The sequence below is a fragment of the Ascidiella aspersa genome, chromosome 3 (genome assembly GCF_963924565.1).
Source record: "Ascidiella aspersa chromosome 3, kaAscAspe10.2, whole genome shotgun sequence".
Taxonomy (NCBI): domain Eukaryota; kingdom Metazoa; phylum Chordata; class Ascidiacea; order Phlebobranchia; family Ascidiidae; genus Ascidiella; species Ascidiella aspersa.
In genome coordinates, this window is record NC_139449.1 from 34,170,588 (window position 1) to 34,458,945 (window position 288,358).

Sequence of the window (288,358 nt, forward strand, 5' to 3'; positions counted from 1 at the left end):
CGAGCTGAATGATTGCTCAATTGGTTCATAAGCGAGCGTCGCACGAAATTCTTGACCAGGCCAATTTTTCACTTGCATATGACAGACTGTGGTAAAACACTTGAAGCCGCCTCGGGTCAAATTTGCGCCACTTAACCTCAATAATTCAGCCAATAAAGCGATGGTGCAAACTACGACCTGACTTGGCACGCATTCGGACGCTCCTTAACCTTACACGGGCGAAATGTTTCAACACAGAATGCAAGCTAAACAAACTCAGCTGGGATCAGCGTTCATGCAAAAAATAAACTCAGCGTTCACACGCAATGGTGATGAAAGAACCACAAGAATTTTGTCGACAAATATGGCAGCTCATACCAGCTATAAAAGCACTCCCCATCGCAACACAGACACACAACTTCTGAGGTACACGAGGTAAGATGAGAAACTACAACAACATAAGAATGCTTCAACTTTGCATTGCAGTTCTAGTTTTGTTGCAAGCTTGCAATGCACTTTCTTATCCACCAGTTCAATCTAAAGACTACTTGGTGTGCAAACCAATTGGAAGCTTGTTCGAGATGCAACAATCCAACACCAGAGGGAACTCAACACTCCTGAGGGGAGCTCAAGGACCCCCTGGCCCAAGGGGCTTTCCCGGAGTCCCTGGGCCGGTTGGGCCTAAAGCTATAGTTGATTGGAACAAATTGAGTACAAAATCGGATTGATAATTCAAGGTAAAAATCATAAGATACATTGTCGTATAACTACATTACAGCAAAAATTGATTACAGATGCGTAACATTGTATTGTCTGTAATTTACTTTATCGTTATTTTGTTTTAATTTTAAGAATTGACGCGATGTCCTGGCGTTGTTTACAACGGATCTTGCTTCTGGCTTCCACAAACTGTTTCATCGAAGAATGGACAAGGCAAAGCTGCAGCAGAAAGACTTTGTCGTTTTCACAACGGAACTCTAGTTGATATTAAAAGCGAGGAAATGTACGAGACGCTGTATTCTTACGTCCAGCGTGCCTGGAATATGTACGTGGACGAGCCCACAGCAAACGCCGTAGATGTTTGGTTGGCGTCCAGATATGAGGTGGGTATTTTTTAAATTATTGCTTAATAATTACAGCGATCCATGCTGAAGTATTACATTGAATTCTGAGTAAAATGCTTTTCATTTAGATTTATAACAATGGGTGCTTTATTTCGTTAAATCGAACTGAATTTGTAAAATGGCAACTAAAACAACCAGGCCTTCATGAAATAAATAGCCATTCCCGTTTGGGAAACCCAACATCTTAGAACTTAGAACAGAGCTCGGCAACCTTTTTCTAGTCGCGGGCAAAATCAAACTCAGAAAGGTCTCTGCGGGCCGCACATAATGTTAAATAAGTATTGTGTTATGAAAATGTTAGAACAACTGTGAATCAGGCGGGCCTCGTGCTTTGCACTTAAGACGTGTTTAATTACATTTATGAAGGCATTGGCGCAAAACGCGAAAAAAAGCGTTTGTTTGGTTTAAAGTTCGAGCCCACAAGTACTTACTTCAGAAAAAAAAGAAGAAACTCGATAACAGTATTTATTACCCTTTTTAAGTCAGGACAGACCTGGCGAGCGAACCGAGCGCAATTTTTTTGGGATACCGGTATTTCTTTTAAATTTCTTGCAAGTTTTTGTTACATTGCCGAAAATAATAAATATTAAAAAATATATGTCCAATAATTTCGAATACTTTTTCCTGTTTGTCCGCGATGCCATTAGTCAGCCTTCCACGGCGCAACGGTGAAGAAGCGCGCTAGTTCAAAAGAGAGCATCAAAATGTAAACAAATGGGATGCCTGAAGTTCATTCGAGCGAAGCGCGAAGATTTTATGCACCTACGTAGTTCAAATAGTCAAAAATTATGTGAAATGGAATCGTGTCTATATAGTTTGTCAAATTGGCGGCGGGCCGGATGAATAACATTGGCGGGCCGTAGGTTGCCGACCCCTGTCTAGAATTTACTGGAATTGCATTTTGTCCAACATGGTGGTGCGATTAACAAAAATAGATAAAAATAAACGTTGATTTTTGCAGAACGAAGAACTACAAAGTTCAACTGGTGGAAGTGTTTACGTGCGTTGGCATTCGGGATATCCAAGAGGATCGGGTCGAGCAATTGCTTGGACAATTCCAACAAATCCAACAAGAGTATCGCGCATTGGAATGTTTAACAAAGCGCATTCCTATATTTGGGCCGTTCCATTATGTCGTATTAATACATCAAACTAACGTCATTAACATAATCAAAACCGAGCATTAACCCAATGAAAAAAGTTTTAATCCTCTTTTGGGTGACATAAAATAGAAAATATTTATTTGTTATCGATGGAGTTTTCATATTTTTAACATTTCTCTCATGCTCTAATAGCGGTAAAAACTAAATCTGTAAAATTGGTAAACTGACTTTCACTTTTAAATTAAAAGCGTTGGTCAAATTTAGCTTTTTATTTTACGTCGATTTCATTAGAAATTGCCGAAACGTTTGAAAATAAAGCATGTCGCTTTTAAAGTCTATTTGGGCCGTTATTTTCACCATTAAACTTATGAACAGATCCGTATATAGTGTTCCAAAATTCTTTCTCTTTTTGAAGTTTGTTAGTTTTTATTACGCAGATTTGGTTCGTGTAATAATTTGCAAAAATTTACACCCATATGTTTTTATCACAAAATAATTATTGCCACTTAAAAAAACAGTATGAGTCATCCCCAGCTTTCCGTATTTATTTGATTGGGGAACAAATTATAAAGAATACGTTCACTTAATTTTACCGCGTTTTATAGACTTGCAAAACAAAGTATAAAAAAATGTTTGCCTAATTTTATTGTGTGTCGCGCCATGATAATAAATTCATCAACTTGTCACATATGTAAATATAGTTTCGGTCAAATAAAACTGAATTTGTGTTGTATATTGAAAGGAAGTTGTTTTTTGGAGGAAAAACGATTGATTTGCTCATCGCATGTTGTACCTGAAAGTGCTTTCATCGTTTATGGCAGGGGCAAACATCATATGACCCGCGGGCCGGATCCGGATAGGACTATTATCAAATAGTTGTATAACCATCTAAATCGGAATAAGTCATAAATTACCAGCAGAATCAGGCTTATAAAACATTTTACCTAACCCCAAACCCCATCCCCAAGTACATCACTAATTCCACTCATTACCCACCAGCCACCAATAACCCCAAACAAGGCCAGAAAATCAGGTGCCAAAACAGGGGCTTCAAACCAGGGCGCCCAAAATTTAAAACCAAAGCGGCCAATGCCATGGCCCCCATCATCCCATACCTTCTCCCCACAGTTTCAGGCGTGATTTTGGTCATAGAGACCTTATTCCAACAGATTGGTCTGTCTTATTTAGACGATGTAGTTATTATTCTGTCGTAGATATTACTGCGTGTTTGGCTTTATTATGTCGTTGGTGTTAATAACATGGTATTTTTGATTTTTCTGCTTTAGGTATTGTTGATTTTTAGATCTTATTGTGTTTCAAATTTAGATTTAGAGTTAACATCAATATTATTCTTTTGCCGAGAAACGTAAAGTTTAACAAAGATTGGATGCCGAAGTACTTTTTCAAGTCAGCAATAAAAAAAACTAGTTGTTTACAGGGCAATGGAAGTGTTACCGTGTTTAAAAAGTAGAACATTAGCCGCCATTATGCGACAAAACATGTAGGTCATGGCAATACAATTAATATACCGATCAGGAATCCGGCCCGCCAAGTACTTCAGTTTCCCATATCAGGCCCACCGACTGGATAAGTTGTCCGCCCTGGTTTATAGTATTCGCGTTGTTATGTGGATAATACGATGTAAATAAACACTGATAACATGCGACACCGATAACTTACGCTTTTTGGTTCACGAATCCTAATTTTCACGTTTTAAGAGAATATTTTCAAATTTTAGACGCCGTGTTATTTAACGTTCGATATGTAAATCTGAACTAAGTTTCTAATTTGTCTTGTTCTATTCTGATCAAATCGTTTTTTTTTTTGCGTCTTATTTCACACAATAAATAATATATTTGGCAACTTGAATCAAATAATGATGTTTTTCGCTGTTGACGAATCAATGCCATCTTTTATTATGTATAGCTTTTGTATTGAACGTAACACTTCTCTAACCTAAAAGTTTAACAAAATAAACAAACTGTGTAATATAGAAGGGCGTATCGTTATGGAATCCAAAACCATTGGCAGCAGGTTCCTGTTTGTCAATCATTGTTCCGCTGACGCGTATATAAACAAAAAAACTTAAAGTTTAAAAACCAGAGTAAAATCAGAATAAGACATTTTTTTAAAGGAATATATATTTCGCCTATGCTGGCATCGTCAGTTCCTATAAGTAAAGTAAAATACATAATATAAAAAGCAAAATAATAATAAAATTAATGAAAAGGTCAAAAACATACGGAATCACTATAGGTTTAAGTAAAAAAGTTGTCAGAAGAAAACTATGCAAAGCATAAGATAACGTTTTTACGCAATATGTGCCGTAAGCACTTCTCTTTTTTTTCCTTTTTTCTTTTCATCGCGACTTGTCCTTATCGAGTGTCACGTCATGTTTTGTCTGTGCGGTGCTGCTTTGCATTAGATAGTTTTTTTCTGACAACTTTTTTACTTAAACCTATACTGATTCCTTAATTTTGTGACCTTTTTATTAATTTTATTATTATTTTGTTTTGTATATTATGTATTTTACTTTACTTATAGGAGCTGACGATGCCAGTATAGGCGAAATATATATTCCTTTTAAAAAATGTCTGATTCTGATTTTACTCTGGTTTTAAAACTTTAAGTTTTATTGTTTATACAAACTGCGTAACGTTCTTAAGGTTTCTTCTTTACGACGATACGTTTAGATATAACTTTGTGACGTCATGTTTTGACGTAACTTTGTGACGCCATGTTTTGACGTAACTTTGTAACGCCGTTTTTGAAAAAAAATGCATGGTCTCCCTCAAACATAAATCCTGGATCCGCGCCAAAATTGTATTTATCTTATTTTAAAATTTAGATACGTGTTGCCTACAATATAATGCTCAAGATTCCAATACGTTATAGATTGAAGCAAGCAGCAAAACATTACATCAACTAGTATTTTGGCAGAAAATGCATTTCTAGAGAGTTTGAGTCTGAACATCGCTAGCTATGAACACATATATAATGTTATAATATAACACGGCGCCTTAAACTTGAAAATATTCCCTTGAAAACGTGAAAATAAATATTCGTGAACAAAAAATAGTAAACCATCAGTGTCGTATGTTATCACTGTTTATTTACATCGTATAATACACGCAACAACGCAAATACTATAAATGATAAAACACTTTCAGACACAACATGCGATGAGTAAATCAGTCCTATAAAGGTGAATTTTTTTTGTAGTTTATCACGGCGGGACAAACATTAAATTAAGCATTTTTTTTGTAACACAATAAAATACTGTAAAGTAAGCAAAAATGTTCTTTATAATTTTACCTTTAAATAAATAGGGGAGACCGGGGATGGCTCATACGGTTTTTTTTAGGTGTCTATAACTGTGAAAAGATATATGTCTATAAATAATTTTTCACACGAACAAAATCTAGTCAAATAAAAAATAACAATTCTTTAAAAAAGACGAAAACTTTAAAAAAGATTTGAACAAAACACTCCAATTAGAAGATGAAGTAGGTGAAACAATTTAACAAATTTGTTTTTTACAGGTAGTAAACCTGAAAAAAAACTTCGTTATCTATAAACTAGAAATATTTTACATTTGATATCACCGAAATCGGTTTTATACTTCTTTTGATGGTCATTCGATTACGTTAAAATGTTAGTTTGATGTTCCAATACGACATAATGGTACGGCCCAAATATAGGATTGCGCTTTATTGAAAATGCCAATTCGCGATACTCTAGTTGGATTGGTTGGAATGGCCCAAGCCACTGCTCGTCCCCTTCTTTTTGGATATCCCTGATGCCAACGCACGTAAATATTTCCACCAGATGAACTTCGTAGCTCTCTATTCTGTGAAATTAAGGGTTTATTTATCTTACCACCATTTTGGAAAAAAATTCAAATGCAGTATATTCTAAGATGTTGGGTTTTCCCTAACAGGAATGGCTATTTGTTTCATAAAGTACAAAAACTTGGTTATTTTTCCAAGCAAATTCAGTTTGATTTAACGAAACAAAGTACCTACTGTTGTAATTCTAAAAAAATCACATTTTACTCCAAATGAAAGTACTACTTCAGCATGTATCTCGCTGTAATTAGTAAGCAATAATTTTAAAAGTACCCACCTCATATGTGGACGCCAGCCAAACGTCTACGGCGTTTGCTGTGGGCTCGTCCACGTACATATTCCAGGCACGCTGAACGTAAGAATACAGCGCCTCGTACATTTCCTCACTTTCAATATCAACCAGAGTTCCGTTGTGATAACGGCAAAGTCTTTCTGCTGCAGCTTTGCCTTGTCCATTCTTAGATGCAACAGTTTGTGGAAGCCAGAAGCAAGATCCTTTGAAAAGAACGCCAGGGCATTGCGACATTTCTAAACGATGATAAAAATACAAGATTAATTAAGACAATACAATTAAGACAATACACCTTTCAAATAACGTTAAACCACTAAATATTTTATTGTTTTCAGTATACAGAACTGTAAACTTTGTTTACAGAAATGTAGTTTTTGCTATGTAGCATTATTGTTACCTTTAATTTTGTGCTCAATTTTGTTCCAATCAATCGTAGCATTGGGCCCAATCGGCACAGAAATTCCCGGATATCCCCTCGGGCCCCTCGGGCCAGGGGGTCCGTGAGCTTCCCTCAGTGGTGTTGAGCTCCCTCTGGTGTTGGATTGTTGCATCTCGAACAAGCTACCTATTGGTTTGCACACCAAGTAGTCTTTAGATTGAACTGGTGGATAAGAAAGTGCATTGCAAGCTTGCAACAAAACTAGAACCGCAATGCCAAGTTGAAGCATTGTTATGTTGTCGTAGTTTCTCATCTTACTTTAGAAGATGTGTGTCCGTGTTGCGATAGGGCGCGCTTTTATAGTATTGGGTCGCCTTTTTGGCGAGCCATTTTTTTGTGGTTCTTTCAACACTATTGCGTTTGCAAAACGTGAGTTTGTTTAGCTTGCATTCTGTGTTGAAACAGTTCGGCCTGATTAAGTTACAGATGCGTGTCAAGTCAGGTCGTAATCTTGCGCCATGGCCTTATAGGTCGAATTATTTCCGTTTTCTGGCGTCAAATTCTCCCGAATGGATTTGGCAGTTTCGCCACAAGCCGACATATGCAAGCGAAACGTCGGATTGCACGGAGGATTTTATGCAACGTTCACCTGGGAAACTTTGGTTGTCTGACACAAACTTGCCTAAAGCGTTTTCAGGTGTTTCACCACAAGCTGACATATATAAGTAAATGCCTGTGCAAAGGATTTCATGCACTGTTTCGCCTAATGCAGAATCAATTGAGCAATCCCAGCTGCACACTTAAAGCAATGTGTTTCCGTTGAATGAAATAGCGTCATTAACAGAACGAGGCCGCGCAAAAAAACAAATGGTAATCTTTTTTTTAAAGCAATATTTTTAATCAAAACGCCCATTACAGTGCTACATATACACATAAAGATAAGATAGGCCAAAACAAAACTAATGTACGGTTATTCATGCGATTATGAGCAATTCGTCAAGTTGAAAATAACACAAACGCAGAAGAAAGCTAGCAAATTGTAGTAAGTGCAAAAATGAAACAAAAGTACAATTTTATAAAAAAAAAAAAAAAATTGCTTAATGGAAACACTTCATTTCAACCTAAGTAACTTGTCCCCAAGTCTTAAGACAAGTCTTTTAAAAACAGTAACTTAAGTGCAATTCAATCAATTAAACTCATTGACCCAAGTCATAACAACACTGGTATACTTTATTACAAGTTTTTTTCCATACAGCGCTCAAAACAGTTCAAAGCACTGCGGTAAAGGCCGAGATTTATTGCCACAATAAAAAGCAAGAACGGATCCATAATTTTTGTTTAAAAACCACGTCGCAACGTGACGTTGTAAAACAACTCACCGTCTTGCAACAGAAATGACGCCACAATACCGAAGATGAAAAACAAAGTGTAAACAAACTATAGCCTTCTTTAGAATTGTTGCGTTAGTAAGCTTGTTGATATAATAATTTGCCGGAAAAACAATTCTATAATTGATAATAATTGTTTGTGTAAGATTGGAATTTTCAACCGCGCAGCGCTTGCGGCCGCTTGTACGATTTAGCTAAGTAACCGCACAAGCGGCACGTAAATAAATCTAAACATTTTGCCGCGCTGGCTGTAAACAGTATGCGGCATGTCAAGGTTTTCTTGAAAATAAAAATGCAAGCGGTTTACACTTGGATGTTGCATCCTTAAAAAGTAAGCTGTTGTTTGTACTTTTATGTATCAACTAGCTTTCTTAAAGTGTTGAAATATATTGCTTATATAATGCTCTCGTTTTACTAAAAATGCAGTTTTTAAGCAATAAGCGTAAACTCATAAACCCAAAATTGCAATAGAACACAGATATTACGGTCCATCTAACAGTACCACATAATAATTTTACGGTACAGCGCAGCTTGCGAACAACTTATTAAGGTAGACTATGGTGCGGGCAGCGAACACAAATTTTATATTCACACCATCTCTAATTGGAATGCAGCATATCAAGAAAGGTATTCTAAATCATATGCAGCTGATTTGTGTAATAAAATACCAATAATGGAGCCGCGACCAATTTAAATATTTTGTAGTGTACCGGTGCCAAAATGTTAGAATCTAGTAAGCAAAGTCGTATATTTAAAAACTTAGACGTTATAGTCTATGACAGATTCATTCGAAATATGAAACTGATGATGCCACTCGGCGAAATATATTTTCCTTCTAATCTAAACAAAACGTCTGATCCTGTTTCTACTCATGTTTTTAACTGTGAGTTTTACTTGATACTCTATGACTGTGATCTGTTTATGTTTAAAAGACACGTAACATTCGAGCGTGGGAATTCATCTATATCAGGCAACTGACATGTCATTCGCTTTTAAAAATGTATCATTACGACTACGTATTATGCTTTTTGGCTGAATTGTTTACCTTTATATTTGGATTAACGAAAACACTAGAATATGCATATATTTTGTTTTTAAATTAAATAAAATTTACGTAATATATAGTATAGGGGGAATGGCAACTTACCCCCTCCTTTTTGAAACAACCTCAGTAATGAAACGGAAAATCGTAACAGTGGCCGCGACATCGCGAGGATTTGTCGCGCGACACTTTTAGGCGGCGCGACATCATGCCTTCTGTCAATCAAAAGTAGAGTTCAAGAATGAAAAAATGAAGGAATGCAATTCGTAATTTCTTAAAAGAGGATTGCGCAAGTCGTATTAGTGTAAAATATTAAACGCCATCTCATACATTTTGTTTTGGTAACTTGACACCTGTTGCTTCTGTATCATACAAATTAGATTAAACCCAAAACTACAACAGTTTGCTTTACTTACGCGATAGACTCCCTGTGTTTTGGCAAAGGATGGGCATTTTTCGGCGCTGGTCTAGAATCACAGTCATACTACAGCGTACAAAGAATTGATAAACAACGCACGATATTTGGGAAGGCTGGGCCAAGTATTATTATGTTTAATATTTTAGTTGTGTTAGGACCAGCGCCCATTTTTCCAAGGTTTTTCATTTTCAAACTTAGAGCTGAATACCTAAGAACAACCACCAAATAACTGGCCGTAGAGTCATTCGGAAAAATTGAACTCTAGGTTTTCTGGTTTACAAGTAACTTCCTGCACGTTTTAAGATCGAATATGACTGAATATAAATAATGATATTTTATCAATATTATTTTGGACGGTGGTCTAGAACCCCCCTACATTTTTAAGTACAGTTTTTATGAAACCAGTTGGTAAAATTGAAATTGCAAACTGTTAGAATAAATATAAGGCGCTGGTCTAGAATCCTACCACAGTTATGAAATCAACGCACAAAATTTGAGTAGGGTGAGAGTTAGCGTTTGAGTGTGGTTGGGTCAAGTATTATTATATTCATTATTTAATATTGATACTTGACCCACCCTAACCCAAAACCTAACCCGCATCCTAACCCAAATAATGTTCGTTGTGGTAGGATTCTAGACCAGCGCAAAATATAATAATATTACTTAAACCACTGAAATGCAGATTTTTTTTGAGCTACTTGCCTTCTTTTAATAAATTTTAAAAATATATTCGGCTACTAATCAATTCTAAACAAAGCGTCTATGCCAGTGTAAAACGTTTATATCATGCATTCCATCTAATCCTATAGTTTTAAAAAGGCACATTTCATTTGTACAAAAAAATAATTAAGATTTTTGCCAATATTTACTTTTTCTTAAAAACAAACAAATTTCCTATTTTTTAACCTTTAAATTTGTCAGTTGTTTTCATTTTCATTGCTAATTGATTTAAAATGAGTATTGTTTGTAGTGTTCACTGTTCAGCATCATGCAAAGTTAATATACAAAAAATTAGTTGTATAAATAAATAGTTAGACAAACCTAATATGATTTTAATTTTTCTTTTCAATTATATTCTCTGGTAAAAAAATCGGTTCTGGGAATAAAAAATTGTTGTTCAAAACGTGATTGGTTGATTGTAAGTTTAAAACTGTGGCGAGCTAACTAAATTAAATAGTATATAAATGCCATAACTTCCTACTTAGGTTTGTGAGTTATTACTTCAGATCGTTTGATCAAATGTAATGTCGTTCGGCCTGTCTGACAATGCGCAAGCAGTTTTGCAAGCCGTCAACAAATTGTACCACGACACAAACGCGACAGAGAAGGAAAAGGCATCAAGATGGCTTGGCGAATTTCAAAGATCTGTAAGTAAATAATGCTGTCAAAACAAATGAATAATTAACAATGGTTAAATCCATCTCGAACATTTTTGTGGCCCTTTCAACTAACCCAAATTTGAGCAACGATGATCTTTAAAATTATATTAATGGGTGATTTTTTTATTTGAATGAAGCTGAAATGTAGAACAGGTCATTCTAGCACAGCAAATCTGTTTGTATCTCTGAAAGCAATATGCTATGATAATGAATTTCAAATCAAAAAAGGTTGAGGAGATCGAGATCATCTTAATTTTAATTATAAAGGGTGGCATGCAGTTGTTGGCATTTTGAGTTAATATAGACACCGCTGTACCTGTTCAACACCTCAAGGTTCTAATTAATGCATTGACTATAGAAACTCAGATTAATAACAATTAATGTCTGACATTTTAAAAGTGCATTTTTACATTGCTTTTGTATCGAAATGTCTTAAACAAGATGATCTTGATCTACTCGACCTTTTTGGCTTTGCAATTCATTATTAAGCTACAGCACAGATCCGTGCATAGTTATTCCAAATATTCTTTGTTTTTGTGATTATAAAATGTCCACCCATGTGTTAAGGTTTTTGCCTGGGAAACAGCTGATCAGCTTTTGCGACTTAAAAATGATGTTGAGTCAACCTATTTTGCAGCGCAAACGATGAGAACAAAGGTTTGAACCAAATAGTTTTTTTTGTACTAGTATTTACTGTTTTTTTTTGCTATTTATTTGTAACTTTAAAGTCAGCTCAACAAACCTTTAACTTAATTACCTTAATTATTGTTATCTGTTTTAAGAAATAAAACAGCATTTTGAAAAAAGAAAGAAAAAATCCCAAGATTTCGTGCTAGTTATTTTAGTGGTAATACAAACATGGTACTGAGTTTATTTGTATTTAGCCTAATAACTTTAAACAATCCTTTTTATCAGATATTATATTCTTTCACTGAGCTACCACCGGACACGCACGAATCGCTGAAGGAGTCTCTTCTGACGCACATCGAACAACTTTGCAACCTTTCCCCTATTTTAACAACTCAGGTATATATTAATAATAAGGAGCAATTTACGTAACAAAAAATCCAATTCAAGTCTCATCCAAAAAAGATTATAACTGAATACCAGTGAAGTCATTTTTTTCATGCAATAGGCTGAGAAGCCTTATTCAAAATGTAAACATAATTTATTTTTATTAACATAACCAAAATGCATGAAGTATTACCTTGAGCGAAGTTTGGAAAAGAGGTGGCGGGCCAGAGGGTACCTACCAGCCCCTTGTATACAACATTGGAATGTTAGCAGGGAATACCTCCTAAAATCTGTGTATTTAAATCTCATAAAAAATATCAAATTTCACTTTAATTTTTTTTCTGATTTTAGTATAATCTTCCATTTTAACCGTTACACTATAAAAATAAAAACTCTGATATTAATTTTTACTTTGATTTTTTAAATTCTAATTTGTTTTTTTAGGGGAAAATTCTTATAAAATTCTAAAACAAATTATTTTCAGCTTTCGTTGGCAGTTTGTGACCTTGCCTTACAAATGGGTTCCTGGGGAATGCCGGCAGTTACGTTCATGCAAAAGTAAGTTACATGTAAAGGGACTATTTGTTCTATCTCGTAAAAGAAAAACAATAACACACTTTGGTGTCTATAAGTCTGTAGCTAGTGTTAGTTCAAGTCCAACAATGTTATTAAATTTATCTAAAATAAAGTGTATTTTCTCAATACGTTCATGCAAAAGCAAGCAACCTACGGAAAAGGCTATTTGCCCTGCTATTTACCTACTTGCTTTTTAAGGAAAAAAAACAAACAATAACACACTTAGGTGTCAATAAGTTTGTAGCTAATGTTAGTTGAACTCTAACAAACTGATAACTCCATTTGCATAAAATGATATTTAATTTATCTAAACATAAAGTGTAATTTCTTAATATAGCAGTAGATTAATGTACCCTTTTTCCAATCTAAATAACAATTTAAGAATTAGTTTGAATAGCTTTCTCAAAAAAAAAATATTTTTTTGTCTACAAATAGTTTTTTATTAACAAACTTGTTTTAGTTGCCCCAAATCTTTGATCCCGAATAAACCAGTTCAATATATTTCAAGTAACGTATTTCATTTTTATCCAGGTATGGCAAAGAAAAAGAATCCCTTCCTTATCTTCTTGAGATTCTTACTGTCCTGCCAGAAGAGGTTTCTACAATTGCTTAAAATATAGTTTGTGTTCAGCAGTGTGTAATTTACGTTAAATGCCTAAAGTTTCCACTTTTTGTTATACTTAATAGAGTAGAGTGACCACTAAATATACTTAAGGCTTTCCTTATAAGTAGGGCGATTATTTTTTGGCTTGTCAAAAAAACAATAGGTTATTTAAATCAATGTATTTCTAACAGGTCAAAATTTTGTCAAAATAAATTATTTTTAGGTCAAAATTTGTCAAAATTTGCAATTTTTTTTGGCCAAAAAATAATCGCCCTACTTAAAATCCTTGACATGTTTATTTTTCTTCTGATAGAACCACTTAATAATGTATTTGCGTTTGTACGGGTATCACATTATTAAACATTAGGAAACGTCTCAACCAACTATAGAAATTTTAAGCAGACACAGGCAAAGTCATTGGTTAGCATTAAAAAGGTGCACAAACACAAATTTGCCACATCAATCAAGTCTGGAAATGTTGAAATAAATTAAACATTTTTATTCAGGTTAGCAACCGGGCTCTGAGGTTGGGTGACAATCGACGAACTGAAATAATTGAGGAAATGGAGAATTCGGCTCCCATGGTTGTGGATCTACTGAAGGCTTGTGTTGGTAAGAGCGACTGAAATTTGCTTAAATTTATTTGAGCATGTAAATGTTGTTTCATTTTTTTAATAAGTGCTTATGTCCAAAAAGATAAAAAGGTAAGTGCATTTAGCAGTGTTGTGGAAAAAAAAGTCATTTCAGGTCCCAGTCAAGTCATTTGTAAAATAACTTCAGTCCAAGTCGAGTCATTTTCAACAAATAGTCAAGTCCCAGTCAAAGTCATTAGTTACGCAATATCAAATCACAACATAAGACCTTATTAAAATTTAGCTTTTGAAAAAGTCAAAAATGTTCCATTCTGACCAATTTTCACTCAGCAAACACAAAAACTGAAACGAGTAGCAAGTTGTTGTTTTAAACCGACTCAGCAGCTCCGATAGTTATGACGTCATTCAGTAAAGAATTGCGAAAATTTCTGTCCAAAATATCAGGTACTGGTGTGATTTCATAAAAAAAATGTCAAGTATCGGTCATTGTAAGTGACCAACTTTAAACGAATCTATTTTTGTTTTTTATTTTTAGATAGTTTAAAAGACGAAAAGCTGATGTGCAAAGTCTTCAAGTGCCTCACCAGCTGGTTCAATCTGGGTGTGTTGCCAGGCAACCACGTGGCAAGAAGCAAGCTGCTTGATGTTCCTTTCAACGTTTTGGTGAGTGTTAAATAGAGATAGACCGAAATATCGGTTTACCGATTATATCGGCCAATACTCTACCGATACATCGGTATCGGCAAATGTAGGCCGACACTTTGGCCGCTATTTTAATCCAAAAATATAGTATAATTTTTGCTGTACAAAAATCAACTTGCCTATTTTTGATCAAAAAAATTTGGGTTTTAGCATCACGCCAAGTTAATATGGAAAATAATAGTTTAATACTTAATAAAGGTATATAGGGTAAAACATTTTAACTTATTTAAGTTTTGAACATTTCCCAGGTATATAAAAAAAATCAGTATCAGGTATCGGTTGATAAAATTGTAAAGAATCAGGGATCGGTATCTGTCGATCTCTAGTGTTAAGTCAAGAGATAGACCCATGTATCGGTTTATCGATCACATCTGCCTATATTTTGCTTCTACTGAATATATTGTTATTGCTAAATTTTGCCCTTGACAGTTTACTACAAAATAATTTGTTTAGCATCATGCCAAGTTTACATGCAAAATAAGAGTTTAATAAATATAGGTAGATAAACGAAAATGTTACGTGAATTTTATTTTTAATTAGTTCAAATTATTACCACATTCCAGATATATAAAAAATTGTTATCTGTTTTAGGTCTAGATATACACCAATGTATCGCTTTATCGTTTATATTTGCCGATATTTTGCTTTTACTGATATATTGCTAAATTTTGGCCAACGTTTTGCTATGAAAATGTGATAGTTGTGCCTAGAATGCTAATGAATTTTCCATTTTTTTTTTTTGAAAAAAAGTTATTGTTTAGCATCATGCCAAGTTTTCATACAAAATAAGAGTTGAATATATATAGGTAGATAACTAAATTGTTATATGAATTTTATTTTTAATTAAGGCAATTTTTTACCACATTTCAGGTTTATAAAAAATAATTATATTTATCGCTCCAAAAAGTTATATTGGTCGATCTCTAATTAGGTCGATTTCATTTGGGGAGCTACACATTGAAAATAATGGTAAATGATAATACAGGATCAGAGCTAATACTCAACGCCAAGTGTTGGTATCAGTAGTTGACCGTTTCTAGGATGGTATAGTTGCTGATACCAAGTAGTTTAGGGATTTTTAGTGGCTTTTGATCAAACTAAGCGTTTTTTTAATATTAAAAGAAAGTTAATTATTTTCATAAGATAGCAAATAAACAACAATTATGTGTTAAAAATTCGTAAAGCTATAACTTAAAACACTCTAGAGATAGATAAAACATTCCTAGACGATTGTTCTTTGCCAGAGAATAGAAACGCTTTCTCTAGCTGCTAGTATGACATAGGCAAGCCGTTGAAAAAATCTTGCTGAGAACCAATTTCAATAAATCTAACCTACTTAAGTCGGCAACCTATCCAAATTAAACGTCGACTCAATTTTAGGTCGCGACCCTTAGGTTGAGAAACACAGCGTTAAAAGTTATTTTCCAAGCTCGAAGTCAACAAAGAAGAAATAAGACAATAGCATTAATAAAGTCAATTTTAATAAATATGGGTCCTTATATTCGTATCGCTTCCGCAATCTTTCGTAAACTTTGGAAAAATCTAACCATATACGAAACTCTTTCAGTCGGCAACCTAGCCAAACTAAACGGCGACTCAATTTTGGGCCGCGACCAATAGGGTTGAGAAGCACTTGAGAGTTTTTCTCAAGCTTTTAGTGAACAAAGAAGAAATAACACAATAGAATTATAAAAGACAATTTTAATAAATACGAATTTTAGCATTGTTTCAGCAATTTTCGTAAACTTTGGAAAATCTACAATAAATCTAACCATGTAAAAATACTTCAATCTGCGACCCAACCAAATTAAACGTCTACCCAATTTTGGGTCGCGTGAAGTTGGGAGGTCACACAAAGTGCCTAACCTGCTTAAAACACAGAGATTTTAAGCAAGTTTCCTAAAGTTTATATATTGCTGCTAAAAGGGGATCCAGAAACATAGACAGCGACTATTAATCTAAAAATAATTTTTTTTTCTATTTAAATTAACCGGAATTTGTAATCCCATTTTTTACTTCTGATCAAAATTTGGTTAAGAAACACTGCTTTAAGAGTCTGTTTCCGCTTCGTGCAGCGCGACACTTCTACATCTTCTACGCTGCACGAGGCAGCTTCGAACTGCATTTGTGCAGCGCTGTACGCGGCCGAGGACGTTGCAAGGTACAAGGACCTGGTCCAGCTTCTCTACGAAGGCTCCCATTCGCTGAGAGACGCCTATCACAACGCAGTAGCTCACGAGGATACAGACAAGTAAGCAGTGATTCTAAAACTGTTTTTGCGACCAGGGCTACCGAATAGGACTCTGGACACGACGTATTCTGTTTTAATTGCTGGAGCCGAACTCGGGACTCGAGCAGGACTACGTATGACTACCCGAGTCCGACGTGCGCATGCGCAGTAGAAAATTTAAAAGGATAAGGCTGTAAACTGTATTGTGGGTCGATATGTCATTTGACTACCTTTTTTGAGTGAACATCGGAGGCCGATTCTGGACTCAATAAAATCGGCAATTGGCCAAGCCATACTCTGGACTAGAGTATTTCCAAAAAACGTCTCATCCTGGTTTCACTCTGGTTTTTAAACTTTTGAGTATTGGTGTGAATTGTGGCGTTATTTGCCAGAATTTTTTGAGTGGTTTGCGGAGTCGAAGTCGGGTTCGGGTTGTTTTACCCGACTCCGCAGCCCTGCCTGCGTCACCTTAAAATATACTCAAGAACTTAAAGTTTATTATGACAGGTTAAAGGTCTTTTCCTTCGTAGATATTAGTTGATTACGCCGTTGTTCCTATAGTACTAAATGCTATTATAGATAATTCCGCTTTAGATACTACTGTTGGTTTATAGGTCTTATTTTGTGTGTGTTCTCAACAAAACAGTATATAGGACTTTAGGTATTACACGCCCAGAAAAAAAGTTCGAGACCACTAAACTAAGTAAAGTTAATGATCATAAACGAGCATCCATCGTAAATCGTTGCTGCTTTCTTATACTAGTTGTTAAATTTCGCGGCCTATTTTAAGCCTAGTAGCTCGTTAAAAGCAAAGACTCAAGCAAAAACTAATCCCGAAGTGGACTTCTACTAGACTTCCACTTTGTATTTGTTACATTGTTGCATAAATGTTACGTAATCATAATGCAATAGTTTACCGATCTAATAATAGAAAACTGTAACATTTAGAAATGCTTCGCGACCCACTGGTTGAAAAGCACTCTTCTAAAACCCAATTTTTTGTTAATTACAAGGCTCCTTTTTACCCTCGACCTAAATGCAAGCGTCTAATAGCAAACAATTTAATTGCTAGTTTTCCAGAGATTTTCGTTATTTCATGTAAAACTAAATGGGAGTCGATAGCTACAGAGAGCTAAAACGATGACGTCACATTATTTTAGGTTTTTGTTCCCCAATCAAAGGTCTCGAGGGGTGCAGACTCCTAAACTCTTATGCACACCTAAATACCACTTTACGTCTTGTCTGAAAATTTGAGAATTCTATACTTCTATGAATCTTCGGACAAAAATCGGTCTGAAACATCTAACGGCAAAATCAAGATTTGTCCCAATGCATCCACTCAGCAACAACTTTGATTTTATGGCATCTTCGCAGGTGCTTAAACCTGTGTCGGATTTTCACCGAACTTGCCGAATCGTTGCTCGAAGCCTTGGTCGGCGCCCCGGGTCAGGGACTCGGTAACCTTCTGACCCTTGACCTCTTGTTGCTGTGCAACGGACACTGTCAGTACGAGGTGAGTAATGTGCGACTGCCGCTTGTTGCTTGTAAAAGGAAATGGTTTATTTTGATTTTAAACCTAATCTTGGTTGTGGTGATTAGATGGTTATGACCTATTTTAGGGATGGAATCTTGTTTTTTGTTAAAAATGATTCATTTTTGTGGTGAATTACCTTATTTTTGTGGTAAATGACTTTAAGGGTAAAATTGCTTGATTTTTAGTGGGTTCTATTTTTTTTAATCTAAAAGAAACGACGCTCGCACAAGTTGTCGTGCGTATGTTTGATGATGAACTTATATGATGCTGGATTATAAATAAAATTCTACAGTATTTTATGTGTAGCAATTCTGCATTTTAATTTTTCCCGATTTGCGTTAGCAGATTATATGAATTGAGTCGTTCACACTACTACAGGCATTTTTGGATAAAAATCTGTATTTTATCGATGTCATTGTTACATATACTAACTTTAGTCATTGACATTGGTATAAATTATGCAAAAGTAGATAAATAATTTTTTTTTTCTAATTAGTTCTTTGAATGAACTTTAATCATCTTTAAAAAAATTCTTCTATTTTTAAGATTGTATAAGTTAAGTCATATAGGTGATTAACACTTGTTCCGCTTTGTAAAAAAAAAAAAAATTAAATAAATAAAAAATATTGTTCCGCTTTGAAGAAAAAAAATTATCCGATTTGCATGTCAGGTGGCCGAGGTCACGTTCCACCTGTGGTACAGACTTTCCGAGATGCTTTACTCCAACAACCACCAGGAACTACGAGCAGTGTTCGGGCCTTATGTGGAAAGACTTATCTGCTCGCTGGTCAGACATTGCCAGATGGAACCAGACAACGTGGGTGGTACTTCGTATTTCTAGAATGATATCCCGGGATTATTTTATTTCTATTTTTTTTTCTTATATGAATTCCCGAATATTTTTCGATCTTTTTTTTTTGATATATTCTCGGAATATTTTTTGATTATCTTTTTCGATACAAATTTCCAAAATATATATTTTTTTCGATGTAAATTCCCGAAATATTTTTCCGATCCTTTTTTCGTTATAAATTCCCGAAACATTTTTCGATTTTTTTTTTGTTGGGGAAACCTTAGCATCAATACTATCCGAGTGTCGGACGAACGCCAGCAAAAAATTCACCTAAATTCTTATTTTTCTGTTTCGACCTTTTGTTTGCCCAGCCAAGTGCTATTTTATTTTTTTTTTAATTGTAATTTAAGCCTTTATTATTACAATGATGATTGTATTACTCTACAGAAGATATACATTTTTAGTAGAAAATGACTAAGAAAGAAACGCCTGAAAAAATAACAACAACATGATGGCACAAAATTTTGAACAAAAATCAGTATATTTGTATTTACATTTTATTTACGATTCAAACAAATTCTTCATGTTTTTTGTCCTAAACCCTATTTTATGTTCAATTTAAAGTTGTTTATAGTACATGTTAAAGGCACTCTGCCTAGCAGTGTTTTATTACATATAAAAACTGGTTATAAACATGGTAAAAGTTATTTTTTTTTTGGAATTGATTTATGTTTCATGGCAGGAAGCCTTGTTAGACGAGAGCGACGACTTCAGCGACTTCCGCCACCGTGCGGCTGAACTTGTCCGCGACACCGTGTACCTAGTGGGCGCTACACGCTGCTTCAACCAACTCTTCGCATTACTTGACGCCGAAGGGACTTCCCCTACGTGGGACGTAACCGAAGCCACGTTGTTCGTGATGAGCTCGATCGCCAAACATGTCGACGTGTGAGTCATAGAAGCCCCTTTTGTGACGCCATAGACGCGCAATGCGAGATTTCGAATATTATTATGAGTGTGAAATGTTTTATTACCGTTTTTTTTTTTGATAGCTGAAGGACGTAAAATGAACCCGATTGTTATTTTTTGACTAAAATGTTTTCCTAGGTAATATTTTCTGCCTAAAATGTCCTTTATTGGATTATTTTTACTAAACTGTCCTTTGGTGGAAGTATTTTCTAAATAAATATTCTCTGGTAAGAAGTTTTTTAAATGAATGTTACTCAAGGAAATGTATTTCATCTAAAATTTGTAGCCCTTTTAGTAAGTTCAGAAAAATACAATTTACCTTTTGGCAAAATTTTAATTGTATAGTTATCACTAGATAACAGCTTAAGTTAATGCACAACTTGCATTAACGCCACAATCGAACTTTTACTACGCAGACGACCTTAAAAGGCGCCACAACCCCCCTCCGTCATACCCTGTTACTTTCTGCGCAATTTTTATGTGTGATTTTGGCAAAAATCGCTACTAATTATTCGCCTCCCGTGATATCCAATACCAAATCGTTTATCGTTTTTCATGTAATATGTTCTATATATATGTTTTGCTGTATACGTAATTATACCTCTGTAGCCTAAAGAGTTTAGTCAGGTCTTTTCAGGACTGAAAACAGTTTTATTAAAAAATAAAACGTTTTTGTATTGAATGTATTAGGACTCCATTTCACTTTCACATTTTTGGACACAAACCAGCAGATTTATGAAGTCTATTTATACTGTGACGTAAATTTGTGACGTCACTTTAGATTTTTTTTTGCCTACCGTGGTCCACTCGAACCAAAACAAAATTTTAGGGGTCCGCGGTAAAAAAAGTACAAGAACCCCTGGTTTAACAGGACTGAGAATCTTTGATTCTTATAGTTACAGTTAAACTTCGTGTTTTTGTCGCCGCAAGAAAAGGTTGCGAAACACACTGGCTTGAGCCGCCTAAAGAGGTTAATCCGGTCTTGTCTGGACTAAACAGCTGCTGTTTTACCAGGACTGAGGAGTCTGTCGTCCCACAAGTTCTTCAAGCCATCATCGCCCTGCCTCCCGATAGCCACCTAGCGGTTAGGCACACCAGCGTCCGGCTTGTTGGAGAACTGTCGGCTTGGATTGACAAGCACGCCACATTGCTGGGTAGGATGCGAGCTGTTGTGCGCTTTTTAAGACCGGTTTAAGCCGTTGAACATGTGCGATGACTGATGATGTTTATCGAATTTGATAAGTCTCTGTTGCAAAAAAATGACTGAGTGCGAGTCAAGTAATTTGCAATCTAACTCCACTACAAGTCTAGTCGTTTTTAATTTAAATAACAGTTATGTCGAAGTCCAATCCATTGTCAAATCCATATTATGGAATTTATTAAAACAAGTAACCTTTAGTAAATGAAATTAAGATAAATCCTTGTTCGAGTGATTTAGTTTCCAATTGTTGAAGAGCTGTCGGCTTGAATTGACAAGCACGACACAATGATGGATAGGATGCGTAAGATAAAGTAGGTCTGAACGGCGTAAGTCCAAGCCAAACCTGTATTATAATGGCTGAAAAATAATCAAGTCATATGCTCCATTTTGCATTTTTGCGTCGAAATTTCGCGTTCTCAAGTTTCTCACAGTAGCTTTTTAAGTAAAGGAGCTGTCCTTTTATCTATATAAAAACTAAATAAACGCGTCATAAAATAGCTCCAAGGCCGTATCCCCTCAACGGGATTCGAACCCGGTACCCTCTAAACTCAATTCTGCCTTTTTGCGTCTGCAGATCACGTTCTCCAGTTCCTCACAGGAGCCCTCCAAGTAAAGGAGCTTTCCTCTATCGCCGCTCTATCTCTCCAGTATTTATGCGAGGCCTGTCGTCAGCATATGGTGCAACATTACAACGCGCTTATTCAGCTTATGCAGGTAACTGCTAGTAATGCATAAGAGTAAATTCATTTCAAATCATCCAATTTAAATCACAATTCTGCCGTAACCCTTTTCAGATTCATTGAAATTCACACAGCAGCTTACAAATGACAAAATAACCATAACTTTTTAAATTTTATTTACGTCTGTCGAGTACTTTATGAGATCGCACTTTGAAATTGGCATTATTAGTGCACTAAGTGGCGATATATACATTTTGTGTTTTTGGTAAAATCTTTCCCATTTCTTATTGGACTTCTACAATTTTGGGCTCTTTCGAAGGTAAAGGTGAGGCCTAACTATTTGAGTATACCGGATAACATCAGATCTATGCCGATATACGATTACAGATGTAAAGTGGCAGTATCGGTACTTGTCCATACTCTGGTGGTGTCGATGCTAATCTGATACCAAATTGATTTTTACCGTACATCTAGTTTTGCCATCGAACGTTTAGTTTCTATCATTCCAGGTAAATTTTACCTTGAAATAAATAGACTTTCTAACGCAAAAAAGGAATAGCAGCCTATTTACCCTGAAAACTATTACCATTGGCACTTACTAATATAAATTTTCCTTATTCGGCCATAGTAATTTTATGTTGCTTTTAAAACCACTTAATTCCAGTATTTCTTGAAACAATAATTTTCCACTTATGTAAAACATATAATAAAGGCCTTTAATAAATATTTTTCCAGGTGCGACTTCGTGTACAACAGATTCACCCTTATGAAAAAAGTACTTTGTATTCAAATTGAGTTAACTAGTGGTTTAGAACCTTTTTATTATCATGTTAACCCATCAAAATACCTTTTTGCACTTTTTCAAATTAAATTAACTAGTGATTTTATTAGAGTGTTCATTCTGTCTTAAATTCTAAAAATAAAAATAAAATAGCAAAAAATCGTGTAAGCTACTGAGATAAAAAAGCGCTCTGTAGAGGTTTATATTATTTTAAATATCTCCCTTAAAAAAACTTGTTGCTTGTTAGTTATTTCCTCTAAATTGGCTAGTGATTTTATTAAAGGGTACCTTCTGTCTTAGAAGTAAAAAAAATACCACAAAATCCTGTTTAACTACTGAGATAACGTCAAACGTTTTTAGTCTATCTAACTTCTAAGAAATATATGAATAATATGTTTTTAGGTTGCAGATGAGCTCAACGTTTCTGCGGATGCATCGATCGGTCTTCTTAAAGGTAACTTTAGCACTTATACCGAAAAGTTGTCACCTCACTTCTGTCTTGGTAAAGGCAGTGTTAACTCTAATTTAAAATCGAAAAAAATTGACGATTTAAGGGGTTTGGGTTTTAAACAGGGTATTTTTTTAATTTATTGCGTTCATGTGCTGCCAATAAGGGTTAACTGTAAAGCTTGCATTGAAAGCCTTCATTAATAAGGCGAAAATGAACCTGTATTTTTTATATTTCCTGGCAAGGATTTGCAAATATATTTTATTTCTTAAGCCACGCCATGTGTTGAGTTCGCTGAACATACGTCTGTTTATAAAGGTACTTCATGTAAAACATATTGCATTGCGGAGTTAAAACAACACCGGCAACGATCGCATTTATTTGATCCTAAAAACATATCCTCGCAATTTGATAAAAAATCCCTGTCCTATGATGCTCGCAGCCTAATATGTCTACCACAACGCCTTTGGATCTTTAAATCTCTTTGAATTAATTTGCTTATTAAAAAAGTCTTAAAAAAATTTTTTAAATGGGTTTCAATTTATTTTACGTGTAGCTTAAGTGTTTAGAAAGTACCCTACTAAAACACCTTTTATACTTTTTTTATCGTGTAAGGCAAGGTATTTTTTAACTTATTTAATTATTTTCAAAACAAAGTGATCCAAATTTAGGTCTTTAAAAACCTATTATGTCTTTAAATTTCTTTTATAAAAAGTGTGCCAAACTTGTACTATATTCTCAGCTATTATAGCTTTCTCCATACTGTGCAAGTTACATATTAATTCACATTCATGTTTGACAATGAATAGGCGTGGTTACAATCATCAGCCAACTACCACTGCCCTACCTTCAAGAAGCAGTATCACTTCTCTGCCAAACGCAAGTCAACATGCTGCAGCAGCAACTGCAAGCCGACCCCAAGACAGGTAAAAAATAAATATGGTTTAAATTAGAGATCGACCGACACCGATACCCGATATTTTACAAATTTTCAACCGATACCCGATACCGATGCCGATTTTTTTATATACCTGGGAAATGTTTAAAACTTAAATTAATTGAAAATAAAATCCTAATAACGTTTTAGTTCATATACCTTTATTAATTATTAAACAATTATTTTGCATATTAACTTGACCTGATGCTAAAACCAAAATTTTTTTAATAAAAAAATTGCTAAGTTGTTTGTTGTATAGGAAAAATTATATTATATATTTGTACTAAAATATCGGCAAAAGTATCGGCCTACATTTACCGATACCAATATATCGGTAGAAGCCAAATATCGGCCGATATTATCGGTAAACCGCTTTTTTGTTGGCTGCGAGCTTTTTTTTAATAGTTTTAAGTTTTATCATGTAATTGTGGGCCGAGGGGACTATGGCCCCACAACTCTATGTTTTGCCTATTTTAACATAGTAAATTCAAACATACTTTAATCTATCTACTTAAGCTAAATATGTTTTTTACAATGTCTTAGCCACGTTGACAGGCTCCCCGAAAAATATAATATAACTACATGTTCGTAAAGTTAGACATGTCATCGCCAATATTACGCTTTTAGGAGGTAACTGAAACTAATTTTATAAGTAAATAATGACATCTTGCTTGGCCATCCTTGTTAACATTACAAATGCATTTAACCAGAAGTTTTTTTTTTACTTTTACACTGTTTGGCTAAGCTGGGGTATATTTTAACCGTGTATTAACATTTACGAGGTTAAATCACCGTCGTTATGCGAATTAAAATCGAAGTTTTATTTTTCGAAAACGTCTTACTTTTTTGCATACATGTAAAAAACACAACGAAATGACTGCAATTTAAAAAGAGGTCAGTAAGCGACGATTCAGCAGAAGGGCATTAAAATAGAGCTGGGCATTCGAGACTTTCGCAGACTGGGTTTCACCAGAGCCCTGCCCCTGTCCACTTGCAGAGAATGTCATTCAATTAATATTCTTAGTTGCGTTAAGACGTTTCGATTTCTGGACCAATTTGATCATACTGAGGAACGTGTTTAAATTTGGAACGGATTCGGCGTACTTACAGCGGATCGTCAAGTTTTTTGTTTTTTTTTATTTGTTTTATTTTAATTTGGACACAACAAAACGAGTGCAAACGAAAAAAAAGAGGCGGGATAAAACACATGGCAGAAAGCGACGATTTATGAGTGAGGCATTAAAGTACAGTCGGACATTCTGGGCTTGCCTACTGGGTTTCACTATAGCTCTGTCCACTTGCAAAAAAAGTCATTTAATTAATATTCTCAGTGGCGTTAAGACGAATCATACTGAGGAACATACTTAAATTCGGAACGGATTCGGCGTACTTATAGCGGATCGTCAAAGGTTTTGTCAAACACAAGTTCCAAAATAAATTAAAAGTTTTGAAGAGATCCAAGATGTTATTTCTTTCCAATAACATTCAATATGATGACAATTATAAAATATAAGCGATATAGGTTTAGGGGGATTTCGACAGAAAACACATTGGTCTGAGTCAAAGTGTAAAGCTTAGTTTATTACAATGGCACGTAGGTGAAGTTTTATTTAAGACGAGCTTAGTTTGGTTTTAATTGTGGAACTATAGACATTACAATACAGTTTTTGCCAAGGAGTTGTATTTGAAGAAAGGCCTAAGTCCCTCTCCCAATGCTTTTCCGGGAGAAACGATGAAAACTGCTTCATTTTGTTGCATAGACCTTCGTCTTAAGTTTTATTTGTCTTTTGATTATCCAGCGCACAAGGACCCCACCTTGTGGCTAGACCGTCTCGCCGCCATCTTCCGCAACGTGGAGCTAAAGGGCCGGCTCAACAACGGTGACCCGCATCCTTGCAAAGAGGTCACTGAGGTCGTTTGGCACGTGCTTAAACCTACTCTCGAGCGACACCAGGCGGACAACAAGATCGTCGAGAGATGGTGCAGGTCGGTGTTTTTTTATTTTTGTTTAATTTGTGCAAGATAGGTTTGGGAGAAAGCTGAACAGTGTGCCGCACTGAAGAAGAAAAAAAGTGGAACTCAACATTTTTTTTTACTTTTTAGTAGGTCATTTTCATCCTGAATTTTTTTAAGAAAAAACCCTTGCCGATTTGAACTTTTATAATCCCTTATTTAAAACTTCTTGTTTAAATCAATCTGTTACAGTCCTTTTTAATTTTTCTATTTATGTTCTGTAAGCCAATATATTATACATATTTTTTTCCAACATTTGTATAAAGTTATTTCCACCTGTTTTTTAATTATATTTTTTACTATAATAAACCGATCTATTCCAACTCTTTTCAATTTCATTTTTTCCATTTTTTTAATTCTATTTTTTACTATTTTAAACCAATATGTTCCCACCCTTTTTCAATTTTTTTATTTGTTGTATCGATCTGTTACAGCTCTTTTCAATTTTAATATTTACCCTCTTGTTCAAGCCAATCTGATTTTCAAATTTTAATCTTTCTAACTTCTAGTTTAAAACCAATCTGTTCCAACCCGTCTCAATCTCCAATCAGCCTGCATCATCCAATTATAATTAACATTTATATGAAAGTCAAAAATTTCCCAGATAGGGGTTTGCAGAAATTTTTAGATAGTTAAAAGGTATCGCAGACTTAAAAGTTTCCGAAACCCTGATTTAAATAAATATGTTTAAATCCTTTTCATTTTTTTTTTTTGAATAAAACCCTTGTTCAATTTATATTACTTTCCCAGGTGCGTTCGCTGTGTAACTTGTATAAACCAATCTGTCCCAACCCCTTTCAACTTCAAATGTTCAACTAGTATAAAGCAATTCATTCCAACCCTTTCCAATTCCAACGTTGTTCAACTTGTATAAACCAATCTGTCCCAACTCCTTTCAACTTCAAATGTTCAACTAGTATAAAGCAATTCATTCCAACCCTTTCCAATTCCAACGTTGTTCAACTTGTATAAACCAATCTGTCCCAACTCCTTTCAACTTCAAATGTTCAACTAGTATAAAGCAATTCATTCCAACTCTTTCCAATTCCAACGTTGTTCAACTTGTATAAATCAATCTGTCCCAACCTATTTCAATTTCCAATAAGCCTGTATCAGCCATTCATAATATTAACATCAATATTGAAAAGTTGAAAAATGTCCCAGGTGTGCCCGCTTTGCAATCCGCTGCGCCGGTTCTTCAGTCCAGTCCACCCTCCTTGCTCCAATCGCAGAAACCATCACGTCAGTTTACGCCCAGCAACCGCACAGCTGCTTCTTGTACCTGGGGAGTGTATTGGTGAGTTGTGCGAGAATAGAAACTTTTAGCAGGGCCATTTTAAATCGTCGACATTCTTTTACTGACTTCATCTGTTTCAACTTGTTTAAATGTGTTTTCATATTTCGCAAATTTAAAATCTTTACAGAATGAATTAGGATTTACAAAATTTGGGGGAAAAAAATTTGCCCTAAATAATATTTTTTTAGGCTATTATATAAAGATGTAACGATAGGCGTTGTATGACAAAAATTGCTTTTTTTTTTTAAAAAACAAATTTTGAATAGCGGTTTTAAAACGGAAAAAATTGTTTTATTTTTTTGTTTGTAACTTTTTACCCATTTTTTTTCTTTTTGGACTGCGAAACGCTTATTTGGATTAGACCTTTTGGAAATAAGCAAAACAACTACAATGTCCCCAAAATTATTTCATAGGCCCAGACAACTTTAAATGTTTTTTGGGAATGACGACTTGCGGTTTTAAATTTAAATACCGAATACCGTTCTTATTTATAAAGTTAAAAAATCAAGAAAAATTACCTATATTTGTGTAAAAGAAATTTGGGTTTTTTAATTTTGCGCGTAGAGCAGTGTTTCTCAACCTTTTTAGCATACGGACCGGTCAAATTTCAAAACAAATTTTGCGGACCGGTGGACCTTCAAGAATCAGAATCAGTCCAAAATTTAATTACGCAATAGTATACAACTAAAACACTTTCTTAGGTTTCACAACTGGCCATAAAGTGTATGACTTAAACGAGTTGTTGCCTACTTTTAAACAGTTGCAGCACTGTGACGTACAATGAAGTCCAAAGAATATCATTAACTCTATTTACGTCACAATGCTTCAAATTACAGAGCTGGCGAAGTTCTAAATTTGATGGATAAGATATCAAATTTTAATATATTTGCCGGCCGGCAGGAAAGCTGGCGGTTAAGAACCACTGCCGCAGAGGGTCGCTAAAGTATGTTACCATTATTTCTTTATAAAAGTTACCATTTACCTGCCTAACACCGCGTCAACACTAAACAAATGTCGTGCGTAAAAACAGGCGAGCAAGTGTGTTTTTGTTTTCGTTTAAACTCTTTCCATTGTGACGTAACAAGCCGATCGCGTAGGTGGACGAGTTCGGCAGCGACGCGTCGCTACTCGCCATGCTCAACTCGTTTACTCAACCCACCTTCGCAATACTCGACCAGGAGCGCGGACTCGAAAATCACCCGGACACTGTCGACGACCTGTTCCGTCTCTGCTGCCGGTAAGTTTGCGTTATTTTACACCTGCGCAGCTGCGCTACCGGTAAGTTAACGTAGTTTCTGATTGTTGTCTTTATTTTTTATTTGATTCTTGGTTCAGTTGTCCACAAATTGTGTTTTTGCGTACTCAACAAGATTCAAATGAAATTAAGAATTCAACCACTGTTTCTTGTCAAAGGATTTTTAGAAACTGCTTGGTTCTATTTTTTTGTTTCTGGTACCCAACTAATTTCTACCGAATTAATTTTCCTACTGAAAAATGGTGAAATGCAGTCGACTACTGACGTTTCATTAAACTAGTCAAAAATAAACAAAATACATTTTAAAAGGTTTTCCAAAAACATTTTGTACATTAAAAACGCTTAAAAAAATTGTCCACCCTCTGGCAGCTTTTCATGGTTGTTTATTTTTTAAACGAGTTTTTTTTATTACGAGTAAAAGCACTTCTTGCCGATACCAGCAAAGTTAAAAAACACAAAAAAGGCAAAAAATATAATTATAATAGCTTTTTAAAGTGGTATGTTTTACCCCGTATATACTAGATTATAGAGAACTGTTGTAAAACAAATCAATATTTTGTACTTTTTTTAATTTGTAATCTTTACCCCGTCCACTAGATTCGCGGAGAACTAATGAAGACAAATATATATATATATATATATTTTTTTTAAGTTGTAATTTTTTCCCCCACTACTAGATAGATTCGTGGAGAACTGATGAAAATCATATTTTAATTTTTTTAAATTGCAATTTCATCCCGTGTCCATTAGATTCATGGACTCCTGATAAAGCAAATAACTAATTTTATTTTAAACTTGTAATTTTTCCCCGTCCTTCAGATTTGTGGAGGACTGATAACTTTTTTTTTTCAATTTTTTTAAGTTGTATTTTTTCCTGCCAGATTCGTTGAGAACTGTCCCGGCGAGTTCCTGGCCCACCCGGCCTGTCCGGCCATCTTCCAGTGCGCCCTGGCCGGTCTAAGACACGAGCACCGCGACGCCAACGCTTCTGTGTGCAAGTTTCTCCGTAACGTGGTTGAATGTCGCCTTACCGCGCCACACGACCGACTAGTTGAAGAGGCCTTGACGGCTTATGGGGGTCAAGTGGTCGAACAATCTCTGCAAGCCTGCCTTTTCCACATTCCGTCTTATCTTTACCCCGATGTAGCTGAGCTATGGTGGGCGATGCTGGACAGGGACCGAGCGGTACGTGCAAGTGCTTGGTTTTGAAAAATTTGAATTGATTTGCGTTGTGAACGAGCGGTCTTTGAAAATTGCTACGTTCTTTCAATAGCGTTTATTAAAAAGTCATTTTTCGGTACGTGCAATTGGTTGGTTTGGAAAAATTTGAATTGAATTGTGTTATAAACGAGCGGTCTTTGAAAATTGCTACGTTCTTTCAATAGCGTTTATTAAAAATCATTTTTGGGTTTATTTTTCCCAACTAAAGTTTTGTGTTTTTAAAGTGAGTAAAACTGTTTTTGAACTATTCGTTATTCTGTTCATCATGCCATAAAAAATATTTTGTTTTAAATTATATTCAAAAACAGCGACCGACCCAATTTCAGGTATTTAAAAAGCTATAAAAATTCGTTCAAAAACAATTTGCATGTCTTAAAATCGATTTCATAAAAATGTGTTTGGCCTGGTTTCCTTGCCATAGGTCCGCTTGTGTATAAGTGCATTAGCTACCCGGATTTTTGGAGTCTAAATTGACAGAAAGGTGATTTTCAGGCCTTCTCCAACTGGCTGATGAAGAGTTTAAAGGAACTTCCGACCGAAATAACGTTGGCAACCGCCACTCCCCAACAGACCATGCAATTCCACGCAGAAGTAGTGGCGTAAGTTGTTCTTTCTTCGACTGGTGCTTTTGTAAAAATTTCTCAAGCTGTTGTAATCTTATTTACCTTAATAGTTCGTCCATAGCATATTTGAATCTTCAAAAGTTCTAATCGATTTTCATTTTGAAAAGTCTTTGAAAGAACCCTATGTTTTTCCAAAAGTCTGTGGATTTATTTTATATGCAGCTCGATTTAAGTGGTTTGAAAGTTCCGTGGTGCGAGTCCATTTTTAGTTTTACATTAGTAGCTTTTTGTCAAGTTGGCTTTTAACTGCTCAAATACAATATCCTGACTTGTGTTTTTTTGCAAAATTCAGTATTAAGCATCAGCACTTATGTTAATTAGTTTATTCTAAAAAATTAAAAAAATCATTTTAAATAATTGTTACAGGCGCCTATAAAAAATGTATCTTTTTTTTTTTGGGCCCACGAAAAGGTGAAATTTTGTTGTGAAACTATGAACTTCAGTTTTATAATAATGACTCGCTTCTGCATTAATATTTTTTATCTTCTTTTAAGCACGCATTTCAATTATTTTAATTGGTCACTATATATAGCTGCTATAAGTTTGTGCAATCTGGTAAAGGATAAATACTCGACTGTGATGACGTAACAGGCGACAATTATTAATGTCACGTTTTGTTTTTTTAGCAACCTCAATTTAAGGATAATGACTCGTTTCTGCATTATTTTTTTATCTTATTTTTATCGCGCATTGAACTTTCTATTTATTTGTTAACGATATGCCTGCTTCAAGTTTGTGAAATCTGGTAAATAATAAATTCTCCACTGTGATTACGTAACAATTGATTACGTCACATGTTTTTCTTTTTAATAACGTCACATCTTCTATAAATATTCCTCATTGTTTTGCAGCGCCACCGCGTGGAAGACGGTCAGTTACCTTTTAAGAGATTTTTGCCGACTCTACAGATGACGTCATCAAGCTTTATGACGATCGATTTAGAACGGATGCTTTTATTTCTCGTCCGCGCTGCGTCACAGGCTCGAGGGGGCCCCCTGGCGGACGAATGAGGGCGAAAAATCATGCGTTTTAAATTATTTTTTACCTTGCGCTGTAATATTTCGAAAAGTGTTTTTATAACAACGGAATCGATTCGCCAGAAATCTTGTGGATTTGCTCGTCGCTCGAAGTGTAAGGCTAGGGAAGTCAAACTGCAGAAACAGAGTTTTAACAAAGTCAGTTTTAACAAAAACTCTATTTATTCTTAGTAAAAACAAACCATATTCTGCTCCGGATCCAAAATTTCTAAAGGGGTGATTTGAAAAAAGTTTGAAATCGTTAAGCCATGAATAACAAATTATGAACACATTCGGTTAAAAAAAATCATAGAACTGGCACAAAATTTGAATAACACCTCATGAAGAAAGATGCCGAAAATTTACAACGAAAGAAGAATTTAAAAAAAAGCTGAAAATTTTTGAAGTCTTAAAAAATTTTTTTAATTTAGAAATTATTTTAAATTGGCTCAAAATCGGTTTAGAAGTTCTAAAATATCCTTTAAAAAATCATTCAGCTGAAGAAAATGTATTTTGTGTTAAAAAATGAAACTAGTATTGCAACAAAAAAGACGAGGTTTGCCTTGTTTCAAGCGACAACATATTTGCCTCAAAATGCCTTTTTTTCAAGCTAAAATTACCAACAAATAATTCTTGCTAAATTTACATTTGTTCTAATTTTTTCTTCCCAATTTAAGATAAAAACCTGTTTAAAGTTGGCCTAGCTCCAATTTTTTTGTTTCAAGCTGCTTTACACTTTAAACAACCATATTAAAAAGCAAAAAATTAAATTGGCATTTAAAATTCCTTTTTCAAATCACACTAAGCTTCTTGACAACGAAAGACAAAAACATTGGACAAGCATTTTATTGACAGAAAAAATCCTAAACCGCACATAATATAAATTTATTATCAACAAACTCCTTAAGATTTCTGACGTTAATACCAACGCAATGGTAACAGATCTTATCAACAACACAAGCACAATGCTTTCTAATTGTGTACGAAAAACCGTTTTTCCTTGCCTGAAGAAGTTTAGCATAACCACCGCAACAGTTGAAAATTCCAAAAGTCACCGAAATTGAGAAATGGCATTACCGAAGCGCAAATAACACCGAATTGAACTTTCATCGATTTAAACATGACCCATACTCAAAATTGATTGCGATTTGTTTTGTAGCTGTATCAAAAGGAACAAAACTAGCTATAACGATTGAAGCGTTAGGAAAATGGAACACAGAAAGTTTTAAAGTTTGTTTGAAAGTATAAGAAATCACATTCTTTTCGACGATATAAAAACGGAGAAAAGCATTTTAACAATCTTAGACGTATCAATATCCTGTTCCACGTCAGTATTTCAAAGTAGTTCATATTCTTTTTCTATCAGCAGAAGATTTATACAACGTCGACCGATTTAGCCGCAAGAACTTACACCAGTCTCCAAAACAGCTATAGAAGACTGGTGCTGACGGAATCTAACAAAATTAACAGAAAATAAAAAAACGTTATTTCACAGAGCAAATATTGGAGTTTGGATATTTTACTTTGTTATCGTAAGTCATTATTTCTGTAATATGTAATTTTTGTCAAAATATTTACTAATCGACATTTCCGAATTCTTAAATCTTGCACAAAACTATGGAATTTTGATGTAAGATTAAAACGGAATTAGGCATTTCAAAGTACACCGCTTGTGCGGATGTCCGTTAATTTGGTATTTTACTACAAAGGCAATACACGACATTTTAAGTTTTTGATAAAATTAAAATCGATATTTTGAGCTTTGGTAAAATTTAAAACGTAAAAGGTAATGTTTCCAAGCTGATAAGCCAACAAATTTGTAATAAAAAAAAGTTACTTCGAAAGTTATCGCAAACTCACTGAATCTGTCGATCAATGATGCAAGCAGAGCAGGCTAAAAAACAACTAGCCTGCAGTGAGGTTCGAACTCACGACCTCCGGTCATACCGGGACCGTTTCTCTACCAACTGAGCTACACAGGCTCAGAGAGGAGCGAGTTGAGAAACAATTAAACGCCAATGCATCATTGATCAACAGATTCGGTTAGTCTGCGATTATTCGAAAAGAAATGCCATCTTATATTTATCGTCACAGCAAAATACTCTTAACAAAGCTAACAATTCAGGTCAGACACAATAAACAGATCTTAAAAGATATATATATATATATAATATATATTTCGCCAAGTAAAACATCGTCAGTATATCTTAATTCGAATGAATGAATGAATCTTCATTCGAATTAAGATATACTGACGATGCCTTAGTTGGCGAAATATATATATATATCTTTTAAGATCTGGTTAATGTGTCTGACCTGAATTGCTAGCTTTGCTAGATTATTTTGCTGTTACTGATCAGGAATTAAGGTCGACATTTATCTTGCAAGGGTCAAGGTGATTTCCATTATTCACATATTCAGTGCAACATTATATTTATCGTGAATTAAAATGGTAATAGTACACCGAAAGCCATTAGCAGTGTACAATTGATAGGTAAGTCGTTGTCGTTGATCAAAAAGCAGCTTCAGGAGGGCCAGATTACAGTTGTAAACATACAAGTGTGTGCAATGCGCATGTTTCATCGACTAAAGAGTATTAGCGAAAAAGTCGGTTAATCTCTAGTAAACTTTTACCGAAAGTCGGTCTAGCGATCACTCCTTGTTGTCTTCCGTCTGCACAACTATTTCTTTTTCGTCGATAAGAATTTCAACTGTCACTTCGTCCCAGTCTTCATGGCTGTCCACTTCGTCCGTGTTCACACCTGGAAAAAATATCGCGATTTAAAGTGTCTTTTGATGCAAAATTTTCCTTAAAAAACACGTCGCCGGTTGTTTTTGATTTGTAATTACTGTAGTCAAAGCTAGTTACAAAAGAAAGCTAAACGTTAAAAAAGACTGTGATAGAAAGTTTTCTTTACAAAACCCGTCGCTTGTTGTTTTTGATTACTGTAAGTGCAGTCAAATAGTTACAGACGAAAGCCAAACGTTTATCTGTTGTGGTTATACTACAAATTCACTCGTTTTAACTTTTCTTTCAAATCCGATTTTAGTGTGACGATCTCAGTTCACAAAATTTAAGTTCTTTTGGTATTTTTTGAAGTTTTCGTGACAAACACGCCGCCTGTTGTTTTTGATTTGCAATTACTGTTGTCAAAGTTAGCTACAGAAGAAAACCAAACGTTTCAAAAAGACTCGTGTGGATATACTATAAACACGTTTTTCTTTACTTTTTGTTTCAAATATGACTTAATTTGGAGTGACCATCTCAATTAACAAAATTTAAGATATTTTTTGTATGAAATTAAAACAAAATTTAATTTTCAAGTCAAATGCAAACTAGAAAAAGTAAACCTCCAATTTAAACAGCAAATACCTAAAGATGGATTGTGCATTTTTTATGTTGTACTACAAATACAGTTTGTAAAAAAGTCGTTTAACAAAAATTAGCTAAATTTAAACAAATTTATAAAGTCAAACATACAGCATTTCAAACCTGTATTTTCAAAACGTTCAAAAAATATATGAAATTGGATAACAAATTAAAAACAAAAAATAGGCCGCACTAAAACAAAATTAGTTGTTGGTTCTATATAGTTAAGCAATCCGTTTCGGTATTACTTCTAACCATTATGACGTCGTCTTTATATATCGTTTTATTACAGTGTTTATTAACCTACTCTAAATATCGTCAGCTTATTTACATTACACTACTGAATTCTAGATTTAGAATTACACAAATACAGCTGTAATAGGAGATAATTTAACAGATAAAAAGGTAACTAAAATAATGATTTTTTGCAGACTAGACGTAAAAAACATTCCCAAAAAGCAGGGCCGAAAACAAGTTTATTTTAAATTAAATGCTATCCAACAAAATGAGTTAATTTTTTCACTGTCCAACCCACCATTCCGGAGTTCCCTCCTATAGGGCGTGGTGTCCTGATAGATCTCTCCGCACCGCTGCTGGTAAGCTCTGTAAGCGTCCATTAGCTCCCGTCGCTTGTCGATGATCTCCTTGGAAACGCGGCTCTGCATCAATCGGTCCTTGGCGTCGAAGATCTTGCTGTACTCCTTGTGCTTCTTCTTTACTTTCTGCTCAACGTAAAAAGGTTGGTTAAACAATTTGCAGTTTGTAATGATTTACTTAAATTAATTTCACTTAGTTACCGCTTCCAAATGATTTGTGACTTTTTTCTTAAAAGTCTTTGGGAAAAATTCCTTGACTTGACTTGAGTAATTTGGAACAACTGGCCTGGACTTTTTAGAGTAACTTTAAGTAAGTTGAAGCGAGACGCTTTTTGTATAAATATCAAAAACTGCTATATAGTTATTTTTGAGAGCTTTCCCTGTAAAATATTGCTCGCAATACAACGCAATCACTAATTCTATAAATATAACACAAATTTTAGATTTTTAATGCCAATTGAACAACGTGCAATATCGACGTATATCAGCGGGAGCTCGTAGAAAAAATATTAAAGTGTTTTATAGAGAGAGGTATGGTGGTTTTGTGCTACCATTCTAATTGGATGAAAGACACACACACATGTGTTTAATAACAACTGTGATCTAAGGCTTTTCGATGTACATTCTAATTGGACACGGTACATTATAGCAAATATAGTATCAATAGTTATATGTTGTGGTTATAATTATAAACAATAGAACGTAACTTAAAATTAGGTGTGATGTTTTCAAATTAATTTTTAGAGGTATTGACTAGATTTTTTGTAAATTTCACACAATGTAATTTATCATGAAGAAGGTATACATTTATTCTTAAAGTAGAATTTCATGCTTGATAAAATGGGGTAATACACATTTAATCTTAATTATACATAATTTTTCTAAATTATAACTCATTGTTTTTTTAGTAAACTAAATGGTAATCGGAAATCTAACTTATAAAAAAAGGGAAAAAATCCAAAATACCTTCTAAAACAATGGTGTTGGACTTGATAAAAAATACAGGCAAACCACAAAAAGCCGTAAACCCGCTATGCAAATAATGTCATAAAAAGGTGGGAAAAAAATCTCGCCTTGATTTGATCGTCTGTGAGAAGCGTCTTGGGACGTGGTCGCCATAGCAACTGGCACAACTGGTCGACCGGATATTTCTTGAGCAGGCGACCTTGGAAGGACCAAACCCAGTAAGCGTTGTCGATCTACAAAAAATAAGTTAAAGTTAAGAAAATAAGAAAGAATTGAAAAGCAGTCGAGTAGATCTACGTCATCTTGATAAGGACGTTTCGATACGAACTTATATTATCATCAGTTACGTCTTAATCAAGGTGATGTTGATCTACTCGACCTTTATGGCTTTGCAATTCATTATTATAAAGATAAAGAGCTGCTGAAAACGTTTTATATCAACTAATGGAAACCCGATTATTTTTGTTTTTGTTTTGATAAGTCAATAAAAATAATGTTTCTATAATTTGTGAAGCAATAGCGGATTAAATAAACAGGAATACAACGTTAAATTTATAATCTTTAAAGTTTACACGTTTTTGACAAAAATTCAGCTGCAGGAATTAAAATAGAACTATACAAATTAATTTCATAATTTAAAATTATAATCATGTATTCTGATTATATTGCGGTCAGGGAGCGGCTGACTTTGATGACCTAACGGTCTTTCGCTGCTCCCTGGGAATCTACTTCCCTAACAATAAACATATCTATCTATCTATCTATCTATCTATCTATCTATCTATCTATCTATCTATCTATCTATCATATTAAAAACACAACATGAAGATAGGAAAACAATATTATTCAGTTGTTGTTGTTTTTTGGGCTGAAAGGAAAACATAAAGGGCACTGATTTCAAACATGAGCGGGATTAAACATAAGCGGAAAAAATGTTATTATTGATAAACTTTAGATAAAAAGTAATTACAAAACGCTAATAAAGTTAAGATTTGAAAATAAACTTCAGCGCCTGACAGCAAAATATAAAAAAAATATATAAAAGGAATTAAAAACATACAAACATGCAGGGTTTAATCGTAGAATAATTCAAAACCCACTGCAACCCATTACAAATCAGATGGCCAACCAGTCAAGAGACAAAGAGCCAAGCTCCTTACTTGCTTAACTAATATTTTTACCTTATGAGCCCACCAACTGACAATGGAGACCAGGAATCGACCAGTTGGGTCCCATTCAACGTCGGAAACCATCAAATGCTCGCCAGAATTCATCACTGTCATGTCGTTGGTATCAATAAACTCTAGCTGACTTGTGCTGCAGTTAGACAAAAAAAAATTAAAACATGTGGCTTGTTAATCTTTGGATTACCACCCTAGTCCCTAGTCAACACAATTTTTCTTGCACAGGGCTTTTCAACTGATTCCAGTGTACTTTTGGCCACTGATTCCAAATCTGTCATTAGTGTTTTACCTATGACATCATGTTTTAGAGTTATGGAATTTAAATTAATTTACTTGTGCTGCAGTTTGACAAAAAAATTCTAAATGTGTTGCTTGTCATTTTTGAATTATCAATTGGTTTAATATTTTTTTTTTATTGATATATTTTCAATTTGGGTTTTTTTTTCATAGTTTTTAGCAGTTTTGTGATACTTTGCAAAAAACACAGGGTAGAGATTTTGCACTCCCAGGCTCACCAATAAGAGTGCCATTCGCTAGAGGCTGATTGACACTTACTCGATCAAATAAGCAAAAATGAACGTTGTTCCCAGACCTACTGGACTCGATTCAATTAATTGATATGCGACAAATTATGTCAAACATAAAAGACTGGCGGGTATTTATTGCGTAAAGCACTAATGATCAGACTGCAAAAACGATTTGCAGATGGCAAACACACATTTTTGGCGAGTGTAATTTCGTCCTGGCGTGTGCTAATTAGTAGACACTGAGCATGTCGTAAACTTTTACTGTCACATAATATTAAAAAGTTACAAACATCATGAATTGCCACAATTTATCTTAGAATTCAATAAACTAAATGTTACATTCACCTGTTTAGACCAATCAAGAGAACGAATTGACCAGCTGGCGACCAAAATATGTGGGAAGCTTGTTTCCTTTCAAGTGTTTCTGTGAGAAAGTAAAATTGAAATTATAAACATTTTACTAAAAACGATTGAACCTTAATTTAACATTCTTTTGAATTAACAAAGCATTTAGTGACTTGTTTTAAAAATCCGGCAACATAAATTAAATTTTCCTTTTTTTTTAAATTGTTTAAAATTAATAAACACAAGGAACTTTGGCAAACTGAACGTTTAAAATATGAAGATATCTTCTCGCCCTTATACGTAAATGACGACAATGACTTCAAATGGGAGCAAAAAATTTTTGGACTATACTGTTTTGTTTAAATTCAGTCATTAATAAGTTCTACTCATTTAAAACGGAAGATATTTCGGCACCAAATAAGGCGTCATCAGTCTCTTCATTCGAATGAAACAGCAAGGATTTCAGACGTAAATGCCCAAGTAGGGACAAATTCTTTCATTGTTTCATCATATTTTTATATGCTAGTAGCATCATTTTATGGGCTTGTACTTACCCAAGTGCATCATCAGTCTCTCAATTCGAATGAAATTTTAATTGAAAAAAAAAACAGCCCGAAATTTATTTGTAATTTTTTTACGATATTTTTGCATGTTAGGAGCAACATTTTATTTATGGTAATTTACTTACCCAAGTGTTCCACCTTGCCCCCCTTAATCTCATAAAAGGTCGCGCTGATTCTGGGATTTTCCCCGTGCAAGCAGCAAAACTTGTTTCCTGTCGGTTCCCAAGCAAAGGCGATCACCTTTCAACAAAAAATGATCTGATATCGTATCAAGCTTCAAAGGACATTTAATTCACAACATGTTGTAATATCACAAGGTGTCGCAAACACAGGGTGGATTTTTTTAATTACAGTTATAATTGTAAATATCTACAGAAAGCAGCATACAAACATTGTTCTACCTACTACAAAGTTATACTTTTTTATTAGAGGCACGAAATATCTAAAACGCCTATTTACGGTGCCCCGAAATGTCTCTGTGAAAATTACTAAAGCTATTATTTAATAGATATAAATGTAAAACCAAAGCAGCAAAGTCATAACCTATCGGCAGCAACTATAAGAACTTCAACGTATTAGCTTTTTTCAAACCTGTTCTTTGAGTTCGACGATGTCAACTGGAACTTGCTTTTCTTGGATGTGGAAAATTTCAAAGTTGGAAATCGTGGCCTGAATTGATACACTGGTTAAAATCAAAGCCCATACAGAAGTAGGTATCATTTTGAAAGTGTTGAATAAGTCTTTATTCATTTTTCAACATGGCCAACATGGCCATGGCTATGATGTTCTTATTACGTATTACTACAACCTCCAACCATTATGCTCCTATGGTTAAAATCAGATACTTCAAATAGGCTTGCTAAATGAAATCTTGGTTGTGATTCTCTAATTGTTATATTCTTATCATTACCAACCCAGATATTATTATGCCTAAAAAAGAAAACAAGATTATACTAAAACTAAACAAAGTCCCGTCCAATATTACCAAAACTGGAATTTAATGTATTTTTTTTATTTTGATAGAGTTCTCCTATACGGCTGCAGATTTATGTTACTATTGGTCGAGACCAGTTTCCCAAAAAATGAAACCAAGAAAATCACTGTACACACCCAATTAACTACATCAATGACCCACCTTCTTTGCCTTGTTGTAGCGGTCGACCTTGACGCAGAGGAACTTTCCCTGCTTGTGCCAGTTGAGGCGGATGTCGGAGATTCCGAAGAGGTTCTTCACTCGCACCTCCTTCTTGGAAGGAATCGCAAGGATGGTGACACGAGCAGGGATCTGATCTTGCTCCGGGATCCAGAAGGCCAACATGTTGCCGGCCGGAGACCAGGCAAATTCACTGTGAAGAAGAAATCTTGTAGTTTAAAAACGGGTAAAACAGGCTTATGTAGAGCTATTCCATTGCAAAACTGCAAAAAATGTAAAAAAATATTTGTTTTAAGGAAAGGACAAATTTTTTTTCTAAAATTTTAAATAAAATCTGATTTTTCAAATTGAACCAAACGTGCTCAGATTTTGTTTGTGAGTTTTTTAGAAGTAATTTATCAAATTCCAGGGTTCCCCACTGAAATTCGAGAAAAACTGTTTTTTGAACAACCCTAATGTTGACCCTAAAATTAAGCTAACAATACATTTGATTGGTTTGTTTGCGTAAAGCAGACCATGCTTTAATACAAGGTTTTACAACCTGTGGCCAGTTTTGCAATGACTTGACTAAAAATCATTTAGACAAAATTACTTGGAGGTAACTAACGATAAGTTACTTGAGAAAATTATTAACATTAACCATGAGTATTTGGATTGAAAGCAACTGAAGTAAAATAACCTTTATTTTCGGACAAAAAAATAACTTTGACCATTCAACTTTTACTTTTGATGCCAATGAATGACTTGGAAATAACTTGTTATGGCAAACTTGGGTCTTTGATAACTAATGATTTGGACTAAGACTGAATTGTTGTTTATTGATATAACTTTACTCAGACTTAATTTTGCCTTGCAACACAGCCTGTGACCAGTATGGCAGAAAGCTGGCGACTTGGCGACTATGTCGGCCGAGAATCAGACAGAAAACCTAAGAAATTGGTCAAAAAAAAATTTAAAAAAAAAATAATTTAATTTTAATTTGTGTTGATACATTCCTTTGACGAATAGATCATTCAAGTTTTTGGGCACAACCAAAAAAACGAAGAATTTACGCCAAAAATGCTTGTCACCAGAAGGCTGGCAAGATTCTGCCAGCCTGCCTGTGACAGTTTGATATTTGACAGTTTGGTGGTTTCAAAGTTGTTTTTATTTAAAGATAGAAAAGCACAATGTTTTCCAACTTCTAAAAATGATGAAAATAAGATTGTGCTTTTTTATGATTCAGTATATATGATATTGTTGTTTCACACAAAAAGTTAATTGAAGTATATAATACATGTCAGATAACTTTTTACCAAAAACAACCTGACATGCACTCACTTTTCAACTACATTTAAGAGCAAAATTTACAATTGTTTTGTTATCTAAATAATTACCTGATTCCTTCAGTTGGAATGCTCTTCTTGTCAAGGAGACCCATCGACTGTACAAACAAAATATTTTAATCTTTGTAAATGGCCGTACTCGTCAAATTTCATATAGATGAATCAGGTGGCACTATATTGAGACAAACTGTATTGAAATCTTGACAAGCTTTCACACAACCGTGCTTCATCAGATCATTACTTATGAAGCACGGTTGTCGCGAGTTCAATACAATTTGTCTAAAAATATTTTAGCTACGGACAAACTACAGTTAAAAAGTATCAACATCACCATTGACTTACCGGTGTTTCGTAAACGCTCAAAACTCCATTTGATTTCCTTACAAAGTGTTTCCCATCATGACTCCACCTTGGTAAAGATCAAATTGTAAATCATAACTTATAATTTATTTTAGAGATGTTTTAAGCCAGTACGGTCCAACTGCAGGCACGCGGGCCAAAGTTGGCCGCAAGTTCCACTTTTTTGGCCCGCGAACTGATAGTCAGCTTTGCTGCCATCTAGCAATATCCCTTCAATTTTTGTTTCTTTGTTATTGTAATTGACAAAAAACTTTGTAAATGATCCTTTGTGATTGCATAACTACCGTAGCTGAACAAAGGTGTACATTTCATAAGTCAGTATGGTATATAGGCTAGCGGTTCTTAACCTGGTGGACGCGCCAAGCAATTCTAAGGGGGGCGCGAGCTCCTAGTTAATATTTAAAACAAAATAAGAGACTGTTTAAATCAATGTGTCGAGCACGAGCAATTTGTTGTGCGGCCAATGCGAAAAGCCTCCTGAATTTACAGTTTAGCGCCAATTCAACCACTTAAACTCAATTTTTTTCGCGCCTCGTGCGACCGACAACAAACTTTACTATTTCCAAGTTGTCTTAGTGATATTCAATTGAAAATGCTGTATTGCTTTTCATAGGGGGGCAAAAGGCATAGGAAAATTACCAGAGGGGACGCGACTGAAAAAAGGTTAAGAACCACTGCCATGGGCTATGTATAATTTGCCAGCAATAAGCCTAAGAATCAATTTATAAACATTGGCCCGCAAGGTATCAAAAAAAAATGTTTTGGTCCGCGATGAAAAGAAGTTGGACCACGCTGTTTTAAGCCATGAAACAAAACAAGTTTTTTTTGTTTTAACTGATTCTGTAGCTCCGGGTTAAAAAGTAGGGCGACAGCCTACAACACAGTTTGATGAATAACATTCGAAGACATTTCATAGAAAGTTTACAGATTTTCAAAGACTTCAAATTTGATCTCTGACATTTTTGTTGTAGTTTGAAATAAAAACGGGCCAAATGCCATGGTCAGCACAATACTAAAAACTTCCAAAAAACTTTCTAATACTTTTTAATGTCTTTGAATTTTATTCATCAAACTGTGTTTGTAGGCTGGAGCCCGGTTTTTCTAATACTTTTTAAAACACAAATTAAATCAAAGAAATTGAAATTTTTTTAAACATTTCAAGACCTTGTGGCAGCCCCGAACACTGCTGTCCTAAATGGTACTTTGAAACACTCACTTGAAAATAGGCCACTGCCTGTCGTCAGCACCGGCCATATTGGCAGGAAAAGCTCTCTTTTTCATTCCAGAAAACACCTCCCAGATGATGATGGATTCCGACTCATCGCCACCTTGCTCTTGCATGGGACTGAAGGTAACTAGGTATCTGGAAAAAACACAGGAACAAACTTGAGCAAAGTAGTACGACATGTGTGGTTGAAATAATTTACATGAAAAATGGAATGCCAAGGCAAAGGTACATTTAGTTGTAGAAGTAAGACCAGCGGGTGATCGCTGGGTAGTTAAAAAATCCTTGAAACATGTTGACCCACATATGTTACTATGGGTTTACAACAAAACATTTAGTTAGACAATGTCATGTATGCCATTCATTTGTAGGTTGGATATACAGTGATTATTTGGACGAAAGTCACTAAAGAGATATCTGGAAAAAACACACTAAGGACAGCTGTAACCTTATGCCAATTGGAATGTAACAGGTAAATACGCCAAGTAGATATATTTGCAAGTTCCAATCTATTTGTATTTAGAAGTTTGGTTGTCAAAGTGTTGTACAACGCAAGTCAACCAAAATGGATAACCACTTTCCGAATGGCATGCATCATGTGTGCAAAATTTGTTTGCACAATAGATATATGCTTATTATATACCTTGGATGAAAGCCAATACGAAAGAAAACAATACCAACATAACCTCATTACTTGACCAACATAACATCATTACGGGACTATTACTTGAATGCCATTTGCATAACTGTGGGTCCTAAAATTACCTTAACATGATTTGACATAGTTTTTTGTCCTTAAATATAAAGAAATGACTTTTTGGAAGCACCACCACGCCACTTTTCAAATGTCCATAAATACAAGATTTTTATACATTATACCCTTTTTACTTTACTAACCTTTCACAGGGTGAGAAATCGATAAGCTGAACACCCGGATGAGCAAATCTCTGAATCTGCTTAAATTCTTCGCCTCCCCATAAAGCAATCCCCTTGGCATGGAAAGTGGCGAGGTACGAACCTTGGGGCGACCATCGAGTGTACGTCTCCGTCCAACGCTGAAGCAACACAATAAAATAAGCTTTGTTTTATTTATATTGCCACTGATGACCAAGCAACCACCAAAGCATAAACTGTTCCCTGACCGTCAAACTTAGTCTATGAGATATATCTAAGGAAAACCCTATTTTATTGTTTATGTCACATAAGCTAATTGTTATATATATTTTTTTAATTTGCTTTGAAGTTTTCTATAAGAATGTGCTGTAAGATATTTTAAATTCTTCAGAATTTACTTTTCCGCTTTTTGTGTATCCTTAAAGTCAATAAATTAGTCCCCTGTTGTTTATTTTGGTTTATATTCAATGTACAATTAGTGTTAGAATTATCCTTTTTACATATACCTTTAATTGGCAAATTAATTGTGGTTTTGACAAGTATATTTATTAGACAGAATCAACTTCAGCTAAGAACTCACAGTTACTTCTAACTAAATAATCAGAATTAATTAATAGGTTCGATTAATAATCGCCGTTATGACGTAAAAGGCAGATGTTACCTTCCTCTGCTCTATCATGGCTGGTTCAGCCGATGTGTTGAGATAGATAGCCGTTTTCTCTCCGCCCTCATATATTACGCTGAACTGGTCATTGCAATCTTCATTTTGAAGATAGTAATGAAGGTTGCCCTGTAAAAAAACAAAACTTAAAAAAAATAATTGATACATACAAATATTTATTATCTTCAAACGAGGCTTCGCCGTGGGTTAGTCCCCAACATCTAGGACAACAATGGTTGATGATTTTAAATATGTGACTTTTTATTGGGCATTACAGTTCAACAGATACATATATTCGAGTTTGTTTTTGGGAGCAAGTAGGTGCCACAGTAAAATAAACTGTCCAAGTAAACGAGTCTCGTCAGAAAAGGTTGGTTGTAAATTATATGATATTAGCAGATGATTTAATTTTTATCAAAATTGTAGATTACCACGAGCAGTTTGTGTCCTATTTTAGTGTAAAGGTAATTTAGGTTTTGGTGATGTAGACACACAAGTAATTTTTCATAGGAAGTAAATTAGGTACATTTTTGAGGTAATTTAAAAGAGAAAATTTTAAATGGGCCAAGTACATAAAGTTACAGTACATACAACATACACAAGTTGAAACAAATAAAAAACTTCACTATTTGTAACTTACCTCATCTATATAAAGATGTAAGTTATAAAATAATCATTGGTAACTTCAAAAAAAAAAATTAACTATTAAATTTATGTGTAAAATTTATTAATTTATGCCAATTGGTTTTACATAGATTAAGTAAAATAAGGAAAAAATCTTAACTATTTGTAACTTACCTCATCTATATGAGGATGTAAGTTTTAATATTATCATTGGTAACTTCCAAAAAAAATTAACAATTAAATTTATGTGTAAAATTTATTAATTTATGCCAATCGATTTTACATAGATTAGATAAAATAAGGAAAAATCTTAACTGTTTGTGACTTACCACATCTTTGTAAGGTTTTTTTTCCGGAGCTGTCCACTGTTCTGCAGTGTGTTCGTATCTAAAAAAAATTTAATCTAACATCGGCAAAACCTAAGTTTTGGTTTCTAAGCTTGATGCAAAGTTGCGGTTTGGTTAAGACAAGAAGTTCTGAATGGTGAGAAAACATCAATTAAAAAAATTAAACTGAGCACAAAACTTTAGAAAACTGAAAATCAGTTTGTTTTGATGATTCTCATTAGAATTAAGATACTATAATTTTTAAGTTTTGTACTCAGTGTGATCATGGTCAAGAACAGTTTAGTCTAAAGTTTCAAATTTGAGACATTGTAGAGAGTTTTTGCGAAGAACGAGTAAAACTTGTTATACAAAATCAGTTCATAATTAACTACAGCGATACTTACTTATCAAAGTCGCTGAAGTGGTTTACTCGGAGCGTGTGAGATTTATCCAACTTGCTTCCGTCCATATGCTTCACTGCTTCGCGAGCTGACTGCGCTTTCTCAAACTCCAAAAACATGTAGCTGCAATGTAGAAAAGATTAGAGTGAGGGATGTTATCCACCTTTTGCAGCAATATGATACTGACACTCAGTATTTGGGCCAAAATTGTAGCCGTTATATCCAAAACCACAAAGGTCATTATTATGGTCAAATATTCAAAAAAGTTTGCTTTAAGAGTTCAATCAAACAGGGAGACATAGTTTATTAGAATGTTTAGCCAAATTTTAGCGAAGCAATGTTAAGCTGTGTTACCTTTTTGCTTCCTTAATTTCTTTTCAACAAATTAAATTTATAGTAAGAAAATGCTCATTACTCACAAAATGCAAACTAAAATCAATTTGCTACTAAATGGGAACAATAACACACTTCAAACAATAGTAAAAAATGACTGATATTACTTTTACGAAACTGATTTCTTATTTACATAAAATATGCACATAATTTGAAATACAAATGTTTAAAAATAGAAAGTTAGTTTGATTTTTACGAAAAACTATATGTATCACTTTTTCGGAGTAAAAAATCAACCGAAAGAGCACAAAACTTACCCATACCGTTATAAATGTACAAACAAACTATTGGCTGATATTATCGGTAAATTATTATCGGTCTATCTCTAAAACAATATTGATTATTGATACAAACCACTTGACATTCAATACAATTATATCTTACACCAGAAGACTAAAGACAAACCTAAAAACAAAAAAGTCAAAAAATTACCCCTTGGTCTTGCCATCTGCTTCTGGAATAAAGCAAGAGTGGATTGGGCCGCATTTGGAAAACTTTGAGGAAAGGAAAGTCTTCAATTTGGCGACTTTTTCTGGTCCCACAACAGGAATGTTATCGACGACAATCACAGCATCAATCCCATCAGCCTCCTTTGGCTTTTTTTCCATGAGATCAGACAACAACTCTGACGTTTAAAAAATAACTTATTCAGTACTTACATTTTAATTCATCGCACACATATTTAACAAAGAATTTTATTTTGCCGCGAACAATCTGCATACGCAAGTGTTTTTTTTGTAGTAAGCCTTACAAGACATTGAAGCATACAATACTTTTTAATTATCGCAATAATTGGTCTCCATATTAACGCAAACAGATTCTTCTATAAATAAGAATATAATACTAAATGTAGTTCCTTTATAATGTATACATTTATACAATACCCCCGAACCCTAATCAATAATTTGGTGGAGTGAAAGTTGTACTCGTTAAGGACAAAAATTTTGTCGACCTTAAATTCAGTAATTTGATTTAACTGTAATTTAATTTTGCTCCTGGACCAAGTTAAGTATTGTAATAATTTAAAGAAAAACAATTTTAGAGGTCATTAGGTTTTAATGAATTTTAGGCTTTGATACAAATAAGTAAAAATAAAAACTTCGGTTGGCAATTTGGAATTTAAACAATTCTTTTTAGGAGTGCAAATAGTTCAAGAAAACTAAAAAAAAATCAGGATTAGCTTTTATACAACATTGATATAAACTACTATTACAACAAATCAAGCTGCTGGTCTGCAATTCTAACATATTTTTGACCAAGGTTTATATTGCTAACATTATTTCAGGGGGGGCACTGGTCTAGAATCTCACCACTTTAATTTTTACAGTAAAAAAAAAGTTGTCGCAATTGAAATTGAAAAGAAGTAAACATAATAATATTACTTGAATTATACCCCCAAATAAATGTGGTAGGATTTTAGACCAGCGCCAAATTCGAAGTCGTAGAATTCTAGGTCAGAGCCCAAATAAGATATATACAACCATATGTAGGCTATGTTATTAATCTAATTTTTAACACAGCAAAAACGCAAAAATGGTAAGTTTAGTAAATTAACATGCAACTAGAGAGTTATAAAGCGTTTAAATAACATAAATTATTACCGGAATCCGATATATCGTCTTCATAATCTTCAGGATCGCTAAAATCAGGTTCTTCTTCGTATCCATTGCTTACATCTGGGCGTTTCTTACGGGGTTTAATTTCCTCCCATTGCTCGTCATTGTCCATGGCTGCCACCATTTCAGTAGGGCCGCCTCTGTTCGAAAAGCTTTCGTTTTTGACCAAAAAATCTAAAGTAATTTGCTAAAAGATAATTTCCTGCGACCAACATTTGGCAAACTGAACGTGAGAAGGAAAACGTGTGGCAAATCTTATCCTCAACTACACAGTACAACTTCTTCAATTCGCTCGATTATTGTTTTTAAATTGTGTCTAACAAAACTTTAAAATGACATTTTTTATTGGGCTATTAATCAATTTATTGGCAGATTTAATTTCATTAGCTTTTTTCTACTTTGCGAAAACTATTAGCAGACATCGCTCAAAACAACGTTAAACATATTATGGTACATTTTCACGGTTTAATAATCAACAGTCTAGGAGTGAATGGGGTTTCGACATTTAAAAACTTTCATTAACTACATCCACTGTTAATTGATTACAAAATTAGTAAGTTACTCTTATTTTTTTTAATTTATAGAAAAAAATCATATCAGATTCTGGAAGCATTGAGGCGTAAACGTGTGAACATAGTGCGGAAATCAAATTATCCCGCTTACATTCACTTCCTGGTTATGTTTTTGGACTTTTGGTTCATTATTGCAATGTAACTGTTGCTCATTTTACAGTTTGAAGGCACACATGAACGTACAAGAACTAAAATGGTGTTGTATGTTCTTTATTTTACACTAGAATAATTACTTGCCATATCATCCATCAAAAGACTACGTTAATATGAGAGTGATCGACCCGCTCTCGTCGGCATTAAAATGTGAGCGTTCCTACTTTGAACGCTTTTACAAACCGGAATACATGTGTTCAGCACTTTGCGGCATGATCACGTTTCCAACCACGATAAGCCTATTCCAGCACTTGGTTTGGAAGCCTCTGGGGATAGCAGCTCACAGTCGAATGGCCGGTCTGTGTGGAATTTTTACAGTAGGAACTAGTGCACTTTTGTCCACCATTGCGGTTTCCTCAGTCCACGACGTTATGCTTGGCGTTGATCCGATGACGACTTTGACGAAAGAAGACGCAGCAATATTCACCGCCTTCTCACTGGTGCAGTTTATTGTCCTGGCTCGGCGTTTGTATGTTGTAATGCCCAGTCACATTCTTCACCCCGGCGCCTATGCGAGACAGAGTGTCCCCCTGTACGACTACGACGTCAAGGTTTCGAAGGGCCAAAAACGCGAGATAAACCGCCTGGGGAGAAAGCACGGATGCCACACGTGCGGAAAGAGATATTCCTTGCAGCTTTACAAAATCCTCTCAAAGCTTCCGCTAACAAAAGTAAACCCAAGGGCTCTATATTTTGGCGACCATTCCCCACCGATGGCAATTGCCAATTCAACCGTAAAGGGTTTAAAAAATGGGTCGCTTTATCCACAGTGCCAAAACTGCTCTAATTTTCAATCCTCATGCGTCCGTTTAAAGCTCAATAATCCAACAGGCAGTCTTTCAAAATTTTTTGTAACGCACACCTTTCGCTTAAAAATGTGGAAAGTGTGGCTACCCTGGCCTTTAATTATCTCAAGTGCTTTTTTGGATTACAGCAAAGATACTGTTTATCAAATTATGGAAACTTTTCAGTCTTGAAACTTATGCAACTAAATTTTCTTTTATTTTTTCTCTTTTTTAATAACTGCAAAAATTTTAAACGGTATGTATCTGTGCTATGCTATCATAGTTTATTTCGTTTATCCTCTCTTATAAAAATATAATTGTGATGCATTACTTTATGCTGTGTTGTATTTTATTAACAATACAAAATAAAAATATATATAAAAAGTGTCAATAGTCACAGTGATGCAAAATAACAAAATACAGTTTTGTAAAAGAGTTTGAATTTCCCTTTATAGTCATACAAGGTTGTTGTTTGTATTTTATAAGTTTTTTAATCAATTAGGAATAAAATATGAAAAGGTGCCCTAACAGTTTTGAAACAAATAGTGCTAGAAATGCATGTTGCTTAACTGTGAAGTACTACACTTTCCATATTAAACACAACCTTGCAATATTTAATACAATATCCAAAGACATCAAGTAAAGAAAAATATTTAAATAACTTATGTAATTGCTTAAACAGCAGCAGGTGTTCCAGCTCTTACATTTTCTTTGCTTACGCCATAGATAATTTCCGTCACTTTGGGGTCAACATTGTGTACAAATTGGCTGTAGCATCCGGGCGAACAGGCTTGAAAGACAAAAGGCATCCTTTTGATGCCCCATATTTGAGTACACGGCCGAATGATTCTTAATCCTTGTCCATACATTGCTTCTCCACAGCAGTCACACACAGAAAAACTGAAAGAAGTGATTTTTTATGTTAACAAAACCCTTTAACATTCAAGGTACCAGAACATTTTTACCACCCAAACCTGCAACTAACTATTATGTACTGTTAAAAATATACTTTTCAATTGAAAATACAAGTTCAATAATATATTTTATATGACTTGAACATCCGGCATGGACACTATACATTAACAACATTGAACTCTTTTATTTGATACACAATTCAGAAATGTATTTTTGCCTAGAACTCGTTTAAACTGAATTGAAGACCAAAGTTTAGCAGCATCAGTATTGATCCCATACTAGAATGATATCAGTGCTGATCTGATTTCACAATCAAATAAAATCTGTACAACATCCCTTTTTATAGTCACCTTTGCAAGGAAACTGCTACTTCTTCAGAAAAAAGTGCATAGTTTGCTGGATTGTTTTGAATGCAGTGTCTTTGCAAGGAAAGAAGGCACATGTCCGACAACCTCTGTGGATCATTCTTTGAATTTTCCTTCCAGAATAAGGGACTCATGAGGTTGTTTCGAACTCGAATGCGAAATAGATTCAGTCTCAAAAGACCACAAGGCAAACCAGGAAGTTCATTACCTTCTACATTAAGAAACCTGTAAAAAGTAGCAATATCTTTAAAATATCCTAAAAAAAAAATAACTTGAATCATTTAACACATTCAGCAAAACAGGTAAACCACAAACTAAATTGCAAGTATTAAGCATTTCTAAAATAATTTTAAGAAACACAAGCAAGTATTGGAGATGATAGCAGTACTACTTGGAGATGATAGCAGTGACATCTAAATATTGGGACAGAGTAAACATTATTTTATGTAAAATTCAGTAGATAACTTGTAAAAAAATGTTGAAGCAAACAACAAAGTATGTTGAATTTTTGTCAAGTTTTATTAGTCATAGCTAGGGCGATTATTTTTTAACTTGTCAAAAAAAGTCAAAATTGACACTTTTGGTCAAAATTTGTCAAAATTTTGTTCAAGTCAAAATCAATTAAAAATGCACTTATATTGTTTACAAATTGAAAAAAGTATAGTCAGCTTTTTAAAATTGTCATTCAGTTAAAATTTTATTATAACAATTTAGTTTCCTAAATATATTCAATGACATGTTAACCTAATCATTAGAGCAATATTACGGTCTAAGCGAGCCGGCAGAATTAACCACCCAGGTCTGGTTTATCGCAATAGGTTCAGATCGAACTTTTTTTTGCCTTATATAGTTGTTGTGTATTTCTAATTTGGCAATAGTTTTAAACAGTATTGGCTGTATTTTTTTGCCTGTGATTTGCAATTATCCTTTTTCTTATTTGGATAATATACTCCTAATTGTTAATTTTCTGCAATTACTTTTACCTTGTACTTTAACTGTTTACACAACATTTTTTTTAAATAACCAGTGTCTTGTTTTTTTGCATTTTTATAACTGTTTGTCTTTTTGAAGTGACAAAAATATCAATTAAGCATTTATATGAGTTAAATAACCAATTTGTGTCGACAAACATCAAAATTGTGTGGTTGACAACGCCAAGACACTTAAATCATTGTATTTCTAATAGGTCAAAATTTGTCAAAAAAATAAATTTCAAGGTCAAAATTTCAATTTTTCAATAAATTTTTTTTTTTTTTTCATCAAAACATAATCGCCCTAGTCATAGCCTTCTGGACGTTTTAAAATTAAAAAAAAAATGTTCACAGAGAAAACATCATTCCCATTTACATAAAATACTGTGTTACCTCAAACTTTCCAAAGCTTTAATTTCTCTTGGCAAAAAGGTGAGTTTGTTGTATGAAAGATCAAGAAATTCCAGATTGGTCAAAGTGAAAAGTGATATCGGAAGAGCAGACAAGCAACAAAACGATAAGATAAGTGTCCGCAACTTCTGCAACCTACATAAAAAATAAATTGTTTTCTTTTAAAAAAACAAAAAAAATTCTGACCTAAAATTTTTTTCAATTGAAAAAGAGGCGAAATAAAATTATGATATATATTGTTTTTGTGATTTTTTGCATATTTTATTTACTTTAAAAATTGTGCTTATTAAAGTCTTTAAGCTTGTGGCACACTAAACACCAATAGGACACTTGAATTATTTTTTTTTGTTTCTGTGGCACACTTTAGAGCAGTGATCGAAATCTTTTTTAGACACACACCCCTTCAAAAAAACTAGTTGGCTTACAGATCACCTACACATTAAAAAAAGTTCCCTTAGGCCTACTATTTTTTTGCAAAACAAGGCATTCATTAAAAAATACCAGCCAAGTTAATATGCAGTCAAATTTCATTTTAAAAATAACATGAAACGTTAAGTTAAACTGTTGTCTTAAATTATTATTTTTTGGTTATTTCCATTGCACTCGCACACCACCTGCAACCTTTTTACAAACCTCAGCCGGGGCTGTGGGCCCCTGGTTGGGAACTACTGTTTTGAATAATTACTAACGCAAACAATTTGGAAGAATCAAAATCTTTTCAACCCAATTTCGAACTTTTACCGTCCGATATCCGCTGGTATGTGTCTAAGTGGATTGTCTCGTAATTTCAACACATGCAGCTCCCGGCAAAACAGCACCTCTTGTGGCAGCTCGGTGAACTCGTTGAAGGACAAGTTGAGATAAACGAGGGAGTGGGTGAGAGGGTGAAGGTCAGGGACCGCTGATACAAAATGTGCCTGTGAAAAAAAGTATATATATTGGCTGATACAAAAGTAGACCAAGTTTAAAATCGTTCATTAGGGGTAAAATACATTTATGATTCTTCTGTATTTTTGAAATTTTTGTGTTTTGTCAGTCTGTGAAAAAACTTTTAACATTACAAAAAACATAAAATAAATAAAATTTAAGTTCTAAACCTTTTATAGAGTTGAAAAAAAGATATGCATGTAATGTAAGATTTCAAATATCTAAATTGTGTTTTTTAATTTTTGTAAAATGGTTTGAGGTTTTAGGTCGAAGAAAAACAAAGGCACAGATCGGTAAGGCATTATTTGTTTGCACAAAAAAAATTCAAATTTTATTTGAAACATTTCAAAACACATTTAACATCATGTTAACAAAATTGATCTCTTCTAGAAAAATCTATACCTTGTTTTCAGCTATGTGTAACGTGCTTAAAATTATTTTTTGTTACCTTAAGGCTAAGAACGAAGCCTCCCTCCATAAGGCAGCTAAGTATGGCCAGCTCGGCTGGTGTTATCATTGAATCTAAATGCTCATCCTCAAACGGCGAGCCTGATCTCTTGTCGCCCTGAAAAATTCTTTCTGTTGCTTTTGTGAAAACACACATCTGTGATTTGACTCCAACACCTTCAGTATCTGCAAAAACATGAATTGTGTTAAAAACTGAAAAAATAAAAAAAATAAAATTTTTAAAACTTCAAAAAAAAATTGTTTTTGTAACAGTAGCGTGGTTCCAGCTTTTTAGTGATGTATGTTAGTTGGTGACCTCCCAAAAATTAGAATGAATCAAGCTTTTTATTTCTGCAGACATGTTAGATTTAAAAGTTTACTCAGTTGGGATGTTAGTTGTTTATATCAAAAAATTGACATTAAAAAACTGAAACAAAAAAAAAACACAGTAAAATACAGAGACATCCAAACCAAATTTCTGAAAATTTGGTTAAATTGCAGTGCTTAATTGTCCGATAAAACACTAAACTTATATCATACATCAAATATAAAAGTTAAGTTAGGTGTTTTTGCGGGTACTGGTATCTATTGATCCAGTGACTAGTAGCAGTGTGATGATTGACAGTTTAGAGGTCAAGGACCACCAATCTAAAAAACTTATGCCAAAAAAAAGTCGTTATTTCCCACCTCCCATCGTTTGAATTTCATCCAGGACTTCGACAAGCTTGTCACTTGTACCAAGTCGACTCGGGGATGTTAATCCTAGCTCCTCCAAACGCTCTTGGATTACTTTCTTCATTTCTGTCAAATTACAAGATTTTGAAATATCACACAAAACACAAATTAATTATTAACGATCTACTAAGACAGGTTTATAAATTGGCAACAACTGTCTGAATTAATCCAAAAGAAATGCAATCTTATATTTATCGTGACGTAAAATGGTAATAACACACCGAAAACCATTAGCGGTGTGCAATTGATAGGTAAGTCGCTATCGTTGGTCAATAAGTAGCTTCAGAAGGGTTAGATCACAGTTGTTACCAGGGCTGGGGAGTCGGAGCCGGAGCTGGAGCCCGGAGCCCGGAGCTAAGCATTTTCTCTGGAGCCAGAGCCATTGTTATTATTTTTGTGGAGCTGGAGCCGGAGCCGGAGCCATTTTTCTTATTTTTGTGGAGCTGGAGCCATTTTTCAATTTGTGGTGCTAAAGCTAAGAAATTATATTTTGTTCCATCTCCAACGTTTGTTAGCCAAAAGCAATTTTTAAAACTTGCCATTGAATAAGTGACTGGTGGCCCCGGAGCTGAAGCCGGAGTCATTGGGTGTGTGTTTGATGGCTCCGGAGCTGGAGCCGGAGCCAAAGGATATGAGTTTTACTACTCCGGAGCTGGAGCCGAAGCCAAAGGATTGAGTTTTACGACTCCGGAGCTGGAGCCGGAGCCATTTAATAATTGCCTGATGGCTCCAGAGCTGGAGCCGGAGCTAATGCTATTTTACGGTGGCTCCCCAGCCCTGGTTGTTACCACCAGGGCTGCGGAGTAGTTAAAATAACTTGAGTCTGACTCCTTTTTTTATAAAGTTGTGTTATATATTTTTTTATAAATTTGTGTTATTTATCCCAATCTTTGCGCAAAAAAGAATTTGCTTGTAATATGTTGCTTTTATGTTATTATTTACTTGAGTTGCTCATAATAATCAGAGGAGTTTGTCGGTTTTCATAATTTAAAGTTTTACTTTTTTGGGCTGGACTTGAAGTTTAAGGGCTGGACTTGAAGTTGACTTGCTCTAACTATGACTTGACTGGGACTTAACTTGGGCAACCGGTAACTTGGACTGGGACTTGACTTGTTGTTTATTCAAAAAGACTTGACTTTGACTTAAGTTACTTTACGAATGACTTGACTGGGACTTAGGTCGTTTCAAAACTGGTTACATGTCAATTTTTTCACCATCCAAGGTGATTAAAACTGATTTTACAAGTTTTGTTACATTAATAAAAGCAAAATCAAACCGATTTAAAGTATCAAACTAAAAAACAGTATTTACACCAACCTAAGAGAACTTGTCGCCTTGGAACTCTCTTGCGTTTTGGTTTGATCTCGGATTGTTCTGAAATGTTTATTCTTGATACTTTCAATTTCAGAGATGTCTCATCTTCATTTACTTGAACCGTTTGCAGGAACCTTTTAAAAAGGAAAGATAAGTTTAATCCCTTTTGTAGATATATTCCAGAAATTCATTATACCAAAAAAACCTCTTTGTTGAAACATATTAATACACATCACTTAATTAACACAGTTTAGTCTGTTAAAAAGAAAAGATCAGTTAAGTCTGACTCTTGTGATTTGTAATATATTCCACCAACTCATCATACCAAAAAAAACTCTTCGAATACCACGTTAAAAACTCAAAAATCACTAGTCTTCAAATACAAGAAGATGAAAGGATGTGTTGAAAATTGCTAATACACATCAGTTATTTAACATAGTTAAGCTTCATTATAGGAAAATATTAGTTAAGTATGACTCTTTTGATTTATAATATATTTCAGCAACTCATTATACCAAAAAATTTTTATTACACATCAGTAACATGTTTTTTGGTTTTATAATAGTTGTTTCTAAAACAGTATAAAATTGTCAAGTGAAAAGTTATTTTTATACAGAAGGAATAATTTAGTACTTTTAAAATCGCAAGTACACTCAAATTACTTTGTAAGTTTCTGGTAATTTGCTCTAGATAAAATAGCTTTCTTGATTGTTGGACGCGGAGCAATCGCTGATTTGGTTTCCAGAAGAAAGTCCTCAAGCCTATTAAAACAATTGATAAAAAGTAAAATTCATTGGGTTCTAACTCTGTTCAGCCAAGTCTCATTGTTGGCCTTATATTAAGAATAAATTTATACTACTCTAAAGAGTAAAAAAAGATTTATAATTTGAAAAGAAGTGTTTGTTTACTAAAATTATGCAATCGTCGTGGTAAGAATATCAAAGCTCATACAGAAGTAAGTATATTTGACTGTTCGGAATAACTCTTTCGTCAACATAGTCCTTAAAATTGTTTGTTACTCGCTGTAATTGGTGTCGCGACAAAACGTTTTCTTCAGTCGTAAGACTGCCACCTGATTGTCGTTAAATCAATAAAAAAAAAAAAAAAAAAACATAGTCTGACTATTTCTGTATTGACTTTGATATTCTTACTACATCTTACTACAACCTCCAACCATGATATGGAATGTTGTTATTAAACAATGTGAAATCAAAACGCACCTACAAGTTTTTACCAGGCAGTAAATACATTATGAAGATTCTGTCAAGCCAGTGGCTATTATGCGAAAAGAGAAAGAGCCGCCAAAACAAACCTAAATCCAGGGTCCTGGTTGTAGGCTGAGTCATCGGGAAGGATGTAATCCCGAACTACTTCACTTGGTCGTCTTGGCTCTCTTATTGGAAAAGGGTCCGGTCCCCTTGGTTTGTAGGACAGCACAAGTGTCTTATTACTGGAATTGCTATCTCCTGGAAATAAAATTGTTATAAACTTAATGAAAGAAGAAGTTTCGTTATAGAGCAGTAAATTATGTTATCAGTAATAAAAACTGTCCTTGAGTAAAAATCTAGTTTTAGATAAGTTCGTAGAAAAGTTGATGTTGACCTACATAAAAGATTTACTCTCATTCATACAAGCTAGGTTTTCTTTATAGTTTTGAAGTATCAGAACAAATATACTAATGTATACTTATCAATGTATAATTAAAATGATAAATAAAGTCTCATTATTGACAATTTGGTTTACAACCAGAATTTTGGGAAGTAAACAGCACAAAAGTCAGAAATAACTCTCATTGAAAATGTAGATTTAAATGTTTAATTTTTAATCGCTGTCACAAGTTTAGGTTATATTTGTTTTCTGTCCTAATAAAAGTTAGTATTATTGTTGTTTTGTTTGTATATGTAAGGTAAAACAGTCTCATATTAAACATGCTTATGAAAAAATTGAACTTACAATAGGTTCATCAAAAAAAAACTAGAATATATATGATTGAAAGTGTATCAAATAATTTACTGTTAGTTAAATAAATGACAATTTTACCTGTTGTTATGTCTTCCTTGTCTTGATAAGGAACAATTTGTTTGGTGTGGTACTTGGATTTTGATTTTTGTGGAAATGGCTCAAATTCGGATTGCATTGTTGGCACCGGTGATTGCATTCCATCCTGAATAGCCAAGAACTGCAGTTCTGGAGATGCATCTAAATCATAACACCAGGGTTGTTCAAAGCAGCAAAATTGACCATATGGATTTAAAAACAGGCATTTTTAAATAAGGAAAGCACTGGCCAAAGAACAAAAAAACAAAAAAGATAAAAAAAAACATAGTTTTATTAATAATGTGGTGCGTTTCAACTGAAACATTTGTGGAAGTTTTCTCTTTTACCCATGGTGCATGTGTTGAGTGTTAGGTTAGGCTTTAAACAAATATTGTATGCCCTTTACAAATAGAGAACTGGGGATCAACCACTTCCAATGATATTTGTACATTGATTGTCGGTTTGTGAGTTGTAAATGCATTTAACAATGTACATTCTACATTTGAAATCACTTTGCTTTTGTACATTTGAAATCACTTTGCTTTTGTTATTAACTTACATACATATAACACTGCGTTTCTCAACTGGTGCTCCGCGGCGCACTGGTGCGCCATGGAAGGTTGCCAGGTGCGCCGCGAGCAAAAGGAAAGATATTGTGTTACGTAAAACATGTATTTTGTACTTTCCTATTAGGCTTAGCCCATTGATTCCACAGTACTTTAAATAGAAAACACAATAAGACCTTCAAAGTAACAGCAGCTAATAATAATCTATAATACCATAGTATTAAGACCACCGACATAATAACAACGCCAACTTTGCAGTAATAACCACAACAGAATAAGATATTAAATAGTCTAGATAAGACATAACGAAACATAACGAAATAAGTCCAAAATTAATCGTAATAAGACTTGAATGGACACAATTACGCCCAAGACTGTAGAAAAAGGGTATGGGATGATTGGGGGACACCTGTTTGGCGTTGGCCGTTTGCTGTCGACATTTTGGCGCCGCTGTTTTGGCCCCCAATTTTTTGCCCCTGTTTGGGCTTATGGGCAGGTAGATGGTGATGTTAGTAATTGGATTAGGGTTGAAAATATTCAATTTATGGATGGTGTTTGTGGGGTTAGATTAAAAGTTGTATAGGCCCTATTTCGGCCATTTAGGTCCTGCGATTTCGTCATTATTACGACTATTAGGTTTCATTCCTATTTACGCCTTATTCCTCACTGTCTTTTATTCCGAAGTTTATGTTGTTCTTATTTTGGTCTCAAGGCTGGAGTCTCTTTAAATATATACAACCAAATCCTATGTAATAAAAAATTGCAAGCAATTTAAGAGAAATAGAGGTACACCTCAAAAATTTTGTGCTCGCTTCGCTCGCAAGGTGCACAGCCTCGTCTTGAAATGTCTCTAGGTGCACCACCAAGTAAAAAAGGGTAAGAAACACTGATATAACATAATATTTCATTCTTGAAATATTTAAAGCTCATCTTACGGGCTGATTTGGTCAAATTAATGTAACTTACGAGAGCGTGACGAGCAGTTGCTTGGTATAGGGGGCAATACGGTACGAGCAGTCGACACAGGGGGTCTTGGCCTTCTCAGCAATACACCTTTCGAGGTCATCGCGCTGTCAATCACATTTTACTACCTCAAATCTAAAACGCTAAAGTTTTCGAGATAATTTCTCACTTTAACGCGTTGATGGTTGCTAATGATTATAAGCGTTCGTGGTAATCGCCATTATCCGTAAGTACATTTTATTTTTATTGGGTTGTTTTTACACCTCCTGTTTTAGGCAAGATGAGAGAAACTGTGATTAAAATATTATCACGCCCTCTAAATTAGCTTAATTTTACTATTTAATAAAAAGAAAAGAGTTTCTAAAAAGAGGATTTTTTACAATTTGATCTGTCATGGAAGTAAGCTTTCAATAGTTGGTTAACCCAAAGAGATTATAACTTATAATCTCTTCGGTTAACCTAAACAAAATAAGAGCACTTAAAAGAAAATGTAATTATCAAATGCACAGCACAGACATCTGGTTGCAATCGAATTGCATAAGATTAGGGAAAGGGATTAGGCGACTGGTCTACTTGCGTTTGGATTTTTGTGTATTGAGATTTAGCAGCAAGTTGTCGTATGCTTAGTGCTTACCATTCGAAATGCCAGTTTAAGGTTTAACATTTCTAATTAGAGCTTGGCAAAGAAATACACAGTGTAATGTATTTTGTTCCGCCATATTCAACCCAATACACCTTTGTAGCAATCGCAACAATGTTGTGATTTGTTTGGGAGAACTATATCGATCGGGAATCATGAGCGGGGCAGATGAAGCAACACTTCAGATGTGAATAGTTGTTAAGGGAGATTGTTAGCATGACGTGTTATAAAATTGGGCGCAATCAAGTGACAGGAAATGCGAGGGTCGATTGGGTAGACGAGAAGTAAGCAATGCTGTGTTAGAGAGCAACTATATAATATAATATATTATGTAGACGGCATATACACTACACAGATGGTAACCTTAGTCGATGCGCACTTGGCAACTTCACCCTATCGCAAATGGTAACCTTAGTCTACTCTACATGTTTTAAGTTGTCTGTGGCCAAATGTTTAAATATAGGAAGCTGAGATGTCCGGTGAAAAGTAGCCTATTGTGTGCGAGTGCGACATTTTCAGTTTTTTGTAGGTCAGTGTCAAAGTCTACCACACATATATTTGTTTACAATAGTAAGGTATTTCTTAATTTAGACAAATATATCACGAGTCTAAGATAAACAGGGTGCGAAGTTTTTTCCAGCTATTTCGTAGTTGTGAAAAAAATATCCATTTTCTAGTTACCATATAAAGTCAGAAAAACATTCTCGATACCGGTAGTGCAAGACTTTATAAATACAGTTGACCCTAAGCATGTCCGGGGAATTGGTCCTGATGTCTGCTAGGTTTTATTGTATCGGTGCTCGTAACAGATCTTTGAAATACTCGTATGACAGTGGAATCAGGTGGCACTGTATAAAGACAAATTGTATTTGATTCTCGTCGTGTGATAGTGTTACCTTTAATGCTACTTTCCTTGCGTTCAGCAAATTTGTTTATTTTGCGCTTCTTTATTCTGTGTTTATTTGCAACGAAGACATTTGGTGGCATTTTTTACTACTAGTAGTTAAGATGATCCACCAAAAAAAGTTCCTACTAACGTAAATTGCTTTTGAAATTAAAAAAGAAATAAATAAATAAAACAGGAAAAATCCTTACGGTACATTGACTTCAATAAGCCTCTTGTGTAGGTAATAGCGTTTCTTTCAGTGTTAAATGTGGCAAATAAAATAACTTGATCGCTTACTTCGATTAGCCATAAGATCAGCCCCTGTATACAAAAACACGAGTTACTCTTTAAAGTTAAAGCAAATGAAAAGATGCGAGTTGCGAGGTTGGCCAAGACGGGAATCAACATCTCGCTTTGTGTCCTTCTCTTCCTCGTTATTTATCTTCTTGCTCCAGACGACGACGACAACAAATCGGGAGCACGGGCTTCTGCGGAAGACGATTATGACTTGTACATGGAGGAGAACGGAATAATAGAGGTAAAGCCTGCTTTTGTTGCATCCCGAAAGATGCGATATCTCAGTAACTGATCAAACCAACATCTAATACACAGAGACAGTGATTAAGCGTTTGATTAGATACAAAACAACCAAATCGATTCCGCATAAATATCTTTAATCAGGGACAGGGTAAAGTTTTGTTATGTGGCCATTTGCGTAGACGAGGAGGGCACCAGGACATGTCCGCTAAAAAATAAATATATTGCGCGTTTCGCGCGCTTTCTGTTGTCGAATTAAGAAAGCAATTCAGCCCAAAGGAAGAAAACGAACATATAAAACAAGTGTGTCACGTATCCTTTAAATCAGGGGTGGGCAATTATTTTTAGCCGCGGGCCGCATGAGAAACCTAAAATATTGTGGCGGGCCGGGTCAAATATAGGATTTAAAATGCATCCAATATGACGTCATACTCCGACGGTGTAAAACATATAATTAACCAATTTGTTATTACGTTTAGAGTTGTGCGAAAATGTGCAATTTAAGTCGGATTTAAAGAAGGTCACGAAACGTCGCGCGAAGCGCGACAAATTTGCGAATATGTTTGTTTGAAAATGCAAACTTTAATTTAGATTTAGATGGTACTTGACGCGTTGAGCACCGACTAAAATGTATATTGCTTGATATATTAGCGTTTATTAAGTTGTGGGGCGCGTTGACCCAAAACTTAAGATTAAAATAGGTGAAAATTTCGTACGAAAAACTTACCTATATGTTTTTTCTTCTTGTTTAAAACTTTAAGTTACCGATGTGTTACAAAGTTTAAAAAACTTAGCCTAATATAAATATTATGCTAAGTTTGTTAAACTTTCGTTGGAGAGAGTGCCACTGAGCAGAGGACGCTATTTGTCTGTGAAGTTGCCAAACAATCCCGCAGGAGCAACACAGAAGAGATTCGCGCGATGCGCGAAAAGAATTTCCGTTTTAGCATTTATAATTGAAAAATATGCCGCGGGCCGGATTAAACTGCTTGGCGGGCCATATGCAGGCCATATGTTGCCCAGGTCTGCTTTAAATGGAAAAGTGCCAATCTAAAATAAAATACACAGACGATTTAGTTAATATAGTTGTTTTATGACAAAAGTTGTGAACTAATTTTGTGACGCTATCCCTGTAAATTTTTATGGACTTCCCAAACGAAAATCCTGGATCAGCCCCTGTTGTTTACTTGTGGATTGGCAAAATAGTACGAAAACTGTTTGCATATCAAACTAACTCAGTGTAAATACGTCGTTAATAAACCATTTTAACACGTTTCTACACAAACAGTTGGAAAACCAGTTAATCAAAATGTAAGACATGGAAAAGGAAGATGTTATTTATTCTATGATGAAGTGTTATTTATTTAAGAAAAACTTGACTTTGACTTAAAGTATTTTTGAAAAGACTTGATTGTGACCTAAGCCATTTAAAATGGACCTGTTTGCAAAACTGGTAATCTCTCTTAAAACGTTTCACAACAAACAGTTAGAAAACCAGTCGATCAAAGTGTTACCCACCCTAACCAAATTACTAACCCTTAAAATTGCCCCTCAATAACCCCAAACAGGGGCAAAAAATCCGGCGCCAAAACTGTGGCGCCCCAACAACGCAGGTCAAACGACGCGTCCAAACGTCGACACCAAAACGGCAGATGCCAGACCGACGGCCCCCGAGCGTCCCATAATTATTCTGCTTTAGATATTGTTGCCTTGTAGGTCATATTGTGTGTTTCCTATATATCAACTTAAACTACTGAATTGCTTTTCGAATGAAATACGACCACGTCGTTCCTAATCCATCTTAACACGTTTCAACACAAACAGTTGGAAAACCAGTCGATCAAAGTGGAAGACATGGACGTGGAAGACATCCAAGATGAAGTTCCCTTCCTCAAGAAAGGAGCAGAGGACAGGAGGAAAATGATGGACGAGCTCGTCATCGTCATCGTGACATCAGACGACACGCCTCCCGATGACGTCATTGTCAACGTGGACGAGTCGCTCGAGGCGCCGAGCGAGGTGGCCTCCGATAACGATGACGTCGACGTATTACGCGATAATGACGTCATGATCGAGAATGTGGTGATTGATAGGAGCGAGGATCTGCTGAGTGAGGTTCGGGTTAAAGTTTTTTTGTGGATTTTTAAATTTAGTCGATTTTGGAGATATTTTACAAAGTAAGACGCGTATAAGAATGTGGTATTGTTTGAATACTTTGTATAGAACATTGGTTTTTAACCGGGGTGACCCTGGGGTGCCATTTCTTATGCCCAAGAGTGCCGATCGATATTTGAGACTTTTTAGGAATCTGATTTTTGCTCAATTCTTACAACTTTTAGTGTAGGATTAGAGTGGAATAAATCCAAGTAAAACTTACTACGTTGTGCAGAGCCAATGTGTGTTGTTTCAGTTTTGTTTATTGTGACATTCTATAGTGATTTACCTACGGAAAAATCTTGAAGAAGTGACACAATCTATGTATTATTTTGCGGGTTGCCGCATTCGAGTGACTTCACCTACGGAAATATCATGTATTATTTTTAAGCCATGAAAGGTTGACAACCACTGGATTAGAAAATATATTTGTCCTCAATCGTTTTTATAAATTAGGGCTTGATGCATTTTTCACGAGTTTATATTAAACATTTGTTCTTAACGCTGTGCATTTTCTTGTAAATTGTTAGTTTTTGCTTATTAAAATTATGTTGGTTATGTTCTATTATGTAATACAATTTTGCTAGAAATGATTTATTTATCTAACCTAACGTTTGAAACAATTTGCTTTGTATGTAAGTTTTTATCATGCAAAATATTCTTCGCAACGGACTATGTTTATCAAATTTAATATCTTTAGATGGTATTTTAGTTCCAAAGACTTAGATTTATTTTTGAGATTTAGTTTGGTTGCTATGGTTGTAATTTTATTCTTGATCGCAAAAGGACTTGCTATTTTTGCTGTTTAAAATGACCTTGTGTGGACCTTATAGTTATTTTCAAGACTACGTGAATTGGACCTATTTTACGTAATTTAAAAATAACTCTTTTTGTATTTTCAAACATTTTTTTCTCAAGATCATCGGACCATAATAAGGGCACTAGATTTCTCTGATACCTGAGAAAATTGCAGAAGCAATACGGAGACGTGGCTTGTATTAATTAAGTTTGAACTTATTAATGTTAATGTCATATGTTTTTGTTCGCTTACAAAAAGTTTAGTCAAAAAATTGGGTCGCTATTACTTTACAATTATAGTTGCGCTTAATAATTTGGTCGTCGCTAAAAAAGTTAAGAAACACTGAGCTAGGATATGATTGTTAAACTTTAACTTGATTTGGCTTAAGGTTATTTTGCAAACTACAATATTTGAGCCTAAGTCATTAAAAAAATGACTGCCTTAATCCACTACTAACCCTATTTTTATCAAGTTCTTAAAAATATTTTCTCTCAAGATCAACGGATCGATGACGTCACTCGACGACGGCGCCCTCAGCATCGGGGTATCGGAACTGGTGGATTCCCCGAATTCTCACAACAACCACTCGTCCCCGTTCTACGGCCCCCACGAGTTGCTCCCCTGGCTAAAAAAGCCCCCGACGGACCGGGACGCCCCCGGAGAGTTCGGTCACCCCTTCGAGATCCCCAAAAAGCTGGGGCCTTCCGTGGAGCGTCAGATCGAGGAGGGGTATCGGCGATATTCGTTCAACGTGCTTGCCAGCGACATTGTGTCGCTTCACAGGAACCTGGGCGACAAAAGGGAGGAGGAATGCAAGGTGACGTCATCACTGACTACGTCATATTCCTGGGATTTTTAGAGGGTGTAAAGTTGTGTTGACTTAGCATTTTGGTGGATTGAGCATTTTTTAATACAAGTTCTTTTTGTTAGTATTAATTTAGAATTAGGGTTTACGTTGCACTTTTAAAATGTATTTATTTTTTCGGGAGTTTGAAACTTTGTCAATGTGTTCTGCGTTAAATATTATTTAAATTATTATTTTCTTATTTACTAAATTTAAAGTTACGTTTTGGAACTTTTTGCAAACCACCCAAAATATAAGAGTAAGGCAACGTATCACGATTCTGGTGTTTTTGTAACTATGGTCCCAACACAAAAACGCAATAATTCGCCACAGAGCAACATGAAAAAGTTTTTTGTTCAACTCTATGATTATGATATCTCAGGGGATTAAAAAATATGTCTAATACCTACGTTATAATCCGAAACGATCAATAAATCGCTATCCAATGATTGGAATCAGGATCAGCAAATTTCGTCAAAAGACATTAAGATCTCGTGGGACTCGGATATTTTATCTTCTCTCCAATATTTTGATTATAATATTTTAATTGGCTTATAAAGGATTAAAAATCAACTGGAAACCATACCCTTTGTAGTTCGACATGGACTGTGATCTATAAAATACTTTAGGGGTTTTGGGACTCGAAATAATTTCTTATTTTTCTATTTTTATGAGTTCGAAGAAAATTGTTAAGTTTTTCTAAACTCTAAAGGAACAAAAATGAACTGATAACATACATTTCTGTATTTCTACACTGCAAAGGCTGTAATCTACAAATGGAAACTTTTAATAAAAGGACACGGGACATTTTTTTCTCCAATATTTCGATTGTAATAGTTTAATTGGCGCACAAAGGATTAAAAATCAACTGGACTTTGTCTTTCGACACAGGCTGTAATCTACCAAAGACTTATGAACTTTTGGACATTATTTTTTTTTCAAATATTTTATTTATAATAGTTTAGAGTTTATAAAAAGAGTTTATAAAGGAAACAAAATACTTACTCATAACCATGTCGCATTTTTTTCAACACAGGCTGTAATCTACAAAAGACCTCTACCCACTGTAAGCGTCATATTGTGTTACCGATCCGAAGCCGTTTCAACACTTTTACGTACAATCTATAGCGTGCTCGAAACAGTCCCGGCCGTCCTTCTACAAGAAGTTATCGTAATCGATGACGCAGACAAGGGAGGTATGACGTCACGCAATTCGTAGATATATTTACTGTTTTTGTTTATTACCATATGGTTATTTATGTCAACCATTCAACCCGCTATCGTTACCTGTAGCCTACTCTAAAATATTTTTTTTCCTCCACGTTGGGCAATTCCTTAAATATAGAACACAATGGTAAAAAGAAAAATGTTTCACTCGTTTTTAACACCACTCTTGAAACAACGCAAAATGCTATGACATTTTTATCAAGGGCTTTCCAAACTTAGAACCTATTCTTTAAAAAAAAAAGACGCCCAGATCGATCCCCAGAGATTTTACAATGCATCAAAAATAGATTAAATTAAATTCTGTGTTAAAGAAGGGGTGGAAATTCAATTTTATTTCAGTTGTCAAGTTCGACGGTTTGTTTGCTTAATCCCGCAGACCTAAGTTAAGGAAATAACCACTGCTTAACCTTACCTAATGTGGCCAGTGATTTTTTTGCTTGTCTATGATCAAATAATCTACCGTTACAGAAGTCTTCGACATTCTTAAGGGCGAATTCAAGGACTTGGAGATGGTGAAGCTGTTCAAGCATGACGAACAGCTAGGTGTCACCAAAGCACGCTCGCTAGGTGTCGCAAAGTCAACCGGTGACGTCATTGCATTTCTCGACTCTCACTGTGAGTTGATCTCAAACAATTAATTAACAGTTTGAATTATGGTTAGGTTTGGACGAATTATAAAGAAAAAATCTGATTTTAAGAAACATCGTTCCCGGTATGGCCGGAGGTCGTGAGTTCGAACCTCACTGCAGGATAGTTTTTTTTTTTTTGGCTGCCTTGCTTGCATTATTGATCGACTGATTTGGTGAGTCTGTGATTGCTATCGGTGTTTTAAGAAACATATATCAATTTTAAACCCAAGCGACACAACAGATTGTATTTCAATGAAAGTGTATTATTTTATTACTCCCCTAGTACTCTTTTGTTTGGTAAAACTACATAAAAGAATTCACTGTTGGCAAAGTGAAAAAAATGCAATTCTTTCTTTTTCCTGCGAATTACGACATCGAAATGTTAAAAAAACGTTTAAACGCGTGATGTCTTTGCTAACCACACACGTCATAAAGAGGAAAAGAAAAGCAAATTGACCCATGAATGCTGTGGCAAATTTCCAGACATATTCGGTTTTCTTGCATTTGCTTTTGATTCTTTTGTGTCCTAATAAATGCTAAAACACACCTTGTTTGGTATGTTGATGCCAACCTGATTCAAAGTTTAACATACTTGTCGGCTCAAAAATAAATTTTGCGTGAGTGAAATTGTTTGTTTTTGGTTCAGGTGAATGTTATGAAGGTTGGATGGAGCCTCTACTGCAGCGGATTAAGGAAAACCGAACCGTCGTGGCCTTGCCAATTGTAGAAATCATAAACCCTGACAATTTCAAGTTTTCTGTTACTCCAATGCAAAGGGTAATTGGTGTTAGATACAGGGCAACACGAAACTGACCGTGAAAAAGAGAAGAGTAAATCGGGAACTTGCATAAAAATCGGGAACTTGCATCTTAAAAAAAAATAGTTGAATTAAAAACGGTTTCATTCCAATTAATCGGTTTACAATTGTCATTTTATTGACCTGTTTAAGGTCTAAAGGCGAACACACTCTTCTTTAACATTTATAAAACCTAAAAACAACTCTTTCAATCATTATGATTTATCAACTTCCTCAAGGTACAACGAGGAGGCTTTGACTGGACGCTTGCCTACCGATGGATTGCGCCTCCTAGTGAGCGTTTCCGTAAGCCCAAGATGGACATGACGCAACCAGTGACGTCACCAACCATGTCGGGAGGCGTTTTCGCGATGGACCGGAAGTACTTCGAGGAGCTGGGCGGATATGACGAAGGAATGACGTTGTTTGGGGGCGAAAATCTTGAGATGTCGTTCAGGGTAAAATGTGCAATATTTTTCTTGTGTTTAAATATAAAAAAGCCTTTAGTGTTGTTATTTCGTTAGTTCTCAACATGTCATTTTATATCGACTTAAGTCATATTGGAAAGCTTTGTTTTTTTTTGTTTTTTTTAATTCGAAGCATTATTTCATATAGCAACATCAAAAACAAAAAATAGCAACAGTTTATGCATAAAAATATTTTTTACCTGACTGGACGAAGCTAAACAGATTTGAACAAACACAAACAAGCGTATGGTTGAGACATACCTTCCCACATAGCTTACCTAATCATCTGCAGTTTACAGTTTACACACTGAACCAGTTGCAAATGCAATTATACATTACAACTATAAGCATCACATAGAAAGTCTACAATATGAGTGGAGGTGAAATTTCAGTAAAAGAAGACCAAAGAAAACCATCTAAATTTAAATAGAAAGGCTAATGCATTTAAACTTTACAACGTTAATAAGTAATTTTCATTAAAAATACTTCACTCCTATAAAAGCACGATTTAAAGGGCTATAAATGCAAACTGTATATTTGTTTTTCTTAGATCTGGATGTGTGGAGGACGTATAGAGGTCCTGCCCTGCAGTCACGTGGGCCACGTGTTCAAGTCCACGTCGCCGCATGACGTACCTCATGACGTCATACTACGTAATAAGCGGCGGGTGGCCGAAGTGTGGCTGGACGAGTACAAGGCGTTGTTCTTCAAGAGAACGCCGGATGCGGCTAAAGTGAGTTGCATACCAAGGATTAAACACAGTCATGTCCTATACTTTGTTGTTTATTTCGTGGTTCTATTTCTGTGGAACATCGATATTTCAGCTTGATAATGAATTGCAAAGCCAAAGAGGTCAAGCAGATCGACCTTTTTGACTTTGCAATTGATTATAAAGCTACATTACAGATCCGTGCAAAGTGTACCCAAGAGATATTTCATTTAGGCGAAACAGGCTGTAAAAGCATGTAGGCGAAATATGTGGATGGAATTGTATTCTTCTTATACTTCATCCACGAATGTTCGATAGCATTCTACTTCCGAAACATTATGATTGTCAAACAAATGAAATTCAAATGTGTAATGGAATTGCTTTCGAGTTTTTAGAAGGAAAATTGCTTTAGTGTTGGTCCACGTAGTTACCTTTGGTTGCCAATTTACTATATTTTCTCAGAATTTTACCAGTCAAGGTGAAAAAAGATGGGTATGATTGCAAATGCCATAAAAATACTTTATAAGCTTGGTTTATGGTTTATCAGGTTGTTAAAAACGAGTTTACCTCAATCCTTTGCCATCTTTCTACTAATTTACTTTTAAGGTCAAAAATGTGGGTTGGATTGTAAGTTATAGCCGAAATACACAAATTATTAGATGTCAGATCGGCACCGATACCACCCTAGTATCGGACGAGCACCGACCCTGCCATTTGGCATCGGGTATAACCATTGCCAAATTAACCATTAGGCTACTAGGGCTATTGCCTTAGGTTCTTGAAAAATTCGACCCTTTAAGGCTAATTTTTTTGTACGGCTGGTAGTCATGCAGATCAGTACCAGTGAAGTACAGTTTTTTGCTTAAAAACGAATGACTAAGTTAAGTCAATATGTGCCTTGTGTGTAAGTTTTGTAGCTTGGTTTGCAAAATTAGGCTCTTCTCTACTAAACAGCCTTAGGCCTGCAGTACCCTTAATTCGTCCCTAGGCAACCGATCCAATACTCATGGACACCTTACGCGCAATATAGATAAACTTCCTGACCATACCCAGAACCCTGACGTTTCACATTGTTGCATTTTTGTATTCAGGAAGACGCAGGTGACGTCACAAAGAGGGTATTGTTACGCAAGGAGCTGCAGTGCAAGTCGTTCGCCTGGTTCGTCGAAAACGTTTATCCTGAACTCTACGTTCCCGAGTTGAATCCACGACTGAGCGGATCGGTAAAAAATATAGGAGCCATTGCGCTCAGGATTTTTGCTAAAATTTGTTTTCATTCTTAAGAAAATATTGTAAAAAAAAATTCTGCCCGGTTTTGTAAGGCAGCTTGTCTTATTTATTGGCAGTTTTTTCTCCTTTCTGATTATGAGCAAACGTTTAGAAGCTTGGTTTTCCTAGTATTATTTTTGCATAGCTTAAGGTGAAACTAGGGTATCTCTCTAGCATGCTTAACTTAATTTAATGAAACCGGCTTGTTATTGTGCTGCAGGTTTGCTGTACGTTCGGCTCAGCTGAAGTTTGTCTGGACACTCACTCACATCTCCCCATACCAGGAAAACCGCTAGGTGTCGGCAGATATCACCCAGGACAATCCACTCAGTATTTCGAGTTCACTAAGCAGGTGAGGGAATACGGGGCTCCCATTACAATCCCGCATCCTTTTTAATCCCTGTTGGGTGCTAGCGGTTTACTACAAAAACTATCAGCTTATTTCTTATTTCGCACCTAAATTAGGCCAATGTTGATTTTGTTGGGTCGAACGGTTCGGAGTGGCGTTTTGGCTAAAAATGATCTTCCCAGACCAGTAGCCTTTTTTACCAGACCATCCCGCCATATACTTGAATGTAAGAGTTCAGATGAATACTTGCATTAACGTCGAATGGTAATGTTCGATTTCCTATAAGGTTATTCCTAGAAGAATCTAGACAACCCATTATTGCGACGCCATTTTCGAAAAATTTTAATGGTTCGAAAAAAAAATTTTCAGGTAAAAAAAGTATCTACTTTTAGCACCAAAGTACTAGTTCATATGGGTGAATTTATTGGGTTTCGTACTGGGGAAGATTTCTCACAAATTTTGACAATGGCAGGAAATAGGGAGACATGGATGTGATGAATTAAGTTCAACTTATTTGTGTTTTTCAAACGTTTGGCTTATAGACAATGTTCGTTGAAAAGCAATGGGTCGTCAAAGCTTAGTTGGTAAACTCACGCTTATTATTGGGTGGACGCCTAAAATAACGGGTATATATACGAAATATTCGATATACCTATAGTTGTAACTGTAAGCATACTATTCTTTCTACAACTGTCCCCAGGACGAATTACGTCAGACGAGCGCCCGTGACGTATGCCTTGCTTCGAAGGGCGGCAAACTGGAGGTACAGAAGTGCAAGTTCCCGGTTGAAACCAAAACGACCGCGCCACCGAGCCAGCAGTGGAAAGTTAACCAGGTTGGTTCGCACAAAAACACTGCATGAAGTAGGGGTGCAATTAATAGAGATCAGGTGTAGCCAACTTATGTTTGATTGTGATCGACTAAAATAAATTTCAGAGACTCTCGATCGACTGGTTCAGTAAAAAAGTCACAAGAACGCTTTTGAATCATTTGAGCGTTGATTGCATCTCAAGCCAGCGATAAAGGTTAATTTGTTACGGTAATGAATGCTTAATTGGACTTGTCCAGACAACAATTAGACATTTTGATGTTCCGCTTGTGTTCGACAGCTACTGCAATGACGTAACACATATTCGAAGTGAATTTATTTATCAGTGATTCTCAACCTTTTTAGTGCCAGAGCCGCATTTCAAACCTAACGTTTGCAAGGAGCCGCATAAAAACAACAACAACTATACATAACGCTAGCCTAGGCTAACTAATTAACACTGTTGAAATAGCTAATTTTTTTTGCCATAGCTTGTCGATCAGGACTAAATATATTATGACGTCACGAACCACAAAATTATTTTAAACAGCAGGACGGAAGTAACCTGTTAACATTAGTACTTCGTACTTGGGATCCTTGCTGATACAATGCATTAATTCTTGATTTCGTTTACTTCCCTTGTTGCAAAGCTGCTACTACTAACTAATTTTTCACTCTGTTAGTGAGAGCCGCGGTTGAGAATCACTGGGCCAACTGATAACTATGGCTGCCCTCGTTTTGGAAAGCTCTGCTTTAGCCTTTAAGAGTACATCTACTAATTACTTGACTGAAGTTCCCTTTGTTTCGTTTTTGGTGTTTGCTGTTCGAAACATAGCTTAAATAAAATCAAAAATACTTGCTTGAAGTGGAAGAATCGTGAAAGAACGCAAAAAAATAATTTCTGTCGAAACGGCGTTCCAGTAAAATAATAGGCAGGCATGCCGTAAAGACAATTTTTTTTTCAACAGGCCATGTGCGTTTTTCAACAGGCCAACCCGTCATAACCTTGAATATATCTAAAAAAAAAGATTTTAGTTTGATACTTGTGACTACATCGAACGATAACCTCACGTTCCCTTAGGTTTACTTGGTCTCGTTATGACGTAATTTTGTGACGTCATATCTGAAAACTTTTCATCGTTCCAGTAAAAAATATGTCCTAGTTTCATCGCAGAGTATAAGGAATGCAATTTTTATAGATGAAGCACGTTGTGTGAAATTGTTATGGGGCAACTTATGATCTCTGTAACTATAGTTGCCTCCAGTTTGGGAAGGTCTGCTTTAGCCCTTATGAGTATATCGACCAACTAGAGCGCCAACGACTCGGCTTAAGTGCACTTAAATGCCTTGACTTGACTCAAGTCTTTTAGGCAAATTGACTCAAGTCTTTTAGGCAAATTGACTCAAGTCTTTTAGGCAAATTGACTCAAGTCTTTTAGGCAAATTGACTCAAGTCTTTTAGGCAAATTGACTCAAGTCTTTTAGGCAAATTGACTCAAGTCTTTTAGGCAAATTGACTCAAGTCTTTTAGGCAAATTGACTCAAGTCTTTTAGGCAAATTGACTTAAGTCTTTTAGGCAAATTGACTCGAGTCTTTTAGGCAAACTGACTCAAGTCTTTTAGGCAAATTGACTCAAGTCTTTTAGGCAAATTGACACGAGTCTTTTAGGCAAACTGACTCAAGTCTTTTAGGCAAATTGACTCAAGTCTTTTAGGCAAATTGACACGAGTCTTTTAGGCAAACTGACTCAAGTCTTTTAGGCAAATTGACTCGAGTCTTTTAGGCAAATTTGACTATTTTACTTTTGACATTTCAAAAGCCATTATCTAGGCAGACGTAGCCAACACGTCGATCATAAGCAACCGGTCGATTACCACATTTCACCTGGTGTTCTATTTACTGAACCAGTTGATCGCGAGTCTCTAAAACATATTTCAGTCCAACATAAGTTGGCTACACCTGAGCTAAAATAAAGATACTTTTATCGTATACTAAAAAAAACGATTTAGAACTTTTACTTCCGGTAAAAGTTTCCAACTGAGAAAGTTCTGTATGTTTTATGACTGTGTTCTTTTATCAATTCATTCTTGTACTAATTAGGGCTTTTACGCAAAATTGACTCTTTTCTTATTATTTTTGCAGGACGGAACAATAATGAACCTTGAATCGAAGAAATGCCTCGCCGCTTCGATCGGTGACGTGTGGCTCAGCAATTGTGACGTCACCTCGATACGTCAGAAGTGGAAATGGAAGTGATGATGACGTCACGGAATTAAAAAGCGTAATTTTTTTTGCACAGAACTGTAGAATTTCGCAAACCCCTATACCTATTCGCGCACCTACACTGTACATTTTGTGGCAATTTCTTGTATTTGAAACTTGAAAACGCGAGGCAGACGAAAAATAAAGAACAGAATAAAGCTCTTGAAAGAAATGAAAAAATAAAATAAAGTAGAGAACGAATTGTTGAGGTCTTTTGCGTCAAACGGCGTACTTCTGCGATGAAAAAGAGGAGATTTAAAAGGGGGTTGGTATTTTTCTATTTTTTATTGTGTGCTTTTTTTATATGATAACTCTAAGAGACAGAAATATACTTAGATTTCGGCTGTAAAATTAAACCGTTGTGACTCCAATGCAAACCAGTTTCATTGCACCCAAATTTTCTTTATAAAGCTAAAAACTACAGGTTCTGACAAGCGAAATGTTTTGCAGTGTTGTTGAGTGAAAAACTTAGGCAAAATGTTCCAATTGGAGTCTTGAATAGCGATAACAATTTTGCAAAAATCTTAAAATAACGCTATTGTTTTAAACGTTCAAGTTTGAACTTCAACAACTATCAAGTGAAAAATCAGCCATAATGACAAATTACGACAAAAAATCCTAATGTATCAAATATTGCATGGTATCTAAAAACGTCATATATATATTTTTTTAATTATGTCGGTATACTCAAAGCACGATATTTAAGAAATGAAATATTGATTTCCGATAATTTATTAAAGCAGGGCATATTTAAGTTGTGACAGTTGCGAAAAACGTTCAATTTGAGGTGAAAACAGTGTAAATTAATAAATTGATGAAATAATTGAGCAGTACTAGTTAAACGATCAACTTGGTTGTTATTGGTTCTCAAACTGCTGCCCATGGACCTTTTGGGGGATCTCGAACTAATTTCAGGGGGTCCTAAAGGCCTAAATAAAACATTGGTAAGTTATTTAAAAAGTGATAATTTTGTTAAAAATAAAACGAGTTTGTTTGAAAAAAAAACGCTTTATCACTGAATGTATTTCAACTCCATTTCGTTTTGGACCGCAAACAGAAGGTTTCTCTCAGGTCTACTTGATTTATAACGTCAATTTATGACATCAGCTCTAAACAAATTACGTCAGCTCTAAACAAATACAGACCCTGTTCAACGTACACAGAAAAATATGTGAGAAGTCCGCGTTAAAAAAGCCCATGATTAAGTACAATGTATGGAGATAAGTACTGTACAAGCCCAATTTGTTAATAAAGGCTTAATCAAACTGTCATTAACCATTCAGCCCCCACGTCCGTCAAGCAACGGGCCTCGACAACGACTTGCATCTGCGCCGCGCGCGACAGCTGAAATGTGACTGTGACGTCATAATCATCACCTCCTGTCGCGCGCCAGGTGGTGCCCCCCGACTGGATGTTCACGTGATGTTCGTAAACCCACGTGGGGGCCGTATCTTGTCACGTGTGCACACGTTATTTCCGGGCATTGTTACGTAGAGTTTAAGGACAAAAGTAAGTTTTTGAACAATAACAAAACAGTTTTTATGCCAAGTGCAGAACACGTGAGGCCCGGGGACATTCTTTTGCGATGCGCGAGCTTTATCAGAACTAAATGATTGTTGTGTGAATGGTTGATCAGGTAAAATTAATTTACACGAGCATAACGAATGTTTTTTTTCTATTTACAATAATATATGCGCTAGACCTGGTGTAGTGTTTTAGGTCGAGACTTTACAGTTCTTGAAGTGATCTAGCTTATTCGGTATTTATCTAATGTTGTGTGAATGCAACAAGTAATTTTAAATTGGACAACTACGACCTATTGTACCGTACAAATAATTATACGTACAATAATAATAAATGTGCTTGACTTCACGATTGTTTTTTTTTGGTAAATTTCTGAAAGTATTTTCTATATTAAAGCCCATACAGAAGTAGGTATCACTTTGAACGTTTCGAATAACTCTTTATTCATTTGATGTTGAAAATCCTACCTACTTTTGTATGGGCTTTGATATTCTTATTACGTCTTACTACAACCTCCAACCATTATGCTCCAAAATTTTCTATATTGTTTTGACAATATAAACCCACACGTTGACAAGTATTCGTGAGGTGCCCTTAGGGTTTAAATTAGTTCGACCAAAATAGTTTAAATTAGTTCGACCAAATACGGCTATTTGTCATGTAGACATGATTAAAAAGAAACTCATAAAAAAGGAAATAATTACGAATTTGGCTTGGCGTTAACTAAAGGGTAGAGTTCCGTCTCAGTTTTCAAGAATTTCATATTAACTAATTCATAAACTCCAATTTTATTCTAATGCTAAAAGGGTTTGCGTGTAAGGTGATTATCAACGTTTAACGAAAATATCCAAACAGAACCACAATGGTTATAAAAAAATTAGAATACCATTAAGATGTTAAGCAGATGATGCAATTTGCGTAACTTAGGATTCTGCTTTTTTGAATACAGTTGTTTCAGATCTATCTTTATAACCTTTGTGGTTCTGTTTGGAGCTTATGATAATGATAAAACATCAACAACTAGAAGTGTTGGAACAGGCTTAGATCCCAATACAAACAATAAAAATAATATTAATAATATTATTTTATCAACATTTAACGCAAATATTAGCAAACTGTTTATAAACCGATATCTACGCAAGCTGTAAGTTTAACTTGATTATTAAATTCAAATCAGTTTGGTTACCTTTCTCCTTTTGCTCATGCAGAACGTACAGATCGGGTCGCCATTTTGTTCGTCATGCACCGTCAAGCACGGGTGCTCTTCGAAAACGTCAGAGCTGAGCGTTTGGTCTGCGTAATACGTATTGATTGCGTCACTCTCAAGTCTCAACTAAGGATTTGCGATAATCCAATTTTGAATTTAACGCTTGATATTTACTTTGGGAAAAATCAGACCGCCCAATACGACACGAATTAGGTCATTACTAAGAACATACAAAAACACGGTAAACTTTAGACTTAAAAAGGTTGAAACGGTAGCCAGGTTATTTAGCCACAATTATAAACGACATTACTATAATTAAAAAAATTATAAAAATACATTACACTAAAAACAAAAACCATAAAGAACAATTATAATAGGGAGTGGCTTTTTGCCTGGCTCGCTCGGGTACACATACACCAATTAGTGATTATATGTCGATTTGAAATACTTTGCTGTCCGAGTTAATAGCGCCTTCCAAAATATACTGTGAATGGGGTTGAATGAACATGCTTTAAACTAAATATAATTTTAAAAAATGTTCAAGAACGAGCTACCCTTTACTGACCCCGCATTTAAACCCTGGACTCGAGTCAGTTAATATTTGTGTCCACACTTACCGAGGTGTTGTATGTAGCTGACCGCAAGTCGTAACGTCTCGACTTTACTCAAACGACGGTCGATCGGTTCGGTTGGGATTAATCTTCTCAGATTCTGGTCAAGAAACACGATTTGTGAAAAAGCGAAAAATTAAGGCCCCGAGTGTAAGCGCCGTTTTGTACCTTTTTAGTACACTTGTTTGGTCACAGGACTTTTCAAGACGTTTTGCAACGACAAAAAGAAGCCTTAGAAAATAATTCAAACTAAAAGCAAACTAAAAAAAATTGGAAATAACAAAAATAAAAATACTACAAAACAATTAAAGCTTTTGGGTTTTTATTATTGGAATAAGCGGATTATTAAAAACTAGAAACTTAATCAAACTCAGATGTTTAGAATTACGTTAAGTCAAATTTGCAGTTAGTTTAAATTAATTCGGAATTCATTTTTACATGCTAAACCGAGAATTGCAAGGATTTATGATAATTTTGTTGTGCTTTCCTTCCTCTAACTCATTTCACTCTAACTAGTCTTCTAATTACCTAAAAACGTAGGTCCGGGTGTGATTTTGCTCTGCAACTGGTAAACTTTGATAAATAATTAAAACCGTAATTTACAAACGTTAGAGGTAGACCAAACAAACTCGGACTCTCAATTATTGCTTGAACGCTTTAAAACCTTTTTGTGAACAGGGCGAATTAATGCTGGGCAGTGGGCAAGGCTGTTCCTTGAGGAGAAGGGATTGTATACATGGCCGCTGCAAACTGCATTGTTTGCCTAGTATAACTACGTAAATGCAAAAAAATAAATCGTTTTCGAGCCGTGCATCTCATCGCACCCTCAAATATTAAAGTTCAGCCAACTAGAACCCTAAAGGGCATTTTTTATTTTTTTGTTTTTTTAATATAAAAAATAATCACATTTTTGGGGAAATTGTATGACGTAGCTTTATGACGTCAATCCTGATTTTTTATGACCCCCAAAAATAGATCCTGGATCCGCTTCTGTCAGTAAAGACGCTTACATATTGTCGATTGCAGTTTTAGTACAGAAAAGAAACACAGTCGTACCTGAAAAGCTAGATTCACGTTCGGTGACCTTCTGCTGTCCGCAGCGCTCCGCTTTTTCGGCGCCTTTTCGGCAATTTCGAGTCCGTGTCCGTTCGCGGTCCGGTCCCTGTCCGCAAAACAGGTTGCACTCCCCACGGGTCCGCCACGGTCCGCGACAACCGCTCCGCGGCCCGTTTCCGCAAAGTTGCGCTTCGGGCTGTTCTGCTGATGACGGTAGCAGGTCAGATAGGAAGCGGTGGTGTCGTCCACCGGGGTCGCTTCAGGGAATTTCCCCGGGAAAATAGAAAAAAGCGGGGGCAGGCGGGTCCCCATTCCGCAGTCACTGGGCGTGGGTGCCATCCAAACGGGGAAGTCCCGGTTTTCCAGTGGGGCTTGTTCAGTGGCGACGGCGGCGACCGGGTAAGGTTCTTCGAAATTCATTTCGCTGACGACGTCGCGATTTTTTCCTTTGTGTTTTCGTGTGATTACCAATGGTCAGAATAAAGCAAAAAAACTTCAATAATTTTACAATAACCAATGAGTTTCTATTATTTTTTTAAAACTGCAAGCATTTAATTTATTTTCAAGCTGCAAAGATTAATAGGATTAAAAGGCGTTTTTTATCGTTATCGTGCGTAACTTATAGCATTTATACACAGATATACAAGTTACATATCGATTTGGAAGCCATACTATAACACTATTATTGGACGAGTAACGACGACACTGTTGTCCTCCAGTAACATCGTACATCCAAAATCATAATTTCTGTAAAAATCGCTTGGTAACTAGTATGTTGATACACTAAATAAACTGTCAGTTTATAGGTTACTGTATATGGCTGTATGGCGACTCTAAGCCTCAGCACTTGACAGCATAGGATTAATTTACTATACACTACTGATTTTCTAAGCACTGAAACCTTGCGGTCGTTCACATGTAAATGTGAAACCGCGCTTATTTGGCTTCCGTAAGCAGAAACAGTAGCAGCAGCAGTTATAGCATCATATCATTACAGCCATATGCATTACAGCCTTTCGGTGGCTTACATTTAACTTATTGAACCGCGCTTTCTTGGCGTCCGTAAACAAAAACAGTAGTAGTTATAGCAGGGGTCGGGAACCTATGGCTCGCGAGCCATATATGCCTCTTTTTGTGACGCCATAAGGCTTCTTTCATGAAAGATTATTGCTTGCTGATAAACCTAAGCTATCCCTTGTCAGCATGATCTAAATAAAACTACAAGCGGCTACGACCGCCTTCCTAACTTTATTTCTTCTTTTTATTACAGAAACTAGCAATTTTTTTTTGAATCTCTTTATATCCAAAAGGCCCCGTTCTTTCAACGGAACTCCGTAAGGGTAACACTAATTTACGGAATGATGAATGGTCGGAATGGTCGGAACGCTCACATTATTATTATTAAATATAATAACACTTGACCCACCTTCACCCAAACGCTAACCCCCACCCTAACTCAAATATTGTGCTTTGGTTTAATAATTGTTTTAACAGGGTAACACTTCAATTAGTGAGCGTTCCGACCATTCCGACCATTCATTATTCCGTAAATTAGTATTACCCCTCCGTAATCAAAATTGTGCAAACTTGGCTCGTTCATTTTTGCTGTCCTTTAATTGAGAAAGAAAATAAACGGCCCTGCTCAATTTACCTTATTTCAACCAATAACTAGATGTTAAAAAAGTATTATACGGCTTTCACGAAAACACAACCACGAATATTTGACTTTTATGGCTTCCTTAGCTATAAAGGTTCCCGACCCCTGAGTTACAGCATCATCCACTTCACTTAAACGCTTCTACTTTCTGCTCTAAAGCCTTGCGGTGGCTTATATTTAACTTATGAACCTCGCTTTCTGCAAGGCCAAAACAACACAGTAGTAATAGCAGCAGATGCAGCAGTAATACCAGCAACAGCAATAGTAGCAGCATAGCATCATATCCTCTACACCTAAACGCTTCTACTTTCTGCACTGCTTGCGGTAGCTTATATTTAACTTACTTAAGCGTGCTTTCTGGGAGGCCAAAGCAGCAACAGTAGTGATAACAGCAGATGCAGTAGTAATAGCAGTAACAGCAGCATCAGTGGCAGCAACAACAGCAGTAGTAGCAGCATTAGTAGCAGCAGTCATCACAACCTACGATTGCTCGACAACAACACGCTGCACAGCTGTGACGTGACAGACCACGTGATCCAGCTGTCTTGCGCGCAAAAATAAACCTGAGGTGCTCGCGTCAATCAAAGCGACACTCTCTATCTTACTCCATTGCAAATCTAATATGTCGTCGTTGTGTTAAATAGATAAGCAAACCAATGGGTCAAATCGTTTGCAAAATATTTCCTAATTGCTACAGTATTTGAAAAAAGTCCAAGTTTAAACGATCCTTTTTTTAGAATTGCTGAATCTATGTCAAGAGATTTGCAAATACAACTTACCAGTAATAAAGGTTTTAAAGAGGGGAGAAAGTTGAATAAGTTTTTCCCAAAACGATGCAATTTTTTTATAGATGACGTTTCAAAATTACGTCATAACGGAACGTCTAAAACAAGTAAGGTTAGGAAACTTGAGCTTATCGTTCGATGTCAAACATGCATCTGAAACCCTAGTTTAAATATATTCAAATAGATAGCGGTATGACCTGGCGAAAAAAAAAGCCTTGTAAAAATAACATTTTCATGGCATTTTTATGTCATCTCTAATAACGCATGCTTCCCGGTAGGAAAATTATTTTAACTCCTGGTAGGATGGTAATACCAAGTTCTAAATTCTGTGAGTAACTGTATCTCGATATATTCACAGCACAAATGAACTAACAATAAATCCCCAGAATCCAAGTCTGATTATTCTGCACCAGCTGCTCTATTTGCGGCGCATAATTCGGCCGTTAAAATCCCGTAGAAATATTGAACTGAAAACCCCATTAATAGCATTTTAGAAGTACATTACCACTACCACTATAAGTGTTAGTCGTATCGTTAACACGTTTTCGTTGACACACCGAAATACAACGTGATTATGACATCACGCGGACTAAAGTTGATTTGCACAATTTTACTTTGCAAGGCAAACCTGAGCTCGAATTCATTCGAAAAAGTTTTTCAATTTTGAGAAAAAAAATTGTTTTTGTGTATTTTTTCCTGTTATTTTACCACATACCGGTACGTATTATTGTCCGAAAAGATGTAATAAATTTCCAAACGTACAACTCACCGCTTAAGAATTGTACTAGTCAACTAAATTTTCCTTTTTTTGGAAAATGAAAATATAGTATGCCTAAATTTAAGTGAATTTGAATCGTCGATTGATTACAAATACATTGTTCTTTATTTTACCGATCTAATTTGTATAGCGTTTTTATTTTAACAACAAAACATTGCAAGCGAATCTGTATGGTTCCTCTTTTTTGTTGTTTTAGTACCGCCACCAACGGCGCTGTGTGTATTTCAACAGGAGAAAAATAGACCACCGAAAATTTTGTTGGGGGGGCAAAAAGTTTGAACTTTTTTGTATAGCTTTTGTCGTTGTATTAACTGCTGTAACGAACACAAATAACAATGTTAGCAAACCGTTTCGAGCAGCAACTGACTGAGTGTTAACGCAATATTGAAAAACATTCAAAGAGCAAAGCCTGTCTAAAAGTAGTAAAACTACATTAATGTATAGCAAACGTAATAATAACTACATCGTTTATGACGTAACAATGCATGACAATTGAAGGTGTGTCCTGCCTGTTATAGTCTGTTGTGGTACTGCTCATAAATACTAAAAAAACTATTTAGGAGTAAAATATTTATAAATTTTGGGGGGGGGGGGGGGGCATGGCCCCTAAGGCTACGCCTAGGCGTACTACTCCAATAAAAAAGAAATAAAACATAATGCCATTGCATTATGAAGTGCATGTTGTCAGGTCGCTTATTGTACGTTCAAAAAAGTCAGCATTTCTCCGCTTTCTATAAAACGACTTTAAGACCTTGTGATGTAATTGCATTTGACTCATTTATACAAATTTACCGATTAGCTTTGTTTACAAAGACTAAACACTATACTATTTTAGTGAAGTTCTTAAGCAAAGAGACATGCGTCAATTGTGTCGCTTTAAGGGCATTAGCAGAAATCAACTATTTAAGTGCGAACTTAACTTGACTAAATAATGTGCAATTTTATTTCTTGTTTTGGAGTATAATGCTTGGAAGTTTTAGTAAGACAAAGTAAGAATAACAAACCAAAGAAGATGATAGCATTTCAAACGTTTGGAATATCTCTGAATTAATTTTTAAGATTTATTTCTTGTTTATTTAAAAAAATCAAATCTTTGTCTAAGTTCGACTCTTAACAATCTTGTACGCGGCAGCGGAATGGTCAAGGATGCATTGTTTTTGTTGTATTCACGAATTCGAGAAATGCATGACGAAAGAAAGGAAAGAAACAGAAAACAGTGTCTACGTTGGAATGCGATTGAAACGTAACAAACGGCTTTGTGACGCCACACAACAAGATACACTTGAAACGTTGGTAGCTTTGGGAAATAGAATTTTTCGAGAACAACGAAACGCTGAATAGAACTGGCGCATGCGCGCGCGTGTGTTTGTGTGCGTTTGTTGAAGAGCCATAAGAAAGACCGATTATTATTATTGATACAGCACCTTCAGAAATATATAGGCACACTACCGTATTTGGTGAACTCATGTTATACATGTAATAACCGATAAGGAATACGTTGGGACCATAAGCATTGGAAGATCACAAAAGTCTATCCGCTTGTTAACGTCATATTTTTCAAAAAAAACAGCTTTATTTAATTAATTTGACGAAACGCCTTCCATCGGCCAATAAATACACAATAGTAAGTGAATTAGTTACGAAAATAGAATTAAGAAATTTCGTTCGATTCAAGCGCTAGTTTTAATGTTGTTGCCAAAAGTAAAGCGAAAAAGTTGTTATAGAAGGTCAAATTTAAAAATTTCTGAAATACCATCAGCCAACTTAAACACCTTGACAGAAAACCAAAATTTTAAACACATTTTCAACAACCAAGAGCGCCTTTGGTTGTCCAAATGCTTTTCTAGCCTCTTAAGAAGTCAGTAAACCGACAAAATGACCCCCCTAAGCTTTGACTTGAGAACCAACCTCCCGCCCTCTAGTCAGAGACACCTGCACATGGTCACGTCCATTCGCAGTCAGGTCCTGAACCTGTATTTTTTAAATAAACCACAACGATAATGATGAATCGAAAGCTCAACACTTATTCGTTTAATAGGATCGGCAGCAGTTATGACGTCAACCCGTCACGCTTATTACGTCATCCTCGTCGCGTTGATGACGAAATGGGTTGATGCTGTCGGCAGGCGAAGGCGTGACGTCATCGATTCGTTTTTGCGAAGGAATCACATGATTTCGGTAGGAACTAAAAAAGTCTAAATTAGTCAAAATGAAAAATAAACTTTTAAAATCTACTAATGTGTTATTATTACTTTGTCGAAATTAAAAAGCCACAAACCGCTTTTACCGTCTTTTGAGTGGGGGTAAAATACCAGGAAATCTCCAGAAATTTATTTTTATTTTTTTAGGTTAACATACAACACAGTATATTGCTAAGAACAGGTTACTGAGAACGCTCAATACTATTTGTTGCGTCAAGAGATAAAATTACGTCATACATTTCGGTTTCATGTAATATAGGGCAAATAATTTCAAATTGCACAAGTAACGGTGATTTGCCTCCAACCGATTTTCCTTTTGTAATAGGATCTATTCATTATAAAGATAAGTATGCTTCAAACAGGTTCAAACATATAGCGAGAAAAACGAACTTTAAAATTTAACTACTCCTTTCGTTTTCAATTCAGGACTGTGCCACAAAAGTCAAATGAACTATCAAGTTTCGAAAACTCACCTGAAGCACAAAGAGCCCTGGAAGCGAAGTGACGACTTGCTGGTGGCTTGAGGTGGTGATGACGTCACTCCAATTGCGTCATCTGGAGGAGGCGAGTCGTCTGAGAAGAGATATAATGTTAGACGTTATACGGTTGTAAAACTAACATAACTTAAACCTTCTATTCTGGTCTATCACTGGTATCGGTACTCGTCCGATACTAGGGTGGTATCGGTACTCGTCCGATACTAGGGTGGTATCGGTACTCGTCCGATACTAGGGTGGTATCGGTGCAAATCCACTATGATGTAGCATTCCAACAATTAGTTTATAGTGACGTAACAATTAGTTTATTGTGACGTAACGATTAGTTTATTGTGACGTAACGATTTGATGTATTGTGACGTAGGTACAAGCGCAAGATGTCACGCCCGAGTGGAGCTCAAACAATGAGTAAAGCTGATCGGTTGGCGAAAGAATTGGAACAAGACCAAGAATTTGCTCACGTGAGTTGAACTAGGGATGTCCGATATATTGTGCTTTATTCCGATTAATTTTAGCCATAGTTTGCGATTAAACGCAGTGCATTTTTACAGCCGACTATAAAAAAGTTTGTACAATAAAACCTACATTATGTAGAAGTACCCCCACTATATAGAAAAAGACTGTATTTACGAAACGCGATGGTCGTTATGCACGGACCTCGTATGCTGAGTATTTTAAAACGATGAATCGCAAAAGAGCTACCGTAAGCCAGTGTTTCCAAAACTATTGGTCACGACCCAAAAATTAGGTTACGGTTTGAGTTGGTTTGGTGGACGACTGTGGTAGTTTTACATGGCTAGATTTATTACAAATTTTTTAAAGTTTACGAAAACTGCGGGCGCAATACGTTGACATGGCTCAAATTAATTAAAATTGGCTTTACTATTGCTATTGTCTTTTTCTTCTATGTTCAATGTAAGCTTGGAAAATAACCCTTAACGCAGTGTTTGACAACTTAAAGGGCGCGACCCAAAATTAGATGGCCGTTTAGTTTGGTTGGGCCGCCGACTTCAGTAGTTTTTTTTTGATTAGATTTATTGAGTTTGGTTCTCGGCAAGATTTTTCCGGAATTTACGAAGAGTCTGAAGGCAATACGAACACACGACTTATATTTGTTAAAATTGACTTTATTAATGCCACTATCTTGTTTCTCCTTTGTTCACTTGAAGCTAACAAAACGTGGGTGGCCAAAGCTTAGCTTTTACACTTACGCTTAGTATTTGAGTCCCCGCGAAAAAAAGGATGACAAACACTGGCGTGAGCCTTGAGAGAGGAGAAATGCGTTTTTCGACTTACCCAAGTGTTGGTCGAGGTGCTTTATAAATTCCTCGACGCCGGGAAACTTGTCGCTGGAACATTGAGCGCACTTGAAAGGGGATTTGGGAGTAACGGAAGATCGCTGGTGACTTGTAGACCTCACCCAGTCCTGCACATAACATTAACAGTCAGATGTGAAACGCTCGTTATTGTTCCTGGTTTTAGGCCGTTTTTGTATCATTTTGTGACTAGCCCCGAAAAATCCTGTAAGAAAAATAAGATGGCGAAACATTGAGCTGTAAAACTTCTGCCAGGGGTGTCCAACATGTGGCACGCGACCTAAAAAAAAATGGCACGCAAGCCCCCCCAAATACAGCCAATTGTCAAAAAAGCTAAATTTGTTACACAGCCAATTGTCATTGTTTATTCACAATACAAAACAATCCTAGCAATTACGACAACAAACAATTATATACTTCTGATATTATAATACTACACTGTTTTTTTTTTTGTATAAAAAGTGCTTTTAATATTAGAAAAATAAATAGTCGCTAAACTTTGGCACGGGAAGAAGTTGTAAGATAATAATTGGCACGTCGGCATCTTTCCGTTGGACACCCCTGGTCTATGCAAATATTTCGCAACCGAACCACGTGGTTTTTGTATTATAAACAGACAGATATAAGCAGATGCTTGTACTTGTCTCTGCTTTAAGGTATTTTTTTTTGTTATTAGCTCTAAAATCTAAAAATTAACACGAGAATATAGAGGCGAACATTGAGATATAAAACGTCTATCCAAATATTTACAAACGTACCCAAAAGGAAAACTATAGAGAACTGAAGGTTGGTGACACCTAGTCTAAAAATTTGCAATCTGGTCCAGTTTTTTACGTAACATCAATATAATTTGTAAAATAAGGCTGGAAAACCGGTTTTCGCCAATTAAAACTTTAAAGGGCAGTTAATACAGAAAAAAAATATAAAACTTAAAAAGGGCGTTCAAAAAGCCATTGCTGTTGCAAATCAATCATGTCATATTAAAACAACTTCAGACGGCCTAAAGCCACAGAAGAACCAGGCAATACCGAGCTGTCAAATAATATTGGCGCGCAGAAAATTAATTAAAAAGCGAGCGGCGGCGCGGTCTTACAGCCGACACTCACTCACTCCATCACCCATCAATCAAACGCGAAAAAAGCGACGAGCGGGTCAAAAAAACGCACAGCAAAAACAAGGGGTTCTGAACGCGTGTGTGTGACGAAAAAAAGAGAGGGGGGGGGGAGTTTTTGGGCGGCCCGCCGATAACAAACGGTTTGCGCGACGGGCCGTTTACGATGAGCGATGGTTTCGTAATAAGAACACGGGCTATGAATCAGTCGTTAAGCGGACGCCAATGTTATTGGTTTGATTGATGGGGGGCGATATATTCTGCTGTGGGTCGTTGACTGGGCGAAGGCTGTTTTTTTGCTGAGTCCATGTTGATGGTGTCGGATGATTATGTTGAGAATGAATAAAGAGATTTTGAAACACAATACACGTGTTTTTTAGTAATTTAAATAAAAATAATAAAGCCATAATATTCGATATAATCGACATTTCGCAGTTTACAGACATTTCACTGATGATGGCATGAGGTATTGCTAAAACGTCTGTAAACTGCGAAATGTCGATTTTATCGAATATTATGGCTTTAATATTTTTTTATTGAATAAAGAGATGTTCGAAACTTTCAAACTGATACCTACACTACAGTAAAACCCAAAGTTTAAAAACCCGAGGAAAAAACAGAGTAAAGACATTTTTTAAAGAAATATATGTTTCGCCTTCACTGGCATCGTGTTTTTGACGTTTTGATTAATTTGATTATTACTTTGCTACGTATTTGTATTTTTCTTTACCAATAGAAACTGACGATGCCAGTATCGGTGAAATATCTACTCCTTTAAAAAAAACGACTGATCCTGGTTTTACTCAGGGTTCTAAAACTTGAATTTTATTGTTAATACACGCGTCAGCGGAACAGTGATCGACAAGCAGAAATCTCCTTAGAATGGTTTTAGAATCCATAAAGATACTGCCTTTTATATACCTACTTCTGTATAGGCTGCAGTATTCTTACTATGCCTAACTACAACCCCCAGCCATTAGCTTATTTATTCGAAACGTTCACAAAATGCTAACTACTTCTATTTTTGGGCTTTGGTATTCATTCTACGTCAAAGAACAACCTCCAGCCATTATGCCCTAAAATAAATTCGTTTACAAGAAAACAGCGCTTATGTGTTGTGAAACTTGTGAAACGGTTTGTGCAGCGGCGCATAGGTCAACGACCTGACGGCGTGTTACGCGGAGCTTATTTCTCGACACTTGATTCGATTTCTTATTGATGGGTTTAATTTCCCGTGTTAAGTGTTGAGTGCGCTTTATAATAATCGGCAGCACAGGCAATCGGAAACAAGGAGCAAAATGACTAATTGCTTTTGTCCCTTGTATTTTTTTTAGGCGCTGGTTCTTTTGAGACGTTCTGTTAGACTTAGAGCAGGGGTTCTTAAACTTTTTTCACCGCGGACCCCTAAAACATTTTTTTGCTTCGCATGGACCAGTGTAGGCAAGGAATTTTAAAGATGACGTCATAAATTGATGTCACAATACAAATAAACTTCAGAAAACTGCCGCTTCGGCTAAAAAAATGTGAAACCGCAATGGAGTCTAGAAAAACATTAAGGGCAAAAAAGTTTCCCCGAAGGGGTCTATGGACCCCAGTTTAAGAACCCCTAACTTAGAGGTAAAAGAAAAGCCGCGAAATTCCGACGAAAATTTAATTTTGGTCGCTCAAGTGATAGAAAAACTAAAAGTTATTTTTGGCAGCCTAAGTGATAGACACACAGTTGAGAAATAAAAAAACTGGGGCTTATTTTACAAGTCAATGTTTCAAGAGAAGATTTAATTGTTATTAAGCAGGCATTAGGACTGCTTTTTCGTTCTAACCATGTGGACTACGCTGCAAAAAAATCCAATTATGTTAACTATACGGCAATAACTGTAACCATGTCAACTACGACGACCAAGCCAAATTAAATTTAAATGAAAAATCCAAATCAAATTAAATAAAATCAAACAATTTTAGGTTTTAACCCACTGACGTAATCCATATAAACATTCACCGCTCTTTGCCGCATTTGTGAGTAAACTGTGGAATATGTAATCACCTTGACAACGTTGCTTGGCAACTTGACCAGTCTGGCCATCGCGTCAACTTCTACGTCACCGATCGATGGGCTCTTGAGGTTGTGTGACGTAATAAAAACCGCGTGGTGACGTTGCAAGAGGAGCTCCTGACGTTTGCTAATCGCATCTGTTCAAATAACTGGTTAAAATAGCAAATCATGAAGTAAAACAGCGTGACAATCTTCGTATAGTTTAGACATTTTACTGTTTTTTTTAATGCGTAGGTTTTTCCGTATGCTGCGATATTAACAGTTAATTCGAAAATAAAAACTGTTCCTGTGTACACTATGCATGGATATGTAATATAGCTTTATAATGAACAAAAAGGTCGAGTAGATCGACAGCATCTTGATTAAGACGTTTCGATACGAACTTGCATCATCTTCAGTTAATGTTATTATACAAGTTCGTATCGAAGCGTTTTAATCAAGATGATGTCGATCTACTCAACCTTTATGGCTTTAAGATTAATTATATCAAAAAGTTTTCCATTATTAAAATACAAGTATTGTTTATATGCAGTATTTTAAAAAGCACAGGCTCAGTAAAAATTGAAAAATCCCTATAAAAAGTACAACTTCGTCCTAAATGAATCTTTTGGAAAAGAGAACAACCAAAATTATTTTCTGTTAACATGACATGAATGTGGGTTCTACTTATAATTACACTTTGAGGTGCAAAAATGAGAAATGACATCACCGACCTTTCCAGCTTTCGTCATTCGCCACGTCATTACATTCATTTGATGACGTCACTTGCTTGGCGCCGTCCTTGCGCGACGCGTCGGCGACATCGGCGTCGCCACTAGCGGGCAGCGCGAAACGCGATGAGGACACAAAAGCAGCGAGTGACGTCACGGGGGAGCACGAGGCGTTTGATGACGTCACGGGCGAGGCGGAGAAAATCGGTGACGTCACAAAAGCGGCGCTCGGGATGCTTTTGGCGGGTTGGAGGCTGGTGATTGGTTTGGAGGTGATCCGGCTGTCCACCAAGTCCTGCATCCGCTGAATCGGATTCGAGGAGGAGGAGCTTTTTGGAAGATCGCGAGGAATGATGAGATCGTGGAGGATTGAGGAAGAGCGCAACTTCTTTGGTTCGGCTCTTTCCTCCTGGGATGCCTCTATCAGGGAGCGCTTTCTGCCAGGATGGATGTGATGATGATGATTGTGATCTTTACGTGTCTCCGGAGCAGCGCTCTCTACGATCTTGAGCATCTCCTGGAGAGGATTGGTCGAGAGTTTGTCCTTGATGAGAGGTTGGTAGATCGTGGTGGATGGAGGAGAGTACTGCTTCTTCCTGAATGCCGAAAAGAGCGAATTCATGTTCTCCTTCAAGCACTCGAGGGGGTCGCGCTGCGGAAGACTTCCGGAGTAAGCGGAAATCTCCGGATGTCGAGGATCCCGCTTCACAGTGAGGTCCAGGGGGCTTTCGGCTTGTCGATGATGACCTTTTAACAGCTCTTTTGATTCCTTGCGCGAAACTTGCGCCGCGGTTGTCGGAGAGTTTATCGAAGAGCTGAAAGGGGTGAAGGGCTTCGCGTTGGCCGTTGTTCCGGATCTGGGAGCCTCCACCTTGCTTATCGCGCTTTGAATCGTGCTCTCGAGGGATTTGATGAAATCGAAGCCCGAAGCGGGATTTTGTTCCTTTGCTTTGTTGGCTCCGGGCTCCGGGCGAATCAAGGAAGATTCGGCGCGCTTTTGGGAAGAGGAAGTCGAGGACTCGTTGCTGGATGTTGGCGACGCAGAAGAGCTGGAAACGTTGAGGTGCCTCCGATGATGTCCGCTCAGCTCCTGGAGAGAGCGGAAGGACTCGGGACACTCGGAGCACTTGAATCCAGGATGTTGGTTTGACGCAGGAGGAAGACAAAAGGAGCTTGGAACGAACCCTGGAGGAAAAGGAGCAGGATACCCGGAGGAGGATGTTGCTCCTGCTCCGAGGAGCGAAGGGAAGAGAGAGGGAGAGAGCCAGGGAGCGGAGTAGAGGAGTGATGCGGCATAGGCGGCTGGGTTGGCCATGGCTGGAAAATTAAACCGGCATTTAGAACTGAGTGATAACTGAAGAGAAACCAACGGATAAACGCAGGACATGACTTAAGTCGTTTGGGCAATATGACCAGACTTAACTCAAGTATTTTAGGCAATATGACTAGACTTGACTTAAGACTTTAGGCGGTATGACTCGACCTGAGTCTTTTGGGAAATATGACTTGTCTGGAGTCTTATGGGCAACATGACTAAATTTCTTAAGTCACGGTTTTCAAATGACTTGACCTAGCAAAAAATAAAAACGAACTTAGCAAACAAAAAAATGCAAAAGAGAAAAAAGTGGCAATGTAAAGCGCTTGGTGACAAAATAACATTTTTTTCTCAATGTACACAATTAAGTTTGGGCAATTGCATTACAAATTGTTTCAACACTTGAATTATCGAATCGGCAGTTTCCCATCATTGTTTACTAATGATTGGAGGTTTTAGTAAAGTTGTAGTAACGTAATAAGAATATTAAAGCCCATACAGAAGTAGGTATCATTTTGAACGTTTCGAATAACTCTTTATTCATTTTCAACATCTTTCAAAATGATACCTACTTCTGTACGGGCTTTAATATTCTTATTACGGTGCATTTGTATTGTTTACTAAGATCTACAGTCTACACACATAGTCTAGCAGGAAGCGGTAGTCCACAACACAGTAGTGAGGCATCTTAGGTAAACAAAGGAAATCCACCTTCCGTAGGTTGTCTAACAACACTAGTAGCGCCGGAATCGCTTTGTTTACGTAACAATGCGACAACAATACCGGTTCGTGCCTCACGCGGTCTCATCTATTTTTGTCGTGATTACAAAATCGACGAATTGCGTAATGAAATGTTGGTTTGTGCTTATGCAAATTAAATTAATGATGATGTAAATGAAAATATCAAAAAATATCCATTTCTGGTTGAACAACCATATTCACGTACTAATTTTTCGCCTACGTTGATATTTAGGTAACACAATCAGGAATAGCCAAGCTATGGTTAGTGTGTATAAAATGGATTCATATTTTACAATAATAAATTGCACCACTATTGTCATTCACATAATTAGGTGTACCAGTCGTTAAAATAATTATTAAAGTCCACCTTTTTACGACTTTAATTTATGCTTTACACTCACAGGGTTGCCACAAAACGCCATGAAAAAATTCAAAGTCATTCATGGATTTTTTAAAGAGTGTTTTTTTAAGATCTAAACTTGGATCGCTCGACGATTTTTCAATTTAATTCTTAAACAAAACAAAACAAAACAATATATATATTATATACCATAGTAAACAAAATAACTTTTTTTTCTAATTGTATTTTTGTAACGACACTTCCTAAACACGTAACTTAAAGTGGCTATAAAAAATTTCAAAGGTTATTCAAAAACTTCTGGTTTTTAATACGTGAATTAAATTCAAAGACTAATATTAAAAGGCTTTTTAATACGTATATCAAAATACATTTAAAGATTTCGACAACTCTTTTTTAAAGACTCTTACCTCCCAGCAAAGGATAGTAGAATGGCGACTGCGTGAGAACAGAGGAGAAATCTACCAATGGGGAGGTCACTTCCGGCTTCCGGGTCGTCTGCTGACCGACTACCGGCACCTGATTGGTCGGTCGCTTTCTGGCGCCGCTCTCATTGGCTGACGGCGACGAGCCGTTGACCAATCCGAGGTGGATTCGCCAGGAAGGCACCTTCTCGTAATGCTTGGTCTTGATCATGTGAACGCTCAAGTCCTACATGGAAAGATGGTTTAAGACAGTTGTATTTAACCTTTTAATTAGAGATATACTGATATATCGGTTTACCGATATATCGGTATCGGCAAATGTAGGCCGACACTTGGGCCGATATTTTAGTCCGAAAAGATAGTAAAATATTTGCTGTACAACAAACAACTTGCCCATTCTTTGATCAAAAAAATTGGGTTTTAGCATCACCCAAAGTTAATATGGAAAATAACAGTTTAATAATTAATAAAGGTATATAAAGTAAACCATTTTAACTAATTTAAGTTTTGAACATTTCTCAGGTATATAAAAAAAATCGGTATCGGGTATCGGTTGATAAAATTGTAAAGAATCGGGGATCGGTATCGGTTCAAAAAGGTAATATCGGTCGATCTCTACTTTTAATTACCTGACCTCAATTAAATAAAACGAAATCGGCGTTTACATGCGACCCTAGTTGGTTTAAGATAAGTAATACTTGAACTAAAAACACAAGCGATTGATTCACTGTGCTTAAATTGTACACAATGCTAGAGAACTGCGGATACACATGCGCACCAAAATGCCAAGTTTAAAATAAAACTTGCATTTAAATTTACCTAAATTTTAACAATAAAACGCAACATTTTTTTAAATTTATTTTGACATTTTTAATATACTTGTTCAAACGACGAGCAAAACGTCGTTTATTAACGACAAGAACAAGGTTGTCGTTTGTCATAAACTTTTATGATATAAATTCAAAGACTTTCAAAAAAAAATTTTATCACCAAACATGGTTTTTAATATAACTCAAAAAAAAACACTAAAAATGCCCATATTTAAGAGGATAACAAATAAAAAACATTAAAAAAACAAGTAATTGAGAAGTTAGCTTATTTTTTTAATTATTTTACAGAAAACTGACAAAATGTCAAAAGTTTGTTTTCACCTTTAAAGACGAACAATAATTAAAACAAAAAAAAAGTAAATTGCGTTTCGAACAAACTTTAATTCCCAGAGTGGCAAAAAGTGGCCTTTGATGAATCGAACGAGTAATAAAGAAAGAAACAAAACAGAAAAAATTTCTGTCCAACCTGGAGGGATTCGAATAGATTTCCGCATCCCATGCAGGTGAGCACTTTTTCTACTCCATTCTCCTCCTCACGACCTCCAGGACGCTTCATCTTTGAGGAGTTGGGAAGAGCAAAATGCTCATCTAAAAACAATGAGACATATTTAAATAGAGACAAAAAAGGAAAAAAAAACAGTCACACACTGTAGAAATAACAAATATTTTAAAAAAAATACGTTTTTCCTCTTGAAATCTGAACCTCATAAAGCACTTTGTTATTTGAAAAACTATTTTCCAAATATTTGAAACATGTTTTTCCCTTATACCATGTTTATGGTAAGTGTAAGGTCGTTTGTTGTTGGCTGAATTGAATAAATTAACGCCGTTTCAGGGTATTATCTATCGAGATAGATTTTATTGAAAATTGTGATCTTCTACTCAATTTCTAGCAAACCCATTTTATTTTACCTTTGTCCGACTTGGACCTGTCGGAGCCTGGAGCGTTGGAATCCCTGAAGTGTCCAGTCTTGTTCATGTGAACTGTCAGCTCCACCAATGTGTTAAACGACACGCCACAATCCCGACAGTGGAACTTGCTGGCACCGGCGAACACGGACCCGAATAACTTGTCCTGTGTGAGGGAATAGTCGTTCGTTGTTTGCTCAAAGTTGAAAAAAAATAAATAAGTGCAAATGACCGAGTTATAATTTCAATAAGATCTGACCACGCTCCATAATGACTTTAAGACCGCTTAAAAAAACTACCACAACAAGAAAGCGTCGAAAAATAATACTACTGTACTGTGAAATGACTGCGTTAACATGGCACGAACGAAATATTACTGAATAGTCTGAAAATACCTAAAAATAACAATATTTATAAGAATCTGCGTTAAAATTTTACGCTCCATAATGACACAACAAAAAAATGACCGCCACCAAAAAAAATACCCCTAAAAGACAGTGTCGGAAAATGATACTACTGTGAAATAACTGCGCTTAAAATGACACGAACGAGAAATTACTGAATATACTGAAAATACTGAAAAATAACAATACCTTTAAGAATAAGATTCAAGCAAAATCACAAAGGTTGTAAAAAAGATCCAAAACAACTTTATTCAACAAAAGCAGAATACTATAGTTACGCAAAAAGCATCGTCAGTTCTGCTAATATTCTACAAACACAACGAAACACCAAAATTATATATAAATAAAACTATTCAAAAGTTTAAAAAGCCAATAACAGAATTACAATACAGTTCAGTCGAGCTGTAAACCAATACTGACGTTAAAATGGCAAAATAAAGAGCTACTATAATAAAAGGAATCACAATGCCTGAAGCAAAACACCGCCAAGAAAACGCAAAGAAATTCTGAGATCGCGCAAAAGTAGGCCAAGTAAAAATGAAAAAAACGTAAGGTACAAGGATTATTTAATAGTGGGTGTTATAATATGCTGAATATTGATGGTAGCTCCTATTTTATTTAACCAAATATCCTCATGAAAGTCGAGCTGGACCATTTCGGGTTGTGCAACAAATGTCACATTGTAACACTCGTGTATTGGGGGTTTTCTTTCTAGTTCATTACTGTGATGACATTACTGTGATCCTTTAAGAATAACTGCGTTAAGATTTCACTACGGCGAAAACTGACCACGCTTCATAATGAAACTACGAAAAAATTTAACGCTCAAATAATGAAACTCCCTAAATTACATTACCAAGAAATAACCGCGTTTTCGAATACGGGGGGCGATATACGGGGCTGTTTGTTAAAGAAACTTATATTGGGAGGGATAAAACAAACGCTTCTTACATCCATTGTGCTAATTCAGCGAATTCCATCGGTATTCCATGGAATATTAACTAAATAGAGTTCTTGAGGAACACCGGTTGAAAATTAATGCCCCAACAAACCAAAAAGACAGGTAACAAAAAGGCGTGAATAAAATGTGAGAGGTCTGAACACCCTCGGGTATAAATCACCTGAAGTCGAGATCACACCATATGCCTTTACACGCCTTTAAAATGCACCGTATCACACAGTAGGTCTCAAGATTTACCACACAAATAGCCGAAAAATGGCATAAAGCGTGATATTCTTGTTTTTTCTAAAAAACATTTGCAATTGAACAAATGGTAAAGCGCCATATCCGTATAAACCAGCAAAGAAGCGTTCTGTTTTACTTTTCCTAGTAAATTTACAATTTTAAAGAAAATTATATATATATATATATTTTTTGTAAGTTTTTTTTTTTTTTTTTAAACTAAGAAAACAATTTTGCGGTCAAAAGGGGCGCTGTAGCCTTGTTACCGTTTACAAAAATGCATTTGAAAACAATATGGGAATTTACCGCGGGCCTGGCCCTTTTTAGTAGCCTAAGTAGTCACAAAATCGGGCCATTTCCAACCTGTTGTTGTCCCCCGTTCAAAGTCCCGTTGGCAGTTTGCGCTTTCTTCAGACCCGTCGTTCCGTTGCTGCTCCCTGGGGCCACGCTTCCGGGACTTCCCCCGGCGCCGGTGCTTCCGTGACGCTTCGGGCCGGCGGCGCCATTTGGGCCATGACCGGCCGGGGAGCCCTGAACGCACCATCTGTATCGTTCGGCCTTGCTCTTGCTTAGACAGTTGTTGTCGTTTCGCTGTTAAACGGAAAAATCGCAATTTAATCGAAATAAAAATTTTAGTCTTTTTGTAATTTTTTTTTATTGACATAATTTGAAAATATTTTTTAGCTGTTGTTATTTTTAGTTTCGTTAATATTTGTTAGTATATTGCTGGACTTTTCGTTTGTGGTTGTAATTTTCTGATTTTTAGAATTTTTGCTGATATTTTTTCGTTTTTTTAACAATTTATTTTAGTGTTAGGAAAGGATTTCGTTTTTTGTAGTCATAAAAGTTTTTTAGTCATAAAAGTAATGGCAACATTTTATTTATGTTTGTTTTATTTTTTTTTGCTATAATTTTGTCTAACAATTTGTCACAGTTTTGAGTGGAACGCCTTGTTTTTTGTTGTATTACTATTATTCAGTTTTTTTTTGTTTTGCTTTTTCTTACACTTAAGAAATAAATTCCGAATAATCGGCCAACTCTTATGAGCTTAAATACTAGATTTTGCTCCTAAAGCGAACCAAGCTACTCCTAAAGCGAACCAAGTAGATCCGTTTCGGATTCCAAGGCACAAAAATCGTTTAAGCAAACAAAAAAGACCGACATTTACCTAACGCCCGGCTGGTTAAGAAAAAATCCAAGGCCTTGTAAATAGCGCGACACGGCCTTGTAAATTGAGGCTGTGAAATTTGGCGAATACCCACGGCCGTGGTAAATCTTGGCGGAACTGGAAAACTGTCGAAAAAGCGAGGCCAGACGGGCCCGTGGAACCAGGGCGTGAAACCTAGCTGTCATCCAGTTGATTACACAAATTATGGACAGTCGTAAGGACCACGTGCCGTACCTAATCAGTGCACTCATCCGACGAGCGATTCGGTTCTTTATGGTTGTTCTAAAGGCCCGAGTGAAATCGCGTTTTATGCAAGAGTGCTTTAAGTTTGGTATATTTTGTCTTGGCTGCGTTTTATTGCATTCTTTGGGTTGTAAGGATGCCCTATACATTTCTAAAAGAAATTCAGGGCACAAGCGCCGTGTCTGGTCCGATTCCAAATGACGTCATTATACTACGATCAAACAAGCAATGTTAATAAAATTTAAACCTACAAATGTCAAGTATTAGAGGTTGGTTAGTCAAAAACTCATTTAGGAAAGTAGGTAGCTTTTCCTAGTTAATATACTACTTTTTAAAAACTTTACATTTTAAAGTGGAAAACGTTAATTTATGAAACGAAAGCATCATACAAAGAACATTATCGGTGGGACTCAAGATGTTTCGGATAGGTTTCCCTAAACCAGTGGTTCTCAAAGTATGGGTCGCGCAGGGTCAAAAAATGGGTCGGTCTATGGTGATTCAATCCTACGCAAACGAACTTTTTTCATTTCATTTTTCAAGTCTTTTCAATTCAATCATAACTGAGTTATTGCATGATAAGCTTTTCACGTGGCTTTAAATCTGTAACCTAGATTATTGCACCATAAGTGGTTTTATGAACGTTTTGATGGCAGCCAGCTACAGCATAGCCATAGCCAACTGCAGTAGCTGCTAAGAAAGCTTTTAGTCACCACAACAAGCCACGCTGAAATTATAAAGGAAAAAAATCAGTTTCAACAATCACACTAAAATAAATAAATCATTTGTTTGTATTTAATCATTGTTTCATAGAACTGTGTAGGCTACTATATCTGGTTGTCGTGTCTTTTGTTATTTCATGCATATCAGAAAAGTACATTTTTGGATGTTTGAGGCTTGGGTCGTGAGATGCTCATAAAACTGAGATTTGGGTCGCGCTCAAAAAAGTTTGAGAACCACTGCCCTAAGATTACCTTGTACAAAAATTTAAGTATGAACTACACAACTTAAGTCTGGTTCAAGTCTTAAAGCGCTTCAACCGTTTCATGGAAAGGGTCCCCTAAAAATGTTTTTAATTCGCATGGATCAGGGTTGGCATTAAATTTATAGAGCTGACGTACTAATATGACGTCATTTAATAAAATACTTGCTGTTTTCGCAAAGTTAAAGTCTAAGTAAATTGAAGAAAAATAGCCAAAAGTGTTGTTATCAATTAAAATCTAAATTTAAAAAAATTATATCATTTTTTAAATTATTAACTAATGTTTTACGTAGGCCATCATGGAACCCCCAAAACTGGTCGACGGACTTTAGTTAAAGAACAGCTGATCTATGTTCAGGTCATACCTGTACGTGTATCCAGTCGTTTGGACACTGTCCGTAGAATTGCTGTTGAAGCATCGCTACGCAGTTGGCTGCTGTAAGTGAGGCTACGTCTGTCCAGAAAACAAGATGGAACTAAATTAAATAAGGAAATATAGTCCCTAGAATCCCTAGATACATGGATGTGGAAAAACTTAGTAAATGTCTCCGATAAAACGCTGTATGTTTCGAGTTTAGGCTATACGGGACAATTTGACTCAGTAACCAAAAATATATTTTTGCACTACTGTACGATAATTTTAAGCTTAACCTTTATTAACAGGATATACAAACTAAGCGACATTGTTTTAACGTTCTAATAAAATAATGCCCATTACTGACATCATACAGGGTGTAGTTAAGTGTAGCTAAATAAAGTAGAAGACGACAATATTCTAACCTTTCAGTAAAACAATGTACATAACATAATGGACGCATATGTGGGTAATATTACATGGTAAAATCCGTGTGAAGGTTTTGAAGTAATCTTTTTCATTTTTAACATAGAATTTATGTGCGGGATTCGCTTATTGCCGAATTTCAGCTCCCACGGGTTGGGAACCTTGTTTACAGTGAGCCTAGCCGGTTCGAAACCGCAAGAAAGGAAATAACGAAGCGATCGTGAAACCACGGCGGGATTTTTGCCTAGACTACATGTGTATACTGCAATACATATACACTCTGTCGCTCTGCCTTTCCAACCTATGGGCCGCGAAACAAGTTTTGGTCGGAATAGGCCAACGGATTTTGAATGTAAAACTAATAGCACATAATCCAAAATGCTGTAAAAAAATACTCTGACAATTGTGTGGAGAGGCAGACCACATAACAATATAACATGTTCTAAAACTGTCAAGCCTAAAGGGTTGCTGAAAGTTTTAATCTATTCACAAACCAAAAGGAAGTCCTGCTCTTAACAACAAAACCAGGAGGATTTGCAGTTCGCCTGACGACATGTATTTAACCAAAACCTCCTGTGCGCCATATTAGAAGTTTGCAGATCACTCGACGATGTACATAACTACATATAACCAAAGCCACGAACTGATTTGGGCGTATATTTCACCTGTACACCTCAACCATCCCCGTCTAATAAGCATCTAAATCGCACAACAGCCTTCTGAAGCGCAATTGACAGCAGTCGGCGTGACTCACTGTAATTCTTCCGGCATCGGCCCCATTATATTTATCTCGTACCAGTCAGTCGGCTGTCATTGATGTGTGGCAGCTTTTCTACAAGCTGTGTCGCAAACAAGTATTGAAATGCCTTGGCTTTTTGCGGGCTTTTTTAAACATGTAAGGCGGTGTTTCTCAATCCTTGGGTCGCGACGCAAAATTAAATCCCTGTTTGATTTGGTTGGGTCGCCGACTGCAGTCGTTCACATGGTTAGATTTGTTAATATTGGTTTTGAGCAAGAATTTAACTGTGGGTTAAATGAAAAGACCACAAGGCTCGTGATATAAAATGTTAAATTAAGATATGGTATTTTTCTAGTGCCTTGTTCACTTACAAAAAGCTCGGTGAAAAGATTAGATCGCCAAAGCTTTGCTGTTATGATTTTTGTCGCCGCGAAAAAAGGTTGAGAAACACTGACGTAAATTTAAACGTTACACAAATGACAATTCATTCATTCGTTCGTTTGTTTCTGAAAAGCAAGTTTTTACTAATAATGCATTCGAATACGAATGATGACACCTGTACTCACTTTATTACAGAAATAGAGTTTAGATACAAAACGAAAGAATTGTGTGCGTTTCAACTAACAAATTGTTTAGTCTTGCACATTTACATTACGTTACATATTGATAGACTGGGAAAAAGATTTAATCAATGAAATAGTTCAATATGTGAATTCAATTTCGGCTTAACCAAATTAAAAAGTTCACTGGGGCTACAACACACCCACAGGTATATCCCCTTCAAACGCAAAATGAAGCAAAATCCGTACGAAAACATAAATCGAGTAGAATACTCGCTACTCGCCCAGCCTATCAACTAACTCGACTTTTTTCAACTAACTCGACTTTTCAGCTTAGCCACGAGATGCTTAATCTGATCTAACGGGTAGTGACACCTCTCCAAAACTGCTCGATTCAATTAAATTACGGCATGGCATGAGCTTTGAAAGACACGCCCAAATTTTTTATAACATTTGAGTAAATTTCGGGTGAAATACAGACGGCAAGGCTCGTAATATAAAATTCGAATTTATTTATGTTATTTTTCTTTTGTTTCGCTACTTGGAAATAAATCAGTGAAGAGAATTGTGTCGCCAAAGCACCAAAATGTAAGTCGTCGCGAAAAAGGTTGAGAAACACTGATGTAAGTGGACTACTAAAAAAACGAACCGAGTAGAATACTCGCCACTCATCAACTAACTCGACTCTTAAGCTCTGAGTACAGGTCGATACAAAACACGCTTAAACTTATCTAAAGGGTAGTGACACCTCTCAAAAACTGCTCGAATCGATTCAATTAAATTACGGCAGCGCTGGTCATTCATTGGGCCACTGAGCTTTGAAAGACACGCCAACGTAATTCAATAGACCTGTCAGTCTTTCGAATAGACTCGAAAAAGCCTTGTAAATTGGGTATTTAAAGAACCGACAGCCTGTTTCGCTAATATGAGGAGGGGTAGCGTTTTGCTGCATTTCATGCAAACTTCCTGACCTATGCCATATACAGAGAGAACATGGACACTTGTGAATTATACAGCGTTGCATTAAAAAACGGCATTAAATCGAGGCGATTTTGTCAAAACGATTTTTTAAGGTCATAAAAAACAAAGTCATCTTTAGAAAATTTTAACTCCTAAATTTCAACAGAAAAAAAAATACCACGAACTGGTATTGTCAACACATTTAGGAACCTAGAAAGAGCCGTATCGGCGAAATGAAGCAAAAACGATTTACCAGTTCCTCATTTTTTTAGATTTGCCAAGAGAGCCTTTTCAGATATTTTCAATATTTGATAGCATTTCCATGCCTAAAATATTACAAAATAACATAACACAAAAATTGTCTTACAAAACGAAAACTGTCAAGCTTGATCAAAACAATAACTGAACGAACATTCCTACCATATAGAAAGCGCGCACATATCACCGCTAATTACTCAACAACGTCTAAAATTTTTGCGACGCGAGTGTATGACAGCGAGACGACGCGGCGACGACCTGTCGACGAAGCGACTTGACGGATGTGGCACGTTACATCAATAATTAAATCGCGTGCAAAAACGCCGCGCTGCTTTTTCGAATCAACCGCGGACTGCTAATCACCGCGATTGATTATTGCTGACAGGGGCAACTGATAGAGCAATGTTGTAGTGTATTAGAATGCATCGCTGCACGGAAATCAATCAACTCCACACAAGCAGAGCCTGTCGTGCTGCTGTTGTCCCTTGACAGAACGCGTCGATGGGGAAATTCTGCTTTGTAAGGTTGACGCGCATTTATATGGAATCAGTTCGAAGGGTTGTTAATGCAAATTGATAGTTTTTTAAAGACCTAAAATTGGATCACTTTTAGGTGTTTTGACTACAATATGAAAGCCACACACTTTGTGCCGTGGCCAATACAATGGGAATATAGTTTGTTGTTGAAAAACACACATAATTAAGGCTGCACATGCAATAAATTCAGAGACATTCTTGGAAAAATACTTCTGACCAATTCAAAGTAAATGCAGTCTTTAAACAAGTGTTTCTTAACCTTTTTTCGTGGTGTACCAATTACAAAGCGTAAGTGTAACAGTGAAGCTTTGGTGACCCAAACCGCTTCAATGAACGGTTTGTAAGCGATCAAAACACAAGAACTTAACATTAGGTTGAGTTAAACTTATATGCTACATGTCTCTCAAATTTTGTACAAATCTTGCTCACAGCCAAATCTAATAAATGCAACATGTTAAACAACTGCAGCCGGCGACCCAACCACCTTTAACAGCGACCCAATTAGGTTCGCGACCCACAAGTTGTCTAAAAGCGCCATAAGCATTGAAATGTAACTTACCGATCCCGCTGAGCATAGCGTCGAAGTTTGGTTGTGTGGAAGTGGCTACTTTACTTTTGGGCGGAGACGAACTGACATCCCTCCTGGAAAATCTATCTTGTTATTGTAGGAAAACAAATTTCAGTTTTGTAACCGTTTATATCGGACTTCAAACTGGTATATATAGGAGTTGTAACTTCAATAAAAATAGCCTGTACAATAAACGCTTGACAGTTCTAACATAAAATTGTACGTTGTGGTAAAAATGATATTTTTTTGTATTTGTGAGAAAACATTTCCTATATTACTTTTAAAAGTTTTTTTGTTTAGAAGTTAAACTTTTTTGAAAAGTTCCTTGAGCATTTTGCAGAAAAGAAAATCGATAAAGAATGGAACGAACCCGGATTTTGGGAAGGCGTCCGGCGAACGACTTCTCTTTTCCACTTTCACTTGACCAGAAGAATTAGAAGAAGACGAAGAGCTTAGGCTCCTTCTCGGATTTGCGTTGTTGTCATGGTTACCAGCAGCGCCTCCATCGTGAAGCGAGTTTGCCTTCTTGGAGAGAAAGTCCATTGTGAAGGCGAGCAGTTTGTCGCAAGAAGAGGGGTCCATGGTGCCTGAACCGTTGTGAAATGGCCGCTGAACAGTCGCTTTTTCGCTTTGGTCTTCCGACGTGGGCACGGGCGGAGTGTGAGGGGCGGTTTGGACCTCCTCCGCTGCGATCGAGTCGTCGTCACAAATCGGTCCTAGTTTTGTGTCCGGTGAATCCGGTTGGCCTGCAAAATGGTAGATTTGTAAGTGACGTCTACTTTAAAATTAACCTAAAAAAAAACAGTTGAGAAACAAAGTTTGTACGAAACTTTAAAAAAGCATTGTTTTTTAATTAAAAAAAATAAATGTCACTTTACAAAGAGGAAGAACATCACCGAAACATCACTAAAAAGGAAAGAAAATTAAGTGATGTACTTCATCACCTAATGTTGAAACAGAATCGCTTGTTTTTCACTGTTTACATTTAAGTTTCAGGTCTCTGAAGTTATTTACTGAACAAATTTCACCAGGAACGTAATAAACTAAAAAGCTTGCAAATTTGTTAGAAAAATTTAAACTGAAATGATTCAGAAACTTTCTACAGCAAACTACTCTTATTTCGTATCTCTGTTCGGCGGTAATAAGACAATCCTAAGTCATATCTGCCTCAACCGGAGTTTTATTTCGCTAGCTACGCAAAAAGTCGAGCCCATTTCCTAAAGTCAGCAAACCAGGAAAATTAAAACTGAAAGTCAAAACAAAAAATCAATTAGATCGCGGCGGCGGTGTATTGCCGCTGATGACACTTGCTATCCAAAAACGAACACGGGCGCCCATCGCAGGGAGCCATGTTGTCACAACAGATGGGACACAGAAAAAATAGGAGAGTCGTCGCTTCTTTAGAGCAAAGGGAGGGCGGTCGGGTTTGAGTTTATTGGCTGCACATATCATGTGGCTGAACTAGGCCGGCGTCCGCCCGTTCTGCTGTCAATTTTGGCGGCGCGGGGCGCAAATGATTAATGCTAACACGACATGATACGACGCAACGAAACGTGTTATCCAATAGTAAGGCCTGTCAGTGCGGCAACAGAATAACGGTGTCGCTTATTCGGGATGAATTATTAATGAGTTTGGGGGTGGGGGGCGTGCTACGCAATGTCTGTCCGGCTGAAGGCCAAGGCAGCGCGCGTTTGAGACACGGGGTATCGTGACAAGCTGTCGAAATCATGTTGAAAACAAGCGACAGGCCTGCCAGTCTTGCTCGCACAATTTGCGCGCCAAATCGATTCAAATTAGGCGGCATTGTTGCGACATAATCAGCCGAATGCGACCGACTGAAAGAAAGGCTTGCTGGTATTGCGAGGCTGGAAGCAACAACGGTAATTGGCTGTTGGCCTCTGGCAGGTTAAGTTGCCTTGTGCCAGCCGCAAGGGACACACGGGTTAGAACGGTGTGGTTCTGGAAGTGTGTGCCTTGCAGGATTGTCGTAAGTGTGCCGCGAATGTTATTTAGGAAAACACCCTATTCGATCTATGTGAGCTATCCAATAGACCACTCAAAGCATAACAAGTTGCAAAAAAGATTTTTTTATTCCTCCCTTACAAGTCCAGACACTGTCAATTTCTCGCTAGCAATAAAACGAAATATTATACCTTTCATATTTATTACATCGATGCACCCTGCTGTAGGGAAATTAAACCTACCGAAATACAGTCGGCAAAATTACCAAAAATATACAAAAACTAAATAGACACATCTGCGCCAACAGCCAAGACTACGACGTGTTATAAAGTTTGGTCTGAAAGTTAAGTTTTTTTAACTTAAGACGCTTTTTATTGCATATAACCGATCAAATAACTTTTTTTGTAATCTATTTTTTCTACCAAATTCCTTGTGGGAGCAAATTTCCCTCCAAATTTAAAAATTCCTCCCTTCCCTTAAGAACGACTGCATTAGACCATGTTACACGAAACACTAGTGTTCCGTGAAAGATCGTCAGGTGTTCCGCGATAAATTATCGCGTTAAAACCGATACCAAAAGACGTCACTACTGCGCTCAAACCAAAGGAAATCGATGAAATTAAACTACAATTTTTCCAGATTTCAGATCCCAATCTTCCTTTAAGTCAGTGTTTTCAAACTTTTTTGAGCGCGACCCAAATCTCAGTTTTAAGAGCATCTCACAAACCAAGCCTCAAACATCAAAAAATGTATTTTTTCTGATAGAAATGAAATAAAAAAAGACACGACAACCAGATATAGTAGCCTACACAGTTCTATACAACAATGATTGATTATAAACAAATGATCGATTTATTTTAGTGTGATTGGTGAAACTGAATTTTTTCCTTTATAATATCAGCGTGTTAACAAGCTTAGTTACCACTATAGTTACTGTATAAGTTGAAATCGCTAAATCGGATCGCAAATGTTTGCTGGAAATCCTTATAATAATTTACAATCAATCTCCACCATTTTTGGATAAATTTACATATCAAGGTAGAATCGTTAAGTTCGATCGCAAGTCATGGCTTGAATTCCTCTAATAAATAAATTAGAATCGGATCGGCACCGATACCAGTCTAGTATCGGACGAGCACCGATACAACCACTTGGTATCGGGTATCGGCCGCGATCCGATATTATCGGACATCCCTAGTAAGAAACCTAGTCAAAGACCACTAGATTTAAAGTGGGTGTTGGCTTCTTGCCGGAACGCGCCTTACAGCTGAAGTCTGCCAACGTCGATGATCGTTGAGTGATTGGAGACGGCAAGAACCGCATGCCGGATCAATATAACAAGGTTTTGCCGCGTAACGCAATCCGACGCGCGTCGAACAAGAAGGTCGGACAGGGCCGGAAACATAACGCGACTAGAGCTGTTTTGTTGTGTTTGGCGCGCGTGCGTTTTTTAGGGGGTTGGGGGGGGTGGCTTGTGGAGTAGGTGCGCGTGCTAAATTTACAGTATGTTTGAATTTTTAGCGAACTGCAAACTGGTAGATTTTCAACTTCGCATTTCGAATCTTTAGCGATCTATAAACCAGTATATTTTCAACCTTGCATTTTGAAATAAACAGCATGTGGCAGTCTGGAGTAGGTGCGCCGTGCTAAATTTACGGAACCCATTTTTTTTAGCGAACTATAAGCTATCAGTCTGTTTTCAACTATTCACATTTTGAATCTTTCGCGAACTATAAACTACGATATTTTGACCTACGCATTTTGAATCTTTAGCGAACCATAACAGTATATTTTCACATTGGTAAGTTACATTTTTAGCGAACTATAAACTATTATATTTTCTTCGGATTTAAAATCTTAAAAACTAAAACCTGGTATATTTTTACCTTCGTTGTTTAAACTTTAGCGAACTAATACACTACTATGTTTTCAACTTAGACTATGTTTTTTAGCATGTGAAAAGTGGGTATCATTTTTTTTCTTCAATTTTTCCTAAAATTTGTAGACATTCAAACAAAGACAGTCCAAGCATTTAGAGAAAATTTTGGAAAGTTTAGCGGAGATAAAATGGTTATATTTCTAACAAAGTGAAAATTGCGCACTTTGAACACATTTAAGATTTCTAACAATTATGCGTTTCTAAAAAAACAGAACTTTGCGCTTTTCAGCATAAGACACTTTAAACCTGAAGGGACTAAAATATATATATGGCCCAAAAATTCAAATCAATCGTTTTAAAAAAAAATTAGAAAAAAAGTACGCATTTTCACCAAAAACGAACCGACGAATTTCCAACATGACAAAACCTAACATACATGTCGGTTAAAAATCAAATCGGTTGAAAATATAGAGGTTGTTTTAATTATAACACACTTACATTGGCGTAAGAAAGATATCGGCGACGTTAAGTCGAACTATTGGAAATGATCAGAGTCCTAATTGCCATTTTCAATTAAATCGCGCCCAAGTGCTTTCAATAAGTCGAAATGTGGCCAATTGCGGTGTCGTTAGGATTTCAGGCAATTATGGCAGAAAAAGAAACAGGAAATAAGGATAAAACGTTTTAACGGCAAACATTTTTTTTAACAAGAGTAATTTTTCCGTCTTTAAAAAACAGTATGTCGACAAACAACAATGTCTATCTAAATTGATTGTCATACGTGGCGTTCTAATGGTTAATCAAGTTAGTCGATTCTAGTAAATTTTTCCTAAGCAAGCCGTACATTTAAAACCGCCGAAATTGCAAATTCTTATGTTGGTCAAAATCAGTGTAAAAGTTCCCAAACACTTTATAAAAACAAACACTTTATAAAAAAAACATTCAATCATTGAAAGAAATATAACAGGTTTTCAGAGACTGGAAAATGAAACAAAAAGCAGTAAAGTTATTTTTTCAAAGACCGAAAACTTTCTTAACTCATAACTTAAGATGCCCAGAAAACAAACTTGACCTTTCGGAAAACCATAACTGTTTTTCAATGACATCAACGTGCAATTCAATTCAAAGACTTAGCGGTAACCCTGTGTTGTGTAATACTGAGTAAAAACGCATGCAACAAGATTACGACAGGCGAGGTGGCGGCAAAATCAATTGCGCTCGCTCATTTCTATTTCGGCAATTGCGTCCATTTCGAAGTAGCCTACACTTCAATCAATCTTACGTGAAACATGAAGCTGCTTTAGCAATTGAAGGCGAATTAGGCAGTCTGGCGAAATTTTAAAGCGTACTATAATATACAAAACTGTTTCGCCCAATTTCGCCAAGTGATCTTAATTAAAATGTTATAAACAATAAAACTTTTAAAAACCCGTGTCAGTAGAGCAGTGATCAAGCGAAAAACTGCTGCCAACGACTTTGCGTTCCAAAAAGATACACCTGTTGACATAAATAAATGGTTTGTTTTTACTATTGCTGAGCATATCGTTCGTTCAACCAGTCAGTATACGACTACCACAATGAACAGCAAGCAAACACATTAAGCAACAGGTCTTCAAAAAACATTTCCATTGCAACGTTTCTTATACATCATCGCATAACGGCACAAATGTATAGTTGTAACAAAAAGCTTAACATTTTTTTTAATTTTACCAAAAGCTTCACAAGTCATGCGAGTAAACAAAGGTTGTGGAAGTAATATGAAATCTGCGTTTTAGTAGAATTTTGTGAACGTAGTATACAGCCTTCAAATATCGACCGTGCAAAGCAAAAAATCCACGAAAAACAAGTTAAGGATGTTTAGTCGGTTTTTAGGACTTTTGCCAAACAGCTGGGGCGTTGGAATTAAAACGGGCTAATCTGAAAAACCTCGCTCTCACAGTAAAACATACAGCGAGAACCGAACGAAGCCCAAGAGTTTAGCGAACATGTGCTTATGACTGACAATCTTCCACAACGCAAAAGCGTCCAAACTTAACTATGAGTTAGGACAAATAAATGCACTGAGTTACAGGCGTCCAACTGCTGGCTAAACGTAGGACTTGACAAAATACTTTGTTAAATCACATAACTTATGGCTGTCGTTTACCTTAATCCCCTACAGCCAAAGCTCCTCATCTCAGACTAAAGGAGTTCTTCCAAAAAAATAGGCGATTGAAACTAGGGTTGAGGCGTTTATCCACCGGTTAAAAGTAAGACATAACAAAACTAAGTTAAATCACACATCTGATGGCTGTCGCTTAATTTAGTCCCGGTTCATTCAAAGTCCTCATCTCGAACTAAAAAACGTTTTAAAAAATAGGCGCTTGAAACTAAGTAGGACGACAGCCTGTCCGCTTACTACAACAACTAAAAGCAAATACACAAGGCTTCAAACACGGGAGTCCACAACACCGAAAGACAAGTTCTCCTTTGCAGTCCAAAACCAACCAAGTTGCAGCAGCACAACGGCCAAAACGGTCGCAATGGCACTACGAGCTGAATTTCTAAAAGTAAGCCGGGGCGGCTTCGAAACTGCGACAATCGCTCACGCAATTACCAGCGTTCGGAAAAGCGGCACAAGCTAGGAAACAAGACCGCGAGAGAAATACAACGACAAGAAACGAGCGCTGGCGTGTCGTAAGCGGGAAGAAGGCGAGGCAATAAATTGCAGGCGACCCAGCGGTGACCTTTTTATCGGGATCGGGAGAGAGAGAGAGAACGAGCGAGCGAGGGAAAAAAGGAGAGAGAAAGAGAGAACGGGGGAAAAAAGAGGAGAGAGAGAGGAGTCCCCTGCTCCCGTTGGCAGCTCCGCCATTCAATAAAACTGATTGATGGGTGCGTGTTTGACATGTTGGAAAGAGCTGGACCTTTCCGCTTGTGTTGGTGCACTTTCTGATCGATGGCCCGGTTTCGCGCGACAGGCGGCCATAAATTCGCATTGCCGACGGCTTGTGGGCGTATAGGGGGAGGGGGGCACATTACCGACGATAAATGGGTCGAATTAAAATGAGCGAACGCAGATCTCTTGACGGATTTGTTGTTGTTCGCTCGATTTGTCTAGAAACGTAAAAGGTGTAATGGATTCTTGCAACACGACAACGCGTTCGCAACACCGTACTCCTCTCGCGCCTCTGTGAAGCAATAGTCATGTTTCTTATTTCTATGAAAGTAAATTGCAGCTCATGTAACCAAATGACCTTGTTTACCACAAACGCAATAATTTTATTTTACGAACAGTTTTCGTTTAGCCAAAGCTTGCAGCAGGAGTTTTTGAACTGGGGTACATTGACCCCTTGGGGTACGTGTATTACTTTTAGGGGGATTATAGAGGCGGCCTACTTTCGTACGAAAATACGTAGATACGTTCGGTGCCTGTGTTGTCCCTTTCATTACAACTTTGGGGCTTTGAGGCAACTCTTTACAACAGCACACTAAAAGACGGATCACTGCCAATCAGCGCCGCTCTCTATTTCTGTATTACTGTATAGTTATTGCAGGATTTTATCTGAAAAACGACATTCCACCGCCCTCTACCCTAATTTTAATCAAGAAAAATAAGTAAAACACCACAAGACGACGTATCTACATAAATAATAGCGCACATATCATCTTGCTAATCGTAACTCTGCCAAAGAAATGCAGTCGAAGGTCGATTTAACTGTCAATCTTTTAACTGATCTTTGTAAATGGCCGTATTTTGTCTAATTCTAAATAGGGTTATCAGGTGGCACTTATATAAAGACAAATTGTATTGAATTCTCGATAAGTTTCGTACAACCGTGCTCCATCAGGTCAAAGTATAGAAAACTCTTTTAACTGGACTCTCATATCAAACTCAGCTGGATTATTAACCATGAGGTCCCATTCTTTCACGGACTTACAGCGGAAGGTATATAGATTCGTATCAAGGGGAAAAGGCACAGCGTTCAACATGTCCGACCCTTCTAACCTGTCACGTTGATTTCCGTTTTGCGATTCGACCATCAGAACCTTTTCACAGGGCTCGAAATGCTAGTTCACATGGCACGGACGCTGTAGGTTTCGAGCCCTGTAAATTTACTGTATAAGGCACGACAAGGTGTACCGGACATATAAAGTAGGTGCAAAATACCACGTTTAACTTGTAAAGAAACAGAGATGTACCTTAACAGTTAAGCAGGTTGGGAAATTCCTTATGAGTCGATGAAACTGGATTAGGGTTTGCAAATCACACAACAATGTGTGCACTTGACGTTACTTTACGATAGTTGTATTTTCTTGCGATCCTATATAGTCTTGATTTTTTGGGCAAAAAGTGCCAAACCGATACGATATCAATTATAAAAATACGTCATTACTTTATTCAGTAGACAAATTGATATTTGCAATAGTAAAAAAAAATATTTTGCACCACAAATCCTAAGTTTGTCTTTTTTTAATGTATGCTGCCACTTGGCATCGGGTATCGGCTTTAATCCGATATTTTAACGTTACGAACAGCGCAGAACAAAGTCGTTTTGTTAAAAAAAAACAACAACAAAAAAACGTGCGTTTCATTAAAAAAATTAAACGAACAACCAAAAAAAACAGGTATTGGAGAAAAAAGTCCATCAAATTTCGTCAGTAATGTTCCGTTGAGTGCTTTTTTTCGGAGAAAGCGCCATTTTTACTGCGAGGAGCTAGAATCGGGGACATCTGGCATAAAACATCTCAATAAATCACGAGAAAAAACGTCGCAACGCCACTGCACCGAACATGACAGCTGCACAAACGGCCAAGGGGTCGCATTTCAATAACTCGCGCGGCTGGCTCCAAAGCAGCAGAAACAGTGATTTGACAGGTCGAAGAAAACCAAGTCGGCTTGAATTGAAACGCACCGCCAGATTCCGGCCCACGTCGTCTCGCAATCGAGCGCCAGCACATTGCTGTGCTGATTTCGATTCTATACGATTGGCGGCGATTGAAAAGGCACGTCGCGCGCGTCAATCTCGACTTTCGAAACGCCCGTCAAAGGCCCGTGAAACTTGAGCGTCGGTTTATTCACTCGCCTGTCGAGTTCTGCCTTTTCGTGCGGCTGATTGGACTGCTGAGTCGAGAACGGAATCGAACGAGGCAAGTATAAATAATAAAACTCAAAGTTCAAAAATCCGAGTAAATATATTTGATATATTCTGCAGCGGGCCGCCAACTGGGCGAAGGTTGTTTTTTTGCTTAGTCCATGTTGATGGAGTTCTTGATAAGAGCCCAAAACAAGCGGAATGATTATGTTGAAAATGAATAAAGAGATGTTCGAAAGGTTCGAACTGACACCTACAATAAAACTCAGCGTTTAAAAACCTTAGTAAAACCAGTTTCTATAAGTAATGTAAAATACATATACAGGGTTTTTTAAGGTTTTGTTTGGGTGACCGCTAATTAGTTTTAAGAGAAGCAAGTGTTTCATTTAAATACCAAAAAGTTGCAAGTCCAAAATTTGGGAAACCGCTGGAGAAATTTGGGGGACCGTTTCGGTAACACCTGAAAAAAACTGTACATATACATAGCAAAGTAATAATAAAATGAACAACGATGCCAGAATAAGCGTGGTTTTACACGCGTCAGTGGAACAATGATCGACAAACAGAAACCTGCTGCCAATCGTTTTGGATTCCATAAAGATATGCTATAGGCCAGTATGAAGTACGCGCAACGACGACTTTGCATTTTCATGAAAAAAAATTCTTGCAACGAGTATGTTGTATATTTTGTTAGGGGGAGGGGATATAGGCCTGTACTACCATATTTTACCAGGAGGTCTAAGTTGTCAGGGTTCATAGACTCCTTATGTTATTTTCCGATTCGGTGCTTTAGCAAAAGCGGTTTGGCCCGAAGTTGCGTGTCATTAGTTGAGCAATATCGTTATTCAACACAGGTGCTTTGTCAGAGAAGGTTCGAATGTAAATGGTGTCCTGAATTTCAAATAACATATTTTTTGCCAAAGGATGTTTATTCGATCAACAAAATCTGTTCTCAGTCCGAGATGGCGTTTTAATTTGTCTGCCAAACAGTCAAAAAATGTTTTGTCATCGCTCTTGGCATCACAGCATTTCGAGTTTTGGTGTAAACAAATCGGTGTTATAAGACCAAAAAGTCACGTAATACATTGGCGTTTTTTCCGAATATACTGCTGTTAAGCTTGATTTATGCTATTTCGCAGACAAGCAAGGCGGTCGCCCTGTTGAACTGATGAATTGTTAAACGTCCGTCAAATCCGCGCTCACGTCAAGCTGGTTTGAATGAGGGGTTGAAATGACGATAGTAGGGGATTGATGCTTCGTAACTCTCACCCTAAACCACAGAGGCTTGCGCGGACACACGACAAATTTTAAGTTAGTAGCAATCCTGAAAAGACTTTAAAGCAGGGGTTCTTGAACTTTTTTACCGCGGACCCCTAAAATTTTCTTCCATTTCGCGTGGACCACTGTAGGCAAAAAAAAATGACGTCATAAATTGACGTCACAGAACATATAGACTTCATAAATTTGCTGATTTTGGTCCAAAAATGTGAATGTGAAATGGAGTCTAAATACATTCAGTGCAAAACCGTTTTGTTTGCAATTAAATTGATTACCCCTTAAATATACACTAATATTTTCATTTTTGAGGAACTCGGCAAAAGTTTTGTTTGTGGGGAGGGAGTTGAAGTCTTGGATAGAAGAAGATATAGCCCAATGCTCCGCAACCTTTTGTCATTTGAGGCACATCAAGTGTGTCGCCCGAAAATTGTAAACAGAGTTTATAATTTTCGGCGACACACTCACAAATATACCTATAACATGACCAGTTTTTTTTTAAGGTTTGGTTTGGGTGGCCGCTAAGTAATTTTAAGAGACCGCAAGTGTTGGACCGTTTCGGTCCCCCAAAACACCTTAAAAAAACACTGAATGACGATAGACACATAAAGAATCGAGGCCGGTAGATTGTTTAAGATTACAAGGGGCAAACTTTTGCCTATTAGATTTCCTTAACTTGTAATTTTATGATTTTAAAGTTGTAAAAAATCCACCCAAGTCTTAGGCCTTGCTTTGCTTGTTACTCCCGATTTTCAGAGAATATTGAAAGCTTCTCAATTCAGAAAATTAAACTCGAACATTGTATTGCGCACTGTAACGCTTAAACTTTGCAACACCAAAAAAAAATACAGGGCGAACCTCACAGGATAAGAAGAACAAAAAAATATTATTTTACACAAAGGTAACAAAAAAACAATTTTTTTACAAAAAAAAGGGTGATTGGGTGTGCCAGCGTATGGATAACACTTCCGGTTTAGTTTTGATGCTTTCTATGTTGAGTTTGTTAGAAAAATATTTTCAAATCACGACTTTTCGCAAATAAAGGTAACATGGATGTAAAAAGGTTTTAAATATAAGGAATGATAAATGGTCGGATAATTTAAAAATAAAAGGGTTTTTTTAAATGAGATTTCGTCAACGTTGACATAATAATAAAAGAGAAATACAGTGATTTTAGACTGTTAAATCAATAAGAATTCATTTCAGCGTGTAGCAGTGAAGAGCAAATGGCCGACCCTAACAAGACGCTTAACGATTGCGATTAGGCGATAAAAATATACAAAAGCAAGGCGCTCTCATGTTTTTCTCGAGAACCAGCCAGCACACAACGTCACCAAATCAACATCACTATCATTTGAGAAGCACCGTGAGACAAATGACGATAGTAACTGATCACGGCACAATCAGAAGAATCGACCGATATCACTTTTTCAGACCGACACCCATAATCGATTTTTACATTTTTGTTAACCGATACCCGATACCGATATCCGATTTTTTACGTTTTTTATTTTCATAACGAAATATTGGCAAAAATACTGACTCAAATTTACCGATATGTCGGTTGGAGCGGGATATCGAACGATATTATCGGTAAATCTGTTCCTATACACCTGAAGGTAGTAGGTAAAAATACTAATTATATCTTACTTAGTGTTCATATAAGTCTGGCATGCTTGGTTGAAAGCCATTTTATAATAAAATTAATTATTTTCCAAAATTATAAAGAGTTTCACGGAACACTCTTACGAAAGCATAACTTTATAACAGTGGTTCTTAACCAGGGTTCGACGCAGCTTTTTCAAGGGTTCGGCGAGAACGTCCTCTGAAACATAAATGCTTTTATTTCAAGCTAAATTCGTATCTCTTTTTCAAGGTGTCATGTAACGTTAAAAATTGAAAGTTTGGGCAATTTAACCTACATAAATGCAAGTTTATAATTTGAATATGCCCAGTTTCAGCTGCTAGTAGGGGGAAACGAATGCTGAGCGAAAATTTGGGGTTCGACAAACGCTTGCAGAATAACATAGGGGTTCGACAGGTTACCAAAGGTTAAGAACCACTGCTTTATAACTTGACAATCATATGAACTTTACACCACCATGTTAGCTATACACCTTTTGGATAATGTAAGTCCAAGTTTGGCTGCAAATCAACGTGTAATGCAAATGATTATAAATATTGCCCAAAATCAAAAGGGTGATCAAAAATTGCCGCCGTTTGAAGTTGCCCTCCCAGTTGTAGGTAAATTGCACTATCCAATACTTCTTGACTGTCACGTATGTAAGTTGACTGATTTGTACATTCGGAAACCGGCTTAACCACTTCTGAAATCGCACAGCAGGATAAACAATATTGCTCGATTTCAATATTAATACTTTGGGTAGACTAACTAAATTAATTAAAGATAAAAGATCATACGAAATGCATTGGCCGCATGATTTTCTTTCACTAAGTGGCACGGGTACAGAATCGAAGTTAAAATATTGGATTGTTTGGAACAGTTGATAAAACTGACAGCAGTTTATTTGTCACTACAAATGCAAACACAGTGGCGAAGTAACGCCAAAGAATCATTAAATGGCTATCGAGTTAGTTACTCCTAATGGTATAGGGAATTCAGGTGATATTTTATAAATTAAAATGCGCAACAAGAAATCCAAGGTAGTTTAATACAGGCCATCCAAGCTCCAAAAATCTTCCATATAATCAATCCCCGACATGTAAGGCTTGTTGTTTTACGTGCGTAGCGTAGGACGAACAACGACAAGGCATGTACAGCAAGGCCACACAAGTGCATCGTTTGCGAGGTGCGGCTGGCATATACGAAGGCACTCGAAAGACGCTGCGTTAATTTGCCGAGTGCGTTTGTTGCTACAATGCACTACACATGTGTTGGGAACTTGTCCCGGTATACTTAAGTCAAAGTCATTTAGACCAAATGATTTTTTTTGTCAAATAATTTGGCTTAACTTAAGTCACCTTTTTTTATTTTTTGACTCAACTCGAGTCATTTAGATAAAATGACTTGACTTGAGTATGCTTTTTACACAAATGACATACTTTAACTTAAGTCATTTTAACAAAATGACTTGACTTGAGTCATTGTCTCAAATAATTTGGGTTAAAATTAATTGTTTTTATTAAATATTCTTAAATAAAATTAGTGTATTTATCTCAATTTGCTTACTATATGTTGCGTTTTTTGTAATTTTAGTTATTTTTCTTACACGAACGAGTTTTTAGGGGTTCCGAAAACATTCTTCCAAAAAACTACGTAGTTTCAAAAAACTACGTAGCTGTATATGTCCGCCCTAAAATCAAGTTACTTCGAAATGAAGAAAATCGAAATACGGGACACACAATTAAAGTTGAACAACCTCGATGACGTAATTGTTCTGTTTTTCGGCGAAAAACGCAAGACGGCGACGGGGCGTTAGCATTGTTATGTCACAGAATGATTGAACGCGCCACAAATATTAATGGCCGACGTATCTCCAGGTTCCGACGTTTTAATGGCCGTCGCAATAAATCATGCCGAATCGTAATATCTTGCGACAGGCGGCGGTATTAACGCTAGAAGGACGAGCGGTGACTAAAACGGGACGTGACAGGTGAACTTCAAAAATAAATTTTATTATTCCGATAGTGGTGTAACATTTAAAAGGTTTTCCAATTGTACAGTGAACCCAAGAAAACTAATTATAGTTTACTATTATAGGGAATTGTACATGTTTAATGAATTACTTTCGCTAATATTTCTTTACTTTCTAAAATTTTATTATTAGCAAACGTTTTAACGCAACTTAACAACTAACCTTTTTTTGTCGGCCAACTTAATTACGCAGAAACAAAATGCACATAATTCGTTTAGGGGTTCTGTAATATATAACAAAAAAACACATTGGCGAACATGAATAATTTATGATAAAATAACACTCAATTAAAGGGCAATGTCCTTTTCTGGAAAATTTGCGAAAACGGCAAAAAACTCCAAAAACGTGAACAAGGAAAGTCTTTAAGCAAGTTGAAAAGCAATCAGTTTAAAAAACCTAATTACCGACGACCTGGCAATATCCCTGACACGAGAAAATGGCGCCCATATATCAGGACGACGTGTATTTTATGCGGGAAAACGCTCCCATAATGGGCAATGTTGTTTTCTGACAAATTTGCGTCAGACTACTCAAGATTTTTTTTACGTACGATCTCTTTGCGATGAATTTAAAGAAAAGCAATGCAAAAGTAATCTCGTATTAAGTAAATCAATACCCAAAAATGAGCCCGTCTAAACAAACGAAAGCGCAAAACAAAAAAACACTCTAAAACATGAACAAGTGAAGTTGTAAAACCAGCACAAAAGCAATCAGTTTAAAAAAACTAATTACCGACGACCTGCAATATCCCTGGCACGGGGAAAGAGGCGCCCATATATCAGGACGACGTCTTCTAATATTGCGACAAAACTGACGTTTCTCGATTCGCTAATATCCTTCAGTCCGCTTGTAAATAACTGCGACGCCCGGGTCACAACGATTCGGGCGCCGACAGCCGGAAACGGACACCGGTCGTTGTGAAAGCTGAACGTCGTAAAAACGCCAAGTTCGAGAATTGCGCGACGGGCGAGGGGCGGAAACGTTTTGTGACGTAACAGACGGGACAAAGATGTCGATTGTCGTATGCTCGATGTTGACTTTGCTCGCACACGTAAAAGTGGAAAAGTAGTGATTTCCAGTAAATTCCTTGCAAATTGAAAATCGAAAAATTGCTGTACGGCCGTAAAATCTTGGCATTAGTTTTCGCTAGGGCTGTCCGATATTGTCGTGGCTTGATACTTGGAAATTTTTCCGATAGTGGAACCCGATATTTTGAACAAAAATTATCGCGATCCGATTTCAAATCATTACTATGCGCTGCCAAGCAAAATTTGTGGAATTGAAACATTTAAATGTATGTTTTCCACGTTATTAGGACAAAATCTGCTTTAGCTTTAGTAGTCTAGTGACCTCTAGTTGTAAACCCACTATGTTTTTTGATAAAGTTACTTTTAAAGATTGAATCCTTGAGTTATATGGCAAAACATGGATAAAATTCCTATATTAATTTGGTTTTGTGTATGTACCGATAGCAACCAACTATCGGACGAGTATCGATACCACCACTCTGCATATGGTGTCAACTCCGATCCAATTTTATCGGACATCCCTAGTTTTCACACCTAGTGAGCTTTAAACCGCTTGATTTTTTTAGACGACGTAACCAGAAAGAAATAAATCTGCCTATTTTTTATGATAATTTGGTCATTTTAATATTCATGTGGAATAACGAACGAAATCTATCCTTTCATGCAAAAACAAGACAAAAAAGTGGCCAAACATATTTCTATTCGTTCGCCAATGACACCGAGTGTATTGCGGATTTTACACCATCCAATCATTGTAAAATGTCATGTTAAATTGGTGCCACTTTGTCGCTCAGCGCCCACTGGCGGAAGAAACAGTTCACTTAATCGCTCAATTTCGCCGAACCACAATAGTTAAGCAAAACGCAATTTAACTTCAAATCACAGCCGCGAAGTCGGTTTATTATTTGTTATAATGACTCAGGACCCGAGTTAGACTATGTAACTATCCTATCATACGCAGGAATGCGCATACGCAGGAATAAAATCCCCTGTGTGCGGCACATTGTTACTGGTTATGCTTGTTAGAATTCACAATTGGCATATTGGGCAATGATACACTTAACAATGCTCTAGGGCCGTAGTTTGCTGGTGACCCCTACGTTACTAACAAGACCACAATCTCTGTGATCTCTGATCGGCAAAAAACACAAACATGTAAGCAACAGGCTCTGTGCAAAAGCAAAAAAACAAACTACGTTAAAACGGTAAACAGACGAAGTTTCTGTTTTTATAAACACAAAAAACACATGAACGGCAAAAACGCTTCAGTACACGAGAGAAGTCGTCTGATTGGAATCAGAAACGCGAGTATAATGTGTTTTTGACTACACACAACAAGTAGGGAGAACGGCACGTTTGTTTTTAGCGCTTGCGTTTTGTGTGACTGGTGATCGCAAGAATAGGCGCCAGCAAGCAACTTGTTCAAGATAATCTTGTCAGATCCGCAAAAGTTGAAGTCGAAGTTATAGACTGGAAATTCAAGTACGACGAGTTTACGAATTGTTTTCTCGGCGAATTCTATCTGGCTAGATCGCTGATTAGTGGCAAAAAAATGTTTTTTTCATTAAAATATGGCAAGAGAAACATTCTCGCCTTTGTAATTTACAAGCCTTTTTTGGTATTTTATTCACCCATATTAATTTCTTTCTTGCAATTTCAACTTTGACAACTCGTTTTGTTACTGTAAATCTGTGGTGGTAGGATTTTAGACCAGGGCCCAGAACTATTAAAAGGTAAATAAACTTTGGTACCATTTTTTAAAGTACTTAAAATACAGATGATCAATAAAACACTAATTTCAGCCCCTTACAACAGTAAGGTTGAAAATCATTTCTGTTCCAAATTTCCAAGTTTGTGATTCTGTTTCTAAAGCTGCTTTTTAGGGATTTCTGAAGCTCCTTTACTTACGTTTAACCATCAGCTTTTTGCCAAATTGCTCCAAGCTTTGCTACCTTTACTGCAGCTGCGTCGCAAAAACGTTCAATTGTTTGAAGAAAGATTTACTTAGTAGATACACGCGAAAAAATAAAGTCAGTTTAAAATCATGTGGAAAGTTACTTGAATTTCTGTTGTAATTTTTTTCTGGAAACAGAAATTATTATTTGTCTTTTTATCTTTAATGTACTATCTCTGTTGTATAATGAAACACTAGTAATCGTGCAATGTAACAAGGCGCATGCACCATAGGGTAGTATTCCCGAATTAAACAAAGCGTGAAAATGCAAATCGTAAAACGCCCGAGTCGAGACATTTACAAGTCAATTTAACCGACGGAACTCAATATAATTCTCCAACCGCGTGTACTTCACACCTATTTATGTACAGTTTGCCTCTACAACATCAGAAATAAGCAAAATAACCTCTAAAAATAAAAATGAAACTTACCAGGGAAACAGAATCGACAATCTCTGGTTTCAACACAGGCCAGACACACGATCACGAACAAATAAACTTTGGGTACCATTTTTTAAAGTATACTTAAAATACAGATGATCATTAAAACACATTGCGAAAACGGCGTCTACGCAAGCACCAAACGTTAGATATATACACTGATTTTAGCCCCAAACGACGGGAAAGTTTGAAAATCATTTTTGTTCGAAAATACAAATCGTAAAACGCGCGAGTCGAGGCATTCGTACTGGTCTGGTGGTACAGATAAGTCAAACTGGTGGTACAGATAAGTCAATTTAATCGGCGTAACTTAATCTAATTCCCAAACCCCATCAAATACGCATTCCTATGTACTCCTATACAAAAAAAACAAACAAAAAATTCTTACAATACAAAATAAATGTTTCAAGGAAAGCAAACCCCTCATCTCTGGCCTTAACAGAAGCCAAACTCACGATCCCGAACAAATGCTTGGGATTATTAAATCCGCGTATGCTTACGCCACGACTTTTAGACATTTGTCATCACCTTCACGGAAGAAAAAGCAGACTCTGGGCCGAGACGAGCCAGTGTTGTAATGTGTAAGTCACTTTAGGTGGGTTGGACTTAAATTGCCTCTTTTTAGAAAACAGTTACTTGGCTTGACGTGTTTATAAGCAATCGAATTGAACTTGAGTCTTTTAAGCATTCGACTTTAAATTACGTCTTTTAATCAACTGACTTGAACTTGCGTCTTTCGATTAATTAACTTCGTTTTAATTAAAGTTTTCGTTTAAAAAATTGGGTTACTATCCTCAAATGTTGCACGTAAAACCGTTTAAATGACCTTTTTGATGTTTACCGTTTAAAAAAGGGCTCGGGGTGAATTCAAAAGATAACAATTTGTCTCGATGTCAACGACTTTGCTATAAAAAACGACTTGGTGAGGGACTTAACTGGGACTTGGCTTTTTCGGCAAAAGACTTCGCTCGCCCTTAAAGTTATTCAGCAAAACGCCATAGACTGGGACTTTAGTTATAACTAAAATACGCGTTTGCAACACGCGCCAAGCCAAATAGATCGCGCTATTTACGGCGTTTATTGTTCTTTATATTCGGAGCTAAACTCAGTCACTATAGCAGTTGCTGTTGCGAGTGTGGTGTGTGTTGCAGAAATGCGGGGAACGTTCGGGCTCAAGTGCTCGATGTTAAAAACACGTCCATCAATTGCGGAGCTCGCTGGCAAGGCCGACGGGCGGACATCAATCAAACTTTGAACGGGAAACTCCGAGCACGTGCGCAAGGCAGGGAGCGAAATGAGGCGACTTAATAGCTCGTTAAGGCTTGAACATGGATATTGGATATAGAAGGGCTGCGTAGTCGATTAAAAATAACCCGAGTCCGACTCCGGGAAAAAATAAACAAGGGTCCGACTCCGGCCAAAAAAATAAAGTCCGAGTCCCGAGTCCGACTGCGGCTAAATATGCGATTTCGTCGAGTCCGGCCCAGACTCTACACTCTGCCTGTATTCTGCCAATTTACGTTTATAAATACGGTAAATATTCAGCAATATAGTTTTAGGGGTGTCATATAAGTCATCCACTCACAATACGTGGTCGGAAAATATTTCGCCATATGCTATTCCGCCTTTACAATTTACAGTTTGCGGTAATAACAGTCTCAAAAGCAGGACTCGGGACTCGGTAGTTTTACATGGTCTTACTCGAGTCCCGAGTTTGACTCTAGCAAAACAAACCGACTCCGCCGAGTCCCGACTACGACTCCGCAGCCCTGATTTAGACTACTGATTCCCAAACTGTGTGCCACGGAACACTAGTGTGCCTCGAGAGATTGTGCCGAAACTTTTTGCAATTTTGAAAAATAAGTTATTTGTATTAACAATAGCATACACGCAAGCATTTCAGACTTAAATAGTGCATTCCAAAACAAATAATAATATTGAGGGATCCGCATATGTGCTTGTCGTGTGTTAAGGGCGATAGAAAGGGCACTATATTGTTGTTCTGTTAAAAGTGTGCCGCGAAATACTCGATATTTTTAGTGTGCAGCAAGCAAAAAAAGTTTGAGAACCACTGATTTAGGACGATCTCCTATCTACACACCATGGACGCCGAGTTTGGGGTGCTTATGGTGCAAAGAGCATCCCTAGAGAAAACTCAGGGTGCTCAGCCACCTAAAACAGCGATACATCGCCATGCACAATACATTGTATTTCTGTTGCTGACTATCACTTACTATTTCCACATAAAATTCCGACAGTTAGTCAAATTTCCTTAAAATAAATTTTAAGTCTTTCACCACTCTGCATATGAGCTTATAAGCTTATATTTTTAGTGGACATTTTGTGACGTCATACTTAGCGAACATTTTGATCTCCCTTGTCAAAAAAACAAAAGCCTGGTTAAATTATTCAGCGAAATGGCGTTATTTACAGTTGTATCAGACGGTTGGTGGCTGAGCGGAATCTCATATCGTTTCCACAAGTCATCCAAAACTCCCATCCAGGGCCTATTCAGCTTTTTATAAAACTTGCATATTATGTTTTGGATTCAACAGCAAGAAAGATAAGGCAACCTTTTTCAGTATTTAGTAGTAAGTATCTAGCAACAATTTAAGTACAACGGGAGCCTTTAGGAGATGAGCGAAACTTATAGACTGGCATTGCCTGAATAAAAACAACATGTTTTTAATCGCAGAGGTGGAAATGATAATACAACGAATGAGTGCTACTAGGGTTGGGATTTTGCATTTGCCAGCTCGCCAAAGCGAGTTTAATTCGCACCGGACGAGTACTGATTAATACTCACTCAATATGCTAATTGTTGCCAAGATGGCACTCTGAAATAATAATAGAAAAACAGTGAACTTGAACTATACACCACAAAGGTGTTAATCGTAGCCAGGCAAGTCTGTATTAAAGCTGTTGGTGAAATGAAGACTGCAGTAATGCGTTGCGCTAAGGATTGCAGTTAAGGTAGTTTAGACAATCGTCAAGTCGGCGAAAATAAGCAAGGAAAGCATAGCCAAGAAAGCACATTGAATATGTACACAAAATTAAACGCAATTAACACGCCAAAATAAACAATGATTATACAAGCTTTGAAGGATATTGGATGGAGGTTCGACGTAATACATTCTTATTAAGTTTAATGAGCATTGAATTATTCGGAAGTTGCATGCAAGATTATGGGTATTAACCAGAACCTTCAATCGTTATTACAATTTCAATGTCATATTGTCATACCCTGTGTGCACTTTTAAACGTACATTATACACGCCGGAACCAATTCCCAACAACTTTTAACCGGTTTTATTATACTTGTGGCACATTGTTACTGGTTATAGGTCGTCCACAACGGCGACTATCGGAAAAGGCAAAAAAAATAAAGAGTTTTGTTACAGCTGCGGAGAGCTGAAAAGGGAAACCAAGGTCTCTGCTGGCGATTTCCATACAAAGAGCCAATGTCGTAATCACTCAAGCTCAAATGGCGAAATGGAATAGGGTCGAGTTCGAGTGTTGGCACAATTGCTCAACGTTTGAGGAATCGTCTATATACTTTTGCACTGACTAAACAAATTTTGATGAAGGCTTAGGGTTTGGTTTTGAGACCAGGTTAAATTTCCTAGAAATGCCGCATACTCTCTATTCCGGCACTGATATGTAATATCTTGGGACACAAACTACATCCGATAGAAAAAGTGATGTTCACATATTAAACAATAACGCGAAACCCAATATCAAGTATAATTAACCAATTTGAAACTTGCTTTTGGTTTCGTCTAAGTATAAATATATAGGTCCCTGGTGCACTTCTCCCTTAGTGGCCCCGGGATACATGATTAGCGATTGTAAGAATATCAAAGCCCATACAGAAGTAGGTAACATTTTGAACGTTTTCGAATAACTCCCTATAGTCTATGTTGAAAATGAATAAATATATTTTCGAAACGTTCAAAATGCTACCTACTTCTGTATGGGCTTTGATATTCTTACCAAGTCTTACTACAACCTCCAGCCATTATGCTCCAACGGTTAGAGAATGATGCGCCAATATAATTAGCCAGCTTTAACGTTCACGGCGGATCCAGTTACGACAAGGCCGTACATCGGTCACCAGGGTTAATCAGCGAAATACAAGACAAAGTCGTTATGGGTTATTGGTTTGAGGGTCAGGAGTCCTTGATTACGGAATAGGGGGGTTGGTTAGCGTGTTAGAGCAGCGGTTTCCAACCGGGGTGCCGCTTATATTGCTTAAGTTTGCCAAGATTTTTTGGGGGGATGCTTTAGGGATCAGACTTTAAACAGATTTATTTTTTTTGGATGCTTTAGGGATCAGACTTTTTTGTATATTTCTTTATTTGATTCAAATCCTTGTGTACGATTGTTTAAGCAAATAGATAAAAAAATATCAGACCAAAAGAAATTAGACCAAAGAGCTAGGAATAAGACCAACGACTTGCGTTTTATTCTGGCGATAACGTCATCCCAATTAAGGTCATTTTGTTCAGAGTCTTGGAGTCCGTTTTTTTAACAGGGCTGGAATGCATAGCGGTGTGGGGAAAAGTTCTCCCGGCGACATCAGCACCAAAGATTACGGTTTGGCCTCCGAGCCAGTATAATTGCGCTTAAATCTGTTTCGCGCAGTAATACGCAAGGCGCGCCTGACTGATCAGCCGTTCTCGCGCGATGATTGAAAGCTCGGCGGCTGGCTTAAATTTCTGCAACTCCAAGTGCTCGTTGGTCATGTTTTACTTATCATTGCGGCCGCTCGCGAAACAACAGCAAGGCGTTGGCGCGAACCGATATTTGTTTTTGTCTTTTCGGTCGGCAATCGCAATGGATGGGTGGTGATCTTTTGGGTAAGCCTAATTTGCCTGTTTCACAACTGACTTGAATATTGCTGGCGACTTCAAAGCTTTCCACAATGTTTTTTTTTGGCCTTGTTAAGACTCATATTTTACAAGTCTGGTTACACATCCAAGGATTTTTTCGACATAGCCTCAAATCTCGAAGGCGGGTTTTGAAGCTTTTATGATTATGGATAAGGCGCCTTAACAGCCTTGTAATCTCATCCTCTAAATACAAAATGTATTTAAAGGGTCATTACTTAGAGGTTGTCCCCTCAATGGCACAATTACACTTGAAAGCGTTGCAGGGATGAGTGATTTGCTTCATCTAACTAAACATGCATGTACACAATGTTTATAGCCTGCGAACAAGCCCTTCTGGAGTGTTACTGGCCAACGATAAAGCGAACGTTACATCCGGGTTGCTTTAAGTAAATGATGATCTACGCTTCGTTGCTATAAGGACAGCAAAAACAAGATACGACAAAATAGACCGTATGACATTAATGTATTACAACATCTTTTTAGCATGCTAGGCTAGGGTTCCTTGGTAGTCAGTCTGTGTTTGCATTGCCGCTTTAGCATCTTTAATTGACTTTATCCCCTTAAATCTTTCGTCTGAAGATTTATTAAGCTCAACAGTATGCTGGGCTCATTAAAAAATTGCGGCTAATGAGTGCAATGTGCCACACGATAACGATAAATTATGCTATGTGAAGCGCTATAATTCGGCTTTGGTCCAATTTAGGAGTCATTTAAGTTTTTTTTCATAAAGGGTAACTTTAAGAATTGACAATTGATTGTGACAAACTTTATTTACTTAAATATGGGTAAAGGAATGAAATATAAACTATACTATACTATGCAACAGAAATTGAGGGGAGCTTTAAAAAAATGCGATCAGTTTAGGATTCAATCAACAATTAGTTTGGAATTAGGTACATTACGGATCTGGAATGTAGCTTGATAATAAATTGCAAAGCCAAAAAGGTCAAGTATATCGACATCGTCTTGATTAAGAAGTTCGGAAATAGATCCGCCAAAATTTTAACTGTAGTTTATCTTGATTAAGAAAACAAGGCGTGGATCGGCAGAATTAACTCGACGGGCTGGATCAGGCACGTGGCTCATAGCTTGCTAACCCCTTGTCTAATCGAACCACGAGCGATCAGCGCAAATAGCCGAGGATAGGAACACACACAACCGGTTGTTTTGTATATAAGTAAGTACTGTTTACGGGCAACGAAATATTAGAAACGACCACTACATGTGTAGTTAACAAAAACCCTCGAAAAAGTACTGGGGCCTTTTACCTACACAATTGTTTGCGTTTTTCCACGCACTCTTTCTTTTTTAACGTCAGATATTAGCTCTTTACTCTCTTCTGCTATGACGCCCTCTAAACTCAGCGGTAGGGATGAGTGATCTAGCAAAGCTAGTAATTCAGGTCAGACATTATTTATAGATGTTAAAAATATATAAATATCTCGCCATCATAGGCACGGTCAGTGTATCTTTACTCGAATTCATCACATATTCTGTGCAACAACCCTTCCCAATTAACATATTACAGTCCTAAAAACAGAACAGTCTAGCAAAGCTAGTAATTCAGGTCAGACACTATTTCTATAATTTAAAAATATATGTACATGGCTACACTATGCACGGTTCTTTAATGTAGCTTGATAATGAATTGCAAAGCCAAAAAGGTCGAGTAGATCGTCATCATGTTGATTAAGACGTTTCGATACGAGCTTGTACCATCTTCAGTTAATAAAAAGATAATGTCGATCTACTCGACCTTTTCGACTTTGCAAGATATGTACATATATTATATATATACATATTTCGCCGACAAGCAACGGTCACTGTATCTTAATTCAAATTTCTGTCCAATATCGCATATTCAGTGCAACAACCCTTCCTACATCACATCTCACAAAATCGCAGTTCACAAAGCTGCTGCCAAAAACGACCGCTTTTGCAAACTTCAAGACGATCGGTTAAGGCCACGCAATTAATTAATACACGTGGCCCGAGAAAAACAGGCGTCTACCAAAGGCAGCCGCAACGCATAGCATAGCATAGCAGGGCGACATATCAACGTGCGACTTCAAACGAACGAGTTGCGTGATCGATAATGTCGCGAGAAGCTTTCGCAACCGCGAACTTGTCACTCCGTGCGCGTTTTTTCTTCGCTATACTGACGAAGTAGAATGTTCTAGACCAGGACATTTTCGGGTGTTTTTAGGGGTCACTGTTTTCGTGTTTTTTTTTTTGTTTTTTTATCGCGAATTTTAGGGGTCGTCGGTAAGGCTACATTAGTTTTTATGCATAAGTGTTTTATTTGCAATAATTATACTTTAGACGAGGGGTTGTTAAAATAGGGTCCGTGTACCCCTTGGGGTACGTTGACCAGTTTAGGGGAGACGTGAAGGCCTACTAGAAATCTTAGTGTATAATTCATAATATAAAAATATTTTTTTTAAGGAAATAAGTGTAGTAGAAAAAAACAGCCTTGAATCTATTTAGACTCCACTTTAGTTTTACATTTGCTGGGACTAAAAACAGCCAGTTTCTAAAGTCCACAGCTTGTTTTGCAACATCAAAGTTTAGGAGCATTTTTCAGACCCTTAATTTCTTTTTTAGGGCCCTCGCTGTGCCGGCCATGCTAAGGATGGCAGTTAGGCATAAAAATTAACAAATGACGTCATAATATAAATAGACTTCATTAATTTGCTGATTTTGATCCAAAAATGTGAAAGTGAAATAAAGTATAAAAACATTCAGTGCAAAACCGTTTTATTTTTGATTGAAATATTTTCTTTAATAATCTGATTACTTCTTAAATATACACTAATATTTTAATTATACCTTCATGGACCCCGTTTCGGTCGGTGTCGGTCCCCCAAAACACCGTAAGGTCAAAAACACCTTAAGGTCCCCCAAAACACCGTAAGGTCAAAAACACCTTAAGGTCCCCCAAAACACCTTACCGTTTCGGTCCCGCAAAACACCTTAAAAAAGCACTTTCCGGACTGGTAAAAACTAACTCTGCGGGCTGAATGCGGCACGTGGAGCGTACTTTGATAACCCCTTGTCTAAAGTCAATTAAATGTAAAGAACAGCGCAAAAATGGGTATTAAATGTCCAATTATGATATTCCCTTTGGATACTTAGGCTAACTGCAAACTAATCATGATAACGCGTTCTAGATTCACAATACAAAGATTCTTAGTTATGCTTCCAAAACGTTAAAAAACTCAGCAACTAAACGGTACCCGGCCCGCCACTAAAAACAGTGGGACAGCGTTAAAGAAAAAACTTTGTTCGAGCGATTTCAAAACGCTTGTTCGCCTGTCAATCTGTCAGCCTGACGAGCTGTGATTGGGCGAGCTGCCGCCCGACGCCCCGCCCTTTCTGCGAAGCGGCAGCGCGTCAAGCGACGACTTTGATGTGGAGTCGAATCCGAGCAGGTATTTAGTGTCGCGTGTCGCGCAGTTGACGTTTTGACAAGCCTCGAAGCCGCAGAGATCGCAATTGCCGCCTTTGGAAGCTTGAAATCCCGCAGATTGCGCAATTGATGTTGTTGTTGTTTTTGCTGCTGTGTCGAAAGGCGGGACTTCCCGGAATTAAAGCAAGAATGTAGAATCGTAGAACATTGCCAATTAAACGTTTAGTTTTTTTACAAAGTTTTTCTTTCGATTTTTAGGCGCTGAGGACAGAAATATCGACAGAGAATAATTTTTTAACGGTCACGTTGTTTTTTTCGCTGCTGTGTCGAAAGGCGGGACTTCCCGGAATTGAAGCAAGAATGTAGAATCGTGGAACATGGCCAATTGAACGTTTAGCTTTTTTACGTTTGTCTTTCTATTTTTTTACGTTGTTTCTTATCTATTTTTTAGTTTTTCTTTCTATTTTTAGGCGCTGAGGACTAAAAATTTATCGGCGTAACGTCGCGAAGTTTCGTGCAGGGTTCGTCTAGGATCGCCTAGATGCTAGCACATGTTTTGTGCTTTCTTCAAGGCCTATTACGAATAAACGTGCAATTATGCTAAACTTAAACAGGATTTCTCAATATTTTTTTTTTGCGGCGACCGGTTGGGTTGAGCAACACCGGGGCTTAACTGATGTTCATTTTTTTTGCAAAGGTTTTCTTTCAATTTATGGGTAATGAGGACAGAAATTTTGAACGGTCATGTTGTTGTTTTTGCTGCTATGTCGAAAGTGGGGCCTTGAATTTATTCAAAGCAAAAATTTCGCACTCGCCTATTTTTGAACATTGGCCAACGACTAGCTTACGTTTATCTTTTCATTTGTAGGCACTGGGGAAAACATTATTCACTCAATTGAATTTTTTTAACGGTCATATTGTGTTTTTGCTTCTATGACGTATTGTGGGGCTTTCCAAAACATGTAAGACGTCTATTAATATTTAAAAAGCGGTTGGCTCGCGATGCCCAGGCATAAATTGCGGCACAAATTATTTACTGGACATGTGGTTGTTTCTGCGGTTCTTTTAAAAAGCGGAAATTTCCGGAATTGAAAACAAGAATGACTCGTCACGCTCATAACCCAGGTTGGAAAGTTTGGCCTGCGCGGGGGATTTATCCCCCGCGCAGTAGCACTTTCAACCGCGGTCACAGCCGCGCATTTTATAGAAAATGTGTTCAGCCATTTTTTAACGCTAGTCTATAAGACGTATATAATATAATGCATCATATAGAATCCCCTGCGAAACGCTAAAAACGCACAGTTCGGCGTTTTGGTCACGCATCAGTGGACAACGGTCACGTGTATAGTGACGTCAAATTAAGCAATATCGAGTAATATTGCATAGTAAATGCTACAATATCAAACTTTTTAAATATTTAGCTGCGCCCGCACACCAACCAAAAATTTCGCAAAAGTATTCTATGAGTTTAATATAATTTTCGCAATTTACAACTTTCGGTAGCCTGATGGTTTATTTTCAGCCGCGCAAGTTCAAGTCGAAATTTTATTTTCAGCCGCGCATTTTTTCAGCTGCAAAACATCTCCCCCGCGCAATATCCAAAGTTTCCAATCTGGCTCATAACCAAATTGCCGAACTCATTTTTTTACAATTTTCAGAGTTTTTGCCCACTCCTTGTTACCATCTCGATTCATAGAAAAAGTGCATAAGTCATTTTTTTGCACAAGGGAGTGGGAAATGACCTAAAAATGACCCAAGCACTTTTTCTGTGGATGGTGATGGTAACAAGGGGTGACTGAATCAAAAACTTTGAAAATCTGGAAAAAATGACTCGGGCAATTTGGTTATGAGCGTGACGAATTGTAGAACATGGGTCAATTAAAAATTAAATCGTCTAGCTTACGTTTAGTTTGCACTGTTTCGGAATGCGGGCGGGGCGTTCCGGAACTTGAGGCGTAACTTAAATAGGCTGCATCATAAATTTAATTTCTCAATGTGTTTTTCTTACTACCCTTTTACAGCGTTCCAGGGCCTTTTTAATCGGTTAAAACGAAAAATATGGCTCACCGTAAATGGGGTTTCACGTCCATTTTTAGTGCAGTTTTGAACGAAAACTTTTCCTTACAACCTTGACTTTAAACATTTATCGAATATAACGACAAAGCATAAAACTTTACGTAGAACGATAGTATGAAAGTAGTCTAGCTTTAGCAGGAATATCAAACCCATACAGATAAATAGGTTAAGGTTTTAAACGTTTTGAATAATACATTCATTTTTAAACATCTTAAACTTAACATTTTTTAAATCTAATTAAAGGGCTTGTAACATCCATTTTAAGGACTTCTTCCAAGCCATCAGTTACAATTTATTTTTGGTCTGAACTTTGTGGTTTGGGACAAATTTTACCGTTAAAGGTTTTTTTTAGAAAGGCACTACAATCCATCAAATTACCACAACGTTTTAACGAGTTCTCTCGGTTTATGAACTAGGTGAGGAGCCTAGTCGCCCATATCAGCGATGAATTAATAAACCACTTGGACGTGAACTGATTTGTCCGATACTTGACATTGTATTCCGATACGATACCGATATTTCGGACTAAACGTAACGCGATCCGATCCGATCCGATGCCAAATGACGTCACTACTATGCTGAAACAAGCGAACCAGGCAACGAAATGTCCAAAGGTAATCTTTCAAGAATATTACGCCAAAATATGCTTCAGCGTGAAGAAGTACTATTACCTAAAATTATTAACCAACTTTGACAAATTTACCTTTAAAGGTAAAACTTTCTGCGTTGCATCGGAAATCATGGCTGAACTTCCTATATTAAATTAGTGAAATTCTTACATTAAATTAGTGAAACTCCTTTATCAAATTGGTGAAGTGAACTTCAAATTAGTGAACGACTACCGATACTACATCTTGGCATCGGGTATCGGCCCCGTTCCTATATTATTATCGAACATCCCTAACGTGAACGCACTAATGCAGTGGTTCTCAACCGCCGGTCCGCGGACCGTTGCCGCTCGGCCAAACATATTAAAATTTTATATCTCAATTGCAAAATGCAAGATGCTGAAGGCTTGTCCATCAGATTTAGAACTCCGCCAGCTCCGTAATTTGGAGCATTGTGACGTTACATAGAGTGAATCGTCTACTTTGAACCCTATCGTACGTCACAATGCTGCAAGTGTTGTGCCCAACTGTTTGAAAGTAGGCTACAACTTGTTTAAGTCTTAAACTTTAAGACCAGTTGTACGTGAAAAGCTTATAACACGTATGATTTTAAAAAGACAGAAGCATATTGCTCATTAAATTAAAGTTTCCATTATTTGCTTTCACGTTGCATATTTTTGTCGTAATCACATTTAGGGTTGGTTTTGATTTTTAAAGGTCCACCGAATTGTTTTTAAAATTTAAAAGGTTGAGAACCACTGCACTAATGCACGCCTCCTTCGATAATATGCGCACCTCAAGTTTCACTTAAAAAAAAACGATTTGATGACGTCATGCAGCAAAAATATAAAACAACAAAGAACCTTTTTTCGGGGAGTGGACAGCTGTCATTTGCCTTTTGTTCTCTACATAGATTAAAAGGAAACTTTTAAGGACATAAGATAACTGGATGGCCTGTTTAAAAAGAGTTATTTTTACCGATACGGCGTACCTGCTAAAACAGTTTTACCGGAACGCTGTTTCTGGACCGCACGGGCTTCCTTTCACGACTGCTTCAAACAGCAGCACTGGCCATTGAGAAGTGAGCCTAATTATGTGGCCCGAAAAAAAAAAATTTTTTTTGGACACATGTTGTTTTTGTCCGAATTATTATGTGGCCCGAAAAAAAAAATTTTTTTTTGGACACATGTTGTTTTTGTCCGAATTATTTTTTTTTTTTTTCAGTCAATTTTTTATGGCTCACTTTTGACAAGGAAAAAAACATAGTTGGAACATGAAATTTTCACAACTGTTAAATACCCTCCCAAAGTTGTTTCTAATATAAAAAAAAATTGCCTAGGTTCTAAGGGGTGGTTTTTAGGGGGGTAAAACTGTCATTTTTTGTTAATTTTGGTTTTCGGCACTTTTCAGAGATGAAAAAATGTAAAAAAAATCTGATATATTTATGGATGATGGATACATGACATATACAATGCTAAGTAACAAAATTTTAAACATTAGCCCTGAACTGTTTATCCGGGGGGTCAAAATGCACAACACTTTAGGAAATTTCAATGATATATTTACACTAGAAGGAAATGACATAAAAATCTGAAAATTTCACAAATGTTAGAGAACCATTTAAAGCTGATGTTAAAATAAACATTTTACCTCTTGAAAATAGGGGAGTATTTTAGGGGGGCAAAATTAAAATTCGGCCATTTTTGTGTTTAGAGGTGTCTAAAAAACTAAAGAAAACATTGTTAAACAGTTTTCAATTATAAAGACAAATTATAGGTTGCTTCACAGCAAAATTTTGACCTTCAACTCAAAATAATTAACCCATGGGGGAAAATAATTAACCAAAAATATAGAAATTAAAGTGATTTTTTGATGGAAAAAAATTGCAAACAAATTGGTGTACACTGCCTGGCAGATTTTTTATTTAGACTTGCGGCGGTAAAATATGTTGTTTTGTAAGAGCAATAAGTTAATTCACTAAGACGAGACACTTTGCACAATGGATGTTGCACGCGCTGGACAAAAAAAGCACAGCAGGGAGCCAGCCGCTTCGCGGCCAGAATAAGGCAAGCGATATGAAGAAATTCTGTATTGAAGGTTTTCTGCCGCTAGATTAGAGTAGATAGCTGTAAAGAACTAAATCGAACACATATCACACTATTGATTTTTGTCCCCAGATAGAGGCGTATAGGGTTGCAAGAAAAAATTGTCAAATATTTTTCAATTATAAAGACAAGTTATAGGTTTGCTTCGCAGCCAAATTTATATTAAGACCACTGGCAATCAATCTTGTAAAAGTGCACCATGTCCAACCTATAACACGCAACTTCGGGCCACATCCGCTTTTGCCTGCTAAAGCACCGAAACTGGAAGCACAACATTGGAAGTATATGGACACTGACAAATAAGACCCGTTGAAAGAATATAGAATAACCAAGGAATAACACCCTGGTAAAGTATAGTGGAACTGCGCTATACCCCCCCTGGTATAATATAGTAGAACCGCGCTATAACCCCCTAGCAAAATATACAAAAACCGCACACCCTGTCTAGTTTTTGATATATTTACACTAGAAGGAAATGACATAAACATCTGAAAATTTCACAAATGTTAGAGAACCATTTAAAGCTGATGTTAAAATAAACATTTTACCTCTTGAAAAAAAGGGGAGTAATTTAGGGGGGTAAAATTAAAATTCGGCCGTTTTTGTGTTTAGAGGTGTCTAAAAAACTAAAGAAAACATTGTTAAATAGTTTTCAATTACAAAGACAAATTATAGATTGCTCCTCAGGCCAATTTTGAACTTCAATTTAAAATAATTAACCTATGGGGGAAAACAACTAAACAAAAATATAGAAATTAAAGTGATTTCATTCATAGAATAAAAACTGGAAACAGAGTGGTGTACACTGCCTCCACAATTTTTCATTTCAATCTGCGGCGGTAAAATATGTTGTTTTGTCAAAGCAATAAGTTAATTTACTAAGAGAAGCCTCTTTTTAAAAGGCAAGTCGCACGCGCTTAGTTTCCCTGAGACAAGCCACTTCGCACAATGAATGTTGCACGCGCTGGACAAAAAAAGCACAGTAGGCAGCCAGACGCTTCGCGGCCAGAATAAAGCAAGTGATATGAACAAATTCAGCATTAAAGGTTTTCTGCCGCTAGGTTAGAGTATATAGCTGTAAAGAACTAAATCGATTACGTCACACTGTTGACTTTTGTCCCCAATGAGAGGCGTACAGGGGTGGAAGAAAAAATTGTCAAATATTTTTTAATTATAAAGACAAGTTATAGGTTTGCTTCGCAGCCAAATTTATATTAAGACCACTGACAATCATTCTTGTAAAAGTGCACCATGTCCAACCTATACCACGCAACTTCGGGCCACATCCGCTTTTGCCTGCTAAAGCACCGAAACTGGAAGCACAACATTGGGAGTATATGGACACTGACAAATAAGACCCGTTGAAAGAATATAGAATAACTAAGGAATGACACCCTGGTAAAGTATAGTAGAACTGCGCTGTACCCCCCTGGTATAATATAGTAGAACCGCACCATACCCCCTGATATAATATAGTAGAACCGCGCTATACCCCCTGGAAAAATATGCAAAAACCGCACACCCTGTCTAGTTATTCTCGCTTTCAACTCGCAAAAAAACTCTGTCGGTTACAGGCAGCGAGTGAGAGGAAATTACAGCTATTGCATTTCAGCGGCGACCGGGGACAAGCAAGTTGGTGTAAAGCGCCAAAGCTCGTCAGTCAATCGTCCAAAAGCAGCAAAAAGCGGGGTTTGGCAGCTCGCGAAAGCACTGATGGATGGGTGAGGTCGACGGGGGCAGACGGGGTTATTTGAAAACCCGACGGCGCCGACGCTGATTGCACGTTTTCGGATTGTTGTTTCGCCTGAGGTTTGTTTTTTAGTCCGTGTAGTTGTTCTCAAACTGGGATACGTGAGCGATTTTTTGAAAAGTTTCGCGTAACAACTTTTTCTCAACATTTATCGAAAAATTAACTTATCTTCTTTAAAAAAAAGCAATATGTTGTCACATCGCCTGGAAAAAACACCTTGAAACTTTCATCTATTTATTTTTCTCGTTTGAACAAAGTAATCAAGAATTATTTCGAATAACAAAATCTGCCTGAATCCGTATGGTGAAAACAAACGATTCTGGTTACACATCAATGATAAAGACTAAACTAAGTACAGAACTTGGTAAACCGAAAATCAGTTTGTTTGTATGTTACAGAAAGATAAATATATTTCGCTATAAAGCATCATCAGTATCTAAAAACATAACACAACATAAGTCAAGATGTATGCTAATAAAAACCTAAACCAACTGTTCTAGGCAAGTGGAGCACTACGCAAGCCGCAACTTGAAACATAGTAATGACGTATTTTGTAATCGGATCAATTCGTGATACTTTCTGTCAGAAATATCGAATATCTGTATCGGAATAAAAGGTGTAAGAAGTCAGAGGTGGGTACCGGGTGATGTTTAAATTTGGGATATTGTTTAAATAAATGGGATTTTCCGGGTTTGGATTAGGTAAAAATAATTTTGGACATTTAAGTCTTATTCTGAATAGTTGAGGTCATATTGCGATTTATACCTTATTCCGACCTTAGTGTTATTCTAATTTTGATCTTATATTGCTGGAGTACGTTTGATTAATTGTAAATATCAATAAATTTCTAAAAAAGTTGAACTTAAAATTTAGAAACGTTGCTCTTTAATCGCAAGCGCATGAAAGCTCACGGTTCCCATAGAGTATAGGGGTTCTTAAAATTATTTTAAGTGGATCCCCAAACTTTTTTGGTTCGCGTGGACCAAGGTGGGTATGGAAATGTTGGAAATTACGTCATAAATTAACGTTATAAAACAAGTAGACTTAAGAAACCTGCTGTTTTCAATCCAACAAATGTGAAACTGAAGTGGAGTGTAAATACATTTAAGAAGAAGGCGTCACAGCGTCTTTTACAACTACTCTTTTCTTAAATTATGCCGTGATTGGTTTAATTACAGCTTACCTAACTTAGCCTTCAAATTTACCCAGCCAATTTTCCCTGGTGGCAAACTTTCGCCTATGGTTTATTTAGACGACAAAAGTTCTCGGCTAAATCGAAAATAGGGAAATCCTTTATTCACAGCGAAATTCAGTGCGTATTTTTACCCCTGCATGATTTGATTAAGGTATGACATCATTTGACAACACCAACTTTCTTTCTACCAATCGTTTTTACCAGCATACAAAAAAATTAAAATATGCGGCAAGATCAAAAAGGAGACAATAGCTTTTCCAAGTTGCCTTACGATCCTGATATGGCCGGAGGTCGTGAGTTCGAACCTCACTGCAGGCTAGTTGCTATTCTAGCCTGCCTTGCTTGCATCATTGATCGACAGATTCGATGAATCTTCGATGGCTTTCGGTGTACAAATGACACGTATACCTTATTCGTTGGTCTGAAAGCAGCTTCAAAAGAGCTGGATCACAATTGTTGAACACACATGTGTGTATCTTTCATTACCATATAGAGTTAAGCACAAGTCTCATTAAAAACTCAAATCTGCAAAGTTCATTGATCTGATATTTACGGGCAACCAGGTCATTTAATCGTTGAGATGCAATTCTGATTTATTTATTTTTTCGCGCTTTTTCAATAATCTCGATCTTTTTGCATTGTATTTGTATATCGTTGCATACAGAAACGTAAACGATCGAAGTTTATAAGTAAGCTCCACAGAATGAATACACAAAGAAAACTGGCTGACAAATGGTGCAATATAAGATAATCAAAAAATATGCGATGTTTCGTCAAAGCAGTTAATCGTCATATGAAATAAGTTGAGGCCATAGTCCTAACGAGGCATAACCATGTTATTAATCTTGACAAAACACATAAACATAGTATTTAGCAACCTTCGTCGTTCTGTTATTTTTTCTCTGTATGTTTTTCTGTGTATTAAGAAGGGAGGGGAGAGGGAGAAATGAGTATTGAAAAAATGATATGGTGACACCTATGATTTAACATCACGCCACCACGCCCTAAGTGCTGACTAATGACCTTTTTTAGGGGGAAAATAGAGGTCTTAAAAAAATATTCTGACATCAAAGACCTAATTGAGACCACGTTCATAATGCCAACCAAAGACCTAAAATTCCGAGTGACACTTTCGACTAAATAAACCGTACGTGAAATGGCGAAACCGGCCAAATGTATATAGGCAAACAAAACATCACTAAAAGAATTATCACACTTGGATATTTTAATAAAACAGCGCGCTCTTAATTCTTGTTAACCTGAGGTAATGGAAACAACAGCTCTTCAAAAATATGCGATTTAAATTTACACTTCTGCGTCCAACAAAAGCCACGTTATATTAAACTGCCATCGCTCACCAAAAACAACATAAGACGAATATTGTGCTTAGGGGAACTCCCGAAAGGAGCAGCGGGGGTCAAGAGTTGACGGCCCAGGTTTGAACCCGCAATAAGGACCGGGATCCATCGTCATAGTGGGGGCATTGTGACGTAGAGAGGTGCTTGTCTCGAGTGACTGATGGCGCGTCATCGGACGACGACCAATGATGGACGGCTTGTTTTCGTAATCGAGAGCTTTTAGTTGTTGTTTTTTTATGAGAGGAAACTGTTTAGCGATTTTTGAAGGGCTTCTTCTCAGCTAAACCCTGTTTTCCTATAAGCAGCTGGTCGGAAGCCGCTTTTGGAGTGCTGTTTAAGGAGCGTTTATACCGTTTACGGAACATTTTAATGTATTTAACTTTGAATGAAGGCGATTCTTACTATACAGTGTTTTTCGCAACATTGTTTTATTTAAAAGCACATTAGATTTCGGCTTGAAAATAAATTACAAAGCCAAAAAGGTCCAATTAATCAACAATATCTTTATAAAGACGCTTCGATGTGAACTTGAATTATCTTCAGTTAATGTGACTGAGGAGTAATTCAAACATCACTTATAAAAGGTGGGACGCAAATTTTATCATTTCGAGTACTCAGACTTGACCTTTTTTGCTTTACAATTTATAATTATTAATCTACATTACAGATCCGTGCACGGTGCAACCATTAGAATATACGTTTTACAATTTTAGAGCGTAAAGCTTTTACCGTTTTGTCACCTTTCGTTATACAGTTTTCTTGAGCTCCACATTGAATTGATGTAGTTCCGTTTTTATGTTGGTTTCCATCGTGTTTTGCTACATCTTACATCAATGCCGTACTGAATTTTACGTTTACCGAATGTTAAATGACATTTTAACATAATGTTTTATCACTAGTTATTAAACAGTTTAGTTTAACTACCACATCAAATGTTATATTTGTCAATTTTTCGAGGATTGTTAAAATAGAATTTTTCCGTTTTTCGCAATTTTTTTTTATGGACAGTTGTATTGAAGTAGAACATTGAATTTGCCGTTCGCAGTTCTTTTTTGAGCGAGACTAAATAATGGTGTAAGTTTCAAAAATTTTCATTGTTATTACACACTATTACAAAAAACACTGAAGATTACATAGAAATGACGTATTGTTGTTGGCGTTAAGAGACACGCATTCAGACGTGATAAATCAGTGATTTTAAACAATCTACCACAAAGAAATTTAAATGAAACGTATAGCCTTTTGAAGACCTTAATTGAACCACTTGATATATTTTAAACATAAGAAAATAAAGAGTACAAAATGCAATGGTCAACACAATAAAAATTAGTAAAAAACGGTTTTTTTCAACGCACTTATCTACCACATAACTTGAAGCTGCAAATAAAATAATTTCAAAGACTTTTTGAAGAACATATGATTTTTAAAAGACTTTTCAATTTATACACAAATCAATTCAAAGACGTAAAGACTTGGCAACAATTCACAACCCTGAATAAATAGCTCATATGAATCAGATTCAGTTTGCAGATGCTGGTAAAATTAAGATTCCAACGGTTGCCAAAACTTGAGTCTGACACAAATGTCAGGCCTCCAAACTTTGTAGCACCTAACCATGCAATTCAGGTTGTCATTTTGCAAACAAAAAAAATATTTTCTACTGTTCCCATCAGGACTTATGAGGTTCACATTTACGAAGTAATGATGATTGATCCAAGACAAGCAAAACGGTATCACTATTTTCAAGTCTAGACAGTTCATCAAATACTGGCGTTAAAAATAGTTCTTGTAAAATCAAAGTCCCATTAAGTAGCAGCTACACTTGCTACTAACAAAATGATAAAACTTTTTCTTAGAACTGCAAGTAGGGTATGTCGAACACATTAACCAACTAAAGTAAAAAAACACAGAGGAAATTTATGCCTTCCTTGTTGTTAATTGCAAAGTATGACTTATCCAGGATGACTAGGTATTGTAAACACTCATTTCCTTCCTAGCACTGTCAAATATGAAATACAATGCAAGCAAAGCATTGTGTACTATTGTATAGTAACTGTATCTGCACATTTGCAAATTATAAGCGACACACAATATTTACATTACATTAAATATTAAATTACCTGTCAAATTAAAAAAAATAATCAGAATTTTCTTTGACAGTAGATGAACATTGATTTAAAATGTTGATTTACAAATTATAGGTATTTTAAGAAATATAGAAATGTTTTAGGTAACCTATGAATTTGTTTCTATTTGTTTTTAGTTTTGTAAATTGCATTTTGCGAGAGGTCTACTTTAAACCAATGAATGACCATTGGAGGTCTATAAATAATAGTAGAGTATATAATACATTCCAATATAAAATTAAGGGTTGAAGACTCATCTATTTTTTGTATAATATATAAGCCTTTGTAACATGACTTTTACTTTATAAATGTCTATGCTGTTTATAACTGTCTATACCTTTTAAACTGTTTGACAACTCAAGGCCTGTATTCACTTATCAATCAGAATATCCAATAAATTGTTTTGAACGTAAAATACAGGTGTAGCGCTTTTAACATTAGGTAGTAAATCTTGAAGTAAATAAAAAAGAAATTCATACCAGTGGTTACTACAATTAAGGTGCTTTACCTATTTGGTGAAACTATTAGCTGTACATTGACCAAAACAACTGACAAGATATCAAAAAGGGTATTTAAAAAAATAGTTAACTGTATCTTACCACCCAGCCTTTGAGGAGCATCTTGTTTTTTTCTTGTCATACTTTTCTGGTTGTTTCTGACACTTCTTTGTTCATATTTTACATACCTAACACAAACGCTCAAATGCTTTCTGTATAATGATTCTTTAAATATAATTGTTTACTTGGCATTTTAATTTGTGTGAATTAATGTAGAATGTACTAACAATACTGTACAATTTGTGCGATAAACACAACCAAAACTTTTTGTAGAGTATTTTAAATCAATAATCTCAAACCAAAACAAAATCAATGCTGTAAAACTAGTAAAAATCTCAATGCTTTTTAATAGTAAGGAGTGAAGCTAACAAAATGTTAAGTAATTATGTACCAGTGTTGTTTACAGGGCATTTAGTTACAGTGAATAAGTCTTTGGATTTAGATTCATCACCGCACCATTAATATGCATTCCAAATGAAAAACATATTAACAAAAATTAAATAATGATTTGTCCATATTAACCAACTAACATCAAAATTTAAATCAAGTGGGTAAATTGTCAAAATATATATACACTAAATTTAGAAACCTGGTAAGTATAATGAAGGCTAGTAAGTCTAGTTTTGCTGCTTATTTGCAAATTTATTGTATTGTACACTTGTGGAAAAAATATTTGTTTTGCATGTTATGGTACTCACTTACTTATCAACCCATAACACATATTCATGATCCTACAAAAACTACTGAATGTAAAAAATTCTGCATGCAAACATGAACCTTAACCAAATTTATCCACAAATAATTGTACAAGCTATGAATTTTTAAATGTATGAAAAACAGCTGTTTGCTAAACAAAAACGGGTGCAGCAATTTATAAAAATATATCTGAAAAACGACTTTTAAAGGTGTATTTTCAAGAAAAAGCAGTATGGAATGTGTAAAGGGTTTTCTATTTGGGCAAATATTTATAATAAATATTATAAGTCATGAGTACAGTTATTACAAATTACATTACAGTGAACCAGTGACTAAACAGCATCGTTATCAAAAAAGATAACTTTTAAAATACTACATGAAACAACAATATAGATCAAAATTATGCAGACCAGGCAAAATTAAATGATATTAGGCCTTAATTATGGGAAATATTTGGACAACATGTTAATTAAACAGAAACACGTATTACAAGAAATTCAACGTTATCTCGTTTGTGTGGTTTGTAATAAACCATAACTGAACTTCAAAAAAAAACTCAAAAATCTGTGCTTACACTGACAATGTTGGCTCTGATCCACAATGGCTGACAACTTGTTATACATTATGCACCATTGTCATTTCGGCGAAATAATTTTTTGTAATTTTTTTTAGAAAATTTTCAACCCGTTTACCACAAAATTGTTTATTGCCAATCTAAGAACTAAAAAAAAACATATTCAAGAAAATTTAATAGCGAGTTTTATAAACGTTTATCAGATAACCTATACACCGATATTTTTGTAAGTATTCGACTTAGGAAGATTCACACATTTTTTAATTGTAGTTTGTAATGATAATAAACAAAACAAACTAAAACAAAAAGCAAATACTGTTTCTGTATTTCACTTTCTAAACATTTATTGATACAACATCAACGTAACCAATAACCATATATTTTATTTTTTTCATTAGACAAGAAAGAATGACATGGGGAAATACCTTGGGGCTTTTAAAGACGTAACAATAGCAACAATCAATAAAGGAAACGAACAACGAGGCAATAGTTTCAAGGTACAGTATTGAACATTCGCACAAAGAAAGGTACTTAAACAAATGTTGTAAATCAACTAAATGAATTCCTGATGAATTTTCCTAAAAATTTACTATGTGAATTTGAACATTTTACAGTTTAATTATCATGCGATAATCGAAACTTGACAGGCTATAACTTTTTTCCTTTTCCACGATTTTCCTAAAAATTACTGTTAAACTACCTAATACAATAATAATTAACATAACGTTAGTCACTAACTCATGCCATTAAGGTTTTTGCAGAAAAATAACTTTTTCGAAGGCCTCTCTACGAAAGAAATACTATATTTTACGTGCGAAACCTCCCAGTTTGGCGGGTTATAACTTTTTTTCCCTGCCCATGATTTTCCTAAAAATTACTGTTAAACTACCTAATACAACACTTAATAACATAACGTTAGTCACTAACTCATGCCATTAAGGTTTTTGCAGAAAAATAAATTTTTCGAAGGCCTCTCTACGAAAAAAATACTATATTTTACGTGCGAAACCTCCCAGTTTGGCGGGTTATAACTTTTTTTCCCTGCCCATGATTTTCCTAAAAATTACTGTTAAACTACCTAATACAATACTAATTAACATAACGTAAGTCACTAACTCATGCCATTAAGGTTTTTGCAAAAAAATAACTTTTTCGAAGGCCTCTCTACGAAAAAAATACTATAATTTACGTGCGAAACCTCCCAGTTTGACGGGTAATAACTTTTTTTCCCTGCCCATGATTTTCCTAAAAATTACTGTTAAACTACCTAATACAACACTTAACAACATAACGTTAGTCACTAACTCATGCCATTAAGGTTTTTGCCGAAAAATAAATTTTTCGAAGGCCTCTCTACGAAAAAAATACTATATTTTACGTGCGAAACCTCCGAGTTTGGCGGGTTATAACTTTTTTTCCCTGCCCATGATTTTCCTAAAAATTACTGTTAAACTACCTAATACAACACTTAACAACATAACGTTAGTCACTAACTCATGCCATTAAGGTTTTTGCAGAAAAATAACCTTTTCGAAGGCCTCTCTACGAAAAAAATGCTATAATTTACGTGCGAAACCTCCACGTTTGACGGGTAATAACTTTTTTTCCCTGCCCATGATTTTCCTAAAAATTACTGTTAAACTACCTAATAAAACACTTAATAACATAACGTTAGTCACTAACTCATGCCATTAAGATTTTTGCAGAAAAATAAATTTTTCGAAGGCCTCACTACGAGAACAATGCTATAATTTACGTGCGAAACCTCCCAGTTTGACGGGTAATAACTTTTTTTCCCTGCCCATGATTTTCCTAAAAATTACTGTTAAACTACCTAATACAACACTTAATAACATAACGTTAGTCACTAACTCATGCCATTAAGGTTTTTGCAGAAAAATAAATTTTTCGAAGGCCTCTCTACGAAAAAAATACTATAATTTACGTGCGAAACCTCCCAGTTTGACGGGTAATAACTTTTTTTCCCTGCCCATGATTTTCCTAAAAATTACTGTTAAACTACCTAATACAATACTTAACAACATAACGTTAGTCACTAACTCATGCCATTAAGGTTTTTGCCGAAAAATAAATTTTTCGAAGGCCTCTCTACGAAAAAAATACTATATTTTACGTGCGAAACCTCCGAGTTTGGCGGGTTATAACTTTTTTTCCCTGCCCATGATTTTCCTAAAAATTACTGTTAAACTACCTAATACAACACTTAACAACATAACGTTAGTCACTAACTCATGCCATTAAGGTTTTTGCAAAAAAATAAATTTTTCGAAGGCCTCTCTACGAAAAAAATACTATATTTTACGTGCGAAACCTCCCAGTTTGGCGGGTTATAACTTTTTTTCCCTGCCCATGATTTTCCTAAAAATTACTGTTAAACTACCTAATACAATACTAATTAACATAACGTTAGTCACTAACTCATGCCATTAAGGTTTTTGCAAAAAAATAACTTTTTCGAAGGCCTCTCTACGAAAAAAATACTATATTTTACGTGCGAAACCTCCCAGTTTGGCGGGTTATAACTTTTTTTCCCTGCCCATGATTTTCCTAAAAATTACTGTTCAACTACCTAATACAACACTTAATAACATAACGTTAGTCACTAACTCATGCCATTAAGGTTTTTGCAAAAAAATAAATTTTTCGAAGGCCTCTCTACGAAAAAAATACTATATTTTACGTGCGAAACCTCCCAGTTTGGCGGGTTATAACTTTTTTTCCCTGCCCATGATTTTCCTAAAAATTACTGTTCAACTACCTAATACAACACTTAATAACATAACGTTAGTCACTAACTCATGCCATTAAGGTTTTTGCAGAAAAATAAATTTTTCGAAGGCCTCTCTACGAAAAAAATACTATATTTTACGTGCGAAACCTCCCAGTTTGGCGGGTTATAACTTTTTTTCCCTGCCCATGATTTTCCTAAAAATTACTGTTAAACTACCTAATACAATACTAATTAACATAACGTTAGTCACTAACTCATTCCATTAAGGTTTTTGCAAAAAAATAAATTTTTCGAAGGCCTCTCTACGAAAGAAATACTATATTTTACGTGCGAAACCTCCCAGTTTGGCGGGTTATAACTTTTTTTCCCTGCCCATGATTTTCCTAAAAATTACTGTTAAACTACCTAATACAATACTAATTAACATAACGTTAGTCACTAACTCATTCCATTAAGGTTTTTGCAAAAAAATAAATTTTTCGAAGGCCTCTCTACGAAAAAAATACTATATTTTACGTGCGAAACCTCCCAGTTTGGCGGGTTATAACTTTTTTTCCCTGCCCATGATTTTCCTAAAAATTACTGTTAAACTACCTAATACAATACTAATTAACATAACGTTAGTCACTAACTCATGCCATTAAGGTTTTTGCCGAAAAATAAATTTTTCGAAGGCCTCTCTACGAAAAAAATACTATATTTTACGTGCGAAACCTCCGAGTTTGGCGGGTTATAACTTTTTTTCCCTGCCCATGATTTTCCTAAAAATTACTGTTAAACTACCTAATACAACACTTAACAACATAACGTTAGTCACTAACTCATGCCATTAAGGTTTTTGCAGAAAAATAACCTTTTCGAAGGCCTCTCTACGAAAAAAATGCTATAATTTACGTGCGAAACCTGGCACCAGTGCAATTTAAAAGATTGTATCAGTGACACCGCTCTTGTCAGCAACAACAATCAAACATTGTCATGGTTTGACTTGTGTTCACTCTGTACAAACCCAGTTGGTAAAACATATCGCGCGATTCTTGCATGTATTGGTGGTCAAAGATTTGAAATTGGTTGGCTTACAGATAAAGTTGTTGACTGTTACATAGCTAGAACAGTTAATTTATGTAACTCCTTGAAAAATTTTGAAGAATTTGGTTTTTTAAATTGCATATTGGCAAGTCAAATCCTAAAAGGAAAAACATACAAGAATATGAACACAGCTCTTAAACCTATACTAGATAAGAGTAATAATATTCGTAACAACGTGTTTTTCCCATTGTTGTTAAAAAATCATTTTTTGGTAATGTGGCTTCAAAAAAGTAAGCATACCCTAACATTGTATGACTCCGGCAATTTAGACCTCCAATTGTTAATTTCTGATATAAGACAGCATATGTTGCCATTACTTGAACAGTATTCCGGTGGTACAATTTTAATAAATGTTGGGGAAAAAATAAATCAAACAGATAGTGTTAGCTGTGGTGTTTGTGTTTGTTATGTTGTGGATTCCATATGTTGTGAAATTCTTGAATATAGTCAAATTGATTTTAACCAAAATTGCTTTCGAATGTGGGTATTGTACGCACTTGTTCAGGATTCAGTAAGATGTGACCACAGGTTATCCACTTATTTGAAAACCTCAAATGTTGTTGGAATTGGTCTTCCTAATTTTGCTAATAATTGTTGGTTGAATTCCTTTTTACAAGCAGTAAAAAGTAATACAAGAGCGCAACATGATTATACTTTTACTATCTGTACTGCAAGTGAAAAAATAGCCCCGATTATTGGGTATTTGGCACAAAATAAAATCGATAATAATAAGTTTAAAGATATGTATGTTGCAATAAGCGGTGATTTACAACTGAAAGATAATGAACAATATGATATAAGCGAATTTATGTTGTTGTGTAATTTTTCTTCAATTTTGGAAAATTGTGGTTTACAAAGTTTATTTAAGATAGAGACATCAGCAACATGTGATATTTGCCAAAACAAAATTAATGTGACTTCTTCCGATCATTCTTTTTTTACAATTCCAATGTTTTCTGATCACGATGACAACTCTGATTTGAAATCATATTTAAATCGCGCTTTAAAAGATGTAAATTTGTTTTGTTTTATATGTAACAACCCATATTCTTGTGGTACTACTAATGGTAGAATTTTGGGCAGTCCTGACGTTCTTTGTCTAATTCTTAGTCGCAACGCAACTGGTTTTAAATGTTTTAAAAAAGTTGTACCTAACAAATTTTTGATCACTTATTTTAATGACAGAAAAGTTGTCTATGAGTTATCTAGCAGTGTTAATGTCGGCCATTATGTTACATACGCTTTTTATGGAAATAAGATTATACAATACAATGATGAAAGTGTTAAAATCGTTGTTTGGTCAGAAATTGAAAAACAACTTTTAGAAAATTCCTATATTTACTTTTATAAAATAACAACAAATTTAGAGTGTATTGGAGATCGTAACACCATCACAATGGACTTGAACGAACAATCTCCAATAGAAAATAAGGATGATCATACAAACCCACATTCGGCAGAAAATACTAATAACACCCAAAAAGATTTTGATGAAAAAAATGAGAAACTTTTTGACAAACGCATTGTAGTTAAAAGAAGGCGTCGAAAAATTCCTGATATGACAAAATTTAGAGGTGAAAAGATCCAACTATGCGAAAGCATTGAATTTAGTTTAAGCAAAAACCTTTCAACACATTTTTCATCCAAAATATTTGACTTTCAAACAATATTTTGTGAGATAGTTAATCAAATACGAATAATAATTAAAACTCCACACTTAACTGCAGAGAAAACCCCTAGTTGTTGTCGACATTTGCTCTTTATGAAAAATAAGCCTTGTTTATTTGCTTTCAATTTGACAATAGGTTTAGATAATGGTAGTCTAAACTATGATCAAAGAAACGTGTTGTATAGCTTTATTGAGAGTGAACTTTGCAACTATAGATATCGGGCAACTAAATTTCCAGATGGTCATTTGTATAATAAAACCTATTCCGGAATAGAATTTAAGGTGAATTCTTTGGAAGATAAAATTTATTGTAATTCTGTAGAGGTACTGAACAACTTCCATGTTAAAGGTTGTTTGAGTAAAGTTGCATGTCATGAGGCATTTATTTATTTTGAAATGTTGGCAAACAAAATGACATATTTTGATGCGTCGACCAAGTTGGGATACAAAACAACCACTTTTAATAGCATGGCTGAAAATGGCTTTGCAGTAAGTCAGGACATATTTTAACATAAACAATCCACAGGTTCGGGCGTTACTTTGCCCCCGATCGTCCCATAGCCAACAATTTTAATGTACTATTTAAGTGTTTCTTAACCAAGGAACGAAAACTACAATATTCATGTTTTTCTATGACAAATTTTACTGGTTCCATGTGACGCTTGGTGTTAATTCTGCTTTTAGGCTGTCCTATGCTCAACAGACAATTGCAAATTTTGGATCTAGAGAAGGGTTAAGAAACAATGTACTGTATAATTTTTATACATGTTTCTGCAACCTTTTAGATATCATGGTGTAAATTTGAAAATATATTTTTTGACCAGCCCTTCACTAAAACTACAATTGTCATCTTGGGTGGTTGATTACATACACATTGCCACAGTGTTTCTAAAACTAAACCAATGTCTAATAAGTAATTTTTTTTGGTTGTGTATTCTTCGCAGCAACTAGTTTCAAATACTTTCATTTTGATGTATATTGATTAAAAAGTGGTTGTTTCCAGTTAGTTTTCCCCATATTCCAACCCAACCTATGGATATGGGGTTTTCCATCTGTGACAAAAAGGAAAACCTGAACAAAGGGCAACCCCTTGACGTGGGGTTCAGGCTTGCTAACTAAGATTGCCCGGCTGGCAAAATAGTTTTTAAAACTTATAATATTCAGTACATTTTTTAGGATATTAGATTAAATGTATAAAGTTCAAAAACTTTTGTTTTATATGTATATGCTTAAATTTTATGAAATGTATAAGCCTAATTTAATCTATGAATAGCAAACCATTAAAAAAGGGTCACACTGAGTGGGCTTTAAGCCAAAAGGGGGATTTTGCACTAAAAATATAGCAGCATTTTCTTGTGGAGGGCGCTTTTAAAAATTTTGTGGGAAAAATCTGAATAGCATGAGTTAGTGACTAACGTTATGTTAATTAGTATTGTATTCGGTAGTTTAACAGTAATTTTTAGGAAAATCATGGGCAGGGAAAAAAAGTTATAACCCGCCAAACTGGGAGGTTTCGCACGTAAAATATAGTATTTTTTTCGTAGAGAGGCCTTCGAAAAGGTTATTTTTCTGCAAAAACCTTAATGGCATGAGTTAGTGACTAACATTATGTTGTTAAGTGTTGTATTAGGTAGTTTAACAGTAATTTTTAGGAAAATCATGGGCAGGGAAAAAAAGTTATAACCCGCCAAACTGGGAGGTTTCGCACGTAAAATATAGTATTTTTTTCGTAGAGAGGCCTTCGAAAAAGTTATTTTTTTGCAAAAACCTTAATGGCATGAGTTAGTGACTAACGTTATGTTAATTAGTATTGTATTAGGTAGTTTAACAGTAATTTTTAGGAAAATCATGGGCAGGGTAAAAAAGTTATAACCCGCCAAACTGGGAGGTTTCGCACGTAAAATATAGTATTTTTTTCGTAGAGAGGCCTTCGAAAAGGTTATTTTTCTGCAAAAACCTTAATGGCATGAGTTAGTGACTAACGTTATGTTGTTAAGTGTTGTATTAGGTAGTTTAACAGTAATTTTTAGGAAAATCATGGGCAGGGAAAAAAAGTTATAACCCGCCAAACTCGGAGGTTTCGCACGTAAAATATAGTATTTTTTTCGTAAAGAGGCCTTCGAAAAATTTATTTTTCGGCAAAAACCTTAATGGCATGAGTTAGTGACTAACGTTATGTTAATTAGTATTGTATTAGGTAGTTTAACAGTAATTTTTAGGAAAATCATGGGCAGGGAAAAAAAGTTATAACCCGCCAAACTGGGAGGTTTCGCACGTAAAATATAGTATTTTTTTCGTAGAGAGGCCTTCGAAAAGGTTATTTTTCTGCAAAAACCTTAATGGCATGAGTTAGTGACTAACGTTATGTTGTTAAGTGTTGTATTAGGTAGTTTAACAGTAATTTTTAGGAAAATCATGGGCAGGGAAAAAAAGTTATAACCCGCCAAACTCGGAGGTTTCGCACGTAAAATATAGTATTTTTTTCGTAAAGAGGCCTTCGAAAAGGTTATTTTTCTGCAAAAACCTTAATGGCATGAGTTAGTGACTAACGTTATGTTGTTAAGTGTTGTATTAGGTAGTTTAACAGTAATTTTTAGGAAAATCATGGGCAGGGAAAAAAAGTTATAACCCGCCAAACTGGGAGGTTTCGCACGTAAAATATAGTATTTTTTTCGTAGAGAGGCCTTCGAAAAAGTTATTTTTTTGCAAAAACCTTAATGGCATGAGTTAGTGACTAACGTTATGTTAATTAGTATTGTATTAGGTAGTTTAACAGTAATTTTTAGGAAAATCATGGGCAGGGAAAAAAAGTTATAACCCGCCAAACTGGGAGGTTTCGCACGTAAAATATAGTATTTTTTTCGTAGAGAGGCCTTCGAAAAATTTATTTTTCTGCAAAAACCTTAATGGCATGAGTTAGTGACTAACGTTATGTTATTAAGTGTTGTATTAGGTAGTTTAACAGTAATTTTTAGGAAAATCATGGGCAGGGAAAAAAGGTTATTACCCGTCAAACTCGGAGGTTTCGCACGTAAAATATAGCATTGTTCTCGTAGTGAGGCCTTCGAAAAAGTTATTTTTCTGCAAAAATCTTAATGGCATGAGTTAGTGACTAACGTTATGTTATTAAGTGTTTTATTAGGTAGTTTAACAGTAATTTTTAGGAAAATCATGGGCAGGGAAAAAAAGTTATTACCCGTCAAACTGGGAGGTTTCGCACGTAAATTATAGCATTTTTTTCGTAGAGAGGCCTTCGAAAAGGTTATTTTTCTGCAAAAACCTTAATGGCATGAGTTAGTGACTAACGTTATGTTGTTAAGTGTTGTATTAGGTAGTTTAACAGTAATTTTTAGGAAAATCATGGGCAGGGAAAAAAAGTTATAACCCGCCAAACTGGGAGGTTTCGCACGTAAAATATAGTATTTTTTTCGTAAAGAGGCCTTCGAAAAGGTTATTTTTCTGCAAAAACCTTAATGGCATGAGTTAGTGACTAACGTTATGTTAATTATTATTGTATTAGGTAGTTTAACAGTAATTTTTAGGAAAATCGTGGAAAAGGAAAAAAGTTATAGCCTGTCAAGTTTCGATTATCGCATGATAATTAAACTGTAAAATGTTCAAATTCACATAGTAAATTTTTAGGAAAATTCATCAGGAATTGATTTAGTTGATTTACAACATTTGTTTAAGTACCTTTCTTTGTGCGAATGTTCAATACTGTACCTTGAAACTATTGCCTCGTTGTTCGTTTCCTTTATTGATTGTTGCTATTGTTACGTCTTTAAAAGCCCCAAGGTATTTCCCCATGTCATTCTTTCTTGTCTAATGAAAAAAATAAAATATATGGTTATTGGTTACGTTGATGTTGTATCAATAAATGTTTAGAAAGTGAAATACAGAAACAGTATTTGCTTTTTGTTTTAGTTTGTTTTGTTTATTATCATTACAAACTGCAATTAAAAAATGTGTGAATCTTCCTAAGTCGAATACTTACAAAAATATCGGTGTATAGGTTATCTGATAATTGGCAATAAACAATTTTGTGGTAAACGGGTTGAAAATTTTCTAAAAAAAATTACAAAAAATTATTTCGCCGAAATGACAATGGTCATTATGCACGTTTACAGTGCAAACATCAATCTGTCATTGAATTAACTGTCAGATGATTGTGAACGCAAGTTTAAACTTGTTAGTATTCTATGAACATGTAAATGATACCGTGATAACTCAACCATAACAGTGGTACTAAAACTAAAGCCTAAAATACCCCAGTGAACAAAGGGATTTCGTTTTGGTTAATTTTAGTTCCCACAAAACATACAACCTACAAAGTTTTAATTTAGTTACTTTAGCTTTAAGCTTGACGTCCTAAATACCTGTGCTGTGTCAAAGGACTTAAGTCAAGTCAAGTCATTTGAAAACAGTGACTTAAGTCAAGTCAATGACTTAAGTCATTACAACACTGGATTTTGGATCCGGGTACCTTTCGAAAAAAGCCAAATCAGTTGTTAACTCAGGACTATAGTGCTAGCTAGGCCAGGCGAGCAAAGCCACTAGCCTGCTGTGAGGTTCGAGCCCACGACCTCGGCCATACCGGTATACCAACCAGACTTGGACAACTAGATTTATTTTAGCTTTTAAAAATTAAATTAGAATTAAAATTAGAGCATTTTAGTTTTTCTAAATTAGATTAGAATTAGAATTAGATCGTTTTGAGTTTTCTCAAATTAGGTTAGAATAAGAATTACCGAATTCCTAAAATATGAAGTTTTAACTAGAATTTGAACTAGAATCACATTTAATTATTTACAAACAATTTAATTTAATATTACAAACAATTTAATTTCAATTTATTCTTATAAGAACGTGAATGGTAGTTATGTGTGTGCTAATTTTATGCCTTTTTATGTTTTTCAGATTGTAAGAATACATACAAGACGTTTCAACAAATTATAATTGAAATTCTGTGTTTATAAGCTGAGAAACTAAAAATGCCGTTGGACAAAGTAGCATTTTTGATAAAATCCGAATTAGATTAGAATTAGAATTTGAGCATTCAAGCAATTCACAAATTAGATTAGAATTCGAATTAGCCGCATTTTGCTCTAATTTAATGAATTAAAAAACGAGAATTATCTAGTTGTCCAAGTCTGATACCAACTAGACTCCTTAAGCTCAAGAGGAAAGCCGGTCGAGAAACAACCATGGACACACTTTTGAATGTTTCAGTGAGAATTTTTCTGTATTTAAGACTCAGCTAACTCAGCGTTACATATTCATGCTTACCGAAATCAAAATTGGTCAGTATGCAAACTCCTAACAGGGAATACTGCTTGCCCAGCAAACAAATTGTTTTGACAGCATTTTGCTACAGTTTCTTGTTATGAATGTGGCTTGGAATCAAACGCTTTATATCTTTAAGAAAATAAAACCGCTTTAAGTTAAATTTCGCTATAACAGTCGCACTACACCGAAAAGCCATCACAGACTTACCGAATCTGTCGATCAATTGGGCAAGCAGGGAAGGCTAGAACAACAACTAGCCTGCAGTGAGGTTCGAACTCACGACCTCCTGCCATACCGGAATAAATCGAGAAACGACCATAGCACCGTTACTTGCTGCATCTTGTTCGTCATTAGTCTGTGGTGAGGTTAGAACTCACGACCTCCGGTCAAACCGGAACTTGTCGCTCTACCAGTAGAGCTACACACCCTCTACTAGGAGCGAATCGAGAAACAACCATACACCAATGCTTGTTGCTTTCTGTAAGTTACAGGCAATTTCACATTCACAGTCGCACTATTAGCTAATAAAAATACAATTATCGCCGTACTGCTTGTTCTTGATGCTGAGACACAATCAAACGTTACGTAAAACCACATGCTTAAACTGCACAAAACTTTGTTTAATAACGCACAAGCGCTGGCAACGCTAGGAGCAGCAGTGTTACGCACTATAAATCGAAATGCAAGATTTGTAAGAGAATAAAGACAAAGTCCACCACGGAAAGCAATCAGGTCGAAAACTGAACAACTGAACGACGATTTTCAATGGTAAGGGAAAGTCAAACGTTTGCTAATACACGCGTCTCAGGAACAGCGATGCTTAGACATATATTTGTTGTTGATGATTTGTTTTTTGGAATTATCGAAGCCATACAATTTTTTTGGATCCAGCCATTTAACTAGGAGAGTGTCTCACAAAATAGCGTAAAAATTGGAAGATCGAGGCTATTAAAATGAGAAAATGCAGCAAAAAATATATATAATACCAAGTGTCCAATGGCGTACATTAAAATTGTATCACTGTTCTATACTGATAATTTCACATACTGTTTTTTTTCGTGCGAAACGAAAAAATAGAAGAACACCAGCTGCAACTTAATTTATTTAGAGCGTTTTGTTCCCACGTTTCCTTAAGTTTTGGGTTCTTAATGCTTTTGAACGCGGATCCCCTAACATTTTTTTTGATCCTCGTAAACCAGGGTCGGTTTGAAATTTCTAGAGGTGACGTCATAAAACTAATCTACTTAAGAAACCTGCTATTTTTGGTCGAACAAATGTAGAACTGAAATGAAATCCTAACATACATTTAAGGAGATGTAGCCAAAACGTATTTTCAATCAAACTCTTTTCTTTTAACATAATGGATTATTATTTTTAATTATACACCAAGATTTCAACTAGGCCTTTATGGAATGTTTTAAACTGGTCAACGGACAACAAATTAAGAACCCTTGCCTTCAAGGAATTTGGGGCAGGTTGTTCCAAAGAAACCAGCACCATTAAAGCTTTCCACGGACGAATTGGGACGAGATAAGTTTTGCTCAACAAATTTTGAATGAATGCGATTTTATATATTTGGTAATTGTCACGTGACCGCGGTAATAAACGAATGGCCACTCAACAATGCAGCACGTGTTGGTGTTATTGCGACGAGGTTACAATAGTATTCATAGAAAATGTTAAACTGAGAAAAACGCAGCAAAATCGGTTCAGAATTGACAGAGTTTGCGCAAGGGAAAAAGTACAGGTAAAGTTGCGGCGAAATTCTTTGGAGAATCTTTGGGGAAATTGCAAAGGAAAATAAATCCACGCAACGACGTCATGGCTTCATTTTTTTCTTCGTGATTTTTAAGTACTTGTTAGTTTTAACACCGCTATGGATACATGAAAAAAAAACGAACAAGACAGCTCATATAGTTGATGATGCATTGTGGCCAAAAGGCCTTATTGTGAACAACGCTTCACAGCATTACACAAGAGGCCGACGAGTTAAAGTTTAAGGTATAGTGAAAGCGAGGCAAAATGCTATCCAATGTGATTTGAGCTGGCATGTCAGCTAATCGCCAAAAAATGATGCATGATGACAATGCAGTTAACAAAAACGATGCCGGTTTAGGTTTGTGTACTTGTGCTACAGGATACGGCTTTTGTAGAACTTTTTGGAGCATGATATTACACGTCCGAATGTGTCTGGATAACCACTTTTGCGTTCAAATTAAAATGTTGGAGCGCAGTTTTCAAGTAAGAAACGGTATTGGGAATTTTGAGTAACAACACAGCTAGTGAGCAGGGCGTCTACAGTGCTTTACGACGTTGCAATTAAAGGAATGCTTGTTCGATGTTCACTCTCAGAGTTGCGTCACGAAACAAAAGGCAGCAACAAATAGCAGCCGAGCAAAATAACCCTTTAAACCAGCGAGAAAAAAGGCATTCCTATTACAAATATACTGTGACTTTAATATTAGGGATGTCCGGTCATATAGGATCGGAGACGATGTCAATCTGTACTTGCCGTGTCGATTTGGTACCAAACAACTTTTAGCCTTGTTTTTCGATTTAACGTAGATTTTTTAAGTTTAAACGTATTTTTTTTTCAAATAAAAAAATCGAAGATAAATAGGCTTCCGAACACAAAATAAATTTCGGCCAATAACTCAATGCACTTTTCGATTAAATTAATTCATTGAACGAAAACATGGTTGGCTGATGGTCCGAAGGTCGCGAGTTCGAATCTCACCGCAGGCTGTAGGTGGCTCACCGTGTTACGCCAAGTAATGACGTCATTTAGTATCGGCTGGATTGGAGTGAAATACCAAGTATTACCAACAAAATATTGCAAGGAATGTGACAGGGGCACCAGTACAACAACGACGACCAAATAACATAACAGAAAGTCATTAGAATCTATGCGTTCAAAAAACGGGCAATAGAACCTATGCCAGGGGTTCTTAAACTGGGGTCCATGGACCCCTTGGGGGGCGGAAATTAAATTAAGGGGGTCCATGAAGGCCTAATTGAAATATTTGTGTAAATTTAAAAAGTAATCATTTTTTCAAAAAAAGCAGTTTAACTAAAAACAAACGGTTTTGCACTGAATGCATTTAGACTCCATTTTAATTTCACATTTTTTTAGATCGAAATCAACAGATTTATAAAGTTCATTTGTATTGTGATTTATGACGTCATTTTTTGAAAAAATTTGCCCATCGTGGTCTACGCGACGTCAAACAAAATTTTAGGGTTCCGCGGTAAAAAAAGTTTAAGAACCCCTGATCAATGCGTTCAACAAACGGTCAATAGAATCTATTGGTAGAAAGACGTAAAGCAGAAATATCAAAGCCCGTACAAAAGCAGGTTAAATTTATGCGTGAACGTTTTTATTAGAAGGGATATTGTCACAACCTACCTGTTTTGGCACAGGCTTTGGTATTTAGTTTTACGTCATTTGCCACCACGCTACGAAAAATGAACGTAGAAAAATACAGCGAATTTATTTACTGACACGTAATACCATTTCGAGCGAATATTCAGTGGTAATACTGTTACGACGGATGGCTAAATGGAGGCGGTAAACTTATAAAAGTGAAAATGGTCTCGCAGAGCTCCTTAAGCTGTGTTTCAACACAAGTCCAAATTGACGCTCTAGAGAAAGCTTAGGCCCAGTCAAGCCAGAAATAGCAGCCATGAAACGACTTATTAAGATGACACGTAGGTTTGTATAACAGGGCGATGCTAATCTTATTTTCCTAGCCGATAGTAATACAACATTTAAATAATTAGAACATTCTTTAAACGGGTGGCCTAATTTACGTGTTTTTATTCGGCCAAGTTGAGAATATATTATAGATGGCAATATTTTGTAAACTTTGGAGATGACTTTTTTAAAACGTTATGTTTTGAAACTAAGTGAAACCGAATGTTTTTGCAGAGAACTTAGATAAATCGTACAAGCCTGGAAGTTGTGGAATTAAAGACTTTAAAAAACGGCAGCAGAAGTTTGCAGCATAATGGTTGGAGGTTGTAGAAAGATAAGAAAATCAAAGTCCGTACAGAAGTATAGGTTGCATTTTGAATGTTTTATCAGATGTTGCAAATGAATAAAGAGTTATTTGACACATTCAAAATGATAAAAAAAAAACTACTTCTGTATGGGCTTTAATATTCGTATTACGATAATAGAAGTTTTTTAAAGTTACTTGCTTTTCAAAAAATATAAAAAATAACTGAAAATATGAGTGTATGGCAGTTTCAGCGCATAGGCCACCAAAACACGGCAACTTTTGTTCAGTGTGCGTTAGTCGCCAAACATTGGCCTTTGCCTTTGAATGGCTATTTGGTCCCAAGCGAAAAAAACAGAACAAAAAAGAGAGCGAGCAAAACCTTAACCTGCAAGAGGTGGTGCGCGTGTGTCAGAAAACAAAGCAGAAATAAATGCACTTTATATCGTCGGGTTTGACCTTGCGTACGCAATAGACCCCTCATAATTCAGTTAGACGGATTGTCGCACCATAAAGCATGTACCCAGTAACTAAATCATTACTCAAAAGTTGCAAAGCTGGTCTTAGTCTTATTAGCAGCGCCAGTAGGTTGTAATTCCTATAAGGCGCTTGCAGCATTTCGCAGGCATATTAAAGTGCTATAAGTGGCACTGCTTGGTAGATAAAATGTATTTTAATAATGATAGGTGATAACTTTTTCGCATAAACGTGCTTTTTCAGGTCAAAGTAAAAACAAATAAAATAAGACTTAGTTTATCCTGTAACTAGCGTCATTTACTCGCTTGCTATTAATGATTTCATTCTTACTTTCCCTGATGAAGCACAGTTGTGCGAAAGTTTGTACTTAACAGTGTTGAAATACACGTTATCCATCAGCAGTGCTACTTGCTAACAGAAGTGCAATTACACTGGTACGGCCACAAGCCAAGTTTGATGCTTAAAAGGGCGATTGCAAGTTGTGGGTTAAAGTACGAATGGTGCGGGTTTAGTATAATCTCACTAAAGCCCGGTTTGTGTTATGTTGTCTATATGCCTCAAGCACCAACTATCGCGATAGTAACCTTAGATATATTTAAAACAGCCAATTTACCCTGGTCAGTTTGTGTATGGATCGCAAATAGGGCTGTCCGATAATTTAGAATCGGATTTTACGTCGGTTTATGAGTTTACCTTGTTTTGGTTGGCTAACGACCTAATGCCATTATCAGCAATACTGTATGCGTATTGCCACCAGAAAATACATTATTTAATTTTTTTACAACAGTAGTTTCAATGAAAAAATGTTTCGTTTAGCAACAAAAAAAATGATTCTATCTCGTTCGTTAGAGCCAACTCCCAAGGTCAGAATGACCTTTAAAACTTTTTGTCCAAAATATCGGAATATGGCATCAAATTAATGACCAAGTATCGGACATCCCACAAAACTCTTTAACCATTATAGAATGTGCAAAACAAACAAAGTCAAATAGTCGGGCACCATTTTCCGTCTCCCCTCAATTATTTCGACTTCTCCTTTTTCCTAAACAGGCCTTGAACGAAGCTCTTCTTGTGCTGTTTCTTCATCGATCCGGAATCGGCCGCGTTCAGAGTATTTTGCTTCACAAGCTCAGGGTTCGCTCTTCTCCCGTTGTGCGTTGCGTCTCCGATCAAATCGGGAAGCGACAGGGAACTGGCTGATTTCTGCGCTGATGACGTCATTAATATCCGGTTGATGACGTCATGTTTCGGCGCGGGTGTTTTGATGTCGTCCGGCGGCGGCGGTCGCGATTCGAGCGTCGATCTCCGCGGCGCCGACGGCGAGGAACGCGGTCGCGGGAAAGTGTTGCTTGAAAAAGAAGATGGCGGCGCCGCTGCTTCGGCCGTCTGCGGGGATTCGGCTCTCGATTCCCCGCAGGCGCTGGTTTTGACTTCCTCGCTCGACTCTTCGTCTTCTGGCTTCGGCTGCTGCTGTGGCTGTTGCTGTTGTTGGCGCGGAGACGTCTTCACCGAGTTGTTATTGCTTGCGGTTGGAAAGTTCGCCTCGGATTGCGAACGCGGTCTGGAAGGAAAACAAATGACTCAGGATTTTATTGACAGGTACAGCTTCAAAAAAGCGGTGTCGAATTTTAGGTGGTGGATGTTAAACTTTCATGCAATGTGGCTTCAAGTCAAAGAATGGCAGAAGGGCGTCTTTCAGGAGTTAATAAAACCACAAGTTATAACCGTATGAATATAAACCATTATACGCTACAGTCCTACGGAAAAAAACACTACTCGGGGAATATCAAAGCCCATAAAAAAGTAGGTATCATTTTAAAAAAACTGGGGTCCATGGACCCCTTGGGGGCCGCGAACTAGTTTTCGGGGTTCATGAAGGCCTACTTAAAATAATAGTGTATATTTAAGAAGTAATCTTTTTTTAAAGAAAACAGTTTGATTAAAAATAAAACGGTTTTGCACTGAATCCTATTTAGACTCCATTTCACTTTCACATTTTTGGACCAAAATCAGCAGATTTATAAAGTCTATTTGTACTGTGACGTCAATTTATGATGTCATTTTGGATTTTTTTTTTTAATTTTTAGAGGTCCACGGTAAAAAAAGTTTAAGAACCCCTGTTTCAAACGCTTTCCTTTAAAAAGAAATAAAGAGATATTCGAAATGTTCAAAAGATTACCTACTTCTATGGGCTTTGCCATTCTTTACTGCCTTTTTTAAAAACCTTCAACCACTATATGCTCCAAAGTTTATAATAATTGGTATTAACAAATTAAAAAATAAATAAATTAAGGTAAATAAGGCCAGAGGCAAACCATGTCAAAAAATAAGACATCAGCTGCCACTAATGCTTTTACGCGGCGATTGAATACTCAAAAAACTCTATTTTAAACGTTCGGCAAATAGTTAGATGTCCCACGGTTTTCTAGGAATTTTTAAACAGTTTGTAAGTAATAATGGACGCCCAATGGCTGGAAGTTGTATTAATATTGCAGGTTAGCATGCCTATGATTTAATTTAAAGGCATTTAAAAGGTTTTTAAGACCTAAAATTAGATCACGAGTTTTAGAATATCATTAAAATGACATGGCAACAAAGTAACGTCATAAAAAAGACTTAAGAAACCTGCTGTTTTCTGCCGTATTAATGTGAAACTAAAATGGAGGCTAAATACATTTAATGAAAAATTGCCAAGGCGTTTTTTTTATTAAACCTTTTCCGTTGTAAAATTATTCGATTTTAAGCATTAATATTTCTTTCTTTTTTTATGCATTAATATTTCATTTTTTCATTTAGTTTAGGCCAGCGGTTCTCAACCAGTGGGGCCAAAAGAACATTTGAGGTGGGCCACAGACCAATTTTAAGAAGCTAGATTTAGTTTCATTTGTGTCACTATATTTAATTTTACAGAAATAATGGCTTGGGGAGAAATTAAAAAGGAATGTAAATTTATTGTTCAGCCGCAAGTATCTCACTAATGCACGGTTGAATAAATAATCTGTTTTAAAATATGTTCTGCTGTGTTTTGTTCTAAACCTATTTTAAAGTTTTGTCTTTCATAAAACTATTGGGCCACAGAGTTTTTTTTTCAACGTAAATGGGCCACGAAAGAAAAAAAGGTTGAGAACTACTGGATAAGGCCTTCATGGACCTCCTAACACTTGTCCACTAACCCCCAAGGCGTCCACCGACTGAAGAACCCATAGCTTATTACCACAGACCACAAACAAACACAAAAACCCGGAAAACAGTTCATTTAATGTGTCGTGCTTTGTGCATAACAGTATGAATAGCGGCGAATTTACACAAAACAAGCATTCACAAGTCAACACGTGTTACCGGAAAAACAGGAATATAACAGCGGAGTCGACAGAACACTAACACTCAATTCAGGTATACTACCGCGGTTGGCAAGACCAAGCTACATTACAACATGGGAATGGCTCAACTTGTCTCTGTGGTTCTAGTATTGCTGCAAGCACACAATTCGCTCGGACAAAAGATTGATTTCATCATCGAGGAAAAGATCGACAACAAAATACAAGGTTTGGTTCGGTAAATGTATTGGTGCAAATCAAGGGTCGCAAAATTCGTATAATAAATGTATTTTTTTCAAATTTAAAAAAAAATATAAAGTAAATATGTTTGAATTTTTCAAGTCGGTTTTAAAGGTACTGTGGTGAACTGTTCAATAAACTGTTTTGATTTCGCGTAGGTCTCTCAAATTCCAGGGCGTCTTAAACACTCTGATGTGAACCCACGTTGGGCGCCTAATAACTGCTATACATTTAAGCTTAGTATGTGTTTCCACTAAGAACCTTTCCCTCCAACAGAACACAGAATGCCGACGTTAAAACAAAATTTTAACAGCTAGACAATTGCACCGCTTCGAACGAAAATCAGTCAGCAAGGTCTAGAAATTTGAACGGTGCTTTTCTCAAGTTGTTATACATATACTGCTTATTTCTTAAAACGATTTATGCTGTATATTGCTGTATGCTCATTTTTCTACCAAACATCATACTAATTACTAATACAGATGATTTTCATATTTTTAGAGTTTTCACGTTGCTACGGAGTAATTTTTGATCGTCAGTGTTTCTGGCTTCCCAACACCGTAGCGTCAATGGCTCATGGCCAGGGATTGAGATCAGCGGCCAACCTCTGTCGCTATTTCGGTGGAACTCTAGTTGATATTGAAAGTAGGCAAATGTACGAGGCGCTGTATTCGTACATCCAGCGTGCCTGGAACTTGTACGTGGACGAGCCCGAAGCCAATTACGTTGAAGTGTGGTTGGCGTCAAGATACGAGGTTGGATTTTAAATTAGGACGTTTAAAAATAAACCGGAATGCCTTTTGGTTAAGTTCTTTTTTTACTGACATATCACAATAAAGGGAATTGAAACAACCAGTGTTGTAATGACTTAAGCCAATGACTTGACTTAAGTCAACTTCAGGCACTAGTTTCTAGGGAGTTGAGTTAACAAAGGTTTTTGAGCAATCGACTTGACTTAAAGTCTTTCGGACAAATGACTTGGGTTGAAATGAAGTTTTTCTTTAAACATTTTATTTAAATTGGGTTATTTATCCTAATATTTGCACATAAAACAGTTTAATTGCTATATGTGGCGCTTATGATTATGATATCTCTTACTTGAATTATTTCTCAATTTCGAACACGTTTAAGATTTGTTTTTTTTAAGTGTTTAGTTAGATTTTTTTCTTTACCTTTAATTGATAGTGCTGTGTTTTTCTAGAACTTTTACTCTTTGCTAAGTTTTTGCACGAGACTCTTTTTATCACCGTTTTTCGGGGAACATTTTATTTTACTTAATGGAACTTCAAAAAAGATTTTAATTCAAAACCCTCAAATTTAGAACGGGCGGGTTCGTAGCTCGACAGGCGGCGCAACTTTCGCGCGATGGTACAGGAACTACCCAACTAACGATGGCCACTTAATGGGCTGGTCCATCCCAACCAACTCGACACGACCGGCCGCCAAGATCGGCGTATGGAACTGGGCGGATCTCAACTACAATGTGGCAGTGCCTTTTTGCCGCATGAATGCTTAAAGCAGAAGTCGCCAACTTGTGAACTTGAAGCCTATTTTTCGAAAATTATTTTTTAAAGCTTGATAATGAATTGCAAAGCCAAAAAGGTCTTAATACCAGGTTTATATATATATATATATATATATTTTTTTTTTTTTAATACCAGGTTTATATATTTTTTGTAATATTTCGGATCAATGTTTTTTTTTATTATATGTATTATTTTAAGAGACAAAATGAACAAATTTTTTTTAAGGGACAAAAGTGTGATTTTTAGGCTGAGATTTTTGATGAGGTGACATAATCCAATTAGGCCTCGCAGTCTCCATATTGTGTATAAAACAAAAGCGGAGTTGTTTTAACTTTTAAAGCCAGAAAGATATATTTTTTCAGTTTTTAAACGATTTGGAAATAAATGATGCTATCATCAGTGGAAAATTAGGTTTAAAAAAGTAATTTGGCTAACTGTAATAAAATTGTACAATAGCAATACCAGCGCTCATAGCATTGTACCTCTGCGACCTTATAAATGTGCTGTTGTTGTTATCTGTTTAGTTTGTGTACGCATATACTTAGCACCGCATTGGTGTTTTATTTGTAGATATTGGAATACTACAACGAAAAAATAAAAGTAAAAAACGCAAAATGCTTCTTTAAGTACAAATTAAATAGCCTACCTCCATTGGGTTAATTATATCTTTGTTCTTTCTTTTTAAAAAATGTACCTATATGTTTATATCTATATCTCCAAAATTTAAAACAAAAATTCCAAAGTAATGAAAGACGTTCTTATTGTTAATCAAACATAGGGAAACTCTAAACTTTAGCAAATAATAAGCAGAACGCCTGAAATACCACGCTTTATAACGACAATGTTACAGTAATATAGGTTTCATGAGTTTAAAAATCCTGCTGCTAATTTTACGTATATTTCAAATTCAACTATAATACAAAAATGTAGGGAGTTCGATGGTACAAACCTGAATCAGTAGAGTTAAAGTATAGGTGGCCGTAATTATAGTATTTAAAAACTGGTATCAGAAGCAACTAAAGAAAATCGCAGTATTGTAAGCAAAACAGTTTTTGATCCTTGGTTGGACTTGGGGGTTTAAGTCGTAAGTGCACTGGAGTTTATTTTGCGAGCAAAAAACATTGGTCATGTTAACAGTGTAAACGACTTGGGATGACCGGGGCATATGGTACGTGTCATTTCAGGTTGGTCTTATGACAAGTTTTCTGTTTATTGAGCTCATATTGCTGATTAGCTGTGTTTTGATTTTTTGAATTTTTTTATACTTGCATTTTCAGAGACTAACAGCGTCATTTCTTGATGTACTTCTTCCGATAGTGGAACAGACAACATTTTCCAATCTTGTTGACATTTAGCATGCGTTCTTCAAGTATTATTCACGTAAAATGAACAATATTTTTCGCTAAGAGTGTTCGCATAACTAATTTAACTATAAAATGGCAAACAAAAAATATGTGTCCAAGCGCATTCTAAAAAGGCCAAATCTCTAGTATTCGTAAAAAGGCCAATCTGACCACTCTGGTATATCCAAGATATACGACATAGTAATACTCACATGAGGCCGCTGTCGTGAGATTTCGACATTGCGACGAAATCTGTGAGCGAAGGATAAGAGTTCGAGCTCTTTTTGGTGGTCTGCTTTTCTTCGACGCTCTTCGACTTTTCACGCGTCAGATCTTAAAAAATAAGAAATCTTTGTAAATGTACGTGTTTGTCTAATTCTTAATAGGGTAATCAGGTGGCACTATATGCCAACAAATTGAATTGGATTCTCGACAAGCTTTTGCGCAACCGTTCTTCATCAGGTCAAAGTAGAAATGAAAACAAATAAAGTGCACGACGTAGAAAGCACAAGCGCGAGTAAAAGGCGGTAACATATCATTTACACAGGCACATGCTCGCAAAGACGTGTGTGATTTACCGAATAAGAAAAAGAAAAAAGGCGCTCAAAAAACAAAAAAAACAATGGAGGGATTCGGTGAAAATGAACGCGCTATATTTACGCAAGGGTCGGCAAACTCTTAGTAACGCAAGCTGCATTCCGAGATACAAGGGCCGCTCATTAAAGACAAAAGTTTGTAAAGTGAATTAAAGTTCATTTGTGCACAATCACGTGAGAGCGGACTACAGAGGACACAACAGAGTTTTTTAGATGCTCGGGACTCGAGGAGTCGGTTTGTTTTGCCGGAGTCGGAGTCGGACTCGGAACTCGAGTAGGCCGATGTAAAACTACCAGGGTAGCGAGTCCGACATGCGCAGTACCAAATTTTAAAACTTATACGGCCGCCAACCGTGAGTTGTAGAGGTGGAATGGCATATGGTGGAATATTTTTCAACCATGTATTGTAAATGAATGAATTATACGACACCCCTATAAGAGGATTGCTGAATATCGACCACATTTAGTTACGTAAATTGGTGAAATACATGCTGCAGAGTCCGGGCCGGACTCTGGACTTGAAGAAATCGCAGATTTGACCGGAGTCGGACTCGGGTTTATTTTTTCGGTCGAAGTCGGACTCGGGTTAATTTTAACCGACTCCGTAGCCCTGGTCGATAGGTTAATGCGAGGTGTTATATTAAGAACACTGCTGTTTTGCCACAAGTAAATAAATCAAAAAACAAAATATACTTTAAATACGAGCTCAACCTCTATTTAATTTTTGTGCCACAAAAAACATGTCAAAGAGTCACATAAGGCTCGCCAGCAGCAGTTTTATTCTGTTTATTTGAAGCAAGAATTAAGACGACTTTTCTGAAAGTATGTTTGAAAATAACTCCGGGAGACATGAAAGTGTGAAGTGCGAAAAAAATTGCCCTTTTAAATAAAAACAGTAAGTTTTATATTATATATATATATATATAAATTGTTTCAAACAAAAGTTTATTTACAAAAGGTATTTTAAGTTAAGGTTATTAAAATATCCATAAGTAAAAAAAATCCTAACTGAACACAATTTTATTACAAATAACACAGTTTTTGTTTCGTTTAGTAGTGAACTTTACAATAAGTTCTCCGATAATGTCATGGACCCCTTTTATGAATGGAGAACACAGCATTTAAAACGCAGTAGTCTTTTGTGACGTCACTTACACTAAATCGGGCGCATTTTTTAAATTTCCTAGACTGAATCACGTCGTGATAGCAAAACACACGCCGATAACAAAATCGATTTACGATCGCTCGATCAGTTTATTTTCACATCGCATGACGTCACGACGGGTCGCATGACGTCATTAGTGGGTTTATTACGGGTCATTTGTGGCAGTCTAGACGATTTTATGGCCGCCACAATAGTGAACGGCTATATTTTTACATCGCGGTTTCGGGTCAATTTTTTTTGCAATGTGTTTTATATGAGAACGCCATCACAAAAATAAATCGGCAGCCTACCTATTTTTTAACTAAAACTATAAATTAATATTTGATTTTCGGAGGGGGGGGGGGCAGTTTGCTTATCAAAATTGGCAAAAATAAAACAAATAAGTCAAAGCAATAACTACAAATACACGTACAACTAGTAACCGGTCTGGAACGCCTGGAAATCCTGATATTTTATTTATTCTAAATAACTACATATGTTTGGCTTTTCCAGGCATTTGTAGTGACAGGAATAAGGCAGGATATCAACGTGCTGCAGCCGAGTAGTATCTCAATGGGAAATTTGCACAGAGTTATTTTCAATTTTCCCTAATTTTAAGTTAAATTGCTTCGTGCAAAGATCAGCTGCAAAATGTGAGAGGTTTGTGGAATCGCATGTAAAAAGTCACGTTGATAGATTTAGGAATCGATTACAACAGCGTTTTTCCGATTTATAAACTGTTGCTACCAGGCAAAATAATATTAATCAAAAACAGCTCCTTTGGTAACTGTAATTATAACACTAGCGAGCCACAAATCTTTCTACTCCAATAAGTTGCATGCCACACATAATATCCAATTTTATTGTAATTATTTTTCACCTCTCAGGCTTCCAAGCTTGTCAAGGCTTTCTGATGAATCGAGCACAGATACATTGGTGGAAGTGCTCAGAGCTGCGATCAATAAAAGCAGCCGGTTAAATGAAAGATTTAAGAAAAAATTGATTTATTTTGATAGTGGTGCTTAATACTATTGATAGTGTTGCTAAATACTATTGATATAAACAAAAGCACGGTTTACTAAAAAAAGCAATTCGAATATACGCATTTCAAGTGTTTGTATTCTATACGTTTTGGGGTCGTGAAAGAAACATATATCGGTGGTTGTCTGGTGAGAGACGCATTGGGAAAAAGAAAAAATTGGCTGTTTTAGATCAATAGAAAAAATAGGCTTTTAAACAGACTAAAAACGATTCGATTCGATCCAAAACTGAAGTCTTTGTCAGTGTACAGCAATTCATTAATAACACAAAGGCTTACACAAGTGGATCGTATCTTAAATCGAATGAATATTACAGAAACGGCATCAGTGAGTTAAAACATCATCGCCAAACACCTACAAGTAACTAACAATGTGAGCTCCCTCCCTCTACAAGGTGGTAACACCAACTGCCGTAAGGACAACTACAATGTCAAGGCACCACGTGCCCAGTGACCTTTGACCGTTTGGCCGCAAGTAATAGAATGCTTATTCAATTAAAGGTCATAAAGCACTTACACCGATATGCGCTTTGGCAAACTCACTGTTAATCTTAACACAGAAAATTTTTTTTTTTTCATTTTTTATTTTATTGAAACTCTAAACATAACAACTCCAAACAAAAAAATACTCTTACTTGAATAAGTCGAAGCCTTTCGTTGCAGCGACGCATTTTCGGCGCTTGACCTCTTTGACGTCATCCGCTGGGGGCGCTGCACGGCGGGGGTGGAGGGTAAGTGTGACGTCATGAACTTGCACTTGCACAACGATTCGAGTTCGGCCCACCGCTTGCGTTGTTCGGTTGAATCACGTTGAACCGACTTGAGGGCGTCCCTGGGTTGAAAGAGGTTGAGTGAGTTTATTTTCTTAATTAATAAACTTTGACGTAAGTTCAATTAACTTGACGTGAGTACAATTAACTTGATGTGAGTGCAATTAAGTCACTGTTTTCAAATGACTTTACTTAGCTTAAGTCTTTTGGTAAAGTGACTTAACTTGACTTCGGTGTTTTTTGGGCAAAATGACTTGACTTGGTATTTTGGAAAATTTATTAGACTTGACTTAAGTATTTTGGATATAATTGACTGACTTCAGTCTTTTGCACAATTGACTTGACATGACTCAAGTATTTTGGAAATTAGATTTGAATCGGGTCTTTTGGACAATTGACTTGACTTGACTTGACTTAAGTCTTTTGGACAATTGACTTGACTTGACTTAAGTCTATTGGACAAATGAGTAGGGTTGAATTGAAATGTTTTCTGTAAGCATTTTTTTATAAAATTCGGTTACTTATTTCATTTTTTGAACTTAACAATTTGCTTGCTGTATAATATGTTTGTTGTTTTTTGGACGACTTTTTGCTTATAAATCGAACGACTTGCAATTTTAATAGCTTGCCGTTTACTTTTTACGATAAGGACTTGACCTGGAATTGATTTGCTCTAAAAATGAATTGACTTGGACTTACAAATGAATTGACTGGGACTTTTTTCAAAACGACTTGTTTACAACACTGTTCCTGGGATAAAAGAGGTAAAGTGTTAGTTAACTTGGTTCGGATTTTTAAAATCAATTGTTATATTTGTCAGACCGCGTGAGCACACAGCGATTCTGGATATCCGATATTTGCAGTATTATTCCGATACCGAGACCCGATATTGTGAACATAAAGTATCACGATTGGATACCAAGTTAGGTTATACCATGGTTTCAAAGTTAAATTAATGAAACTATTGAGACTTGGCAAACGCTACAAGTAGGGACGTCTGATAATGTCGCCGATACCCTTGAAACTTCTTCTCATAAACATTGGTCCGAAAAATAAAAAGGCCTGTTTTGTAAACTGCATTACAGCAAAAAGATCTTGCATACAACTCAAAATTAAAGTTTTTAAAATATAAACAAATGCGTAACTAATTTCAAAACCTCTATATTGACAACAATAAGACAAGAGATAATGTTCTTGTGATTGCGAAACATTTGCAACAACATCATTTAAGAAGATCTCAAAATCGCTGGTCAATTTAGTCAAGTTACTTGTTTACCTTAAGCTAAAAAAAATAAATTTAGTTAAAATAGTTAAAATATATGTGGCAGTTCCAAGAAATATCGAAACCACGTGGTAGTAAGAATATCGAAAACCATACGAGTAGTTGCATTTTGAATGTTTCTAACAAAACTTATGGTTCATTTACAAGATAGTTTCACAATCCAACATTGTTGACGTATTGTCCTACTGTTGTTTATTTGCTTGTAAATATGTCGTATGTCGTGGTAGTTTCCGTTTACATCAAATTTAAATACAATTTCGGCCCGCGCTTAATTTAAACGATTTCCACTTTAGTAAATTTAACAAAATAGTACGTTAACAACTTGAGGTAACAAGACTTCCTAACTAAACAAAATGTCGGCCAGATAACCTAAAAAAATGAAACGTTTCAATTTCATCTATTTTGCTTGTTTGCGCATAGTAATGACGTCATTTAGTATCGAATTGGACCGCGATACTTTTTTGTCCAAAATATCGGGTATCGGAAGATAATGTCCAATTTTGGTCATCGCTAGCAACAAATTTTTTGAAATCCGTTCAAGTACTCGCAATCGAACAGGGAAAACAATCTATTGGAATTGCAATGCTACAATGTTGCGTCGTTGTCCAAACGCCTCTTGACGTATAATTAATTACTCATGACGTCACAATTTCAATTGCGGTGCAGAAATCACGCTTTGCGGTGCAACGTGAAAAGTTAGAACGCTCGTATTTAGACCAAACATTATTGCGTCGTCGCCAGAACGCCTCATGACGTCACAATTTCATTTTCAGCGTAGTAGCCACGCTTCCCCGAATAATTTGTTCTCGAGAAAAAAAAAAGATTTGGGGACGTCAAATTGGTTTACGCCAAACAATCGGTAAAATAAAAAAATGTTGTTGTACGACTTTCAGACACTTACTTCGCGAGCTGGACCTCTATATCGAAGCTGTCCACTTGTCTGCTGTGGATGAAGTGAACTGTGCTGAAGATGGACACTTTCTTCTTCATCTTTTGGAACTGCAAGTAACATACCAAACGATAAGAAATAATGCCGGACTCTGGGTTATTTTAACTTGGACATTTAACTTATAGGGATGACCGATATATAGGATCGGAGCTGATAACCGATGACAGCTGGTAGTTGCTCGTCCGATACTTTGGTGCTATCGGTGCCGATTCGTTAACATTTTTGTATAGGTATTTCAGAAATAACATGTCTCTAAACGCATATTGAAACGGCAATTTTTTCTTTTACAAATTTCCTAATGCTGCAGCAGATTTTTGCCTGAACAATAATCACACCAAAAAAACAAATTTTAAACTTTTCAAAATTTATTATGCTTGTTTAACAATAGGAATAACTTGGTATCGGGTAAATACTTTTGTCCAAAATATCGGGTATCGGTATCGGAATTAAATTATTCCGACTATTACCGATTAATCTTTTTCCGAATGGTGTTTTATTACGACATAAATGTCATTCTAATTTCGGTCTTACTGATAGAGCCCACGCACTATTGGCTCGCAGAAAACACAACTATCTTTCCACCAACATGGAACCAGTGCTTTAAAAAACGAAATTATTGGGAAATCTCACCTGTAATGTTGCGTGTTCCACCTTCTTTTGAGCTTGTTGCCGTTTTATCTCGTGTAACCTCATTTCGACTTGGTAAGTGTTCTTAAAATAATAAAGACAATATTTACATCGGCAAAAATTGAAGAAATATTTATTATATGCAGTGTTGTAACAAATATAATTTTGAAACGACTGAAGTCCCAGTCCAAGTTATTGTCAGAGCAAGTCAATTTGTAACAAAATAAAATCATTAACTGATCTTTTGATTTTCCAACAAAATAAACGTAACATCTTGTTTCACAAGAATAATTTGGTTAGAAAAGTAACCAAATTTTATTAAATTTGTTTATTGAAAACGCCCCAATGACTTAAGTCCAGGTCAAATCAAAGTTGTCATTATCATAAATCATTACAACACTGTCCAACACTGTCCATATATACCCTTCCAAACAACATATCCACCCTATTTTAATTACGTAAATGTGTGGAATACAGGCCGAAGAGGCAAAGCCAGATTCGGGACGCCACGAAATCAGCAAAATCTCGGGACTCGGAAGTCGCACTCGAGTTTATTTTTTCTTTCGGGTCGCAAATATTACATTTGGTTTAAGTTAGGTTTGGGGTTAGCATTAACGTTCGGGTGGTGGTGATATTAAATTTAATTTTCAGAGATTTGCATTGTTTCCAGTATTTATGAGCTTATAATCCATTTAAATTACTTTGTGAACCAGGTAAATAGCCTCAGGAAGTGCCAATTGGCTATTTGCCTGGCTTGGGAACGCATACATCCATTAGTGATAAAATACATCGAATCAAACTACTTTGTAGTCTTGTTTTAACCGACTCTGCACTCCGCAGCCCTGTAAAAACAAACCCACCTTGAGGCAAGCGACTAGCTTCGCAGGAGGCGACCACTTTTTCTCGCTGAGCCGGAGTCTCTGCTCCGCTTGTTCCAATCTGCTCCTCACTTCTGCCAGTTCCTCTTGAGCCTCCGCAAGTCGGGAGTGGAGGCTCGCATCCGAGCTGAGAGATGAGTCCGATCCCGAGTGCGGCATCTGTAGGAGAAAAGAAGAAAAATGTGGATTGGACTCCTGGACTCTATACACGGGCGTAATTGGCTTGTCAAAGTTCTACATTGTACATAAGCAAAGGTTGCATTGTGTATACGTTCCTATAAAACAATGGGCATTGTCGACGTCATGATTTTCAAAAAAAGAATAAAAAATGGATTGGACTCGACTCAATAAACGGGAAAGAGCAAACTACAAGACTGGTGGAGGAAATTTGGGCAGATAAGCGCATAAGTAAGGGTTGCACTGTGAAGACGTTCTAATAAAACAATGGGCATTGTATACGTCATAATAGTTTGAAAATTGTGGTTAGATTTAGAAGTGACATAAATCTCATCCATAGACTTAAGGATGTCCGTTTAATCATGCATGTAATTAAGGTTGTTGGCCCAATACTGTAAGTACGGTGCCGGTCCAAATGAGTTTTAGCAATTTAACGCAAGAGAAATCTTTTGCCTTACAAACCGTAAAACACGAGCTGGCGGACCTTAAAGTTGTCCAAAATATAGGCTATATTTGAATTTTATTATGGAACCTATAGTTTCTACCCAGGGTAGGACAGCTGTTCGATAGCTATAAGTTACATTATGTGAATGTTTCAATGAAACAAAAAGCATTGTTGACGTTATAATGTTTGGAAATTGTGGCTAAAGGTGAAAACAATATAAAACACCCGTACCATTATATGAACCATATTAACGTCACAATGGTTAAATTTTATGTAGCTATAGTCTTAAAGTAAGATCAAACGGCAAACTGAGCAATATCATTCCATCATACTACAAACATAAAATTGTGGATTGATTTTCACAAAAAATGTTTAAGGGATATTTTCTCGGCATTACTAAACCGTTAATTTAACAAACTCTCAATTTTTTATCGTTTCTATACATTCAATTCTGAATGTTAGCTGGGGGCGTATAAATGCTGGGTGTTGAAACACAGAGTGCTTAACATAAGGCGTAGTCACTAGCACTGCAGTATTGTTTAATTCATAAACAAAATAGTGTGAATGCCATGGTCAACACAATAAAAAACACTATTGTTTTTTGTTTTTTATCGTTCTTACTCAACACATTTTGAAGCTGCACAAAAAATAAATTCAACGACTATTTTTAGACTTATAGTCAAACGAACACTTACATTTGTTTTTTAAAGACCTTTCAATCCAAAATGCAATTGCAATACGTTTAAAATGCCAAGACTTTGTGGAAACCCTGACACAACGGTAGGAAGTTTTTTAGGTTATGGTTGAGTCACGATTTGTTTCGTGAATCGAGTCACGGGGGGTTGTATGATACAGAGAATAATGAACCGGCGCGTACTTGCATTAATAGTGACCAATAAAACGCGTGGTCGTTTTGTGAAAGAAAGCCTATCCTGACACAGGGCTACAGCATTTTGTTTTTAGAAAAACAGGCAAAAAACACGAAAATTTTTTTTCTTCTTTGCGAAAGGTCGTTGCGAAACTATCAGTTCCTTTTTTAGGTTTTGCTGAATCTGTTTAAATCAGTGTTTCTCAGATTTTTTTAAAGGCTTGGGTTCTTAAACCGGGGTACGTGGATCCCGCAGGCCAGTGCTTCTCAACCTTTTTTCGCGGCGACCAAAGTATTACGTGTAAGTATGAGCGACCCAATTGTTTTTTTTTTTCTTGTAAGCGAAATAAAAACTAGCTTCTTTCGAGCGAACAAAATAAGCATTAGCATAAAGATTTTCGAATTTTAATAAAAGACATTATTTGTACTGATTCTTTCCTAATTTTCTTAACTGAAAAATCTTTCTCAGAACCAATCTCAATTAGTATAAACATGTGAACTACTACAGTCGGCGACCCAAACAAATCAAACAGCGACCCAATTTTGGATCGCGACCCATAGGTTAAGAACCCCCGTCTTAGGCGCACGTGGGCTAGTTTTAAGGGATCCGCGTAGGTGTGAAGAAACAAAAAGCAATAGTCAGCTCACCGACGAACATTTAGATGCAGTAATGCGCATTGCTAACTACACGTTTTTATTATTTGTAAAAAAACGCTTTTATTAATAGAAAGAATTATGGCACTAAACTTTGGCACGGCGGCATGTTTGAGTTGGACAACCATGCCCTATAGTAACTAAAAATAATAATTTTATTCGCGTTGGACGATGTGTTGGATTTTAAAAGCGACACCAATTTCCAAATAATGCTTAACACTTTATTTATACTTGTGCAATTTTACGCCAGTTGAATAGGGCCAAACATTTTACAGCTGATGTTACACTTTACAGAACGCAGTCTTAACATTGACTTAGTGTTTCTCTGGCTGTTTCAAAATAGACATTAACAAAAAAATACACATAAACTTTATTTGTACAAATTAAGCCAATTTTTGAGCGACCAGACAAAGTCATGAATAAAAGTTATACTTTATGGAAATAACTTAACTTTGAGTAGGCATTTCTATTGGGTTTTAAATGAAATATAAAAAACGCTTAAACAATTCTCTAAAAAACCTAAGCCAGCCCTACTTTTCGCATTCAATGCTACAGCGGACGCGTGTGCTGTGCATAACAGAGTTCCCATAATGAGAGGGCTAGACACAACAAACGCAGGGTTAAGTGAACGGACGTGGTCTTAATGGGCAGTAAGCGAACAGCTAATTGCCATAATGTCGGCTGCTTGTAGTAGTGTGCCGCTGTGCACGACACGGGAACACGTTTTAACGATTTGGATCAGTATAGCGGTCTGCATTCCCATTTAATCGATAAGGATCAAATGTTTTAATCATTGCGTTGGGCGGATCGTTTCAATCCTAGCAGAAAAATAGACCAGGGATTAGGGTTCACCAAACTATCCGGCCGGCAGATTTAATTCTACCAGCCTGGGGCATGTTTCTCTAATGAAGTTAAAGTACAGAGTTAAAATGTTGTCTGATACAGTCCCAAACTAAATTTTGAACAATTTTAATGACTGACTGACATTTATAATATATAGCTAACTCTACAGTCCTCGTGGCACAGTAGTTTATTTTAGATTTGTTTAACTGTAATTGATAATCAAGTTAATAAACTTTGGATCATAATGGTTGGAGGTTTTAGTAAGACGTAATAAGAATATCAAAGCCCATACAGAAGTAGGCATCATTTTGGACGTTTCAAAAAAAATGTATGGGCTTTGATATTCTTATTAAGTTAATAAAAGTTGACACAAAATTTTATATCCGGCCTATCACGAAAAAGTTTGTTGACCCCTGCAATAGACCTTTGGCGGAGCGACACGATTTTTTCAAGTCATTTTCAAGTTTTAACTGAGTTCGCACACACACGTTTTAGCGATTTCAAACAACATAGCGGTCTGCGTTCCCAATTAAATCGTTAAAAAGCAAATGTTCTAATCTTTGCGTTGGGCGAAATCATAGCAGGACAATAGACCAGGGATCAACAAACAGAGTTAATTCTACAGGCCGGCGGCATGTTTCTCTAATGAAGATAAAGCAAAGTTGAAATGTTGTTCGATATAATCCCAAACTAAAGTTTAAAGAACTTTTTTGATCGGCAATTTATTACATCCCACTACAGGCCTTTTTATATCCGGCCAGGGATGGCCTTTCACGAAAAAAAATTGGTGACACCTGCAATAGACCTTTGGCGGAGCGACACGATTTTTTCAAGTCATTTTCAAGTTTTAACTGAGTTCGCACACACACGTTTTAGCGATTTCAAACAACATAGCGGTCTGCGTTCCCAATTAAATCGTTAAAAAGCAAATGTTCTAATCTTTGCGTTGGGCGAAATCATAGCAGGACAATAGACCAGGGATCAACAAACAGAGTTAATTCTACAGGCCGGCGGCATGTTTCTCTAATGAAGATAAAGCAAAGTTGAAATGTTGTTCGATATAATCCCAAACTAAAGTTTAAAGAACTTTTTTGATCGGCAATTTATTACATCCCGCTACAGGCCTTTTTATATCCGGCCAGGGATGGCCTTTCACGAAAAAAAATTGGTGACACCTGCAATAGACCTTTGGCGAAGCGACGCAAATGTTTTTTAAATTTTTTTAACAAGTTTTTTTACTTTTTGAGTTTTAACTTAGTTTTTGACTTTCGAGTTTCAATTGAGTTTTCGCTTTAAAATCAACTTTGCTGCCAGAAAGGTTTATTGTTTATTACGTTAATTTTTTTACGTTGCCTCTAAAAACTCCGCGCGAATCAATTTTTAGGGAGTCCACGTTAATAAGGTTTACCCCTGGCCGCCTATATCATAAAGCACTCTTGAGTTAAGCCTAATCATTTAAAAAATAAATCTTTTCTATGAAAAATAATGCTTTGCCTCTTGAAAACGACCATTCTACTTTCTAGACAGGGATACCAACTAAGATTTAAATGACTATATTTCACAGTAGATATACACAAGGTTTTTTAAGGTTTGGTTTGGGTGACCGCTAAGTAGTTTTAAGAGACCGCAGGTGTTTCATTTAAATACCAAAAAATAGCCATATTTGCTTAAACGAATTATTTATTATTTTTTGGGAAACCGCTGGAGAAATTTGACACCTTGAAAAAAAAAATGGATACGAAATTTAGTCGTAATTAGGTCTTACGCCAGATTTCAACTCAAAAACCAACTAAATTGTTCTAAAATAATGATTTAATTTTTCGCTTTACCTTCATTTGACTATCCAGTTCTCCACAGTCGTCGTTCGACGATGGCATCCTGAAAACATTTAAAAGGTTTTAAGGTCGGCTTAAAAGCAAAGAAACCCATAGCTATCATCCTGCTTGGATTGCACTTCACACGATTTACATGATTTATACGATTTACATTCCAAATTGTACGATTTAACATCCCAAATTGAAAAACTCAGGAAACGAGTTAGCGCAACGTATATGCAAATAAACATTTACGAGCATGATCTGTCAAAATGGAAGCGGCCTGTAAAAACCTTGGCGCTCAGTTCTTTAAAAGCTAACAAATTGTTAGGGTTAAGGTCCCCAATCTAGGGGGAGCAATAAGTTTTAGGGGTCGCGCGAAGGCTCGTAACATTTTAACACAAACTCTTACATCTATACATCTATACTTACAAAGTTTTTAGTTTGTAACACCTTTTAATTGCGCAGAGCAGAACTTTCTGCTCTGCTTTTCTGCGAGCATATATTTTTAAACTTAATATTAGGCCTAGTTTAAACTGCTGTTCGGTCACAATCACGACAACAGGCGATTGTGACGTAACAATATTAAACGCACCAGATCACGTCATCGTCCTACTGGTCGCATGCGATCTCGGAGCCAGGCTTAAAAAAGCCTAGTTTAAACTGCTGTAACTGGGGGACAGTCGCCTCGCTTTAAAGGTAAACAAAATCACTGCGCAACAACGGGCGATTGTGACGTAACAAGAATAAACGTACCAGATCATGTCGTCGTCCTGCTGGTCGTCCAGGGTCTGGTGCAGTTCCTTTTGTAAGCTGTTTAACTTCTCTTGCATGGCCGTGACGGCCTGGGCGGCATTCTGGCGCACTCGGAACCCGAAGAGCGTGCCCCCGATGGCCAGGGCCACGGAAACGGCCAGTAGGACGTCTTTTAGTAGGCTCGACTTGGCTGCGGTGGTTTGAATGGAAGGATTTCGTTAGTTAAGTTAGGACTGGGTTTTTAGAAAACGGTGTTACACTGAGGGGGCGTAAAGTTGGTTTGGCTGTGCATTTAATATAAAAAACATTTTTTTGTTGGATTTGGGTCGCCCTGCGTGTTTAATTTACAGAAGCAAATGTAGAAAAATGCGAATTTATGTAAAAGGAGTGCTTATTCTCGGTAATTGATTTAAATAATCTATTGCTTTTTCAGATTAAAATCGAAATGAAAAAGATGTATTAACCACCCTAAAGGAAGATTTTTATTACTTAAAAAAAATTCGATGTATTTTTGATGTTTTTATCCCCAATCACAAAGGTATATCAAATATAGGGCTAAAAGGATTGTGACAAATTTAGGTTCAACTACACGGGCAAGCAGTGAAGCATAATTAGCAATCTAAAAAAAAACATTTTTTGTTATATACTTTATAATTATATACTTCTAAGCCACACGAAACACTGTTAACGACAACACACTGACAGGTTACACAAAACAGCCAAGAAACAAATTATATAGAGAGAAGCCAGACAGACAGAAACGGGCAGAAAGCAGAAAGTGAAAGTGTTGTATGTGGAAACCGTGCCATGTGTTGCCTTGAGTGGTGTCGGCAAACAGCCAAAGGCATTAAAGCGTGATTTTAAGAACGCGTGTGGTATCGATCTGGGGGGGAAATCCGTAGGGTCGGATTGGGGATTTTCTTATATTTTAAGTCGACCGATTTACGGATTATGTCGTCATTTGATTAAAAATGTTGACCCGTTGGCGTTGAAAAATTAGCATGAGAAAAAACATTGATTTTTAACCTGGTGTTACGTAAAAATGTAGCAATAAAACGTGCTATTTGCTATTGTGCGCATTTTTTTAACCTCAGCTATTCCGCTATTGATGTTTAAGGGTTTTTAAAGACAGACGCATTGCGTTTTTTCTATGCTTAAACGACGGGATATTGCTCGTGAAACAAATGCTTCAAAAACGTGCCAAAAACAAAAAAAATCTTAATAAACTGCAAGAGTGGGACCATAAAGCTAGTTTTCAAACAATCTATAGTATCTTCAGTAGAAAGAGAGTGGCCCAAATAATAGATAAAAGATTCATTATTTTATTAGCAAACGTTTCGGCAATTTCTTTTGCCATCATCAGTACAGTAAAAGAAATTGCCGAAACGTTTGCTAATAAAAGAATGAATCTTTTATCTATTATTTGGGCCACTCTCTTTCTACTGAAGATAATCAACAGATCCGTGTTTAGTGTTCCTAAATCTATAGTAGATATCACAAAAAACTATACTTGTAGTTAACAGAAACGTCAAAATTGAAAGTTAAAATGTAGCGAATTAAACTAGCTCAAAGATAAACCGATTTAGATTATTTTTGGTCAAAATACTGTAGCAAAATCTTGCGGCACTGGATAATGTTTTTGCTGCGTATTTTGCACCGCTAGCGTTCTTTGTTTTGGGTAACGCAAGAACAATTTAGTATACAGCATTAGACACATGGGCTCTATCCATAAACTTACTAACAGAGCGCGGCGGGATTTTTTCAGTTATTCACCTTCAATAAACGGAAGGAGGGCGCAATTTAAATGGCCCAGTCACTTTTGCTGATTCTGTCTTCAGCCACTTGGCACGATCAATAAAATATTAGGTTCTTTTGGGCCCTTGGGTATATGGGCATTGTGCCATAGAAATAATTGGGCAGCGGTGCACGATGCGCAATGAGCTGTGGGGAAATGGTTTGGCTTTTGCATGAGCTTTGAATAGACCAACCAAGTGTTTTTCAAAGTTTTTTTTTATTCCTCCCTTATAAGCCCACTCACTGTCAATTCCTTACAAGCAAAACGACGTATTCTACCTTTTTTATTTATACTTTCAGCTATAGGAAAATTAGACCTAATATATACAACTACAAAATACATATCTCTGTCAAAAGCCAAGACTTGGAACCGAATTTCGATGCGTTAATCGTGTGAAAGTTAATTGCAATCAGTCAGCGGCAGATTTGGAACTTTTTTTGGAGAAAGTTTTTAGATTTTCTAAATCAAATTACAATCGAGATTAGCATAGCAAATACTTAGAAACTAAAAATTAAAAACAGACGAATTGCAATTACATTTAAATAATTTCAATCAATGTAGTTTAAATCGCAATTTATTTACATAAAACTGTAAACGGCAAATATATGTACGCCAAGTGGGCATGCGCAATGCTAGAACACTCTTTTCTATTGACAAATAAAAAATGCCTGTTGGACAAAGAATTATGTAAATTAGAATAAGAATAAAAATTTTGTTTAAATTCTTAGACAAACTAGAACAGTTCACTTGTCCACAAGTGTGGTGTACGGTGACGTAGTGAAACCGAAATATTTCCATCCCTGCGATTGGTCATAGTTCGTGACACCCGGCAAAACGGACACAAAAATGACATTTTTGACACGCCCGCATTCATTATTTATGTGGATCAAGCGTACGCTATGCGTTGTTTCGCTGAAAACCTTTAAAATGCGCTATGTGTAGCTTTGCAAAACGCAATGACTCAAGCGTACACTTCCAGCGCTCTAAAAATGCGCATTAAGGCAGGATTACGGTTTATTGCTTCCTGGTGGAAATTCAAAGCTTTCATAATATGCAATGGTTTCAATCTATGGCCAGCCTTGCTGAAAATATGGTTTTTCTCTAGTGTTTATTTGCTAGACGTAAAATAAATATGAGAGCCCATATAGAAGTAGGAAGTATTTTTGAACGGTTCGACTAAATCTCAAGATAATGGGTGGAGGTTGTAGTTAAACCTGGAATGAATATCTAAGCCCATGCAGAAGTAGGTGGAATTGTAATATAGTTTCAAATAAATCGAACAATTTCAAAATAACGACCATGTTGAAAATGAATGAAGATTTATTCGAAACATTCGCAAAATGCTTCCTACTTCTGCATCGGCTTTAAATTTTGATAAATCTTTTTACGAACTTTAGCCACTATGTTCCAAAATATATTATGCTTTTTTCGGTATTTTTAGTTATTTTTTACGTCTAACTACAACCTCCAGCCATTATTTTCAAAAGTATGATGCTTTTCGGTTATTTTTAGAACATTTGGGTGACTAATTTCGCAATTACTATAGTAAGGACGAGTAAAGAATTGTAAATACTTGTTATTTGCAAACTCCAAATTGAAAAAACAACCGTAGCCGTCTATCAAAAAACGGCAAGAGTTAGCACAAAGCCACTACGAATCAGGGCATATCAACAAAATCAGGCCATCAATCAACAGTGGCTAGACCGAAAGGTCGTTTATCGTTCATGCAGCAAGTTGCCATTTGGTGCAGCGTAATTATTAAACCGTGTGAGTGCTAAGGTCTTACGTCGCGGCGGGCCAAACAAAAGGATTTCGTTGGCCTTAATTTGGATTTTCCTTCTATCGGCTCTGACGGCTACGCCCAGGCCTTTTAGGTCATCGTAGGGAACGGCGACCAATCTGAAAAAGACACGATTAAAGACCAAAGAAAAATAACTAGCTATTCGCTAGCGTTAAGCGTCGCGGTTTTGACACATTTTTGTCCGTTTTCGGCGGGTAGAAATGTGTGAAATCTGCCAAAGTTTTGGGGCGCGTTGAACAGAGACAGAGAAAGAGAGGTGTCATGTGTAGAGAGGGTATAAGAGAAAATAAGCGGAAAATACGACAGGTCAATTTTTCAACTTACAGCGCGTGTGTCCGCACACGACAACGTCCAACGCGCGAAGCCAGAGCTTCAATCTGTGTTCCTTCACTCCCCCGACCAGCGATAGGACAATGGAGCTGTTGCTGGCAAGGCTGGAAGAAGGAAGTGTGCGTGTAAGGAGGTTGGGCGGCAAAATTTGGTTGTAAATGGGGTTGTGTTAGACAAAGGGTGAACAAACTCTTTTCTTGAAGGGCCGGATTACGTTAACGATTTAAGATCGCAGCCCGGATTATTTTCGTTATTTGATGACCCCTGTTGTAGACCACTGATTCCCAACCATGAGGTCACGACCCCCAGTTTGGCCGCAAGGGGTTGTCTGTGGGGTCGTCGTGAAGTAATTTGAAGGTGTACGAGAAGCATCAGAAAAGTGTTTTAGTAAATGGTAAATTGTGTTCGAAAAATTGTCTATTCGAAATGTTGCATGGAAAATATTGCAAAATATGTTTGTGCGAAATGTTTAAAAAAAAGTTTATAAGAAATGATGCGTGGCTAAACATGCTTAAGAAAGGGTGTATGACTTAAAGTAAAATGGTGAAAACATATTAAGAGCATAATAAATTATGCATACAAATTGTGTTTCGTAAATTGGCTTTAAATTAAAGCTATTACAACCCGAGTCAGGCAAAAGTTGTGTTGCTGTTGATTTAATTTATTTGGCTTCTGGCAAAATACGTTTTAAATTATAGCTTATTGTTTTAAATTCAAAGTTTTTAAATTATTGTGGCTGTATTTGGCAAATGGTGTATGGTGAATTGGTGATTGCATTGAACGTGATGCGGGTATTTGCGCATAAAAATCGTTTACTGCTAGTGGTGTAGAGGGTAATGCAGTATTGGAAAAGTGTGCGGCAAATTATGTTATTTAAAGATAAAAAACGGTTATGGTATAAGGTAGATGACACAACAAAGTATCTATTACCTATTAAAAACAATAATTAAAAATATTAATTAAATACTAGCTGTATCAGGTTTGGATTTGAAGTTCAACTTTTTTATGCTGCATTACAAATTAAACAAACAATCATTACAGTTAAAGTAAAGACATTATTAAGCAACAAACAAACGAGCATATAAGTATAATGAATTACCTAAAATAGTTCAGCTTGAACTTTATTGCTCCAACAACAATACTTAATCATCTTATAATGGTTTATATTTTATATAAACGGAGCTTATGTAGGCTTAAACATGTTCAAACTACACAGCCTTACTTTATAAGCTGATAAAATTTGAGAAAAAGTAGCTAAACAGAAAATGATTGTTAATTGTGAAAACTATTAGCTATAAACATTAACTTCAATAATAATACAAAATTGAATTTATATACCATATTTACTCGATTGATAACATTCCTCATTGAGAAAGCAAAGCAATGGGCACTCATGGTTGTGGCAGATTATAATTTACATTAATTTAAACGGGTTCTGAAGGCTAATGCCTTGCTGGCACAAAACAGTTTTTCTGTTAATTATCATAACATAAAGCCTTCACCGAATTAAAACTCCTAAAATTGGATTTACAACATTATGGCATTTCAATTTTTAACTATTATCTTCATTATTTTTAGATGCCCCTGGGTTGCCTAAATATGGCGTTTTTTCTTGTTTTTGCAGGTCACTGCCGAAAAATTTAGTATTGAAAATACTAGGCTCAAGGTTTGTATTCATTACATTTGTCAAACACCAGATGACAATACATTACTGGTTTACTAACATTGGCATTGCCGCTCCAGAAATTCCATGCTGTTTAAACTTGGCAGCGTATTGCGGCAATTCCACTTCGTTGCTTAACCAGTCAATCATCTCAGACACCGTCCAGTTGTGAACTGAAACAGAAATTATGGTAAACACTTTCAGTAAGCCCTGACCACCAGAACAAAAAAAATTACTGTACTGCATTTCAAATTTTTATCTGAAAGGTCAAAAAACTGTTTCCAAATTAATATTTGGCGGTGAACACGTAAATACCAGTGGTTTATTTCAATTCGGTCAAGTTTCTTTTGTCACCTGTTTAATTAATTATTCTGGATATGTTCATTATTATACACAAAGCAACTAATAACTGGTCATTGGTCATACACGTTGTCACATTTTTTTATTAGAAGGAAGTTTTTGCAAAAACAGGTATTTTAGATACTACAGAGATTATAATAATACAACATTGTTTTCCAACTTGAATGCATTTTCAATGCTCAAGGTTTGTGCGCAATTTGAGTGCAATAAATTGAACAAATAGTTTTTTTTGTTAATTGTGATTGCAGTAGACTACTTTCAGTGCCACAAGCTTTTATCTCTGCAGGGTGCCTACTGCTAAACAGGAAAACTCAGTGTCCCGATGAAGCATTAAACACCTCGTTTGACTGACAAAAAAGTAAATAAAACTATTCAAGTTTAAGCCTATTCAAATAGACAACAGTTGACTTCACCTCCACAGCCAATCCTCAAAATCAAATATTTACACTTGATTGCCAGAAAGAGGCGTTAAGAAGAACTAGGGTGAAGTTGTTGTAAATCTTTTTGGCTCAGTGCAACAGTAGGTTATGTTAATAGTTTCATGAAAAACAACAGATTATACTGCAATGTATTCGATCAATGAAATAAACTGCCTAAATGTGAATTAAAAAAAAACAAAAACAATTCTGGTTACATTACACATCAAGTGATTGAAAAGTGAAATATTTGAACTTTACATATTATAAACCAACTGCCTTTGGTTATTAAGTTTCGCAGAAGATTTATCAATACCTGGGACGAAATACAAATATTTCAACTGTGTTGACGTTTTTTTAAAGGGGAACTAAGTTGCAGTTAGTTTGTTTCCAAAATCTAACAAGTTTTGCAAGGTGGCCTTACCCGAAATTTATTGTTTTTAATTTACTATTTTTTTATATTTTATTTTATTTGTTTAGTTTAATTTCATTCTGACTAATGTGTGTACTGTTTTGTGTTTTCTATGATAAATATACTTATAATACCTTTACAGGCGGAATATATAAAATATATATATATATATTTAAACATCTTTAAAAAGTGTCAGACTTTACCACTAGCATTGCTAGACCATTCTGCTGTGACTTATAAGGGTTTGTGGTCGACATTTATATTGCAAGGATCAAGTCCATTTCCAATATCACACATTCTGTACAACACCGCCAAAATCTGGACAACAATTTTAAATATGTTTGCTGTAAATATTTTGACAACAATTGTAAAAAGGATGAAGGGTTTTCATGTGTCCTGTTGTCCAAAGTGCGGTTGTGTAAGTTTTTAAAACACAGACACAATGTTGCAGCGTTGCGCCATATAGAATATGTCGAAGCTGTTAACGTCACACACACTTCCTCCTAAACACCCAGGCATTTCATAAAGCTCTGCCCATATACAAGTGACAAACAAGGGCATATTATGCCGGCTATGGCTCGTGTTTACTGAAAAGCAGCTCCTACCTGCAGATTGAACCCAATCAGCCCAGAACTCCGCTTCTGTTATCCTCCCGTCCTTGTCTTTTTCAAAGCCTGGTAGGTTGCTGTTTGCGCTGTGGCTTGCAAACTCTCCCTTGTGTAAGTACTGCAAAATAAAACACAAACTTATATATGATATCTTTAAATAACTAAGCCGGGCACAAACTTCATCATTTACTCAGAAATTAGGCTTAATATTCGACCCATCTACACACAAATGATGTTAGTCGGTTACTTTAAGCAAAATTAAGCTTAATATTCAACCTATATGCAAAAATTACTACACACATATCTTGTTAGTCGGTTAAAGATCCAGGACAGCAGTTCCTAAACCTTTTGCATTCTCAAAATTATATCTTTAGATAAGTACTTTAAGTAAGACACTAAATTTAACAAGTATATATTTGAAAATTAGGCCTAACATTCAACATACAAACATATCTTTCAGAGGGTTAGATATTTTAGGGCAACGGCTCCAAAACCTTTGGCTTTCTTGAAATTATATCTTAAATAAGTACTTAAAGCAAGGCACTAAATTCAAGTATAAATAGTCGGTATAGCGTTATCTCAGTGGTTCTAAACCTTTTACGGCTTGCGGCACCCCTCAAAATAGTAAAAAGATTACGGCATACCAACAAGATTTTTAGTGGGGAATTCACTAGAATGTCACAATAAACGGGACTTGAATAACACACATTAACTCTGCACAACGTAGAAAGTTTTATTTGGATTAATTCTGCTTTTATCTTACACAAAAAGTTGTTAGAGTTAAGCAAAAATCAGATTTCTCAAATATCTCTCGGCAACCTTTGTATTAGAAATAGTGTCCCAGGATGCCGCGGCACCCCGTTTGAGAACCACTGCGTTATCCCCTCTACAGGGGCAACAGTTTTCATCGTTTTTAACCATAGCTTTGGCTTTCTTGAAATTGACGAGAACAACAATAAATTTTAAAACAGGAAATTAGGAGTTGTAGAATTAAGTAGGTACATAACTGAATGTATTGACATTATAATATGTTCAGTTAATTAAAGATATCTAAATTACAAGTATTTAAAAAGTGGGTTATCAGACTCAGTATAAAATTATGGTATCATTTGGCAAAACGTAAAACATTAATTAGTAGAAGTGGCCCCAAAAGTGATATCATTCTACCTCTAATTAGTATCCTTTAGTTTTTACAAACTAAATTCCAATCATCAAATAATATATATTTAGACAATATCTCACAGACCAATTAAAAAGGAATCCCAGGGGTTCGCAGGCACAGTTTGAAAGCGACTGTCTTAGGGTAAATGGTGTTAGGGATTAATGCTAAATGAGTTAGTTGTTTATGGCAAATTGTAAGTTTAAAAAGCTGCTTAATTACCAAGAAATGGCAACGTAAAATACAAAAAAATAAAAATAAATAACTAAAAATTGAATTCAGCATTCGCTCTGTCTTTTATTTTTAACCTCTAGACAAACATACAATAGCATTACAAACTCTTTAAAACGAATAAATGACAGGCGCACAAAGAGTTATTGAATAACTCTTTAACTTAGAACGAAATTTATATGTGCCATAGTTGAAGATTTTTTTTATAAATTTCTCTACTAAATGTAGTAGTTAATTTGTAAATAACTGCTATACACATAAAATATATATATGTGTGTTATCACATATATATGAAGACAAATTACTCATATTTGTTATTACATCCTGCCAACAGGCTGTTTTGCATGGAATACAAAATACCATTTGGCAGTGATATGTTTAATGAAATGCAATATGGACAAATCAAGGTAGTGTGTCACTAGTCACTACTCTACATCTTTCAACTTTATAAAAAATATTCTAATACACAAAAATCCATAAATTTAAAATTTAGAAGAAACGTTTTCTACTGATAGGCGCACAATGATAAAGCTGATATTTTCATTAGAAAAACATATACTACAAAACTTTTGCATAATTACATTGACTATATCAAAATAAACTCAGTTTTTAAACAATAGACACTGTTTTACAAAATAAATTTTAATCTGTTTCAATATGAGCTTGTATCATATTCAGTTAATGTGACTGAAAAGCAATTCAACCATCACTTATAAAAGGTGGCAACTAATTTATTTCAGTCTTAGTTGCATGAATTGCTTCTCAGTCACATTAACTTCAGATAATTTACAAGCTCATATTGAAACGTCTTAGTCAAGATGATGTCGATCTACTTGACCTTTTTGGCTTTCCAATTCATAATCAAGCTAAAATACAGATCCTTGCATAGTGCACCCAAATTTTAATACGATTTTTTAATCAATAACTTACTTTTGCTCCTTCACTGAGCGAAACATTGCCATCATCGTTTTGGTCTAAATCGTCATGCAGTCTTCTCATGGCTACTTTCGAAACCAGATCAATCGCTGTGATATCTGGTATACAATAAAACATTTTTATGTTTTTTTTTAACATAAATTGCTTCTAATGTTTATCTTACACAGATGCTGTTTCATATATATTTTACATGCGAACTAGTTTGTGTTGAAATAGGTTAGGTCATAGGGAGCATGATGTCATAAACCAAGTAACCTCTTGAAACCTTACATGTTCGCCAAACTTTCTTTTTATTTATCAAGCTGGCAAAACTGCAATTTAAATAGGGCCATTGTACTCTTGATTTTTTTTAAGTTTATATTTCAGAAGTAAAACTATAGTTTAGGTTAGAAAGACAATAACCAGGTGCTTTTGAGATAAAAATATTCTCTCATAGATGGCAAAAAAATTGAAGGACAACACAATTCATTCCACACCCCTGTATTCAGCAACCTATACAGCTAAAATACCTAAATAATACAGGGTTGGGATTTTGTGAGTGCTATTTGCTCGGGACGAGCGCCGGTAGACACCAACTCTCCCAACCTGTTTTATATCGCACCCACTAGATTACATTTGCACAATTATGTTCATCGCTCCAGACTAAAAGTGGATTATTGCAACAATACACTTTCTTTAAAAACAAGTATATGGCTAAAAATTCCTTTGCATTTTAATAGTCAAATAAATAATCAAGGCAGGTCGTACTTAGACTATTTATGTATACCGAACAAAATAGAATGGCAGGTTGAATTATCGGAAAAAAATTTGGTGGTAATTTGCAGACAAAGTTTAAATTTTATTGGACAGGGTGCCTGTCGATTTTAACTGCATAGCAAACATGTAATATAAGTTACACAACACACATACTTGTGAAGTCCATGTCGTGAAAATTGAGAATAACATCGTCTGAGCCATCTGCTATAGCAGCACTCAATTGCGCGAATATTATGCATAGAACATTTGGAAACTGTACGGCAAATATTGTGATCAGAGCCAGGCGCATTTGGGTCGCTGAGAAATGCCTGCGTTTTTTCAGCATTGTTGGCCAATTCAACAGTTTTTACTTGACACTCCTGATACTGGATTAAAGCAGATTCATTGCTAGATCTATGAGAAACAAAATGAATAAACATTATATATATAATTATATAAAACATTAAAAAACTTTTACAGATTATTCTCTATATGATCACTTAGAGGTACTGGCTTACACTGTAGTTTTAAAATGAATAATATTTGTTTAAATTTTACTCACAACACAAGGTAAATTAAATGCAGTATTGAGAAAATAAATATTTGATCACCCAGCTACTACTATATATATTACCGACCTATTCCAGGAGTGTTTTTAGTATGGTATGTCACTTTTTATGTTCAAGAATCCAAAATTTAATGGTTGGTAAGGTTTTAGCTTGGTTGGGTTAAGTATATCAAAAGGTAATAAATGAAAAAGATCTAACGTTTGGTTTTTGGCAACAATAGCGTGATAAAATAATAAAGAGACTTGAATATTTTTGAAATAAATCACTTAATGGACACAGTTTTTTCCAAAATAAAAATCCACACCTTGGTACTGTGATTTATGAAGTTATTAGACTTCCTTGTGTGTGCATTTTATGAGTCATGACAGTTATTATGAAACCCATATATGCAAAGTTTGCAAACTGTGTGCACTTAAAAGGAGATTTCCTTTAGTAAAATAAAAACAATAAAACAGATTTGCAAAAATAAAAATGCGCTGGTCTAGAATCCTACCACTTTTTTACAGCAACGAAATGAGTAGTCAAAATTGCAATTGCAAGAAAGAAATATATATGGAAGAATAAATGTAATAATAATACCTAACCCACACAAAACTAAATGCTAAGTCACATCATAACCCAAATAAATGCAAAATAAACCCCGGACAAAAATGTGGCAGGATTGTGGACCAGTGGCATAAAGTTACTATTGTTCAATAAAAAAAGAATATTTAAAAAAAAAAGGAAAAAAACTTTAGCTTTCTACTAAATAGTATCACGCTGTTTAATTGATGGTAGAATCCAATTTTAAAACTAACTTGAAAAAGAAAGGTTTTTTTTTCTGTCTACCTTTAAACCTGTACCTAACAAAATGGTGAAATAACATATTAAACCAGTCCTCTAACCTGGCCAGTTTGAAACTAAAGGACAATAAATACTTTCGTTTCAAGGCCTTGTTTCATTTGTGACGACTTGTATGACCCGAAACCCCAAAAAAACATTAGAGAACGAAAAAATCGCGACTAACCCTTCCCCAGATTTCGGGTCAGCTGTGAAACTATAAATAAACAAATCGCAAACCTCACACAGACTGAAAGCAGCCACCAAGCCTTTATTAATTACGGTAAAAACCAATCGTTGTGAATATACGGCTTAAGCGACGTAGCACTTCCCACGTATTTTCTTGCACTAATCTTGAACTTTTATTGTTTTTTTTTGTTTCCGTTCTTCTTGCTTAAACAAAAGGTCATGGCTTAAGTTTTTCCGGTAATTACAACACCAAACTTTCCTGCGTGTCCACTTACAGATGTACGAATAAAAAGTTTTTGCTTGCGGTCAAATAGCCGAAAAAATTACATTTTACTTGCAGCAAATTTTCTGCTATTATGGAAAATACTATTAGCACATACATAATGATTAATTGCCCAGACCAATTTTTCAAAAGATTAAAAAAGCCGGTAAGAGATTATAACGCCCAATATTGCAAAGCGAATTAGTTTGGTGTTAGCACTCTTAGGCCTACAATTTGTTCTTCACTTGCAAGTTGCAACTGTGGTGGCAGTGGCCATGAACTTAGGGTGCTGTTCTACATAAATTAATCACGACGCCGTGGTTCAGGAAAGCAAATTGCCTTTCTTACAAGGTGAATGTAGTCTATGGACAATAAATATATTATCACCTTGCTAATACTGTAGAAACTTCTATTCAATGTTTTTTATTATCGCACCACACTTTTGGTGGTATGGTTTTATTTTAAGGGGTATCATCGTATCAGCATATTTAATTGGTAATAGATTGATATCCAATGTTTCTTTTTGGGCAATGATGGTAAAGAAAATAGTTACCAAAAAGTCATTAATATTTGTAAAATAAATCATTAAAAGACGTACTGGTTTTCCTAACATAAAAAAATCACACCTTGGCACTGTACTTCCCAAGCCATTCGCTAAAATAGACTTGTGCATTTTAGCTGTGCGCAGTCCATGAGTCATGACAAAAATTATGAAACTGATGTAAGCAAATCTCAAAAGCTAATCACTAAGCTTTGAAAAACGCAAATAAAAGACACAAAAGACGCAAAATCTTTTACTGATCTAAAAACAAAACAATCCAAAATAATAGCAAAGACACCATAGGCCTAAACACAAAAAGACGGGCAATGATAAACTGCAGTTCAGAAAAAATAATTTTTATCGTGTTTTTTTTTTCAACTTGCGGGAACGCTATCTAAAACTGTTGGCGGAGAGCATTGACCGTGTGGTTATGCCTGAGCGAATTCGGGTCGCCGAGCGGGAATTGCCGCGATCTGATTGGTTGGTTGGGTGGGCTTCGTTTTTTTCGTCTTCGATGTCCTGCAGAACCGACACCTTGTTCATGAATTCCGGTTTGCGACGGTCGTTTCTCTCCAGAAAGTCGCTGAAATTAAAAGTAAAAACCGTTATTAACCGCTAAACAGCAAGGCTATGTTTTTATAAGAAAAAAAAAAACGCGAAATTCAAAACAAATATAAACAAAAGATAGAATCACACTGGAAAACAGGACTAAGTTTAATATTAGCAAAATATTAAAAGGATTACCCAGTTAAACAGAAAAGCACAAAGAGAATGCTTATGAGATTCGCTGTGGAGGTTGTTCCACAACAAATATAGGAGAAACTAAAAGTTCCCTTACCAGGAAACTTGAACATATGCGTGATGTCCGCCACGAAAGGGCATCACGGTCAGCTCTGTCAGAGCATGCGGTTGAACTTCGCGATAAATTGTAAAATTCTAGACTGCGAGCCGCACTACAAAAGTGCTGAACGGAAACTTTTAAATATTATGATAAGATTTAGTTCGTGACCTCTACACACGTTTATCTTATAGTGGTTCCGCCTATCCATAGCCATTGCGTATTGACGGCCAAAGTCCCTCAGCATTTTTTTTTCTTTTTTTGAAAACGTGGCCTTACCGGAACGCTCTAGCGCCATGTAGCGGCGCGAGCTGCGAGTCCATCTCGTCGCTTTTCTGCTTGGACTCGGACATCTCGCGTTTGGCAATCTCGTCGGGGTCTTCGAGGGGCTCGTTTTCGCCCCTGGTCTTCCAGGAAGCGGGGTCGAGGTACCAGGCGCCGTACTTCACCTTCACCCAGCTCGGTTCGTACCCGGGGACGTCCCGGTGCTGAGAAGAAAAGCGATTGTTTTTGGAAAATTACAAATTTAAAAAGAAAAAAGAAAAGATATAACAAACACTAAAAAAAATGACAAGGAGTCTTTTGTATTCTGATTTATACTAAAATGGAACAATAGCGCGTCATCGCTTACGCGGGTAGGGGAATTCCCGCACCTGGGATTGGATGCTTAAATTTTTTATGTTTTTAACCTAACGTGTTTGTTTGAAATTTATATAAATTCCGACTTCAAAAGAATTTCGATATTTTTTATAACCTAATTTTGACCACAATTGGATGGGAGTACCGCGATTATAAAGTCAAGAATTGAAATTTATAATAAAATTTTCACAAATAATCAAACTTTAATACAAACTTGCAGTTTGTTGCTTATGCTACTAAGAACAAAAAATATTGACAAGCATCATTTTATATATATGGCTGAATTACAAGTTAAATGCCTTGATGAAGATTACCTGGATACGTCATAAAAACGTTGGCAAGTTGAACAAAAAATATATGTCGGATTGTCCGACAAATAATTCAATATTTGATACAATGCCTGGCAGTAAGAATATATTTAATGTTGGAATAAACTGCTGAAATACTTCGAACTTAAATCCCGTTCATTTACTTTTTTTTAGCACACAGATAACTTTTTCAAAAATAAAATCAAGTTTCATTTTTAAGCAACATTTTGGACACAAGCATCCTTTTGTGAGACGGCCAGCAATTATATAGTTATCCCACTCAAGAATCACGGTTTTGATGCAAACTTAGGACTGATATGCTTATTTTAAAATTGAATTCATTTTAGAAATTTGAAGCGCTATGGGTTGCAAGTTACTCTGAAAACCCCAAAACTAGATTAAAATCCCAACCAAGGTAACGCAAATTGCATTTGGAATAAACAACTCGAGATCGTGATATTGTGTTTACGTATAGAGCAAGGGCTACTGTAAAAAATTATTTTCCTTTTCAATTACTCACTGATACCAGGGTGGGTAACTTTTGCGCGCCGAACTATAATTCTAAAGAACGAACCCCTTGTAACTGCGTCGAACCGCACATAAAAAAATCAAAAGACTTAGAAACAACCCTGTCTATATAACTCAAATTCTGAAGAACTTTTTTTTGGCGATAATTTCTTTTTTTTAAATGAATTTTAAAGGTTTCATGTGGGAGTTTTTATTTCATTGCTCATTTCAAACGAAGGCCCATAGGTTGAGAAACACTGTTATAGAGTACACACCGCGAATAACAGTCAAGACAGTTTACTTCTATAGGTTTTCATCACTCACCGAAACCAAGGTGGGTACAGCCGAGGGTGGGTGACTTTTCCGCGCCGAACCCCTTGGGGAAATACCCGCTGAAACCCTCAGCTCCGATGGCACGTTGGACAGCTCCACCACGTGGATGGGAACCGACAGGGCCGGCTGCAAAATAGAAATCAAATACAGACTTAAATAGAAATCAAATACAGACTTAAATAGAAATCAAATACAGACTTAATTAGAAATAAAATGCAGACTTAAATGGAAATCAAATACAGAACAAGCAAGCAAAGCAGGTTTTCCGGGCGCCATCTTAAAAACAAACAAAAAAAATAAAATCGCGGCGCCAGTCTCAGTTTTCTACCTTTGTCTCATAACCGCTGGCGAACAAACTCATGATGGTCGATTCTTCCACGTTGTTGCTATCGCCACCAAGGTGAGTTACCCAGTCGCAAAATTCATTCGTGACCTTTAAAAAGAAAGAGATTTTAAGAACCAAGCCACGGATTCTTCGATCATCTAAAGCAGCGGTTTCCAAACTTTTCTCAAAAATTTTGCCTGGTTGACCCATTGCAATTTTTTGTTGTTGATATTTTGCGGAAATTCAAGGGACAGTTGACCCATGTTTATTGTAGTACACTATAGTGCAGACACGATTCTTTTAAATGTAACAACTTTCTAAATCTAACTAATGCGAACGATTCGCTGATAGCAGGTAGTACAGCATAACAGATGCTTTATAAAGTCACAAGAGACATCATAACACGATATATGAATAATAAATCACAACTAAAGACAATATTGATGACAGATAATGTTTAAAACATAGACTAATGTTTAAGAACTATCGCTAAAGCCTAATGTTGAAAACCTTAAAGACTTCTTATTGCGTACCCTCTGAAACTGCTGTACCGACCCCAGTTTGGGAACCGCTGATTTAAAGGAAGTCTTGCACAACTTCACGAAACGTGAGTTCAAAAATTCTTTCATTTATAAGTTCTGAAGATAAATATATTTGAACACAATAAGGAGCATCATCACAAATTTGTGTTTTATCGCTCTAAATTCCACTTGAATGTTTACACTGATGATGGCATGGGGTATTGCCGTAACGTTCGTATACATCGAAATGTCCTTTGTTTAATATCATATAGCTTTGATATCTTTATAGAAATTGCTAAGTTAATAATTGTTTCGCATTTCGTTTTTAAGGTGTATAGTTTGGAATAGGTGGTTTGAACCTTTTTAATGTGTTCATCTTGGGAAGGTGAAGTAGGTCGTTTCTTCAAACCCCTCTTGTCGTCCTTCTGGCCTCCGTCTTTGCGCAGAATCCACTTGTACGGGTTTCTCTGCTTGGCGTCATCTGGAAACCTGGGTTGACCAAAAAAAAGTAGAGGTCAAGATTTTATTGTGACTGTAAAAAAAAATAATAAGGAAAACAGGATAATATCATTCAATAGACAGAACTTAAGATTCCTTAGATTAAAAAACCAAATATGCTGTTTTGTTTCCCCGTATTGTGTTTATTTATAACTGGTGCTAAGTTAAGAAAACATAGTCGTTATTTTCTTCGCAACTGATTTTTAAATAACTATTTTCTATAAAATATTTTACGTAGAAAAGTGGTAAAATTTTGAACAGAACTGGTAAACTTTGAACATTGCAAACCACAGTTACCAATTTCGCCTTACATCATCTATATACCTGGCGAACGATGGCAGCTTGTTCAAATTATTTAATCGGTCAATACAATTACTTATATGTTAAATAGAAAAGACCTGAAGTCTTTTTAAACGAATAAAAAAACGTTTTATTTCGAATAGCTTATATATGTAAAAAAAAAAACTGAGGAAAATTAAAAAAGAAAGAATTCACTATTTTATGTTGCATTGATTATTTAAACGTTCAACGGCCAATCGTAAGATTTTAGATTCAAATATTGTGGACAAATGTGAAAAAACACATTTAACGATTATGTATACAACTATAATATATTTCCCATTTTTGTTTGGATAATTCGAACGCAAATAATATGGCTTGTACAATCAATGATACATTTCTGAATTGCAAACTCGATAATTGAAATATCACCTACAAGAAAACGGCAAATATTTTTAGTTAAGTGTTGAAACACTTATCCTAAATAAATTTTGGTTAGTGTATTTTAAATAGAGCAAATTATTGATTAACCTTTTCTCTTCCTCATTTTCATTTTCATCTTCTTCTGGTTCCTCCTCAAGAGTTTCTTCTCCAGTATGGCTCCTGAAAAAAAAAGGAATTTAATGCAAAATGAGATTACCGCTCTTTTGTTTTCTTTTTAGCTAGAATAAAATCGCATGTAAAGATTCCAAGAATACTCAGCTTCTGAAAGGAAACAAAAGGTTCAATGCAAATTGAGACTTGCACTTTATTGTTATAAAAATCTTCTTAGCTAGAATATAACTGTATGCAGAGTGTTTTCAGGGAAAATACGTCGGGAGACATCGAAAGATTAGATAAAAATACCAATTTTTAGTCAAGTGTCAGAATTAGCGTTTTATCATTTAAGAACTTTTTGTAACTAGGCATAAAAATTGCTGTTTTCTATAGCGAAACTTTTTTTTTTTTTTACTTTTTTTCTATGAGTTGCAGTCTTTTTTTTTTTCAAAGCTGCTGGGCATACCTAACATTTCACACAACACATGGATCATAGCTTTATTTAAATAATTTTAAGGCAAACTGTATGTATATACCTGTATTTAATAGATAACATACATACTTCAAATTGGGGTCTTATTCTTAGCTTTTAATTTCGAAACCAATATGATGTAATTACAATTCCAAAACAATAAAATTGAAACGTTTCAAGGTTTTTTATTGTAGGTTTTTAAGCCATACATTGCTCACTAACATTTTGTTAAACAGTCAAAACCTACCTCAATACTGCAATTGATTCATTAGAAAAAACTTGAAAAGTTATTACTACCTCATTCCACTCCCTTCTGTTGTTGTTTTGCGTTCCATTTCCAAATAACCAGAACCCTCTTCACTTTCGAGGTCAGGGTTCATTGCCGGGTCAAGGAGGTCAACAATTTCTTCGAATAACTGCAAGAAAGATACTTTTTTTTTAATTTTTTTTTACATCAGTATTAAAACTAGGTATGCTACCTACAAATAAGCTAATTTTTTGGATGTTCGATATTTGACATCATACCCGATATGATCCAATACTAAATGACCTTATTTCATGCTCAAATCAGCAAATTAGATGGAATTGAAATGCTCAAAAGTAATTCTTTATAATTATTAGGAGATTTAGTTACCTTGAGTTGTTAACCTATTAATTTTGATAAAATTATTTGTTTGACAAAAAATTAATTTGGAATTGGATTATCACTAAAACCAACTTAATATAGCATGAGTACCAGGGCTGCGGAGTCGGTTAAAAACAACCCAAGTCCGACTCCCGAGTCCGACTTCCAAGTCCGACTCCGGCCATATGTAAGATTTTGTCGAGTCCCGAGTCCAGCTCGGACTCTACAGCCAGTATTTTACCCATTTACGCAACTAAATTAAGGTAGATTTTCTCCAATCCACTCATATTGGTGTCATTGATCCACCCGCATTACATGGTTTAAAAATATTTCATATTTGCTATTACACTTTTACAGCCTACATTTTGCTGTCTTAACAGTTTTAAAATGTGATACAGCGCATGCACTCGTTGGACTCGGGACTCAGGTAGTTTTACACGGTCTTACTCGAGTCCCGAGTCCGACTCCGCAGCCCTGGCGAGTACTGATACTACACGCCTTGGCATTAGATTTCATCCTATTATTATAGGACATCCCTAATAAATAAATATTTTGGAAAATGATTTTAACTGACTCTGTAATGCTTTATAAAAATATGACAATTTTGGTAATAGTTTCATTTAATAAATTTGGGCATCAAGTAAAGTGTTCTGGAGCAATTAGCCTAAAAAATAAAAAAATATTGACACCCGAACTTCAAATTTTTTTATCTTTATGAGAATAATATTTTTTCCCGAAAAAAAATTGAAGGGTGAAAATTTCGTTTAGCAGGTAACATAAAAAAGATAAAAATAAAACCAGCATACCTCTGGCGGCATTCCTTCTTCTAGGTGGGGGTAGAGAGCGAGTGGGTGTTGTGTCAACCCGAACTCGACCTCATTTATGTGATCGGTTCGCTTTTCCTGGAGAGGCAAGCACTTACTGTAGCAGGTTTGAGACTTTGTAAGAACAGGCCCTGGCCTGAAAATAAAAAAGAATTATTGTGACTAAAGTAGCACAGCTAAATACTCAGTTGTATAGTTTTATTCAATTTTTTTTCATTTTGTAATTTTATTGAAAATATAAATTTTTTAGTCATGTTTTTTTCCTTTTATTTTTTTTTGGGGGGGGCATGTTTATTTCACTTGCTCAATAATAGCTTGGGATGTTGACAGATTTTTTTCATATTCTTCAAGATAAAGCTACAACAAAAGCTGCTTGCTTTTGTACATTTAGGGCATAATTTAAAAAAACATATTTTTAGCCTTATAGTTTAGTTTATACCTAATAATATTTTACAACATGGATTTAAACAACTTTTAAAAAAATGTGTAATGTCTTATAAGTGATGGTAGGATAAGCATATGATACAAACTGATATGTTTGTAACATAGTAAATATAAATGTAGCTTGTTATATTGGCACTAAAATATTAAAGGTATTTGCAGTCTAAAATTAAAATTTACCGTTTAACTTTTTGACTGGACAGGGAGTCTTTACTGTGGCTTATGACTGGAGATATTCCTTTTTGTCCCTGCAAATCAAATGTTATGTATGACCAGGCCACGTAATAAGTTCATTTAACATCAAAGATGGTAATTATTAAGTACTTTTATATTACTTGTTCTAATAAACTTAAAAGCTGCTCACATATACCACAAGCTATGTATAAAATGCAATAAACTGACACATTATTTTAGGAAATCAAATCTAGCTGATAAAGCAGAATACAGACTGAGTTAAGAGTAATAGGTGAACTGTGTTGCTGATAGGTAGATATGATTTTTTTATTTGGAACGTCAAAAAAGAGAAAATCAACAAAATTAAAATGCTTTATAATATTTGGCACTCCCAGGAGAGAGCGGAAGACAGTATGTTTCATTGAGTCAGCTGTCTCCTTTCATTAAGTCAGCTGGTCTCCTAACACAGAACTTTTTGAAATGCTTTTGTGTTTGTAATAAGCTTGACTGGGCACAACAGGTTACGACTTTTGCACACCCACACTTTACATCAGGTATTGACTCCCTTCTTAAATTGTATTGTGTTGCAATATAATTAGTAATGATGTTACACCATGAAAAAAAGGGTTTTTATAAATTGTACTGCAAATTATTTAGTAATTTTTGAAAATAATCAAAAGTGCACTTTGAGAGATAATATTTTTTTACTTGTTAACCTTGCCGAGTAGTAAGGGTAATGGTCAGATTAAAATTTTAGTGTCAAGTTTTTACTTTTTAAATGCTTTTGTGTTTGTGAGAAACATTAAAGCAAACCTCAAAAATATATTTTCCTTCCATATCGGGAGGCAGGCCATCTCGAAAATCATCTTGACCAGGCTGAAGAAATGTCCAATTACGTCCAATTAAACTCTCTGAAAAAACACCTTTCTTCTTCTTTAAGTACTTTGTTCGGAGACGTTCTTTGTACCTGTTAAACAAAATAAGGTGAAACACTTGAAAAACTTGAAACACTAAACCAGGAATTCTAAAAAAAAATTTTATTGAAGATGCTATGAGTTGAAAAAGGGGCGCTGGTCTAGAATCCCACCACATTTTTCACAGCAACAAAATCTGTTGTCAAAATTGAAATTGCAAGGAGGTAATAAATATGGGATAATAAATATAATAATAATACTTGACTCATCCAAATGCTAACTCTCTCCCTAACCCAAATATTGCTAGCAATAAAACCCCCAGGACAAAAATGTGGTAGGATTCTCAAGCAGTGCCAAAAAAAGTTGTAAACAAATTTTACATCCCAGACTGCTGCAATTTTTAGAAAATAACAATTTAAAATCTGCACATTTATTTCAACAAATAAGAAATAGCTAATTTGGATGCTTTACAATCACTAATAAAAAAAGGACAATGGTAAGAATGTACGAAAAAAAGGGCTGTATTTTATTGAAAAGTAAATTATAAAGTGTGAACTAAATTACAACAATTTTACGCAAAACATTACACACTTATAAACGTTTTATTAAAATGCTACTCACCAAGGTTGTTGTCGAATGACTTTGTTGGTTTCATTTGGTATTACAAGTAAATCATATTTATGTTGGGCCATGTTTTTCCAGTTATTTGCTAAAAAGTGTTTTGTTTACAACTTTTGTGTAAGTACCGGGAACAAAACTATCCTAAACTGCTAAATACGTAAAAGGACGAACAGCGCAAAACGAAATTATTTATTGCAATTTTAGTAAAAATATATTAATTTTAGCACATCTATGTCAAAAGAAATTAAAAAATAACATATTTATCTAACTTGTTTGTGAAAATTAAAAACTTATTCGACGAAAAATAAACTTTGCAGTACTGGATTTTAAAAATAAATGGTCGCAGTTGCTAACAACAACTTTCAGTGGTAATCGCATTTAAGAATTTATATCTTCAACCAACGACATAGAAACAAAAAAAAGTTTCTATAAAACGAACGGGGAACATACTAAGAAACATGTCCATGTTAAAATAATCAACAAAAAAAAATAATTCAAGGGCATTTACAAATACACATAAATAACGATTATGAAAGATCCCGGAAAGGCAAAACAGAGACATTTTCTGCCTTTTTAGTAGTTTTACAAAGTTAAAAATATATATAATACTCATTGGGCATTGGGTCTTGTCTTAAATGAATACTTTCGCAACTTAAACGGTTTATAAAAGGGTCAAGCAACCATTTTACTTTGCCTGATGGTTGTTACGAGCATGTTTATAGGGTGAGCCATAGTTTTGGAAGGCTAAAAAAAAGTCGAAGCAAGGGCAACGTACCGCAAAAAATGTTTTGTTGTATAACGCTATTCAGGGGTTTCGCTTTGATTTCCGAATACAATCATAGGTTTCTTCCATCTCTAGCAAGATCACTTGGATCCACTAATTGTTTTCGAGCAAAGGCTAATGATTTGTCACTAGATCATACGACCAAGTAAACAAGACGCGTTAAAGAGCAAACAATTGCTACACAGAATAAGCACAGTCATGTACCTCTTTATATGTCGTCGGTCCGACTGACAAACGATCGAACAACAAACTAACATCAGTCGCGATATATGAAAAACTGTATCGCAAAACTAATTTGCAGAATAAGTTGACAAAAAGTATATTTCATGTTGTAATGGGACTGGTTACATATGTTTTACTCATAAAGTAGGGCCTCTGTTTATGTTAAAATGACTTCATTTGATGTCAAATAAACGCGACACTTTAGTTTAAAGAAATACTCTGGCAGCGAGAAAGTCTCGAACTGCTTTTCCAATCAGTTCTGGGCAATCTTCTTGTATGAAATGCTTCCCTTGGCATTCGACTCTTTGTACGTTGGGCCAGTCTTTCACTTCATCGTCCATTTTCTTGGCTAAAAAACCTGGACTGGCATGTATGTATAACTTGGGAAGGTCGGTGGACTGAGAAAGCCACTTGTTGTACTCAGTCATCAGCTTCACGATATTTTCTGGGCCTGTTATAAAACACATGCATTAAAGTGGCAGGTAAATTTGAATTATAAATGAGGTTAACATTTTATTTCGATTTTTTTTTAACATTGTTGTGCAAAGATTACCTATAATATTTAAAATCGTTTGTTGAATGACCAGACTGGTTAGAACATTAGTCCCGAAGTAGCCTAAGTATAAATAGGATTACCAAGAATTCACACAACTAAATCTTTGCAATAAGTATGAGCTCCGACCCGATATTACCGGACACCCCTAACCCGGGGCAAACTATAAAATTTGCGCCCCCTCCTTAATGTTTAATCACATTTTCTATTACATTAACACAATATACCTTACTTTATACGGAAAATCAATTCAAATTTTAACAGAACATTGTATTTAAAGAAAAAACGTTATACAAATTTTGTAGGCCACATTTTGGCGCCCTGTACCTTGGCGCCCGGGGACATATGTACCTTACCGCACCCCTTAGGTACGCCTCAATGTTTTAATTCAGCTACAATTTCGGCAATTGTTAAGCACGCTTGAAAACCTACTTTATTTGTCAAGTTTACGGAGTCCAACCACTTCTCAAGGTGCTTATAGTGATCCTGGAAGGTGTACATGGATCCAGGAATCTTGGAAGATCTTCCCATTCCCACCAGGTCCGGAGCCAGGCATCTTCCGAGATCGGCCACGTGCGGAATCACGTTCCTCCACAGATAGGAGGAAGTCGGGTTGCCGTGGAGAAAAACGATCGTCCTTTTCGATAACAAAGGACCTAATAAATTAAAACAAAATTTGAATAATTAGGTTATTTTCATAACATAAAAGTTTCGAGACTTTAGAACTTAAGCTTGTATCTGTATACTTAGTTATGACCCTACAACAGGGGTCGTCAATCCGCCGGGGTTAATTATTTGCCAACGACATATTTCCTTAATGAAGATGAAGTAGGCTTATACAGTGGATGCTTTTCAAAATTAAAGTTTGATGGAATGTGATGGAAAATAGAAATTAAATATATAAATATACGGCAGCTTATTAGGGTTCATTGCAGTTTTTATTGCATAAATGTATTTGTATTTCCTTCGTTTTATGATGTAATTAAGTTAAAAAAGTTCAACAAAAAAAATTTATATCCGCGATCGCAAATCCTATAACAGTTACCCGGCCCTTTATGAAAAAAGGAGGGCAGGGGTATAATGACCCCTGTCCTACACCACACCCATGTAGCCCCGATTGGGGTTTTAACAACATTTTCGCGAAAACATATATTTGATGAAAACCCAAGACTCGTAGTAACACCTTTCAATCGTTGTGTGTTAACGTTTTAAATACCAAGATGTTGTTGATTTAAAGAATAATTTATTATAACATTTTAAAGAATAGCATAGTGATTGATTACAACTGCCAAAAATAATAAAAAAATCCAAGAAAAAATTCTTCACCTATATCCTACGAGTATTAAACTGGCATAAAGTGTGTTATCAATCATCTTTTACGTACCTATGTTCCTCGTTAAATGGGACAAAGTGTCTGTCAGGTGCTACATGAAAAATCCAAGAATGGTCGAAAAAACAAAATTTGGCGAAGCATTTAGTAGCTCTTTTTTATTTGTAGCGTTATAAAAGAGGTGCAGTTGCAATGTCATACGATGTTAAACATCTGTATGTAACACAATACAAGGCTGATTAAAGGAAATACCAGTTTATAAGTGCTTAACGAATGTTGTAAATTAAACAGATTTTTTTGCAATCTCACCCGACTCGTAATAGCTCATTTCCGCATCATAAATACCAATCTTCTTGTGCTTTGAGAAGAAAGCTGCATCAGTTTTGGAGGCCATTTTTATAAACTAAACTCGATCCTGCAAAAAGCTTGTCTTTTGTCAAATTCACAGATGACGGTTTGCAAGCAAATAGGTTTTTGCAGCTTTGCTGAGCGACGACATGCTATGTAAGCACTACTAAACAAATCGTTGCACATTGTATGTACATCAGGTTTTGATTGCAGGCCGTGGTCGAAATGAGTGGCAATACAGCGCAAGAAAATATAGAAGATTAACAACAGCTGAACACAACTTATTAAACAGTTCTTTATTGTTAAAATACCAGTAAAAACAATTAGATTATTAGAAAGACGAAAATCAGCATGCCGACAATTTTTTGGCAAATGTAGTTTGCCTAGCAAAGTAGTGATTGGACTGCACTTTCCCGACTGCCGAGCGTCATTTAAATCCAAAATCAATCTTGTCCATAAATTTTTTAGGTGGACGTTCAGAATTGGTAATCGAATTTTGTTCACAAGTTAATTTAAATCTTTTTGTTCTATTGTTGAGATGACTTAAGTCAATGATATACTTCAGTTCACTTAAGTAACAGGTTTTAAACGACTAGACTTTATTTTGACCAAATTATTTTGGCTTGAATAAAGTCTTTCAAAAAAATGTCTTGGCTTAAACTTAAATGTTTTCATTTTATAAGGTTTAGTAGGCCTACAATGTGGTTAATTTTACCTTAATCTATGCTTGTAAAACAGTTAGCACGCTAATGTTACGTTTTTGTTTACCAATCAAAATAAGAATTTAAAAAAACATGCATGCTTGCATAGTTTAAAAAAATTCCGAAATATTTTTTTCTTGATTGTTAACGGTCTCTTTTTGTAAGAAATCAATCAAGTTCGACATGATGTCAGCAAACCGACGCAACCACAGGTTAAATGCAGCTCAAGCTTTTTCAAAGAAGCAGATTAACTATCAAAGTCACTCTTCGGATAACTATTCTTTATTTATTTATTACTGACAAGAAGCCGTACTCCGCTGCTCAACTAAACCTTTTTTAAGTTGACAGCAAACTAATTTCGGTCATTGTTGCTCATACTTAGTTGTCGCTGCGTCCGAAGATATGTTTGCTAACCATTGTAAGTTTGTTATGCCATAGCCTTACCAGTTACCAAACGCTGCACTGCAAAGTGCGTGTAGGGCATAACATCAACCAGCTCTAATAGCTGAAAACTTTGTGCCTCATGAAGTTTGTTTTGGAGATCAAAACGAACGCAGTGATCGGCAAACTTTTTTTGTCGTGGCCCAAATTACTCTTCAAGAGATATTGAAGGCTCACTACGTAAAACGAAAAACCGTTTTTTTTTTTTTTCGTTCTATAATTTTTTTTGGACATATAGGGTCTTTTTTTTGGGGGGGGAAACGTCATTTTACTAAATATGGACGTCATTTTTTAAATATGGCGCACAACTACACGACAACTAAGGGATCCATATGGTGGTAAGAAACAGAACAAAAAAAAAACACAATTTTAATGGGACGGAAGTAGGTCTATTCAACAAAAAATACCGTCTTTTCATTTATAGGTTGTAAATTTACAGGTTGGGACCTCTTCTAAAATAAATGCTTGCTGTGTATATCTGTCTATGATAAAACATGCACACCAAAAAACACATTTCTTTATAATTGATTTATGAACAATATCTAGAGATGATAGTTCCTAATGATTGACAGCAATCCAACGCTACCGTACCTACCATTACCTAACCACACACCTATTTGCAAATGATTGACTAACGACCCTCTTAAATGATTGCAAATTTATTAAATGTAATTCTAGTTCAAATTACAATATCATTTTGGACAAATACTCTTTAAAAAAAAAAATCTAGTTTTTCACGTCGGAAATGAGGGTCTTTGACACTTAATGCCAGGACTGTCAAAATTGTTTCTTTTGACTCCTTAAAAAGTCGGATTGACCGCACGTAGCGAACAAAATTTCACTACAAATCTTTTTCTAGTTTTAGTAGTTTATTAAAGATGCATAGAGTGAGAAAAGCGAAGAAATACGATAAATGCCATACGCAGCGATAGGAATTACTCTAGCCAGAATAAACATTTTCATTGCTTTAAACTTTATTCGCCAAAAAGCGATATGTAATCTATAACAAAGCAGCAAAATTAAAACAAATAATTAGAAATAACATATGTTTGCACGATAAAAACATACCGGCCGACTAACTCATCGCAAAACTATTTACGCTTTTCTGTTAAATTAAAAAATGTTGTTTCAATGAGGAACGATGAAATTAATAACTACAACTTCAATGCAAATTATAAAAAAAATGTCGAGAAAACTAAATATGAAATCAAGAATTTACAAACAGCTTTCCAATTTCTTGTTGCCCTTTCGCTATGAAGCTTGTTTTTATTTTAGTTATTTATTTTTCGTGCCAAGATGGATAGAATAAACGAACTTTTGTAGACATGAATAAAAAACAGAATAAAAAAAAATAAATATTGGCAGCTTTACCAAATTAACAATCTTTTCCTATTGACACGACTACTTGTGGACTTTGTCGACCAGAAATTGCTCGATAGTCTTCCCGACTTGTTCGGGCGAGTCCTCCTGCAAGAAGTGGAGTCCAGGCACCTCGGCGCTCTCAAGGTTCGGCCAGCTTCGAATCTGATCTTTGATGAAGGAGGAGAAGAATCCCGGATCTGCTCCGATGTGGAGTTTGGGAAGATCCGATGAGCGCGACAGCCAGCGGTTGTAGTCGTCAGTCAGCTTTATGACGTCATCCGGACCTGGTTTGGATTGTGTGAAATACGAAGACACGAGTTAATTCTTGGACAACAAGATAATTCAAAGGTACACTATGCAGCACTGATCTGTAATGTGGCTTTATGATGAATGTCAAGGTGAGATAGAAGTAAATCGGCATCATCTTAAAAAAGCGTGAAATTTAAGACTTATACAACGAGATAATTCTAAGGCAGGTGCTACGCAACCCGTGTGCCGTGACGTCACCGGAAGTGTGTTACTTGCGTTTTTTTAGCGTATTAGGTGACCATGGCCCCTCCCCAACATGTATTTTTTGCTTATGTTAACTACGCGAATGCAAATTTATTTAGCGCTTTCATAGAATGTCTAAGCCCATTTCTACTAAATCACTTTAACCCAACGGCGCTGTGCATTGCACCTTAGAAAATAAAGGTCTCGGCAAAACAATATAAAGGAGTTTTTTTCGCTTTGCGAGAATCGATAACATCTTAGTTATGTAGCAAACTGCGTGGCGTTCTTCAGGTTACTTTATGACGTCATCTCTAAAAAAATATCAAAGTCCCCCCAAACAAAGACCCTAGATCCGCGTCGGCGTATCGAAACTTTTTTTTTTCGATGATGTGTTGCTCGACCTATTTGGCTGGAAAATTCGAACGACGGACAGTTTAAAAACCTCTGCCAAAACAAAGGTTTAGTCAATCGAATTGCGAAATAACTCAACTACAAAGTGCCTGTCAATTCATGAGCTGAAATAAAGTTACGCAGTTGTATATACTTGTGTATACGCGTTTCAGTGTGGTAAAAAACGAAATAAATTTAAAGCAATAGGTTTTTGGCGGACAAAAAAGAGGTTGGAAAACAGTGACCCGTATGGCAGAATGCTGGCGCGACTTGGCGAATATGTCGACAAAAGAGAAGAAATTGGTGGAAAACGATTTTTTTCATTTTTTGGCAGACATGTGAACCCCGCGACTTTTTGTTAACTATTTACTTGTTAATCACCTTGTTTGTCGCCTAAACATGGCAAGGTTGATACATTACTTAGGGGAACAAAGCATTTAACTTTGGGGGTGTGTCCAACAAAATAAAGAATTTAGGCTAAAAATGCTTGTCACCAGAAGGCTGGCAAGGTTATGACATTAACTTTCTAAAACTTCAAACCCCTTACCATCTGGTTTGATTGGAATCTGGCGAGGCCAGGTAAGAGTTGGTCTCCTATCCTCTCCAGCATCTTTGAATGGCTCCAAGTAAACTTCCATCTCCTCGTCACTCAACTGACGCAGGATGCTGGCAGGAAGAATATTCTGGACAAACAGGTTCTTCTGGAGGATCATGTCGTCACCTGGACGCAGTAAAGAGCTGTTTTGGTAAGGACATCAAACACAGGGCTGCCACCAGTCTCGGATAACTATATTTTTTTAGTTTTTTGGTTTATAGATTAGAATTAAGATTAGATCATTTCCGTTTTTTTCCAAATTAGATTATAATTAGATGATTTTTATTTTCTCAAATTACATTAGAATTACGGAATTCTTGAAACCAGAATTTGAACTGGAATTATTTACAATAAATTATACTTGAATCGCAATTTAGTCTTATGATAATGAAAATGGTAAATGATTATATGTAGACTGTAAATGTCACTAACAAGTTGTTCCGACTGAAGAGTATTAATTTGAATTCTTTGTTACAGACTAAAAATGCCGTTGGACGAAGTAGCATTTTTAGTAAAATCAGAATTTGATTTGAACTGGAATTAGAGCACACAAGCAATTTACAAATTAGATAAGAATTAGAATAAGCCGCATTTTGCTATGATTCATTACATTAGAAAACTAAAAGTATCCAGCTGTCCACGTCTAATAAATTGGATTACTGAACATATTCTGAATATAATTTTAAAATATAACAGCACAAATACCATGGTCAACACAATAACAAAAGGTTAAACAATTATTTTACTTTGGCACTTTCTAAACACATTACTGCAAGCTAAAAATATAAAAATTCAATGCCATTTAATAACTTTTGGAAACACAGGGTTTTATTTTCAAATCACAAATTAATTCAAAGACTTTTACAGATTGAAAGACTTGGTGGAACCTTGTATAGAGACATAGTAGAAAGCCAAGACACTGGTGCAGTACTTTATATACAAAAAGTATTGAGTAAATCCGGATGTATTTCCAATAGGTCAATATTTTGGTTAAAAAATAAATTGCCCTACTTATAAATGTAAATAAAAAATTCCATTTCAAATACATCCTAAATACGGCGGACAAAAAAAAAAGTCCCGTTCTTAATTAACCTCAACCCAGGGTATGACCAAATAATTGAAAACTAAATGCAAAAAGAGTAACATACCAGCAGGGGATCGCATCGCTTGAAAAATCTTGCGTCCAGCTTCGAGGAATTGCTCCCAGGTCATGGGTGTGACGAGGGCTTCCATGAAAGTGATGGAACTCACCCTGTTACGATGCATGTTGGCCCAGTGGAAACCCAGTGCAGAGCCCCAATCGTGGATCACAAGGTCAACCTGGGAAAATAATAAATCCCATGTATACTAGTAACTGGAAGGTACATATACACAGTGTGTATTCTGCGACCAAGCCTTTCTGGAGCTTTAATGGCCTTTGATAAATGATAAAGCACACATTATATCTGGGTTGCTTTTATGTAAGTAATGATTAGCGGTACATTGCATCAAATATACCAAAAACAAGGTAAGTCAAAAAGGACCCTATGACAGTGATATTTACAACCCCTTCAAAGCATACTAGGCTAGAATTCCTTTGGTAAGAAGTCTGTGCTTGCATTGCTGCTATACCTCCTTAATGCCTGTCACCTGAAGATTTATTATTATTCATTAAGCTCAACAGTATGACAGCCTACTCCAAAATACGGGTAATGAATGTAAAGTGAGACATGTTATAAATCCGTCTAATATGGTTGTATGTATGAACAGGATACAGCAGGCAATGGTGCTATGGTTGTTTCTTAACCAGCTTCCGCTGAGCCTGTGTAGCTCAGTTGGTAGAGTGAAAGTCCTGGTATGACCGTAGGTCGTGAGTTCGAACCTTACCAAAGGATAGTTGATTTCCAAGCCTGACTTGCTTGCACGAAATTCCTGATTGGGCCGACTGATTACGGTGTGCCTTATTAAAAGCATCTGCTGTTCCATTTGGAAGTATGTATCATTTTGAACATTTTAAACAACTCTTTTTAACTTTATGATGTTGACTTCTTTATTTATACAAATGTTACCTACTTCCATATGCGCTTTGATACTCCTGCTGTGTTAAAGTAATACCTCCGAATATTATGCATTAAAGTTCTACCTACATTTAACAAAATGGTGTCTACAGAAAATGAAAGACAGTGAACTTTGCAATACACAGTTTATTGCTCCTAGAGTATAATATTATGATTGTAATCAGGATTCACTGTTAAACGACAAGTTGTATTCCAATGTTGATCTTTTTATTCCTTCCAATCCTACTTTGACCAGATGAGGCACGATTGTGCGAAAGCTTGTCAACATAATAACACAATTTTTATACAATTTCAAGGCAATCTCCACTATGCATATACAAAAAAATTTTTTAAGTGCAAACAGAAACTTTTGCACAGTGGTTAACACTCAAATCATAAACATTTTACTTAAACCAATATGTAGATGCATCAATTTAAAATGAATATTGACAACCGAAAACCTACTTTACTTGTCAAGTTTACGGAATCCCCATCCACTTCTCAAGGTACTTGTAGTGATCCTGGAAGGTGTACATGGATCCAGGAATCTTGGAAGATCTTCCCATTCCCACCAGGTCCGGCGCCAAGCATCTTCCGACAGTCTCAACATGGGGAATCACATTCCTCCATAAATAGGAAGATGTTGGGTTGCCATGGTGAAAAACAATTGCTTTGTCGGCTTTAGAAACACCTAAAAACAAAAGAAAGTGGGATGATTAATAAATTGCTGATTGAAAAGTTTTTAATTTAGGAAATGAATTATTGATGTATTTCTATATTAGCAAATTAAACTTCTATTTAATGAAGTGAAGAACACAGAATAATTAGTAGATGTAAATTTAGTGGTTTGCTGCAAAATATGCAGAATTTTATAAATCTTTCAGTGTTGAACAAATTTGAGTCAACCTCTTGACTAAAGCGTACTTAAGTTATTGTTTTTTAATAATAAGTTAATTTTTTTTCTTTTGGGAGGGGGGGACTTGAACTGATATAATTCGTAGGAAAAACTGATGTAATTTTAATAGTTTTTGAGTTATATTATTCTTAGCTTTGTAAAAGTGTTTAGCATTTGCTTTGTGAATCATTGGCACAAAATAAATGACCTAGTTTAACATTGATATACTGATACAAATGACTTGACTTACACTAAACATGGTATAGCAAATACTTGAAAACTAGTTATTTACAAAAATTCGACTAAAGTTACCTTACACAAAATAAGGTTTGGCGACTTGTTAAAAACACCAAGACCATTGTTTGATTTAATTCACGAGCCTATGGAAAGTGGTTCGCGTTAAATTAAACAGGATGGTATTTGTAATTGAGTTTAAAATGAAAACCACGTTGAAAAGGTCATATGTCAAACATAGGGGTAACACTAATTTACGGAATGATGAATGGTCGGAATGGTCGGAACGCTCACAGTATTATTATTAAATATAATAACACTTGACCACCTTCACCCAAGCGCTAACCCCCACCCTAACCCAAATATTGTGCGTTGGTTTAATAATTGTTTTAACGGGGTAACACTTAAATTAGTGAGCGTTCCGACCATTCATCATTCCGTAAATTAGTATTAACCAAACATAGTAAACTCCACTATAACAATTAGTAGGTGTAAAACAATTTAAAACAAGGTTTAATAAATTGATTCTGTACACTGCCAACTTACCAGAGTCATAATAACTCATTTGAGCATCGAAAACTTCGATTTTCTTGTGTTTGGAGAAAAAGGAAACCGGCCTTGTGTGAGAATCGCATTTTACGTGATCCAATATGCGACGCATTCGCACAGCAGCCTTTGAAATTGCTACATTCATGTTTTCACGTTCCTTAATCTTGCAAAATGCAAGCTAGGTGACGATTAATTAAATTATTAATTTATTCTGCAAAACTTTTTTATTTACATTTTCGAAATGCTTCGCCGATCGCTGTCGCGCATGACTCAGCATAAAATACGTTGTTTATCATTTGTTAACGAGTAACATACATTAATATAATTACTTCACGTATTTCATAACTTAAAATGCAAACTTATTGTCGTTGTTTCATCTCGAAATGCCTTGTTTAACTGTGGTCAGTTTTTTATTTAAATGTTTCTCTTAACAAAGTAATCGTTAATTAAAATTAAATATATTATTTAATCTCAGTTATTAAAACTATAGTGTAAACAATATTGTGGTTTGCGGCTACAAAATAAACTTGTAAAAATATTGAGAATTTGTGGTTTTGAAACTCACTGAATTTTTTTTTAGAAAAAATGGAAAATATAGTTTGTTTATTTTTTTGCTCTTAGAATCGTACATTTTCGTCCGGTGGTTTGTTTTAATATTACTAACATTATTTTATCTTACTAATATTATTTGTATTATGGGTCAAGTATTATTATTATATTTATTTATTTCTGACAATTTCACTTTCCACAAATTGTTTTTGTTACTGTAAAAAAAAGTGGTTGGATTCTAGACGAGCGCTCTCTAAACTTAATTTATTCTACTTACAGAGTTTGCAGAAATTCAATTTAACCCTAACTTGTTCCTGTTAAAAGAAATCAATCAAATTTCAAGTTTTACATTTAATAAAGTTATTCTAAATATTTGATTTATACAACTTTGATTTTTAATAATATAATTTTAAATCAAATACAAACAAATAAAATAAAGTAACAGAAGTTCAGTAAGAAATTAATCAATTCTCTACATAATTTTACACTTTTTAGTTTCTGCTTTTGATTTGCATATTCTCAAATTGTTTTCAGTTTTTTCAATCAATTTCTTCTTTTCTTCTTCGCTTGGATAATCCTCGGCTTTCTTTTTTGCTTCCAGAGCTCGCTCGACATATTTCACCGCATCAATGATCCGCAAGGTTTTCGAACACACAAAACCGAGGTTGTTTAAACAAGTTGCGTAAACTAGATGCTTGGAAGCTTCGAGGCCGAAAGTTTTTTCGAGTGAAGAAATTGCTTTTTTCAAACTTCGCTCTTGACTTTCCAGATCGCCGATTAAATATTCGCTATATTCGATGGAATGCAAACACCAAGCCAAGTTTAAAACCCGAAACTTTTCGCCGATGTTTTGCTTCTGTTCGATCTTCAGCTGCAGGTCACGCATCAGTGGAAGCACGTGATCGCGCACAATGGGCTTCATTGTGACGTCACTTTTAATCATCTGTTCATTTGTCTCCATCAACTCCCGAGCACAAAACATAATTCCCTCAACTGCTTTCTTCGGATTCTTGTAATTTGCGGAAATAATTGAAGATATTTGCAAAAATAAAACCGATTCCAAACATTTCTCCTCTTCTCTCAGTTTGATTCCAAGTTCTCGAAATTCTTCCGCTGTTCGTTCCACTTGACCTTGGAGGAGCTGATGAAGGTCACCTGCGACTCGATTTGCTTCTTCATACTTTTCTTTTTGCACCAAGGTCACATATTGTTGGACAAGGTCATGAGCAGATTCATCTCCATCTGATTTTCAGAAAAATGACAAAATGATTTATTTTTCCAAATTAACTGATTGTTTTTCAAAAAACATAAGGATTTACCTTAAAAATATATATATAATAAAGATATACATTTCTAAACAACTGTAAAGAATAAAAGTTTATCTTTAGGTGGACCTAATTAATTTGGATCAGTATTTCCTAAAAATTTAATCACATCTTAACAAAATTTGACTCAATGACATTTTCTGCAAAAATCAAAACTCGCGTTTTTTGGCAAAAAATCAAAAACCTTTTATTTTTAAATCTTTATTTACCACAAAGTGTTTCCAATTATAATAAAAATATTTTTTTAATTAATATGGGGAACATTTAAAGCAAACCAATTTAACAATAATTGTAAGTTTGTTTAGCTTAAAATAAAAAACTTCTACCATCCAAGAAGTTATATTTGCACTAAAAATCACGACATTTTTTATTAAATAAAGAAAATCTGAAACATACCTAATTTTCTTCACTTTAAAGGGTACCAATATTTATTGAAACGATTTCGTGAAGTTGAAAAATATTGCTCACCCACATATTTGAACCAAACGCCATTTTTTAAGCTACATTTTTTTTCACATGTTTAAAACTTATTTTGGTGCTAACGTACACTAACCTAAATGATACAATTTTAGGTTTAATATAAATACAGACATATTTACCTAACAATGAAACTCGAAACTATATTTGCTTTTTTTCCGCAATAGTTTGAATTTCAAATCAACCATCTGAAAATTATAAAAATACTTTTCCATGATAGATATATCTCACCTTCCGGAAATGAGTGCAATGTAGTTGAAGTTGAGGCGGCATCATCAATCGCAGTGCTACTTTGTGCCACAAGCGGAAGAGATGAACTAGATGTGACGTCATCGGTTGAAGAGGATGGAAAAATAGAACTCCCAGTTGCTGGAGATAAAATAAGTAATATGATTGTTATCTTTATAAAATGAAAATCTGGTTTAAAACTCTGTGGTGCACAGGTTACAAAAAATCAATGTACTACTTAATATACCTCACCTTCCAGAAATGAATGCAATGACATTGAAGTTGATGGCTCATCTTGAAGCACAAAAGTAACTGCTTTCTGTGACGATGAAGTTGTGGCGGCATCATCAATCGCAGTGCTACTTTGTGCCACAAGCAGAGGAGATGAACTAGATGTGACGTCATCGGTTGAAGAGGATGGAAAAATAGAACCATCAGTTGCTGGAGAAAAAACATAAACATGATTGTTAGCTTTAAAAAATGAAAATCTGGTTTAAAACTCTGTGATGCACAGGTTGCAAAAAAATCAATGTACTACTTGATATACCTCACCTTGCTGAAATGCAGTTGGAGTTGATGGCTCATCTTGAAGCACAAAAGTAACTGCTTTCTGTGACGATGAAGTTGAGGCGCCATCATTAATCGCAGTGCTACTTTGTGCCACAAGCGGAGAAGATGAAAAAATAGAACCACCAGTTGCTGGAGATAAAATAAGTAACATGGTTATAAGCATGTTTAAATGAAGAACTTGTTGTATATTTTATTTTATGCTACATAATTGTATAGGTTGACAATTTTAAATGTAAATCGGTATGGTGTTTTTTTATTTGTATATATATATACACTGAAAACTTTTTTGTAAAAGTATGAACAACGATATACACATTTGCTGATCTTTGACCTGGCCCTTCTATGTAGTCAAACTGACCAACGATTATCTTAAACATTAGTACATGTAATTTCGTAGGAGGAATTACTAAAATCAGTGGGCCTATCAGTTATTTCCATACAAGCAAGGCAAGGATGGAAGAAATTTATGTATATTAACTGAATTGGATATAATTTTACTATTTCATATAGTGCCAATTTTGAAACTATGACGCCACATATATAACGTCTTTTAGAAATGCAAGTTAGCTTACAGGCAAAACACAGCCCAATATGAAAATTGACGATGTCGTAAATGTGCTGTATAAAAATGACTATGACTTTGAAAAATGCTATGGGACTTTACTTAGAATTTATATGCAGTATGTGTTATAATTTTGCATATCTAAAGTGTCAGTTAACTTGGTTTCTTGTCGCTAATATACTATTTAATTTTACAGTTTAATCCTATATTAAAAAAATAAACAATATACCATCACAACTTATGTTAATCTAATTTAAATAAATATTAATAACGCTCAAAGTAATAAAATAAAACGTTATACCTTCCTTGTTTGTAAAAAAAAATATGTAATGTGACTATTGGGTGCGTATTTCTTTTACCAAAAATCAATATATCGGTAACCAAATTCAGCATTAGTTTTAAACTTAAAAGCACACAATACCTGAAACAAAGTTTCTCACAAAGTTTGATAACTGTGTCTGAGATGAAGGAGGTCTTTGCTTCTGCTTTAGAAGAAGGGTAGCAATTGTTTTATTCTCTTTTTTCACCAGGTTTTCATCAATGGAGATGTCCAGCATTTTTTTGGCTATAAAGTCAAAGATGTCAATAAAACGTTTTTTTTTTAAGATTTTGAATTTTCTGACAAAATTGTATCCAATAGTCTTATCCAGTGGGGTAAATCACTGGGGAATGATGTGTAACTTGAAATGATAGAGAATGTCGGTAAATGTTAGGTAAAATATGTACAAATCTCTTTTTGTATGACAGCAAATATATTTACTTAAAATACCTTTAGATTTCAGACACTGCTTATTAATTCAGCATTTTGTTTTTATGTGTCTACTAAATTTAATCAATATAACAAAAATACATTTTGACCATTTTATTAGCAGCTTGTACAACTTAAGTTTGTTTAGATATAACACTAGATCAATGGTAAAATCAAGATATCTATATGTTACCTGTTCTAGTATGTAGTGTTAATTTAATATGTCAGTGTTTGCTTAATATATTTTAGCTATCCCCCAATTTTGACTAATTAAACAGGTTTAGAAAAACAACATTTGCTGTAAATTTAGGTGTGATGTATATGCATTTTATATATACCCTGTTTTACCAATTTATGTGGTGCAAGATATTATAAATGTTTTCAATCATTTATACCATTGAGAGCAGTAGGCCTTTCTGCAGGATCTTCTTTCCAGCAAGATTTCATCAAATCAATTAAAACTGAGGCGATTTTCTTATCACTCTCAGTTGTCAAAGATGCTTCCACAGCTTCAACTTCTTTTAACTCTGGTCTTTTGCCACTCAGAATGACAGCAATGAGAATTCCTGGCCTAGCTGTTGCTCCTTCATAAACCCTTCTTCTTGTGACAAGTTCATATAATACCATCCCGACACTGTTTAAACAATAACATTCCAAAATCTTTTTAAATGGGTTAGTGGACTTTTTGTTTTTATTTATATGTTGTATTTAGTACATGGCAATATTTAATTTGATCTACATTGGATCATTATTAAAAATATACCAGTAATTTTGTCATTATGGAAGATAGTGTATCACTTTTAGATAAACTTCTTGCACTGATAGAACATAGCAGTTTTACACGAAAGGACATTTTTAGTCTGCTATTAACAAATGACCTCAAATATCAAATTATTTTATTGCGCTTTATTAAAATCTTTAAAAAAAATTAGTTGGTAGACAAATCTTACTGCTTGTCTTTACCTGAACATGTCGGAAAAAGGTCCTGCTTCTTTGTCCTCCAGTACTTCAGGAGCTGCATATTGATATGTGTGTTGCTTAGTTGAAGTTATATCCATCGATGTGGACATCATATTGGTGGCTTTGATAATATTCACCGACCCAAAGTCAGCCAGTTTTACATTCAGATCCACATCAAGTAAAATATTGTCTGGCTTAATATCGCCATGGTAAAACTTTCTACCACCTGGATAGTTGTGAAGGTAACAAAGAGCTGACATAGTTTGTTGTGCAATGGATAGTCTGGAACACCATGGCACTTCATGAACAGATTTCAGCAATCCATCCAAATTTCCACATTTGACGTACTCAAGGATAATAGCAATGTGGTTGTCATTCCATTGTGAAAAGCCATGAATTTTTACAATGTTCTCGTGTTCTATGCGAACCAGTACATCAGCTTCTCTTTTTACACTAAAACAATTTGAAATTTGGGTTCTTAATTTATTTAACAAATCAAATAGATATGTAAAAAAATATTCTCATGGATTCAATTGCATGAAGGCTGTTTCTGTTTTTTTAAAAACAATTTAAACTTGGATGCTTATAATGTTGGTCAATATTCTATATAATTTATTATTTTAGACTCTATGTAATCTGATTTCAGTCATTAGGTGGCCATAGTTTTTGTTTTAAACACACATACCAAGCAAAGTTATATGTAATTAGTTTTGCTAAAAAACAAGCTTTTTTTACGTACTTTCTAGATAAATGGAGGTTAACGTCTTTTTTCTTACAACATTTCATCCATTAACATTTAGGAAGTGGCAATTTAACCGGATTGCTCTTTCAGCTTGCACTAAAACGTGATTATTTATTGATTTGGATTAGGGTTGGTGTTTGTATTAGATTTAATTCTCTGAGTTTTGCATAATGTGAATGATTTTTTTGGAAATCCATTTAAATTACTTTGTCAGCCGGGTAAATAGCCTCAGGAGGTGCCTATAGGCTATTTAACCGATCGCTCTTTTACGCTTGCACATCTGTTAGTGATTATTATGTTGATTTGAACTACTTTGGTGTCGAGGTAAAAAGCTTCTTCCTAATATTGATAGCATTCCTTGTGTTCGGCTGCCTATTTATATGTTCTATATTTACAGTTTATGTGCAAAATGACTATAAACCAAGATCGCATTGCGCTTAACTAATTTATTTATTGACATCAATTATTGAGTAAGTTAAATTTATTGTATTCTTTTTACATCCTGTTGATTTTATTCTGTATAGTGTTGGTATTAGTTTAAGGGCTGCAATCTGCCAACTCAAAGCATACTTTTTATGTTTATTAACTTTGTATCTTACCAAGTTGCCTTGTGCGGTTGTGTGATGTACATCAATGTTCAAAATTCAGACAAATTAGTAAAGGCTATATAAAATAAATGCATAAAAACGTTACCTGTTGAAGTGATGATGTAAGTCTTCTTTCAAGCCAGAAATTACAAAACATTTTGTTACAACTTCTCCAAGCTCATTATGTTGGCAAATTCTAACAGAGCCATGACCTCCGCATCCGACATAGTCTTTTTCATTTGAGCTAGTTAAAAGTTCACTTGCGTCAATAACTTTCAATTTGGAAGAAAACGGTATCTAAAAATAGCAAATTAATAAAGATGAAAGAACTTTTAGAATTACAAAGTTTCATGCATGCAAACTATCAACTAAATTGGCATTTGTAAGCAGTATTTAGTAATTTTTATTTATTAAAAGACTTCGCGAAATAATTGCTTTTATTTGATTGAATCGAAAACAAACTTTGACACGTTATTAAACATTACAATAGATATAGAAATTCCCAAAAGCAGCCTTGTTACTCTGCATTTCTGTTTGTTTGCAGTACGATTAGTCACACACCCGGACAACATTTAACTTATGTCTAACATATAATAATTGCTTCCTTATATAGCTCAGAGATTATTCAACAAAAACATCAAACAATAATGCGTTGAAAGTTGTCAACCTATTGACTAGCGAAGGGCTATTTATCTGGACACAAAAGTAGTTCAAATCAACATATATTCATCAACAGGTGCAAGCGTAAAAGGGCCATAATAAAGTTTGTGCTAGAATTCATGCATTATTTGGAAAATTTGCACCGCCAAAAATTTAGTTTCAGTGACTTTTAAGAGTGCAACAGGCCAAACTTTCCAACCTGGCTTCCATTGACCAACAACATCACCAAAAGCACTAATTGTGTTTTGAAGGCAAAACAATAAATTCCCGTTAACTATATGTTCATAGTGTTCAGGTTTGTGGGCAAATGATTAGGTACTTTCTAATTTTTCCTTTAAACAATATTTGTAATTCGCCCCTGTTTCCACTCAACAAGCTGATTTGTTGTTTAGTTCTCATTGGGGTAGAAATAATTTTTTTCAAAAACCATAATACAATACTGACGTAAAACAAATCTATTCATGCCATGTTATTATTACCATTAGGCCTACCATATTTGTCTTGAATATTAAAAAACAAATATTTTTTGTTTCCGGCAATTGTGAGCCTCAAATAAACTGCTGCATCTATTTTTAAAACTAAATCAAAGACAAACTTGTTACTGAAATGCTTACCAGTTTTTTTTATTTTGTATTATACTTTAAATACTCGGATTGAAGTATTTTTTGCAACAAATTCAGGTGTTAAACATGTAGGTGGATTATAACTGTTACCGAAAACATATTTTTGTAAGTAATTATAACCGCAAATCACTGAATTGTGTTGGTAAAATATAAAACTTTATCTAATCTAAAGCAAAGTTGAAGATTTTCGCCATAGAACTATTTGAATTTCCGCATTTTTAGGCCAGCGTTAGTCAAATAAAACACTTCCGCATAATTGCTTGATTGCTATGGCAACGATGCAATTGTTTTCTCACAACTTTTACATACGTCTCAGTTTGTCAAATATTAACGTTTCAGATCTCGAAGGAGTCGATTTGTTTAGCTGGAGTCGGGCTCGGGACTCGAGTAAGTTTAAGTAAGTCCAACCGAATCCGACGTGGCATGAGCAGTACAAAATTTTGAAACTGATATGGCAGCAAATTTTAAAATGTAGAGGGGAATAGCAAACGGTGAAATATTTCTCAACCACATATTGTAAGTGGATACATTATATGACACACCTATGAGTGGATTGCTTTATATCCACCTCATTTTAGTTTAGTAAACGTCTGAAATACAGGCTGTAGAGTCGGACTCGGGACTCGAAAGGGTTTTTTAAACGACTTTACAGCCCGGCTAACAAGACACGTTCTTAAGCACCAGCAAAAAAACTACTAATTTTTTACGTTTTAAAATACTAATAATGGCGAAAAACATCAAATATTATTGATAGTAATATGACAATGATTATACAGCGTATGACTCGCTCAGAACTTAAAAGAACTTTGAACTGTAGAAATACCAGGTACGCGCGCACACCGTGCGATGTTTTTTACAAATCATATATCCGCATGGTGACAGTAAAGAACTGAAAGTCAGCGCTACTTGGAATACTACACATTAACAGCAGAATTTATTGCACGCCTTAACAAGCATTCGCTGTCCACTTTTTGTAATGCCTATTAAAGTTTGGTTTGTTTTTCTACGAAATAAAACTACTTTATCAACTGTATTAAAAGTGTTTTTAGGCAATGTATGGTGAAACTAGAACAGTAGGCTGTTATCTCAACATCCTTAAATGTTCAACATCCCAAATGTTTTCACATAAACTTGTCTTGTAAACACAGCGATAGATAAGTGCCTCATTTTGGGAAGAGTTGACCCATATCCACCACAGGTTTGCCAACCAAAATAGCGAAGACTGGAAAATAAGGTTTTCTGGGAAACAATCTCTTTAGTTTAGGATAATATGATTTGGTCATGTATTTACAATTGTTGCTTTGTAAAGTTCGGCAAAATAAATACGTTAGTCAATCATACGAGTATTTCTTAGAACTTAAAATATATATTAATATATGTTCTAAGATGCAATTGCAAACCCTAAAAACAAGGAATAAATTAAAAAAAAAATAAGGATGGCATGCCAACCCTGATTATATTCCTATATCAGACGCTACAAATAGTTGACTTAGTAAACAAATTTTTTTGACCAACTCATACGTAATAAATAAAAGGAGGTTTATAATTATCTGAGGCATATTTCTATCACTGAAGGCGAAACGTTTATTTGTTTCATGGATTTTCTGCAATTTTGCCTGTTTGTTCATAAAATCTGCGATTAATCAGTACAAGTCAATGTTAAATGAGACAGAATACTGCCGACAATAGTCAAAAAAAAAAAAAATAAAATAATTCTTCAAATCAAAAACCAACATAATTGCTCGAGAAATTAGTAAATGGAATGTTCGCTTTTTAAATCTTTTATCTTTACTGACTTAAAAACACTAGCCGACTTGCCAACATGTCTATGGCAAAACTTAGAAATGAAACCCTAACCTAAAATAATATGCAAGAAGGAGTCTTTTTTTTGTCTAACTCTTTATTTTTTCATGCATAACGCCAGAGTGCAAGTTTCTGAGAATCAAATTTTACTTTAGGTGTATATATAGCCAGAGTTGCATGCATAAATCAGTTAATCGCGAATAATTTTGCGGTGTTACCCGTTAAAATACCAACTTGCCGCCTTTGGTGTTTTTTTAAAAAAGTTAGCAAACTATAGTTGCTATCAGAAACCACAAAGTAGGCCTAAACAATTTGACACTGACGGCCACAAATCTCACAACACATAGTCGCTTTTAAACAGAATGAATTGCGTATTGCATATATTAAAATAAAGTGTGGTATGATTTTGCTTTTGAAAATGAGCAACAATTTGTGGTTCAACGACAGCTTGCAGAATGGCGTAAGGGTTCGATAGGCAAAGTATAAAGGCTAAAAATCACTGCGGTAGAGTAACACATTAAAAAAGGGTTTCAATTTTGCGCTTCGTACATATGTACCTTATTGTAACCATACGATGATATGTGAAAACGTATCTAATCCAACAATCTTTTTTGCCAGCGAGATTTTTAAAGATGACGGCAAGGTTTAAAAATCGTCCCAAGTGAAAATTTGCGCCCAAACGACAAACCAACCGAAGTTAATTACGTTTACGAGCCGCTTTTGCTCTTAAACTTGAGCGTTATTAATCGCTTTAAGCCAGAACACCGATTTATTGTTTTGCCGCGACCCGTATCAGCGCGCGCTTGTTTACAGCACCCGAAAGCGGCCGTTTATGGCCGCCCTTGACATTCTACGTCCAAGTTGAAAGACACTTTCACACCGCCGACGGAAGGCGGTTTATTTTGTTTGGTTATATATGGCTTTGTTGCCGCCTTGTTTTCTTATCTGCAATGGACCTTTGTTGCGGTGCCTTTGTTGCGTCACAAAACCCTGAATGAGCCTTTTTTAAATGTAAACTTCACGTAACGTAGGCCGCTATCGTTTCTTTCTATACCTCGACTGTTTAAAGCAGTGGTTTCCAAAGTATGGGTCACGAAAAGCTAAAAACTGAAACATGCATAGGGACGATTCAAATCTTTAAATTAAATCGACTGTTGATTTATTCTTTGCATTAATGTCCGCTCCACAGACTGAATTGTATAACACTCATAAATTTGACTTCTTCTCATTAAACTGAATTATTGTATTAGCAGTTTAGACCGTATTCAAGTCACTTTTATAGTTTAAATCAAGTTTTGCATTTCCATTTTCTGAAATAAAGCGAAAGAATACAACTTTCCTGGTCAATGTTGCCGCAAGGTGTCACTGTTGTAACATACAATAGTGTTCGATTTTCCAATTTCTAAATATTATACTGCTTTCATCCTAATTTGACGCCGCTAGTGTATTAAATTGCAATTAATGATACAAAACCTCCCTGGGATTTGTTTAAGATCTTTGACTGAGATAACTAAACTTATGTAAACTTACAAATCTTTAGACCTGGTTTAGATAGTGTGTTTTACCTTGTTTTCTTCTTTTCTGCAGTCTGTCTCAGCAGTATACATACACTTAGAATCAGTGCCTTCTCACTATGTTAATAATGAATAAAGAGATATTCGAAACGTTGAAAATGATATCTACTTCTGTATGGGATTTGATATTTTTACTACCATTTACTGCACCTCCAAACACTATGCTCCTTTAGAAATTGCTATAGCGTTTAAAAAGCGACCATTGGGTTCTTTCGCCTGTTTTAAACCCTTTGACAATTTGCATATTATCTGAGTCATTGCGTATCATAGGAATACGCAACTAATACAAACAAACATCATTTTACCGTGAAATTAGAAATGGAAAAACGTTATAGAATGTTCAACGCTGTATAATTATATGTATAAACATCATTTACCAGCAATTCTACCATATTTATTACGTTTAAACGATCAGCCATGTTTTGTTGTGCTTTTTAGCTCGTAGAAGTGTCAAAATGAGAAGCATAACGTTACATAGTTGTGCTGAAAAACAATAGATTTTCTCTTTCTTCTATGTTAGATTATTTCTCATTCAAAACAGCATAATTAGCTGGCCGCAAAACAGGGACAATTGTTTTGGCGTAACACCAAGAAATGCATATTGATGTTAAAAATGGACATTAAATCTGTAGACACGAAACTTTATAGAAACGTTACGAATGCATGTTTGATTTTTAAGGGTGGTCTTAGTATGATATCGTAACAATAAAAAGTACTTTAAGTGCTTTCTTTACCAAATTCAGTCGGCCTAATAGAGTTTGCGTGCAAGCAAGGTAAGACAGAAAATTCTATTTTGGGGTAAAGCTGAACACATATATAACGTTGTGTATTTCTGAACCTCAATTTTTGGTATGTCGTCCTCATATAAAAGTGGTTTTTGAACTGGGGTCTGTAAACTCTTTGGGGGTATCAGTCGACTAGTTTTAGGGGTTCGTCAAAGTCAAATTGAAATCGTGGTGACCAATTGGAAAAAATGAAATGAATTTTTCGAAAGAACAGAGTTTAAAACGCATTGGCCTTTCTTAAATATATTGAGACTTGATTTCAGTTTCACATTTGTTTGATTTGTTAAGTCAACTTGTTGTACGACATCATCTTTAAAAACTCCATTGAGTCGTCCTTTCAAACCAAAATAAATGTTGGGGGTCCGCGTAAAAAAAAATTAAGAATCCCTGTCTTTGAACCTTGCAAACAGGGACGTTACGGAAAAACAACAAAAATAGGCAATCTACCGACATAAACGACACCCGACTAAACCAGGGCGAAATAAAGGCTAATTAGGAATGCACTGACATCGAAATTCATTGTCGCGACCTGCAGTAAACTACAAACGGAAAATTCTGTGACGCATAGGCGGCCAAAAAGCGCACGCAAATTCGGAACAAATAATCTCATTACGTTTTACGATCTCGCGTCGCTGTAAAACCCGACTTGCGTGCATTTTACGACTGGTCGTTGCCTGACTAATAGAACGTGATGGGGGCAGCGCATAGCCAAAGGCACTGTGGAAATTAAAGAAGTGCAATCGGGTGGTGGTTGAAAGGCGGCAGATGATGGTGCTGACCTTGGTGCTCATTGGTGTGGTTGAAACGACGGCTACCGGCGAAACACCTTATTTATTGCGGCAGGGCGGAAATGAATTGGAACCGGCGTGAGTTTATTACAAACTTGTATATGATTTGCGTTGACTGCATTGGGGGTTAACAAAATACGGCCATAGAGGTCACAGTTTTTACTAAACAACGAATCAATTTAAACATATAATGAACGTCAAAACCCGTACAGCATAGGTAGCTGCTACCAATGCTTCTGAATGGGCCTTGATATTTATTCTACGTCGGACTAGAGCCTCCAGCCGTTAGGCTTCAAAATTCAATCATCTTCATAAAAATATAAGTCGCGATTTACTTGTAACGTACATACAACGTGACCAACTAATGAATATAGTGGTCGATATTTATTCTGTTAAATGCACAAGGGATTCATATATACTATAGGGAATAGCTTGGTAAACTCGAATATGTCAGGTAACTGAAGGACTTTTACTAACATGCGTGGACAAAACAAAGAATCAAATTTCAATAGACATTTGTGCCTAAGTTAGACTAAATGTTAAGAAGCGGTGTCCGCATATAGATTTAGATGGCAACTATGGAGCATGGGAAAAATCAGCAATTTAAATTTAGAGACAAATCCACTTGATGCAAAATCAGTTTAAAGGCTTTCTTTACATCGAGGATAATAGGGGGCTCTTAAGAAATATGGATGGTCGCAAAAAAAGCCATTCCTACGGAAGCCAACGTCACTTCAAACAAACCATAAAGACGTCACAATCGATTATTGTCATTATGGCGATTTCGCGACATATGGCCTTGAAGTCGCGTCTTCGCCACCGTTTTTGCTGTAATTGTTCAATTGGCTTTCTGCGCTTTCAAAAGACGCACCTCGTCCGTCAGCAGCCGCTTCCGGATTATTACGTCACAAGGGGCTTTGTTTACGCGACAACGCGGCGATTAGCCCGCCGCTTTACGTCCAAAATCAAACCCAAATCGAAACAGTGAAGAAGCCCGCAGGCGTTTTAGGCTACAAATGTGAGTCACGTGACTGACGCAATTCAACAAGTTGGCGACTGAGTCTCGGGTTTGTTTATTTGACACAGTTTGCTTTCCGCGTCGGCTTAATTTCGTTTTTGCCGCAACGGGGTTAAAACAATAAGCCGTCGGCGCCGTCGTCGTTTCGAGATGTTTGCGCTTTCTCCATACGTATGTAGGCAAGTGGTTTCAAACCAGTCAGTGATCTTTTTATTAAGTTTAGTTTAAATAACACTTCAGACTATGAAATCTTGTCAAAAAGGTGGTCTTGACAAATAACCAACCATTTGTTTATGCTATCTAATAAAATTTGCGTATGGCGGGCAAAACATTTTTCTAGTGTATTGCGATCTATAGTGGGGAAACTGCAGTATTGCTGTTTTACACAAATTCCGACAATTCGCTAACGTTACACAATCCAATGTAACGCAACAAGCTTCATTTATAGCACCTTAATTTTAACAACATTTTTTTTAATTTGAACAAATCTTGAGGTTATGTAAAAGGTGGTCAATTTACCAAACCTTTCGGTTGTTACTCCAACCATATTAGGTTCTCATTGTGCTATTTCCGAATTACGTTTTAAACACAATTTCACTTGTTTATTTTCAAACTGTGAACTCGATATTTTCAATTCATGACGAAACGAGACGTTAGATGTTGTGATTTTGAAAGTTCGCGAGTGCTGCACAAAGGTGGAAAACATCTAAAACAACGATTCGACATTCAAAACATTTTTCTTCATCTAGTGAAAAATTACAGGTCAAAACGAAATGGCTAGATATAAACTTCAAATGTGCAATCTGCTACATTTTATAGTCATACTATAGGATTGAAAGATCCTATTTCAGTCCATACATACGCTTGGTGGTAGCTCGCCAGGACAGGACTCTTAATATTTTATTGACATGAAATCATGGTCCTAATGAATTGGGAAAATTATGGACCTTATATAATCGCAAGGTCAATACGAATTTTAAAGACGTGTTAGTTTTTCCGGGAAAATATCACTAAAGGCGTAAGCCGACTAGCCAATAATTGCCTAAATTAAAGCAAACCTTTTTTCTATTGCTAAACGTTCATGTCTCTATAAAGTTATAAAGTTGTTTTGTATTTTTCTACAAACTTTGTGGTTTTGCTTGAACCCATGATGTCTCTATTACGACACTGGATATAGAAGGCCGGAATGCTGCACAGAGCTTACACACGTTTTGCTTTTGCCAATCCCAGAGAGCGTTTTTGCCAATCCCAGAGAGCGAAAAATTGGTCGATTGCCACATTTGGTTAATCCGATAAAGATGGCGTGCTGGTTATCAATGTGCTGTCAACATGTCTCTTAATCCTTTCAAGCATTTTATTGCTGCGCTAGATTTACGTCAATGTCCCGGGAATATCAAACTCATGTGCTCAACAAATGTAATGCGGACAAATGCACAGGTTTCGTAAATATAGTTGTTGTTTAATACAAAAACAAACTGTATTGCTACTTATGTTTAGGCATGTTCAATTTTGTAAATGCAGTTCAGAAATAAAAATTTGAGAGAAAAAAACAGCATTGTTGTTTATTGCAACAATAAACTACACTTCTTGGTAAAATTAGGAATGTACACTACACGCGTTTATGTGAACAATCTTTAGGACAGATTCCTTCGAGAATATAAGGTGTGTATTGTGACTAAATATGGCGTAATTTATACTGTGGTTTTACATGATTAACAGTGGATTAAAGGCAAGCAATGTGGATCCATCTAATAAACTTCGCTATATAAATGGAAGTGCTATTCGCCCGGATAGCGATTTACGCTTGCACCAGTTAGTGATTATATGTCGATTTAAAATATTTTAGGGTCTGGGTTAATAGCCTCTTCCTATCTACCATTTACTTTTGTTGTGTTGTTTTACATTTGACACCATTTTCCATTTTTTAAAGTAACGTTAGGTCGATTGCAAGAGACCGCAAATAACAATTACAAAATCGCAAGAGCCGCAACGTGAAAAATTCAGAATGGCTTTACGTGCAATAGCAAAGTGCCTGTTTTTAATCAGTTTCTCAAAATCTCAAATTCGCCTGAAAACTGTACAAAGGCGACGATGACAAACGACACGTGCCTAAACATCGGCAGAAGGCGTTGTTTAGGCTACTTTCTCATCTTCCAATCCGGTTGAATATTTACGCTAAGGACAAACGGGAGCGGGCGAAAACAACCTGGCGAGCATATGCCGTCTCTGGGCGCCGCTTTAAGGCACAAGGCTGCCTCACTAGAGTAAGAGGTGATATTGCTACTATAAAATATCGCGTGTAATAAGCGTAAATGTATTTTAGGGGTGTTTTGAGCAATCCGAACAATATCTCAGAATAGACCAATGATCTACCAACGTGTCGGACACAAAGTGCTTTAGCACACAATCAAGAATCGAGAACTCCTCGCTCATTTGCATTTTTTATTTAATTCAACGTGAGATAAAAAAAAAACAGGCAGAAAATGATAAAAAACGATTTGACAAACGAATTTACATCAAAACATCTATTAAGTCACAATCGTCAATGCGGATTTGATTTGTTTACTTGCTTTTAGCTACATAAATGAAAAAATGGCCAATGCGAAATGCTCAAAACTGTTGTAGCAAAAAAGTAGAGATATTTTAGTTTTTTTGTAAAACTAACAAAAGTTGGAAAGTTATTGCCTCAAAACTATTTAAATTGCTGCATATCTATGTCAGCATTTGTAAGACAAAATACTTCCGCGTTATTCCTGTGACGTGTTTACACTGGGAAAAACGTGAGCGCGTGGTTGAGTATGAAACTGCGATTATCGTGTATTTTTCTCCCAAGCAGTTACTCTTCGGAGTGCACAATAATAAAACGTGCAAAACATTTGTGAATTGTGTCTATTTATGTGCAAGGTAGCCTATGTCTTTTATCAGTGTAAATATGTCGAAATTGCCCAAACTATGTTGCGATTTTTCGCGATGTTATCTTCTGTGCGAACTTATATTCGGCTTTAGAAAGAGGAAGTATGAAAGATTGCGATGCACAAAAGTAAAAGGTCGTTAGCTGCGTTGGAGCTTTCATATTATAATTGGTTTTCCTTTTTGCTTTTTTCGCCATTTTATTTATAAAACAATACAAAGGCTCTGATTATATACTGCTTTCATCCTAATTCTATGCAACTGTTGAATAAAATTGCAAATAAAGTTAGAAAACCTCCCTGTAATTTGTTTGAGATTTTTGACTGATATAACCTCACTTCTGTAAACTAACAACTCTTTAAACCTGGTTTAGATAGTATTTTTTCCTTGTTTACTTCTTTTTCTGCAGTCTCAGCAGTAGGCCTATATATATTTAGAATCATGCCAAATGCCTTCTTCTATATGGGCAGCCGTTCCAATCAAAAGTGAAAAGTAAAAAGTATTACTAGCAGCCATTTAACGGCAAAAACAACAACAGCAGCGCTAAAACCCTGTGTCATTCAGACTTGGACAACTAGATAATTCTAGTTTTCTAATTAAATGAATTAGAGCAAAATGCGGCTAAATACAATTCTAATCTAATTTGTGAATTGCTTGTGCGCTCTAATTCTAGTTCTAATCTAATTCGGATTTTACCAAAAATGCTACTTTGTCCAACGACATTCTTAGTCTCTTAGTCAAAACAAAGAATTTGAATTAAAACTCTTTGGTTTGAACTTAATTTTTACAGTCTGAAAAACATATGTTAATCTTAAATACATCGAACTTAGCACAAATATATTGACCATTCACACTCCTACTAGAATACTTCTCGATTTAAATGAAATTGATTGTAAATAATCAAATGTAATTCTAGTTCAAATTCGATTTTTTTAAGAATTCGGTAATTCTAATTCTAATCTAGTTTTGAAAAACCGAAATGATCTAATTTTAATTCTAATCTAAATTTAAAAAGCTAAAATAAATCTAGTTGTCCAAGTCTGCTGTCATGCGTTATACGATGGGTGGAACTTTATTTTATGGCCTCGCCTCTTTATTTATTACCGTGACATTAAATTCAATTACGACGAGAAAATTGTCGAATGCTCGAAAAATAAATTTAGTAAATATATTTTATGTAAAGCAGGGGTGGGCAACGTACGGCCCGCGCGCCGCACGCGTCCCTTTTCCATTTTTTGTGTGGCCCTTCACCTTCTTCCAGCTATTTTTCCCTAAATAAGGCGATCGGTATGCACCATGTTGGGACTTTTGCTCTATCAGTTCGTAGGCGTAGCCAGGGGGACCTGAGGGGCCATGGCCCCCTTTAATTTATAAATATTTTACTATTAATAATTTGTTTTTTTTAGCATTTATGAGCAGTACCACAACAGTCGGTCACAGGCATGCCATACCTTCAATTGTCATGCATAGTTACGTCACAAACGATGTAGTTACTATAACGTTTGCCATACAATAATGCAGTTTTACTACTTTTAAACAGTTTTTGCTCTTTGACTGTGTTTAAATATTGCGTTAACACTCAGCCAGTTACTGCTCGAAACGGTTTGCTAGTATTATTATTTGTGTTCGTTACGGCAGTTAATACAACGACAAAAGCTAAACAAAAAATTCCAATTTTTTTAATTAGGCCTAAATTCATCGGAATAAGGCCCAAATTCATCGGAAAAAGGCCTAAATTAATCGGAATAAGGCCCAAATTCATCGGAATAAGCTCCAAATTCATCGGAAGAAGGCCTAAATTTATCGAAAGAAGGCCTAAATGACCAAAATAACGCCCGGACCTGTGGGTAAAGGATATGGGACGAACGGGGGCCATCGGTTTGGCATCGGGCCGTTTTGGTGACTACGTTTGGACGACCTAGTATGACCGGCCCGTCAGGGCGCCGGTGTTTTGGCTCTGGGTTTTTAGTCCGGGTTGAGGTTATTGGTGGGGTTACAAAATGGGTTAGTGTTGAAATTATTAGGGGAGTTAGTGATGTATTTAAGGGTATGGTTAGGTAAAGTGTGGTTTAGGCCTGATTATGAGCATTTAGGACTTATTCCGACGTGTCTAGGACTGCTTCCGATTTAGACGGTACTAATACTATTAGGTATTAGTCCTATTTTGGCCTTATTCCGAATTGTGTTTATTCTGACGTTGGTGATGTTCTTATCTCGGCCCGATATAACCCATAGGCTACAATCTTCACGTTGTTATGATAAAGAATTGTTTGCAACAATTGCACTTGTCTAGTACGGTCAAGATGCACCAGACTTTTGCCACGCATATTGACTGAGATGTTATTCAACAGTTGGTTTTAAATTATGGCTGTTAATTAAATTGTACTGAGCCGATCCGTACAAGAAAGGCGTCATTGGAATAGTAGGAAAACTATTGCCGAATTCACAAGAAGACAGCACTGACAAAACTGTCGTAGTTGCAGCCTAGTAGCTCATTAGCTTTTCTAGTAAAAGCTGAAAATTTGAATTAGTGTTTATTTGATGTGCGGCCCTCCTGTAAGCATTACATTTCCTAACTGGCCCTTGTGTGAAAAAGGTTGCCCACCCCTGATGTAAAGAATGCTTATTCACTTTGTCGTACCTTTATTGATTTCCGTTAAAATGTCATTCCAAGGTATTATACATGTTTACCACCGAATCGTGATATATAAGGATCGTTCCGTAAAGCAACATTTCACAGGGCCTTAGGTTTACCAACATTTAGTAGGAACATAGAGGTCTACATTACTGCCAGATATCGCATTTAAATTTGCGGCGGTAAAACATGTTATATTGTAAGAGCAATAAGCTGTTTTACTAAGACAAGCCACTTTGCACAATGAACGTCGCACGCGCGACTTATTTCCTCAGGTAGAACAAAGCGCAGAAGTATGCGAGTCGCTTCGTTGCTTCGCCAACCGAACAAAGCAAGCGATTATGAACGAATTCTGTATTGAAGTTTTGCACCGCTGTCGAAAGCTACAAATAACTAAAACAATGACGTCACAATATTTCAGTTTTTTCTCCCCCAATCAAAGGCCCCTAGGGTTGCGGACTTATAAACCTGTTATACGCACCTGTATACCATTATATGTCATGTCTGAAAAAAAGTTCTACGATGTATATTTTTCTATAAAGGTCCGGACAAAAATCGGTCTGAAACAAACCAAAGCAAAGCAAAGCAAAAAAGAATAAAGGCAAAAACAATTTATGTCCCGAAAATAAATTTTCGTCCCATATAATTAGAAAGAAAAGAAAAACGACTTACCTCAAATTGGCTGTTTCTTATTTGTTCGTCAGACATTTCACAGTTGAAACAAGGTTGTAAAATTTTCACATTTTTACAAACCTAATGTACTGATTTGAAATCAGCCGTTTTCATATAAATTGTGTTAATCTTTTCAAAATATTCAAATGTTATCTGCACTGGAAAGACACAATATATTCACTAAAGGTTTATTGTCGATAAAATTAAGGTTAAGCAGTCAACAATGCTCATAAATATGTAAGAATAAATATAATAATAATACTTGGCCCACCCAAACCCAAATGCTAACTCGCACCCTAACCCAAATTATGTCAGGAATAATGATAATTTTAAAAACTTGCTAACAGCATTCGTAATAGTCCTGAAAATAATAAGATTAGGCTGATAAACATTATTATTCGAATTTATTAAAGCGTTAAAGTCAGTTGCGTTTGTATTATACACCCAAAATGCTGAATTGCAATTCACAGTTTCTCCATCACTTAAAACCACCTCATTCAAATCACTTCCTTGTGTTACGTCTCAATAGGCCAATCTCACCCGACTCGTAATAGCTCATTTCCGCATCATAAATACCAATCTTCTTGTGCTTTGAGAAGAAAGCTGCATCAGTTTTGGAGGCCATTTTTATAAACTAATCTCGATCCTGCAAAAAGATGGTCTTTTGTCAAATTCACAGATGACGGTTTGCAAGCAAATAGGTTTTTGCAGCTTTGCTGAGCGACAACATGCTATATAAGCACTACTAAACAAATCGTTGCACATTGTATGTACATCAGGTTTTGATTGCACGCCGTGGTTGAAATGAGTGGCAATACAGCGCAAGAAAATATAGAAGATTAACAACAGCTGAACACAACTTATTAAACAGTTCTTTATTGTTAAAATACCAGTAAAAACACTTAGATTATTAGAAAGACGAAAATTAGCATGCCGACAATTTTTTGGCAAATGTAGTTTGCCTAGCAAAGTAGTGATTGGACTGCACTTTCCCGACTGCCGAGCGTCATTTAAATCCAAAATCAATCTTGTCCATAAATTTTTTAGGTGGACGTTCAGAATTGGTAATCGAATTTTGTTCACAAGTTAATTTAAATATTTTTGTTCTATTGTTGAGATGACTTAAGTCAATGATATACTTGAGTGCACTTAAGTAACAGGTTAAAAAAAAAACATGCATTCTTGCATAGTTTAAAAAAATTTCGAAATATTTTTTTCTTGATTGTTAACGGTCTCTTTTTGTAAGAAATCAATCAAGTTCGACATGATGTCAGCAAACCGACGCAACCACAGGTTAAATGCAGCTCAAGATTTTTCAAAGAAGCAGATTAACTATCAAAGTCACTCTTCGGATAACTATTCTTTATTTATTTATTACCGACAAGAAGCCGTACTCCGCTGCTCAACTGAACCTTTTTTAAGTTGACAGCAAACTAATTTCAGTCATTGTTGCTCATACTTAGTTGTCGCTGCGTCCGAAGATATGTTTGCTAACCATTGTAAGTTTGTTGTGCCATAGCCTTACCAGTTACCAAACGCTGCACTGCAAAGTGCGTGTAGGGCATAACATCAACCAGCTCTAATAGCTGAAAACTTTGTGCCTCATGAAGTTTGTTTTGGAGATCAAAACGAACGCAGTGATCGGCAAACTTTTTTTGTCGCGGCCCAAATTACTCTTCAAGAGATATTGAAGGCTCACTGCGTAAAACGAAAAACAGTTTTTTTTTCTTTTTCGTGCTATAATATGCATAGCGTTTTTAGACATATAGGGTCTTTTTTTGGGGGGGAACCACACTCGTGTACCCCGGGCGGCGGTGGACCTATGATGATGCAACAATCAGCAAAAGTTAAAAAAAAACACTTATTAACGTCATTTTTTAAATATGGCGCACAACTACACGACAAAACTGAAATATCAAAATATAGCTCGCGGTCAACTAAAAATTGCTTAAAGGCCCACATTTGGACAGCGGCCCATGTATTGCCGGCTACTAAACTAAGGGATCCATATGGTGGTAAGAAACAGAACAAAAAAAACAAAAAAATTTTAATGGTACGGAAGTAGGTATATTCAACAAAAAATACCGTCTTTTCATTTATAGGTTGTAAATTTACAGGTTGGGACCTCTTCTAAAATAAATGCTTGCTGTGTATATCTGTCTATGATAAAACATGCACAACAAAAAACACATTTCTTTATAATTGATTTATGAATAATATCTAGAGATGATAGTTCCTAATGATTGACAGCAATCCAACGCTACCGTACCTACCATTACCTAACCACACACCTATTTGCAAATGATTGACTAACGACCCTCTTCAATGATTGCGAATTTATTAAATGTAATTCTAGTTCAAATTACAATATCATTTTGGACAAATACTCTTTAAAAAAAAAATGTAGTTTTTCACGTCGGAAATGAGGGTCTTTGACACTTAATGCCAGGACTGTCAAATTTGTTTCTTTTGACTCCTTAAAAAGTCGGATTGACCGCACGTAGCGAATCAAATTTCACTACAAATCTTTTTCTAGTTTTAGTAGTTTATTAAAGATGCATAGAGTGATAAAAGCGAAGAAATACGATCAATGCCATACGCAGCGACAGGAATTACTCTAGCCAGAATAAACATTTTCATTGCTTTAAACTTTATTCGCCAAAAAGCGATATGTAATCTATAACAAAGCAGAAAAATTAAAACAAATAATTAGAAATGACATATGTTTGCACGATAAAAACATACCGGCCGACTAATTCATCGCAAAACTATTTACGCTTTTCTGTTAAATTAAAAAATGTTGTTTCAATGAGAAACGATGAAAGTAATAACTACAACTTCAATGCAAATTATAAAAAAAATGTCGAGAAAACTAAATATGAAATCAAGAATTTACAAACAGCTTTCCAATTTCTTGTTGCCCTTTCGCTATGAAGCTTGTTTTTATTTTAGATATTTATTTTTCGTGCCAAGATGGATAGAATAAACGAACTTTTGTAGACATGAATAAAAAAAACAGAATGAAAAAAAATAAATATTGGAAGCTTTACCAAATTAACAATCTTTTCCTATTGACACGACTACTTGTGGACTCTGTTAACCAGAAACCAGTGTGTGGACTTTTGTAGACACTTTTAAAAGTGGACTTCTAAAAAATAATTATTAACAGCTTTACCAATTTACCAATATTTTTCTATTGACACGACTACTTGTGGACTTTGTTGACCAGAAATTGCTCGATAGTCTTTCCGACTTGTTCGGGCGAGTCCTCCTGCAAGAAGTGGAGTCCAGCCACCTCGGCGCTCTCAAGGTTCGGCCAGCTTCGAATCTGATCTTTGATGAAGGAGGAGAAGAATCCCGGATCTGCTCCGATGTGGAGTTTGGGAAGATCCGATGAGCGCGACAGCCAGCGGTTGTAGTCGTCAGTCAGCTTTATGACGTCATCCGGACCTGGTTTGGATTGTGTGAAATACGAAGACACGAGTTAATTCTTGGACAACAAGATAATTCAAAGGTACACTATGCAGCACGGATCTGTAATGCGGCTTGATGATGAATGTCAAGATGAGATAGAAGTAAATCGGCATCATCTTAAAAAAGCGTGAAATTTAAGACTTATACAACGAGATAATTCTAAGGCAGGTGCTATACGCAACCCGTGTGCCGTGACGTCACCGGAAGTGTGTTACTTGCGTTTTTTTAATGTATTACGTGACCATGGCCCCTCCCGAACATGTATTTTTTGCTTATGTTAACTACGCGAATGCAAATTTATTTAGCGCTTTCATAGAATGTCTAAGCCCATTTCTACTAAATCACTTTAACCCAACGGCGCTGTGCATTGCACCTTAGAAAATAAAGGTCTCGGCAAAACAATATAAAGGATTTTTTTTCGCTTTGCGAGAATCGATAACATCTTAGTTATGTAGCAAACTGCGTGGCGTTCTTCAGGTTACTTTATGACGTCATCTCTAAAAAAATATCAAAGTCCCCCCAAACAAAGACCCTAGATCCGCGTCGGCGTATCGAAACTTTTTTTTTTCGATGATGTGTTTCTCGACCTATTTGGCTGGAAAATTCGAACGACGGACAGTTTAAAAACCTCTGCCAAAACAAAGGTTTAGTCAATCGAATTGCGAAATAACTCAACTACAAAGTGCCTGTCAATTCATGAGCTGAAATAAAGTTACGCAGTTGTATATACTTGTGTATACGCGTTTCAGTGTGGTAAAAAACGAAATAAATTTAAAGCAATAGGTTTTTGGCGGACAAAAAAGAGGTTGGAAAACAGTGACCCGTATGGCAGAATGCTGGCGCGACTTGGCGAATATGTCGACAAAAGAGAAGAAATTGGTGGAAAACGATTTTTTTCATTTTTTGGCAGACATGTGAACCCCGCGACTTTTTGTTAACTATTTACTTATCAATGGCCTTGTTTATCGCCTAAACATGGCAAGGTTGATACATTACTTAGGGGAACAAAGCATTTAACTTTGGGGGTGTGTCCAACAAAATAAAGAATTTAGGCTAAAAGTGCTTGTCACCAGAAGGCTGGCAAGGTTATGACATTAACTTTCTAAAACTTCAAACCACTTACCATCTGGTTTGATTGGAATCTGGCGAGGCCAGGTAAGAGTTGGTCTCCTATCCTCTCCAGCATCTTTGAATGGCTCCAGGTAAACTTCCATCTCCTCGTCACTCAACTGACGCAGGATGCTGGCAGGAAGAATATTCTGGACAAACAGGTTCTTCTGGAGGATCATGTCGTCACCTGGACGCAGTAAAGAGCTGTTTTGGTAAGGACATCAAACACAGGGCTGCCACCAGGGATAACAAGATTTTTTTAGTTTTTTGGTTTATAGATTAGAATTAAGATTAGATCATTTCCGTTTTTTCCAAATTAGATTATAATTAGATGATTTTTATTTTCTCAAATTAGATTAGAATAAGAATTACGGAATTCTCGAAACCAGAATTTGAACTGGAATTATTTACAATAAATTATACTTGAATCGCAATTTAGTCTTATGATAATGGAAATGGTAAATAATTATATGTAGACTGTAAATGTCACTAACAAGTTGTTCCGACCGAAGAGTATTAATTTGAATTCTTTGTTACAGACTAAAAATGCTGTTGCACGAAGTAGTAGCATTTTTAGTAAAATCAGAATTCGATTTGAACTGGAAATAGAGCACACAAGCAATTTACAAATTAGATAAGAATTACAATAAGCCGCATTTTGCTATGATTCATTACATTAGAAAACTAAAAGTATCCAGATGTCCACGTCTAATAAATTGGATTACTGAACATATTCTGAATATAATTTTAAAATATAACAGCATAAATACCATGGTCAACACAATAACAAAAGGTTAAACAATTATTTTACTCTGGCACTTTCTAAACACATTACTGCAAGCTAAAAATATAAAAATTCAATGCCATTTAATACCTTTTGGAAACAAAGGGTTTTACAAATTATTAAAACACAAATTAATTCAAAGACTTTTACAGATTGAAAGACTTGGTGAAAGCTTGTATAGAGACATAGTAGAAAGCCAAGACACTGATGCAGTACTTTATATACAAAAAGTATTGAGTAAATCATGATGTGTTTCCAATACCTAGGTCAATATTTTGGTTAAAAAATAAATTGCCCTACTTATAAATGTAAATAAAAAATTCCATTTCAAATACATCCTAAATACCGCGGACAAAAAAGTCCCGTTCTTAATTAACCTCAACCCAGGGTATGACCAAATAATTGAAAACTAAATGCGAAAAGAGTAACATACCAGCAGGGGATCGCATCGCTTGAAAAATCTTGCGTCCAGCTTCGGGGAATTGCTCCCAGGTCATGGGTGTGACGAGGGCTTCCATGAAAGTGATGGAACTCACCCTGTTACGATGCATGTTGGCCCAGTGGAAACCCAGTGCAGAGCCCTAATCGTGGATCACAAGGTCAACCTGGGAAAATATTGAACCCCATGTATAGAAGTAACTGGAAGGTACATATACACAGTACGTATTCCGCGATCAAGCCTTTCTGGAGCTTTAATGGCCGTTGATAAATGATAAAGCACACATTATATCTGGGTTGCTTTTATGTAAATAATGATTAGCGGTACATTGCATCAAGTATACCAAAAACAAGGTAAGTCAAGAAGGACCCTATGATAGTGATATATTACAAACCCTTTAAAGCATACTAGGCTAGAATTCCTTTGGTAAGAAGTCTGTGTTTGCATTGCTGCTATACCTCCTTAATGCCTCTCCCTGAAGATTTATTAAGCCAAACAGTACGCAGGCTTACTCCAAAATACGGGTAATGAATGAAAAGTGACACATGTTATAAATCCGTCTATTATGGTTGTATGTATGAACAGGATACAGCAGGCAACGGTGCTATGGTTGTTTCTCAATCAGCTCCCACTGAGCCTGTGTAGCTTAGTTGGTAGAGTAAAAGTCCTGATATGACCGTAGGTCGTGAGTTTGAACCTCACCAAAGGCGAGTTGTTTTTCTAGCCAGACTTGCTTGCACGTAATTCCAGATTGGGCCGACTGATTATGGTATGCCTTACCAAAGGCATCTGGTGTTCCATTTGGAAGTTTGTATCATTTTGAACATTTTAAACAACTTTTTATTTTTAACTTCATGATGTTGACTTCTATATTTATAGAAATGTTACCTACTTCCATACGCGCTTTGATACTCCTACTGCATTAAAGTAATACCTCCGAATATTATGCGTTAAAGTTCTACCTACATTTAACAAAATAGTCTCTACAGAAAATGAAAGACGGTGAACTTTGCAAAACACAGTTTATTGCTCCTAGAGTATAATATTATGATTGTAATCAAGGTCCACTGTTAAACGGCAAGTTGTATTCCAATGTTGATCTTTTTATTCCTTTCAATCCTACTTTGACCAGATGAAGCACGATTGTGCGAAAGCTTGTCAACATAATAACACAATTTTTATACAATTTCAAGGCAATCTCCACTATGTACATACAAAAAAAGTTTTTTAAGTGCAAACAGAAACTTTTCCACAGTGGTTAACACTTAAATCATAAACATTTTATTTAAACCAATATGTAGATGCATCAATTTAAAATGAATATTGACGACCGAAAACCTACTTTATTTGGCAAGTTTACGGAATCCATCCACTTCTCAAGGTACTTGTAGTGATCCTGGAAGGTGTACATGGATCCAGGAATCTTGGAAGATCTTCCCATTCCCACCAGGTCCGGTGCCAAGCATCTTCCGACACTCTCAACATGGGGAATCACGTTCCTCCATAAATAGGAAGATGTTGGGTTGCCATGGAGAAAAACAATTGCTTTGTCGGCTTTAGAAACACCTAAAAACAAAAGAAAGGGGGTAAGATTAATAAATTGCTGTTTGAAAAGTTTTTAATTTAGGAAATTAATTATTGATGTATTTTTATATTAGCACATCGAACTTCTATTTAATGAAGTGAAGAACACAGAATAATTAGTAGATGTAAATTTAGTGGTTTGCTGCAAAATATGCAGAATTTTATAAATCTTTCAGTGTTGAAGAAATTTGAGTCAACCTCTTAACTAAAGCGTACTAAGTTATTGTTTTTTAATAATAAGGTATTTTTTTTCTTTTGGGAGGGGGAACTTCAACTGATATAATTCGTAGACGAAACAGATGTATTTTTAATAGTTTTTGAGTTATATTATTCTTAGCTTTGTATAAGTGTTTAGCATTTGCTTTGTGAAACATTGGCCCAAAATAAATGACCCAGTTTAACATTTATATACTGATACAAATGACTTGACTTACACTAAACATGTTATAGCAAAGACTTGAAAACTAGTTATTTGTGTAAAGAAACGACGCATGTCTGTTTGTGCTTGTAATTATAACGTGTTCGCCTGGTAAAGCGTTAAATATTTCACCTAGATACTCATTTCTTTTCGTGGCCGTTCTGGCAAATCTAGCCGACATTCGACACTGCTAATCTCCATCGCAGTCGCTCTTGTGCTATATAGTGTCACGCTACTGTTGGATTAAACACTACAGTCACTGATGCATGCCTTACTTGCGAGACCCGTTTTTACTGCGCTGTAAGCTCTTTTATTGAAAGCGAGCTATGCTAAATTATTTGAATGTACAATAAATCTATAAGCGACCTGACAGTATGCACTTTGAAATGCTATGACAGTTTGTTTAGTTTCGATTTAGTGGAGTTCAGATAGCATGGTGGTCATGTCTCACCTGTTGAAATATACATTTGCAAAGCAACATAAATTCGACTAAAGTTACCTTATACAAAATAAGGTTTGACGACTTGTTTAAAACACTAAGACTATTGTTTGCTTTAATTGACGAGCCTGTGGAAATTGGTTCGCGTTAAATTAAACAGGATGGTATTAGTAATTGAGTTTAAAATGAAAAACACGTTGAAAGGGTCATATGTCAAACATAGTAAACTCCACTATAACAATTAGAAGGTGTAAAACAATTTAAAACAGGGTCTAATAAATTGATTCTCCACACTGCCAACTTACCAGAGTCATAATAACTCATTTGAGCATCGAAAACATCGATTTTCTTGTATTTGGAGAAAAAGGAAACCGTCCTTATGTGAGAATCGCATTTTACGTGATCCAATATGCGACGCATTCGCACAGCAGCCTTTGAAATTGCTACATTCATGTTTTCACGTTCCTTATTCTTGCAAAATGCAAGCTAGGCGACGATTAATTAAATTATTAATTGATTCTGCAAAACTTTTTTATTTACATTTTCGAAATACTTCGCCGATTGCTGTCGCCCATGACTCAGCATAAAATACGTTGTTTATCATTTGTTAACGAGTAACATACATTAATATGATTACTTCACGTATTTCATAACTTAAAATGCAAACTTATTGTCGTTGTTTCATCTCGAAATGCTTTGTTTTACTGTGGTCAGTTTTTTATTTAAATGTTTCTCTTAACATAGTAATCGTTAATTAAGATGAAATATATTATTTAATCTCAGTTATTAAAACTATAGTGTAAACAATAATGTGGTTCGCGGCTACAAAATAAAGTTGTAAAAATATTAAGAATTTGTGGTTTTGAAACTCACTGAATTTTTTTTAGAAAAAAAGGAAACTATAGTTTGTTTATTTTTTTGCTCTTGTCTAGAATCGTACATTTTCGTCCGATGGTTTGTATTAATATTAGTAACATTATTTTATCTTACTAATATTATTTGTATTATGGGTCCAGTATTATTATTATATTTATTTATTTCTGACAATTTCACTTTCCACAAATTGTTTTTGTTACTGTAAAAAAAAGTGGTTGGATTCTAGACGAGCGCTCTCTAAACTTAATTTATTCTACTTACAGAGTTTGCAGAAATTCAATTTAACCCTAACTTGTTCCTGTTAAAAGAAATCAATCAAATTTCAAGTTTTACATTTAATGCAGTTATTCTAAATATTTGATTTATACAACTTTGATTTTTAATAATAGAATTTTGAATCAAATACAAACAAATAAAATGAAGTAACATAAGTTCAGTAAGAAATTAAGCAATTCTTTACATAATTTTACACTTTTTAGTTTCTGCTTTTGATTTGCATCTTCTCAAATTCTTTTCAGTTTTTTCAATCAATTTCTTCTTTTCTTCTTCACTTGAAAAATCCTCGGCTTTCTTGTCAGCTTCCAGAGCTCGTTCGTAATATTTCACCCCATCAGTGAACCGCGAGGTTTCCTTACACACAACACCGAGGTTGTTTAAACAAGTTGCGTAAACATGATGCTTGGAAGCTTCGCGGCCGAAAGTTTTTTCGAGTGAAGAAATTGCTTTTTTCAAAGTTCGCTCCCGACTTTCCAGATCGTCGATTAAATATTCGCTATATTCGATGAAATGCAAACACCGAGCCAAGTTTAAAACCCGAAACTTTTCGCCGATGTTTTGCTTCTGTTCGATCTTCAGCTGCAGGTCACGCATCAGTGGAAGCACGAGATCGCGCACAATGGGCTTCATTGTGACGTCACGTTTAATCATCTGTTTATTTGTGTTCTTCAACTCCAGAGCACAAAACATAATTCCCTCAACTGCTTTCTTCGGATTCTTGTAATTTGCAGAAATAATTGAAGATATTTGCAAAAATAAAACCGATTCCAAACATTTCTTTTCTTCTCTCAGTTTAATTCCAAGTTTCCAAAATTCCTCCGCTGTTTGTTCCACTTGACCTTGGAGGAGCTGTTGAAGGTCACCTGCGACTCGATTCGCTTCTTCATACTTTTCTTTTTGCACCAAGGTCACATATTGTTGGACAAGGTCATGAGCAGATTCATCTCCATCTGATTTTCAGTAAAATGACAAAATGATTTATTTTTCCAAATTAACTGATTGTTTTTTAAAAAACCTAAGGATTTACCTTAAAAATATATAAATAATAATGAAATACATTTCTAAACATTGAACTGTAAAGAATAAAAGTTTATCTTTAGGTGGACCTAATTAATTTGGATCAGTATTTCCTAAAAATTTAATCACATCTTAACAAAATTTGACTCAATGACATTTTCTGCAAAAATCAAAACTCGCGTTTTTTGGCAAAAAATCAAAAACCTTTTATTTTTAAATCTTTATTTACCACAAAGTGTTTCCAATTATAATAAAAATATTTTTTTAATTAATATGGGGAACATTTAAAGCAAACCAATTTAACAATAATTGTAAGTTTGTTTAGCTTAAAATAAAAAACTTCTACCATCCAAGAAGTTATATTTGCACTAAAAATCACGACATTTTTTATTAAATAAAGAAAATCTGAAACATACCTAATTTTCTTCACTTTAAAGGGTACCAATATTTATTGAAACGATTTCGTGAAGTTGAAAAATATTGCTCACCCACATATTTGAACCAAACGCCATTTTTTAAGCTACATTTTTTTTCACATGTTTAAAACTTATTTTGGTGCTAACGTACACTAACCTAAATGATACAATTTTAGGTTTAATATAAATACAGACATATTTACCTAACAATGAAACTCGAAACTATATTTGCTTTTTTTCCGCAATAGTTTGAATTTCAAATCAACCATCTGAAAATTATAAAAATACTTTTCCATGATAGATATATCTCACCTTCCGGAAATGAGTGCAATGTAGTTGAAGTTGAGGCGGCATCATCAATCGCAGTGCTACTTTGTGCCACAAGCGGAAGAGATGAACTAGATGTGACGTCATCGGTTGAAGAGGATGGAAAAATAGAACTCCCAGTTGCTGGAGATAAAATAAGTAATATGATTGTTATCTTTATAAAATGAAAATCTGGTTTAAAACTCTGTGGTGCACAGGTTACAAAAAATCAATGTACTACTTAATATACCTCACCTTGCTGAAATGCAGTTGAAGTTGATGGCTCATCTTGAAGCACAAAAGTAACTGCTTTCTGTGACGATGAAGTTGTGGCGGCATCATCAATCGCAGTGCTACTTTGTGCCACAAGCAGAGGAGATGAACTAGATGTGACGTCATCGGTTGAAGAGGATGGAAAAATAGAACCATCAGTTGCTGGAGAAAAAACATAAACATGATTGTTAGCTTTAAAAAATGAAAATCTGGTTTAAAACTCTGTGATGCACAGGTTGCAAAAAAATCAATGTACTACTTGATATACCTCACCTTGCTGAAATGCAGTTGGAGTTGATGGCTCATCTTGAAGGGCAGAAATAACTGCTTCCGGCGCAAGGAATGATGAAGTTGAGGCGGCATCATCAATCGCAGTGCTACTTTGTGCCACAAGCGGAGAAGATGAAAAAATAGAACCACCAGTTGCTGGAGATAAAATAAGTAACATGGTTATAAGCATGTTTAAATGAAGAACTTGTTGTATATTTTATTTTATGCTACATAATTGTATAGGTTGACAATTTTAAATGTAAATCGGTATGGTGTTTTTTTATTTGTATATATATATACACTGAAAACTTTTTTGTAAAAGTATGAATAACGATATACACATTTGCTGATCTTTGACCTGGCCCTTCTATGTAGTCAAACTGACCAACGATTATCTTAAACATTAGTACATGTAATTTCGTAGGAGGAATTACTAAAATCAGTGGGCCTATCAGTTATTTCCATACAAGCAAGGCTGGAAGAAATTTATGTATATTAACTGAATTGGATATAATTTTACTATTTCATATAGTGCCAATTTTGAAACTATGACGCCACATATATAACGTCTTTTAGAAATGCAAGTTAGCTTACAGGCAAAACACAGCCCAATATAAAAATTGACGATGTCGTAAATGTGCTGTATAAAAATGACTATGACTTTGAAAAATGCTATGGGACTTTACTTAGAATTTATATGCAGTATGTGTTATAATTTTGCATATCTAAAGTGTCAGTTAACTTGGTTTCTTGTCGCTAATATACTATTTAATTTTACAGTTTAATCCTATATTAAAAAAATAAACAATATACCATCACAACTTATGTTAATCTAATTTAAATAAATATTAATAACGCAAAGTAATAAAATAAAACGTTATACCTTCCTTGTTTGTAAAAAAAAATATGTAATGTGACTATTGGGTGCGTATTTCTTTTACCAAAAATCAATATATCGGTAACCAAATTCAGCATTAGTTTTAAACTTAAAAGCACACAATACCTGAAACAAAGTTTCTCACAAAGTTTGATAACTGTGTCTGAGATGAAGGAGGTCTTTGCTTCTGCTTTAGAAGAAGGGTAGCAATTGTTTTATTCTCTTCTTTCACCAGGTTTTCATCAATGGAGATGTCCAGCATTTTTTTGGCTATAAAGTCAAAGATGTCAATAAAACGTTTTTTTTTAAGATTTTGAATTTTCTGACAAAATTGTATCCAATAGTCTTATCCAGTGGGGTAAATCACTGGGGAATGATGTGTAACTTGAAATGATAGAGAATGTCGGTAATTGTTAAGTAAAATATGTACAAATCTCTTTTTGTACGACAGCAAATATATTTACTTAAAATACCTTTAGATTTCAGACACTGCTTATTAATTCATCATTTTGTTTTAATTCATCATTTTTGTGTCTACTAAATTTAATCAATATCAGCAAAAACACATTTTGACAATTTTATTAGCAGCTTGTACAACTTAAGTTTGTTTAGATATAACACTAACATCAATGGTAAAATCAAGATATCTATATGTTACCTGTTCTAGTATGTAGTGTTAATTTAATATGTCAGTGTTTGCTTAATATATTTTAGCTAACCCCCCAATTTTAAACAGGTTTAGACAAACAACATTTGCTGTAAATTTAGTTGTAATGTATATGGATATTATATATATATATACCTTGTTTTACCATTTTAAGGCAAGATATTATAAATATTTTGCAATTATTTATACCATTGAAAGCAGTAGGCCTTTCTGCAGGATCTTCTTTCCAGCAAGATTTCATCAAGTCAATTAATACCGAGGCGATTTTCTTATCACTCTCAGTTGTCAACAATGCTTCCACAGCTTCAACTTTGTCCAACTCTGGTCTTTCACCACTCAAAATAACAGCAATGAGAATTTCTGGTCGACATTTTGCTCCTTCATAAACCCTTCTTCTTGTGACCATTTCATAGAAAACCATCCCAACACTGTTTAAAAAATAACATTATAAATATTTTTAAAAGGGTTAGTTGACTTTTGTTTTGTTGGTATGTTGCATTTTAGTGCAAGGCAATACTTAATTTGGTATACAGTGTATTATTAATAAAGATATGTCAGTAGTTTTGCCATTATTAAAGATAGTGTATCACTTTTAGATAAACTTCTTACACTGATAGGACACAGTAGTATTAACATGAACGGCCTTTTTCAGTCTGCTATCAACATATGTCCTCACATGCCAAATTATTATATTGCAGTTTGTTAAATTCTTAAATCTTACTGTTCATGTTTACCTGAACATGTCGGAAAAAGTTCCTGCTTCTTTTCTCTTCAGTACTTCAGGAGCTGCATAGTGTAATGTGTGTTGCTGAGTTGGAACTACATCCAACGTTGTGGACATCATGTTTGTGGCTTTGATAATATTTACCGACCCAAAGTCAGCCAGTTTTACATTCAGGTCCACATCAAGTAAAATATTGTCTGACTTAATATCGCCATGGTAAAACTTTCTATCACCTGGATAGTTGTGAAGGTAGCAAAGAGCTGACATAGTTTGTTGTGCAATTGATAGTCTGGAAGACCATGGCACTTCATGAACAGATTTCAGCAATCCATCCAAATTTCCACATTTGACATACTCAAGGATAATAGCAATGTGGTTGTCATTCCATTGTGAAAAGCCATGAATTTTAACAATGTTTTCATGTTTAATTCGAACCAGTATTTCAGCTTCTCTTTTTACACTGAAACAATAATATAAGGTTTGACAAACATGATCTCTTAGGGAAGGGAAATTTTGGTTCGCAATGCATTTAACATAGAAATGTGAAATATTTCCATAGATCCAATTACATGGAGGCTGTTCATGTCATTGATCATTTTTTTAAACAATTCAAACTAGTATACTTATCATGTTTATCAATATGTATAGAATCTATTATTTGGGATTCTATGTAATCTGACTTCAGTGTCTATTGTCCAGTGATTCCCAAACTGTGTGCCTCGAGAGATTGTCAAGTGTGTCGCGAAAAACTTTTTGTAATTTTGAAAAACAAGTTATCTTGTTTACTAATAGGCATACACCAAAGCATTTACACCTAAATACACATTACTCATTACAAATTAATAATTTTGAGAAATTTTAGATATAGTTTGTTTGTAAAATTACGAAATTGTAAAATTACGCTAATGTTGTTCTGTTAAGTGTGCCGCGAAATAGCAAATTTTTTTAGTGTGTCGCGAGCCAAAAAAGTTTGGGAACCACTGCTATAGTCTATTTATCCGGATTGCCCTTTTACGCTTGCATGTGGTGTTAGTGATTAATGCAGATTTTAACTACTTTGGTGTCTGGGTGAATAGCCTCTTCCTAATATTTATAGCATTTTTTGTGTTGTGGTGCCTATTTATATGTTCAAAATTTACAGTTTATTTGCAAAATGACTATGAACCAAGATCGCATTGCGCTTAACTTTTTTATTACTTTTAATCATTTATTGGGTAAGATAAATTTATTGTATTTAATTTGCACCTTGTTGATTGTTATTCTACATAGGGTTTGCATTAGTTTCTGCCACTTCTTAAGCATAATTTTTAATGTCATATTAACTTCATACCTTACCAAGTTGAATTGTGCAGTTTTACAGCAATGTTCAAAATTCAAAGAAATTAGTTAGCTTGGGCTATATTTAATAAATGCATAATAATGTTACCTGTTGATGTGCTTACATATTTCCTCCTTTAAGCCAGAAATTACGAAACATTTTGTTACAACTTCTCCAAACTCTTTATTTTGGCAAATTCTAACAGAACCAAAACCTCCACATCCAACATAGTCGGTTTCATTTGCACTTGTTGATAGTTCACTTGCATTAATCACTTTCAATTTGGAAGAAAACGGGATCTGAAAATAGCAAATTAATAATGATCAGGGATGTATCTAGAAATCCCAAAAGCGGGGGCAGGGTTGCCAGATAAAAATTTTGAAAAAAAGCCAAACCGTGAATGAAAAAAAGCCACAAAAAGCCAAACGTTAATTAAATAAGTTCAAAACCCATAAAAGGCTATTAAATAATACTATAAATTGATTTGTATGAAAATAAATAACCTTAAAGGTTCAAACGTGTGTGGTGGCAACATGACAAACATAAATGTTCATAACATAACAACCAAAATGAAAATTTTTATCTTTTGAAAAGCTCAGTTATCCTACGATCTTTAGGCTGAAAATGTAATATTTTCGTCAAGCTTTCTATTGAAAAATACTTGGTTTGATAAGCTCACCCTAAAGCGCATGTTTCTAAACCTTTTTAAGATGCCTGTAAAACGTAAAAATTCAAATTTAAGTATGAGCTATTGGCGCTGGTCTAGAATCCTTCCACAGCGTTGCAACAATTTAGCAACAGGCAATATTTAAGTTTAGGTGTTGTTTGCTGTTTGCGTGAAGGTGGGCCAAATATAATAATTTGAAAACATTGCCTAAACCTACCCAAACCCGAACGCTAACCAGCACCACCCGATCCGTCAGAAATCAGTGCAGTTCTAAGCAAAAAGGTCTACGACAATAAGGGCATTCAAAGGATCAAAAAGTCCGACTTTTAGACTTTGAGGTCTTGGACAATGCACTAATTTGCATTAACAAATGTGCATAAGAAGATTAAGTTTATTTAACAATACTTGACCCAATCAAACCCAAACGCAAACCAGCGCCCTAACCCAAATAATGTGCGATAATTTAATAATTATAACGCGTACACTAACCCAAATATTGTGCGTTGATTTAATACTTGTGGTAGGAATCTAGAACAGCGCTGAGCATTTATATGGGTATTGCTTTCAAAAATCAGGCAAGATAGGGCCTATACAGATCTTAGAACGAATGTTTTTAGAAGAAAAACATATAAACCTATGCCATTTGACTAGTTTTAGCCAGCTTTTGCAAAAAAGCTAGAAAAAAGCCAAAAAGATAACCGAATTTTCTGACGCCAACCATGTTTAAAAAAAAACAAATTTTTATAATTTGGCGTCAAAAAAGCCAATCTGGCAGCCCTGAGCGGGGGTCCCGAATTTTCAACTTAGGGAAATCGCCGTTTTTCCGTCTAACGTTAAAGACGTCATAAATAATAATAAAAAAATCAGTAACGTCCAGCAAACGCGAACCTTTAAAGGCAAAGCGAACACGTTGCGAAACACCCCTATTGTAGTGTGCAATCGTTAACTTCAGGCAAAAAACGAAAACAAGACCGCGAAAAATATGTGATTGATTTTGGTAGATCCTTCTACGGGACCACGCTAAATCACAAGCACGTCTTTCGCCACCTGCAATACTAAACGAAGATCGTTTTTACCGGGTGTTATTCGATTAACCGACATCTGCGCCGAGCTGTGTGACAAGTCAGCTAAAATACAAGCACGTCTCACACCACGGGTTCTAGTCGCGCGCCAAAACCAAACTCAGAAAGGTATTTGCGGGCGGCACAAATTTAACTAAGAACTTTATTAATAATTACATTGAAGGAGGCAGGATAGTGTTTGAGCAAAGCGCGAAAAAAGCGTCCTTTTTCTAGTTGCGGGCCAAAACCAAACTCAGAAAGGTATTTGCAGGCCGCACACAATGTTAACTAAGATTTGTGTTATTGAAATGTTAGAACAACTGTGGATCAGGCGGGCCTCGGATCTGTTTTGCACTTGAAAACGTGTTTAATTACATTAAAGGAGGCAGGAAAGTGTTGTCTTGCAAGTTTTTATTACATTGCCGAAAATAAAAAAATGTTAAAAAATATAGGCCTAAGTCCAATATTTTGTAACACGTTTTGCCGACCCCTGTCTTACACCAACATCGCGGACAGCAAACAGCGAGAAACATTAGCAACGCCTAACAAGACGTTTTCAGCGCGAAAACATCGGAGACCGATTGATTTATTGTTATTAACTGTCGAACAATCAGCTTAACCCGAACGAATAAAGAAAGGCGAAAGAGAAAAAAACATCCTGCGTTTACGGTCGACCAAACAAGAAACGAAAAACGGCCTTTTTCGTTTGATTTTGCTTTCGTTTTGCACTATTTTAAGACGCGTGATCAAATTGCATTAAAAACAACACGCAGCTTCGGACGGTGAGGCAAACCCTGACAAAAAGACCGACCGACCGAAATGATTCCTTGAAAAACAAATGTTTTTCCTTTACAGCAATCGATTTTGGGCAAAAGCGTACTTATAACTACATTATCCACAAAGTTGTTAATTTTTCATCACGTTTGAAAGCCTCGAATTGTAGCAAATTTAAATGTTTGCTGTATATTTAACTGATAGCGAAAATGTATTGTTGTATAGTATTACGAGTGTAGGTACCGCACAGTGATTCATGGTAGAAGATTTTCTACTGCGCTAATATTTGTAGTAGTGCGCAAGAATGTTTTAAGGATGAGTTGGCAGGGCACCGCGGCAGTTCAAAGTTTTTTGTATGGGAGCGAGTTGTAAAACTTGCATTTTTTATTTAATTCAACGTGAGATAAAAAAAAACACACGCAGAAAATGATAAAAAACGATTTGACAAACGAATTTACATCAAAACATCTATTAAGTCACAATCGTCAATGCGGATTTGATTTGTTTACTTGCTTTTAGCTACATAAATGAAAAAATGGCCAATGCGAAATGCTCAAAACTGTTGTAGCAAAAAAGTAGAGATATTTTAGTTTTTTTGTAAAACTAACAAAAGTTGGAAAGTGATTGCCTCAAAACTATTTAAATTGCTGCATATCTATGTCAGCATTTGTAAGACAAAATACTTCCGCGTTATTCCTGTGACGTGTTTACACTGGGAAAACGTGAGCGTGTGGTTGAGTATGAAACTGCGATTATCGTGTATTTTTCTCCCAAGCAGTTACTCTTCGGAGTGCACAATAATAAAACGTGCAAAACATTTGTGAATTGTGTCTATTTATGTGCAAGGTAGCCTATGTCTTTTATCAGTGTAAATATGTCGAAATTGCCCAAACTATGTTGCGATTTTTCGCGATGTTATCTTCTGTGCGAACTTATATTCGGCTTTAAATAGACGAAGTATGGAAAGATGGCGATGCACAAAAGTAAAAGGTCGTTAGCTGCATTGGAGCTTTCATATTATAATTGGTTTTCCTTGTGCTTTTTTCGCCATTTTATTTATAAAACAATACAAAGGCTCTGATTATATACTGCTTTCATCCTAATTCTATGCAACTGTTGAATAAAATTGCAAATAAAGTTAGAAAACCTCCCTGTAATTTGTTTGAGATTTTTGACTGATATAACCTCACTTCTGTAAACTAGCAACTCTTTAAACCTGGTTTAGATAGTATTTTTTCCTTGTTTACTTCTTTTCTGCAGTCTGACTCAGCAGTAGGCCTATATATATTTAGAATCATGCCAAATGCCTTCTTCTATATGGGCAGCCGTTCCAATCAAAAGTGAAAAGTAAAAAGTATTACTAGCAGCCATTTAACGGCAAAAACAACAACAGCAGCGCTAAAACCCTATGTCATGCAGACTTGGACAACTAGATAATTCTAGTTTTCTAATTAAATGAATTAGAGCAAAATGCGGCTAAATATAATTCTAATCTAAATTGTGAATTGCTTGTGCGCTCTAATTCTAGTTCTAATCTAATTCGGATTTTACCAAAAATGCTACTTTGTCCAACGACATTCTTAGTCTCTTAGTCAAAACAAAGAATTTGAATTAAAACTCTTTGGTTTGAACTTAATTTTTACAGTCTGAAAAACATATGTTAATCTTAAATACATCGAACTTAGCACAAATATATTGACCATTCACACTCCTACTAGAATAGTTCTCGATTTAAATGAAATTGATTGTAAATAATCAAATGTAATTCTAGTTCAAATTCGATTTTTTTAAGAATTCGGTAATTCTAATTCTAATCTAGTTTTGAAAAACCGAAATGATCTAATTTTAATTCTAATCTAATTTTAAAAAGCTAAAATAAATCTAGTTGTCCAAGTCTGCTGTCATGCGTTATACGATGGGTGGAACTTTATTATATGGCCTCGCCTCTTTATTTATTACCGTGACATTAAATTCAATTACGACGAGAAAATTGTCGAATGCTCGAAAAATAAATTTAGTAAATATACTTTATGTAAAGCAGGGGTGGGTAACGTACGGCCCGCGCGCCGCACGCGGCCCTTTTCCATTTTTTGTGTGGCCCTTCACCTTCTTCCAGCCATTTTTTCCCTAAATAAGGCGATCGGTATGCACCATGTTGGGACTTTTGCTCTATCAGTTCGTAGGCGTAGCCAGGGGGGCCTGAAGGGCCATGGCCCCCTTTAATTTATAAATATTTTACTCTTAATAATTTTTTTTTTTTAGCATTTATGAGCAGTACCACAACAGTTGGTCACAGGCATGCCATACCTTCAATTGTCATGCATTGTTACGTCACAAACGATGTAGTTACTATAACGTTTGCCATACAATAATGCAGTTTTACTACTTTTAAACAGTTTTTGCTCTTTGACTGTGTTTAAATATTGCGCTAACACTCAGCCAGTTACTGCTCGAAACGGTTTGCTAGTATTATTATTTGTGTTCGTTACGGCAGTTAATACAATGACAAAAGCTAAACAAAAAATTCCAATTTTTTTAATTAGGCCTAAATTCATCGGAAAAAGGCCTAAATTCATCGGAATAAGGCCAAATTGATCGGAAGAAGGCCTAAATTTATCGAAAGAAGGCCTAAATGACCAAAATAACGCCCGGACCTGTGGGTAAAGGGTATGGGACGAACGGGGGCCATCGGTTTGGCATCGGGCCGTTTCGGTAACTACGTTTGGACGACCTAGTATGACCGGCCCGTCAGGGCGCCGGTGTTTTGGCTCTGGGTTTTTGGTCCGGTTTGAGGTTATTGGTGGGGTTACAAAATGTGTTAGTGTTGAAATTATTAGGGGAGTTAGTGATGTATTTAAGGGTATGGTTAGGTAAAGTGTGGTTTAGGCCTGATTATGAGCATTTAGGACTTATTCCGACGGGTCTAGGACTGCTTCCGATTTAGACGGTACTAATACCATCAGGTATTAGTCCTATTTTGGCCTTATTCCGAATTGTGTTTATTCTGACGTTGGTGATGTTCTTATCTCGGCCCGATATAACCCATAGGCTACACAGCTACACTAATGCACTTGAACTCGAATGGAAAGCATTTATTACAAAACAATCTTCATTAAATCGTGAATTTTTGTGTCTCTTCACGTTGTTATGATAAAGAATTGTTTGCAACAATTGCACTTGTCTAGTACGGTCAAGATGCACCAGACTTTTGCCACGCATATTGACTGAGATGTTATTCAACAGTTGGTTTTAAATTATGGCTGTTAATTAAATTGTACTGAGCCGATCCGTACAAGAAAGGCGTCATTGGAATAGTAGGAAAACTATTGCCGAATTCACAAGAAGACAGCACTGACAAAACTGTCGTAGTTGCAGCCTAGTAGCTTATTAGCTTTTCTAGTAAAAGCTGAAAATTTGAATTAGTGTTTATTTGATGTGCGGCCCTCCTGTAAGCATTACATTTCCTAACTGGCCCTTGTGTTAAAAAGGTTGCCCACCCCTGATGTAAAGAATGCTTATTCACTTTGTCGTACCTTTATTGATTTCCGTTAAAATGTCATTCCAAGGTATTATACATGTTTACCACCGAATCGTGATATATAAGGATCGTTCCGTAAAGCAACATTTCACAGGGCCTTAGGTTTACCAACATTTAGTAGGAACATAGAGGTCTACATTACCGCCAGATATCGCATTTAAATTTGCGGCGGTAAAACATGTTATATTGTAAGAGCAATAAGCTGTTTTACTAAGACAAGCCACTTTGCACAATGAACGTCGCACGCGCGACTTATTTCCTCAGGTAGAACAAAGCGCAGAAGTATGCGAGTCGCTGCGTTGCTTCGCCAACCGAACAAAGCAAGCGATTATGAACGAATTCTGTATTGAAGTTTTGCACCGCTGTCGAAAGCTACAAATAACTAAAACAATGACGTCACAATATTTCAGTTTTTTCTCCCCCAATCAAAGGCCCCTAGGGTTGCGGACTTATAAACCTGTTATACGCACTTGTATACCATTATATGTCATGTCTGAAAAAAAGTTCTACGATGTATATTTTTCTATAAAGGTCCGGACAAAAATCGGTCTGAAACAAACCAAAGCAAAGCAAACCAAAAAAGAATAAAGGCAAAAACAATTTATGTCCCGAAAATAAATTTTCGTCCCATATAATTAGAAAGAAAAGAAAAACGACTTACCTCAAATTGGCTGTTTCTTATTTGTTCGTCAGACATTTCACAGTTGAAACAAGGTTGTAAAATTTTCACATTTTTACAAACCTAATGTACTGATTTGAAATCAGCCGTTTTCATATAAATTGTGTTAATCTTTTCAAAATATTCAAATGTTATCTGCACTGGAAAGACACAATATATTCACTAAAGGTTTATTGTCGATAAAATTAAGGTTAAGCAGTCAACAATGCTCATAAATATTTAAGAATAAATATAATAACAATACTTGGCCCACCCAAACCCAAATGCTAACTCGCACCCTAACCCAAATTATGTCAGGAATACTAATAATTTTAAAAACTTGCTAACAGCATTCGTAATAGTCCTGAAAATAATAAGATTAGGCTGATAAACATTATTATTCGAATTTATTAAAGCGTTAAAGTCGGTTACGTTTGTATTATACACCCAAAATGCTGAATTGCAATCCACAGTTTCTCCATCACTTACAACCACCTCATTCAAATCACTTTCTTGTGTTACGTCTCAATAGGCCTCCCTACATGAGCAAACTAAGTGAGCTAGCGCCCTTGTCTGTCACGCTTAAAATGACGCACGGCGACGTCGCCTCGCTTGACTGAAACGTCGCCTCGCCTGAAGTCTAGCACGCTCGTAAGAGTTAAGTTACTCGCTTGATAAGGGTGTGAAGCAAATATCTATCTCTTGGGTTGGCGTTTACTATTCGGATTCGTTGTTCAAATTATAATTCTTTTCATCCTACTTATATACAGCTGTGGGGCGCAGCAACAATGAAAGAATATTTATTGCAAACAAACAAACCACAAACAGTAATTACGATATACGTACAATAATTACCTCCAACGTACGCGATCTAGACTCCAGAAGTGAACAGTAAGACTGCTCGTTTTTGGTATAAAATGAAATCACTTATATACAGCATTCCAGCTGGCGGTAATTAAATATCGTGACAACATGCTTCAACACAAATAATGAAAATACAGGAAATTTTGGACAATTGACGAAACGCTTCCAGCAATCTGCTGACAGTTTAGAATAACACGCACAGGCAGGCGTACGTTGACGTCACAACCGGCAAGCCTGCTTCATCTGAATGGCCGAGATATGGCCCGATAATATGGAGTGAGTCGCTACAAAATAGACTCGACACGGTCTCTATGCATGTTGGCCCAGTGTAAACGAGACCGAAACCCCACTCGTGGGTAACGAGGTTCACCTTGAAAGATATCAGTTTTAAGAGTCAAAAAGAAACACGAAGGTTAATAAAAGAGCTAAAACAACTTTATTTAAAAAAAACAGAAACTATAATTACGCCAAAACGGCATCATCAGTTATACTTATGAACTTATTTCAAATTGTTTAAGTCCATATACTTTTGGACAGGCTCTATCTACTTTTAGGGAACCTGTAAAGGGATGCTTATAAAGTTAGTCATTGGCTAACACCATAACCTGTGTAGACAGTTAATCGAGCAAATCGACATAAACTTGATAAAAACGTTTCGATAAGCACTTGTATCACCATCAGATAAGGCATGGTATCCAAAATAAATTATTTTAGCGTTACAGACCCTAGGGCAGGGATGCACAACTTGCGGCCGCACAACATTAACTGATAATGATAAAGGTATATATCGAAACGTCTTTTTCAAGGTGTTATCGATTTGTTCGATCATTTTTGGCTGTGAAATTCAATGTTCTAATTCAGCTATTACAATTGGCAATTGGCAATTGTTAAACAAACTTAACACACTTTATTTTGCAAGTTTACGGAGTCCATCCACTTCTCAAGGTACTTGTATTGATTCTGGAAGGTGTACATGGATCCAGAAATCTTGGAAGATCTTCCCATTCCAACCAGGTCCGGAGCCAAGCATCTTCCGACACTCTCAACATGGGGAATCATATTCCTCCATAAATAGGAATATGTTGGGTTGCCGTGGAGAAAAACGATGTTTCTCTCCGATGACGAAGGACCTGAAACATAAAAAAATAGATTATTTTCATAACGTTAAAGTCCCGTTTACACTACAGATGCACTGAGCTGAGCACAGCGCAATTTGCATTTAGAGTTTTACGCTTTACTAAACTCAAGCCCCGTGAAGCTATAGAAAAACGTTACGTTTTGGAGCGATTTTTGACAACTCGCAGCTCAGCGCAGTTGTAAGTGTAAATGGGCCCTAAGGATTCTTTAGCCTTCATCTGTACACTTATAGTTGCGACCCTCAGGTCACCAAACCACGGCGCGCGGGTCAGATCAGGTACGCCGGGGTTTATTTATCCGACCCACGGCATATTTCCTTAATGTAGATGAAACAGCCCTATACAGTTAAAAGCTGTGGGATCCCTTTGAAACTAAATTAAACTATATGGCAACGTATTAGGGCTCACTACAGTTTTTATTGCATAAAATTATTTCAATTTTCTTCGTTTCATGATGTTATTAAGTTTAAAAATTCGACGAAACAAAATTATATCCGGACCGCGATCGCAAACCCCAAACCCCAACCGTTTTTCGGCTCGCGATGGTCAGGCCTTACAGCTATCCAACATTTATGGAAAAAGTTTGGTGGCCCTGCCCTACACCACTCATGTTCCCACGACCCAAAACATGACACAAAAATGTATTTCATGTAGAGCCCAAGTAACCGTAGTAACACTTTTCAACGGTTTTGCGTCAGCGTTTTAAATATAAAGGCATTGTTAATTACATAATAATTTTTTTACAACATTTTTAATTACAACTGCCAAAAAAAGTTCAAACGCTAAAAACATTTATCGATATACATCCGAGAAAGAATTCTTTACAATAGCAATATATAGCCCACACGCGCTAAACTGGCACAAAGTGTGTTTTCAATCATCTTTTACGCGCCTATGTTCCCGGTTTAATGGAACAAATGATAGCTCCGGTGCTACATAAAAAGTGCTAGGTCGGCTAAAAAAACAAATTTTGTAGATCATTTTATTTGTATGGTCATATAAAAGGTGTAGTTGCGATTTCATAAGATGTTAAAAAATACACTGATTTACGTGGTTGTTATCTGTGATCTAAACTAGCTTATTATGGATAATGTAAATTAAACAGATATTTTTTCCAATCTCACCCGACTCGTAATAGCTCATTTCCGCATCATAAATACCAATCTTCTTGTGCTTTGAGAAGAAAGCTGCATCAGTTTTGGCGGCCATTTTTATAAACTAATCTCGATCCTGCAAAAAGCTGGTCTTTTGTCAAATTCACAGATGCCGGTATGTAAGCAAATAGGTTTTTGCAGCTTTGCTGAGCGACGACATGCTATGTAAGCAATAGTAAACAAATCATTGCACATTGTATGTTCATAAGGTTTTAACTGCACGACGTGGTCGAAATGAGTGGCAATACAGCGCAAGAAAATATAGAAGATTAACAACAGCTGAACACAACTTATTAAACAGTTCTTTATTGTTAAAATACCAGTAAAAACAATTAGATTATTAGAAAGACGAAAATTAGCATGCCGACAATTTTTTGTCAAATGTAGTTTGCCTAGCAAAGTAGTGATTGGACTGCACTTTCCCGACTGCCGAGCGTCATTTAAATCCAAAATCAATCTTGTCCATAAATTTTTTAGGTGGACGTTCAGAATTGGTAATCGAATTTTGTTCACAAGTTAATTTAAATCTTTTTGTTCTATTGTTGAGATGACTCAAGTCAATGATATACTTGAGTGCACTTAAGTAACAGGTTTTAAACGACTAGACTTAATTATTTTGACCAAATTATTTTGGCTTGAATAAAGTCTTTCAAAAAAATGACTTGGCTTAAACTTAAATGTTTTCATTTTATAAGGTTTAGTAGGCCTACAATGTGGTTAATTTTACCTTAATCTATGCTTGTAAAACAGTTAGCACGCTAATGTTACGTTTTTGTTTACCAATCAAAATAAGAATTTAAAAAAACATGCATGCTTGCATAGTTTAAAAAAATTTCGAAATATTTTTTTCTTGACGTCATTTTTTTTAAATATGGACGTCATTTTTTAAATATGGCGCACAACTACACGACAAAACTGAAATATCAAAATATAGCTCGCGGCCAACTAAAAATTGCTTAAAGGCCCACATTTGGACAGCGGCCCATATATTGCCGACTACTGAACTAAGGGATCCATATGGTGGTAAGAAACAGAACAAAAAAAAAACACAATTTTAATGGGACGAAAGTAGGTATATTCAACAAAAAATACCGTCTTTTCATTTACAGGTTGGGACCTCTTCTAAAATAAATGCTTGCTGTGTATATCTGTCTATGATAAAACATGCACAACAAAAAACACATTTCTTTATAATTGATTTCTGAATAATATCTAGAGATGATAGTTCCTAATGATTGACAGCAATCCAACGCTACCGTACCTACCATTACCTAACCACACACCTTTTTACAAATGATTGACTAACGACCCTCTTCAATGATTGCGAATTTATTAATTGTAATTCTAGTTCAAATTACAATATCATTTTGGACAAATACTCTTTAAAAAAAAATAAATCTAGTTTTTCACGTCGGAAATGAGGAAAGTGTTGTCTTGCAAGTTTTTATTACATTGCCGAAAATAAAAAAATGTTAAAAAATATAGGCCTAAGTCCAATATTTTGTAACACGTTTTGCCGACCCCTGTCTTACACCAACATCTGATATTAACGCGGACAGCAAACAGCGAGAAACATTAGCAACGCCTAACAAGACGTTTTCAGCGCGAAAACATCGGAGACCGATTGATTTATTGTTATTAATTGTCGAACAATCAGCTTAACCCGAACGAATAAAGAAAGGCGAAAGAGAAAAAAACATCCTGCGTTTACGGTCGACCAAACAAGAAACGAAAAACGGCCTTTTTCGTTTGATTTTGCTTTCGTTTTGCACTATTTTAAGACGCGTGATCAAATTGCATTAAAAAAAACACGCAGCTTCGGACGGTGAGGCAAACCCTGACAAAAAGACCGACCGACCGAAATGATTCCTTGAAAAACAAATGTTTTTCCTTTACAGCAATCGATTTTGGGCAAAAGCGTACTTATAACTACATTACCCACAAAGTTGTTAATTTTTCATCACGTTTGAAAGCCTCGAATTGTAGCAAATTTAAATGTTTGCTGTATATTTAACTGATAGCGAAAATGTATTGTTGTATAGTATTACGAGTGTAGGTACCGTACAGTGATTCATGGAAGAAGATTTTCTACTGCGCTAATATTTGTAGTAGTGCGCAAGAATGTTTTAAGGATGAGTTGGCAGGGCACCGCGGCAGTTCAAAGTTTTTTATATGCGAGCGAGTTGTAAAACTTTTAGAGATGACGACACAAAGCGTGACGTCATGAAAGAAATATTCTCAAGAAACTTGTATGTTTAACTGCATCGGGTTTAATTACGTTCAAGAATAGGGCAAAAAACCACTCGCGCGGAAATCCTATTATTTGGGTTAAATCAGTGTTTCCCAACCTTTTTTACACTAGTGCCCCCTTGGGCTCAATATTATTTCATATCGCCCCCCTCATCTTGTTTTACAGTAAAGTATTATATTAATCGTTGTCTAACATCATATTGTCTTCACTTTCGTTTCGATAAGCTGTCAGTCATATTTTAGGTTGTCTAACATACATTCACTATGGGAATTTATAGATACATTATTTCATCAGGTTATGTCATTACCAGGAAAATTTAAATCAGGGGTCGGCAACCTTTTCTAGTCGCCAACCAAACTCAGAAAGGTCTCCGTTGGCCGCATTTTTTCATCCATACTACTAATGAAAAGTGTAATAAAGCTACTTTTAGGAAACGCGTTAACCTTAATAGATAGTGCAGTGTTTGTTAATCTTTTTAAGTCCGGGCGAACCTGGCGAGAGAAGCGAGCGCGATTTTTGGGGGGTATACCGGCATTTCTCTTAAATTTCCTGCTGGTTTTTGTTATTACATTGCCAAAAAAATGTTAAAAATATATGTGTAATATGTTACGTTTTCCGTTTTTCCGTGACGCACTTGGTAGCCTTCCACGGCGCAACGGCAAAGAAGCGCTGATCCAGAAACAGCTTCAAAATGTGTAAACAAACCGGACGTAGAAAGATCATTCGCGCGAAGCGCGAACATTTTTCTACCGTAAAGGTAAAATAGTCAAAAAGTATTTGAAATGAACTCATGTCTAGTTGTCAAAGGGGCGCGGCTGGCCCAATCCGGCGGCGACTCATGCTTTAAATATACAAACATTTTGCCGCGTATCAAACGGTCAAACGCAACAAACAACTTAACATAAGAAAGCCAATTATTACGTAACAATGGTCGGGAAACTACTACAAGTTCGCAGTACGGAAGTTGCCATAAGGCTAAAAGTTACCTACAATGCTGTTTGTTACTATTTTTATGTGAACCTTTTACAAAATTTTGCCATCAGTACTTTCATGTAACGCCCCCTTATGTGCGTTCAGCGGCCTCCAAATTAGAAAAAGACCCAAAACGCCCCCTTGTAAGTCGCCAACGCCCACAAGGGGGCGGTACCGCCCACGTTGGGAACCTCTGGGTTAAATTGACAAAACGTCCCAACTTAGCAAGATATAGGATAAGTGATTAGCAAGATAGGATAAGATAGGATATCCTTTAGCACACTGGTCGGCAACCGCCGGTCCGCGGACCAGTGCCGGTCCGTGAGGAGTTCGTTACCGGTCCGTAGCAGGGTTGCCAGATTCAAATTTTGACTTGAAGAAAAAAACATGAAATAAGTCAAAATTAAAATTAAATCTAGTTTTCTATTCAAAACACATTAACTTTCGTTTAAACATACTCTATGATTGATTGATATAATAAAAATCTCTATTAGCATTAAGCACTCGTGAGGTTCAAAATAAACCAGTGTGCAGTGGCCCTATGAATTGCATTGCAAAATGATTCATTATTTTGATGTTCATAGGTAGGAAAGTTTTTGAAACAAACGTATACATTTTAATTGGTTCATTGAAAAAAAAGTTGTAATACATTAACTTTACTGAACATTTGTTGTTTTTTTAAGGCCGGTCCGCGGAATAACTTTAGTTTCAAACATAGTTGCCATTCTAGATTATTTTAATCTAGATTTAGATGTTTTGGTTTGAATCTAGATGTAGGATTATACAATCTAGAATTTAGATGTTAGATTTTTTTTAGATTATTATAAAAAAATATTGTATAATCTAAATTAGTGACAGATTCGCTATTTACGATAAATGTTTCAGTAAATTCAAAGTTTTTTTTTTTGTAAATTGAAAAAAAATGATGAGATATAAAATCGAAATTTCAGTACCTCGTCATGTTTAGTAAAATGTTTTATAAAGCAGGAATCTTAAATCTAAAGCGTCAAGCAAGTGCCTTTATGCAACTTTATACGGCATTAAGCTTTTAATGTTGATTTTTTGTCCAAAAGTATTGAATATTTTCAAAAATTATTTTTAGATTATTTTTTAGAATTCTCCATAAAAATGTAGATGTTTTTAGATTACTTTTTTGGTAAATCTAGATGATTACTGTGAGAAAAAAATGGCAACTATGGTTTCAAACCGGTCCGTAAAGCCAAAAAGGTTGCCGACCACTGCTTTAGCACACAATCAAGAATCGAGAACTCCTCGCTCATTTGCATTTTTTATTTAATTCAACGTGAGCTAAAAAAAACACACGCAGAAAATGATAAAAAACGATTTGACAAACGAATTTACATCAAAACATCTATTAAGTCACAATCGTCAATGCGGATTTGATTTGTTTACTTGCTTTTAGCTACATAAATGAAAAAATGGACAATGCGAAATGCTCAAAACTGTTGTAGCAAAAAAGTAGAGATATTTAAGTTTCTTTGTAAAACTAACAAAAGTTGGAAAGTTATTGCCTCAAAACTATTTAAATTGCTGCATATCTATGTCAGCATTTGTAAGACAAAATACTTCCGCGTTATTCCTGTGACGTGTTTATACTGGGAAAACGTGAGCGTGTGGTTGAGTATGAAATTGCGATTATCGTGTATTTTTCTCCCAAGCAGTTACTCTTCGGAGTGCACAATAATAAAACGTGCAAAACATTTGTGAATTGTGTCTATTTATGTGCAAGGTAGCCTATGTCTTTTATCCGTGTAAATATGTCGAAATTGCCCAAACTATGTTGCGATTTTTCGCGATGTTATCTTCTGTGCGAACTTATATTCGGCTTTAAATAGACGAAGTATGGAAAGATGGCGATGCACCAAAGTAAAAGGTCGTTAGCTGCATTGGAGCTTTCATATTATAATTGGTTTTCCTTGTGCTTTTTTCGCCATTTTATTTATAAAACAATACAAAGGCTCTGATTATATACTGCTTTCATCCTAATTCTATGCAACTGTTGAATAAAATTGCAAATAAAGTTAGAAAACCTCCCTGTAATTTGTTTGAGATTTTTGACTGATATAACCTCACTTCTGTAAACTAACAACTCTTTAAACCTGGTTTAGATAGTATTTTTTCCTTGTTTACTTCTTTTCTGCAGTCTGACTCAGCAGTAGGCCTATATATATTTAGAATCATGCCAAATGCCTTCTTCTATATGGGCAGCCGTTCCAATCAAAAGTGAAAAGTAAAAAGTATTACTAGCAGCCATTTAACGGCAAAAACAACAACAGCAGCGGAAAAACCCTATGTCATGCAGACTTGGACAACTAGATAATTCTAGTTTTCTAATTAAATGAATTAGAGCAAAATGCGGCTAAATATAATTCTAATCTAATTTGTGAATTGCTTGTGCGCTCTAATTCTAGTTCTAATCTAATTCGGATTTTACCAAAAATGCTACTTTGTCCAACGACATTCTTAGTCTCTTAGTCAAAACAAAGAATTTGAATTAAAACTCTTTGGTTTGAACTTAATTTTTACAGTCTGAAAAACATATGTTAATCTTAAATACATCGAACTTAGCACAAATATATTGACCATTCACACTCCTACTAAAATACTTCTCGATTTAAATGAAATTGATTGTAAATAATCAAATGTAATTCTAGTTCAAATTCGATTTTTTTAAGAATTCGGTAATTCTAATTCTAATCTAGTTTTGAAAAACCGAAATGATCTAATGTTAATTCTAATCTAATTTTAAAAAGCTAAAATAAATCTAGTTGTCCAAGTCTGCTGTCATGCGTTATACGATGGGTGGAACTTTATTATATGGCCTCGCCTCTTTATTTATTACCGTGACATTAAATTCAATTACGACGAGAAAATTGTCGAATGCTCGAAAAATAAATTTAGTAAATATACTTTATGTAAAGCAGGGGTGGGCAACGTACGGCGCACGCGGCCCTTTTCCATTTTTTGTGTGGCCCTTCACCTTCTTCCAGCTATTTTTCCCTAAATAAGGCGATCGGTATGCACCATGTTGGAACTTTTGCTCTATCAGTTCGTAGGCGCAGCCCTGAGGGGCCATGGCCCCCTTTAATTTATAAATATTTTACTCTTAATAATTTGTTTTTTTTAGCATTTATGAGCAGTACCACAACAGTCGGTCACAGGCATGCCATACCTTCAATTGTCATGCATTGTTACGTCACAAAAGATGTAGTTAATATAACGTTTGCTATACAATAATGCAGTTTTACTACTTTTAAACAGTTTTTGCTCTTTGACTGTGTCTAAATATTGCGCTAACACTCAGCCAGTTGCTGCTCGAAACGGTTTGCTAGCATTATTATTTGTGTTCGTTACGGCAGTTAATACAATGACAAAAGCTAAACAAAAAATTCCAATTTTTTGCCCCTTCCCCCCCCAAAAAAAAAATTTAAAAAAAAAAAAAAAAAAAAAAAAATTTCGGCTGGCTATGCCACTGTATCAGTTTCCTGTTTGAAGTGTGATATAACGGGAGCACACAAGACCTAAAAAGCAACAATACCTAAAGCAGAAAAATCTATAAAACCATAGTATTAAGACCAACGACATAATACAGCAAAATACGCAGTAATATCCAGTACAGCATAATATCAAAACTGTCTGAACAAGACCTAAATCTGTAGGAATTAGGCCTAAATTCATCGGAAAAAGGCCTAAATTCATCGGAAGAAGGCCTAAATTTATCGAAAGAAGGCCTAAATGACCAAAATAACGCCCGGACCTGTGGGTAAAGGGTATGGGACGAACGGGGGCCATCGGTTTGGCATCGGGCCGTTTTGGTGACTACGTTTGGACGACCTAGTATGACCGGCCCGTCAGGGCGCCGGTGTTTTGGCTCTGGGTTTTTGGTCCGGTTTGAGGTTATTGGTGGGGTTACAAAATGGGTTAGTGTTGAAATTATTAGGGGAGTTAGTGATGTACTTAAGGGTATGGTTAGGTAAAGTGTGGTTTAGGCCTGATTATGAGCATTTAGGACTTATTCCGACGGGTCTAGGACTGCTTCCGATTTAGACGGTACTAATACCATCAGGTATTAGTCCTATTTGGCCTTATTCCGAATTGTGTTTATTCTGACGTTGGTGATGTTCTTATCTCGGCCCGATATAACCCATAGGCTACACAGCTACACTAATGCACTTGAACTCGAATGGAAAGCATCTATTACAAAACAATCTTCATTAAATCGTGAATTTTTGTGTCTCTTCACGTTGTTATGATAAAGAATTGTTTGCAACAATTGCACTTGTCTAGTACGGTCAAGATGCACCAGACTTTTGCCACGCATATTGACTGAGATGTTATGTAACAGTTGGTTTTAAATTATGGCTGTTAATTAAATTGTACTGAGCCGATCCGTACAAGAAAGGCGTCATTGGAATAGTAGGAAAATTATTGCCGAATTCACAAGAAGACAGCACTGACAAAACTGTCGTAGTTGCAGCCTAGTAGCTCATTAGCTTTTCTAGTAAAAGCTGAAAATTTGAATTAGTGTTTATTTGATGTGCGGCCCTCCTGTAAGCATTACATTTCCTAACTGGCCCTTGTGTTAAAAAGGTTGCCCACCCCTGATGTAAAGAATGCTTATTCACTTTGTCGTACCTTTATTGATTTCCGTTAAAATGTCATTCCAAGGTATTATACATGTTTACCACCGAATCGTGATATATAAGGATCGTTCCGTAAAGCAACATTTCACAGGGCCTTAGGTTTACCAACATTTAGTAGGAACATAGAGGTCTACATTACCGCCAGATATCGCATTTAAATTTGCGGCGGTAAAACATGTTATATTGTAAGAGCAATAAGCTGTTTTACTAAGACAAGCCACTTTGCACAATGAACGTCGCACGCGCGACTTATTTCCTCAGGTAGAACAAAGCGCAGAAGTATGCGAGTCGCTGCGTTGCTTCGCCAACCGAACAAAGCAAGCGATTATGAACGAATTCTGTATTGAAGTTTTGCACCGCTGTCGAAAGTTACAGATAACTAAAACAATGACGTCACAATATTTCAGTTTTTTCTCCCCCAATCAAAGGCCCCTAGGGTTGCAGACTTATAAACCTGTTATACGCACCTGTATACCATTATATGTCATGTCTGAAAAAAAGTTCTACGATGTATATTTTTCTATAAAGGTCCGGACAAAAATCGGTCTGAAACAAACCAAAGCAAAGCAAAGCAAAAAAGGATAAAGGCAAAAACAATTTATGTCCCGAAAATAAATTTTCGTCCCATATAATTAGAAAGAAAAGAAAAACGACTTACCTCAAATTGGCTGTTTCTTATTTGTTCGTCAGACATTTCACAGTTGAAACAAGGTTGTAAAATTTTCACATTTTTACAAACCTAATGTACTGATTTGAAATCAGCCGTTTTCATATAAATTGTGTTAATCTTTTCAAAATATTCAAATGTTATCTGCACTGGAAAGACACAGTATATTCACTAAAGGTTTATTGTCGATAAAATTAAGGTTAAGCAGTCAACAATGCTCATAAATATGTAAGAATAAATATAATAATAATACTTGGCCCACCCAAACCCAAATGCTAACTCGCACCCTAACCCAAATTATGTCAGGAATAATGATAATTTTAAAAACTTGCTAACAGCATTCGTAATAGTCCTGAAAATAATAAGATTAGGCTGATAAACATTATTATTCGAATTTATTAAAGCGTTAAAGTCAGTTGCGTTTGTATTATACACCCAAAATGCTGAATTGCAATTCACAGTTTCTCCATCACTTAAAACCACCTCATTCAAATCACTTCCTTGTGTTACGTCTCAATAGGCCAATCTCACCCGACTCGTAATAGCTCATTTCCGCATCATAAATACCATTCTTCTTGTGCTTTGAGAAGAAAGCTGCATCAGTTTTGGAGGCCATTTTTATAAACTAATCTCGATCCTGCAAAAAGATGGTCTTTTGTCAAATTCACAGATGACGGTTTGCAAGCAAATAGGTTTTTGCAGCTTTGCTGAGCGACAACATGCTATATAAGCACTACTAAACAAATCGTTGCACATTGTATGTACATCAGGTTTTGATTGCACGCCGTGGTTGAAATGAGTGGCAATACAGCGCAAGAAAATATAGAAGATTAACAACAGCTGAACACAACTTATTAAACAGTTCTTTATTGTTAAAATACCAGTAAAAACACTTAGATTATTAGAAAGACGAAAATTAGCATGCCGACAATTTTTTGGCAAATGTAGTTTGCCTAGCAAAGTAGTGGTTGGACTGCACTTTCCCGACTGCCGAGCGTCATTTAAATCCAAAATCAATCTTGTCCATAAATTTTTTAGGTGGACGTTCAGAATTGGTAATCGAATTTTGTTCACAAGTTAATTTAAATCTTTTTGTTCTATTGTTGAGATGACTTAAGTCAATGATATATTTGAGTGCACTTAAGTAACAGGTTTTAAACGACTAGACTTAATTATTTTGACCAAATTATTTTGGGTTGAATAAAGTCTTTCATAAAAATGACTTGGCTTAAACTTAAATGTTTTCATTTTATAAGGTTTAGTAGGCCTACAATGTGGTTAATTTTACCTTAATCTATGCTTGTAAAACAGTTAGCACGCTAATGTTACGTTTTTGTTTACCAATCAAAATAAGAATTTAAAAAAACATGCATGCTTGCATAGTTTAAAAAAGTTTCGAAATATTTTTTTCTTGATTGTTAACGGTCTCTTTTTGTAAGAAATCAATCAAGTTCGACATGATGTCAGCAAACCGACGCAACCACAGGTTAAATGCAGCTCAAGCTTTTTTGAAGAAGCAGATTAACTATCAAAAGTCACTCTTCGGATAACTATTCTTTATTTACTTATTACCGACAAGAAGCCGTACTCCGCTGCTCAACTAAACCTTTTTTAAGTTGACAGCAAACTAATTTCGGTCATTGTTGCTCATACTTAGTTGTCGCTGCGTCCGAAGATATGTTTGCTAACCATTGTAAGTTTGTTGTGCCATAGCCTTACCAGTTACCAAACGCTGCACTTCAAAGTGCGTGTAGGGCATAACATCAACCAGCTCTAATAGCTGAAAACTTTGTGGCTCATGAAGTTTGTTTTGGAGATCAAAACGAACGCAGTGATCGGCAAACTTTTTTTGTCGCGGCCCAAATTACTCTTCAAGAGATATTGAAGGCTCACTACGTAAAACGAAAAACAGTTTTTTTTCGTGCCATAGTATGCATAGCGTTTTTGGACATAAAGGGTCTTTTTTTGGGGGGGGAGAAACGTCATTTTTTTTAAATATGGACGTCATTTTTTAAATATGGCGCACAACTACACGACAAAACTGAAATATCAAAATATAGCTCGCGGCCAACTAAAAATTGCTTAAAGGCCCACATTTGGACAGCGGCCCATATATTGCCGGCTACTGAACTAAGGGATCCATATGGTGGTAAGAAACAGAACAAAAAAAACACAATTTTAATGGGACGGAAGTAGGTATATTCAACAAAAAATACCGTCTTTTCATTTATAGGTTGTAAATTTACAGGTTGGGACCTCTTCTAAAATAAATGCTTGCTGTGTATATCTGTCTATGATAAAACATGCACAACAAAAAACACATTTCTTTATAATTGATTTCTGAATAATATCTAGAGATGATAGTTCCTAATGATTGACAGCAATCCAACGCTACCGTACCTACCATTACTTAACCACACACCTATTTGCAAATGATTGACTAACGACCCTCTTTAATGATTGCGAATTTATTAAATGTAATTCTAGTTCAAATTACAATATCATTTTGGACAAATACTCTTTTAAAAAAAAAAATCTAGTTTTTCACGTCGGAAATGGGGGTCTTTGACACTTAATGCCAGGACTGTCAAAATTGTTTCTTTTGACTCCTTAAAAAGTCGGATTGACCGCACGTAGCGATATAAATTTCACTACAAATCTTTTTCTAGTTTTAGTAGTTTATTAAAGATGCATAGAGTGAGAAAAGCGAAGAAATACGATCAATGCCATACGCAGCGATAGGAATTACTCTAGCCAGAATAAACATTTTCATTGCTTTAAACTTTATTCGCCAAAAAGCGATATGTAATCTATAACAAAGCAGCAAAATTAAAACAAATAATTAGAAATAACATATGTTTGCACGATAAAAACATACCGGCCGACTAACTCATCGCAAAACTATTTACGCTTTTCTGTTAAATTAAAAAATGTTGTTTCAATGAGGAACGATGAAAGTAATAACTACAACTTCAATGCAAATTATAAAAAAAATGTCGAGAAAACTAATGAAATCAAGAATTTACAAACAGCTTTCCAATTTCTTGTTGCCCTTTCGCTATGAAGCTTGTTTTTATTTTAGTTATTTATTTTTGGTGCCAAGATGGATAGAATAAACGAAGTTTTATAGACATGAATAAAAAAAACAGAATGAAAAAAAAAATATTGGCAGCTTTACCAAATTAACAATCTTTTCCTATTGACACAACTACTTGTGGACTCTGTTAACCAGAAACCAGTGTGCGGACTTTTGTAGACACTTTTAAAAGTGGACTTCTAAAAAATAATTATTAACAGCTTTACCAATTTACCAATATTTTCCTATTGACACGACTACTTGTGGACTTTGTTGACCAGAAATTGCTCGATAGTCTTCCCGACTTGTTCGGGCGAGTCCTCCTGCAAGAAGTGGAGTCCAGCCACCTCGGCGCTCTCAAGGTTCGGCCAGCTTCGAATCTGATCTTTGATGAAGGAGGAGAAGAATCCCGGATCTGCTCCGATGTGGAGTTTGGGAAGATCCGATGAGCGCGACAGCCAGCGGTTGTAGTCGTCAGTCAGCTTTATGACGTCATCCGGACCTGGTTTGGATTGTGTGAAATACGAAGACACGAGTTAATTCTTGGACAACGAGATAATTCAAAGGTACACTATGCAGCACTGATCTGTAATGTGGCTTTATGATGAATGTCAAGGTGAGATAGAAGTAAATCGGCAATCTTAAAAAAGCGCGAAATTTAAGACTTATACAACGAGATAATTCTAAGGCAGGTGCTACGCAACCCGTGTGCCGTGACGTTACCGGAAGTGTGTTACTTGCGTTTTTGTTATGTATTACGTGACCATGGCCCCTCCCTAACATGTATTTTTTGCTTATGTTAACTACGCGAAGGCAAATTTATTTAGCGCTTCGCGCGAATCTAAATTATGTTTATAGGATGTCTAAGCCCATTTCTATTAAATCAATTTAACCCAACGGTGATGTGCGTCTAATTGCACCTTAGAAAATGAAGGTTTCGGCAACTTAAACAATATAAAGGAGTTTTTTTTTCGCTTTGCGAGAATTGATAACATCTTAGCTATGTAGCAAACTGCGTGGCGTTCTTCAGGTTACGTTGTGACGTCATTTTTTTTTTTAATTCGAAGTCCCCCCTAACAAAAACCCTAATTCCGAGTCGGCGTATCGAAACTTTTTTTTTAGATGAAGTGTTGCTCGACCTGTATGGCTTGGAAATTCTTGGAAAATTCGAAAGACGGACAGTTTAAAAACCTCTGCCAAAACAAAAGGTTTAGTCAAACCAATTGCGAGTCAATTCACGAGGTGGAATAAAGTTATTTGTAAAAAACCGTATACCGAGAGGCTTTACAGGGGCTAACCAAAATTAAAACGCAGTTGTATATACTTGTGTATAAGCGTTTCAGTGTGGTAAAAAATGAAATTAATTTAAGGCAATAGGGGTTGACGGACAAAAGAGGTTGGAAAACAGTGACCCGTATGGCAGAATGCTGGCGACTAGGCGAATATGTCGACCAAAGAGAAGAAATTGGTGGAAAACGATTTTTTTCATTTTTTGGCAGACATGTGAACCCCGCGACTTTTTGTTAACTATTTACTTGTTAATGGCCTTGTTTATCGCCTAAACATGGCAAGGTTGATACATTACTTAGGGGAACAAAGCATTTAACTTTGGGGGTGTGTCCAACAAAATAAAGAATTTAGGCTAAAAATGCTTGTCACCAGAAGGCTGGCAAGGTTATGACATTAACTTTCTAAATCTTCAAACCACTTACCATCTGGTTTGATTGGAATCTGGCGAGGCCAGGTAAGAGTTGGTCTCCTGTCCTCTCCAGCATCTTTGAATGGCTCCAGGTAAACTTCCATCTCCTCGTCACTCAACTGACGCAGGATGCTGGCAGGAAGAATATTCTGGACAAACAGGTTCTTCTGGAGGATCATGTCGTCACCTGGACGCAGTAAAGAGCTGTTTTGGTAAGGACATCAAACACAGGGCTGCCACCAGTCTCGGATAACTATATTTTTTTAGTTTTTTGGTTTATAGATTAGAATTAAGATTAGATCATTTCCGTTTTTTTCCAAATTAGATTATAATTAGATGATTTTTATTTTCTCAAATTACATTAGAATTACGGAATTCTTGAAACCAGAATTTGAACTGGAATTATTTACAATAAATTATACTTGAATCGCAATTTAGTCTTATGATAATGAAAATGGTAAATAATTATATGTAGACTGTAAATGTCACAAACAAGTTGTTCCGACTGAAGAGTATTAATTTGAATTCTTTGTTACAGACTAAAAATGCCGTTGGACGAAGTAGCATTTTTAGTAAAATCAGAATTCGATTTGAACTGGAATTAGAGCACACAAGCAATTTACAAATTAGATAAGAATTAGAATAAGCCGCATTTTGCTATGATTCATTACATTAGAAAACTAAAAGTATCCAGCTGTCCACGTCTAATAAATTGGATTACTGAACATATTCTGAATATAATTTTAAAATATAACAGCACAAATACCATGGTCAACACAATAACAAAAGGTTAAACAATTATTTTACTTTGGCACTTTCTAAACACATTACTGCAAGCTAAAAATAATAACTTTTGGAAACACAGGGTTTTATTTTCAAATCACAAATTAATTCAAAGACTTTTACAGATTGAAAGACTTGGTGGAACCTTGTATAGAGACATAGTAGAAAGCCAAGACACTGGTGCAGTACTTTATATACAAAAAGTATTGAGTAAATCCGGATGTATTTCCAATAGGTCAATATTTTGGTTAAAAAATAAATTGCCCTACTTATAAATGTAAATAAAAAATTCCATTTCAAATACATCCTAAATACGGCGGACAAAAAAAAAGTCCCGTTCTTAATTAACCTCAACCCAGGGTATGACCAAATAATTGAAAACTAAATGCAAAAAGAGTAACATACCAGCAGGGGATCGCATCGCTTGAAAAATCTTGCGTCCAGCTTCGAGGAATTGCTCCCAGGTCATGGGTGTGACGAGGGCTTCCATGAAAGTGATGGAACTCACCCTGTTACGATGCATGTTGGCCCAGTGGAAACCCAGTGCAGAGCCCCAATCGTGGATCACAAGGTCAACCTGGGAAAATAATAAATCCCATGTATACTAGTAACTGGAAGGTACATATACACAGTGTGTATTCTGCGACCAAGCCTTTCTGGAGCTTTAATGGCCTTTGATAAATGATAAAGCACACATTATATCTGGGTTGCTTTTATGTAAGTAATGATTAGCGGTACATTGCATCAAGTATACCAAAAACAAGGTAAGTCAAAAAGGACCCTATGACAGTGATATTTACAACCCCTTCAAAGCATACTAGGCTAGAATTCCTTTGGTAAGAAGTCTGTGCTTGCATTGCTGCTATACCTCCTTAATGCCTGTCACCTGAAGATTCATTAAGCTCAACAGTATGACAGCCTACTCCAAAATACGGGTAATGAATGTAAAGTGAGACATGTTATAAATCCGTCTAATATGGTTGTATGTATGAACAGGATACAGCAGGCAATGGTGCTATGGTTGTTTCTTAACCAGCTTCCGCTGAGCCTGTGTAGCTCAGTTGGTAGAGTGAAAGTCCTGGTATGACCGTAGGTCGTGAGTTCGAACCTTACCAAAGGATAGTTGATTTCCAAGCCTGACTTGCTTGCACGAAATTCCTGATTGGGCCGACTGATTACGGTGTGCCTTATTAAAAGCATCTGCTGTTCCATTTGGAAGTATGTATCATTTTGAACATTTTAAACAACTCTTTTTAACTTTATGATGTTGACTTCTTTATTTATACAAATGTTACCTACTTCCATATGCGCTTTGATACTCCTGCTGCGTTAAAGTAATACCTCCGAATATTATGCATTAAAGTTCTACCTACATTTAACAAAATGGTGTCTACAGAAAATGAAAGACAGTGAACTTTGCAATACACAGTTTATTGCTCCTAGAGTATAATATTATGATTGTAATCAAGGTCCACTGTTAAACGGCAAGTTGTATTCCAATGTTGATCTTTTTATTCCTTCCAATCCTACTTTGACCAGATGAGGCACGATTGTGCGAAAGCTTGTCAACATAATAACACAATTTTTATACAATTTCAAGGCAATCTCCACTATGCACATACAAAAAATTTTTTTAAGTGCAAACAGAAACTTTTGCACAGTGGTTAACACTCAAATCATAAACATTTTACTTAAACCAATATGTAGATGCATCAATTTAAAATGAATATTGACAACCGAAAACCTACTTTACTTGTCAAGTTTACGGAATCCCCATCCACTTCTCAAGGTACTTGTAGTGATCCTGGAAGGTGTACATGGATCCAGGAATCTTGGAAGATCTTCCCATTCCCACCAGGTCCGGCGCCAAGCATCTTCCGACAGTCTCAACATGGGGAATCACATTCCTCCATAAATAGGAAGATGTTGGGTTGCCATGGTGAAAAACAATTGCTTTGTCGGCTTTAGAAACACCTAAAAACAAAAGAAAGTGGGATGATTAATAAATTGCTGATTGAAAAGTTTTTAATTTAGGAAATGAATTATTGATGTATTTCTATATTAGCAAATTAAACTTCTATTTAATGAAGTGAAGAACACAGAATAATTGAGTCAAACCATGTCAAATCAACACAAAAAAGTTGCTTTTTTGACATGACCCTCTCAGATTCCAACCAAAATTAGTATATATGTTAAGGATCTTTATTTGAAGATGTGTGCCAAATTTTATTCTAGTCTGTTGTGTATTTGCAAAGTTATTTAGGTTTAAATAAAATGCGTATTTTCCACTCGAGGGCGCTGTTCCAACATAAAACCAGCCATATCTTTGGATGTACAAAAGCTACAATAAAATGTTATGCATCCTTGGAAAGGTAATTTTGCATCTTAAAGGACTAAAAAGGATATTTTGAGCATAATTATCTAACATAACTCCTACGTGTTAAAAATCAAACAAAATGTAAACGTTAAAATGGGCACTTGTGATACTTTTTTTTTTAATTTTTTTTTTTTTAGAAAAAAAAGTTATATTTGTTGGTTAAATAACAGGAAAATGGGAATGGGGTTTTTTGCTTATATAGAATTATGGACATTTATCTATAGCATACATTGTCACTTAATGAGCCTATCTTTAGGGGACCTAACAAAATGGCTAGTACGAAAAAAATTTCACTGAACATTTCTGTATTTTATTTTTGCTTTACATATTCAAGACATGTGATGCATTTTGTTGTTCTTTGCATGTCAATTGATAAGTTCTTCCAGTCGCTGTTGATGGATGAACTTTAGTCAAAATGTTGTCACGAGGAACCACAAGTTCATCTTTGTTTTTCGGATATTTAAAAGATCTGGAAGGTCCGGCTGGATGTAGAAAAGTGACCATCACTTCATCTGATTCCTTTAATTGGTCCAAAATGCAGGAAAGCCACCATTGGTTGTTATATTTGCAGGTAACAAACCCCCTTAGCTCATCCCAATGCAATAGTTGTTTGTAGGGAATGTCACAAACCAGGACCTTCTGATAATCTAATGATGCAGAAAATTCAGAAACCTTGATGTGAGTCTGACAAGATTCCTCTGGAATAAAGCAGTGGTACTTATGGGTTCCACGAATTGGAATGGCTGATTCGAATCTTTTCTTAAGCAATGCACATTCTTCTTCTACTTCTTTTTCCAATACAAATGAAAAGTTAATATTTGTGATATTTGTTGTGGCCCAATTATATAGCTCTTTTGAGGTTTGTATACGTTGTTCTCCAATTTTCTGCAGACTTGCCCGGGCAGCCAATCTTTTCACAGTCCCACCCAACCCGTCACATGGTCCTTTGCCATGTGAAGTTGCAAAAAAATGCCATTCAGCGTATAAATCAAAGTCTTGTTTGTGACACATTAAATTTAAAAAGTTTTTTCTGTTTTTATATTGTCCAGCAGCACCATCTGTGAAGTACACTACTTTTTTTAACAATGGAAATTTTTTTTTAAGAAAGTCTAAGACTTTTCGCTGAAAGCAATGAACTGTATTAGTGTCATGTCTAAGGGTGTCTGACACAATTACGAAGTTTTCATGTTTAAGGTGGGGTGTTTTTTCTGCTTCTGTTTCAAATTTGTGATAAACTACAAATGGGTGGATTGTTGCCTGTGAATTAGTCCAATGAAAGCCTTGAACAGCATCTTGGAGAATAAAAGAATAATTTTCTGCAAAGTCTGCAATTATTATTGCAGTTTCAGATAATTCACTTTCTTTTAATTTTTTCAAATAAAGTGATTGTTGTTTGGCGATGAAATCATGTTGCAAAAGCTTTTCTAGTTTTTCCAAATATGTTGTGACAAAGTCATCTGATTTTTTAATTACTGTTTCTAATGTTGTTCGGTCCACTGTCAACCACAATTTGTACGTTATTTGATCAATTCCTTCATCTTCAAAATATTTCTTAAGAGTTTCTTCTAGTTTCACAATATTTGTTTTACAATGTTGGCATTTATTGAGGTGGCAGTTTGTTGTTGAAGGATTACAAGTAATTATACACAAAAAATCTTTGTATATGCAGGTTTGTTGTTTATCACTTCCAAATATTTTCCATAAACGTCCGCCTTCAATCATCAGCTTAACATTTTCATGAATGGTGCATACACAAATATTATGTGTTCCACTAGATCCGGGTAGTACCACTTGCTTTGGCCTTAATTCTGTAAACTTTGAAATTCCAACTTTAATACTAGGATTGTCAGTTTTAAATTTACGATGTGCCTCGTTTATTGTGCATAAAATTAGTCGTTTTCCAAGTGATTTTCTTTCTCCATCCAATACCACTGAAACAACATCTTTTATCCCAGGCATTTGTCTGCTAATTTCATCACTCAAATAAAATTCCTTTACAAGATCAACTGTAGATTGTATTAGTGGCTTACCAGGTTTGGGGTTTGGAGTGGATAAAATTCCCTTTTTGTTGAACAACTCTTTGGCTTTGCGCACCATATAATTTGGTGCATCAAATTCCTGTTGAGTTTGCCTAATGCTCCATGATTGCGGTACCACAGTCAAAACTTGTAGTTTTTCATATCTTTTGCTTTTCTCAAATTTTTCTTTTAGCTGTTTCATAATTTCTTGAAAGTATTTGCTTTGTTTTTGCTCTTTAACAACATTTTCTTGCTGAACACTTATATCCATTCTTAATCTTTTTCGAAGTGTACCAGTCATCTGTTCAACTTTTTCAGACCCATATTTTTTATTCCTATGCAGCTTCCTTAAACTTAAAGGAGACTCCCCTAAACTGTGCAAAGATTTGTTCAAATTTACAACATCTACTGCTGTACCTTGAAAAATTTCGTCAGATTCAGATGATAAACTTGGATCAGTTATTGAAACATTACTGGTTGAAGAACTTGGTGAATCTTTTTCTGCTGTAACAAAACTTTCAGAGGCTGATGCATTTTGTAAAACATGAATGCGACAATGATGACAGAGTTTTTTTCCTGGCACCAGATTTAAAGATGAATATTTCAAACAAAAACTCAGAGAAATTTCCCTAACATTTTTCAATATTTTTTTTGTTTGCTTGCTAAATGGGTCACAGCAAGCTCTGTTATGATATGCATAATCTTTTAAATATTTTCTTGTATGGCCCGCACACAGGTTTGTAGGATTGCCTGTGAGTCCACACCTTCTTCTTATAATTTCAAGCTCTTCAACTTTTAAGTCAGAAATTAGCTCTTTACTAGAAGTTGAAAAATCACAATCTTCATTTAGCAATAGTCCAATTTCACAGTTCATTTTACAGATTACTGAAAATTAAATACAATATTTTAAGCTCTCTGCAAGCCTTTATAAGTAACTATTTTGCTGTTGAACTGCCTGTCAGCACAGCCTATTTATACTTTCTTTGTTTATTACTTAACCAAGACTCCACTGTAATTTGCCTTTTTCCTTTTTTCCCTATTTTTTATAACTCTTTTATTTCTTTGTAATGCAACTTTCAGTTTTTATTACTACAGATACATAACATATTTTTATAAATATATAAGCAAAACACCACAAAAATTTTGATGTTTTATTAAAAAGAAGTAATTATACTATTTTTCTAAAAAAAAAAAAAAGTATTATTTTATGTCCGGAGTCATCCGATTACCCCCGAAACTTCAAGTACAAATTCACCTATAATATTTTTTCTGGTCTAAAGCAATATGTACAACCAAGACAGTAGCATGCTATCCATTCTCTTCTTTCTTTTGATATATTATAGAAGTTTTTGCTAGTTACCAGTTAAAAGTTATTCACAAAACAATGTTGAAACTACGCCATCGTGTGGATATTATGCAAAAACTTTCTTATGTCATTACTTTTACATTTCTCGACCGATCAGGCTGAAATTTGGTAAATCCCACTTTAATGACAACTACTTTATTCATGTTAAATTTCATTAAATTTGAAAGAGGTCATGTCATATGGGTGTGTTGATTTGATATGGTTTGACTCAATTAGTAGATGTAAATTTAGTGGTTTGCTGCAAAATATGCAGAATTTTATAAATCTTTCAGTGTTGAACAAATTTGAGTCAACCTCTTGACTAAAGCGTACTTAAGTTATTGTTTTTTAATAATAAGTTAATTTTTTTTCTTTTGGGAGAGGGGGACTTGAACTGATATAATTCGTAGGAAAAACTGATGTAATTTTAATAGTTTTTGAGTTATATTATTCTTAGCTTTGTAAAAGTGTTTAGCATTTGCTTTGTGAATCATTGGCACAAAATAAATGACCCAGTTTAACATTGATATACTGATACAAATGACTTGACTTACACTAAACATGGTATAGCAAATACTTGAAAACTAGTTATTTACAAAAATTCGACTAAAGTTACCTTACACAAAATAAGGTTTGGCGACTTGTTAAAAACACCAAGACCATTGTTTGATTTAATTCACGAGCCTATGGAAAGTGGTTCGCGTTAAATTAAACAGGATGGTATTTGTAATTGAGTTTAAAATGAAAACCACGTTGAAAAGGTCATATGTCAAACATAGGGGTAACACTAATTTACGGAATGATGAATGGTCGGAATGGTCGGAACGCTCACAGTATTATTATTAAATATAATAACACTTGACCACCTTCACCCAAGCGCTAACCCCCACCCTAACCCAAATATTGTGCGTTGGTTTAATAATTGTTTTAACGGGGTAACACTTAAATTAGTGAGCGTTCCGACCATTCATCATTCCGTAAATTAGTATTAACCAAACATAGTAAACTCCACTATAACAATTAGTAGGTGTAAAACAATTTAAAACAAGGTTTAATAAATTGATTCTGTACACTGCCAACTTACCAGAGTCATAATAACTCATTTGAGCATCGAAAACTTCGATTTTCTTGTGTTTGGAGAAAAAGGAAACCGGCCTTGTGTGAGAATCGCATTTTACGTGATCCAATATGCGACGCATTCGCACAGCAGCCTTTGAAATTGCTACATTCATGTTTTCACGTTCCTTAATCTTGCAAAATGCAAGCTAGGTGACGATTAATTAAATTATTAATTTATTCTGCAAAACTTTTTTATTTACATTTTCGAAATGCTTCGCCGATCGCTGTCGCGCATGACTCAGCATAAAATACGTTGTTTATCATTTGTTAACGAGTAACATACATTAATATGATTACTTCACGTATTTCATAACTTAAAATGCAAACTTATTGTCGTTGTTTCATCTCGAAATGCCTTGTTTAACTGTGGTCAGTTTTTTATTTAAATGTTTCTCTTAACAAAGTAATCGTTAATTAAAATTAAATATATTATTTAATCTCAGTTATTAAAACTATAGTGTAAACAATATTGTGGTTTGCGGCTACAAAATAAACTTGTAAAAATATTGAGAATTTGTGGTTTTGAAACTCATTGAATTTTTTTTAGAAAAAAAGGAAAATATAGTTTGTTTATTTTTTTGCTCTTGTCTAGAATCGTACATTTTCGTCCGGTGGTTTGTTTTAATATTACTAACATTATTTTATCTTACTAATATTATTTGTATTATGGGTCCAGTATTATTATTATATTTATTTATTTCTGACAATTTCACTTTCCACAAATTGTTTTGTTACTGTAAAAAAAAGTGGTTGGATTCTAGACGAGCGCTCTCTAAACTTAATTTATTCTACTTACAGAGTTTGCAGAAATTTTAACCCTAACTTGTTCCTGTTTAAAGAAATCAATCAAATTTCAAGTTTTACATTTAATAAAGTTATTCTAAATATTTGATTTATACAACTTTGATTTTTAATAATATAATTTTAAATCAAATACAAACAAATAAAATAAAGTAACAGAAGTTCAGTAAAAAAATTAATCAATTCTTTACATAATTTTACACTTTTTAGTTTCTGCTTTTGATTTGCATTTTCTCAAATTGTTTTCGGTAAATTCAATCAATTCCTTCTTTTCTTCTTCGCTTGGAAAATCCTCGGCTTTCTTTCTTGCTTCCAGAGCTCGCTCGAAATATTTCACCGCATCAGTGAACCGCGAGGTTTGCGAACACACAAGACCGAGGTTGTATAAACATTGAGCGTAAACCCGATGCTTGGAAGCTTCGCGGCCGAAAGTTTTTTCAAGTGAAGAAATTGCTTTTTTCAAAGTTCGCTCCCGACTTTCCAGATCGTCGATTAAATATTCGCTATATTCGATGCGATGCAAACACCAAGCCAAGTTTAAAACCCGAAACTTTTCGCCGATATTTTGCTTCTGTTCGATCTTTAGCTGCAGGTCACGCATCAGTGGAAGCACGTGATCGCGCACAATGGGCTTCATTGTGACGTCACTTTTAATCATCTGTTCATTTGTGTTCTTCAACTCCAGAGCACAAAACATATTTTCCTCAACTGCTTTCTTCGGATTCTTGTAATTTGCGGAAATAATTGAAGATATTTGCAAAAATAAAACCGATTCCAAACATTTCTTCTCTTCTCTCAGTTTAATTCCAAGTTGTCGAAATTCTTCCGCTGTTCGTTCCACTTGACCTTGGAGGAGCTGATGAAGGTCACCTGCGACTCGATTCGCTTCTTCATACTTTTTTTCTCGCACCAAGGTCGCATATTGTTGGACAAGGTCATGAGCAGATTCATCTCCATCTGATTTTCAGTAAAATGACAAAATGATTTATTTTTTCAAATTAACTGATTGTTTTTTGAAAACATCATAAGGATTTACCTTAAAAATATATAAATAATAATGATATACATTTCTAAACATTGAACTGTAAAGAATAAAACCTTATCTTGTGATCTTATTAATTTGGATCATAATATCCTAAAAATTGAATGAAAAAAATTCAAAGCTAAATAAAATTTGACTCAATGACATTTTGCAAAAATCAAAAACCTTTTATTTTTAAATCTTGTCTTACCACAAAGTGTTTCCAATTATTATTAATACTTTTTTAATTAATATGGGGGAAATTTAAAACAAACCAATAATTGTAAGTTTATATACCTTAAAAAAATTCTACCATCCAAGAAGTTATTTTTGCACTAAAAATCACGACATTTTTTATTAATTTAAGAAAATCTGAAACATACCTAATTTACGTGCATTTTAATTGTTTTCATTTATACTTTGACCTGATGAAGCACGGTTGTGCGAAAGCTTGTCGAGAATCAAATACAATTCGTCTTGATACAGTGCCACCTGATTTCTCTATTTAGAATTAGGACAAATACGGCCATATACAAAGATACCTAATTTTCTTCACTTTGAAGGGTAGCAATATTTATTGAAACGATTTCGTGACGTTGAAAAATATTGCTCACCCACATATTTGAACCAAACGCCATTTTTAAAGCAACACTTTTTTTTAGAATTTTAAAAATTATTTTGGTGCTAACGTACACTAATCTAAATGATGCAATTTAAGGTTTAATATAAATATACACATATATATTTACCTAATAATGAAACTCAAAACTATATTTGTTTTTTTTTCCGCAAACAGTTAGAGTTTCAAATCAACCATCTAAAAATTATAAAAATACTTTTCCATGATAGATATATCTCACCTTCCAGAAATGAGAGCAATGCAGTTGAAGTTGAGGCGCCATCATCAATCGGAGTGCTACTTTGTGCCACAAGCGGAAGAGATGAACTAGATGTGACGTCATCGGTTGAAGAGGATGAAAAAATAGAACTCCCAGTTGCTGGAGATAAAATAAGTAATATGATTGTTGGCTTGATAAAATAAAAAACTAGTTTAAAACTCTGTGGTGCACAGGTTGCAAAAAATCAATGTACTGCTTTGGGAAACCGCTGGAGAAAAATCCCTAAAACACCCTTAAAAAAACATTGGTTGTACTGACCAAAGAAAATGCAAAACATTAGCCAACTAAAACACAAAATTTAGATCAACTAAAACACAATTAGATCAACTAAAACACAAAAACTTTAATAGCAGTTATCATTTGAAAACATATTTTTCATACAGTTTTGATAACTTTGTTTGAGTTACAGAACAATTTTGCTTCTGCTTTTAAAAGAGAGTAGAAATTATTTTCCTGTCTGCTTTAACAAGGTGCTTTCAGCACCAGTTGTAAAATTAGTAGCACACATTACAATACCTGAAACAAAGTTTTTCACAAAGTTTGACAACTTTGTCTGAGATGAAGGAGGTCTTTGCTTCTGCTTTAGAAGAAGGGTAGCAATTATTTTTTCCCTGCTTTCACCAAGTTTTCATCAATGGGTATGTCCAGCATTTCCTTGGCTGAAAAGTCAAAGTGTCAAAAAAAGTTTTTTTTTAAGAATCAGTGGGGTACACCACAGTAAAATAATGCTTTAGCTACTATTATCAATTAAAATAATGAAGACCCAAAATCTTCATGATTTTCTTTTGATTGACTGCTAGTGAAAGCTCTATTCATATAAATTATATTTTGTACCTATTTAGCATGAAAAGGGTGGAACGATCACTGCATGTTATGTAGCCAAAATCTACTTTACTGTAATACCATTACAAACCTACAGACAGCTCATCAACACACTTTATAGTATTTAAACATTGAGCATAAAATTAATTTTGTTGGTGTGCATTCGTACCATTTTGCTTTTTTATGATCTGTATCCTAGATCCTAGACTTTTATCTGTAAAGTGTAATTTGCTATGTGGTGTGTGCAATTTCAGATTATTTTTTTATAAATTCATTGTTTTATTTTGATTGCTGCATTCAGCAGTACCAACTTAAAATTATTTTAACAATTTTTTCATTTTTTCATATTACATTTATCTGCTTAAAACATGTTACATGTTTACAGTAAAAACAGCCTTAAGCAAATTTAGTCATTCCAAAAACTTGGTTAGATATAAAACTAACATTAACATTGAAATTCAAGCCTGTTCTAGTAACGTCTAACTATCGAATATTCCATGTAATGTTATTTAAATAGGTTAGCATTTATGTCCAAATTTTGCTAGACTTAATAGGTTTAGAACCACACTTATTGTATATTTAGGTGTAATGCATATTATATATACCTTGTATAACCAATTCAATGAAACCTATGCACAAACCTATGTGTGTTAACAACTGAGATCTAGCCCTTCTGAAGCTGCTTTTTGACCAACGGTAACCAATTTATAAATGTTTGCAATCATTTATACCATTGAGAGCAGTTGGTCTTTCTGCAGGATCTTCTTTCCAGCAAGATTTCATCAAGTCAATTAAAACCGAGGCGATTTTCTTATCACTATCAGTTGGCAAAGATGCTTCCACGGCTTCAACTTTGTCCAACTCTGGTCTTAATCCTCCCAAGATAGCATTAGTGAGAATTTCTGGTCGACATGTTGCTCCTTCATAAACCCTTCTTCTTGTTACCAGTTCATAGAAAACCATCCCAACACTGTTTAAAAAATAACATTATCAATATTTTTAAAAGGGTTAGATTTTCTGTTTTTTTGTTATGTTGTATTTTAGTGCAAGGCAATTTATATTTAATTTAGTATACATTGCATTATTAATAAAGAAATACGAGTAGTTTTAACATAAAAGGACTTTTTCAGTCTATTATCAACATTTTTTTTTATTGCAGTTTGTTAAATTACTTCAAAATAATTGTTAAATGTAGTTGGCAGACAAGCCTTACTGCTCATGTTTACCTGAACATGTCGGAAAAAGTTCCTGCTTCTTTTCCCTTTAGTACTTCAGGAGCTGCATAGTGTAATGTGTGTTGCTTGGTTGGAGTTATATCCAATGTTGTGGACATCATGTTGGTGGCTTTGATAATATTTACCGACCCAAAGTCAGCCAGTTTTACATTCAGGTCCACATCAAGTAAAATATTGTCTGACTTAATATCGCCATGGTAAAACTTTCTATCACCTGGATAGTTGTGAAGGTAGCAAAGAGCTGACATAGTTTGTTGTGCAATTGATAGTCTGGAAGACCATGGTACTTCATGAACAGATTTCAGCAATCCATCCAAATTTCCACATTTGACATACTCAAGGATAATAGCAATGTGGTTGTCATTCCATTGTGAAAAGCCATGAATTTTAACAATGTTTTCATGTTCAATACGAACCAGTATTTCAGCTTCTCTTTTTACACTGAAACAATAATATAAGGTTTGACAAACATGATCTCTTAGGGAAGGGAAATTTTGGTTCGCAATGCATTTAACATAGAAATGTGAAATATTTCCATAGATCCAATTACATGAAGGCTGTTCATGTCATTGATCATTTTTTTAAACAATTCAAACTAGTATACTTATCATGTTTATCAATATGTATAGAATCTATTATTTGGGATTCTATGTAATCTGACTTCAGTGTCTATTGTCCAGTGATTCCCAAACTGTGTGCCTCGAGAGATTGTCAAGTGTGTCGCGAAAAACTTTTTTTGTTATTTTGAAAAACAAGTTATCTGGTTTACTAATAGGCATACACCAAAGCATTTACACCTAAATACACATTACTCATTACAAATTAATAATTTTGAGAAATTTTAGATATAGTTTGTCGTGTGTTAAGGGAAATTGTAAAATTACGCTAATGTTGTTCTGTTAAAAGTGTGCCGCGAAATAGCAGATTTTTTTAGTGTGTCGCGAGCCAAAAAAGTTTGGGAACCACTGCTATAGTCTATTTATCCGGATTGCCCTTTTACGCTTGCATGTGGTGTTAGTGATTAATGCAGATTTTAACTACTTTGGTGTCTGGGTGAATAGCCTCTTCCTAACATTTATAGCATTTTTTGTGTTGTGGTGCCTATTTATATGTTCTAAATTTACAGTTTATTTGCAAAATGACTATGAACCAAGATCGCATTGCGCTTAACTTTTTTATTACTTTTAATCATTTATTGGGTAAGATAAATTTATTGTATTTAATTTGCACCTTGTTGATTGTTATTCTACATAGGGTTTGCATTAGTTTCTGCCACTTCTTAAGCATAATTTTTAATGTCATATTAACTTCATACCTTACCAAGTTGAATTGTGCAGTTTTACAGCAATGTTCAAAATTCAAAGAAATTAGTTAGCTTGGGCTATATTTAATAAATGCATAATAATGTTACCTGTTGATGTGCTTACATATTTCCTCCTTTAAGCCAGAAATTACGAAACATTTTGTTACAACTTCTCCAAACTCTTTATTTTGGCAAATTCTAACAGAACCAAAACCTCCGCATCCAACATAGTCAGTTTCATTTGCACTTGTTGATAGTTCACTTGCATTAATCACTTTCAATTTGGAAGAAAACGGGATCTGAAAATAGCAAACTAATAATGATCAGGGACGTATCTAGAAATCCCAAAAGCGGGGGCAGGGTTGCCAGATAAAAATTTTGAAAAAAAGCCAAACCGTGAATGAAAAAAAGCCAGAAAAAGCCAAACGTTAATTAAATAAGTTCAAAACCCATAAAAGGCTATTAAATAATACTATAAATTGATTTGTATGAAAATAAATAACCTTAAAGGTTCAAGCTTGTGTGGTGGCAACATGACAAACATAAATGTTTATAACATAACAACCAAAATGAAAATTTTTATCTTTTGAAAAGCTCAGTTATCCTACGATCTTTAGGCTGAAAATGTAATATTTTCGTCAAGCTTTCTATTGAAAAATACTTGGTTTGATGAGCTCACCCTAAAGCGCATGTTTCTAAACCTTTTTAAGATGCCTGTAAAACGTAAAAATTCAAATTTAAGTATGAGCTATTGGCGCTGGTCTAGAATCCTTCCACAGCGTTGCAACAATTTAGCAACAGGCAATATTTAAGTTTAGGTGTCATTTGCTGTTTGCGTGACGGTGGGCCAAATATAATAATTTGAAAACATTGCCTAAACCTACCCAAACCCGAACGCTAACCAGCACCACCCGATCCGTCAGAAATCAGTGCAGTTCTAAGCAAAAAGGTCTACGACAATAAGGGCATTCAAAGGATCAAAAAGTCCGACTTTTAGACTATGAGGTCTTGGACAATGCACTAATTTGCATTAACAAATGTGCATAAGAAGATTAAGTTTATTTAACAATACTTGACCCAATCAAACCCAAACGCTAACCAGCGCCCTAACCCAAATGATGTGCGTTGATTTAATACTTGTGGTAGGAATCTAGAACAACGCTGAGCATTTATATGAGTATTGCTTTCAAAAATCTGGCAAGATAGGGCCTATACAGATCTTAGAACGAATGTTTTTTAAAGGAAAAACATATAAACCTATGCCATTTGACTAGTTTTAGCCAGCTTTTGCAAAAAAGCTAGAAAAAAAGCCAAAAAGATAACCGAATTTTCTGACGCCAACCATGTTTAAAAAGAGCCAAATTTGTATAATTTGGCGTCAAAAAAGCCAATCTGGCAGCCCTGAGCGGGGGTCCCGAATTTTCAACTTAGGGAAATCGCCGTTTTTCCGTCTGACGTTAAAGACGTCATAAATAATAATAAAAAAATCAGTAACGTCCAGCAAACGCGAACCTTTAAAGGCAAAGCGAACACGTTGCGAAACACCCCTATTGTAGTGTGCAATCGTTAACTTCAGGCAAAAAACGAAAACAAGACCGCGAAAAATATGTGATTGATTTTGGTAGATCCTTCTACGGGACCACGCTAAATCACAAGCACGTCTTTCGCCACCTGCAATACTAAACGAAAATCGTTTTTACCGGGTGTTATTCGATTAACCGACATCTGCGCCGAGCTGTGTGCCAAGTCAGCTAAAATACAAGCACGTCTCACACCACGGGTTCTAGTCGCGCGCCAAAACCAAACTCAGAAAGGTATTTGCGGGCGGCACAAATTTAACTAAGAACTTTATTAATAATTACATTGAAGGAGGCAGGATAGTGTTTGAGCAAAGCGCGAAAAAAGCGTCCTTTTTCTAGTTGCGGGCCAAAACCAAACTCAGAAAGGTATTTGCAGGCCGCACACAATGTTAACTAAGATTTGTGTTATTGAAATGTTAGAACAACTGTGGATCAGGCGGGCCTCGGATCTGTTTTGCACTTGAAAACGTGTTTAATTACATTAAAGGAGGCAGGAAAGTGTTGTCTTGCAAGTTTTTATTACATTGCCGAAAATAAAAAAATGTTAAAAAATATAGGCCTAAGTCCAATATTTTGTAACACGTTTTGCCGACCCCTGTCTTACACCAACATCTGATATTAACGCGGACAGCAAACAGCGAGAAACATTAGCAACGCCTAACAAGACGTTTTCGGCGCGAAAACATCGGAGACCGATTGATTTATTGTTATTTATTGTCGAACAATCAGCTTAACCCGAACGAATAAAGAAAGGCGAAAGAGAAAAAAACATCCTGCGTTTACGGTCGACCAAACAAGAAACGAAAAACGGCCTTTTTCGTTTGATTTTACTTTCGTTTTGCACTATTTTAAGACGCGTGATCAAATTGCATTAAAAAAAAACACGCAGCTTCGGACGGCGAGGCAAACCCTGACAAAAAGACCGACCGACCGACCGAAATGATTCCTTGAAAAACAAATGTTTTTCCTTTACAGCAATCGATTTTGGGCAAAAGCGTACTTATAACTACATTACCCACAAAGTTGTTAATTTTTCATCACGTTTGAAAGCCTCGAATTGTAGCAAATTTAAATGTTTGCTGTATATTTAACTGATAGCGAAAATGTATTGTTGTATAGTATTACGAGTGTAGGTACCGCACAGTGATTCATGGTAGAAGATTTTCTACTGCGCTAATATTTGTAGTAGTGCGCAAGAATGTTTTAAGGATGAGTTGGCAGGGCACCGCGGCAGTTCAAAGTTTTTTGTATGGGAGCGAGTTGTAAAACTTGCATTTTTTATTTAATTCAACGTGAGATAAAAAAAAACGCACGCAGAAAATGATAAAAAACGATTTGACAAACGAATTTACATCAAAACATCTATTAAGTCACAATCGTCAATGCGGATTTGATTTGTTTACTTGCTTTTAGCTACATAAATGAAAAAATGTCCAATGCGAAATGCTCAAAACTGTTGTAGCAAAAAAGTAGAGATATTTTAGTTTTTTTGTAAAACTAACAAAAGTTGAAAAGTGATTGCCTCAAAACTATTTAAATTGCTGCATATCTATGTCAGCATTTGTAAGACAAAATACTTCCGCGTTATTCCTGTGACGTGTTTACACTGGGAAAACGTGAGCGTGTGGTTGAGTATGAAACTGCGATTATCGTGTATTTTTCTCCCAAGCAGTTACTCTTCGGAGTGCACAATAATAAAACGTGCAAAACATTTGTGAATTGTGTCTATTTATGTGCAAGGTAGCCTATGTCTTTTATCAGTGTAAATATGTCAAAATTGCCCAAACTATGTTGCGATTTTTCGCGATGTTAACTTCTGTGCGAACTTATATTCGGCTTTAAATAGACGAAGTATGGAAAGATGGCGATGCACAAAAGTAAAAGGTCGTTAGCTGCATTGGAGCTTTCATATTATAATTGGTTTTCCTTGTGCTTTTTTCGCCATTTTATTTATAAAACAATACAAAGGCTCTGATTATATACTGCTTTCATCCTAATTCTATGCAACTGTTGAATAAAATTGCAAATAAAGTTAGAAAACCTCCCTGTAATTTGTTTGAGATTTTTGACTGATATAACCTCACTTCTGTAAACTAACAACTCTTTAAACCTGGTTTAGATAGTATTTTTTCGTTGTTTACTTCTTTTTCTGCAGTCTCAGCAGTAGGCCTATATATATTTAGAATCATGCCAAATGCCTTCTTCTATATGGGCAGCCGTTCCAATCAAAAGTGAAAAGTAAAAAGTATTACTAGCAGCCATTTAACGGCAAAAACAACAACAGCAGCGCTAAAACCCTGTGTCATTCAGACTTGGACAACTAGATAATTCTAGTTTTCTAATTAAATGAATTAGAGCAAAATGCGGCTAAATACAATTCTAATCTAATTTGTGAACTGCTTGTGCGCTCTAATTCTAGTTCTAATATAATTCGGATTTTGCCAAAAATGCTACTTTGTCCAACGACATTCTTAGTCTCTTAGTCAAAACAAAGAATTTGAATTAAAACTCTTTGGTTTGAAATTAATTTTTACAGTCTGAAAAACATATGTTAATCTTAAATACATCGAACTTAGCACAAATATATTGACCATTCACACTCCTACTAGAATACTTCTCGATTTAAATGAAATTGATTGTAAATAATCAAATGTAATTCTAGTTCAAATTCGATTTTTTTAAGAATTCGGTAATTCTAATTCTTATCTAGTTTTGAAAAACCGAAATGATCTAATTTTAATTCTAATCTAAATTTAAAAAGCTAAAATAAATCTAGTTGTCCAAGTCTGCTGTCATGCGTTGTAAATATACTTTATGTAAAGCAAGGGTGGGCAACGTACGGCCCGCGCGCCGCACGCGTCCCTTTTCCATTTTTTGTGTGGCCCTTCACCTTCTTCCAGCTATTTTTCCCTAAATAAGGCGATCGGTATGCACCATGTTGGGACTTTTGCTCTATCAGTTCGTAGGCGTAGCCAGGGGGGCCTGAGGGGCCATGGCCCCCTTTAATTTATAAATATTTTACTCTTAATAATTTGTTTTTTTTAGCATTTATGAGCAGTACCACAACAGTCGGTCACAGGCATGCCATACCTTCAATTGTCATGCATTGTTACGTCACAAACGATGTAGTTACTATAACGTTTGCCATACAATAATGCAGTTTTACTACTTTTAAACAGTTTTTGCTCTTTGACTGTGTTTAAATATTGCGTTAACACTCAGCCAGTTACTGCTCGAAACGGTTTGCTAGTATTATTATTTGTGTTCGTTACGGCAGTTAATACAACGACAAAAGCTAAACAAAAAATTCCAATTTTTTTAATTAGGCCTAAATTCATCGAAATAAGGCCCAAATTCATCGGAAAAAGGCCTAAATTCATCGGAATAAGGCCCAAATTCATCGGAATAAGGCCAAATTGATCGGAAGAAGGCCTAAATTTATCGAAAGAAGGCCTAAATGACCAAAATAACGCCCGGACCTGTGGGTAAAGGATATGGGACGAACGGGGGCCATCGGTTTGGCATCGGGCCGTTTTGGTGACTACGTTTGGACGACCTAGTATGACCGGCCCGTCAGGGCGCCGGTGTTTTGGCTCTGGGTTTTTGGTCCGGGTTGAGGTTATTGGTGGGGTTACAAAATGGGTTAGTTTTGAAATTATTAGGGGAGTTAGTGATGTATTTAAGGGTATGGTTAGGTAAAGTGTGGTTTAGGCCTGATTATGAGCATTTAGGACTTATTCCGACGGGTCTAGGACTGCTTCCGATTTAGACGGTACTAATACCATTAGGTATTAGTCCTATTTTGGCCTTATTCCGAATTGTGTTTATTCTGACGTTGGTGATGTTCTTATCTCGGCCCGATATAACCCATAGGCTACACAGCTACACTAATGCACTTGAACTCGAATGGAAAGCATCTATTACAAAACAATCTTCATTAAATCGTGAATTTTTGTGTCTCTTCACGTTGTTATGATAAAGAATTGTTTGCAACAATTGCACTTGTCTAGTACGGTCAAGATGCACCAGACTTTTGCCACGCATATTGACTGAGATGTTATTCAACAGTTGGTTTTAAATTATGGCTGTTAATTAAATTGTACTGAGCCGATCCGTACAAGAAAGGCGTCATTGGAATAGTAGGAAAACTATTGCCGAATTCACAAGAAGACAGCACTGACAAAACTGTCGTAGTTGCAGCCTAGTAGCTCATTAGCTTTTCTAGTAAAAGCTGAAAATTTGAATTAGTGTTTATTTGATGTGCGGCCCTCCTGTAAGCATTACATTTCCTAACTGGCCCTTGTGTGAAAAAGGTTGCCCACCCCTGATGTAAAGAATGCTTATTCACTTTGTCGTACCTTTATTGATTTCCGTTAAAATGTCATTCCAAGGTATTATACATGTTTACCACCGAATCGTGATATATAAGGATCGTTCCGTAAAGCAACATTTCACAGGGCCTTAGGTTTACCAACATTTAGTAGGAACATAGAGGTCTACATTACCGCCAGATATCGCATTTAAATTTGCGGCGGTAAAACATGTTATATTGTAAGAGCAATAAGCTGTTTTACTAAGACAAGCCACTTTGCACAATGAACGTCGCACGCACGGCTTATTTCCTCAGGTAGAACAAAGCGCAGAAGTATGCGAGTCGCTTCGTTGCTTCGCCAACCGAACAAAGCAAGCGATTATGAACGAATTCTGTATTGAAGTTTTGCACCGCTGTCGAAAGTTACAGATAACTAAAACAATGACGTCACAATATTTCAGTTTTTTCTCCCCCAATCAAAGGCCCCTAGGGTTGCAGACTTATAAACCTGTTATACGCACCTGTATACCATTATATGTCATGTCTGAAAAAAAGTTCTACGATGTATATTTTTCTATAAAGGTCCGGACAAAAATCGGTCTGAAACAAACCAAAGCAAAGCAAAGCAAAAAAGAATAAAGGCAAAAACAATTTATGTCCCGAAAATAAATTTTCGTCCCATATAATTAGAAAGAAAAGAAAAACGACTTACCTCAAATTGGCTGTTTCTTATTTGTTCGTCAGACATTTCACAGTTGAAACAAGGTTGTAAAATTTTCACATTTTTACAAACCTAATGTACTGATTTGAAATCAGCCGTTTTCATATAAATTGTGTTAATCTTTTCAAAATATTCAAATGTTATCTGCACTGGAAAGACACAACATATTCACTAAAGGTTTATTGTCGATAAAATTAAGGTTAAGCAGTCAACAATGCTCATAAATATGTAAGAATAAATATAATAATAATACTTGGCCCACCCAAACCCAAATGCTAACTCGCACCCTAACCCAAATTATGTCAGGAATAATGATAATTTTAAAAACTTGCTAACAGCATTCGTAATAGTCCTGAAAATAATAAGATTAGGCTGATAAACATTATTATTCGAATTTATTAAAGCGTTAAAGTCAGTTGCGTTTGTATTATACACCCAAAATGCTGAATTGCAATTCACAGTTTCTCCATCACTTAAAACCACCTCATTCAAATCACTTCCTTGTGTTACGTCTCAATAGGCCAATCTCACCCGACTCGTAATAGCTCATTTCCGCATCATAAATACCAATCTTCTTGTGCTTTGAGAAGAAAGCTGCGTCAGTTTTGGAGGCCATTTTTATAAACTAATCTCGATCCTGCAAAAAGATGGTCTTTTGTCAAATTCACAGATGACGGTTTGCAAGCAAATAGGTTTTTGCAGCTTTGCTGAGCGACAACATGCTATATAAGCACTACTAAACAAATCGTTGCACATTGTATGTACATCAGGTTTTGATTGCACGCCGTGGTTGAAATGAGTGGCAATACAGCGCAAGAAAATATAGAAGATTAACAACAGCTGAACACAACTTATTAAACAGTTCTTTATTGTTAAAATACCAGTAAAAACACTTAGATTATTAGAAAGACGAAAATTAGCATGCCGACAATTTTTTGGCAAATGTAGTTTGCCTAGCAAAGTAGTGATTGGACTGCACTTTCCCGACTGCCGAGCGTCATTTAAATCCAAAATCAATCTTGTCCATAAATTTTTTAGGTGGACGTTCAGAATTGGTAATCGAATTTTGTTCACAAGTTAATTTAAATATTTTTGTTCTATTGTTGAGATGACTTAAGTCAATGATATACTTGAGTGCACTTAAGTAACAGGTTAAAAAAAAAACATGCATTCTTGCATAGTTTAAAAAAATTTCGAAATATTTTTTTCTTGATTGTTAACGGTCTCTTTTTGTAAGAAATCAATCAAGTTCGACATGATGTCAGCAAACCGACGCAACCACAGGTTAAATGCAGCTCAAGATTTTTCAAAGAAGCAGATTAACTATCAAAGTCACTCTTCGGATAACTATTCTTTATTTATTTATTACCGACAAGAAGCCGTACTCCGCTGCTCAACTGAACCTTTTTTAAGTTGACAGCAAACTAATTTCGGTCATTGTTGCTCATACTTAGTTGTCGCTGCGTCCTAAGATATGTTTGCTAACCATTGTAAGTTTGTTGTGCCATAGCCTTACCAGTTACCAAACGCTGCACTGCAAAGTGCGTGTAGGGCATAACATCAACCAGCTCTAATAGCTGAAAACTTTGTGCCTCATGAAGTTTGTTTTGGAGATCAAAACGAACG

The 288,358-nt window shown here is 35.6% G+C and overlaps 16 protein-coding genes, 1 non-coding gene and 2 pseudogenes across 20 annotated transcripts; 5 read left to right on the forward strand and 14 right to left on the reverse strand.

The window, feature by feature from the left end:
• Nucleotides 1–343: 343 nt before the first annotated feature.
• On the forward strand, nt 344–2,747 carry LOC146162641 (uncharacterized). The gene is made up of 4 exons (XM_083385260.1): nt 344–414; nt 523–653; nt 832–1,082; nt 2,065–2,747. The coding sequence occupies exons 1-4, from the start codon at nt 344–346 to the stop codon at nt 2,257–2,259; spliced, it is 648 nt and encodes a 215-aa protein (XP_083241386.1). The 3' UTR covers nt 2,260–2,747.
• A 3,554-nt stretch (nt 2,748–6,301) lies between these two features.
• On the reverse strand, nt 6,302–7,066 carry LOC146162642 (uncharacterized). The gene is made up of 2 exons (XM_083385261.1): nt 6,744–7,066; nt 6,302–6,582 (listed from the first exon to the last, which is right to left on the reverse strand). The coding sequence occupies exons 1-2, from the start codon at nt 7,036–7,038 to the stop codon at nt 6,302–6,304; spliced, it is 576 nt and encodes a 191-aa protein (XP_083241387.1). The 5' UTR covers nt 7,039–7,066.
• A 3,742-nt stretch (nt 7,067–10,808) lies between these two features.
• LOC146162643 (transportin-3-like) lies at nt 10,809–31,432 on the forward strand. The gene is made up of 21 exons (XM_083383791.1): nt 10,809–10,940; nt 11,520–11,609; nt 11,868–11,978; nt 12,451–12,524; nt 13,074–13,137; nt 13,653–13,758; nt 14,275–14,402; nt 16,517–16,692; nt 18,046–18,184; nt 18,876–19,022; nt 19,741–19,946; nt 20,982–21,121; nt 21,743–21,882; nt 23,032–23,083; nt 23,887–24,003; nt 25,814–26,000; nt 27,192–27,324; nt 28,422–28,561; nt 29,461–29,764; nt 30,293–30,399; nt 31,275–31,432. The coding sequence occupies exons 1-21, from the start codon at nt 10,818–10,820 to the stop codon at nt 31,333–31,335; spliced, it is 2,745 nt and encodes a 914-aa protein (XP_083239917.1). The 5' UTR covers nt 10,809–10,817; the 3' UTR covers nt 31,336–31,432.
• Nucleotides 31,433–32,269: 837 nt separating this feature from the next.
• On the reverse strand, nt 32,270–48,186 carry LOC146162644 (eukaryotic translation initiation factor 3 subunit B-like). Its single transcript, XM_083386028.1, has 18 exons — nt 47,954–48,186; nt 46,785–46,977; nt 45,963–46,082; nt 45,562–45,619; nt 44,609–44,737; nt 43,951–44,108; nt 43,045–43,191; nt 41,811–41,877; nt 41,520–41,566; nt 40,126–40,336; nt 39,582–39,659; nt 39,116–39,230; nt 38,428–38,506; nt 37,553–37,688; nt 36,479–36,604; nt 35,345–35,531; nt 34,074–34,201; nt 32,270–32,893 (listed from the first exon to the last, which is right to left on the reverse strand). The coding sequence occupies exons 1-17, from the start codon at nt 48,090–48,092 to the stop codon at nt 34,092–34,094; spliced, it is 2,100 nt and encodes a 699-aa protein (XP_083242154.1). The 5' UTR covers nt 48,093–48,186; the 3' UTR covers nt 32,270–32,893; nt 34,074–34,091.
• Nucleotides 33,347–33,421, reverse strand: Trnat-ggu (transfer RNA threonine (anticodon GGU)). Its single transcript has one exon. It is a non-coding gene; the product is annotated as a tRNA-Thr (tRNA).
• Nucleotides 48,187–48,718: 532 nt separating the features above from the next.
• Nucleotides 48,719–49,771, forward strand: LOC146162646 (uncharacterized). The gene has a single exon (XM_083385599.1). The coding sequence runs from the start codon at nt 48,807–48,809 to the stop codon at nt 49,668–49,670; it is 864 nt and encodes a 287-aa protein (XP_083241725.1). The 5' UTR covers nt 48,719–48,806; the 3' UTR covers nt 49,671–49,771.
• Nucleotides 49,772–49,828: 57 nt separating this feature from the next.
• Nucleotides 49,829–59,303, reverse strand: LOC146162647 (uncharacterized). Of its 2 annotated transcripts, none has more exons than XM_083384641.1 (11): nt 59,133–59,303; nt 57,604–57,762; nt 56,876–57,026; nt 56,226–56,324; nt 55,567–55,697; nt 54,202–54,315; nt 53,516–53,700; nt 52,882–53,057; nt 52,123–52,275; nt 50,744–50,983; nt 49,829–50,378 (listed from the first exon to the last, which is right to left on the reverse strand). In XM_083384641.1, the coding sequence occupies exons 1-11, from the start codon at nt 59,230–59,232 to the stop codon at nt 50,153–50,155; spliced, it is 1,734 nt and encodes a 577-aa protein (XP_083240767.1). In that variant the 5' UTR covers nt 59,233–59,303; the 3' UTR covers nt 49,829–50,152. The 2 variants fall into 2 exon arrangements, with proteins under 2 accessions (XP_083240767.1, XP_083240766.1); XM_083384640.1 differs by having other exon boundaries at nt 56,876–57,029.
• A 1,722-nt stretch (nt 59,304–61,025) lies between these two features.
• LOC146162648 (polypeptide N-acetylgalactosaminyltransferase 4-like) lies at nt 61,026–73,500 on the forward strand. The gene is made up of 12 exons (XM_083385659.1): nt 61,026–61,193; nt 63,029–63,313; nt 64,642–64,962; nt 66,026–66,185; nt 66,685–66,831; nt 67,492–67,622; nt 67,881–68,099; nt 68,659–68,841; nt 69,909–70,040; nt 70,307–70,438; nt 71,136–71,270; nt 73,387–73,500. Exons 1-12 carry the CDS (start codon nt 61,026–61,028, stop codon nt 73,498–73,500), a joined length of 2,127 nt encoding a protein of 708 aa, XP_083241785.1.
• A 101-nt stretch (nt 73,501–73,601) lies between these two features.
• On the reverse strand, nt 73,602–78,454 carry LOC146162649 (transcription factor 21-like). Its single transcript, XM_083385804.1, has 4 exons — nt 77,905–78,454; nt 76,855–76,948; nt 76,217–76,323; nt 73,602–73,740 (listed from the first exon to the last, which is right to left on the reverse strand). Exons 1-4 carry the CDS (start codon nt 78,322–78,324, stop codon nt 73,726–73,728), a joined length of 636 nt encoding a protein of 211 aa, XP_083241930.1. The 5' UTR covers nt 78,325–78,454; the 3' UTR covers nt 73,602–73,725.
• A 4,728-nt stretch (nt 78,455–83,182) lies between these two features.
• Nucleotides 83,183–139,467, reverse strand: LOC146162650 (uncharacterized). Its single transcript, XM_083385262.1, has 13 exons — nt 139,354–139,467; nt 102,337–102,712; nt 101,958–102,040; nt 97,930–98,018; nt 95,538–95,765; nt 93,591–93,753; nt 93,145–93,266; nt 91,834–92,074; nt 89,013–90,326; nt 88,291–88,436; nt 85,119–85,248; nt 83,799–83,898; nt 83,183–83,309 (listed from the first exon to the last, which is right to left on the reverse strand). The coding sequence occupies exons 1-13, from the start codon at nt 139,391–139,393 to the stop codon at nt 83,183–83,185; spliced, it is 3,159 nt and encodes a 1,052-aa protein (XP_083241388.1). The 5' UTR covers nt 139,394–139,467.
• A 16,051-nt stretch (nt 139,468–155,518) lies between these two features.
• LOC146162651 (stromal interaction molecule homolog) lies at nt 155,519–185,969 on the reverse strand. The gene is made up of 14 exons (XM_083385347.1): nt 185,738–185,969; nt 184,823–184,926; nt 182,500–182,620; nt 180,768–180,879; nt 179,038–179,147; nt 175,118–175,307; nt 174,377–174,425; nt 169,543–169,719; nt 168,686–168,766; nt 168,008–168,105; nt 165,690–165,886; nt 164,896–164,967; nt 162,488–162,608; nt 155,519–157,410 (listed from the first exon to the last, which is right to left on the reverse strand). Exons 1-14 carry the CDS (start codon nt 185,907–185,909, stop codon nt 156,870–156,872), a joined length of 2,145 nt encoding a protein of 714 aa, XP_083241473.1. The 5' UTR covers nt 185,910–185,969; the 3' UTR covers nt 155,519–156,869.
• Nucleotides 159,255–161,015, forward strand: LOC146162652 (uncharacterized). The gene is made up of 3 exons (XM_083385348.1): nt 159,255–159,394; nt 159,908–160,161; nt 160,728–161,015. Exons 1-3 carry the CDS (start codon nt 159,283–159,285, stop codon nt 160,920–160,922), a joined length of 561 nt encoding a protein of 186 aa, XP_083241474.1. The 5' UTR covers nt 159,255–159,282; the 3' UTR covers nt 160,923–161,015.
• Nucleotides 185,970–188,169: 2,200 nt separating the features above from the next.
• On the reverse strand, nt 188,170–197,215 carry LOC146162653 (protein FAM47E-like). The gene is made up of 11 exons (XM_083384306.1): nt 196,800–197,215; nt 196,078–196,231; nt 195,271–195,338; nt 194,632–194,785; nt 193,498–193,616; nt 192,723–192,794; nt 191,774–191,903; nt 190,897–191,001; nt 190,560–190,694; nt 189,061–189,269; nt 188,170–188,526 (listed from the first exon to the last, which is right to left on the reverse strand). Exons 1-11 carry the CDS (start codon nt 196,868–196,870, stop codon nt 188,334–188,336), a joined length of 1,410 nt encoding a protein of 469 aa, XP_083240432.1. The 5' UTR covers nt 196,871–197,215; the 3' UTR covers nt 188,170–188,333.
• Nucleotides 197,216–197,321: 106 nt separating this feature from the next.
• Nucleotides 197,322–200,082, reverse strand: LOC146162654 (coelenterazine h 2-monooxygenase-like). The gene is made up of 3 exons (XM_083385264.1): nt 199,998–200,082; nt 198,787–199,014; nt 197,322–198,256 (listed from the first exon to the last, which is right to left on the reverse strand). The coding sequence occupies exons 1-3, from the start codon at nt 200,080–200,082 to the stop codon at nt 198,012–198,014; spliced, it is 558 nt and encodes a 185-aa protein (XP_083241390.1). The 3' UTR covers nt 197,322–198,011.
• A 2,032-nt stretch (nt 200,083–202,114) lies between these two features.
• On the reverse strand, nt 202,115–207,977 carry LOC146162655 (uncharacterized; annotated as a pseudogene). The gene is made up of 5 exons (XR_014494686.1): nt 207,729–207,977; nt 206,519–206,744; nt 205,166–205,337; nt 203,970–204,143; nt 202,115–202,824 (listed from the first exon to the last, which is right to left on the reverse strand). The product of XR_014494686.1 is annotated as an uncharacterized LOC146162655 (transcript).
• Nucleotides 207,978–231,152: 23,175 nt separating this feature from the next.
• Nucleotides 231,153–236,804, reverse strand: LOC146162656 (uncharacterized; annotated as a pseudogene). The gene is made up of 5 exons (XR_014494674.1): nt 236,501–236,804; nt 235,097–235,320; nt 233,749–233,920; nt 232,545–232,718; nt 231,153–231,397 (listed from the first exon to the last, which is right to left on the reverse strand). The product of XR_014494674.1 is annotated as an uncharacterized LOC146162656 (transcript).
• Nucleotides 236,805–237,527: 723 nt separating this feature from the next.
• LOC146162657 (uncharacterized) lies at nt 237,528–250,069 on the reverse strand. The gene is made up of 8 exons (XM_083385265.1): nt 249,917–250,069; nt 243,324–243,514; nt 241,908–242,357; nt 241,363–241,601; nt 240,633–240,776; nt 239,633–239,785; nt 239,093–239,230; nt 237,528–238,297 (listed from the first exon to the last, which is right to left on the reverse strand). Exons 1-8 carry the CDS (start codon nt 249,950–249,952, stop codon nt 237,528–237,530), a joined length of 2,121 nt encoding a protein of 706 aa, XP_083241391.1. The 5' UTR covers nt 249,953–250,069.
• Nucleotides 250,070–250,711: 642 nt separating this feature from the next.
• LOC146162658 (coelenterazine h 2-monooxygenase-like) lies at nt 250,712–251,902 on the reverse strand. Its single transcript, XM_083385678.1, has 2 exons — nt 251,684–251,902; nt 250,712–251,147 (listed from the first exon to the last, which is right to left on the reverse strand). Exons 1-2 carry the CDS (start codon nt 251,834–251,836, stop codon nt 250,962–250,964), a joined length of 339 nt encoding a protein of 112 aa, XP_083241804.1. The 5' UTR covers nt 251,837–251,902; the 3' UTR covers nt 250,712–250,961.
• A 23,124-nt stretch (nt 251,903–275,026) lies between these two features.
• On the reverse strand, nt 275,027–286,875 carry LOC146162659 (uncharacterized). The gene is made up of 6 exons (XM_083385266.1): nt 286,724–286,875; nt 280,228–280,418; nt 278,808–279,257; nt 278,313–278,551; nt 276,721–276,858; nt 275,027–275,796 (listed from the first exon to the last, which is right to left on the reverse strand). Exons 1-6 carry the CDS (start codon nt 286,757–286,759, stop codon nt 275,027–275,029), a joined length of 1,824 nt encoding a protein of 607 aa, XP_083241392.1. The 5' UTR covers nt 286,760–286,875.
• Between the last annotated feature and the right edge of the window lie 1,483 nt (nt 286,876–288,358).

Coding starts and splice junctions, on each gene's coding strand:
- LOC146162646 (XM_083385599.1), top strand. CDS start 48,807: ATGAGAGTGATCGACCCGCTCTCGTCGGCATTAAAATGTGAGCGTTCC.
- LOC146162653 (XM_083384306.1), bottom strand. CDS start 196,870: ATGGCCCAACATAAATATGATTTACTTGTAATACCAAATGAAACCAAC. Junction 194,786..195,270: donor TCCAGTCAAAAAGTTAAACG/GTAAATTTTAAT, acceptor TTTTATTTTCAG/GCCAGGGCCTGTTCTTACAA. Junction 191,904..192,722: donor GAAAATGAGGAAGAGAAAAG/GTTAATCAATAA, acceptor TGGTCAACCCAG/GTTTCCAGATGACGCCAAGC.
- LOC146162647 (XM_083384640.1), bottom strand. CDS start 59,232: ATGACCTCGAAAGGTGTATTGCTGAGAAGGCCAAGACCCCCTGTGTCG. Junction 50,984..52,122: donor AAAGCTTTGGAAAGTTTGAG/GTAACACAGTAT, acceptor TACTTTTTACAG/GTTTCTTAATGTAGAAGGTA. Junction 50,379..50,743: donor GTAGCAGTTTCCTTGCAAAG/GTGACTATAAAA, acceptor CACTTCTTTCAG/TTTTTCTGTGTGTGACTGCT.
- LOC146162657 (XM_083385265.1), bottom strand. CDS start 249,952: ATGTCTGACGAACAAATAAGAAACAGCCAATTTGAG. Junction 239,231..239,632: donor TCCAACTGCATTTCAGCAAG/GTGAGGTATATC, acceptor TTTTATCTCCAG/CAACTGGGAGTTCTATTTTT. Junction 238,298..239,092: donor ATTGCACTCATTTCCGGAAG/GTGAGATATATC, acceptor ACTGAAAATCAG/ATGGAGATGAATCTGCTCAT.
- LOC146162654 (XM_083385264.1), bottom strand. CDS start 200,082: ATGGCCTCCAAAACTGATGCAGCTTTCTTCTCAAAGCACAAGAAGATT. Junction 199,015..199,997: donor AATGAGCTATTACGAGTCGG/GTGAGATTGCAA, acceptor TTAATTTATTAG/GTCCTTTGTTATCGAAAAGG. Junction 198,257..198,786: donor AAACTTGACAAATAAAGTAG/GTTTTCAAGCGT, acceptor GTTTTATAACAG/GCCCAGAAAATATCGTGAAG.
- LOC146162658 (XM_083385678.1), bottom strand. CDS start 251,836: ATGATTCCCCATGTTGAGAGTGTCGGAAGATGCTTGGCTCCGGACCTG. Junction 251,148..251,683: donor CCGTAAACTTGCAAAATAAA/GTGTGTTAAGTT, acceptor ATATCTTTCAAG/GTGAACCTCGTTACCCACGA.
- LOC146162644 (XM_083386028.1), bottom strand. CDS start 48,092: ATGGTGGCAGCCATGGACAATGACGAGCAATGGGAGGAAATTAAACCC. Junction 45,620..45,962: donor CACTTCAGCGACTTTGATAA/GTAAGTATCGCT, acceptor AATTTTTTTTAG/ATACGAACACACTGCAGAAC. Junction 35,532..36,478: donor TCACAGACGATCAAATCAAG/GCGAGATTTTTT, acceptor TACGTTGAGCAG/AAAGTAAAGAAGAAGCACAA.
- LOC146162649 (XM_083385804.1), bottom strand. CDS start 78,324: ATGAATTTCGAAGAACCTTACCCGGTCGCCGCCGTCGCCACTGAACAA. Junction 76,949..77,904: donor ACGTGAATCTAGCTTTTCAG/GTACGACTGTGT, acceptor TTTCTTGACCAG/AATCTGAGAAGATTAATCCC. Junction 76,324..76,854: donor CAGCTACATACAACACCTCG/GTAAGTGTGGAC, acceptor CGTATTACGCAG/ACCAAACGCTCAGCTCTGAC.
- LOC146162643 (XM_083383791.1), top strand. CDS start 10,818: ATGTCGTTCGGCCTGTCTGACAATGCGCAAGCAGTTTTGCAAGCCGTC. Junction 21,883..23,031: donor CGCTTATTCAGCTTATGCAG/GTAACTGCTAGT, acceptor ATATGTTTTTAG/GTTGCAGATGAGCTCAACGT. Junction 24,004..25,813: donor GCAAGCCGACCCCAAGACAG/GTAAAAAATAAA, acceptor TTGATTATCCAG/CGCACAAGGACCCCACCTTG.
- LOC146162650 (XM_083385262.1), bottom strand. CDS start 139,393: ATGACAAGAAAAAAACAAGATGCTCCTCAAAGGCTGGGTG. Junction 88,437..89,012: donor GAATGACGAAAGCTGGAAAG/GTCGGTGATGTC, acceptor TTATTTGAACAG/ATGCGATTAGCAAACGTCAG. Junction 83,310..83,798: donor CAGGGCTCTTTGTGCTTCAG/GTGAGTTTTCGA, acceptor AGACTTTTTTAG/TTCCTACCGAAATCATGTGA.
- LOC146162651 (XM_083385347.1), bottom strand. CDS start 185,909: ATGCTGAAAAAACGCAGGCATTTCTCAGCGACCCAAATGCGCCTGGCT. Junction 184,927..185,737: donor TCACGACATGGACTTCACAA/GTATGTGTGTTG, acceptor ATTGTATACCAG/ATATCACAGCGATTGATCTG. Junction 168,106..168,685: donor TGGAACACGCAACATTACAG/GTGAGATTTCCC, acceptor TGTTACTTGCAG/TTCCAAAAGATGAAGAAGAA.
- LOC146162648 (XM_083385659.1), top strand. CDS start 61,026: ATGCGAGTTGCGAGGTTGGCCAAGACGGGAATCAACATCTCGCTTTGT. Junction 66,186..66,684: donor CGATGACGCAGACAAGGGAG/GTATGACGTCAC, acceptor CTACCGTTACAG/AAGTCTTCGACATTCTTAAG. Junction 67,623..67,880: donor CTGTTACTCCAATGCAAAGG/GTAATTGGTGTT, acceptor AACTTCCTCAAG/GTACAACGAGGAGGCTTTGA.
- LOC146162641 (XM_083385260.1), top strand. CDS start 344: ATGGCAGCTCATACCAGCTATAAAAGCACTCCCCATCGCAACACAGAC. Junction 415..522: donor CAACTTCTGAGGTACACGAG/GTAAGATGAGAA, acceptor TTCAATCTAAAG/ACTACTTGGTGTGCAAACCA. Junction 654..831: donor TTCCCGGAGTCCCTGGGCCG/GTTGGGCCTAAA, acceptor TTTAATTTTAAG/AATTGACGCGATGTCCTGGC.
- LOC146162659 (XM_083385266.1), bottom strand. CDS start 286,759: ATGTCTGACGAACAAATAAGAAACAGCCAATTTGAG. Junction 280,419..286,723: donor TAAGAAACAGCCAATTTGAG/GTAAGTCGTTTT, acceptor TGCTATTTTCAG/ATCCCGTTTTCTTCCAAATT. Junction 276,859..278,312: donor AAGACCAACTGCTCTCAATG/GTATAAATGATT, acceptor TTTTATCTCCAG/CAACTGGGAGTTCTATTTTT.
- LOC146162652 (XM_083385348.1), top strand. CDS start 159,283: ATGGGAATGGCTCAACTTGTCTCTGTGGTTCTAGTATTGCTGCAAGCA. Junction 159,395..159,907: donor GATCGACAACAAAATACAAG/GTTTGGTTCGGT, acceptor TCATATTTTTAG/AGTTTTCACGTTGCTACGGA. Junction 160,162..160,727: donor GGTTGGCGTCAAGATACGAG/GTTGGATTTTAA, acceptor CCTCAAATTTAG/AACGGGCGGGTTCGTAGCTC.
- LOC146162642 (XM_083385261.1), bottom strand. CDS start 7,038: ATGAGAAACTACGACAACATAACAATGCTTCAACTTGGCATTGCGGTT. Junction 6,583..6,743: donor AATTGAGCACAAAATTAAAG/GTAACAATAATG, acceptor ATCATCGTTTAG/AAATGTCGCAATGCCCTGGC.